The 288,358-nt window shown below is 38.6% G+C and overlaps 1 protein-coding gene across 9 annotated transcripts; it reads right to left on the reverse strand.

The window, feature by feature from the left end:
• Positions 1–39,693: 39,693 nt before the first annotated feature.
• LCLAT1 (lysocardiolipin acyltransferase 1) lies at positions 39,694–226,023 on the reverse strand. Of its 9 annotated transcripts, none has more exons than XM_081264753.1 (9): positions 225,883–226,023; positions 203,493–203,659; positions 182,693–182,749; positions 174,783–174,877; positions 145,711–145,879; positions 134,427–134,625; positions 108,062–108,208; positions 102,769–102,885; positions 39,694–42,147 (listed from the first exon to the last, which is right to left on the reverse strand). In XM_081264753.1, exons 5-9 carry the CDS (start codon positions 145,873–145,875, stop codon positions 41,645–41,647), a joined length of 1,131 nt encoding a protein of 376 aa, XP_081120879.1. In that variant the 5' UTR covers positions 145,876–145,879; positions 174,783–174,877; positions 182,693–182,749; positions 203,493–203,659; positions 225,883–226,023; the 3' UTR covers positions 39,694–41,644. The 9 variants fall into 9 exon arrangements, with proteins under 9 accessions (XP_081120879.1, XP_081120880.1, XP_081120882.1 ...); XM_081264754.1 differs by having other exon boundaries at positions 225,862–226,023; XM_081264756.1 differs by lacking the exon at positions 225,883–226,023 and adding an exon at positions 225,683–225,779.
• Positions 226,024–288,358: the final 62,335 nt, after the last annotated feature.

Consider the following 288,358-nt stretch of genomic DNA (forward strand, 5'->3'; position numbering starts at 1 on the left):
TTGAGATCCTCTCTCAGGATCCCAACTATCAACTTCGGGGGTTGGGAGCCTCCTAGCATATGGAGGTGGTGCTGTTGATTGGACACTTATGCCCTCTGGTGATAGAATGCTGTTAGTAGCAGTCTCCTGTAGAGGTGGTGCTATTGGTTGGACACTTACGCTCTCTGATAGAAAGGTGTTATTAGCAGTCTCCTGTTGTAACTTTTCCCCTGATGGCTTTTTCTGCTCTAAACTTCCTTCCTCTGTCTCACTAGCTCGAAAGACCTTCTCTTTTACTTGAATCTTTTCCTCTTTCTGACTAACTTGAGAGACCTTCTCTTTTACTTGAATCAATATGTCTTCTCCTTCCTCTACCTTTGTCTGAACTGAAGGCTTTGGACTAAGCAAACCAGATACGAACGTCCACAATGGCAATGTGCCAACTGGCAGAGTCCCTGGGTTGTTCTTTTCTATTCTTTTTAAATCTTCACCATGATGGTTCCATTGTGATATATCTAACAACTCCTCCTTAAAAAGCCATGGGCTTTTTGTATTATATCAACATATGCCCTGACTGCTCTTGATTTTACTGGGAAGCCTCCTTCCTCTAATAATTTACTTAACAGTCTTTCGGTTTGTTTTTTACTAATTTCTGATCCCGTATTTCTACTATAATACAACCCAACAAGATGACGCCAAACAAAACCGAGACAGAATGTAATAAAAATGGAACAATAATTCATTATATCAGCCTTTCTATCCTCCTGAAATGTGTATCCGTCCTTTCTCCCTATCTGTTCCTCAGACGCAAATAGTTTTTCCTCAGATGTGAGCGGTTTTTCTTCCGTCTCACTCATCTCCAGGGACAGGCAAGTTAAAACAAAACTGAAGCAAAACAAAAGAGGAAACTTAGAACGGCTACCCATCCTCTCGCCCTGCCCTCAGGGGCGAGCAGTTTACTTACCCTCAGTCGCTCCCCATGCGAGCCACCAAATGCCGCAGTCTGGCTGGGCACAATTCAGGAGCCACTTGTCAAAAGAAACGAACTTTATTTTTAGAACTACAAACGCCAAACAAAACAGCTCCTCAGGAAAAAACCCTCAGAGCCCAACTGCCACCACCGGCTTCCCCAAGCCTCTCACCCCCCCACAAACCTCACCACCTCCCACAATCCTCCTGCTCTTGAGGCTGATTGGCTGGGTCGCATGGGCGGAGCCAAAGAAGTCCCCTAATGAGCAGCTCCGTGGAGGAGCCAATCAGCTAGATGTTGCTGGGGCCACTGTGAGCCAATCATCAGCTGGCAGTCTGAAGGGCAGGGAAACAGCCCAATGAACATCACTGCAGAGGAGCCAATCAGCTAGATGTTGCTGGGGCCGCTGTGACCCAATCATCAGCCGGCAGCTGGAAGTTTGCTGGCAGCTGGAAGTTTGCTGGGGCCCCTTTGGCTGTGGCTCTCAACAACACTTCTCTTACCTGGCCAGGTAATGTCATCTTTTGCTGTGGGTGCTGAGCTCTGTTGAACAGCTATTAACATCTGTATTCATCTGCGCAAGCTGACACAGCAAAATACCATAAACTAGGTGGCTTAAACAACGGGAGTTGACTTCTTACTGTTCTGGAGGCTGGAAGTCCAAGATCAGGGCCTGGCCTCGTCAGTTTCAGCCAGGTCCTTTTCCTGGCTCACAGTTAGCGGCCTTCTTGCTGTGTCTTCACGTGGTCGAGAAACAGAAAGAAAGTTCTTTGGTGCCTCTTCTTAAAAGGATGAGGGCCCCACCCTTAGGGCCTCATGTAACCTGAATTACTCCCCTAGAGGCCCCGTCTCCAGATATAGCTAGCTGAGAGTTAGGGTTTGGGCATCTGAATTTTATGGGAACACAAACCTTCAGTCTATATCTTTTAGAGTCAGATAGTCCTTGTTTCAACCTCTTTCCCTGCCAGCCCTGTGATCTTGGGGAGATTCATGCCTCATTTATTAGTTTCCTGTTGGTGCTGAAATAAATTGCAACAAACAATGACTTACAACAACTTTATTATCTTGCAGTTCTGAGGTCCGTCACCCAAGCCAGTCTCACTAGGGCAAAATTGAGGAGTCGGTAGGGCTATGCTCCAGGCCACCAGGGAGAATCCATTTCCTTGCCTTCTCCAACTTCTGGAAGCTGCCCACATTCCTTGGCCTGTGGCCCCACATGACTTCTGTGGATGCATCTCCCTGACTCCCATCTCTGGCCACCCTCTTTTAAGGACCTTGTGATTCCACGGGGCCCACCTAGCTGATCCAGGGGAGTGTCCCCATCTCAAGATCCTAATGTGATCACCTCTGAGCTATTTCCTTTGTCATGAAAAGAAAGCAGTCCACAGGTGCTGGAGAAGGGGATGTGGACCCCTTCTTTTGGGGGTGACACTGTCCTGCCCATCATGTCTCAATGTCCTCATTTATGAAATGGGGTTGATTGCTTTAGCCACAGCACTGATGTTGCTAAATGCACAGCACCAAACCTGGCAGAGGTGAAATGAAGCCACAGAAAGGTGGTTCCTGCCCTTCCCACCTTCTGTGTTGAGTGCATCTGGGGTCACCAAGGCCCAGCTCTGGGCCTGGCTCTAAATGGGAACTCAAAGAATCCCTGCAGAAACAAAGCACCTACTGAGGACAGACAACTGACCTCCCAAATGCCAAGATGGGCTGTTTGCAAATCTTCAGGCTTCTAGGCCGCAGAGGGGGGATTCTGAGTAGAAACATGGCCCAGTATGTGCAGGGACATAGATTACAAGTTATTTTTGTTGGAAAAGCGGAACAAAAATCATTCCATCCACATTCCCAGCGTGGGAGCTGCTCTCCCAGGTCGCCTTTGGCAGAGACCCAAATCAACCATCAAGCCCCCCTGGAGAGAGAGGTGAGGCCCTCTGCCAGGGAGCCGGACAGCCTGAATCCAAGTCCTCAGAGAAGCTGTGCCTGCTTCACTGCCCCGGGCTCAGGAGGGTGATGTCACTGGGTGGCAGGGATAGAGCAGCAGCTGGTGAGTCCAGGAGCAGCGACTGGGAGGCCCATCCTCTGGCCTTCTCCCTGCAGGCTCACAAAGTTGCCAAAGACCAATAACACCTATACTATGAACCGAGCAGAGTGCCTGGTACACAGCTGGTGCCTAATAAAGTCAGTAAACATTTTTTTGGACACCCACTTTGAGCCTAGCTTTGGGGCAGGCACTGGGAGTGCAAAGAACAAGGCAAAGTCCCCATCTTCTTGGAGATCATGGTCCAGGGAGCGAGCCAGGCACACTCATACCACGTTTCTACCCAGAGCCATGCATGTCAGTGCAGAGGGGGACTGGGGACACAGAGCAAAGAGTAACAATCACTCTTAAGATACACAACAGAGCTCCACAGAGAGGCAGGTGTTTTGAGTTGGGCTTGAGAGTTGGGTAGGCCATCCTAGAGGAGCACAGGAAGAGCATGGGAGCAGGGGGGCAGCATGTGTAAAGGCCCTGGGACAGGAAGAATCTTGGTGTGTTAGGTGTGCTCACTGGGCGATGATGGCCGGAGCTCATGGGAAATGGAAGGGAGTCGTGAGAAAGGAGCTGGGAAGCTAGAGAGGAGGCAGTGTGAAGATTCTAGGTAGGAAAAGTGTGTGACCTGTCCTGCCTCTGTGGTCTCCCATGTTCAGGAGCCCATGTGGAATATCCCTTTCTCCCTGTAGCTTCGGCTCAAGGGGGAAAACAGGACCAGAGAGCTGGTGAGGGGCAACTTGAACTGTAAGAAGACAGAGGCTCTTTCGGCCCTCTTCCCTCTCTAGGGCTGCAGGAAGAACAGGCTCAGACCACCCCCAGAAGGTCTGGGGATCTGGGTGAACAAGGGGCTTTATTTACAAAGAGCAACCAGCAACAGTCCAAAGGCCCCTCAGCTTCTTCACATCCCCTGGGGGCTCCAGCCTTGGCCAGTGGCTTTACTGGGCTCTGATGAGGCACCTGACCTGACTGAGCTCACCAACTGCTTCAGGGCCTGCTGTCCTTCCTCCCCTCCACTGGCCATGGCTCTCCAATTCCTCTCCTGCTCCCTGGGGCGGGAGGCTGTGTCTTTCAGTTTCAGGCTTAGATCTGGGCAAGCTCAGAGCCTGGGTCAGCTCCAGGCTGAGTTGGCCACATCTGTTCTCTGAGAAAGTGAACCTTACAAGGCATGGGAGAGAAGGTCTCAGAACTGGCCCTGATGGTGGGATGAGGGTGGGCCTCAGGGAAAAGACCCATCAACAGGGAGACAGGCCCCCAAGAAGTCCTCTCTGGTACACCCCCCCACCCCCACTCCACCCCCGGCCTTGGGCCTGGAGAATTTACATTCTTAACATCTGTCTTGGGCCCCAGACCCTCCTGATTTAGGTCTCAGTGTGGGGTGGGTGCAGATGGGAAGTGGACTTGGACTTCAGAGTTAGCCTCACTCCAGAGACTGGGTGGAGCCAGAGAACGTGGTCTACCACCGACTCCCAGAGGCAGTGAGCACCTGCCTGGTCTGAAGGCACACGGGGCAGGATTGAAGCCTGGGGTACCTGCCAAGGTTGGGTGGGAAGGAGCAGGTCCCTGGAGACTGATAAAGCACAGAGAGAACATTCTGGAAGACCTCAGAATGTGACTCCAAGCTGAGGCCAGGGGTGGGACTTCCTGTGTAGGAGAAACGTGAAGCCAGGCTCAGATGGTAACATAGGAGCAGAGGCTCACTCTGGTCGGGACACCTTGGGAGCGGCCCATTTCCGAGCATGGGCTTGGGTGGTGCTGAGGCAGGGATGGTATCAGGGTGAAAGTTCCCACAGGAAGGGGTCAGGAAGACTTGTCACTGTGCATGGGCAGGGGAAGTTGCAGCAGGGAGAGGTCAGGCAGGGTGAACATGTCTGCTTGTTGAGAGACACCAGGCCAGAGCAGGAGCCATCACACTGGCTGGGGGACTTGGCTGAGCTGTTAGGGGTGGGGTTGACAGGGACGAAGGAGTCCATCCAGCCTGATAGAGAAGACAAGGGGGGCTGGTGTTGGTTCAGCAAGATCCACAGGAACCTGGTGTTTTAGTCAGCTCTGCCCCTGCTGTGTCAAAAAGACACAAGAACAATTTTAGAGGAGGAAAAGTTTATATCTTACTGTTTCAGAGGTCTCAGTCCACAGAGGGCCAATTCCATTGCTCTGGACCAAGGAGAGGTAGAGCATGGCAGAAGAGCATGGTGGAGGCAAGCAGGTCTGGACAAGACCACCAGGAAGCAGAGGGAGAGAGAGAGAGGGGGGGGGGACTGAGACCCAATTAATCACTATCTGAGGATTCATGCACTGATTAGGTTAAAACTCTCATAACCCAACATTTCACATCTATACCTTCTTGCACTGTCTCTCACATGAGCTTTTGGGGGACACCTCATATCTAGACCATAACTCCTGGCTTTGGGCTCCTTCTTTAGGCAAGAAGGCAGTTGGCTGCTTGTCCTCTGAGGTCCCCTCCAGCTGGACATTCTTGGTCCATCTGGGCTCATCCAGGCCCTGCATGTCTTCCAGCCTGAGCCAGGCGCTCACCAAACAGTCGGCACTTGAGAGGTTTCGGGCACCAGTGAGGGGTGTCTGAGGAACTGCCAAGGACTGCTGTTTCCTGAGAAGTAGGGGAGGCCCATGGAGCCTCCTTCTCCCCCAACCCCTCTACCGCAGGTGGCCAGAAGCACTGCCCATCTCCTAGATTCTGTGGTGTTCTGTGAATGAGTCTGAAAACAAACATGGGAGGGAGAGAAAAAATAAGCTGCTTGTCCCCAAATAAGCTCTCCAAAGCCCCACCGGCCACTTCATCCAGTGCCTTTCTCACACAACCTTCTGTTCTTTTGACAGGGAGACATGGTGGGCCTCTGCAGTCTCTCTTTTTCTCTCTCTTTTTATTAATATTTTATTTGTTTTAATTAGTTATACATGACAGTAGAATGCATTTATGCACTTTGATGTATCATACGTAGACGGGATATAATTTCTCATTTTTCTGAGTGTACATGTTGCAGAGTCATATTGGTCATGCAGTAACATATATACATACAGTAATAATGTCTGTTTCATTCTACTATCTTTCCTATCCTCACATCCCCTCTCCTCCCCTCCCATCACTTCCCTCTACCTAATCTAAGGTAACGCTATTCTTCTCTAGTGCACCCTGCCATATTGCACATTAACATCCGCATATTAGAAAAAACATTCGGCCTTTGTTTTTTTGCGATTGGCTTATTTTGCTTAGCATGTTATTCTCTGACTCCATCCATTTACTGGCAAATGCCATATCTCACTCTTCTTTAAAGCTAAGTAATATTCCATTAAGTATATATATCACATTTTCTTTTCCCATTCATCTATTGAAGGACACCTAGGTTGGTTCCATAGCTTAGCTATTGTGAATTGAGCTGCTATAAACATTGATGTGGCTGAATTACTATAGTAAGCTGATTAAGTCCTTTGGGAATAAACCAAAGAGTGGAATAGCTGAATCAAATGGTGGTTCCATTCCAAGTTTTCTGAGGAATCTCCATACTGCTTTCCATAGTGGTTGCACCAATTTGCAGTCCCACCAACAATGAATGTATGTACTTTTTTCCACATATCCTTGCCAACATTTATTGTCACCTGTATTCTTGTTTTTTAAAAAAGAGAGAGAGAGAGAAATTTTAATATTTATTTCTTTTTAGTTTTCGGCGGACAACATCTTTGTTTGTATGTGGTGCTGAGGATCGAACCCGGGCCGCACGCATGCCAGGCGAGCGCGCTACCGCTTGAGCCACATCCCCAGCCCAATCACCTGTATTCTTGATGATTGCCATTCTGACAGGAGTGAGATGAAATCTTAGAGTAGTTTTGATTTTCATTTCCCTAATTGTTAGAGATGTTGAACACTTTTTCATATATTTATTGATCAATTGTATTTCTTCTTCTGTGAAATGTCTTTTCAGTTCCTTAGCCCATTTAGTGATGGGGTTATTTGGGTTGTTAAGGTTTTTGAGTTCTTTATACATCCCCGAGATTAATGCTTTATTGGAGGTGCATGTGGTAAAGATTTTCTCCCAATCTATAGGCTCTCTCCTCATGTTATTGATTATTTCCTTTGCTGAGAAGCAGCTTTTTAATTTGTGCAGTCTCTCTTGGAGGCTTAACTTGCAGCATGCAGGGAGGACAGGCAGGACCAGGAGTGCACACTCTGATCTTGGGACAATGGGTGGACTTCCCTGGGCCTGGGATGGAAAAGCTGTAGAGCTGCTTTTGCTGGTAGAAGGACAGGCTCCAGAACAGAGATGTTTTGATGAAAATTCAGTGAGAAAATATGTGGAGACCCATTCAACTTCTCTGATCACCAGGACTTAGAGCAGAGAATAAGAATTAAGGAGCCAGGCCACCAGGCTGTTGCTCCAGAAGAAAATGTTAGCAAAGATCATGAGCAATAATAATTCAAGCAGCCAGCATGTTCTATGCTAATGGCTTTACATTTGGAACTGTGTGACCTGTGGATAGAATTTAAGGGCTCTATCAACTTGGAAGGGAAAATGTTTACATCCTTATCTTCACCTGCCTTCCACTGAAATTCAGTACTTCCTGCTCTTATAAATGCAGGCAACCAACCTCAGACACTCTGGCAGCACCTGTGATTTGTCACCAGTAGAAATTAAAGGTATTTTTCACAGAACAGCACACCCATAACAGGTCACTTACATCTGGTCTATCACTACTGCAGGATTGTTATGGTGGCTGCTAGACCTGTCACTAGATCTTGCTTCCTGGTTAACAAGCACCTGAGATTCGATACCACAAATTTGAAGTTTTACAAGATACTTTTCAAGATACTTTGATAGCTGTGTTTCAATGTAATGGTTTCCTTTATACTTCTCTACACTCTGCTTTATGCATTCTAAAATATTCCTTGAGGAGGGACTCACAAGTTTTATCTTAAAGAAGGACCTGCTTGCTTTACCTGTGTGATCCTGAACACTCCTCCCAACCAGCCAGTGTGGTGGGGCAGGGCTGGAAGGACCAAGGTAGGCCTGAAAACATTTGCAGGTACAAGTTCCTTTGTTCAAACAAAAAAGTGATTGGGCTGGGCGCCATCATGCACTCCTGTAATCCCAGTGGCCTGGGAGGCTGAGGCAGTAGGATTGTGAGTTCAAAGCCAGCATCAGCAAAAGTGAGGTGCTGGGTAACTCAGTGAGACCCTGTCTCTAAGAAAAATACAAAATAGGGCTGGGGATGTGGCTCAGTGATCGAGTGACCCTGAGTACAGTCTCCATTACCCCCTCCAAAAGTTATTGGTTTATCTCCACATGATATAAAGGTGAAGCTGCTCTAGTTGTGTTTGGGGGCAGGGGGTCTTTGGAGTTGCCTACGTCTCTACCCAGCCCTCCCAGTAAGATGCTGTCCCACCCAGCTTCCTCCTGGGAAGCTCCATGAACTTCCTAGGTTTCCACAGAGAACATTTGCAAATCATAAACCTAATACCACCTCCTCAAGGACCAACATGTTGGTGGAGTGACTTCCCATACTGCCTTGGCCCCTGGGAAGTCCAAGATGCAAGGCCTTAGTCCTGACTATGAGCAGATCTGAAGTGGACACGTGGGGGGTGTCCTTTATGACCCCATAGTGAGGATTCCACGTATTTGTCCAGGACAGAGAGGGCTTTCTCGCCCAGAGAGCTCTTCACCAGCAGCTCAGGAGCTAAAATCATGAGCCAGAGAGCTCTGGCTTCACATCTGACTCTACCGCTTACTGGCAGTGTGGCATGTAGCCTCTGTTTTCTTCTGTTAATTAGGAATAATAATCTTCTCCACCTTTAAAAAAAAAAGTTTTGTTTGAAGATTAAATTTTAAAAATTCATGGAAGGGTTCAGCATGACTCCAAAGCTGCCACGGCCTGAGCCCTTTCTCTGGGAAATAGGTTTGTGCCAGGGGCCGCCTCCTCCCTCCACACACGACCTCTGCATCATCCCCTGGGAGGTAACCCCACTGAAATCCTTTTTTTCTTCCCCTCCTTTTCAAGCTTGTCACTTGGCATTCTCCGAGTGTTTTGGTAACAGCAGCATGGCTCACCCAGATGGCACACACTGTGGCTATATCTAATCACCTAATAATTAGCTTGACATTTCTAAAGGGCCTCGGGAAGGCTGCTGTCTTTACTTGAGAAGGTGCCGTAGTTTCACACCTGTGCCAGGCAAGACACAAGCGGAAGGGAATAGTGACCCCAAGGTCTGGCTTGTCCTCCATGTCCTTAATGTATTTATACAGGGGCAGGTTTACTGTGATACTGACAGTAATAACCTGCAGTCCTCTCCTGTCTGCAAAATTTGTAAAAGTAATTTGCAATATTTTTAAAAAAGAGATCCTACAAAATTGTTGAAGCACAAATTTCCTGTGTTTAAACCCAAGTTGTCTCTTGGGTCTGCCCTTCCCAGAAGCTTGGCCCTCCTATTGTCTTTAAGGACCAACCAATGGTTCAGGGAATGCTAGTTATGGGGTGCTGAAGAATTTGGTGATTGGTTCTATCAGAACAGAGTCAGGGGCCCTTAGACATTAAAATTGGAGTTCTCTGCTCTGCCACCTACTGGCTGGAAGGCTTGGGTGCAGCCACATGATCTCAGAACCCTGAGTACTCAGTAAACAGCAAGTAAGAAGCCTGACCTGCCCACAGCCCAGGCTGTGATGACACAGCAACCTGGCCATGTGCTGAGAGGGCAGCATTGGTGGTGACCGCAAAAACACAAAACATTGAGTTAGGGATTAAAAGACCAAAGATAAACTCCCTGCCTCAGGTCCCTGGTGAGCCACGTGTGGAACAAGGTATGTAGCTTGTGTGTTAGATTTCAACTAAGAAATAAAATAGGGAATGATGACGTCCTCCCTGGCATGGTCATGGAGAGGTCAAAGCAGTCACCTGCCCAGATACCTGGTGGGTCTTAGCTCTCCAACTTCCGCAGCCTCAGGCCTTCAGGCTCAGCCCTTAGGACAGATGACAGCAGAATGGATGTGTTTTGATCAGGACATGGAGGAGTGGGGTGAGAGGGCAATGAGAATATCCCACAACCTAAGGACAGGCTCTGCCATTTTTTTCTGGCAGGGGACTCACCTCCCAGCTGGCCCAGAACCCAGAGCCATGGGGTGCTTCCCTTCTATTTCCCATGACAAATCAGTTAAGTTCTAAAATCCCCTCTCAATACCTGCTGCTTCATCCCCTCCTCTCTATTCCCACAGATCATCCTGTTTCTGGTCTGGGCTGTAGCAACCCTCCTCTACCCCAGGGCTTCCAAACCCACGGGCTACATACAGGTATCATCTGAGTCCTATCACCTTGGCCCTCAGGGTAGTAGCCAGCCCAGCTGTGGGGAGGCTGGAGCCTGTGAACCAGGATTTTTCAGCCTTTGGAAGCCCCCATCTGGTGTTCCTACTATGGAATTCAAATGTCATCATTTCTTATGTTACTTGTGTATGGAAAATTGGGGAAGCACCCATATAGCAAGTACTCCCTTTTGCCCACTCAGCCCAAACCTAGGCACTGGAGCCAGATCCATTTCCATGGAGTCCAACTATGACAGAGTAGCTCACTTTCAGAAAGGTGATCAGGATTCTGCATGACATAAAAGTTACTTACAGCCACATCTGGCCACGAGGTCAGGTGAGAAGAACCCTATGTCCTCACAGTGTGAGTCTGTAGGCTGAGACGTCTGGAGAAAGCAGCCTTGGAGGCTATGGGAGAGGGATCCCCTTGCTCCTCCTCCGGAGTGGTCGTTCTTACTCTCTGCAGCATGCAAACATCACACTGCACTTGTGGAGATTGCAGATTCCAGGGCCTCCTCTCCTGCCCCATCCCAGTGTGTTTGCAAGCAGACCCAGCAGACTGCACTTTAGGAAGCGTGCTGAGTGTGGATACAAGTGTTTCCCAGACCTCACTTGGAGAAGCTGCGCTCTGATGACCTCAGCTAACTGTAGATTCCCCCCCCCCCCAGTTGGCCCCAAAGATGAAATACTAGCACATGGGCAGGAATTAGCTGTTAAAAGCTGTTCTTTGGCCTAAACCCTCAACTCAAACATATCACTTGGAAAGATTCTCTAAGAATAAGGGATCATTAAAATATGGCAAGTAGTTAAAAGGAAGACCATCTGGGCAAACCAAAGCAGCCTTGAGGAACCAAAATAAGTTACTCATACTCAAGAACATTCTCCCACAAAAGCAAACCACATGAAAAACAGAAAATTGACTCCTAAAGAAAAGGGAAAGTCTTGCAATCGTGGAAAGAAATTATTTATAGTCTATGACCAAAGCAGCCCCTCGGGCAGACACACACAACAAACTGCTCTGTACAATGTGACAAGATGGAAAGTATATGGAAGACATCAGATATGCATGTAGCCAGATGCCACATGGCCAGGGGACAAACGCCCAAGCTCCTCTAGGAGGCTTGTAGAGTGGAGTGAGTGCTATCAATGGCACATTATCAGCAGAGTGGATGATCCAAGGCTAGTCCTCTTGGGGCCTGTCCCTTCATTCAGCTGGATGGCCCACTGGTTATTGCCACCTTTTTTGATCCCCAGATGAAGCATGGTCTGGCCCCCAAGAATATGATGAAAGTATCAAACAAGTGACATTCATCATTAGACATCCTGACCAACTTGAAAATAGAGATTGCCCCTTCCCCGTCACTCTGTGGGGATGTCTGAGTCTCTCAGTTGGCAGACACTTGCCATCCCCTAAAGGTTGTAGCTGCCACTCACTCGGTCACTTCCTTTTGCCCACTGCATGAACCATTTCACCACAGTTTAGAACTTTAGGAGCAGAGTGGAGAGTTCAGGAGCTAATAGACTGTGAGACTGTGACTAAATGGACCCCCAGGAGCGACTGAAGGGTTCTTTTCACTGGGACAAAAATTGTGGTCTTTCCTCTATGCTCAGGGAACACGGGAGGCCAGAGAAGATGGTCCTGGAGAAAACAGATCCATCGTTTACCAGCACCTCGTTAGGGCAGGTTCACCATGGAACGGGCACTCAGGGACACAGTTTTCCTAAAGAAAATGTGGGGCTTCATGACTCGCGTCGACTTGAGATCCCAGTGAACTGGATCAACAGCCACGATTCAGGAGGAGGCTGAGAACTTCCTGAGAACCAGCAGGAAGAAAGGGTTAGAAAAGAAACAGATCCTCAGCTTTAGCTAAGGCTCTGTTTTTAACTCAGATAAAATATCTAGCAAGGCAAGAAACACAGAAGTTTGAAAACGGCATCCGTTGTGAAGTGTGGTGACACACATCTTGGCCAAATGCAGGCATATCGATAAGTGTCTTGAGAACAGAAGACACGAATCAGACAGGACTCCAGGGCCCAGGTAGCGCCAGCTGTCAAGGCCCAGAGGGTCCACATGGCCCCTAGGCCAGCAGCTAGAAGCAAGCATGACCAGCAGAATAAAGTCTGCTGTTCACAGACCTGAGAGCAAGCCCAGAGAAAGACCCCAGCCAGGTTCCCTCAAGGGCCAACCCCCCCGAGTCACTGGACTTTAAATCCCCCCTGACCACAGGGTCCTCTAGAGACTGCATCAGGGACGAGCTCAGATGCAGGTACTCACGAGGTCCCAGGAGGCAGTTTAGGAAGACAAAAAGGCATGAAGCCAAACCAGTCATTGCACTTAGCAGAGAAGGGACTCCTGGGGTTACAAGTCACTCTAGGCTTTGACTTGGCTATGTAGTCAGCTCTCCTTGACTCTGAAATCACTAACTGATAACCAAAAGACCTGCAGTGATTTGGTGGGGTCTATAATGTGCCTAGCACTGTGCTGCTCCTATGTAGGGACGGGAGTCATGAAACAGTCAATGCATAGAAGAGTGTATACTAAAAAGACACTTAATGTGTCATTATACGCTGAGAAGAAAGTGGCCGTGTAAAAGTGCTATGGCCAGAAAGTGCTGAGCAAGGGTGCAGGGCTTCCTGGAGGAGGAGGGATTTGCCCCAGACTGTAGAACCCTGAAGGACTGGAACAGCTGGATGGAGTGAAGATTCCGTCACAATTCCTGACGCCTCAGAACTGAGTGTGACAATCTACCACACTCAAGATTGCAGGGGAAAGGCAGAGATGGTAACCCTTGCCGGGGTCATTACTAAATTCCAAAGTCACCGAGTTAGCTGGTGGGATCAGATAAGCAAAGGCCGTGAGCTTTGGCAGCACTGCTGGGGGCTCCCCGCAGACCACACGGCATCACTGTCACATTACTGTCCTGCTGCGGCTGCAACAAGTTACTGCTACTCTAGTGGCTCTAAACAAGGCAAGTGTATCTGAGTCCTTGCTTGGAAGTCTCCCTGGGTCAGCAGGGCTGCTTAGCTCCTGGACAGTTCCCTTTCTTGCCTCTTCCACCTGCTGGGTGGCCACCTGGGCTCCTCCTCTCGTGGTCCCTTCCATCTCCAAAGTCAACCATGGCAGGCTGATTCTTTCTCTCGTCATGTCACTGGGACCTTGTCTTCTGTCTCCACCTTCCACTTGAAAGGACCTGGGTTAGTTCATTTTTCAATACTATAATGAAATATGCAAGGCGGGCTGACTTCATCCAGGAGAGAGCTCTATTTAGCTCACGGTTCTGGAGATCTCAGGGCACCTGACTCTGGTGAGGCCCTCATGGTGGGTGACTGCAGTGTGTGTGTGTGAGAGAGAGATAGAGATCATGTCACCCAAGAGGGGCCAGAGAACAACTCTGAGGTTGGGCTCAGGATTTCCTAACAACTGGCTCTGATGAGAACTCACTCTAAGAAACCAGCATTCCCTTTAGGCCCCTCTTAAAGGTGTCCCTTAGCAACCTTAATGCTGTCCACAACCTCAACTGGATATAATACATTTACATATTTTGGGTATTAGGATGTGGCTATATTTGAAGGGGGACATTATTCTGCCTAACACAGTTAGCAAGGTCTGAGGATAGAATCTATTTTATTTAGCAATCTGTTGATTTGATTTATAATTCAAGTATTCATGGTTTTGGTGTGCAGCCTCCGTCTGTACTCTTGCCCCAGGCTCTCTAAATGCCATGGATTTGGGTGGAGGTACCTAACCGGTACCAGAAAACAGAGCCTCAATGACCTGCCATTAGGCTCTGCCTCTTGAAGTTTCCGTACCTAGAGGGTCTTCTGGAGTGAGTTCTTACAAGTGCTTGTCCCAAGGGGACTGTTGGTCGAACAACTCTTGTTGGGGCAGAAATGCACTGAGCAATCATCTTTGTCCAGCACTCCCCCTCTGGACAGTCTCCAACGTGCCCCCAGCCCATGGGCCTCCAGAAGAATACATCACCTTCTTCATCTGCTCTCACTGTAAACCCAGTCCTCTGACTCCCAACGCTTTGCTGTCTCAATGATGTCATTCCTCCCAAAGAAGGTCAATTTTCATTTTCAGTTGTTATTGTTGTTCTTCTTCTTCTCCTTCTCCTTCTTCTTCTTCTTCTTTATTTCTTTTACTTTTACATAAAAAGGGTGGAGGCAAGGGAAGAAACATCCTACTCATCCCAGCCCAGTAGTACAGACACATCAAAGGATGCCAAGCCCCCCCAGGAAACCAGAGCACAGCTTACATCATCCTGCAGCACATCACTAAGCAACTGTGGGATCAACATCTGTTTCCATGGAGATGTCACATCATTGCCATTCTCCAGGCAGAGCCGAGAAATGCTTCGGGAAGAATGAGTAAGCTTTGCTGTGCCAGAGAAAAACAAAACCTGGTGGCCATGAGTAAAGGAATGGTCATCAGAGTCAAGGGTGGATGAGAGAGACACTGGAATGAGGAAAAGAGGGGAATGGGTACTGCACGTGGTCTAGCGGGGGACCTAAACTGAGTCACCAAGGACCCCACAATTCTGAGTTCCAAAACCCACTCACAAACTCAGGGAGAGGACTCCCCCAGTGCCCAGCACTCTGCCTGCCTTTCCACTAGCTCTGCCGGAAGAGGCCAGGGGAGGAAGGGGAAGCAGGCCTCCTGGCTAGGGGTGAAGGCTGCCTACCTACAGCCTGGTGAGGGGACAGAGACTCCCTTGTTTCTGGAGTGTCTGAAACAGGAAAGCCAGGACTTGTTCCCAGGCTGAGCTGGTTGTCCACTGAGCCACAGACTCCAAACCAGGCCTGGAGCTGCTGCAGCAGCCACGTGGGAAGAGTAGCCCCAGAAACACTTATCTGATGTAGGTTCTCACCCACGTGGGAAAGAAGATGGTGCATGGCAAACTCAGTTGACACTGGAGGTTATCGGGACCTTGAGACCAGTGCCTGCCTCTGTTTAGAGATTTTCAAGGTAAAGTCCTGGTGATGTGGCCTTTGCCACCAGGGTTCAAGCAGTAGTTCTGGATGGAGTGTTTCTGGGGGGAAGATGGGGTCCACCCTGTGAACCTAGCCCTCAGAGTCCACGTGAGCACCATGGAAGGTCCCCGGGTCTATGTAGAGGGTCACTGAGGTCAGTGTGGGCATGCACCACAGAGGCAGCTGGGACAAACTTTGGAACTCCCAATTCAGAGGTGAATTTGTGGGTGTGCCCTGCTGTTAGGGCTGAGGGCGGCACAGCTGTCCTTTGGAGGGTTGGGACTCAGCTACAAAGTGGACAGTGGGGAGCTCTCCACAAGCCCCGGGAAACCTCCTGTGCCATCTGTGCAGACTACCATGTCATCAGTAGTACCAGCACTGGCCAGAACCATCCAAAACCAGAATGAAGCCAGGGCCACCCCTTCCTTCATCACCCCCCCCCCCCGGGGAGGAGCCGATGAATGCCCATTACTTCTTTGTCTTTGTAGGGACCTTGACCAGTGGGGCTAGGGAACAAGTCTTAGAGCTGGGGGATTGGAATCTAGGGAGGATGTGGAAAAGGAAGTTCAAAGACAGAGAGCAAAACAGAGGGTTCTGGAACAGATCCCTCCAGCATTTCCAACCAGCCTGGCCGTGGACAGGCCACCTGCACAGCAGAGGGAGCCCAGTGCTGAATTCAGCTGCAGCAGGAAGGTTTCAAATAACAGAATTAAATTTTAAATACTGAGATGAGAATGCTCCAGTAAGAAAAGGGAGCAGGAGTTAGATATGTTGACACACTCCTGTAGTCCCTGCAATTTGAGAGTGTGGGGAGGCAGGAGGATGGCAAGTTTGAGGCCAGCTTGAGCAACTTAGTCTCAAAATTTAAAAAAAAAAAAGTGCACTGTGGCACATGCCTGTAATTCCAGTGACTCAGGAGACTGAGACAGGTGGATGGCAAGTTATCAGCAATTTCGTGAGATGCTCTCTCAAAATAAAAATTAAAAAGGGCTGAGGATGTGGCTTAGTGGTAAAGTGTCGCTGGGTTCAATCCCCAATACAAAAAGCAAGAATTTAAAAAAAAATTAAAAGGACTGGGGATGTAGCTCAGTGGTAGAGTACCCCTGGGTTCAATCCCCAGTACCAACAGAGAGAGAGAGAGAGAGAGAGAGAGAGAGAGAGAGAGAGAGAGAGAAGAAGAAGAAGAAGAAGGAGGAGGAGGAGGAGGAGGAGGAGAGAGGGGGAGGGGGGAGGAGGAGGAGGAGGAGGAAGGAGGAGGAGAAGGAAGGAGGAGGAGGAGGAGGAGAAGAGAGGGGGAGGGGGAGGGGAGGAGGAGGAGGAGGAAGGAGGAGGAGGAGGAGGAAGGAGGAGGAGGAGGAGGAGAAGAGAGGGGGAGGGGGAGGGGGGGAGGAGGAGGAGGAAGGAGGAGGAGGAGGAGGAAGGAGGAGGAGGAGGAGGAGAAGAGAGGGGGAGGGGGAGGAGGAGGAGAAGAGAGGGGGAGGGGGAGGAAGGAGGAGGAGGAGGAGAAGAGAGGGGGAGGGGGAGGAGGAGGAGGAGAAGAGAGGGGGAGGGGGAGGGGAGGAGGAGAAGAGAGGGGGAGGGGGAGGGGAGGAGGAGGAGGAGGAAGGAGGAGGAGGAGGAGGAGGAGAGAGGGGGAGGGGGAGGGGGGAGGAGGAGGAGGAAGGAGGAGGAGGAGGAGGAAGGAGGAGGAGGAGGAGAAGAGAGGGGGAGGGGGAGGAGGAGGAGGAGAAGAGAGGGGGAGGGGGAGGGGAGGAGGAGGAGGAGGAAGGAGGAGGAGGAAGGAGGAGGAGGAGAGAGGGGGAGGGGGGGGGGGAGGAGGAGGAGGAGGAGGAGAGAGGGGGAGGGGGAGGAGGAGGGGGAGGGGGAGGAGGAGGAGGAGAGAGGGGGAGGAGGAGGGAGCCAAAGGGTATAGAAAATGATGGCATCTTGCCCAGGTGTCATTGAGAGGAATCCAAGAAGGTTTTTTTACATTTTAAAGGGAAGGGGGAGAAGAAGAAAAGGAGACGGTGAGGGAGTCAGGGAGAGGGAGAAAGAAAAAGAGACCACTGCATGTGGTCTCAATGTGGACCATCTGGTCTTTGCAGAGAAAGTTTTGCCAGACCTATTTGTAGCCTGATAGGGGCTCGGGTACAACTAGGGAAAACATAACCGAATAAGTTTCACATTTTAAACTCTCCTCTGCCGCTTGCTTCTTGCACTTGGGATAGTGGTTTTAAGACTCCTTCATGCTGAGGAGGGGTAGCCCATAGATTTTCACTGCTGTAAATGAATATGACAATGTATCCATTTTCCTGGCAATGAACCCTTAGGTTGTTTCCATGTTTTCCCTATAATACTGCTGGGAACATTCTTGTCCATGTCCCGTGGTGCCCATGAATAAAGTTTCTCCAGGATAAATACTTTCAAGTGGAATTTCTGGGTCAGAGAATATGTACGGCTCCAACTTGATAAAATATTATAAAAAATTGGTATCAATTTATGCTTCCACGGCTTTTTTTTTAAGCCATCTTTCGTTCACCCCTCCACTTGGCTTTATAAGAATTTCACATTTTTGCTAATCTGATGATGCAAATGAGTAACACGTTAGGGTCTTAATCTGTAGCCATCTGAGCACAAAGAGGTCATGCTTGCAATTTGGGTTCTTTCTATTCATATCTTTTGTTCACTTGGGGGGTTATTTTTTCTTAATTATTTGTGAAAACCCTTGGTATATTCTGCACATTAACTTCTCAGTTTTATGAATTGTAAATAAAACATGTGGCTTGTGTTTTGCTTTAATTTTGGTGTGTTTTGAGCAAAAAATAACCTGTTCAATTTCAATGTAGTCAAAATTTTTAGTCTTTCTCTAAAATCTATGAAATCTGTGCCTTCTTGGTTTTTCTTTTTTGTTTTGTTTTTGGGTCCCTCCCTCCCTCCCCCCTTCCTTCCTTCCTTCCTCCCTCCCTCCCTCCCTCCCTCCCTCCCTCCCTCCCTCCCTCCTTCCTTCCTTCCTTCCTTCCTTCCTTCCTTCCTTCCTTCCTTTTCCCTTGTAGTTCTGGGGACCGAAGCTAGGGCCTCACCCATGCTAGACAAGCGCTCTACCCCTAAAATCTACACCCAGCCCTTTCTGGGTCTTATTTTAAAAATTTTGCTGTCTCAACTCAATAGAAATAGATAACACAGTTTTAAGTTCTGTTTTTCACATTAGAATTTTAATCCATTTGGAAGTTATTTTTTTAGTGTGGCAGGAAATAAACTTTATGTTTTTTTCTCCATTCAGATAACCAAATATTTCTGTCCTTTGACACTGAGGTTGTAATGGCATTTCTTAAATAGATCAAGTTTTCACTTGACCATTGATCTAACCTGGTGCCAATCTCAACTTCTGCAATGACAGTACCTTCGTAAGTCTTGACATCTAGTCAGAATACCTCACCCAACCCTCTTCCAAGCTTTGTGGCAATTTTCAGTCTGTTGTTCATCCAATTAGATTCCACCATTGGTTTTCAGGTTCATGGAAAGCAGTGGGAATTTTATTAGGATTTCATTGGAAATATAGACGAATGAGCAGATAATTAGTATTGTTAGGTTGTCGGCTTCTTCCACCCATAAGCATGGTCCATCTTTCTGTTTCTCGTGTCCTCTTTAGTGCCTTTCAATCTTTTTTTTTAATTCTTTCTTTTTTTTTTCTTTTACTGGGACTTGAGCCCAGGGATGTTCTACCATCTAAACTACATCCCAGTTCTTCATATTTTTTTTAAATTTTGAGACGGGGTCCCATTCACTTGCCCAGGCTGGCCTTGAACTTGCCATTCTCCTCTTTCAGCCTCCCAAGAGGTTGTTGCACCACTGAACCCAGCTCAATAATTTTGTCATTATATATGGATATACACGCATGCATGAACACATACACATCTTACACAACTTTATTTGCATTTTTAAATCATTATTAGAGCTTTATAGTTATCATTGGGTTCATCCTGACAAACCCACACACGTATGGAAATCAATTCCAGCCCATGATCCCCGCCTCTCCCTTCCCTTTCCCCTTCCCCCTCCCATTCTCCTTCTCTCACAACTTTTGTTAGATTTATTTCCAAGTTAAAAAGTATTTCTATTTTCTATGCCATTCATAAGAGAAAAACGGACAGTTGTCCAGCATGGTCTATAACCCTCTTCCAGAGTGTGAGGTGGTTACCTTGGGATGTGTGGTCCTGAGGGGACAGGAACAGAGAAGCAAGTGGGGCCTCCTGTTGGGCCCCTCCCCTGCCAACCAGATGGGTGCAGAGGACTCCACGGAGCGGGGGTGGGAGGAGAAGAGCCAGAGTCTCTCTATCACCAACAACTTGAATGGCTTTGAAGGAGCACATGAACAAAAAAATAAATTTTGGTTATGTTGCACCACTGACTGGATTTTTACCCAAGTAATGCACTTCTTAGGTAAGGTTTGGGCTCTTTTTTAAAAATTGTCTTTTCTATTCAATGTTGCTGGTGAATTTTAAAAATATATAAATATTGGGTGTGTGTTCATATTTTTAATTAAGACAACACCCTAATGTGTCTAATAATTTCTGGTCTCAGATTTTATTGCAGAGTTGTATCATCTATAAAAGTGAGAACTTTGTTTCTTCCTTTCCACTCCTTACTCTCTGATTTACTTTCTCATCTCACTGCCTTAGCCAGGACTGGCTGTTCTCGTCTCACCTCCAGTCACAACAGAAATCCTTCTTCTGTGTCATCATTAATTATGAAGCTGGCTAGGGTTAGGCATGGATACCATGTTGAGTTAAGGAAGTTTCCCTCTCCCTGGCAGTCCATAATTTTTATTATAAATGGATCTGGAATCATAGCAAATGTTTTTTTTTTTTGCATCTACTGAAATAACAACAGAGGTTTTTCATCTGTTTGTGTAGTGAATTATATTAACTCTCTAATATTAACTCATGTTTACAATCCTGGGCTAAACTTGTTCATGAAATATTCCTTTTTACACATTAATGAACTTCTTTATCAATATTCAATATTCTCTCTCCTTTTTTTTTCTTTTTTGGTATTGGAGATTGAACCCGGAGGCACTTAACCACTTACCACATCTCCAGCCTTTATTTTTTAAAATTTTGAGACAGGATCTTGCTAAATTGCTTAGGGATTCACTAAGTTGCTGAGGCTGACCTCAAACTTGTGATCCTCCTACCTCAGACTCCCAAGTCACTGGGATGGATTATATGTGTGCGCCACCTTGTCTGGCTCTCTTCTTGTTTTGATGGCAAGTTTTGACAGCTTCATTAGATGAGTCAAGAAACTCACTTTATCTGCTTCTCATCTCAAGAACAGTTTGTATTCTACAAGAATAAATTTAGTCAGGTTTCAAATGGAGGAGGTGAGGGCATGAATACTCTATTAAGCTATCTGATGAGAAATTTTTCTTACTTTTATTAGGCTATTATTTAATTTATTTAAAAGTATATTCAAATTTTATATTTCTCCTTGAAAAACAGTCTATTTGTACATTCTGACATATTATCTACCTTATCTAAAATTCAATTCACTTAAAATTGTCCAATCTTTTAAAAATCTTATTACCTCTATAGAGTCCTTATTTTTTATATGCCTTTTTGAAGTCCTTATTCATTTTTTTGTTTCTTATCAAAATATAACAGAATTTTGTTCTTTCAAACAATCCAATGACTTTCATTTGAACTGTCAAGTTTGGTCCATTTACATTTAGTTAGATGATTGATGCATTCAAATTATTCTCTAGCCAAGACATGTTGTTTTCTGGATATACTTTTGTTTCATTTTATTTCATTTTTTCAAAGCTTTATTGAGACATAATTGACATGCACACAAATTTAAAGCTTACAGTTTAAAAAGTTTGACAACATAGTGAACATACCCATCACTATCCACTATTCCTTATTCTCTTTTGTGATTTCTTCTTCCTGCCTTCCCCACCCACATCCTTGAGCAAACACTCATTTGATTTCTATCTCATTGGAATTTTCTAGAATTATATAATGTAATCATAAAATATATATCCTATGTTGTTTAGGTTCTTTCATTTAGAATAATTATCCTGAGATTCTTATATCCTCATTACTTTTTTATTGCTGAGTAGTATTTCATTGTATGAATATAATTTGTTTATCCATTCACCTGTTCAATGGACATTATTTTTTATTGGTGCATTGCAATCATACAAAATAATGGAGTTCATTGTGCCCTGATCATATGTGTGAATAATATAATTTGATTAATCTCATTCCCAAGTATCTTCTTTTTGCCTTCCCACTTCCCTACCCTTGATCTGCTTGCTATACTCTACAGATCTCCCTTTTATTATTTGTCTAATGGACATTTATTAACAGATATAAGTATTATGCACATTTGTGTACAAGTATTTGCTACAGACACGTTTTCATTTTTCTTGGCAAATATCTTAGAGTGCAATGGATGTATGTTAAACACATGTAGATATATGTTTTCACACAATAGATGTATGTTTAACATGTACAGATGTATGTTTAGTATTTTAAGAATATATCTAGCGGGGCTGGGGATGTGGCTCAAGCGGTGGCGCGCTCGCCTGGCGTGGGTGCAGCCCAGGTTCGATCCTCAGCGCCACATACAGACAGAGATGTTGTGTCCGCCGAGAACTGAAAGAATAAATATTTAAAAAATTCTCTCTCTCTCTCTCTAAAAAAAAAAAAAAAAAAAAAAAAAAAAAGAATATATCTAGCTGTTTTTCAACATGGTTGTGTTATTTTATATTCCCACAAGCAATGTATAAGAGTTCCACTTTCTTATGTAATTTTACCTAAACCTGGTATGGCCAGGCATTATTTTGACCTTTCCAACAGATATGCAATGGTTTTCCACTGTAGTGGTTTTAATTTGCACTTACCCAGTGACTAGTGGTATTGAACACCTTTTCATGTGTTTATTGCCATCCATCTATCTACTTTGGTAAAGTGTCATTCAAGTCTTATCCCAATTTTTAATTAAGGTTTTGTTTTCTTTATTGAGCTTTGAGAGTTCTTATATATTCTATATACAAGTTCTTTATCATATCTTTGCTTTGAAAATATTCTAATATGTGGCTCATCTTTTGTTTAACAGCCTTTTGAAAAGCGGAGGTTTTAATTTTGATGAAGTTCAATTTATCAATTTTTCTCTTTTATTAGCTGCATTTTCAGTGTCATAGTTTTGAATGGCTTTGCCTAATCCAAACTCCCGTGTTTTCTTTGAGAGACTACAGATTTAGGCATTATTTTTAGGGCTATGATTCATTTTGTGATAATTTGCAGATATGGTGTGAGGTGTGGATTGAAGTTTGTTGTATACATATACCTATTTCATTGTTCTAGTGCCATTGCAAAATAGAAACCTTATTCTCTATTTAATTTTCAATAATTTCTATTGTTAAATCTTGAAGCAGTCACTCACAAGTTCTTAACCATAACCTTCCAACAGATGCCCCACCGTACCCACCCCCCGTCTTTGTTTTTTTTTTTTTTTTTTTTGTACCAGGAATTGAACCCAGAGGTGCAGAACCACTGAGCCATATCCCCATGGCTTTTCAAATATTTTATATTGATACAGGGTCTCGCTAAGTTGCTGAGGCTGGTTTGGAACTCACAATCCTACTGCCTCAGCCTCTTGAGCTGCAGGGACCAACAATTTCTTTCTTTCTTTCTTTCTTTCTTTCTTTCTTTCTTTCTTTCTTTCTTTCTTTCTTTCTTTCTTTCTTTCCTTCCTTCCTTCCTTCCTTCCTTCCTTCCTTCTTCCTTCTTCCTTCCTTCCTTCCTTCCTTCCTTCCTTCCTTCCTTCCTTTCTTTCTTTCTTTCTTTCGAAAACCTGGGAAAAGGCAGATGGCCACGGGCTTGAAATTTGGGTTATCCCCTACCACTGAAGAGCAGGCACAAAATCCCACTCACCAGACCCTTGTCTATTACAAGAAAAACCTTAAGACATCAGAAGGACAGGAAACTAAAGGTTCAGGCACAAGCCACTGCCCCTGGATGAAGGTAGAAGCAAAAACCATTTGATGGCAGAGGAGGTGGGGAAACCCTGCTCCCTGACTCCTACTGGGAGCTGACAAGAACCCGTTCAGTCCAGGAGCCACACTGATACCATACAGAGGTCTAAAGCACTGGGGCTGGAGGAAAGGTGAGTCAGGAAGCTCTCCCTGCCCAAGATGCCCCGTAGGTGTGATGTGAGCTACAGATGCTACAAAAGGGATAAGCAAAGCTAAGAAGGTCAAGTGCGTAGAGCCCAAGACCAGATCAGAGAAACCATGAACCCCACCTGCTCCTAACATAAGCCTCCTTCTGAGTAATGAGCAATAAACTATCTATCTGGGCAAGAGAGACCTGAGGTGCAGGCCATTGGCGGCCTGTGATTGGTTGCAGCTCAGCTGTTGTGATTGAGACTCAGATATTTGTTACTGGAACAAATGCACACTTAAATTAGTTTGCAGCTTGTTTGCAACTAAGTTAGGTTGCAGTTGGCTAGGTCAGAGCTCAAAGTACAGAAGCACCTTCAAGTTAAATTCAGCTTAACAGGGCTTAGAGAAATTGATGAGTAACTGGTAGAGCCAGGACTGTAGCCAGTCTTGTAAACCCAAGTCAAAAACCTTAACATGCCCACTGGCTCCTGTGTGCAGCCTCCTTAGCCAAAGACTGGGAGGTATAAGTTCTTCCTGGAGTCTGCAGAAAGGGAGATGGGCAGGAAAGGAGTTTCTGGATTTGTGGAGCCAATGAGTTCAATCGTTCATCATTACTGCCAAGGGCCCAGACTGACAGGATCCCTCCTCTTTATAGAGATCCCAGCCTGCCCACCAGATGATCCAGCACAGAGTAGACCTCGCCCCACAGTTCCCTGGCTCTGCTCAGCTCTGATCTTACCCTTCACTCAGCCTTGATAGCATCTTCTACCGGCCTGGAGCCCTAGCCGGCCCTAACCTCTGCCATTTCCCCTGCTCCAGCGTTCGATCCCAGCTGTCTATAATGCAGGTCCTGTCTCCTCAACACCTGACATGACACCCAAAAGATGGAACACAATGATGTCCCCAAGCCCAAGGGTGTGTCCACCCAACAAAGAGTGGACCCAGGGGGTGCAAAATCCAGGCCATACAGATGGATGCAAAATATGCGGACTACGTGTTATTCAGTGGAAGGGAGTTTTGTCACTGTAAAAACAGAATCAGAGAGAGACATAAAGTGAAAATAAATTTTCCTATGATTTCTGATTCCTTTCCCCAGCCGGTCCTCAAGAAGCAAGGCTTTGATTAGGGTCCTGTATGTGCTTATTCTTCGAAAGTTATCCATACGTGAAATAGCTTATCTATGTATATAAACAGACACGCACACACTTGTAAGTCATATTACATTCTAACACCAAGCAGAGCCATTCATACTCTTACTCATGTGGCTATTTTAAATGGACTCAACGCTAAAGATACGATGAGCTAAACCAAGTCCAGCCCCTGTATCCACAGCATCCTGAACAGATGCAGATGGTCATCAAATAGCCACGTAAGATGTCACTAAAAGCTGAGATCCTGTGGGGAGATACATGTACCTGTGGAGCCTCGCACGATGACAGCCATATCTGTCACTGTTTAAGTGACAGCTGCCAGCAAGCTACCCTAGACCGGGCCATGGGTACCTTCCCTGCCAGTTTCTAATCTGCTTCCGATTAAGAGCCGGAGCTGTGACTCACTGTCCTCCCCCATCTGTTGAAGAGGCTCACATGACTCAGTTCCACCCACTACACCCGCCCCCCCCCCCCCCCGGATTGCTTCAGAGGAACAAGAGACAGAATTATTCCATGTGACTCAGGCAGGGACAGGCAGCCTGGTGGGGTCTGGCCTGCACCCACCACTCCTGTGTGTGTGAGAAGGGGGAGGTATTGCTCCGGCCTCTCACGTCACATCTTTTCAGGTGAAGGATGTGCTGACAGAGGTATCCTAGTCAGTTCAGACTGCTGTAACAAAGGACCAGACTGGGTGGCTTAAAAGACACAGTCATTGCTCACAGTTCTCGGGGCTGGGAAGTTCTAGAGCAGGACAGATTCTGTGTCTGCAAGGAGCGTCTTAAAAAAAAAAAAAACCAAAACCAAAAACAATTGTAGCTGTAAATGGGCATAATGCTTTTATTTTATTTAGTTTTATGTGGTGCTAAGGATCAAACTCGGCGCCTCACACATGCTAGGCAAGTGCTCTGCCACTGAGCCATGGCCCCAGCCCTGCTAGGACCTTCTTTGTGCATCTCCTGTATGAGGGTGCTAATCCTTTTCAAAAGGGCTCCTCTTTCGTGAACTGATCACCCCCTCAGAGCTCCACCTTCTGCCTTCTACATACCCTTCTTATGCAAGGATTCTTTCAGGAACCCCTCACTGGCCTCCCTGACTCCAGCCCTTAGACTTCTTAGCTCTTGAGATACTTTGCTAACCACAACCTGGTAGCAATTCTCCTCAAGCTCAAAGACCACAGAGGGCAGGGAGATGACAGAAGGGGAGCACCCGGGGGGGGGGGGGGCAGCTGATGAAAGGCCACAATTGGGAGTGGTGAGGAATCTGGAAGACTGAAGAATAATTGTCTTGTCTAAGGGCAGCCACCAGCCAGCCACAGCCAAGTACAGCTCTATGGGAATGAAGACCTCAAACTGCCAGCCTGCCAGATGGCTACGAGATCCAAGAACCCAAGATCTAAGACCGCTGTCCTCCCTGCTTGTGGCCACAGCCACACCAAGCTCCAGGACAGGGGTTCTCTGCCATTCCCAGGGCCTACCATACCTGTCACACTCCATGCTCTTTCTTGCTGATGCCATTCCCTGTACTGTGCTGAATTCTCACTAGTGTATTCTGGCCAGATGCAACCACCTCCTCCTGCCCCCTACTCCAAGGAGCTGTCCCTTTGCCCTGAGTCTGATTTCCCTGTCCCTCCCCACTTTCGTGCCTCCTCTGCACGCTGTACCCCTGTCCTAGTACAAGATGCAGTGCAACCTGCTCATTCTGAGCCACGTTACTGCCCATATCCTCACATAGCTGAAGACAGAGAGTATGGACGCTGTTTTCTGGTCACATAGCCTGCACGTAGCAGGTGCCCAGAGACGTTGCAGGAGTGTGCTAATTAGAATTAAGGCTCTCTCCACCATGTGGGGATGTATGGGTGACTCGGTTCTTTCCAGGTCTTCTCAAGAGACTCTCAGCGTCCTGGCTTCCCGGCCAGGAAACAAAAGCAAAACCCTCTTGCTCTGCTATGGATGTTGTGGAAACTGGTCATGAAACCCGTCCAGCTCCAAAAGAAGACACTGGAGAAAATCCGAACTGCATCTCTAAGGCATTGTACTCAGGGCAACACGCCCATTTAGGTTGCACAAAGATCACAACCATCCTCCACTTTCAAGCTGAAAACATCACCACTATCAGGACAGTTGGACATGTTTTATTGGAAATAGGGTTTTTCTGTCTGTTTCTGGGCTCTGCCCCAGTAGGTTGATTCAATCATAAATGTGATGTTTGGGGGAAAAAAAGAATTGGAGAGTGGACTGATATACAGTACAGAGTGGGTTTGAGAACTTGGGGTGTCCATATCTTGGGCAACCTCTCTCTCTCTAGTTCCCCTGTTTGCACACCCAACTTCCCAGGGCCTCTGGCCCCCAGCCCCAACCCCATTTTCTGTGAGTGGAGGTAAGCACCGGGAGGAAGTTCTGAGTCACTGCCTGAGCTCAGGCCTAATGCACTTCACAGGCTGTCATTAGCAACCTGGCCCACTTCTTGCTCTGCAGTCCCCCAGGTTTATGGCGAAAGACATCTGTCTGGAAGCATGCCCTGCCAAAGTGTTTGCAGCTACTCCCTGCCCCTACGTATGCACCCAAAGTCCTGGTCCTTTTCGGCTGTTTATGACTATTTGCTGTGGAAACGGTTGCATTCGTGGCCCAACAGGGAGCAGGTGCACAAGGCCAGGGAGAGCGTGAGGGTTCATGAGAGTCGATGTGTCTGCTTCTCACTCTGACCCTGAGGAGTGGGGACGGCAACGCAGCCAGCCCAGCCAAGGGACAATGCGAAGAGCAATAAAACACGGGCTGCTTTTCCTGGAGGTGTGAGCTAGATGTGAAATGGACTCCAGATGTGGGCCTGAAAAGTCCCCTCAAGTTTAAAGCTGAGCTTTTCAGTCTCCCTGTTGGGAACCAGGGAATCTCTGAAGATGAGGTGGCTTTGTCTTTTTTCTTTGCATGAGGCTGGTCTCTCCGTCCCTACTGCCAGGTGTAGAAGTTGGGTTCTGGATGGTGCATATCATGTGGGCTTTGGCCATTTAGACATGAGCTTCTAGAAAAACACAGAACCATCCCACCTAGTCAGTGCCCCTGCAGGGCCCCCTTTCACCCTATGTGGAGAACATTTAGATGAGGAGGAGCAAGACAAAAGACTTGGTGGGCCCCGGGCAGCGCTATAAATGTCAGCAATCAATTCACCATTCATTATTGGTAGGAGCATGAATAGGCCAAGGAGGCTTCCGGAGGAGACAGACCCACCTGCTAGGAAATGCTCTCATTCCAAGTTTTTGTTCCAATCTGTCCTTCAACAAGCTATTGTTAAGCTCCAGTTACATGCAGAGCTCTGTAGGGTACAGGTAGTAAGCTCTGCGGGAGACCAAGGTGCCTGTCAGGAGTCCCCTGAGAAGGTCCTTGTAATCCTCTAGGGAGAGAAAATGCATAGAGTCATGGAGTGCTGTGGTCCTGAGAAAGCTGCTCAGGAAGGGAGCGAGCACTGGGCAGCACGGGTCAGGGCGCCCTGAGAGTGGCAGACAGAGTGTGGAGACCCTGGCAGGCAGTGTGTGGGTGAGCAGAGTGCGGGGGGAGGGGAGGTGGCAGAAGGTGGAGGGGCAGGGTTTGACTCCACTAGAAAGGCCCTCTTTGGCCACATGAGTCTCCCTGTGGGATTTGGGGCCAAGAGGCAGTTTCTTGGCTGACGTGGAATCACAACCCTGTCATGGGCTAATCAAGGACTCACATCCTGTAGGACAGCTTTGGAAGTCCCACTCTGCCAGGCTCTTGGGAGACTGGTAGGTCCCACTCCTTCTGCCCCAAGAGGAAGGCAGTTTTTCATCTGGTCTCTATAGCTAAAGCCTCTGTGACCTCATTAACAGTCATACTGTTTCTGTAGAGGGGTTGGGTATCTGGATTGTTCTAATACCCCTTCTGTTCAAGGTCAAGATCCTTAATGTGCAGTAAGAATTTGCCCAAGTTCCCCATGGTTAGGAATGTCTTCAACTGTCTTCCTGCTCCTCCTCCTTCCCATGGTGAGCTCCTCATCTTCTGAGTACCCCTTCTCCAGAAATTAAGGGGCTGACTTGTTGGGGGTGGTGAAGAAACTCTTAATCCTGGCATTAGAGGATTTAATGATTGCTTTGAAGACTCTGCCACGAGTTTCCTAAGTCCTTGGAGTTTCATGTAAATTCAGCTCTCCTTCCAGTTCTCCCCTCGCCTCCTGTCAGAGGTTTTGGGGGTGGTTCAGCAGTTCAGGCATTGCTTTGAACCAAGGCCATGCACCTAATGAGGAGCAGCTATGAGGTTCCAACAGCATCCATATTCCCTTTGCTTAATAAGTGTCCCAGCACTGCTAATCAAGCTCTACCGGAAGAGAAGTCTCCTGTGTCCTGAACACAGCTGCTGGTTAGAGGAGGGCTGGACTCTACCGGCCTTGTTTCAAGCTAAGAATGCTATAGATCTTTGTTGCCCGATTGTGTGACCAACTGTATTCTTTTGTACAATGACTCAGTAGTAATGTTTAACCTCATGGTACATTCACATCTGAGGGACATTAGGCTTTTCAGCAACACCCTCAGAAAAGCAGGGTGACATGGGGTGTGGTCCCGTGTACCACTGTGTGGGTCTAAGATTCTGGGACTATCTGAAGCCACTAAGGTCGCTGTATGAGCCTAAGGTGTCATGGTCATCCTCAGCCATCCCTCTCCACCTTCTTGCTGTTTGCCTCTTCTTTGTCTCTTTTCAGCATCTGGGGCTGAAAGTCAGTTGAACCAGGACCATAAATTAAAAGAACTGTAACCCCAGCCTGGTCCTTTGACTGGAGTGACACCAAAGGATGATTGTCAAACAACTTGGGGATCCGGAATAAAAGGAGTCTGCAGAGCTTGGACTTCATTGACCAAGTGACAGTTTTACTGTGGATCATCCCTTTTGACTTTCCCTCCCTTTTCTTTTCAGGGTCTTAGATCAGTAAGTCCACATCCACCCTGTCCAGCAATGCCTTTTGTGATGCTTTTTCACTTCGACTCTTCCCCCAGCTCCCAGATAAGTGTTTTTCACTAGGGCCCTAACTTTTCTAGTTTAGAAGGTACTGACTAAACCCGGTCTTGAAAATCAGGATTGGGTCCTGTTCCCCTGGTGTTGAAGACTGAACACCCTAGAAACACTGAGGCAAGAGAGAAAGTTTTCTTTAAAGGCTAGAGCACACACACACACACACACACACACACACACACAGAGTGGGGCAGGGAGACTCCTCCAGAGAGGAGAGTGTCCAGAGCTGGTGTCCCAGGGAGTGAGGATATCCTGCCCCTTTTATAGATTTTCGGTTTCCTTTCTTCTCATGTCCTCTCTTATCTGCTTTACATCTATTATTTTATCTCCTTGAACATGACCCTGAGCTGAGTATTATCATCTCCACTTTCCAGCTAAGAAAACTGAGGCTCAGGAGGGTTAAGCAGCCTTGAGCTCTGCCAAGCCCAAGCAAAGGGCCTTCGATGACATTGGGGTGGGATCTAGATGGGCCTGTGCTCTCTCCATGACACAAGGCTGCCAGCAGAGAAGTTCCAGCCACAGACTGTAATGACCTTGTGCCTCTGTTGAAGACGGGGACTCAGCCTTGAGTTTGACTGACCACATAGAGCAAAACTGTTTGTCCTGGAAGTTGAATGTGGGTAGTGGTCCAGGGAGTAGGAGAAGGCAGGGAAGCAGAGCCCTCCATGAGCTCGTCACACAGGATCCCCAGGGTCAGGACCCAGAGGCAGGGGGTTCTCTTCAGAGGAAGGAGAGCCGGGAAGAAGACAACTGTTTTCCTGGTTTGTTAAGCTATGGCTGCCGAAAGCCAGCTATAGAAGAGGACTCCTGCCCTGTGTGGCTCTTCTTGCCCCTAAATCCTGCAAGGCCGCCTGGAATCCCAGAGACAGCAGTCCCAGCATGACACACTCAGGTACCTGCCTCAGAGGGTGCAGTGGAGACCAGCTGTGGGTGCAAGGGCGGGGTCCAGGGCCCAAGGGCTCTGCTGCCAGCTTAGCCTTTGCCTGGGTCTGCACGGAGGAGCCCTGAGACAGAGCAGAGATGGGTCTGGAGGAGTGAACAGGAACAAGGCCTGTAAGGGAGAGAGGCTGGAGGGTGGAAGTATGAGGTGCGAGTGTTTCCTGTCATATGGCAACTAGAGGTCGATGCCTTATCCCAGCAGACCCCCTGAACCAACATGCTCATCTCCCCACTCCCGCTCTGAACCCCTCAGGGCATACAACACCGGAGCCACCACTTCATTTAAAATACTTGTGACAACTCTCCGGTATGCAGACAACATGAAATAGACATTTTCTGCTGTAACCTGCTGGCCCTGACTATTCCACACCACTGCCACCACCAGTTGCTTTGCCTCAAGACTGGGCCACCCCCAGTTACCTCCACCCACACCCCAGCTGCAGCGGGCTCTCCACAAATTCTCCAGAATGAGTGACCAGCAGGCCTGAGTTGCTGATCAGATTGTGTTTATCCACGGGGCCTCCTCCAATCCTTTCCTACTGAGCAGAGGGACCTCACTTTGGAGCTGCCCAGTTCTACATGATTCGGCAACTAGTCTCCATCCATGACAGAATGACATAAGACTCAAACCCAGGCATGGCTGGAAAGGCTCATGGATTTTCATTAGTTTTCTGTGACGTTTGTCACAGGGCCCAGGCTCCGCTCATGCCCACAGCAGGCATGTATCACACATAGGACAGTTGGGGACGCACATAGGCCAGCATGCCTGTCTTCTGATCTGGTGCGTTCTGGGAACGTCTGGCCCCAGTGGTGAGCCAAGAGGGGGTGCTCTTGGCTTCTGACACTGGCCAGCCCTGATTCTGGCCCTGGGCCTGGAGGGAAGGAATAGTGGGTAGAAGTTGCCCTTTGTCCAGCCCAACAACACCCCCATTTGGACATTTGCAGGCCCCACTCATGGTTCATATCCTTTGACCTTCTTTTCATCCAGCCAAGAAAGATGACGCACTGGCCCAACCTCTCCCCTTCCTTGCTATTTTTCCTCCTCGGCCTCAATAGGAAGATTGTGGGGATGTTTCCTGAAAAGTGAATGAACGGGCAGCACGGGCTTGGATGAATGACATTCTCCTACAGTGGAAAAACTGATGACATCTCAGGCCACTGCCTGTTGAGTAAAGGCAGGAAGGGAGTGAATGAGCAAACCACGTGGACATCCAAGAAGAGGGCTCCCAGCAGAAGGACCGTCCGGCAGGGAGTCTCAAGACAGGTGTGCATACTTCACACAGCCTCCCAAATGTTACCGCCATACAAAATAACCAGGGTACAGTTATCAAACATAGATACAAAAATAAGAACAAAAAATATAAAAAGAAAACAACAACAAAACAACCAAAAAGAACTTAAAAAACCACAGACACAATAATATTAGCTAACTTAAAGAGCATATTCAGATTTTGCCAGGACCCAGGCCTGGATCCAAGTTTGTATTTATTTATTTATTTTTGTCTCAGCCTCCACAATTCTCATAAGTGCCTCAGTCTTTGTCTTTCTTGAACTGAACACTTAAGGAGCACTGGCCAGTTGATTTGTAAAATGTCTCTCCATTTGGGATCCGGTGAACTTTTCTTGTGATTGGATGAAGGTTAAGGATTTTTGGCAAGGATGCTATACCCTTCTTGGGGGGTACATGATGACAATGTGTCCCAGTCTGGTGATGTTGACCTTGGGTACTTGGTTAAGGTGGTGTTTGCCAGACTTCTCTACTTTTCCCCGTTGTAATAAAGAGCTCTTATGAGGAGATACTGTGAAACTATATCCATATTCTGTTTCTCATCATGTATTTTTAGTCATTAAATTTAATGTCCATCTATGGGTTTTGCCTGCATCAGTTATTACTATGGTGTCTGATAAATGGTGATTTGCTATTTCCATCATTTCTTCTACATTTATTTATTTTTAATATTCTTTTTTAGATGTTGAGGGACCTTTATTTTACTCATTTATTTATATGCAGTGCTTAGAATTGAACCCAGTGCCTCACACATGCTAGGCAAGTGCTCTACCACTGAGCTACAACCCTAGCCCCTACTACATTAATTAATTAATTTTTTTTTTTTTTTGATACTGGAGATTGAACTCAGGGGCACTCGACCATTGAGCCACATCCCCAGCCCTGTTTTGTATTTTATTTAGAGACAGGGTCTCCCTAAGTTGCTTAGGGCCTTGCTTTTGCAGAGGCTAGCTTTGAACTCGCTATTCTCCTGCCTCAGCCTCCTGAGCTGCTGGGATTACAGGCATGTGCTACTGTGCCGGGCCCCTTCTACATTTATTAATAGGAATGCTGTTATAAGGAAGAGTGGTCCCTTCTCCCCCATTTATTTGTGTATTCAATTATTTATATTAGTAGGGACTTGTGGATATTTATTTCATTCTGTGGGCTATAATCACTTGCTATTTACTTTTATTTGGTTGCCCAAACTGTTCTGGCTTTGACATTTGGCTGTGCCTTTAGCTTGTGATTGGATGAAGGTTAAGGATTTTTGGCAAGAACGATGTGCCCTTCTCCTATGTCCTTTCAATGTACCCCTGAGAAACTCTTTCAGACAGTGAAGCCCAGGTCCACACTTTTATTCTGATGTGATTGCTCTAGGGCAGGGACCTGTCCTTCTAACATTGCACATCTCTGTTGTGCAGCTTGGTTGAGAGTGGCTCTGTGACATCAATTTATAGATGAGTTCACTAAGGCTCATTGAGGGAGGGGACTTGCTCAGAGTTACAACTGTTGGGTTTGGAAGCTCGGAAGATAGCCTTGTCTCCTGGCTGCCATGTCTAGCTCCCCCGAGTCCTCTCTTCCATAGCCCAGGCTGCCACAGCACACAGCAGAGAAAACGCACAATCCAGACAGTGGCTTCTATATCTGGTACTCTTGTTGGTCCCCAAGGCCATTTCAGGAGGCACATCAAGTCAACACTGTGTGGCTTATGTGCCCTGCCATCTGGTCAGGTGGGGCCTAGTAAAATGTGTGTGTGCTCGTGTGGGCACACACATGTGTAGTATACCCACATACATATATATTTCAAGCATTTTTCACAGTAAGTAGTGATAGATATAACCCACATAAAGTTCTTTTTGGTCCTGAATAAGTTTTAAGAGTACAGAAAGGTCTCAGGACCAAAATATTGTTCTAGAATATAGTAGACTTTTCTAAAATATTCTGACCAAATGAGATTAACAATTAAAAAAAAAATAAAGGCTGACCTTTACCACCTTCACATCCTCTGCACACTAGTGGAAAGTCGGGAAGTTTCCATCATCCCTATCCTACTGCACAGGCTGCCCCTGATCCTCCCTGGGCCAGTTTCTGCCTGGGTTGCTTCATGCACGCGCCTCTCAGTGCCAGGAAAGCAGGCTCCTAATCTCTGATGACTCTCAGAAAAATAAACACAGGAGGACTTTCCCGGAATCCACATGGGCAAAGAGCAGTGCACTTCACACATTGTGAGGATAATGGGTATTTCAAAAATAAACCTATTTTATAAGTTTCTGAAAAATAATAGGGTATTTAAAATGACTGGTAATGAAAGGAGGCTCTGAAGGACCTGTGATGTAATTGCAACTGTCAGGTTGTCCCTGGAGCTCAGGGGTATCAGGTCAACTTCTAAGCCCTTCCTTGGCATCCCACGCTTCTCTGGCAGAAAGGGGCAACATATGAGCTATGTAAGGAGCCAGTGGCAGAAATCCAGAGCTCGAATGTTTTTTAGTTCAAACAGTGAGAAGGGGAAAAGAGCTTCTTGGGCCCCCGCTGTGTCTGGTGCAGAGATGAAGATCCAGTCCCTACCTTCAGGTGATGGGTCACCTGGAGGCAGAGAGAGAGGGGCCTTCAGGGCAGGCTGTGGGTCCCATGATGCTGGGCTGCACAGGGAGGGCATGTCTGGAAAGGAGGTGCCCACAGCTCCGCAGAGACTTCTGCAGGCCACAGACTGGGAAAACCATTCCTCAGTGACGGCCTGCCCGTGCGAGGATCACCTGGGAGCTTGACTCCATTCTGGGGTGGGGTGGGGAAGGCTGGCTTCATGGATCCAGGGCTTAGGACCACAGTTTGAAGTTAGAATTTCCTGGATCTCCTATAACCACCAGGAGGGACTGACTACCTTGGTTGTGAGGCCCAATGTGAAAGAAAAATATGAGAGTCCTTGTTCAAAAACTACCAAGAAGCTGAAGATGGTGCAGATGCACATTGAAGCAAGTGTGGGGCCCTTCTCCAGGCAGGCCCTGTGAGGCTGACTGGGCTGCACTCCCCTGGAACTGGCCCTTGGTTTCTAGCCAGCAACTTCCTGAGAAGGCAGGGGCTCTCATCCCCAGTGATACCCTACCTAGAATCAGGGGTTGGCTCCTCTAGGCAAGTGACCTTCCAGTCATGTGCAGCCAGAAGAATGAAGTAACCTCCACAGGAGGCGGCTCTTTGCATACCCACTCCTTCTCAGAACTATGGAGTTTCCTTAAAGCCCTGCACCCTCTGTCATCTGGCTTCAGGCCCAACTTCACATTTGTCCCTTGCACCCACACCTTGACAGCCCATCTGCTTCCCTGGCCTTCTCCCTGTACCCACCGGGTCCAACCAGGGAACCCGAGTCTTCTCCATTCCCCGAAGGCTGCTGGTCCCTAAAGGGCATTTCCCAGTTGGTGTTCTGACCTTACAGAATGGGGCATTACAGAGAAGATGGATTCTCTCTCCTCCAGCCCATGGCATGGAAGCATCCACTGCCAGGAATATAAATGATCACAGGGAGCAGGCTCGGTTCTTTTGTCACTTTACAACAGTCTCTGGATATTGTACTCCCAGCTACTGTCTTCAACACCATCCTAGTCCTGGGCAGTGGACAGGTGGTCACAGGGCTGATGCCCTCTACCCACCTGCAGGACAGGGGGACTCCAGCCACATCTGCACCCAAACATGGCACTGCAGCCAAGGTGAGGCTTTGGCATAGGGTGTCTTCTTTGATTTACCCTCTTTATTTCTGTCTGGTTGGCTGGATGTGGTGCTTCATTGCTTCATGAACAGTTTTGTTTATTTTGAAGAGAGGAGTGTATGTGTGTAAAGAGCAAAGAGTAAAGCTTGCCTATCTTTGTTTCTTCCCTGGCCAAGCCAGGAGCTCACATCTAGTAAGGAGTTAATAAATATTTACAATGAGTTAAATCAACTCATGAATCACTCAGGGCTTCCAGAACATCTAAGGCCAAATGCTCATTTTATACATGGGTGACCAGAGGTCTTGAGGGTGGGAGCCTAAGTCTGAGGTCTGAGGTAGTAGATCAGGCAGGTTGGCTGCCCATCAGAATCCCTGGGGAGCTGGGGAAGCTCTGGTTCCCCAGGCTCAAGCCTGACCATTTAATCAGGGTATCCATGCCCCTCTCACCCCCAAGCAGGTATTAAAACTCTGCAGGTGGCCGTAGTGTGTCAGATTTGCCAGCCCTGACCTCAGGAAGAGCTGGAGGTAGAAGATGAGCCTGGGGCCAGGAACCATCTCCCTGATGCCCCAACCCTGTCCTTCCCCTGTTGCAGGAACCAATGGGGAACTGGGCTGCCTGTGAGGTCACAACAAGGGGCTTCCAGGGAGAGTCTGGGAGATCCCACTGGTAGAAGAGAAGGGGTACTTGGATGCCTGCTCAACTGCTGGTCTGCTTGACCCTGCTGAGGTGCTGGTCCTGTGGCTGGAAGGCTTAGGCAGTCTGAGGGACAGCAATCCACCCTGGGTAGGTCCCTGGGCTCCCAAAGGGTCCCGTGGACAGACAGCAAAGTGGATGATCTTTCCTGACACACTGGCCACTCAGAAAGACTGCCTGGGTCAGGCTGACTGGCTACCCATATGACCCATGAAGCCCTATACCAGTTGCTTCAGCAGTAGACTCACAATGACTTACTGTAAAGACTAAAGTCTTCGAGCCTCTGCCTCATTTCTTTAAGTGGAAATGGATTTCCAGTATCAGGCACTAAGGCGGCTCGTTGCTACTATTGGTTATTATTTCTGAGCATTTCCAATGGGGAGAGCAAAAACTAGAAGGATATATATATATATATTTTTAATTAAAGAGAAATACTTAGGATTATTGGGTTTTTACTTAATTTCTTTAATTTTATATTTATACATCTTTTCTTTTACACTGAAAATCTTAGTTCCTAGCAACATTATCATAATTACCCATACTCTTTATCTTATAGTAAATGCAATAGTTTCAGAAAATAAACTATAAACTGACAGCCAACAATATGATGACAAAAATTATTTAACTTTTTTTGGTAGTTCTTTTGCCTTTAGGCTATTCACTATTAGGGATATATAGTTACCTGAAATAATTCCTTTCTGCATGATTAAGCTACAATATTGATATAGATTAATTTTCATTTTCCTTTTGATTTTTAGGAATTACATTTTCCCTTTTAATTTTATAATTCTGTAAAATATAAAGTTGGTTCCAAAGTCATGTGTAATATGAAGTCAGATATATTCAGAGAAGTCTAATTTCTATCCTAGTCCTGTCAAACCTGTCCACCTCGCCACCATATGTAATTGTTCTGGTCTGAACATTTGCTCATGTTTCCCTGGAATTTGTACCCCAGGGTGATGGTGTCAGGAGGTGGGGGCTTTGGGGAGGTTGTTAGGTCTTGTGGGTGCAGTCCTCAGGCAGGAGCCTGGAAGGCTTTCTGTAAATCATGCCCACCTACTCTAAGTCCACTGGCAAGTTTAGGAAGTTTAATAGTTGTGGACATTTGTGGTCATTTGGCATTGATTCATGCTATTTGCAATGATGCCTGACTGTTCTCTTAAAATTCATCCCGCTCCCATCTTGTGGTCCAGGGAAATGAGCTCCAACTCTGGCACTAGAGGGTGGCAAGTAACCCAGGGATGGGTTCCACATGGCATTTCTAGGCAAATGAGTTTATATAATTTGTCAATGAAATGGGTCATGCTGGATATTAGTTGGGGTCTAAAGAGAGACCATGTTCTATTCTTTCCCTTGGCTCAAACAGAACATAGGAGCCCTGGATGCCCCATGGTTCAGTCCTTGGGACCAGCATTCTTGGGGCTAGGTCTGCACTCTTTTGGCCCTGAATGCCCCTTTCCCAAACACCACCATGGGCTTCCCCCCATGAAACTCACAATGGAGAGCTCACCGGAGAACTCACGACAGAATGGGCATCACAGCTTTCAGTAGGCAGGACACATTTATACACTTGTTAAGTTTTAGCGTAAGATAATTGTACTGCTGAACAGTGAGGAGAGGAAGGGGAGCATGGAGTCCCACGGACCTTGAAGACTCATGTGTTGGAATGACTAAATTGTCCGGAGGAGAACCAGTATACTCTTTTTTAGCTTAGGCCACTTTTTCTTAATACCTGCCAAATGAAGAATCCAAAGAATCCTGAGCTACCAGTTCTTCCTGAACGCTACCCTTGGAAAGGCTGTAACAGCACAGGGAGACAAAGTGGCACCAGAACCTGTCGTTTCTGTTATGCCTGAGGAAATGGAGGCAGAACACACATGTAAACTCTATTTCACGTACACCACTTTATTCTGGATGTGGATCACAGATAACACGACTCACAAAACACACCAGTAGACATTAAAAACTAAGGCCATTCTGTGAGTTATTTTTAAAACTTGGTGTTTTTCACATAAGGATATTTTTAAAAAATGAATTACTAAAACCAAGATTCTCTTCTGAAATAAAAATTTTAGGGAGGGACAAGACAACTTTAGGGCCAGACCTCAACCAAAGCTCATCATGTGGCAGAACCACTTTCATCTTCTACAGCATGAAAACTACTGTAGGGCCACCACGCCTCAGCACTGAGTGCTCTTCCCCACATGTGACTGAGTGGTGTTACACTCAGTGACTGGTACTTACAGACCCTTTCCTCCCACTGGAAGAGGCTTTACCTAAGAAATGCATTGCAGAATTCTTGGAATAAAAAAAAAAAAAAAAAGAAAGAAACCCAAACTAAGGCACTGAAAGCACATTATTTATATTAAAAAATGTAAACAATTTAACACCAACAGGCTCCTCCATTAGTCCTTACTGTAAGAGTGCACAGGGGTGTCATTATTGGGGCCAGAGCGTGAAGTCCAGGGGAAACAGAACATGCCTGTCTCAAGATGTGGTCTTGGCCACCAATATCCCGTTCTTGATATGGTGCTATTGCAGTAATTCATTTCAAAATGACATTACATGAAAGCTGTTATTTTTTTCTAACATGCATTTTGATGGCATAAGGAAGGATTATTGAAGTCTAAAATGATGGGCTCTTTTAACATTTATTTTTTAAGTTTTTCACTATATTCTCTAAATTTTGAAGCAAGTACTTTGGCTTGTTTCATAAAAGATATGTGGTGTAAGAACTCGTTACCCAGTCGATACCCCTTATATTTTAAGCACAGTGGTTCATATTGTAAATAGATCACACTTGCTATCCTTAGAACCTTTTAGAATGGTAAATTTGGCAATTGGACAAATACACTGCGAACATTTCAAAGTCACCTTCAAAGGACTGAGAGAACAGTGAGTAGAACTCATTGGAGGGGCAAGACTTGCAGCTGATTCGAGCCCACGGTGATGGTGGGAAGCGTGGCAGAAAAAACTCCGGGGGACTGTCACAATGACTGGAGCTGCGCTAATGCACGTGGTGTTTCAGTATCAACTTTAAATAGTTCTAAGCTCCAAATCATTAACTATAGTTCTTTAATTTTTTTTTTAAATTAAAAAAGACTCAGGCTTTAAACACAGTTAAAAATGTGTAGATCAACATGAATTACTACAATGAAAAAAGACCTTCCTGTCATAAAATAGAAGACTCATTTTTTGGAGTTATTTCTAAATCTTAAAGCAAGTACAGTGTGGATTTTACAGATTTTAGTGCTTTGTAATTATGAATTTTGAGCAGGTAAAATCAATTTTGTGTTTTATCTTAAACACATTTACATGGTAGTTGTAACCTGACCAATAAATGTGCAGGAAAGGCAGGTGAGGGGGCTATGTTTCACCTGGGGTAGATAACACAGCTTATCATTTTTAACCCAGGACAAATGCAATCCTGATTATTAAACTATTTCTGTATTTAAATATGACCCAAAGAAGTCTTGGAGAAACTTAGAGACTTCTCTCATTAAGGAAAGGGAAAAAAGTTGGTTTTTTTAAAAAAAAAAAAAAAAAAAAAAAAACCCTTAAACCCCACAAAGGTAAATGGCTGGGCTGGAATATGTCATAATAACTAATTAGTAAGCTCCCTAAAGGATCAACAGCTGACCCCTCCATGGGACTGAAGCTAGGGTGCTCTATCACTGTGTCACACTCCCAGCCCTTTTACATTTTGAGACATGGCCTTGTGAAGTTGCCCAGGCTAGCCTTGAACTTGTCATCCTCCTGCCTCAGCCTCTGGAGCAGATGAGATTTCAGGCCAGCTTAGCTCAATAGCAGCTTTGAAGAAACAGTTGAGTGTGGGTTGGTGGTTTCGGTGAGCACTAGTTAATACTGTCTCAATAAATACGATATGTCCACAGTGTTCTGCCCCAACCAGTGCTTTCTCACAGAATCTGTTCAGTAAGTTCAGCTCATGATGTGCTTACCTTTCATGGCAATGGATGACTGAACTGCTGGGTAGAAGTCACTGTCAAGCAAAAATGAGATGTCACTAAAGAGAAGGCATTCATGCCCCAAGAGTACATAAAGCAATAAGTAGCTCTGGAAGCTGGCTCACTGAGCAGTAGAGCTCACAGACTGGCCAGAAGCTAAAGACTTTTAATAGGCTCATATTTTTGCAGCTCGACCATTATCCCTATTACCAGGCAAAAAAAAAAAAAAAAAAAAAAAAAAGGAGGACAGAGCTCCAATGGGCTGGAACCTATGATGACATGCTCCTTTTGCCTCAGAAGGAGACAGTGCTTTTGGTTTGCTAGATTTTCCTCTGACTCCAAGTGTCAGAAATATTTAGACGAACAGTTGATCAAAAGTTGGTTTAAATATTACTATTGAAAGAGTAAATCTGGGACTAAAAAGAGAGACATTTCCCTGCTATCATTGAAAAGGATTCATTTGTGTTATCCTTGTATAAAATTTATCAAAGCTACCAGGCTTGAATAATTTAGGATAAACCATTACTGCCATGTCTGTATTTTTGTGGTTGTTTTAATGGCAGAAGCTAGATACCCATGCACATGTAGAAAACAATAACCTTCCTTTTTTGGTAGGTTTTAAAAAATATTTCACAAGAAAGTTTCTGTCTACAATAACAGGATGTTCCTCTCAGCATGCCTCTAAGACAGCATGTGGCTGCATGCCTACCCCTTTTAACAGAAAAAGCTACACCTGCCAAGTTGTAAGGAAACCAGCACTAAGCATGCAAGATTGAGGATGAGTGAAGAACTGGAGCTAATTCCTAGCTTTTAAAATTCAAACTAAGGTTTCCAAGTGGAGAGTCTGTGGTTGCTCCCTGAGTCATGTGCAGGTGTGATTTTTCCAGGTGAAGAAAGGGCACAGGTGGTCTTTTGATCTCTTGGTTAGCCCAAGATACTATGTGGAATGAGAAGATTCCTATGTTGATCATCTTGGGGATAAGGGAGGTATGTTTTCTGATCTTAAGGGAGGATGGGATGGGTTTGATTGGCATACAAAGGATGCAGACGGGGCCCAGGGAGCGAGCCCGGGCACCACGTGCGTGGCTGCATGGAGGAAGAGTGCTCACCTCCGGGGGTGAGCTGGGCAGTCAAGTACCAGTGCCTGTCGGGCCACACTACTCATGAGTTCCACACCTGCTTCTGGTCTGGTGAGTCTGTTGGGTTAGAAGATTGGGCCTTTCAGAGAACTTGTATATACCTTGTCTATCAATAGCCTGATGATTGTTTAATAAAAATATGGCCCAAGTTATGTCACAGCAATCGATCCCTGCTACATTCGCAGCATCAAGATTACATTCAGAGATTTAAAAAAAATTGTAGCAATATTTTCCCCACAAAATTAAGTGCAAAATATCTTTTAACAAATAATGATGATAGTAAGAAATATCTGACAATCATGCAAAATGCATCTCAGTTTACAAAGGCTTAGACATTTCCAAAATATCCCTTTAGGTTTTTACGTTGTGAGCCTGACCATCTTATTCATTTTTCTTTAAATTTAAATGTGCCTGCTTGTGAAAAAGACGGTAACATGCAAGTTCAATGATTTCTAGTCCGCCAAATATTCTCTCTTGCAGCACAAAGATTACAATGGTGACTATAAAATACCACCGAACAGGGCTGTACAAATATATGAGCAGGCACATTGCAGGGCTGAAAAGGGTCCAGTACAGTATAGAGAGCAACTTGACCACAAGGACCCTGAGCTCAGACTTGCAAGGTGGAATTACATGCTGTTCAGTAAAATTGAAATTCTTCTCCCCCTGGTAGAAGGAACGCAGCCTCTCTTCCTTCTCCTCCCACCGCTTGTGGCACCAGAGCTGCAGGTCCTCCCTGGACATGGGGAGGGTGTCTACTGGATGTCGATGGACATGGAAGTGGATTTCCTTGGGGAAGTTGCCATGGAGGAGGTGCTTCTCTGTTTGAGGAATGTTGTGGGGATATGCCACAGTAATGTCATGGACAGCATCGAGGTTCTTACCTAGGTTTGGAAAAGATAAAAATATCTTTGTTTTAGCAGTGATCAATTGGTGTATAATGCTGACTCACAATGAAGAAACAAAACACTGGAAAACCAGGACAGAGTGAACCATGGTGAACAAACAGGGGCTATAAATATAATACTTGATTCAATATTTAATAGTTATTTTTAGCCTTTTTCTCCCCTGTTTGCTAATTATCACAAAGACTTTTAAAAATTATCTTAATTCCCAGAAATGGTAATCTGCCATTCTAGAATTAAATGGAAAAGCACATCAGGTAGGATTTGAGATGGGAATTGAAGAGTACAGATTAGCCCCTTTACCCATAGGATTCACTATTTCAGTACCCCTTAATATCCTCTCCACATAAATGCAAACTTTCTCACCTTTACCATGAAAGCTACTGCAAAAAAAAGTTCAGAATCAGACTTGAATAAGTGGTCAGAAATGTATAAAAACTTCTATGTGATTTTTTAAGTTTTAAAAATACATCAACTTGAACTCCAAGTAAGACCCTGACCAGAGATTCCATCTTCCTTAGCAATTTACCTTGCAGATGCTGGAAATGAGAAAATGTGAATAGCAGCCTCATCTCCCTCAAGATGTCCTCAAAATACAAAGGGGGAGGGCTGCATTAAGCCTTGAGCAACCCCACTGCGAAGAAGGGGGACCTGGAAGGCAGAGCAAGGCCAGAGAGCAGGGTAGGAAACAAGGCACTGAAAGTGGGCTGGAGGCAGGTGGCGCAGGCCCTTGGGTTATCATACTTCAGAATTTGAACACTCCAGGTGGTGGAGAAGCATCTTGAAAGTTGGAGGGTCTTGGGAGGTTCTAAACAGAGAAGAATTGTTTTGGGGGCAATGACAACACTGTATGGAGAGACCAGGGGCAAGAGAGTAAAGATAGTAATTTGACAGCTGGTAATAATTCAGAAGGCCAGAATGAAGAGGAGGCAGTGGCCAAAGAAGAGACACATCCAAAAACATTACAAGGAACAACTGATATGATACAGCTGGAACTCGATGTGGCTGGATAAGGAGGGAAAGCAGGGAGGACTGAACACACTTGTTTTTGTTTCAGGGTACTGAGCAGACGGTGGGGCTTGAGACTAGAAGTGTCGGCGCAGGGTTGGATCTAAAGGGGCCACAAGGACATTTAATAATACGCTGTACTCGAGGCTCAGAGAAGATTAAGTGTTTTGCCCAAGGATACAGGGCATGTTGGTGCAAAGTCTCTGAAAATTGCTGTCCTCCTTATTCTGTTGTTAGCTGGAGACCTTTGATGAGACTTGGATTCCTTACCAGACCAGAGAGTACAAACAATACCAATTTGTGGGGACAGAAATCAGAATAGCAGTTGCCTATAGGAAGTGCCTGGAAGGAGCATAAGGAAGTTTTAGGGGTGACAAGGACTCTGGGGATTACACGGTGCTCACATTTGTCAGGATCACCAAACTGGACATTTAAGTTGTGTAATTTCACTCTATTTAAATTTACCCTCAATGCAATAATAACAAAGAAATGAAGCAACCCCCTCACTTCATTCCATATTAAACCCACTGGGTTGGATTCGCTTTTTAAAAACAGTTCTTCAAGTCTTCTATAAATGTTTGTCAGTCCCCATTACATTGTGAATATTTTAGGACCAGGTTTCAATCTGGTTTCCTAATAGCCTTATAAAATAATCATCACTTAATAAGAGCTGGGTTATAAAAAATGAAAATGTCTCCATCAACAAGGCTTAGATTCAGAACTGGAGGGGCAGTCCCTTAGGAAAGCTGCACGCTGTTGACACGGGGTCTAAGGGGTACAGATGGAGGCTCATAGAAGCTTTAGCAGTACTGTATCTAAAGAAAGACCAGGCCAGATGCAGAGGAGTGGGCCAGAGGCTGGAAGCCACAAGGTAAAGCTTTGTAACAGGGCTGTCAAAAGGAAATGTATTCACCATTTGAGAAAAGGCTGGTTTGCCCACAGGCCCACTATGCTACTCTGGGAACTTACCTGCTATGGTGGATTGTCTGACAAACATCTAGAAAAAGCAGACCTGCTCTTCTACTGATGCTCTGAGCATGATATATCCCCTGGAATGGTAACTGTTTATTCATCTACATTGAAAAATCAAGCAATCTTTGGTCTATTTAGCCTTAATCACTATTATACTTTCTATGATAACAACAACAACAACAAAACTGAAAAAAAAAAAAGAAGTCACTTGTCATACCAATTGGCCACATTCAGAGTTATATTCACATTTTATTTACCTTCAAAACTTTCCTGCAACTAGTATTTCAGCTTCCACCATCTGCCAGACCCTTCTCCTCCATCAGGGACACTGGTCAAGATCAACACTGTTGCTCAGCCTTAACTGGTCTGCTTTTCCCATGTAGTCCCTTCTATCTTCCACTCAGTCACTCTACACCACTCTCACATTTAATCTTAGAATTGGAATAGGTTTCAATCTACTTTTAAAATAGTTTATATGTCCCAGTCTATCTCCTACAGACAGTTCTTAATGTTTATGGATAAAATATAGTCATGTACAACTAAAAACTGGTATCAAAATGGTAAGACAAATTTCTTGCTAGTTTTAGTAGAAACTAAACTGCTCCATATTCTCTTCTTTCCTCTTGACAACCTACATGGTGTGTGTGGGGTGTTGTCCCTTGCATGTCTATGGGGTTATAATGTTCACAAGTAGCAAGTTTTAGATCATGAGAATACCACCAACAGGGACTATCCTTAGTGAGGAATGCTCAGTGAACAGTACGGAGGTCTGGGGCCTCTTGACTGAGTCACCTAATCTCTGTGTCTTTTATCTAGAAAACACCTCACTGGGTGGTTGTGAGGGTTAGATGAAATAATGTATATAAGCATGCATGGCAGGATCTGGTGCACAGTTAACACTTGGTGAAGGCCAGCCATTGCTATCACTGGACCATCAGGCTAACAGGCTGGGCTGTATCCACTGTGACCTGCCTGGTGTCTAAGGGAAAAGCTACATTCAAGTCCCCTCTCTCTGTATCACTGTCCACATCACTGTTTCCCTGGGCCCCAAAGATACCAATTATGAATCTCCTGATTTAACCTTTCCACTCAGGCTAAATGTTCAAAGTACTATTTTGTAAAACTGAAGGTAGGGGAAAAAAAGAAAAGAAATTCCTCTGCTTCAAACATACTGCTTTTCCCCCTGAAATATATGATCTTAACTTCTTGCAATATCCAGCTCAAATGCCAAAAGTTCTAAGAGCTTTCTTTAAGTGATAAGGCCTAGGGTGGCCTTGCCCTCTGTGAGAAAGCACATGAGCTAACAAGCTTACTCCACACTCACTGGTCACTGTGCTAGTGGGAGAAGCCCAACTACCTTACAACAAGTGCCATGTCTTCTGTGTCTCCAGCACTAAAAAGGCTCCACAAATGTGTATCTGATCTACTAACTTTTTATCTGAAAATATGACAGATCATTATGCTTTCTACACTGGATTACTAAGACAATTTGAGGGCCAGTGTAGAGTGAACTCTTGCACAGTAGTCGGCATGCAGGAAGCTGTTGGTGTTAGCAACTATAGAAGCAGTCAGTTAATGAGACTGTCTTGCTCCACAGGTTTTTTTTCCCCCCTCAATTTGAGTTCTATGAATTCTTGGTTCTGAAGGAATTACAAGAACTTGATACAGGGCATTCACCTTATAAAAGGGCAATATTCCAAAAGTTTCTTTTAAAATTTAGAAATTTGGAATTACATTGTAACTCAACATAATTAAAATACTCATATGATAAGCAAAGTGCACGACATTATAACGTCAGCCACACAAAAGCCAACAAAGTGAAGGGGGAAGCTGGGTGGGGAGAAAGCAGCTGTACTTTAACACTCATTTTCCTGTGCTGTAGCTTAAGCCTCCCTTAAGCATCATAGAAACTTAGAAATGTGTTAACTTCCAAGAAAAAGAGAAGGAAATGGAGAAAGGCTTTTACTCATGGAAGGAATTAGTTTATAATCATTAAACTTCAGACAGCACAAAGCCACAGCTACTCAGCACTGAGGGTTAGGGCCCAATCCTCTGCAGGCAGGAGAATGTACTCCATATCATCCTCTGTAATCATACTTTCTGGCCCTTGACCCCTAGCCCAGCAGAGCCAGTACCACCACACAAGCGAGTTTCCTCCTGAAAGGAACAGGTAAAGGTCGGCATATCTAAGTAACAGTAATAAAACTGAAAGTCAAAAGTTGAGATGTGTCTATTTAGTTTATAATAGGGCTAATATATTATATATTAAGAAAATAAATTCCTACACTTACAAAGGATTTATACTGCTTTTATATCTTTTGGAAGGAAAAAACATTAGACTTAAAATATGCAAATTAAGATGGCTGCCATCAATAACAGCCATTTAAAAAGATCCCACTGCTTGTGGGACAATATGCATGATGTGTCTAGATGTTCTTGATATCTACCAGCACGGGGCTTAGGAAATGGACCTGTTCTATTTTGGATGCTGTATCTACTGGCAAGTTTCATATATCACTATTATTTTTTAAGCCAGCATTCAATTAGAATAGCCACACTCACTTGGAACCATGGTTGTTTCTTTTCATCCCTGGAAAAACAAAGCTCTTGCTTTATATTGCAAATCTTAATTTCAATCCCAGAATGAGACTGAGGGAAGTTTGAATACCTTACTCATGTTTAAGTAACCAATGGAAGTTTGAAGCTATGACTGACTTTTACTAATATCCAGAAGGGAGTGTCTCTATCATCAAGTTGAGCCCAGTGGCAGTGAGCAAATCCCCACACATGTCCATATTTAAAGTAAAAGAGACTTTTGAAGACTCTAAATGCATTCTAGAATGAAGAAATCCTGATTTGCCTGCTAAAGCATCAGTTCCAAGTATTCAGCTCAATGACAGAATAATACAAATGGGAGTATTTTTTTTTTAACACAGTGATCTTTAAAAGAACTGGTAACAACTGAAAATTTTCTTTTCTTTCCTCATTTCATAACCAAATACACGTAGCATATACAAAAACATAATTTAGATTTCACTTTAACATCTGCTTTTAAAACGTTTAAAATGTAAGTCTATTTCCTATTAACCAGTTCTAGGTCCATAAATTTAACTACATATATTATAATTTTTAGATAAAGCAGCTTGTCACCCAACATGCATTTGTGTTAAAATAAAATGCCGAGGGCTGCTGATTTTGTACACTGCTTTTCAGATTAAAAAAAAAAAAATTACTCCAGGAAGACAGAAGTTGGATCTAGTAACTAAGCAATTATGTGCTGTGCCACTCTGTCACTGACATGCAATTGTATGTGGCTAATAACAAAGCACAACTAATCGGTACTAGTCACTACAGTTGGCAGAACAGTCTGGAATGGAATGATTCCAACAGATTTAGACTAAAAATACCAACAAATGAGACACCTTTCAGCCTCAAAATGAAAGGGTGTGCGGGAACCACTTAAAATCAATTGGTATTAAGGCTCAAACAGTACCCTTTTCTTCGAGAATATACTATCGTTTCCTACTTGAAATAGGATCGATTTTTCCTTCAGCATAAGTTGAATACTTATGGGACAAGGGGTGGAGTTGGCAGATCCCTGTCCTACTCTTGTCAGCTCTGTGACCTTTCATGTTCACTGTAAGCCTATCTAAATGCAGACCCCAGACCTACCCTCACTTTGTGGGTTTGTAAAGAACAACTGGTAAGTTCTGTAAAGTGCTTAGAGAAGAGCAGGCACCCAGAACATGTGTGCACAGATTCTTCTTGTTGCTGTACTGTCACACTCCTCTGGGTGGATATCCACTTTTTGCACCTAGAGTGAATCATTAGGGTTAGTTGTACCCTTACCTTCTTTCTCTACATTCCCTTATCCTTTGGGAGAAATACCAACTCTATTGCATGCATAACATGTTTTTTTTTTTTCTTTCTTTCTTTCTGACAATTGGTCAAAGTATAGAAGTAAAGCTGTTTAGAGGACTGACCCTGGCACTAGGGATTAACCTTAATTTATCTTCTGGTATATATTCCAAAGCCTACTACCTAATTCCTTAGACATTTTAAGATAAGCATAGACTTTAAAACCTCCTGTAGCATTTAGAATAGAAGCTGGTGATCCCTGTGCTCTAGGGTCACTGATAGAATAAGAGCATTTGATATGCTTCACAATTTGACAACACAGGTACCTTCAGAGATCATCAAACACAGGATGTGGGCAAAAGCATGCACTTACTGAGACCAGAGTTTGAAAATAAACAATGTCAAATTTAAATCACAGTCCTTGGAATTCTTCTAAACATAGCACAACTCTAAGTGTCCAATTATTAACAGTATTCATCTACCATGCCCTTTTTTCACTGATAATTTTGAAAATTTAAAACTATATGAAATCTAGGCTCAGTCAGAGTTAACTTCAAGACTCTTCAGTCTGATATTTGAATAGAATATTTTTGATACACAAAATGCACTAAAAATACAAGTAAAAATAATTCTGCTACTACACTAAGCTTTGCAGCAAGTATTTTATAAAACAATGAGCTCTCAGGGACCAGACAACATCTTGATACTTCAAGGACACCTTATAAATAATAGCAGCACAGCACTTTAGCTCCTTAGGGAGATGTCTGTTGAGGGCTTGCTATGGTTTACTCTGTCATCCAGTCCACTCCTTTTCCAAGAAGCAAAAGCAAAACCTTTTGGGAACAGGCCTTACTTCATCATGGCAATGCCATTCCCTTTACTGATTCAGGAAGAGGTTCAATTCAGCACAATGAAATGTAAAGGGATGGGGGTGGGCTTCCTGGGGCTTCTGGAGAAATTACCTTACAAGAAAGAGCCACAAGAACAACATTCACAGAATGAAGCTGAAACCACTGAGGTCAGAATGGAGAGGTAGAGGTGCCCTGGTGCTTGCTGAGATGGTTGAGTACCAAAATCTAACCCAGCACCCTACTGCTGAACTTGTAGTTGTATAGGCAGCACTTGATTTCCTTACTACCTTCAGTCTGGTTGGACACAGGTTTTCCGCTATAAGTGTCCTGACTGATACAGTGGTCTATCAGCAGTAGGAATTAAACATCAACTCCAATTTAAAAGAAAAATGGCATTCTATTGTGAAGTAAGATTTCTATTTCCTTTAAGTGGTCTTTACCTCTTACTGTTACCTGACAGCATGAAAATCTTTGAATTATACATAATGTAGGCTTCAGTATTTTTTCCAAAAATCAATGTAAGAATTGAGGGAGTATTAATACATTTGAGATAACAGATTTATATGGACCCATATGTTTACCCAAAATATTTTAGAGGATGTCATATCTCTATTTATTAAAAAAAGCTGATTACCTGATCGCAAGCATATTTAATTACATTTTGTAAAAGTTGAGATTTCATAATCCAAATTCTCACATCAAAATTCTATAAAAACAAAAATAATGATAAAAATATCCCCTTTAAAAACTTTTAGCTAACCCTTGGATAAGAGATTAAACTGAAAGGAAAATTAACCAAAAAGGAATAAAAAAGAGAAGCCAAGGGATACAGTAAAGGTCATACTCAAAGGAAAAATTTATGACTTTACATGCTTTATATTAAAGAGGAAAAACTTCACCCTGAAAAAAATGTGCCAAAGGAAATAGTAAGAGAAGATTACTAAAGATACAGAAGCAGTAATTAATAAAACTAAAAAATAGTGATGGAATAAACAAATGGAAAGTTAATTATTTAATAATAGCGAAACACTTTCATCCTATGAAATCTGATTAAAGAGCATAAATAGGAAAATGGCAGACAGAAAAATAAATCGACCATAAATATAGAGGAGTTGAAAGGATAATGAGAATGTGGACCGACATATGGCAGATTTGCAGATTTGTATGTTGCATATACACAAACCACAGCAGATGATGCATGTGCAAACATGCTACATATAACACCACAGATTTTCTTCTAAGTATTTGTGTTCGTATAAAAATTATGTCAAGTATTAAATTTAGTCTATTTTCAGTAGAAATGTAAATTGTTTTCAGTGGATATGCAAACTACACTGTTTCTGTTGTGCAACAGGGACAAAGCACACAAATGCTAATTACAGAGGCAGGTCAACCTAGCAGCTATGCTCATTGCAATATCATTCTTCAATTCCAGGGATTTTCATACATAAATTACAAAGCAAAAATGGGTGCAATAAACAAACACCATAATGTGTTATGAAGGGAAAGGGCCAAGCAGACAACTTCCAAAATGTTCTAATTCCCAGGACCTAATAAGAATGAATGCCACTTCATCTTGTCCATCTGTGCATTATATTATTGATGATATGGACCTTTATAGCCTGTTCTTTCAAAAATTCATATGCTTGCTTTGTTTTCATCATTGTTACCATTCTTTACAAGAAAGGATGTGCTAAAATGATATTGAGAGAAAACAAAGTTCAATGTGAAAATGAGAACAGTAATAAAGTATACTCTACCTCACTGTTGGGCTCAACAAATTTGTTTAGATGCCAAAACCCCTGGACATGAATCAATAACAGATTAAAAGATTAGAAGGATCAGTACATACATAATCTACCAATCTTCTGGTCTTTCAAATGAAACCAGAGAGAGAATGTTATTATAGTCTTTATGCTCTGATGTTAGGATTGAAGATTGACTAATGATGCACTTGAACATTTCTCTACTGAGTACCCACTATGTATGATAATGCAGGCATTATTCATTCAACGCATATCTATAGATAATACATGCTATAGAGAATGTTCGTGCCAGACACGGCTATAAACATATGGGGTACACTGGTGAACAAAAGACCCTGCCTTTGTGGAGCTTATCAGGGCACATAGTCATGTTTAAATACCATAACAACATCAGAAATATCAGCCTCTTAAGGCAGAAGAAATAGAGTCACAGAGAAATTAAGTCACTTCCTCAAGATGTCAGCTAGCAGTCAGTTCTGACTCTTGAAGCCTTCTATGAGGTTACTCTACTTTCTCACAGCTATATATGAAGACCAGACTGACTTGGTCTTATACCCAAGGACAGTGATCTTCTGCAAGTTAATCTCCCTGGGCCTCTGGTTCCCCATCTGCTAAATGGAAATAATGCTTCCCTTGGAGGGATAGAAAAAAACAAAAGAAGGTACCTTTAGCCAGTTGATAAAGGCAGTCTACTACATTCAGTAATCAATTCTGTACAGTGAAGACTTTTTTATTTTAAGTTTCTTTTTATCTTCACTACATCATTTTTATCTTTTAAGTACATCATGAACATATTCTGATTAACAGAGTTTTGCTACAGTTTTATAGGAGTGCAAGCAAATTTCTTTCTGTGTGTTATCCACTCCTGGGCAATGCTTAGTTGACTGGTCTACAAAATCAGAAGGTAGGTCCTATCATCCACTTTGTGGTGGCCATCTGCACCATGTCTAAATTACAATCTTTTAAATCTAGAAAATACATGGTAGTAATAGTATAGTTTAAATGTATAAAAATATGCCCCAAACCAAAGTCCAACGTTACTACCCTACCATCTTTATAGTGGATGTGAATTTTCATATTAACAGAGAGAGTTCTCTGTAATTTCATTCTTTCCTCTTTGGAGAGGAAGAGTAAATTTGGTTAAGGATGGAGTATTTACTGAGGTGGGGCAAACTGGTTGTTGCCTTTAGCAGCAAGACAGCGAATGTCCTGGTCCCAGGTGAGTTTTGTCCTTTCCATGGCCTTGGTTTCTGCACTGGGAACCACACTAGATGTCAAGGCAGCTGCCAAACTCTGTTAGGCTTGCACGACTCCTCAAATGACCCAGGAATTAAGTTACCTTGTTTTCTATCTCTCAGAAATCAGAATTCCCATTTGGTATGCTTGGTTTCAAGCATGAGGATTGAGGATCTTCCTAAACAAGATGCTTTTAACCACAAAGACCCTCTGGTCAATGGAAGGAATGCACAAGACACATGTCTGGACAGGACTGTGCCTATTTTGGTTTTCCTCTACAACTATCTGTTCACACTATCCTCCCTCAAATGACTAAATTAAATATTCTACCAGCAGTGGAGTTCATGTACTTTGTACTCCTTAAGAGAAACAGTCAGAATTCATTCTTCCTTTCCTTGTACTTTACAATATAGGACTCTATAAAACAAAAGGAAGTGGTGGTGGTAAAGAATACGGATCAATACAGGGACTATTTCAACCTTCAAACAGTGAATTCTCAAAGGTAGGCCTCTTGTATATCCAGTTCTTCATTGTGCAAAGGCTACCACTGCTGTGATAAGAGATAATCTGATGGAACTCGTATTTCTTTTCTACAAGGAAGATAAAGAATCGGGTTATGTATAGCTCAACTGTAGGACAAAAGTCTCTGGTTCTTCCAAGATGGTAAAAGAACAGTAGGCTATATTCTTCACACAGCTTATAGGGTGTCTTTTGAAGTTAAAGGAAAAAAAAGACAGAGAGAACAAAAATGAAAAAGAAAATGGGTTTTATGAAGTTCAAAAAGATAAATTTCAAAGAACACAGCAGTCCTACTAATTACACCACCATGCACCATTTGATACTTGTAGATAAAATGTTAGCTTCTCCTGACTTTTTCTTCTTTTCCTCCTTCCCTCCCTTTCTTATTTGAAAGACAGATGCTAACATTATACCAAAATAAAATCCAACCCAAATACTCTTAAGTCTTTTTAAACTATCACAATATGAGACAGGTGTGTAGTTACTATTCACAGACTTACAATTCCTGGTTTGAATAGCTGTAGCTTACCCTACGCTCTTCAAGGCAGAAAACCTCTCCCACCCCACCTAGCCCTGCCCCATTCTGAGGGGTCTAATGACTCCTCAAAGGAGGGAACACTTTACGTAACAACATACTTTCTGGGTCTTTTATTCCTGTGTTAGACAAGAAAGGACTCTTCTAAATATTTTCCAAACTTTAACAACTAGAAATTCCTAGCTGACCAACTGCTCAAAACAAATTCTTATGGAGAGGTGTGGGAGTTTGAAGCATAAGGACGAATTTATTTTCTAGTACACTATTGAGTTACATCAGAAAGCAGAGGTGAGGGCTGGTAATCTGGCCAATTTACTAGATAATTCTGCTATATTTGAGCAGAAGGGATAGAATCAGGGTTGGGGGATTACTCTGTTTCCAAATCATAACAATGACTTAAACATTTTAACTCACATTTATTTTGTAAAGTTCTGGTAGCTAGAAAGTCTACTATCAATGTGCCAGTGGATCCAGTGTCTGGTGTACAGATGGCCACGTTCTCATTGTATCTTCACATGACAGAAACTCAAGAGCAATCTTCTCTCCCTCCCCACCTGCATATCTTTGCTTATCTTTGCATATCTTTGCTTATAAGGGCACCTGCATATCTTTGCTTATAAGGGCACCAATGTCATTCATGAGGGTTCCACTTTCATTAGCTCCAAAGGCTCCTCGTCCTAATACCACCACATGGGTGATTTAGGCTTTAATATATGACATTTTAGGGGCAACCAACATTCAGTCCGTAGCAGCATAAAACAGTCACTGGCATACTAACTGAGCTTCCTGTTTAAATTCCATCAGAAATACATGGACAGTTAACATCTGGATGAGTTGCTACCTATCCTGAAATTTAAGCTGGATAAAAACAATACACTTGGGAGGAAAATAAGTATTTTTATTGTGTTGAATTGTGTCCTCACAAAATTTAAGACCACTAGAACTTCTGAAGGTGAACTTATTTGGAAACAAGATCTTTGCAGATGACATAAAGATGAGAATGGAGATGAGATCATACTGGATACGGTATGCTCTAACCCCAATTAGGATGACCTTGAAGAGAAAGAAAAGGCAATACAGAGAGAAGGTGGTCATGTGAAGGTAGAGGGAAAGGGAGTACGCAGAAACCAGTTGAAGAATCCTAGGAGCACCAGCAGCTGCAAAAGACAGGGAAAAATTTTCCCCGATAAACTTGGTGGGGGCGGGGGTATGGCTCTATTACTCCTTGATGCCACACTTTTGGACTCCAGAAGTGTAAGAAAATAAATTCCCTATTTAAGTAAGCACAGCATTTTTTAATGGCAGCCTATAAAACTAATGTAGCATACATCAGAAAATGATGAATGTTAAGGATTACCTTTTTGATAGTCTTGATTTTGGGAAGGAAATCTCTCTGAAAGTTTTACTATTAAATGGTACTTTCAGAAAAAAGAGCAGGATCACCTAATGATGAGTCATAGCTATATATGTACAAAATGGAGACTTATTTATTTTCTAAGTCTGAACAGGTGAATGGCAGGTTCCTATGAAAAATGTGAAGCTGTCACACTGTAGAGATTAGTTCCTTAGTTGAGGAAGAGAGGCAGTGGTTCTTAACTCCAGGCAATTCAGGAATCACATGGGAAACTGGTTGAAAATAAGAACTTCTGGGCTTCATTCCCAAAGATTCTTATTTAGTTTGTATGGCCAGAATCAAGGAATTTTAACAAGTACACCAGGAGATTATGATCTGATCTAGGGAGTGAGATTATGAACTGATATAGGGAGTTGGAAGGTCTCTCCAGGAAAAATACGGAGTTATTGGGATGGTTCAATGCAGAGTATGCCTTGGGGAGGTATGTTTAAAAGCTGGGCTTTAGAATCAGGTGGGTTCTTCACCTAATTTTACTCTTTGCTAATGCATGGCATTGAAAACATACATAACGGGGGCTGGGGTTGTAGCTCAGCAGTAGAGTGCTCGCCTAGCATGTGCAAGGTGCTGGGTTTGAGCCTTAGCACTACATTAAAAAAAAAAAAAGTAAAATAAGAGTTTAAAAAAAAAAGAAAACATACATAACCTCTGGATGAATTGAGATCATCTTTAGTAAATGATTAATGGATGTTACCTACTCAAATTATTTTAAAATTTATTTAAGGAGAAAACAATTTGATGCCCTAATTCACATGACAGTCAATTACTCAAGTATACAGTAACTAGCTGCCATAGGCTGTGTTCATATAGTGGGAGATCTATTCAGGGTATCAAGGAGGGTTTATTTCTACTTTGGGGTATGGGAGAGAGATGTGCTAGATATGATTTTGATAACTGTGGAACAGCAAGCGAGCACAAAATTACTGGGACTGGTAAGAAAACAATTAAGCAAGAAAAAGGCAAAGATAAGCTTTGCTGATGTAGCAATTATGCCTAAAGATCCTAGTGTCTTAAGTTTAGCACTGAAAATAATTTCTTACTGCACTTGGCATACCCAGCTTATTGATGACAGAAGTATATATCCAGGCAAGTTTGAGGAGTGTGGCCTCCCTGACCTCTAATTCAGCCCAGTGTCTCAATCTTAGTTCCTTTAAATACTAGAAATGGAACAAAAAAAGAAAAAAGCATGAGTTAAGAACCTTTTTTATTGGTACCACAACACTTAGTAAAGTTTCATATTTGTAGAAACCTTGATTGATGGGGCAACAACAAGGGGACAGGAGAAGACATGAAAGTGAGAAAAGACTACAGATACCTGATAGAGGTTTACTGACTAAAGCTGGGGGTAGGGGTGTGGGGGCTGAATGCTAGACAGAGAGAGCTGTGGCTTGAGCGTGAGCCACGTAAGTACATTTACATTACCACCTTTTAGGCACCAGTATCCACTCAGCTGAAGTTACACTGGATTTTTTATTTTCTAGTATTTACAAGTAATATGTAAAGATATAAGGTTAATGTGTGATCAAAAACCAATGGTTCTTAACTCTTCTGCTATTCTTAGAAGCACTTGGGCAAAGATGTTCAACCAAGGATTATGTAGGAGGATATATTTAACAAATTAACCCAAGTTCCTGGGTGGAATATTCCTAGTGCCTTTAAAGCTACATATCTAAAATACGGTAAACAGTCTGCAATATGATAGCCTCTATTAGCAGGCACCATATGGAAGGCTCCGATCATTAAAATAAGGTAAGATAAAAAGGGCAGAGATTGAAAAGGAAAAATGTTTCTATTCACAAATAATATGATAAGACTGTAGAAAAACTTTGAGGCTCTACCAAAAAAGCTATCAGAACTAAGTGGATTAACAGATTTAACAAGATTACAAAATACAAGTTCAGGATAAAAAAATCACTTTATTTCTTTAATTAGCAAAGAACGAACGATGAAATTTTAAAGAACACCATTTATAATGACAACTTTATGAAAAACTTGGTGAGAAATTTCACAAAATATGTGCAAGCCTGAAAACTATGAAACACTGCTGAGAGAAATCAAAAAACCTAAATAAATGAGAGATACCATGCTCACAGATTGGAAGATTCAGTATTATCAACATGACATTTCTCTTCCAAACATAGATCAGTTTCTAATACGCTCCTAATACGCTTCTTTGTAGAAATTAAACTGATTCCTAAATTCTACCTAGGTATGCAAAGGAACTAGAATAAGAGCACTTTTAGAAGAGAACAAACCTGGAGACCTGAGATAAAGGTTCAATAATCACGACAACATGGTACTGGAGGAATGCCAGATGTACAGATCAACAGAATAAAAGAAAGTCCAAAAACACAACCACACTTACACAACCAAGTCATTTTCAAACAACTTGCCTGGGTAATTTAAATGAGAAAAAAGGCTTTTCAACAAATGGTGTAAACTGTTTCACAAACAAAATTTTGATGCTTACCTCATACCATATGCAAAAATAAATTGGAAATGTATTTTAAATCTGACTTTAAAGGTTTAAAGGCATAACAAAGAAAAAAAAATCTTTGTGACCTAGGCTAGGCAATGATCTTACCTGGGACACTGAAAGCACAATCAATCAAGAAAAATCGAGAAATTGTACTTCATCAAAATTAAAAACTTCAATTCTTCGTAATACAGTATTAAGGAAATGAAAGGGCAAGTCACGGGCTGGGGTTGTGGCTCAGTGACAGAGTGCTCACCTAGCATGTATGGGGCCCTGGGTTCGATCTTTAGCACTACAGATAAAGCTAAATAAATAAAGGTTTTGTGTCCATCTACAACTAAAAAACATTAAAAAAAAAAGATAGGGAAAAGAGGACTTGTAAACAGTATATATTTTAAATGACTTGTATGTAAGATATATAAAGAACTCTAGTCACTCAATCATAAGACAAACCATTTTCTAAAACAGAAAAAGACTGGAATTAACAAACAACCAAAGAATTATATGAAAGGCAAATAAGCCCAGGAATAGATATTTAAATTAACATTTTTAGTTATTACTAGGGAAATATAAATAAAAAACACATTCCTATTAGCTAGAATGGCTAGAACCCATGGTAGGGAGGATGGTGAACAACTGGATCTCTCCTTCTTAATTGCAATGTCAGAGTACAGCCACTTCGAAAAACCAAGGTTTGGCAATGACCCAGCAAGTGCTCACCTAGGTATGTACCCAAGAAAATATATGCCCACATAGATTCTTGTATGCAAGTATTTGGACCAATTTTGTATGCAGCATTCTAAAACCAGAAATAACCTAAATGTCTATTAGTCCACGAGTAGATAAACAAATATGGTATATTCCATATCACGGAATTCCATTCAGTAATGAAAAGGAATAAACTACTGATACATAAAGCAAAATGAATGGTACTTATAAAAATTTAACAAGTGAAAGAAGACCTACTTACTATATAATTCAATTTATATAAAAACCTAGAAAGGCAAGTCAGAAAGCAGATCAGAGGTGACCAGGGTTCATAGGAGCTAAACTGCAGAGGGGCATATGAGAGAACTTTTGGAACTAAACATTTATCAAAACAGATCTAATTATACTCTTAAAAATGACTACATTTTATATCAAGTAAATTCTACCTCTAGAAACTCTTGTTTTTATAAGAGCTTTTCAAATATATGTCCTAAAAAACATTTAAAATGACTCAATATCACAAATTTGTAATATGTGCAATAGTCTAAATAGAATTTTATGAAACACTGCTTGGATTCTCATCAAACCAACATGTTAGAAAACAAAATTTTTAAAGTTTGAAAGAAAATCAAAATTTATTCACATGTACTATTTTAAACGATTTTTTGGTATTCCATTTTATAGGAAATAGAACATTTTCCAATTCATTGTAGTAGGCATTAACTTACCCATAAGCATTGCATTACAATTTTATAATATTTTTTTCTCTTTCCTGGCTAATGCATAATACAATTTCCTAATTAAGGGACAACCTGACATTTAAAAATTTAAGAGCAACCTGACATTTAAAAATTTTAACCATCCTAATTTCTTTCAGGATCACAAATAATAATCTATCATAAACACTGCTTTCTAGAGAGGAAAAATGTTCAATCAACATACTTTCTGAAAGTTGCCAGTAATTCAGTTAAAATTGACAAAGAATATGGGGCTAAGGTTGTGGTTCAGTGGTAGAGTGCTTGTTTAGCACATGTGAGGCACTGGGTTCAATCCTCAGCACCACATATAAACAAACAAACAAACAAGCAAACAAATAAAATAAAGGTATTGTGTCCACCTACAACTAAAATTTTTTTTTAAATTTCAAAGAATAAAAACAACAAGAAAAGTGAGAGACATGTGCCTTGAAATTGATATTTTAGAAGACAATATCTCTGATTTATTATTAGATTACCACATTAGAAGCAGGGCTCTGTGCTTATCAAACAAGTCACACACACACACACACACACACACACACACACACCCTGGTACACTTCAAAACCTTCTATAAATTCAGAGCAAATATTACAAGAACAATGTGCCATTTAATCCGATCAGTAGTTCAGAACTGGATGACACTTTTTTTTTTTTTTTTTTGCTTTTAATTAATACGGTGATGCAGAAACTCATAGCACGTTTGGGAACTGGTTAAACATATGCACTGCAATCTTCCTTGTCAAATATTCCCTCCATCACCACTGCGAACACAACAATCCTTTCACAGGCCACAGCAACTCAACAGCAACACTGCTTAACACTGCTCATCAGCTGTGTACATGGGTGTGTGTGACAGCTTATGCGGAAGATATCTATGTGCAGCTTCTACTAATTTCTGCACAGTGGTGCCAAAGAGGCTGGGCTGGGTGGTGACCACTCCTCTCTCTCTTGTATCTCCCCATTTCCAAACCAGGGAAGGGTCAGCTTAGCCCTTTTTTTTTTTTTTTAAATTTGCATTTTTTTTTTTTTAAAGAGAGAGTGAGAGAGGGGAGAGAGAGAGAGAGAGAGAGAGAGAATTTTTAATATTTATTTTTTAGTTCTCGGCGGACACAACATCTTTGTTGGTATGTGGTGCTAAGGATCGAACCCGGGCTGCACGCATGGCAGGCGAGCGCGCTACCGCTTGAGCCACATCCCCAGCCCAGCTTAGCCCTTTATACAAGCTTATTGATCCACTGATTTGTACTCTGATGTGTGCCGATTTTAAAAATTCTAAACTGTTCAACTAGTCATAAGACATAACCAAAAAGTAATCTCATTTAATCCCCCTTTTTTTCTTTGTAGCACATAATTTACTTTTCCCAAATAAATTCTTTACTATAGATCTATAAGGCAAATAAGTCAAACTGAACTTGGATGTCCGTGCCTTTCATTTCCCACATTCACCTAATCCTTCTGACTGCTGAAGATGTTCTGGTTTGCTGTTCTCCTTCCCCAGAAACTCATTTGAGCTTAACTGAACAGGCACACATTTTGGTTAAAGTATTTAATTTCTTTTTCTTCAATCTAGAAATGGAAGCTAGTGGGTGTCTTCAGTAAGGTCCTGACCAAAAGTCCTTAGCCAAAAGCAGGTCTTTAGTATCACACAGAGATCCTACCTATTCACTTACTTCCTTCTGTGCCCATCAGCCTAGATTTCAGTATTTCATGCCTTTGTTTTTCCTCTCAAACCTGCTATACTTCCTCATTACACCCCAACTTCACATTATTTTTCTGAGAAAGTAAATCATACGAAATTTCCACAAGCTCTTACCACCCTATCTCACCTTTGCTACTATGTCAGTTCATAGATTCTGCCTTTTCTTTATATGGATGATCAGCCCACACTCCTACTTACGCCAAACCCTCCACTCACGTGCTCTCTCTGCTCCCCTCATTGATTCAGTGATACTACTCCCCCAATTCCCCTTTGATCAATCCTTTCTGACTTGCCCAGCAACACGTTATAATGTCTTCTGTCATTCCCTCTTGATTCACATCTGCTTCCATCAATCACCCTCTTTGGTGCTCCTGATACAGCTATACTTCTTGAGCTGCCTGTACTCACCATTTTCAATCCTCTCCCATTATGCTCTTGGACCTGTGCCAATTAAGTTTAAGCCCTCACCACCCCATGCAAGCTGTTCTCATTGGTGACCTTCGTTTGGTTACAAGAAGGTAATCCAAGGACTCTCTCCCCTCTTGACTTCCTGGCCATGTGACTCTCTTCTGGCCACTCTAAAGTGTCTTTGTAGATTGCTTGGTTTCCTGATCTCTAAATATTGGAGAGCCTGTGGGCTTGGATCTTATTCTTCTCCATCCAGTCTCATTCCCTGGTTGATGTCTTCCAGTCTTACAGCATTATCTTCTTTTATTTCTACTAAGAAAGTAAGCACAAAAAAGGTAGACGTTTTTGTCTATTTTATTCACTAGTATATTCCCAGTGCTTCTTCAATGAGCTCAGTAAATAAATGTATTGAATAAACTGAATAAGCAGTAAAGGGGAAACTGAGCTTGGGAGAGAGCCTAAGAACAGAGCCTCTTCTAACAGCCAGCAGTAGAAAAGTACACAACGAGAGGCTGTGGTTGAAGAACAATTATGATTAATGATCCTCCAGACCATAGCAGAGAAGGCGGCCAGGAAAGTGTGCTTCTGCTGCCTGTGAGCATCAGACACTCTTTGTTAAGCCTCAGACACTCTGCAGTTCTGCCACTCCCTGTCTGAGCAATCACTGCTATATTACTGCTAAAGTGCTGGTGTTCTTACAAGCTGTCAGGCCACCTGAGATGAGAAAGTTTTAGATGATATATTGCAAAGTCAAGGTCACATGTGTATGGTGTAAACAGCAGGTCATGGGATAACTTAGAACATCAAGATTATCTACAGGACACCACAGGCAGAGAGCTAGGGACCTAGTGAATGTGAAGAAACTTGGGCTGACTTGGTCTGTGCTTCCAGACGCGACTCCAGGACACCTTCATTCTCTAGGTCTGTACCCCACAAGCACGATCTCTACGGTCTTCAAACAGAATAGCACTCACAAGGCAGAGGAAAGCTCTGGAGAGAGGGAAAAGCCAGTAGCTCTTGGGACCACTAAGGGGTTCAACTAAAAATGGGCCTCAGAAAGTGCTGGAGCTGGAGCTGGAGTGCATCTTTCCCTCCCATGGTGCTCTACCTCACCCTGGGCTGAGGGGTGTGCTCTCTACCTTCTTCCACAGATACACACACTGTCTCCCTCTCACACCCGCTCCTCCATGGTATTTCGTAAAACCATAGCTAACTTATAATTAGGACAAATCATTTGTTTCCTTCACAATAGGCTTTCTTTCTTGAAATCACATAAAAGGATGGTATTTTCAGGATTTATGGCTATAGTAAATTAGAGTATATGCTTTGGCTTTATGTGATTAATTCATATAGCTTTCACCCTATTCACACACAGACAGTAATACAAACTTTCTCATAGACTTATAATGGTAAGAAGGAAGAACTAAAAGGATGAAGAACAAAAAGAAAACTGCACAAAATGGTCAGAAGAAAAAAGCCTGAAGTGTAAGAGCAGGTGAAGAGACCAGACTTTAAAAAGTAAGGCAAGCATGCTGGGGCAAAGATGATTGAGATAAAAGTAAAAAAGATACTAACCAATTAAACTCAATATTTATTATCTATTAATGCTCAGCATTGAAAAATAAAAGTGGAAGGATAGAAAGGATGGGGAAGCAACAATGCTTAAGTCTTAAGTAGTTAAAACAAAACTAAAAATTCTGCACCAAGTTATATCCATGTCCACGGGACCCTTAATTCAGAATGTTTATGATTTGCCTGTTCCAAATAACAATGAACTTGTAGTAATAGAAAAAGCACATTATATGTGTTGAACCAACTAGCTGGAATGAAAATTGATTCCCAAACCCAAGAAACACAAGAACCTACTAACTCTAGGCTCAAGCATTTTAATATACATCAGAATCAGTGTGTTGTTTTCAATGCCAGCCTGTTTCAGTACTTGTGATACTTTTCAATTAGCAGAGTGATACAGATCTAGGCTTGTATGACTACACAAACTACAAGGTCTTAAATAGCAGAGAGACCCGTGAATATAAAAATGATCCTAATATTCCCAATCCTGTGGTGTTAAAATAATTTCTAACAAAATTTGATACATAAGTGGATAAATCATATTAAATTAAATCAGCCTGTACTTGGAAACTTATCTTAATCAGAAAGAGATTTAATGAAAAGCCTTAGCTTAAATGAATACTCTAATTATTACAGGCTAATATTTGTCCACAAGAAGAGAAGAGAATTTGTTTCAGGATTAGTCAGAGATCAGGAGAAGCCAGAGGCACCAATTCAATAATGGAATGCCTAATTAACTGATAATGAAATCTTAATTATAATATATTGCTTTGCCCTCCATATGATTGATTTAGCACACTGCTTTTCACACAGTTCATTAAGGAAACCTAAATAAAAGCAATTATTAAAAACAAAGGGAAGAAAACAGAATTGGTAAATTAAATCTTTTTAAAAAAATGTGGAGAAAGTCTAATGTAATAAATAAAAAGTCTAATGATCAGAAAAAGTCTTGCTGCAGAAGGTATGGCTATTCAAACTGTATATTTTCTGTACTCCCGGCTGCCCTTACAGGCTTAAAATTATTCCAAGAAGGCATGCATTTATCTGATCAAAAGTACTGATGAGAACTTAATATTAAGTGCTGCCTAAATCATGGTTATGATGACAACTGCGGGTCCTAGGCTAAATACAGATACTGTGGGAGATTCAGATGTGGAAGCAATCCTTTCCTGTTGCAAGTTTATAATATAGTTGAAATACAAGACATAAACATGTGAAAAATTAAGTAAGAGCAAAGGAAATGAATAAAAGTTAACACAAAAATTTAAGAGAAGTGAGTAAAAGAATATGAGTACTTCGAGTTCAGAGGAGGACAAGATTTTTGTGAGCAGGGATGCCTCAACATTCCTGCAAGCATTAAGACGATTCTGGCATAATTATGGCATAACTAGTTCCTTGAGATTTAGAAGAAACTTGGCCTTCAATATGGGAAATACATGCTAAAGTATCAAATGGTTATGGAAAAACAAACAACAGGTGTCTCTTAAAGAAAAGAAGCTGGGTGCAGTGGCCCAGGCCTGTAATCCCAGAGGCTCCAGAGGCTGAAACAGGAGGATCCCAAGTTCAAAGCCAGCCTCAGCAACAGTGAGGCACTAAGCAACTCAGTGAGACTCTCTCTCTCAATAACATACAAAATAGGGCTGGGGATGTGGCTCAGTGTTGAGTGCTCCTGAGTTGAATCCCTGGCGCACGGCCCCCCAAAGAAAGAATAAAGACAGAAAAGAGTTCAAAGCCAGCCCCACAGACATACAGAATTTAATAACACATCAATGAAGAATAACAGATTGTTTAGTACACAGTGCTGGGAGAAAAATAAAATCAAATATTCACCAATCAATGGAAAAAACTTCAGATTAATAAAAAATATAAAGATATCTATATAATTAAAAGAAAGTAGAAACCAAGTATCAGGGAAGGCTTTCTTTAAAAAAAGAACTTAAAAACTTCAAAAGCATAAGTTCTAAGGCAAAAAAGTTATTAAAATGATTAAGAATTTCTGTTCAATGAATATGTAATAAAAACATATTTATAAAGTCTAAAACTGAATAAGGGATTAATTAGTATCTCTAACATAAGAACCACTTAATGCAAATCAACAGTCACATAGTGTTGTGGCTTGGATAGGAGTTGTCTCCTAAAACCTCTTGTGTTAATTCAGGGATATTCAGAGGTGAAATCATTAGATTATGAGAGCTATAACCTAATCAGGTGGTAACTTAGGTAGGTGGGGAGTGGCTGAAGGAGGAGGGCCACTGGGGGCATTTCATTTTACCCAGGGCACGCGTGCGCGTGCGCGTGCTCGCGCGCTCGCTCGCTCGCTCGCGCTCTCTCTCTCTCTCTCTCTCTCTCTCTCTCTCTCAGAGGAGACTCAGAAAATAACAAGAACATGAAAATCCTTTGTAATCAGACAAAAGAAAATTAAAACAACAAATTAAGTACTTTATACCTATTCAACTGGCAAGCAGTAGAAATTGGCAAGAAGTACGAGTAAGTGAGAGGGTACTGGTATCAGACTGTAAGTGTGACTTTAGAGGGAAATTGTCATTCTGTAGTACAATATTGAGCTGGTTGAATAAAGATAACCCCGTCTTATCACCCAGTAATACACTCCTGGGCAGTGTCCTAAAAAAATTTCTCATATGGGCAAATAAAAAGGCACTGATAAGGATATGTACTATAATGCTTTTGTGATGGTGGTACCTGAGGCTTCCTGGATGTCTCTTTAGGAACGCAAATAATGGGACATGAAAGGGACACATCACAGCAGTTAGAAGCCAGGGATTAGTTGTATGCATGATAACACAAATATTATCTTTTTTTTTTTTTTGGGTACTAGAAATTGACTTTAGGGACACTCAACCACTGAGCCACATCCCAAGCCCTATTTTTATATTTTACTTAGAGACAGGGTCTCAATGAGTTGCCCAGCACCTTGCCATTGCTGAGGCTGGCTTTGAACTCAACGATTCTCCTGCCTCAGCCTCCTGAGCAGCTGGGATTATAGGTGTGCACCTCCACGTCTGGCTAATGTATCTTAAAAGCAAAATGCTAACTGAAAAAGCAAGAAACATAATGTGATGTAACAATCTTACTTGTATAAATTTTAAAAATATAAATATAAGGCAAAACAAAACTTCTATAGGAACACAAAGAGGCAAAAAGATACATACTAAATATATCAGAATGATTACCTATGGAAGGAAGAAGAAATAAAGTAGAGGGAAAAAAAAATAAGGAAAAAACAATTAAAAAAAAAAGAGGGAGAGAAACCTTGTCCTAGGGCAATGATAATGTCCTGCAAACTGAGGAGCATGATTAACTCAATCCTCTGAATCTGAGGTCTTTGTTAAGTAATTAAAAGTATCTGTCAATAATTAATGGACACCAGATACACATCATGTCCTTCTAAATAATAGCCTCCCTCCACCCCACCCTAATCTTTAAATTAGATTCCCTATCTCCTAATAGCATATTTTGGAGGCAAGGAGAATAGTTAAAAGTTTTTGAAGTAGGATTTAAATGTCGACTACCCACTGACAAAGAACACTGTAATTTAAATACATATCATGGGATAAAGTGGGAGGAGAGGATGGTTTGTCTTGGCCAGTAAAACTGAGCTGGAGTACTACAAATTCTGAGCAGGAGGTTATTTAGAACTCTTTGGTTTTTATGTGCTTTGCTTTAGTTTTGGGTTGTAGGTCAAATGACAGCCATCAACTATTTTTAACACAGGAGTGCCTGTGCTGTGACCTCAGCTCCCCTTGTTTCTCACATATGAACCTATTATTTTATCCCAAAGTCACCTAGACTCTAAGGTTTGATGATATGATACCTAGTGGCATCTTTCTGTAAATTCCAGTTATTTTATGTGGACTTCCTTATGGCATTTACCATTTTTCTAGTTTATTATCAAACTATTTCTTGGATTAGATTATATACTCCTAAAGAGCAGGCTGCACAGTTTCTCATCTGTGTGTTCTTTGAACTTATTACTTATACAAATACCTGTTAGAGGAATGATTCTTCTGTATTATAAAGACTAAGAAAAAAGAAGAAACACAGTAAAGCCAAAGAGTATGTTGGGCACCTTCTTGTATTCTTTTATACAATATTCACAGTCATGCTATGAAGCCAGTCTTAAGACTCGAGACTCAGCTTGAACAATTTGTCCACAAGCTATAGTTAGTCAGTGAAAAGGTGTCAGTTTCGACCTAAGCCCATCTGATTATAAATGACTGGGGTTGGGGTCAAGAATTTAATAAAGGGACAAAGTTCAGAATTTCTAATTTTTAATTTAAACTGGTGGTGAGACAGATTAAATGATCTTTTTGATGAAATTTTGTGTTAGCTGAATAAAAAGACTAAATTTAGAAACTAGGCTTCCTGTCCCCTGCCTTTCTTGGCTCTTTTCACAACAAAAAAGAACTGAAATGAAGGCCCTAAAGTTGTGTTTTGGTGTTTTCAATAAATACAACTTTTAAAAGTTAAAACCCTAGAAATATGCAATTGGTCTTCACATTATCTTTTAAGAAAATTCTCTCAAAATGTTAGGTTTGGCAGCAAAAAAGTTTTAGATAACTTAAGTATCTAGGTTTTTAAAAAACATTTAATTTTTTTATTCTAATTTGCTATAATGCATTATAATTCTTATTGATTTTATTATACTGCAAATCTAAGTGGAATTCTTTCCATTTCTGAAATATATTACAAATTCAATTAATCAACATTTACCCACAGCAGAAGAAACATGCTATTCTAAATGAGAATGAATTCAATGAAAAAGGACTGGGCATTACCATGTGCTTCCGAATTAGAAAAGTTTTCTATGATTCTTTTAGGTATGATTATTATTTAATTCTACTTGAAAGAGTTATGTGATATGAATTTTTAATGATTTCTTCACTGATCTGTAGTAAGTGAGAAATGATATTATCTGTCAAATTCCTAGGGATATTAGGTTATCTTTCATTCCAGTGAAAAGACATTGCTTGGATTAAATTTGCCACTTAATATAAATAAACTTACTTTTAGTTAAATATCTGAGTCAGCCTGAGTGAGAACACTAATGGCTTATTATAAGTGAGCAGGATGACCATATAAACTTGTGATCCACTTATCTCTTTCTATAGTGCATGGTGTTCTGTTTACCCACCATTCTCATGAAAATCTATCAGTTATTCTTGGGGCAACATCTCCTTTTTCTATGCAGAAAGAGAAACACTCTATAGTTCATTTACAGTGGGCTCAGCTAGAGTACCAGCATGACTTCAAGTCTTTTTGACTTGACTCTCTTCACATCTCTACAGTTGCAGTCTTTAACTTTCTTAACCATGGGTGTGTGTGTGTGTGTGTGTGTGTGTGGTGGGAGGATACATCCCACACTGAGGCTGTTAGAAAAAACAACTTTATAACAAAAGTACATTCAACAAGACTCACATTGAAACGCTAGATTGCATTTAAAACAAAGGCTACACTTCAATTTTGGTGTACCTAGAAAAAACAGCTCAATCATTCTAAGCTATTTGTTTCATGTACTACAGTGCCATAGGTGATTTAGATGCTCATTGGGGTGAAGATGATCCTGACTTATACTTCAAGGTCAAAGCCAGTTTCATACAAAGTGTCTTCTGTTTCAGGAGTCCCTACAAAGAGGTCATTTTTGATCCTCTTAGTGTTTAGAATGGTTGAAAAGAAGTCAGAGAACCAGCTCCAGACCCCTAAGAATACAACTAAATGAAAACTAACATTTGAAACTGCCAATAGTTCTTAGAGGCCTTTGGAATTTATCATTGAATCACATGGAATTAGAAAGCTTTTAATCTCATTTGTTAAATTGCTTTTAAAAACTCACCAGTTCATTCATTTTACTGGATTATAAGGTACCTCAAGAGTGACATCTGAGAATTATAATACCTTTGTATGCCATACAGCACTTAGTTCAATGCTGGCTTACTATAGACATTCACTAAGTATCTGCTGAATGAGTGAGTAGATACCTGTCCTAAATGGCTTGATGAAGATATCCTGACCTTAGAAGTATCAATAAGAAAAATATGTCTTAAAACAGTGACTCTAATCCTGGTATTCATGACTTATGTTCCAGTCACCTGGGACAATCAGTAGTAATGGTATTAAATTAGCCAGACAATTACATATTTCCTTTCTTTTTGTATTGGGAATAAAAGTCCAGTTGTACTTAATTCTCAGTCACATACCTGAGGAAAGAGCTACAGCATCCACATAATCAGGAAACAGAGTGGGATGATATGTGTTAAATTCTTTTCTTTTGCAGGCCATTTATAGCCAACAAGCAGCTAACAGGCCCGAGGCAGTAATCTGGCCCATCTGTCATCATGAGCATGGAATAATTTTAGGGTTTCTGGAATTATATTCATTTTAGTAATTTCAAATAATTTAGAAATTCTTGACCAAATTAATCCCCATCCCCCCATGCCAAAGGAAAAGCAACATCAATGGTGGCTGTGGTAGAAATTGAGGGTACCTGACTGAGGGCTACTTGTGATTACACTGGGTCACTATTAATGGGAATAGATTCCTGTGGATATCCTTGGGCAGAGAAAAACCAAATTTGCCTAGAATGAGATTTTGGCATTCATAAAAATGAGATTAACTATTATATTTTCTACATTTAATCTTTGTGAACCACTTCCAGAACACCTCTAACTTGAAAGTACTGTTAGAATGGTGGCACTATTAAAGAGAAATGGAGAAGCCTGTGAGGAAGTGTGGAGTTTGGTATTACACAAATTCTGTTTGAAATGATAGACAATACCTAAAATATCACTCATCCAACTCACTTATTAAAAACAGAGGTCAGACCTCAGGAGACAGTCTAGTCAGAAGCATGCCTCTGAGAATTCCGAGCAAGCATGTCATAGTATGGTAGTATGCCCTAAGGAAGAGACAAAGGGAGAGGAGAAGAGCCAGAAGCAGAGGATGGAACTTTGGGGCATAATTTTTACATAGGAGACTAGAAAAATAAAGGAAGCCAGTCAAGGAGGCATAAAATGAGAAAACAGTTAAAAAGAACATCAGCATATGGAAAGATACTGGCAAATGCGTGAAAAGTAAAGCCCAAGTATTCAGGCATGCTAGAACGGTTTTATCTGGGTTTTCTGGAGTCAACCATTTGATCCCCTTGGGAGCACAAACTGGGACAACCCTTGTTTCTAAAAGAAGAGCAATCGCTTCTTGGTTGCCTCTTTTGATTAAACTTTCTTTGGGGAATATCAGTCAGAACTCAAGATTTTGGGGAGTAAAAATGCAAACCTGGTATTTAAGTTACTGATCAACACACAAAGGCAATTTAGAGGACCTCACATGACATAAGAGATTTTGCTTCTTCATTCCTCTAGCCAACATACACTTCACTAACTGATGACTGCACCTTCTTTTTTTTTTTTTTTAATTATTTTATTGTTGGTTGTTCAAAACATTACATAGTTCTTATTATACCATATTTCACAGATTGATTCAAGTGGGTTATGAACTCCCATTTTTACCCCGTATACAGATTGCTGTGTCACATCAGTTAGGCAATTTGTAAATCAATGCACCTTCTTCTTTACAGGTGCTGCTGCTTCACAGCTGCAGGGAAAAGGGATATATATTTCACTCTTACACATGGGAATTATGTCACTGATGAGGCAAACAGTGTTGAGAACTTTTAAATTAATTTTGCTAGGCTAAAGTTGCCTAACATGTCTAAATAGATAGTTGAACTTTGAAATATTAGATATTTGAACTTTTAAAATATTAAACCAATTCCTAAGAATATCAATATGGGGTGAAAAATCTGGAGAGTAAAAATACAGGCGAATTGGTCTGCTTTAGAATAAATCTGCATATAGTGTCTTGCAGTGATACATTTTACAAAGGGAATTAGAGCTGTGAAATTAACATTTTAATGAGCAGACAGACTACTGCATCAAGACTACTCACTGATTGCAGCTTCCAGGTGGCCTAATGAGATGAAAATGAAGTTTATACCTTCAGCTAGTCTAAGCTAGGGCTGTTTGGAGATTATGGTTGAATTTGAATTAGAAAATACTGCTGTGTGCAAACATGGTTAAGCTAGAAAGGAGTCTTTGCAAACCTTGGCACTGTAAATGCTTCATTTAAAACATGCAAGACAATACACATTCATACTGTTGCTCTGACTTTCCCCTGAAGCACTATACTAAAACCCATGGGAAGTCACTGCATTTTGGGAAACATTAAAAGGGCTTTATCAGAATGATTCCTCTTAATTGTTACAGGATCATGGAATTTAAGAATTAAAAGGGAGCTTTTAGGTCATTTGGTGCAACCTCCCACTAGATGCCTAGAGGTGTCTTTTTCATTGCTGGTAGCTCTGATTTGTAGAAATGCTCTCATTACCTAGAAAATTGGAGGCTGAAATCTGTCCCCCTGGGACGCCTAGTCTTCAAAATTTTTTCCTCTGAAAGCAAATAGTGTGATACTAATTTCTGTGCATAACAGTAAATCAAACGTGCAATGCAGTGTCAGCTAAATATAGCCCATAGGCCAATTCCACCTTGTTTGTAGAGCTTGTGAACTAAGAATGGTTTTCATATTTCTTAAGTGACTGAAAAAATAAAAATAATAATTTTGTGATACTGAAATTCAAGTTCCTCTTTCCACAAGCAAAAATTTTATCGAGACACTGACCTACTCATTCATTTGCAAGACAACATAGTTAAATAATGCTCATATGGCTTGCATAGCCTGCAGTCTTTACTAAACTGGCTGGCCCTCTATTGAAAAAGCTTGCCAGCCCAATTCAAAGAAAACTGTCAAATCTTCTCTTTTTTCCTAAGTTACAGTTCTAAAGAGCACAGAAAAGATTTCCAGACTACCGAATGTACTCCCATCTGCCCTTGTCCCTTCCAAGTTGCTCAAGCACGGAGAGGGATTTGAGTGGTCACACAGTGGAAGTCCAGAAATAACAAACATCACTTCTACTCTATGGCCTGAAGCAGTGGGTGAGTAACTAGGTGCTTCCATGTCCCTAGGAAGGAGCAAAGAATCATCCTTTGTGGCCCCCAAATAATTACAACTTAATTCTTGCTAAGGTCAACATTTGGTGTTTGTTCACAGTGAAGCTGAGTAGTAGCATTACCTTTCTTTCTTGTCCTACTAATCATTTTCCCTGGAGTAGTAAATACCTCATTTTTCTCTTTGCGAAATTTTCTAGAGAACTGCCACTTGTTCATCCTCAGATTCTCTGCTAGAAGTATGAATTTCCTTTCCATTTATTCAAACACATCAGCTAATCTATCAGTTTCACCTTGGATATCTCCTTGAAAGCCTACTCAGCCCAAGACTGTGAGCTGAACTATGATGCACCAGGCTGGCTGCATGGCTGTTATCCTGGGTCTTCCTCACCATAGCCATTCTGGAGATCACCTTCCTGTGCTGTTTTCCTTGTTTCCTCAATCATTTATCTTTGTTTGTTTGTTTGTTTGTTTATTTCTTGTTAGAATACATCCTTTAGTAGTTACCTGAGAAAGGTGCAAGGGAGGTAAATTTGATTTGTTCTTGAAAAGGTGAAAAATGCCTATTCTGTCCAAAAACTTGTTTGAGAATTTGAGCATGTTTACAATTCTTAGTTAAAGCCCACTTTTCTTCAAAAAAAAAAAAAAAAAAAAATGAAGGGCTTGTTCTACTCTATCTACAGCACTGTCTTGGACAACATGATGCTATTCTAATTTTTTATCTTTTGAGTGTTAATTATTTCTCCCTTGTAGGAGTTTTAAGGGTCTTTGTTTTGTTGCTGGTATTCTGAAGTTTAACAGTAGTTTTGAAGTTAGAACTTTCTCTTTAATTAATTTAATTCTATCTGGAAACTCAACTTTTTTGTTGTTTTCTTTTAAATTTTCTGATCATTTCTTTTACAATTTCTTTGGTAAGTTATTCCCTGTGTAAAAGGCTTCAACATGCAGGAAACAACTTTCTGAGATTTTTCCACTGGGCCAAGTACTGTTTCGTATATAAGGTTCTCATTATTTTGCATAATATATCAATACTAAGTTTCATATGTGTATTTATTTCATTGAAGCAGCACAATAAGCATGCTAGGTGAAGTTTTACTATTAGTACTTACCAATGAACTGTTAAATAACTGCTCAAAGTCACATAGCACATGCCATGGAATTAGGATTCTAGCTCAATTCTTTCAATTCTAAAGTTCATGCTGTAAATTATTAGGTTTTACTGGTACAAAGAAAGCTCTACAATCCCATTCCTAATCTTATCTTTCTCTAAACTTTTATATACTTAATTTAAAAACAAGAGATGAGAATCCAGGGTTGATTTCATACTGAAATAGCATGAGTGCAAAAGCACCACTAAAGGATCAATATGCTGTCAAAGAACTGCCCAAGTAGTTGAGCACGATGCTTAAGCTTTCCACCACCAGCATCACTCCTTTATTTCACAGAACAAAAATAAAAGCTGATTCTGAATGTACATCATATATAGAAAGGGAGATAATAAAATAAAATAAAGACAGAGAGAAACAATCGACTAATCAGTTTGTGAAAAGCTCTTAAAAGAAATGACACACAGTTTTGGACAAGGACAGCATCTACAGATGCCATTCCTAAGGCTGGTGCGTCCAGGTAGAAATCTCAGATGGCCAATGAACAGCAGGATCTCAGTCAATGACTGAAAGGGTAGGTGGTGGATGGCCCCTCTGAAAAGCACCTCACCTCTTAGCCAGTTTACCAAGACAGTCTTCATGAAAGAATTTTTCAAGATTCTCTTTAGCTAAGTTGAAATACTTTGGAACTGGCAGTCTAATGCAGAAGAAAATGAACTGTTAACTTCTGAGGAACATGCATTTTCCAAATTGCTGGTAAGATCTAGGTAAGGCGCACAATACTAAAACGTGCCTGTGGTTTTAAAAGCTCAGCAATCTACTCTGCTGCATAGTTAGATACAAACATAAGCTTTCTCAAACACTTATCTGAGGTAGACATGGTGGCGCATGCCTGGAATCCTAGCGGTTCAGGAGGCTAAGGTAGGAGGATTGAGAGTTCAAAGCTAGCCTCAGCAATTTAGCAAGTCCCTAAGCAACTTAATGAGGCTCTGTCCCAAAATAAAATAAAAAAAGTGCTGGGGATGTGGCTCAGGGGTTAACGACCTCTGGGTTCAATCCCTGGTACAAAAACAAACAAACAAAAAATCCAAAAAACACAATCCACACTTATCTGCCCATAATTTGCCACTGTTGAAAGCCCCACAGATATTCCGTTTTGTTTATTTGATTAAATCTAACTGCTATAGCCCACCACCTAAAGTCCCTTTGAGAAAAAAACTTGGGGAAAATCAACCATCCAAGTCTTCTACTAGCAAATGGAGTTTCTCAACTGCCCTTCCCCACCTTACTTATATTCAACTGGAGGTTGGTCTCAAATCTGACTTATTTTAGACTTTGCTCTATTCCTTTTTTTCTCAATTTTAAAACTTACATGGTGTAACAACCATTTTACATTTATATAATAGGCCTGTCCGTTATACTATTTATAATGAACTTATATACATATTTATATCAGTTTGTTGTTATGTCTCTGGCACTATATTTAAAAAAAAAAACACAAAACCTTGCCAAATAACTTTAATGTTTTGATGTACATGTATTATTTCTTACATCTGTTAACCTTGAGATCTGAGGCTTGCATTGCTGACTGTGATAAAGGAGTCTGTGCTAAAATAGTCATATTCATGTGAACACTAAATATATTTGTTTTGGGGAAGTTAACTGGCCCACATGGGATTAAACCCACAATCTTGGTGTTATTGGTCCTTAACCAAAACAAATAATACACTGAAGGAAAGTTAGCGTTCTGCTTTGGTTGTTTTACCACTTCAATAATTATGTTCACTGACAGAGCAACTTAGTGTTGAAAAATTGCCCAGAAATATTACAACAGCTCTTGGCATGTAGCAAAAATAGTTGAAAAATGATAATATACCATATTCAAACTTAGTATCCCAAAATTCAGGCTCTCTATTGGAAAATTATGCAGACCTATTATTTGAAACCCATGGTATAAATATCACCATGATATAAATAAACTCTTCTAACATATTATTTTTAAATGTACCCATTAAGTTCAGCAAAAGCTCAAAGTGGCCAGACATTGAAGGATACTGGTTAAGGATAAAATAGGAAAGAATGAGTGAGAATAGCATTGCAAGCCAGGGCAAATGTTCCAGCTGGGAATGTACATAATGTGTTCAGAAGGCACTGAGAATCCAAGCTAAGGAGAATGGAGATAAGGTGGAAACATCTTTGTAGCTCAAGTTTAGAGCTTGGCAGATAACTACACTCAAGACAGTGATCTGAACAAATGACTAAAGCCTAAGAGAAGGAAACTTATGGGTCTACTTAAAAAATCAAGAAAAGGAAAAGCCTAAGAGGAAGACAAGAAATGGAAAACCAGACGAGGAAAATGGTCAGGAGGGCTGCTGTACACTGTAATAATATCATGGAGCAGTCTCTAGAAAGAAAGAGATAAGGGAACAGAGTTCCAGGATTAAAAAAAATGGGTGTGTACCAGACAACACAGTGAAAACAGACTAAGTTTCAGGGGACAAAGGATACATACTCAATAACTTATTCACAAAAAGGCTCTGATTAAAATTAATCTTTAAAGAACATATCAGAAAACCAGCCCAATTGGAGGGGACAGCCTTTAGAATCAGGAATTTATGGGGGAAAAATATTTTACATTTTTTTTATGCTTGATTTGAAATATTTACTTAAGGATTATATAACAATTTTCTAATTTGGCCTAAATTCTGTAGACACTTTCAGAAACATTCAATAAAATCTGCTTCATTGCTTTGCCTAGAGAAGTATTAATTATTCAGTGTTTCATTTCAATTAACATGGAATTCCTGAGAGAAAAACAGCAAGAAAATAAAGATCACAATTTTATACCCTGTGCTGAGAAATAAAACACTTTTCCATGTAATGGTTAATTCAAGAGTAGAGTAGTAACTGTCCATTTTGGTGTAAATGCCCTGGAACTTTGGTTCTGGAAATGTGTGTTTATTCACATGTGCAAGTTATATTAAAGAAATCTTAATTAAATAAGGCTAAATGAAACAGCAATATACCTTGATACAAATAAAGAAAACAAGTCAATAAAGGCATCATCACAAAAAAGCTCTAATTAGGGGTCACATTCAACTTATCAATTATCTAAAAGGAACAGATATGTGATAAAAGTCAGGAGTAAAATGCTTAGGGCAGATTCCAGGTGGTGAGTGGGAGAGTGTTCACTGTAAACTTTAAATTTTGCTGTATGTTTGAAATTTTTCATAGCAAAATGTTGAAAAAAAAAACATGGATGAATATATAGGACTCTTTGAATACAGAGAAAACATATTCTAGCATAAAAAATTTACAAAACTTATTTTTCTCTTTGTTATTAGAATAACATGCAAATACCCCAGCTGCTCAAAAAACAAAAACAAAAATAAATAAATAAACAAATAAAATAAATTAAAAAGCCAAATAGCAACATAGTTATAATGAAAATAAAACAGGCCTAAGTTTTAAGGCTCTAAGTTTTGAGGCTCTATAAACAAAATTGTGAAACTATAAAAACTTTAAATTTATATTTCTTATGTATTGTTTGTTTTGAAAATGTATGGGTAGGGTAAAATTAATTGAGAAGTAATGAAATGACAAAAATTCTAGAACTAGAATTTTAAAGGTTCTGATGAAACCTGTTAGGACATGATCGTCTTCACAACAAATGTTTTCTGCACTGTGAAAAAACTCACAGTGACACACAGGGAGCCAAGTGTGGCAGGGATTTCCTAGTGGCACTGCTTATGCCTCAGGCAAGAGAAAGTGGAGAAAGCCAGCACAATTTAACTACAGAGATCTGAATATGTGTATCACTGCCTAATCCACTGATTAAAAGCCCAACGCGAATACTATATTAGGTAAGAAGAATGAATTACATTTTCTTGAAATTTGCTTCTTGTAAAATTTTCTAATTCCCCAACTGAACAGATGCTTGGATCAATGCCACATAAAATTTAAGAATAAGCCATTTTGTCAGTACCTTAGTCCATTTGGGCTGCTGTTACAAATTACCATTTGGAACCAACCTAGATGCCTGGCAGTAGATGAATGAATAAAGAAAATGTGGTATATATACACAATGGAATATTACTCAGCAATAAAATAGAATACCATCATGACATTTGCAGGTAAATAGATGGAGTTAGAGAATATAATGCTAAGTGAAGTTAGCCAATCACAAAAAAACAAATGCCAAATGTTTTCTCTGATATAAGGTGGGCATATAAGGTCTGGCTGGGCACAAAATCACGAGCCACTCACAGCCTTGTAGATTCAAACAGCAATTCTTTATTCCCGAACTCACACCGGCACTCTACACACGTTCTGGGCAAAATCCACGTTCTAGGCAAAATTCACGTACTCCAACAGGCTCTGAATCCCAAATACTTTCTGAATCCCGCAAGAACTCAACACAGGCAGGGGCTTGAGGCAGCAGGATACGCCCTATTCCCAGCAGGGTACACCTTAAACCTGGAACCGCCCTAAACCCAAGGAGCAGGATACTCCCTAATCCCAGCAGGATACACCCTAAACCTGGATCCGCCCTGGTCCTTGAGCAAGGTCACCTTACTCAAGCATACATGCAATGTCACTGCAAATGACCTGGGTCCAAAGGCAAGCCCATTTCCACAATGGAGAGTCCTTCCTCTAAGCAACATGGAGTAGGCTGACAAAGAAATTGCCATGTGTCATTCCTACTTGGCAATGGCTCTCAGCAATAAGGAGGCTGATTCATAGTAGAGTTGGGAGGGGGAGTATGGGAAGATTAGGAGAACTCCAGATAGGTCAAAGGGGAAGGGAAGGGGGCAAGGGTGTAAAAAAGATGGTGGAACGAGATGGACATCATCACCCTAAGTACATGTATGAAGACACAAATGGTGTGAACAGACTTTGGATACAACCAGATATATGAAAAATTGTGCTGTATATATATGTAATATGAATTGTAATGCATCCTGCTCTCATATATAACAAATTAGAATAAAAAAATAAAATTAAAAAAATAATAACAAAGCAACCAAAAAAAAAAAAGTTTTTATGTTTGATTAAGTTCATTTTGTCTTAACTTATTTAGAAAACTGGAAGTAGCACTGGGGATCTACTGTTTGTTAACCCACATGACCTAAAAGAATTTAAGTAGTCAGAAAGGTAGATAAAGAGATGATGGACAGGCAGGTAGACTGATATTCAATTAAATATAATTCTAATGAAAAGATACAAAATATATTTCACCTCTATGAATTGTTTTATCTTGTCCAACTTTCTTATATAAAACCAACTCCATTTGCATATAAATGGTAAAATATGCTTTTGTTTTCAAATAACAAATAGGTCTACCAGGCAAAACTTATGAGAAATGTAGAATGTCATACTAAAATATTTGATTCTGCTATATAGAATGATAGAAAGGCCAAATCAAGCAACAATGAAACAAAACTCAGCATAAATAGTAAGCCTTTTTTTCCTAATGATATTCAGATTATCTCATTATTTAGTCCCATCTCACAAAAACTGGATTTTCAACTATTGAGAACACTTTTAGAAAATACCAGCCTTAAGAGATACATTTATGAGAATCCTTACAGAGAAAATTAATCAATAGTCAATGCTTTATTATAAATATTGAATATTGGTTTTGAAGAGCTCTATAGAACCCATGATTCCTAGGTCAGAGTACACTAATATCACAAAAAAAACTGGATTGGATTTTAAACTTTGAAAGTCCTAACTAAGATAATTGTACAGCACTTAACAGTGGCATAGGGAATTGAAGAGCTCTTTACCTGGGTTAACTGGGATAGAAGAACTATTTGCAACCACACTTTTTCAAGAAGGCATTTTATGTTGTTTCAAGGTCAGTTTGTTAAAGCAAAGTGCTAGCAACAGATCCTATTGAAGCTTTTCATAAATAGGTGACTTTTATTATTTTTTGCAAGCAATGTACTAACTGAATATATTTAAACTGATGCTACTCTGATGTACATAATAGATTAAATAATATTCCAGCAATTAAATCACACTGTTACTTTACTAAAGCAAGCTCCTTCTTCATAAATGAAATAATGATACATTTCAGTCCAATTCTAAAAACAACAAAGTTCATTTCAAGTTGAGAAAGTTATATTAACAGCGCTTTACAATACATGAATCTAACTATCAGGAAAGAGAAATAATGCTTCCTTATCAAATTGATTTTTAATATTTCTTTCTACATCCAAGTTTGAGTTCATTTCTTCGATGCTCCATTACTGTCATACTAAAGGAAGTGTTGGAATACAGTAAAGAGACTAGAGGGAACAAAAGTACATAATATCTATTTATTCATATTTGTGGACTGCTTAATAGGTACTAAGACCTGTGTTAGGAGCTGGGATCACAAAGATAAACAACAACTCTCATGTCATTAGCAGTCTTTTAGGAAACACAAGTATATAAATAAATATAGCACTGTGTGATAAGGACAACGATGTAAAAACTATAGAGGATACAGGGACATTCAAAGGAAGAAATGAAAAACTATGGTGGAGGGGGATCGATGCAAGGAACTTTCTAAGAAGAGCAGCAGCCAGGTCCAGTTTCCATGTGCACAGGTATTCAAGGCAAAGAAAGTCGAAATAGTGTGGTGTGTTATTAATTGCTCATGTCTGTCTGTCCTAGTAGCCTGTGGGCTCTATGTTACTAGGTGAGATAGGTTCATCAACTTTTGTATTTTCAAGGCCTTACACAGCAGGTGCTTGAAAAAACTTTGGATAGGATTGATTATGTCCTTTATTAGTTTCTGTAACATTCCAAATATAACATATGAATATAAAACAGTTTTTAACACTTACAAAGATAACCTACAGTTTAAAAATTAAGGAAATATACAATTTTATTTAATGTCATAAAAATAGCTCCAAAAGCCCTCTTTAATTTGTTTGCCTTAAAGGGTACAACATAGATTCTACTTTGTAAGGTCAAAACTAAACTCAAAGCTCAGCAGTTAAAAGCTGTATTAGAACAGATAATTAGTAAAAATTATGATGTATTTAGTTATGACTATGACATGGCCCAGTACTGAGCTAAGCTCTTCACACAGATGTCATTTGTTCCTGACAAAAATCCTGTGAGGCAGGTGTCTTCATTTTATAGATATGATAGGAACAGTTTAGCAAGGTGATCATCACACTCTAGTTTGAAAAGTAACAATATTTTTTTCTTCAAAAGCTGTAACATTTACACTTCCAAGTTCAGTTATATGAACTGTTTTCACAATGCCCTAAACTGTGAAGGTAGCATTCATTTATCAACTGAAGGTCAAATGTAAAGCAAATGATCTCAGTTATCATATTTTACTTCTATGTTGAAGAACTGAAAAGGAAGGACGTTTTTTTAGAACATTAAAAACATCTAGCAATTTTGATGTTACAAACATAGTGTGTTTCATTGGTGATATTTATACAAGAAGGCATATCAGCCTTGGTTGGGCACTCCCTTCCTGTTTTTTAGTACTTACTGTTTTTCTTGTTTTAATATGACATTTGACACCTTTGGATCTTGTTTTATCGGTGTAAAATGAAACTGATCTGACTCTTCTGCATGCATGCTCAAGTATCCAAGTTTTCTATGTATATTTAATATATTTCCATGTCACTACCTGCTAGTAGATATTTAGTTCCTGAAACAACTTCTGAGTTTCAAGCAGTGAAACATAAGATGATCTATTTTAATGTCAAGTTTCCATTCCCAAGTAAATATGTAATGTGCTTATTCATTCCCTCCTCCATATAAAGCCTTGCCTCATTACTCCCAGAATATATGTCAGGCTTACTTTCAAATAAAAGTAAGTAATAAATAGGCTTACTGCCTGTTGGTAGGGAATATCAAATCTTTTATTCTTTCTAATTCATTTGTTACCTCCTAGAAATCAAACGATTTCCTTGCCACCTATAAGTTGTTCTAACTAAGAAACAACAAAGCAACTACCCTGTTTCAAGTCTAGAAAGAAAACTATTAAAACCTCTAGTTAAAAGTATTTTAAGGTCAATGATTAAAGTTCAAAGTAAATGGCCAGCAAAAAAATATTTTAAGTGATATTTCAAGCCACATCTTCTTCACGCACAAATGTTCTGGAATTGCTAGTTTATTTGGATAAAGTCTTATGCAAAGGGTTCCAGAACTCTATAAACATGGCAGGTTCCAAAAATCTCTAGATCAAGTCTAAGAGTAGAATGATTATGTAATGCCCAGAAAGACTACAACTAAGGCACGTGTCCCTGAATTTGCTTTGTGCATGAAGAGTCTTAGTCATCACCTTTCTTTCAAAACAAAAGCATCCCATAAAGGACAACATAAGTGAAATACAGAAGGCAAAAACAATTTGAATTACCTCTTAGATACTGGGTTTTGTTACAAGGGATGCTTTTCAACCATGAGATGAATGGCAAAAAAGAATCCTGCCTGTTATTAAATGTTTGTCAATGACTTTAAATGGGACACAAAAGCTTTAAGAGCAATAGCAGTCTGAAAGGGAATCACAAAATTCCTGGGTAAAGGTTCATCCCTCATAGTGGGGTATGATAATATGCTTTGAATAATGAAGATAAAATAGACACAATCACAAATAAAAGCTATCTGTTTATACACACATTTCTTTGTTTTAAAAGGAGACACCCAGTGTACTACAGAAATTCAAACCACTCCAATAATACTAGGGTTTAAAGAACACACACCTCATCAAGTTGCAGTTTAGAATGAGATGAGCAGAAGACAACATCTTAATCAGCTGTCTGTCTAATTTAAATCCCCAGTAGATAAGTGTTTCTTTAGACAATAGCCACAATGCATTGTCCCTTTTTTCATCAACATGGCACCCTTCAGTCATTCTGCTGGCTTAAAGGAACACACTCTGGTTGTAACCCCATCCTCAATTCCTACAGCTGAAAGTAAATAAAATCAAGTTCAGCATCCACATCTGTTTCAGGGCACTTACAATGCATCCCAGAGAAACTGCTTTGATTGTGTTACACATATCAAACCCCTAGAGATGATATTTTGTTCTCAATAAAATAAATGTGCAACAGTATTTCAACTGAAAAGACATCATATTTTTAAAAGTATTACTGAAGCCCACTGCCATGAAAGAGCTATGGCAGAGGAAGTCCAAAAAGAATCTAACTGGCTTAATATCTGATGAACTGCTGAAGAGTTAACCAAATAACCAATTTGCAGCATTTATAAAATGTATTGTTTACCAAAATTCTATCAAGTTTGTAGCAGTTCTTATTGGAAATATTAAAAAAAAAAACTTCTGAAAACTTCTGCAGTTTTACTTCACTGGATTTCAATGGGTCCTTATTAACTTGCTATTGCTGGACAAAAGTGAGACAGAGAGAAAAGAGATGGCTAAGTAAGCAGAGAACCTCAGGTCTCAAGAATCCTGAAGTCCTGTCTCCCAACAGCTCTAAGAGTATCTGCAATCTGAATTCTTATCTACTCTCCTCACTCCTATTAGATGTATGGAACAAGCCTCAGAAGAGAATGTTTGAAGGCCCTGACACAGGAGTATAAACTGGTATTTAAGAAAAAAAAAAAAAGGGGGGGTGTGTGTAAGGTGCTTTCCTTGGAAGAGAAGGCCTGAGTCCTAGAGAGGGAGAAGATTCTAACTGAAAGGTGAATGACTGCTTACCACGAGGAACTTGGACTTGATCCTCAGGGACTGGCAAACTTCCACCAGAAGGCCAGAGCCCATGAGACAGAAATACTTGTAAATTATTGGTGAACACCTGAAGAGAAGACTGAGGTTCAGTTAGGCTACGGTAAGACATGATGTTTTGGTAGTAGTAAGATAATTTTGCCTGTCTCTTTAGACTAGAAGGCTAGAGTATTTGGAACAGCCAAAACAACATAAAGACTGGACAATTATCTTTTAATTACTGATCATGGATAAAAACCAAATTGTTATACTTCTAATGAACTCCAACTATTTTTATCTAAAGGAAGAGCTATTCTTTTTAAAAAAAAAAAAAAAAGGTTTACTATAGAACTGGAAAAGAGAGTCCTAAAGTTCATTTGGAAGAATAAAAAACCAGAATAGCCAAAACAATTCTAAACCAAAAAAAAAAAAAAAAAAAAACAATGCTGGAGGTCACAATGCCTGACTTCAAATTATACTACAGAGAGGTAGTAACAGAAATTGCAATGTACTGGCATAAAGACAAACACATAGACTAATGGTGTAGAATAGTAGATAGAGACAAACCCATGCATCTACGGTCACGGGAAAAAAATACATTGGAAAAGACATAGCTTAATTAACAAATCGTGCTGGGAAAACTGGGTACTCATATGTACAAGAATGAAACTATATCCTTATCTCTCATTCTACATTAAAAATCAACTCAAAATGGAATCAAAGACATAAGAATTAGACCAGAAACTATGCAACTCCTACTAGAAAATGTAGGGTCAACACTCCGCCACATAGGCACATGCAATGACTTTCTCAATCGGACTCTGAAAGCTCAGGAAATAAGTTCATAAATGGGATGACATCAAAACAAAAAACTTCTGCATAGCAAAGGAAACAATTAATGTAAAGAGAGAGCCTACAGAATAAAAGAAAATCTTTGCTAGCTAGTCCTCTGGCAGAAGACTAATATCCAGTACATACAGGAAACTAAAAAAACATAACATCAAAAAACATCTCAATGGTACAATGGCAAATGAATGAAACAGACACTTCTCTATAGAAGTACAAATGGTCAATAAATACATGAAAAAATATTCAACATCTTTGGTAGTTAGGGAAATGTAAACCAAAACTACACTGAGATTTCATCTCATTCCAGTTAGAATGGCAGCAATTGAGAATACAAAGAATAAAGAACACTGGAGAGAGTGTGGAGAAAAAGGAAGACTTTTCCACTATTGTTGGAACTGAAGATTTGTACAGCTACTATGAAAATCAGTATGGAGGTTCTTCCAAAGATTAGAAATGGAACCACCATGTGACCTAGATATACCACTCATCAGTATTTATCTGAAAGAAATAAAGTTAGCATACTGTAATAATACATACATACCCATCAGAATAATTCACAACAGTCAATCTTTAGAACTAGCCTAGGTGTACGTCAATGGATGAATGCATAAAGAAAATATGGTATGTATACACAATTGAGTTTTATTCAGGCATAAAGAAGAATGAAATCATGTCATTTTCAGGAAAATAAATGGAACTTGAGACCGGTAATTTTAAATGAAATAAGGCAAATTCAGAAAGTCAAGGGTTGTATGTAGTTTTCTCTATGTGGAAACTAACGAAGAAAAAGGAAAAGCAAGGTGGTGGGGGTGGATCTCATAAAAATTGAAGGGAGGTCAGGAGAGAAAAGGGAACAGGGAGAAGGAGGGGAAGGAAAGGTAAGTACTGGGGAATGATCTGGCCAAATTACATTGTTATACTCTATGCATGTAAGAGTCTGTAACAATGAATCATACCATTATGTATAATTATAACCCACGAATAAGAATATGGGGAAAAAAAAGGTTTACTGTGAACAACTGAGCTCTTCATATGTAGATATTGTTAGGGAAGTAAGGAAATGGAAAAGATGCAAGTTTTTCTTTATTCTTTTGTACCAACTTAATTTTTTATACTATTTAGTTTCCATTGTCTATCATTACTTTGTCATCTTATTCTCTTTGAAAAATCAAGTTAAAGAACAACTATTTTTATAAATATAAAAATCTTATAATATTACAAAAGAACTTCTTAGACTTCAGAACCTCAAAGATTAACTTAATACATCAAAGCCTGTATTCAGATCTTGGGATTTTAAATTCAGTGCAGCTAATTTGTATTTAGTTTCCCTAGAGTGCTTTTCTATTTCTGAGAAATTTTACAAGAACAACAAAGTTACTAAAAATAGTCTCTCTGAAATTACAATAACCACATGAGAAAGATGTTACATTCTGTAGCCTTAGCATCATAAAAAAAGCCTTAGCATTTTTAAATAACCATGAATTGCCTAGAAGTTTCATAAACAAAGAACCAAAGATTCCTGAAATCTCAGAAAATTGCCAAATCTTACAATTGGAAGACATCTCTTAGAAGTTTTCTGGTTCTACTCTCTTCACCAATTCTCCTTAAACAATAACCACATGAGAAAGATGTTACATTCTGTAGCCTTAGCATCATAAAAAAAGCCTTAGCATTTTTAAATAACCATGAATTGCCTAGAAGTTTCATAAACAAAGAACCAAAGATTCCTGAAATCTCAGAAAATTGCCAAATCTTACAATTGGAAGACATCTCTTAGAAGTTTTCTGGTTCTACTCTCTTCACCAATTCTCCTTAAATTGATAACAGAGCAGAGAACATTATTAGAGAAATGGACTGCCTATAGGGATCAAGTGTTAGAGAAAAATTAAGAAGGGACAAGGTCTGGGGTTTGTAACAAGGTGGTCATGTGAGAGACTGCTGAGGCTCAGTGGAATCTAAGAGATGGAATGCTGACTACAGAGGGATTAGGATGTGGTAACAGACAGCTGACAGCTCTTCCAAGACATCTGTGTCTGAAGGGACGAAAGGTAGAATAGAAGATGGAGTAGGAAGGGATGGTACATAGGGCTAAAAAAGTTCATGTGGGGCTAGGGTTGTGGCTTAGTGGTACAGTGCTTGCCTAGCATGCACAAGGCACTGGGTTTGATCCTCAGCACCACATAATTGTAAAATAAAGACATTGTGTCCATCTAAAACTAAAAAAATAAATAAAATAAATAGTCTTAGGACTCTCAAAACAAACTCTAAAAAAAAGTTCATGTACTTGCATGTTTTTTAAAAAATCTTTTAAAAGACTGAAGACATTTAAACAACATTAAATACTGAAGATAAAGTGTCATCAGTTAAGGTAGAGCTTAAAATACATTAAAGGTATAAAGGGTACTGGAGTGTTGAAGGTGGGCAGGAGATGCCTGAAAATGCTACTTGGAGAAAAGCTGCCTAAGGAAAGAAAAGAATGGTCGGACAGCACCAGGGTGCTATTGAGATGAGCAGTTGTACTGGGTTAAATGGTGACACCTCAAAATTTGTGTCCACTGTAACCTCAGAATGTGATGTTATGTGGAAATAGAGATTTTTGCAGATGTGATTTTGCTGTTCCTCCTGCATCCTCAGGAATGATGAGTTTATGCAGGATTGGGATGGGCCCTAAATCCAGTATAAGTTATAATCTTTAAAGAAGTCCAGGCACAGTGGCACACACCTATAATTCCAGTGACTTGGGAGGCTGAGGCAGGAGGACTGCAAATCTCAGCAATTAAGCAAGACCTCAGCAACTTAGCAACACCCTATCTCAAACTAAAAATAAAAATAAAAAGACTGAGGATGTAATTTCATGTAAAGTGTCCCTTGGTTCAATCCTTAGTATTTTAAAATTAATAAATGTTTTATATTATCTCTGTCTTATGGGGGGAAAAGGAGAGACACAGAGACAGTCACAAGGCAGAAGACCAGATGCAGATGGACAAGAAGACTGCCATAGATTGTTGACAACCACTAGAAGCTAGTAGAGACAAAAAAGGACTCCTCCTAGAACTTTCAGGGGGAACAAGGATCTACTGATCCCTTAATTCAAGTGTTCAGCTTCCAGACTATTTGTAAATTTATGTTACTCTGAGCAATCCAGTCTGTGGTAATTTGTTACAGCAATCCTAGAAAACTAACACAGCAACCAAGAATTTACTTTGGCTGTAATCTGCATGATTTGGGGGATTTTCTCTAGCAGGAACTCAAAGCAGGAGCCAGTGCAAGTATATAAAACATAGGCAGCTGGCAAGACCCAGGACTGCACCTCTGCCAAATGTGTGCCACTCAAGGGCAACAGGGCTAAGGTGTTGAGGATACAGGCAAGAGTTTGGTTGAAAGGATGCACCAGAGAGTATAAACGCAAAGATGGCAAAAAAGTGAAGGCAGAAAAAAGTTAATGGGTAGAGAAAAAGTATAGAGGCATTAAAGGAAGAAATATCTGAAAGCAAGGAAAGAATTGTCAGAAGGGGAGTAACTTAATGACAGCTAACAGAGATTATGGTTAGAGAGTAATATGTTTCAATTTAATGTTTAACAGGGGGAACAATTCCAGAAGGCAAAATCCAAAGTAGGAAGCAGCATGAATAATAAGATCCAAAAACTGGGCTGAATAGGTTATCATGGAAAAGAAATTACCTAAGACGATGGTGAGCTGAGCTAGTTTCTAAGTCTATCCTCTTCAGTGACATGAAGACTGAGGCAGAGAATGTAGTAAAGCATTGACTGATGTCTGAGAGGATATCAGAATTGCTGCATTTGAATAGCAAACAGGTTAAAAAAAATAAAACAAAGTCAGGATTTTTTTTTTTCCAAACCCCCAGGGTAGATAAATTAGAGGTGAGTTAAGATCATTACAAGGTAGTGAGTTGTGAGTTATGAAAAAATGAACAGCTTTCACTTGAAAACAACAGGGAAGAAAGAAGCACAGGGCCAGGAGATAGCTATATTTTACCAAAGATGATAAAGCAGACAGGATGGTCAACACAAAGGTAGCTGCTTGAAAAGTGAGCCCATCACTCTGATGACCATGATTATTTTTTATTTATCCTATGTTTACCTCATAGCAATTATAACTTGGCTAACAAAAAGTCATTCTAATATCTAAAATTTACCTTTATTTGTGTCCCTTAAGACTATAGAGTTTTCTGAAATATGGTAATGGATCCTTATTACTACAGTTACCTTTTTCCTTTGGCAAACTTGTCCAATCTCCCAAATTGCAGGTAGCAAATAATATTGTTGGGAAGCTCACTGATGCTTCATGATGTGCTTGAGAACATAAGACTTTTATGTTACAGTCTAGAGTACAGTCTGTTCTTATGGATTCTAATCATTATAGCAGTCTGATGACCCTAAAGAAGATAAAAGTTGGACTAACTGCCATCATGGCAAGTTTTTTCTTCCTAAGTTGCACTAGCAACTACAACCAAATTTTTCTATTCAGAAAATACACTATCCAATTATGCATAGACAATGAGCTAGAAAAGATTATAGCAAGAAAGCCAGGGAACCTTCCAGGATACTGTCAGGTATGATCACATGCCATTAAGCTGTGCATTATACAATGCAGTAATATTCTTTAACCTTCTTTAAGAGTCTGACATCTGTATCTACCATATCTACATATCATATTTTGAAATGGATTCACTAAATCTACAAGAAACTCCCCTTAATATTAAAGCCATTCTAAATGTGAATGGGCTGAGTTGGTGCCTATAATCCCAGCAACTAAGGAGGCTGAGGCAAGAGGATTTTGAATTCAAAGCCAGCCTCAGCAACTCAGTGAGACTGACTCTAAAGGAAACACAAGCAGGGTAGCCAATAGGCTTCAGAGTGTAGAGAACAGATGTTCATATATGCAACTGCAACACAAACTAGAGTGTTTTTGCAGAAGAACAAGAACTGCTACAGGAATTTAGGGAAGAGATTTTTTTCTAGCTGACAAAATCAGAGCAAGCTTCCTAGAAGAGATGGCCATCTTTTCTCATCTTCTTGCATATTTCAAACATTTCTATTCAATAATTTCAGCACAAAATAAAACAAACAACAAATCAAAACAAAGCTAAAATTCTGAGTGGTTATCCAAATAAAACATGATATATAGACTAATACTTAGGAACCTGAAAAATCCACTGGGTAACTATTTAACAGTGTTAGCAGAGACAATCACAGAAATGATGGCAACTGGGCCTTTCACATTTCTACTTTTCTCCATGTTTTATTCACTTCATTTGATAATACACTGGCCTACTCTAGATTATTTCAGCAGAAAGACCTGGAAATTGAGAGTTTTATCTGCTCTAACCACCATTCCCCAATATTCTAACAACATTTTGCCAGAAAGTGCACTGGGGGTGAGGTGGGAAAATCTGGATACAGTATTAGCATTAGTGAAATGAAGAAAAACACCTGAGTATGTGATTTGGGGCTTGGGATAGAAAAATGGCACTCAGAATAACTGGTACTGTGGTAATACAGAAGGCTGTATTCAGATGGCATGTCAACGAAACAAAGAAACCTATCATATATTGAAGTTCACAGAAATGAAATTTGAATTGTAACTGCTAGCTGTATCTTTATATCCAAAAGGAGCACTAAAAGCCCCTGAGAAACTTCTGGTTTAGCTCCTCAAATAAATGTAGATATTTTGATAAACAAACTTCTGTAATAAGATCTAAATTCCAAGTTTTATTTTGACAATGAACTACAACATCCTTCTAATTAATAACCAATAAATATCTAGTTACATCTCTTGATAATTAAGCTTATTTCAAATTTGTATGGGCCACAACTTTCAATAAAAAACATCAAAGAGCTAATTGAGTATGAAGTAAAATAAACTGATTCACAGGGAAAGAAAATAGTGTGCAGAATACAAAGATCTAAATTACTAAAAATTCTGAAGTCACAAAAGAGAATGACCTTTATGCTTCAAGTTGTGGAAATGTTACAAGCTACTTGCTGATGGGCACAGGCTGCATAAAATGAAGAACTGTCAGGCATTCTCCATCATACTTTGCAAATCTGGCATCCCTATTTTCTGTAATTGCTCCCTCTTTGATATTTCCTCTCCTAGCCAAACCTTGTAAGGCCAACTGCACAAGATGCTGAAGTTAGTACACAAAGTTCCTTCAACACAGTACAATGAGTCACCGAGCAAGAAATAAACTAAGAGAAATTTTAAAGAAAGCTTAACAGGAAGAAAATTTTAAAAAGGAATCTTCAGGTTTATGGTACATTATGACATTAGTATCCTAACTATTAGAAAAGACCAAGGGAAAAGCTGTAAAATAAGCAAAGTTGGTCACAAAAGAGACCATGCTTGGAATGAGCTCCTAATGGTTAAGAAAAATAAGTTAAATACTCAATATCTTGAGCCACCAACTTAAAATAATCACCTACAAATATATTTTACTCTATTGTGAAAAGGAAGTTATGTATCTGTATAAGATAATATTCTCCAAGTTAATACCTATGAGTTATTAGCCTGGTAACGAATTCTGACCAACTTTACTTTCCTATAATTTGGTTTCTTATATAACTTAGTTGTAAGGAGTTTGGATCATTTATTATCATTTTTTTCATTCAGTATTTATTGAACAACTTAATACCACTGTTCTAGGAAGGGCTGAAACTTGGTGTGGATGAGTAGGTGAGGAGAGAGAGGAAATGGGGCAGGAGAAGCAACAGATAGACCCATATTTATTCTTGCCCCAAAGTGACTTAAAATCTAGTAAAGAAGAGGTTATATTTGTAAATAATGTGACTTAAGAATGGTTCAACTGTTGTAGAAAACTAGAAGGGGACTGACAAAACTCCTAGCTAAAGCAATCAAGAGCTGATCTTATGAGTGGGACATAGAAGAGGGAAATCTGATGGCTGAAAGAGGAGGAGTACTGCTGTGGGTAAGCCAGTGTGAGCAAAGTGACATCACCCCTATAAGAAAGGTAGAATTCAGACTGGTTCTGGAGCCTGAGATTAGAGTTTGGCAGTGTTTTTGCTTGATTTGGGTCAGCTTCCTTTTCTCATTTTATACAACTATTCCAAACTCTTCTGAATCACCTCTATCACCTACCTACCTCTCCACCATTATCGGATTAACCTCCGATATGAAAGAGAAATCAGAGCTTTCCAGCAAAGCATCCTTTTCTTTCTTGCCATATAAACCAAAAATACCTATGAACTAAAAAATCTATTCAGGCTTAACCTAGCCTTCTGCCTTAGAAAAATGAGGAATCCTCTTAATTTTATTTCCATTCTTATATATTCCTAATTTCTTGAAAATAGACCCACCACTAAACCTTTCACCTTCAGCTTTTCCTCTATTAAATCATCTTATTCTTTAAAAATACTACATTCCTCTGTTCATCCTTGATATGGTTTCTCCTCCTGTTGACTATCAGCACACATCTTTATCAGTAAACTCCTTGTAGAAACCATCTAAACTATCTCCACCTACATCAATCTTCATTCCACTTCAAATCTGGATTCTGTCATTCCCATTCCTATGAAATTATTCTCTAAGGTCACCAAAAATATGGTAGTTGCTATACCCAATGGACTCTCCCCAGATATTATGTTCATAGATGTTATTGGTTCCTAAAATCCAGAAGAACTGTTGATATGATAGAAAATGTATATCCACATAGATTTAATGTAGATGCATTAAAATCTGTGAGTATTCAATCTTGCAAAGAGGTCAACTACTGCTGAAAAAGGTTGATTCATATCAAATAAATGCTTGTAGATATAAAATTATGAACACTACAGCCATATAGAGAGAAGGAAAGCTTTTTTTTAAAGTCTCAAAATCATTTGTAAAGATATAAATAAGACATTTCTTCGATGATTCTTTCCTAGGAAACATCTTTGTAATTTGGATGAATCATATTCTATTCCTACCATATGCCATCATACAGTCTGTAAATACCTCACTTGTGGTTCAAAGAGATGTAAAAAACATGAAGTGTAATTACTTTTACTGAGTCTCCCTTTAAACAGAACATAATTAATGCAGAAATCTCAAAATAAGATACTATTTTGGGATAACTATAATGATGACAAAGCCAAGAGATCTTATTTTATCTGAGGATAAGTAGTAAACTCCTTAGGAAAATAATAAACTCTTTTAAAATACTGAGAAGGGAACAATTTACTCACCAGTCTTTGAGAATGCATAAAGCCCTAAGTACCACCTTCACAACTCCCACTATTTCTGATCCCTTTTTGTTTTCCAGTTTGTTAGAGTTGAGACTTTCTGAACAACTAACTTAGCTCTCATTGCTTAATAAAATGAATGCCGGGCTCCAACCAAGCCAGTCTCCATAGTGAGGTAACTAACCCTAACTGTATTCTTTCGATTTCTTTACCAATTCAAATCCTACCATTCCTCAGGACCTAATTCAAAACCCAGTTCCCTGGACTCCCCAATCTGCTAGCTACCATGGCCTTTCTCTGCTTGGTACTTGTGTTTCTGTGGCACTGTATCACAGACTTTCCAAATGTGTGCACAGGGATGTGTTCATCACAAATTTTAATTCTGCTGCTGTTACCAGCATGCATTGATCACAATATATTAACTATTAAGACATAGATCTTACCTAAGATTTAGATTGTAATTATTTATAATAGACATTTTCTTTAGAATATTTAAATGGATATATTTTAAAAATATTTTTTTGCAGCAGTGGGGATTGAATCCAAGGTCTCCTGAATGCTACACAAGTACTCTACCTCTACATCCCCAGTCCTAAATATATATACTTTAATTCAATTTTAAAGATAATATGCAGGATAAGCTTTTTACATATCCCTTTACCTAAACTATTTACCAACTCAGTCTAAACAGAAGTCCCAGTATTTCCTAATTACTTCAGTTCTTACCAATATCCATTTCTGAAATATTATAATATGAACCTTTATTAAGGATGATTTAATGACACTGGAGTGGATATAGTCTACCTGAATTACTAAAGAAATTAAATTGAAACAGCACAGTAAAGATGTCTTTTACTGATCAGAAAGGTTGTTAATAATTTCTATAAGCAAAATTAACTGTTAAACTATTTGGAAATCTCCTTTGGATTTAACATTATGAACCTATTGTGTTTGTTAAAACATTGTTCTGGATGAAAACAAGTACAGCTTATGAGCTTATGACCCAGAAAAGAATGTTCAATTCCTTCTCAAGCACTATGAAATAAAGATTCTAAGTTATTTCCATATACTCACACCAAGAATAGTATGAAGTTCTTCTGAGTGGAAGTATACGTAGTCAAGTTGGTAAGATCTTCTTTAACAATGTCATCTAAGAACAGTTCACAAAAATAGGAAAGCTCTATTGTCCAGCTTTGAGAATGCTGGTTAACAGTTCTGCTCCCCAAGAGAAAAGATAACTGCCTAGAAAAGAGCTCAGTGTCATTGTAAATCACCAAGAAATGAATGCAATGAGGAAAATACAGGAAGGCCCCTGTGCCTTGACTTCTAAGAAGGTCAGTTCTAAGGTTTATGTTTGACTAAAGCAGCTTTCCTTAGCTTCAATAATAACATGCCTTCCCTTCAAGCCCTATGTACACATACTTATTCCCTGGTGTTGGCACTTTGGTCCACATTTCACTTATTTTATCTTCTGCCAAAAGGCTATTTAAAATTCTATGAGGGAAAAAGGAAAGATATAAGTCATAAATAAACTACAAATGTAAGATTTTTAAACTTTGGTACGAGTCTCAAATGTTCTGCCAGTTTATACAAGGAACCCCAAACTACTTTCTGACTACTTTTAGTGCAAAATTAATCCAAAGAATAGGGAGTTTTTGAAGTGAAGTTCACTTTGAAGAAACTGGATACTATAGACAAAAACAAAGAATTCTCCACACAAATTTCTCTCATTTAATACCAAAAATAGTTGTAAATAATTAGTAGTATGGCATCCTCATACTACCAAAGGCTAGTTTTTCAAAAGTCCACAAACATTCATGTTCTGTAGGTTATTTTAAAATGTTAAATATGGTGAGTAATAAATAGTAAGAAATCACATATAGATATTTCTCAATATACTCAGAGATGTTACAGAAAAGTAATTTAGCCATCACAGTCAGGCATGTAACATGAACAACAAAGACAACGGTTATGGTCAAAGACAAGGGAACAATACAAATATGTAGCTTGCTGTCAAGAGATTTAAGAAAGTCATTGTCTTCAGATAAAATGTTATAATGAAGAGGAACCAATACACTGTAGATTACTGTTTGTTAAGTTTTTTATAAAAATCAAATGAGACTATAACTGGGAAAAATACTTTCTAAAACAAGGATTGAGAAGCAATTATGTATTAGTGGTTTTATTATTTTTAAATTCCCTCTCAATAACTATTCCCTATTTAAAGAGATGAGTGAACCATAATAAATTTTTTGACTAAGTTATTAATTATTGCAAAATAAAACACAATACATTCTGTATTTTGTGCATATGCACTTACTGACAGATTCTCAGAGTCAGTAGTTACCAAACTAGAGAATCCATGGAATTGACTGCACATGGTCAGATGGAATCCTGTGTGTGGCTTTCCTCTCCCACACTTCATTAGGTGAAGGCAGATGAATCGGATACTTATATTCTTTCAACACTTCACATTATATGTAACATGGAAGAGCCAGTTTTTGATAATTGCACCAAGAGCAGTGTACTCAGCCCAGATTCTATGACAAAGCCAGTTTGAGTGCTTTCTCAGTCAGATAGTAGGTATTGGAAGCTATGTGACCTACACACACACACACACACACACACACACACACACACACACACACCTTTTTACATCTTATAGTAATATATAAGTAAAATAATCTTGTATAACATATAAAAATAATCTAATCAGAATTGAAGAGAGAAAATAATGTTATAAGCAGATAATTTTCAACATTAATAAGTAAGCAATTTCTGTATTTACTTTCATGTTTTTGTGGGACTGTTTTGGGGCTTTTTGTTTTTTGGTACTGGAGATTGAACCCAGGGGCACTCAACCGCTGAGCCAATCAACAGCCCTTTTCCTATTTTATTTAGAGGGAAGGTCTCCTTGAGTTGGTTAGGGCCTCTCTCATTCAACAGCAAAGGCTGGCTTTGAACTTGAGATCCTACTGCCTCAGGCTCTTGAACCACTGGGATTACAGGCATGTACCACTGCACCCACCTTTGTGGGACTGTTTTTTTGATCAGAATTTATTTTTTTAAAAGTGAATGCTATGAACTTGGTTTATATATACACATGCACACATACACACACAGCAGCAAGATTTAGTATTGTTTTAATATTACTTTGCAGTACTCAAAATAACTAGAAAAAAATGAAGAAAGAATATTTTGAATAAGGAAGAAGAAAAATCTAAAAAATGAAAAGAGAAAAGATGCAATCTTTATAAATAGTAAAACATGTCCAGAATAAAGGAGAAAAAAGGTAAATCTTTTTTGGACAAACCCAAAAAAGAAATATGACATGTTCATAATGAAATTATACACTATACAAAACCAAAAGGCAGGCATATGGTCCTGTTAAGATGAATTTCTGGATTCAAGAGTCCACAGGATTTACAGTCAGGCCAAAATCTCACCTTTACTGAGAATTCGACTTTCATATTAACAGGAAGCTAAATTATATTGTTACATACATTTTGTGTACTCAGCTGAAAACCTCTTATGTATTTTGTTTCAAACAATTTTCCAAAGACAAATACTTAGTATGCATCTGCCACACAGTTAGTTGCCACCACTGTGACAGCCTAGCCACTGGAATCCTCTGCTACTGTTTCTTATTTCTCAATTTTGCTTTCAGAGAGAAACTGAGTGAACATTTGAGTGTATGTAACAATATTCTTTATGGTCAGAGAACAGTCTGCAGAAGTCATCACTCAAAGGCAATTCTAGAAATTTTACTTACAGAAGCTTCTTCCATAATTCTGAACATTAAAATAAATATATTTTGTAAATGTCACAGTTATCGGCATTTTTCAGGGTGCTACTTTAAGAAAATAATGTAAACATTAAAACAGAACATCAACATTTAGGTATAGGACAAACTTTAATGAGTAAAATTCAGTAAGTGTGTAATTTTCCCTCATCTATAAAAATAATCATCTAATAACAGAACGTAATATTTGGGGAAATTTTTTATTAATAGTGCCATAAGACATTCAGTCATTGTAATCCAGGCATATCTTTTTTACAATGGTGGGCATTTATTACGGCTGGCTGGCATTAGAAAAATAGTACAAGACTCCCAGGACAGAATTTTTCTCATGCTGAAGTAAAGTGGTACAGAGTATCATCTCAAAATCTGAAACTCACTGGGTAGAAATACTAAACCATGGTCATTAAGAACCACATTTATATATTTGTTTCTATATGATCAAATGCCAAGACCTTATTAAATTATAAATGTTTATGTATTTTTCTTCTAATAGTATACAAAATCTAAAAAGGAAAAAGAATTCACCCTTTTTTATCTCTCAGTAGTTAAAAAAAAAGGAGTATCTTAAGATAGCAGTGACTGTCTGCATCTGCCTCAGGTGGTCCTCTGGTACTGCCATAAATCTCACTTCTGTTGCAATCAAGAAGCTGCACAGAAATTAACATCTGCCAAATATCTGATTTCTGGAATGAAGTGGGTAGGGACACTGCTAATTACACGTATGTTTGAGATACACTGAAATGATCATCCATGAAAATTTGCACAAAAATTGTAAGTTTAATAAGTGCCTATGGCAATCTTGTCACCACATTAGGGACTCAGATATAAAAATTAAATAAGATATGATATCTTGAAGAAGCTAACTAAAGAGAGGGAAATAACAATGGTTACAAGAACATGAAAAAAGTGATTAAGACAAATGCAAAAGTATGATGAGAACAGGAAGGAACTCCAATAACAGAGATCAGGACACTGAAGCAGTAAAGGCTTGGACTGTTTGAAAGACTAATAGGAACTAGACACATTATACTAGTGACAGTTTAGAAGGAACAGCATGAAAAAAGAAAGTCCCACAAAGCAAACCCAGCCTAGCAAAAAAGGGGGATATGGTATCACAACAAAAAACAAGACCAAAAGGTTTAGACCAGAATCTGGTTTAAGCAAAGTATTTATTATGTGCAAGGCACCAGTTTGGTATGAATGTGCCAGGATATACTAGACCCTGTGCTGAAGAGTGAAGATTGGAAAAAATAAAACAAACAAAAAACAGTCAATAGACTTGATTCTTATGGTCAGGAAACACAGTTAATGGACAACATAGATGACTACACAAGTGATAACACAGTAGAATATATATATATATATATATATATATATATATATATATATATACACACACATACACACACACACACACACACACACACACACACACACAGAGCAGATATAATAGGAAAGCATTTATACAGGGAACATAAAGCAAGGGACCCAAATCAAGCCACAGATGGTTGGGAAGGCTTCCCAAAGGAACTGTTATATCAGGTGAAATCCACAGACTGAGTAGGAGGAGTAAGGCTACAGTGAAGAAAGTTCAGAGCAGGGTCACCCTGGGAAAGGAAAGCAGTTCAATAAGGATAGAATAGATCATGCAGTTGGGAGATATGGCCAGAGAGGTAAGCAAGCACCAGGTCAGAGAGAGCTGGTAAACCACTTTAAAGAAAGTAGATTTTTAACCTTGGAGCACTGTGAAACCCAGGATTGGGTAAAGCAAGTCCAGACCTAGCAAATCAGCTGAGCAGCAATGATTATGATTGATAGGAGATAGGACAGATGCCTGGATTAAGATGCCAGTAAAATAGAAAAGATTAATTTCAGAAATATCTAAGAAGTAAAACCAAAAGGTCTTGTTTGGGATTTCACTGCATGGGAGAGGGGCAGAGAGAGGTGAGCCAAAAATGAATTCCAGGTTTCTGGCTTAAGCAACCATAGTGGTTGAGACAATGGCTCTACAGCCGAACTCACAGCTCTGTCACTTAGCTGGGAAAACCTGGACTAGTTATTCAACTTCTTTGCCCCTCAGTTTCCTCATGCACAAAGTGGAGATGATAGTAATACCTCCTCCCAGAATTAATGACTGAATTCATATGAACCATATAAGTACTGAGGGTTAGCAATTATTATCATCAGCACCAATGGCATATGACATACAGGTAGAAATATTGCCTCAAAGAAAATGACAAGCTCAATTTTAGACGTATTGAAGTGAAGTGTCTGTAGAACCTCCAAGTAGCAAAGGGTACATAATGGCTTTGACCTAAGAAGGGACTTTTGGATATAGGTTTTAGAGTTAGGGGACATGAGCACAGGGCCTAAACAGAATGTGTAGAATGAGAACAAAGAAACCTGGACAACCTTATGACAAACAGAGACATTCAATGAAGAAATGGATAAAAAGAACCTGCAAAGGAATCTGAGACCAGAGAAGTAGGAGAAAGTATGAAGATCCAAAGGGAAGAGCATTTATCAAGAAGAATCAACAATGCCAAATGCTGCCAAGAGGGTAAAGAAAATAGAAGAGAAGAAGTGTTCATTAGATTTAGAAATAAAATATTTGCCCTTAAAGATATAGGTGAGATGGCCTTTGCTGTCCTTTTGGAAGGTGAAGTAAAATGTAGGATCACAGTCTACTTGCTGAGTCCTATTAGAGAGGAAAAGGAAAACGGGGAATGAACTTTTAGAAGATCCTTATATTTAGAGGGAAAAGAAGAAAGCAAAGCACCGCAGGTTTTAATCTGGACAGACATAAACTGAGGCAAATGTAAAAAGCATAAGTAAGGCACAGTCAGAAATGGTCAGTTAATTCAAATAGATTGGTTCACAATGCATGAAAGAGCATTCTGAGTGGTAAAATTTAAAAAGCAGATTGAAACAATGTTTAAAGTTGTGATGACTGAACATGGAAGGACACAAATATTTAAATATCTTAAGTACTTCCCTATTCTTAAAGTTTCAGCTCATATGCCACCTTTTAAGTGTCACCTCTTCAGGTAAAGATAGGCTCTCTTTTTTCATGTCCTCAAAATACTTTCTACTTTCATTTCTTAGGACACAGCATTATAATTGTTTTCTAAACCCTAAAATTCTCAAGGAAATATGAATTCAAGAACAATTTCTAAACAAATGTATACATGATTACATTGGAATGGTATTTTATGAAGGCTGGCTGTTATCAGTGTCTAAAATGGATTAGTAAAGAAGAAACCAGAGACCAATTAGACAGGAAGGCTTGGGGCCAGGAAGGGAATATAGGAAAGTGGGATGTCTACAAGAGATGGCTCTAAGGCAATCATGATAGAATTTGAAGGTTGAAAAAAATAATAAAATAAAAATAATATTTTTTTGTTTTTTTACTTTTTTTGGTTGGTGGTACTGAGGATTAAACCCAGGGGCATTCACCACTGAGCTACAGCCCCAATCCTTTTGGCATTTTTTATTTTGCAACAGAGTGTTCCCTAAATTGTTGAGTTAGCCTCAAACTTGCCATCCTCTTGCATCAGCCTCCTGAGTTGGCCACTATGTGCCACCATGCCCAACTCAAAGTAATAAATATTTTTTAACTCGTAACTTTACTTGGAAATTCATCCTAAGAAAACATTCAGATTTTTGCATACTTTGGTATTATTTATAAGAGTAGACAACTGGAATTTTAATTCTAATTTTGAACAGAGCCTAGTTAAACAGTAATGTGATAGAGTACCACATATATGCCCTTTTTAAAAAAAGTTTTTATAATAAAAATAATACTGTCTCTTTTTCACAGAAAGTGAGTCAGTGTTCAGAAAATCAAATCACAAAAGCTAGTTTTGAGACTTAATGACTAAAAGAAAAAAAAGGGGGAAACCATAACTTGAAAGACAATGTTGTCATTTTTGTTGTTGTTTATACTCTAGTAGAAATATAAAGCAAGTCAAGAACAAGAAAAGTCAGGGTACTTAGACATTCCACAATTGCTATTATAGAAACAACCTATTTGCATAATGTTGCATAATTGGTATTATATTTGAAGATAAGTGTGTTTTCCAAGTGTTCTCTAAGGATGAGGGAAATGGATAAGTAATTGGTAAATGTAGGAATCAGAAAAACTAAAGGTTACAATAAAGGAAATCCTTTATGTATTTTTCCACTTAAACAAAACTTACATACAGCCAAGGAGATCACAGAGAAATTTTGGAAAAGGAGGAAAAAACCTACAAAGAAGATGTTTTTATAATATTTGGAACAGAAAAACTATAAACTTATTAATTACAGTTCAAAGAACATGGGCCTTAGCATCAAACAGACCTGACTTTAATTTATGGTACCCTTATTCAGTAGCTATAAGGCCCAGGGCAAGCTGCTAAAGGGAGCTGGTTTGATCAGGTGTAGCATAGGGCAAGCTACTGCCTAGCTTGGTTGGGAGAATTAAGTGATATGGATGAGAGTGGCTGGTGAGCAGAGAGTAGTTATGAGCTTAGGATGCTACACTCAGGGTGATTCAGCAGGTCTGAGCCTGGATAGTTTTGCAAGCCTCCATGGTTGATTCTACTGCACGGGCAAGATAAAAAACATGGGTACGATTCAATCCTTAGTACATGGTAGGTACTTGATAAAGGTTAGATGGTATTTTTTTTTTAAAGGTGGTCATGCTTCTTTTCATTAAATACAATGAAAAGATCTGTCCTAAATGAGCAGCTCAGATTTTTGGCTACTAGAGGTGGGGGAGGATAAAATGAAAAGAGAAAACAAAAGAATTGCCACTCATAAGCTAAAGTATGGCACCTGAAGACATGACATGGAGAGACCCCAAAGATTTCTAACATGTGGTTATATATAATTCTGCTGAGCAAATCTGAATAATTTCTGCTTCATGTATGTATCTCCAAGTCACTTGGGTGACCTATGTACTTACCCACTAGTCAGTATTTTGTTGTACTTTATTTATCACCATCAATAGACAGAAGTTTTGTTCCTTGTACAATGACCTCAAAAGAAAGTCAACTGCTAATCTACAAAGATATTTGCAAATTTCAGGAACTGGAAAAGGTCTCAGAAAATATCCTAGCAAATGTCAAAGGTCTATTGTACAATAACATTTTTTTTTAAATATAAGGGAAAGTTCTTGTATTTCATAAATGGTTTCCAGCAATAAAAAGCCACATGAAAAGGTCAGAGTACATGGTATACAAGGCACCCCATATTTCAGTAGTTTGTCAGTCTGCCTTTCTTCCTTGCCCTCTACCACAGGATGGCTATTAGGAAGGGTAACTGACTTGCAGTCCTGAGACAGGCTCACATATTGAAACAAATGAAATGTGAGCCACACAGTGATGGCCTCTGCTGGCCTCCTAGACAAAGTCACTATAGACAACAAACAGACTGGATTGTCAGCAGATAGCTGTGAACTAAGCAAAAAGTCCAAGAAGTTAAAATGATATGACAATGCTGATGAACATTGGCTATCTACGACTGGTCTACTGCTTTTGCTTCCAGTTTTCTCAGTGCAAATGAGAACAATTGTAGAACAAAATGACTTCATCTGGAAACACACAAACTAAAGTTGTGACTGTATGGGGTATTAAATTTTTTTATATTAATGACTCCAAACAACCTTCTTAAATATTGTCTCTTGCTTTACAACTGGTCTTTAGTTCTACTGGGTTGATTTTCTTCCTAGGTGACTACTCAGGTCCATACAGGTCCTGACTCTGTGCCCTTTCTTGTACTCTTTCTTAGCCATCCTTGTTTTTTCAGCCTGTCCAAATCACATGTACTCTCTAATGTCCAAGGGAAATTCAGCATCTTTCAGAAGCCTTACCTGAACATTTCAGTAGTACACAATCTCTCTTTATTAAATACTCTTATAATTATTTGGCATAATATCTATGTACTATACACAAAATATAGCATTTAACTATACCATGTGATACACATGAGAGCATCTAAAAATAATATAATTCTTATCTACCCATGAATGCTGTAATATCTTAAAGACAAAGTTATCACAAATAAGACATACTATGAAACAAATGTCAAGTGTTTTATCCCACACTCATAGCTACTCTAGCCTAATTTCAAGTTGTTTCGAATGCACACACTTGTGCCGCCCAATGGTGAAAGTAATTATTGCATGATTACAACTCAGTAATTGGCTTACAAAATGTACAACAAAATCAAATAATGAACGGGCCAAATGATTACTTATTTGAAATAAAACACTTAAGATATTATTGTTAAACATGATAAAGCACCAGAGATGATGACAAATGGAAATAATTTTTGGTGTTATGACAACTACATTATAAATTTGTTACACAAGCAGAAAAAAAAAATCTTCTTCAGATGAACCCTTTCCTCTAAGTCAGCATCTTACTTTTGAGTTTGGTTTATTCCAGCAGTGAGAAAAAAATTACACAATCACATACTGAAAGACTCTGTGATTAGGTACACATGAAATAAATCACCCATAACAGATGCCTATCAGTATATACAAAATGCTCTGCAAAGAGCATGCTAGAATATTATATTGTCTTACTTTTCAGATAAAATTTTTAAATTATTACATACAAATAATATTGACTGAGTCCCTTATGTATAGGACCTTCCACAGAAGGTTATGATCTAGCAGGATTATAAAGCAAGTACACAAATGGTGGCAATCAAGGTACTAAAGGTAAACTTGCTGCAATTATTATTATCAAAACAACATATTTGTGTGATTTTACCTAACTGGTGCTATATTTAAGATAAGTATGCTTTCCAAGTATTCTCTATCTTGGTAACTTTTCTTGTTTTACATTATTAGACCTATATTCTAGTAACTTTGATGAGATACTTCACCTCAGTTTCTGCTTTGGTTTTGTATTACAAGTGACAACTATAATGTAGGGTTGTTATGAGAATTAATTGAATTTAGACGTAAAAAACACCTACCATAATGCTTGGTATTTATTAAATGCTAAAATAATGTTAGCTACAATTACTATTTTAACAATAATCAATATTTCTTTTTGCATTTCTAGCTGAAATAAATGGAGTCATCTAAATTGCCATCTTGTTGTCTAGCTGAAGCAAAAGGGATCATCTGTATCTGTCTCTCTCTCTCTTTTTACTAATATATGCTGGGTGGGTAAGGGTGAGGATTAGAACTAGTTCTGACAGGAAAAATTACTAATTGTGGTTATTAGTTAGTGCTTTGAGTAATGACTAAGCAATACACATTTCCTAAGTGTGTAGCAAAGTTATGAATCAGTTTGCTTTTAAAACATTTCCAAGGTTTCAGAACAGAGGGCTTTATGAATATATTCTTATCCACTATAAAATAATTTCTCATTATTATTAATGTATCCTGCCTACATTTAGGAAGATCTTTCTTGGCAAAAAGATGTGCTCCAAAGTCAAACACTGTTAACAGAGCCATCTAGTAGATGAATGTGTTACATGATGTCAGAATTTTTTTTTTTTAAAAAAAGCATTAAATATAGAAACCATATTGGTGACCAAAAAGAATGAGTCCAAATTAGACGCTATAGTAAATGATACCACATAGGAAAAGAGGGAAAAGAGAGAGAGAAAGGAAGGAAAGAAGTATCACCAGCGTAGGGTCTTGGTACCATTTTGCCTATTCCACAGGGATGATGAATTATATCCTTCATGACCTTCAATGGGTTGATGGGCTCCCTATTCACAGATAATGTGATCCCAAACTCACATGTCCATGCCACATGTGTGTAAACACAATTTAAAAACAAGCCAAACTAACAGGGACAACACTCTTGATGTACCATTTCCATGTGATTTTGGACTGGCAGTGTGTGTAAATTTCTTTAAAATCATGAGTGCTTAGTTGTTGAAAAGCTTCAACTGAACAGGTTATAGTTCGTATCTTAAAGCACATTAGACACTAAAGGAACAAAGGGAAAGAAGTAAGAACTTTGTAATTTTACTTATATAATTGTTAAAGACTTTCCATATTAGGCACAGGCAGTTCTATGACAGTGTAGCAATTACCAGGTGAAGTTAACTATGTGTCACAGATGTCAACATTATACAATGTAAAGACCTATATATAAAGCATATAAAGTTTAGCAATTTTGCCACTTTATTAAAAAAAAAAGAGATGAGTGCTTACCTTCTCTTAGACGCTCTACCACAAAAGTAAAGCCGGTAGTTCTGGGATGTAAGACATATTCATATTTCTGAAGTCCATTTTTTTCAGCAAAATCATTACTTCGAGCTTTGCTGTTTTCTAAACAAAACAATGGACCATTAGAAATCATCAAATAAAGGGTAACAAATAGTGAGGTAAGGAAAGAAGTGCAGAATTTCCTTGATAAAAATGGCAAGTATTATTCTGTAATTACTGAACACAGAATACTAAGAAGATACAAACATTTTAGATAGGCCATTACAAAGATTCTTGACTAATTTAATGGATTTTTAAAACTTTTTATAACATGGTATCAATTGATTTTTTACATGAAAGTTTCCTGAAATCTATATTCAAATCTTTTAAATGCTTTAGAAGATTTCATAAAAGCCAATATGCAATGAAAACTGAAATAAAACACTAATAAATTAAAACTTTAATAAAATAATCCTTATGTAATTATAACAAGTACTAAAATTTTTTTTAAAATGCTAATAAGACTTAAAAACTAACAAAATATAAGGATCTAGCTATCTAAAAGAAACAACTAGCAATCATATATATCAGATTAACATTTTTTTAACCCAATAATTTAGGCCTTCAATGCAAAGTAAAATATCTGCCTTGCTCAGGCAAAGGACAGGCTAATATTACTAACCAAAACCACTCCATAACAGAATGGGCACATGATTAGCACATCATGTACAAACATCTGAAGATGGTTTGGCTGAATATAGTTACAGAGTAGAGTGTATGTTCCAATTGTTGGTGAAACCTTCTTTTTCCATTCCATGAGGTAACTTGCAAGTTCCAAGAAGAACCAAACCCATTATTCAGCAAATACATTTGGTAAAAGTAAAGTGTTCAGAAATTTGGCCTCGACTTTTGGGAGCGATCACAAAATACCCTCTGATGACAGTAGATGGTAGAATCTGCAGTCCTCAGCTACACTCTACAAATTTCACATCTACATAAATACAACTTTTCCTAGGAATAAATTTACTAAGCCGTCCAAACCTCCAGAAACCACAGATGCATTCTATAATACTAAAATATTCAAAGAATACTCTTATAGGAGGTATTACATCATGGTACAATAAAAAAAAATGGAATCCAATACCCACATATTTCAAGCAAATAAAAAGGAAAGGTCCTAAATATGTAAAGTAAAAAGCTGTTTACATTAGTTTTTGAATTCTGTGGGCATGGGGCTACAAACAGTATTTCTGTTGCAAGTAGATGGCAGACCTTATATGGAATCAGGAATCCCAGAGACAACATAAATATGAACAGTAACTACTTGTTAGTTTGCTCTTCCAATTTGTCAAAGACTGGGGATTCTGAAGACAAAAACTGAATTCTCAATTAATGTGCATACAAGTACAAATAGTTCTAAAATGTACAGTCACAACACGGGAAAGTAGAAACAGAGAGAGAGAGAGATTAGATGCAAATTTTCCTCTTGACCCTACTTTACCTACCCACCCCCAGACTCTGTTCTTATTAGTAATTACACTAACATCCTACTTTCTGACCACAACCTCCTATCAACTCACTCCCTGAAACTCCTTCACTACAGCACTCCTTCCACCCACAGGACTGCAGGCCACTCTCTCCTTCTCAAATCAGCCAGGCATGTCCCCACCTCAGGTCTATGCAGCTTTTCTTCCCCTTTCCCACAGGGCTTCTCACCTACCATACAGATGCATGGTTTTCAAATTTAGTCCCTAGACAAGAAAGAGTAGAGATGCCTGCCCTAAATACCTTATATCCAATGGCATCCTGCCTTCTTCTGTTGTTCTCTCCTTATCTGGCCTTATTTTTCTGAACAGCACCTATGACAACCAGACCTACTTTTTGTAACTTACTTATCTCTTCCCTCATATTAACTTCATGAAAGAAGGAACTCTGTTTTGTACATAAAGACCCAGAAACATATATATCTATTAAATGAAGATGTTTTATATACAAGGGTGTTAAATTGTATATAAAATTGTAACTGTGTTAAAGTCTGGAAGCTTTCCTTTCCAAATAAGGGAACTGGAACTCTAAAGTACAATATTCCAATTGTGATATTTAATTTTATGTGTCAACGTGACTAAGCCACTGTACCCAGGTACTTGGTCAAACATTATTCCAGATGTTTTTAAAGATATATTAATATCTAAATCTGTAGACTGAGTAAAGCAGACTATCTTCTACCATGTGGGAAGGCCTCATCTAAATTAACTGAAAGCCTTAACAGGAAAAGATAGTGTGCCCTTCCCTTCTCCACAAGGAAGAAGGACTTCTGCCTCCAGGCAGCCTTTGGATTCAATCTGAAACTCTTCCCTGGGGCTCCAACCTGAGGATGGGCCAAGCCTTCATCAATGCAAAAGCCACTTCCTTAAAATAAGCCTTAATCTCTTTCTCCCTATTGGTATACTGTTTCTATTTCTCTGGAGAATACCAATATGTCAATATAATATAAAACTACTCAACCTTTTCAAAGAATATATAATGATGTGAATATTACAATATAACATGAAGGGAAAAAGAACGAAGTATGATCTTAGTTTTCCAATTTTTCTAATACATAGTATTAGAAAAAAGTTAAACAATAATACATGGAGATAGAATGCATGCAAGGTCATATTTAAATGCACTAATTTGGAAATGTACAAGCAAATTTAATTCAAAATTTAAAGAAAATTATAAAATGTTCTCTTTATAATTAAAAATTCAAATTGAAAGTTAACTGGTAACCAAAAACACTATTTTTCAATTTTCCAAATTGAAAATATTTTCTTAGCCCTTTTCAAATCATTTTTTTCTAACTCATATAATTCTGCAACACAACAAAACAAAACACCAGACCCCACTTTTTATTTCATTAGGGCAAACAGTTTGGCTTTTGTAATTTGGCCTTAAGATGTAAATGCCATTTTAACTTATAAAAATATATGCAGTGGAGGAGCTGGGGTTGTGGCTCAGTGGAAAAGCTCTTGCCTTGCATGCATGAGGCACAGCAATCAATCCTCAGCACCACATAAAAATAAACAAAATAAAGATATTGTATCCATCTACAACTAAAATAAAAAAACTTTTTAAAAATATGAAATAGGAAACACACTGGACTCCAAACGCCTGCGACTAGATGTAAAGTTCATCACCTATAAAAGAAACCTGAGAAAAAATATAAAATGAAAAACATTTTGAATATATTTTATAGATTCTAAAGGTCTAATGTATGGAATATGTTAACACTAATATATGGAACATGTTAACACTAATGTACCAGAGGAACAGCAACATATGAACTTTTTCCCATTAGTGTTTATTTATCATTATTATATTATTTTTATTGTTGTTATAAAGTTCCAAAACTGACGTTCTTTAGTGTACATTTTGTCATTCACAAAAATAAATCAGGATGTAATTCAGTCAACTGTTTTCTATACTCCATCAAACGAAACTGACATTTCAATATCCAAGGTTAGGCTTCATACATTCTAAGTCTTATAAAATTTAAATTGGCTATCTTCCCAGTTTAATTTCTAAAGGTAGTTTGTCACTGGAAATCAATTAACTTAAAACCTACAATGGATCTATTTTCAAGCTTAAGCAACAGGTAGCCAATATTAGCCTTCATATTATCCCCTTTGATCCTGACTTTAAAATTTTAACCATAAAATCAAACAGATGTTACACAATAAGCATGTATTTTAGAGACTGTCCCAGTAATAAGTATTTCCATGGTTCAGCTCCATCTGTAATAGATAAGTCAAAGATCTCTTTGTTGCTATCTTTGGTAACTGTTTCCCCAAAATACCTTAGTTTCCCTTATCAACCTCAGTTGTGGCTCAGTCAATCCTCACTTACTTAAATATTTCTATAAATTTTATTTTTTATTATGAACTCTTTTTGGGTAATTTGTTCCATAAATTATTATGTCCATGTTTTGAATTACTATTTACTTGTTCTCTTTTTTAAGCTCTAAGGGTTGCCCTTCTTTGTTTAGTATGTTCTTCCTTTCCATACTATTTGTTATTTTTTTAGACTTCCATCTACTCTGCTTTTGTCTGTTTTCCCTCATGCGGCACACATTCATCTACTGGATCCTTTAAATGTGCTGCTGTATCTTTCCTGAAAGATACCTTTAAGGTATTAAAGTTAAATTCTGCTCTTTCAAGTCCAAGGATTCTCTAGAACTGCTTCCTATGGAAGCTATGCCCTCTTCGCATCATTCCTCCTAGTATTCAACCAGGATAGTTCCACTTTTATCCATCTTACATTCTGGACTGCAAAAGAAGGTTTCATCTGTAAAAATGACCTGGGGTTTAAATAAGTGTTGTAGAAAACACTAAGTTAGTAACTATGATAGACTATAAAGTTTTGTTTTGTTTTGTTGTACTGGGGATTGAACCCAGGGGTGCTTTACCACTGAGCTATATCTCCAGCCTATTTATTTATTTAATTTTGAGACAGGGTCTTGCTAAATTGCTTAGGGCCTTGATAATTTGCTTAGGGTCTCACTAAGTTGCTGAAGTTGGATCTGAACTTGCGATTCTCTTGCTTCAGCCTTCTGAGCCACTGGGATTATAGGTGTGCACCATTGTGTGTGGCCAGAGTATACAATATTTTGTTTTTAATATTTTTGATATCTGGGAAGATAGAAAGTTCTAAACATGTCCTCCTGTTTTCCCTCTATAACTCAATAATGGCTGTTTTTTGTTTATTTGTTTGCTTTGTTTTTAAGGAAGAGATAATGTCTTTCCTGCCTACAAGAGGAATAAGGTTTAAATATCAAAAGAAAGGTAATTAAGTTAACTTAAATCAACAATAATTGAAATTAGTTACTATCAGATTCTTTTCTGATAAGGAAGGCACTGAAAGCAAAAAGAGTTTAAAGGATAAATAAATACCATGAAAGCAGACAAGAGAATATATAGAACAGAAGGCGGGACAAACTTCACCAAAAATATGATTAAAAATTTGCTTACATAAAGATAAAGCGTTGAAATATTAAAATATATTCTGGGGCTAAAATGTAAAGTTCTAGGATAGCAGTTGTGAATAACAACAATCACTTGGGCTTGCCTATAATAAATTCCATGGGCTGGAATCCTGGATCCTATAAATTAAATAGTGTCTAGGGCCTGACATCCTATTGATTAAATGAGTGACCTTGGGGCTGATCTAGTAATCTTGTTGGTATTCAGTTACTTCATCCAAGGAATAAGAAGTTTTAACTAGATGCTTTAAAATTCTGTGATACAAACCCAGGCTGTCTTACCTGTGAGATCAGTCCCTTCTGGGAATATGAGGAGCTGAAGTGGTTCATGGATATCACAAAAATAATCAATCATGTCTTCAAAATGGTTCTTGTCATCCTTCCACTTCCTATGAATAAAGATATAGGCAGCAGCCTGCATGGCCCAACCTGGAATAAATTTAATGAACATTTGCGCAGTTTCATTACCAATATCTACATATTATTACATATAACTTTTCAAGTTTTTAATTTTAGTATAAATTATTTACTATCATAATAACCAACCCTGATATGCCATAAATTCAGCACTAATTTTGGGTTACATAATAAAAGATAAACCAGAATATATTTTTAAGAGGGTTTAAAGGTTATCTTGGAATTTGCAAAATTCTCAAAAATCTCTTTTCAAGTCCAAACTAGCTATTAAAATATCAAGGCAATAAATTTCCCTGATATTTATCACTAACTCATCCAAGATTTTAAGAATCCTAACAAAACAGACATTACAACCAAGCTATCTACAAAAGATAAAAGAATGTGTTATAAGGTTTAGAAAGCAGTAAACAAAGAACTGTTGTCAGGTCATTTATTGTATTCTCTTGAATATTTACTTTCTTGTATTACTCAATCTCTAAATGCAATTGCTATTTTCAATGGTAGTCACTTTATTTAAAAGAAAAGGGGAATTGTGCAATGACTAGTAACATGTTGGCTGGAGCATATACTGTGGTCACGCTGCCTTTCTCCAGGACAAATGCGCCTTGCTGATGAAAATGCAGCCCTAGATTAGCCTTATTTCAGATGACCACCTAGCTCTCCCATGCCATGGAGACTGGAACTATTATGGGAGATGCCAGGCTCAAGGTGACCTATCTATAGTCTGGGTAATAGCTCACATGGAAAACTTGGGCCACACACAATAACTACCTAGGTCAACCCAATGTTCTTTCTGTCAGAAATTTCACCTAGGACCACAGGGAATTCAGTTCATTTCAACAATCATATTTCTTATTCTCAAGATTTACAATTATTTCTTTTTCATATTAGCCAATTTTTATGAGTTCACATGATTATAATAAAAGTAATGTTTACTGTGTGCCTGGTGCTATTCTATGTATTAGTTAATTTTCAAAATTAGTTTGTAAATTAGGTAAATTATTATCCCTATTTTGGGTGAGGAAACTGAGGCACACTGAGACCCAAACAACTAGTTAGTGGTAAAACCAGGTTTCAAACACAGGCTGTCTGGCCCCACAGCTAAAGTTTTAAATAATTATAGACTATATACTAAACAGTCTCTGTGCAATATATACCTAGATTCCTCTAAGGATATTAATTACACATAATTTAAATTATTCTTAGAAAATAATTTGTTACTCAGAGATTAGACTTTTTCATTTTTTTTTTAGTACAAAACTCATTCTCTTTAAAACCCTTTATTCATCTCAAATGTCTACTAATTTGGTTCTGTTTTCATATTTATGAAGGCTGTCCTATGCTGAGTTGACAGGTGGAATGCAGTTCTCCCTTTCATGTAAGAAAAAGTCCCCCTTAGGGAAAGAGAATGGTAGCAGTATCCATGAGGTTTTGCTGTAACACTTTTCTCATATTCTGTAGGGTCCTGGAATTCCAGAATAGACATAAAATGGTTAAATTCAACCTCTTGAATCTCTCCTCTTAAGAGTGAGATTCTTGGGGCTGGGGATGTGGCTCAAGAGGTAGCGCGCTCGCCTGGCATGCGTGCGGCCGGGGTTCAATCCTCAGCACCACATACCAACAAAGATGTTGTGTCCGCCGAGAACTAAAAAAAATAAATAAATATTAAAAAATTCTCTCTCACTCTCTCTCTCACTCTCCTCTGTCACTCTCTCTTTAAAAAAAAAAAAAAAAGAGTGAGATTCTTCCCCATGGAGCCTGTGCTTTCTTATGTTCATTTACATATCACTGATGTTTTTGAATCTTTTTTTTACTTCCTTTAGCTTAAATTTTTTCTCTCCTTTTTTCCATAAAAGTCACAGGAACAACTTGTAAGTTTTTTCCCTCTCCTTTTACTGACACGAGTGCATATTTTATCCATGTTTAAAGCAACAGATACTCATATTTTTTTGACCTGTTGAGATCCTCAAAATTTATGATGTTTATTTTATACTTTTATGAGCTAATTAATGACAATGCAAGTTATAAAATTTGGAATTCGGCTATATAACTTGTCTTTTTCATACTTTTTCCACTGTAGGACATACTGCCTTTATGCTGAATTTTTCTCCAGGCAAGGGCTGAGCACCTGGCAAATTTACAAAGAGAATCTGTGGATACTGGCATAGCTCTATGGCCACCATCTTTCTGAAATCCCATTTATAGTATCAGCACTGCATTCCCACAGCAGGTGTGAGTAACCCCTGAGCATTTTCCATTGTCCAAACCTAGTCCATAATTTTAGAACCAAAATTTATTTGACTTATTCCCTTTTACCAGACTTTAAAGTTGGCTACAAAGATCTATTTACTTCAATGTGTATTACATTATTCATTCTTTCTCAATATAAAGTAAGTCTATTCACTCCCCCCCCAAAAAAAAAACAGCTAAGGGAATCACAAGAACATCACTACTCTCCTAGTGCTCTAAATACTGAATCTCAAAGACAGGTGCTAATTTATCACCACTGTTTACATATTCATAATGTATGGTATGGGCTATTATCTATTGTGGGATTATGAATATGACACAGGAGGCAAAAAGTCCTGTGGAAGAGATAGTTATTCCCTTCAACAGTATTTTCAATTCTGAATAGATAGGAGTGTGATCAAGGAAATACTACCTGTATTAAATGAGAATTAAAAGTACTAGGAACAGATGCAAATTTTATGTGAAAATATTACATCACAAAGATCATGAGAAAACACTTCATTTACTGAGTGTGTACTTATATGTAACCAAAAGCAGTTATACAAACAAACCCAGAAATTAATTAATGAGTAAAGTTCTCAAATCTGCAATTTCTATCAGGTTATCATATGCTATTTAGACAAAGTTAGAGAAGCTGTATTGTCCCTTAACTCACATTACAAATTAGGTAATGCTCTCTTTATACTTCTTCTAAAATGAATATTGAGTGAAAGTGAACAATTAACTTTATGACCTTGTCCTATAATAATCCTGTTGTAGTATGCCTCTATTATTAGGTCTCAAATGTGCCTGTGCTGAAAATATAAGATAGAAATCAAAATGTGATACAGCAATTAAATACTATTCAAAGCAAACTTAATTCTAAACATAATTTCAAACTTTAAAAACTACAAAATGGAGAAAAATGGATAAAAACACTGCAAATTTCACTCCACTCCACAAAGAAAGATTATCAACACCAAGAGAACCTATGATCAGAGACATCTCTGCAGCAACTATCATGTGTTAGGCAGAAATAACTAAGCCTCCTCAAGATGTCCATACCCTAATTCCTTGAACTGTGAATATTAGATTACATGGCAAAAGGGAATTGAGGTTGTCAATCAACTGAATTTAGGATAGGGAGATTATCCTAGATTATTCTAGTGACTCAAAGTAATCACAAGGGTCCTTAAAAGTGGAAGAGAGCCAATGTATGGTGGTACATACCAGTAAACATAGATACTCAGGAGCTGAGGCAACAGGATCACAAGTTTGAGGCCAGCCTGGGCAACTTAGTGAGATCCTCTCTCAAAAATGAAAAAATTTAAAAAGGGCCAGGTATGTACTGAGTGGTAGAGTGCTTGACTAGTATAGGTAAGACCCTGGGTTCAATTCCCAGTACCACCATAAATAAATAAATAAATAAATAAATAAATAAATAAATAAATTTTTTAAAGTGGAAGAGAGAGACCAAAGAAGACTCAATATTTGAGTGACAGAATGTGTGACAAGGACTCAACCAACTCTTGTTGTCTTTGAAAATGGTGGAAGGGTCTAAAAACCCAAGGACCCCAAGGGCTATGGAAGCTAGAAGAGGCAAGAAAACAGACCCTACACAGGGCCTATAGAAAGGAACCAGGCTTGGTGGTCATTCCTCAAAAAAAGAAAAAACCAACAAATAAATGAGCTCACACTTCATCTCAAAGCCCTAGAAAAGGAAGAGCAAAACAACAGCAAATGTAGCAGAAGGCAAGAAATAATTAAAATCAGAGCGGAAATCAATGAAATTGAAACAAAAGAAACTATTGAAAAAATTAACAAAACTAAAAGTTGGTTCTTCGAAAAAATAAATAAGATCGACAGACCTTTAGCCATGCTAACAAAGAGAAGAAGAGAGAGAACTCAAACTACGAACATAAAGGGATGAAAAAGGCAATATCACAACAGATGCTACAGAAATACAGAAGACAATTAGAAATTACTTTGAAAACCTATATTCCAATAAAATAGAAGATAGTGAAGACATCGATAAATTTCTTAAGTCATATGATTTGCCCAGACTGAGTCAGGAGGATACACACAATTTGAACAGACCAATATCAATGGATGAAATAGAAGAAGCAATCAAAAGACTACCAACCAAGAAAAGCCCAGGACCGGATGGGTATACAGTGGAGTTTTACAAAACCTTTAAAGAAGAATTAATACCAATACTTTTCAAGTTATTTCAGGAAATAGAAAAAGAGGGAGCTCTTCCAAATTCATTCTATGAGGCCAACATCACCCTGATTCCGAAACCAGACAAAGACACCTCAAAGAAAGAAAACTACAGACCAATATCTCTAATGAACCTAGATGCAAAAATCCTCAATAAAATTCTGGCGAATCGAATACAAAAACACATCAAAAAAATTGTGCACCATGATCAAGTAGGATTCATCCCTGGGATGCAAGGATGGTTCAATAAACGGAAATCAATAAATGTTATTCACCACATCAATAGACTTAAAGATAAGAACCATATGACCATCTCGATAGACGCAGAGAAAGCATTCGACAAAGTACAGCATCCCTTTATGTTCAAAACATTAGAAAAACTAGGGATAACAGGAACTTACCTTGACATTGTAAAAGCTATCGATGCTAAGCCTCAGGCTAGCATCATTCTGAATGGACAAAAGTTGAAGGCATTCCCTCTAAAATCTGGAACAAGACAGGGATGCCCTCTCTCACCACTTCTATTTAATTTAGTCCTTCAAATACTAGCCAGAGCAATCAGACAGACAAAAGAAATTAAAGGCATAAAAATAGGAAAAGAAGAACTTAAATTATCACTATTTGCAGACGACATGATTCTACACCTAGAAGACCCAAAAGGGTCTACAAAGAAACTACTAGAACTAATAAATGAATTCAGCAAAGTGGCAGGATATAAAATCAACACGCATAAATCAAAGGCATTTCTGTATATCAGCGACAAAACTTCTGAAACGGAAATGAGGAAAAACACTCCATTCACAATATCCTCAAAAAAAAAAAAATAAATAAAATACTTGGGAATCAACCTAACAAAAGAGGTGAAAGATTTATACAATGAAAACTACAGAACCCTAAAGAGAGAAGTAGAAGAAGATCTTATTTTTTTTTTTACTGATAAATACTGTGTAATGCTTTAATTTACTGTGGTAGATACAAAAATCAAGAATTCATAACAGATTATTTATTAAAAAAGTAACAACATGAATTTTCTAGCTGTTTAAATTAACAAATGTAACAGTAGTGGTTTTATTTTATAAATGAGGTATTATTACAATGGAAACCAAAAACAGCATAAATAAATAAGGGGGAGTTTTCCCAGCGCCAGCGCCCATCAATGGTCCTGCTCGGGGATGCACACACAGCTCACGGCCGGAGGGGGGTAGCAGCCGCCGCCTCCAGGTGCAGGCTCTGCCCGGCCACCGCCGCCACCGCCGCCGCTGCCACCAGAGCCCCAGGCGCGCTGAGGTCCCCGCGATGGGGCTGCTGAGGCTGTCGTTGCTGGCGTGAGAAGGGGCAACAAAGTCGCCCGGCTCTGGGATCCCCTGCTGCCTGCATGGATGTCTTCAGCTTTGTGAAGATTGCAAAGCTCTCGAGGCACTCTGCTGTTTTATGAGACAGGCATTAGTGTCCCCACTTACAGTTAAGGAAACTGAGGCACAGAACAGTTCAGTGGCATGAGGTCACACAGCTGTTTTCACTTTTAGAGTTGCTGGTTGAAAAGAAGGACTTGGGAGATAAGCGAAGATGGCGGCCAAGGGAGTGCAGCACACCAGTACGCTGCGCCACTGTGCGGGAGAAACACGAGGTGAAATGGCTGAAGGCTACCTTGGTGGGAATCCCCAGTGAAATTGAGGTGCTCCAGAATCTAGAGGTCAGAATTCCAGCCCGCGGGATTCGGCTGCAGGGGCTTGGTCGCGGGCGATTTCTCCGCACGGAGGGAAGCAGTACTTGGTCGGCGGACCGCCCCGTGGATGGAGTCTGGGACGCACCCGAGTTAATTAGCCACGAGGTACCAGAGCGGGATTACAGCGAAGCGGATTCTGCAGGCTCCTGCCAGTGGCACACTGGCCGCGCTGAGTGCTGAATTCCAGCTTTGAAATAGAGGAGAGAATCGGTCCAGTTCGATTCCCGACACCGGTCGGAACACGGAGGAGGACTGCAGCCGCCATCATGGAGAGCTGATGCAATCATCCCTGTTTTCTACTGATCTCAGCTCATTCAACTACAGAACAGGTGATTCCAGGCTGGTATTTGCGCAGACAGATCGCTCAGGCTCGGGACTGGAAACTCTGAGGAGAATACTCTTCAGGCCTCACCCCTGGCAAGGCGGGCGCCGGGCTTTGAGCGGCCAGATTCTAGTTCCCCGGGTTGCTTTGGCCCAGGGCGGGAGATCCTTCTTGGCCCGGGGCTAGGGAACCCGCGGCGACTGTGTCTTTGACCCTGCCCCTGTCTGAGCGTACACTGAGCTGGGAGAGGTTGGAGCTGCCAGGCTCGGGCTCCCGGGGCTGCCGGGGCCTGAGGCTGGGGTACCTCTGTGGAGCCTGCTCCGAGCAGAGTGTGGCAGGGATCGGAGAGGCTGGGTTCTGGCTCTCGTGGCCGCTTGAGCCCAGGGCCGCGGAGCCTGCGGGGACCGTGAGCTGAGGCCAGCCACAAGTGAAACTTGCGACGAGGGGCAGCGGGACTCTGTCTCCTGGAACAGTTTTGACCCGGAGCTGGGGAGCCCGCGGGAAGTGCGTCTTAGACTCTGCTCCCAGGGGAGCGTGCACCGAGCAGGGAGAGTTAGGTGCAGCCAGGCTTGGGCACCGAGCAGGGAGAGTCTGGTGCGGCCAGGCTTGGGCTCCCGGGGCGGCTTTGGCCTGGGATTGGGGAACCCGCGGCGGTAGCCCTGAGGAGCCTGCTCCTAGCAGAAAGTGGCGGGGATCGGAGAGACCGGCTCCTGGCTCCCGAAGCGGCTCTGGCTCAGGGGTGTGGATCCTACAGGGACTGCTTCTTGGTCCGGGTCCTGCTGGGTGCTGCGGGGGCCTGGAGGGCAGAGTGGAGCTGCCTCCTGTGCCCAGAGCAGGCTAAGGGTCCCGCCGGTGTGGTATCGCGACACCCCAACTGCAGCTGGGGCCGAGGAGAGTAGCCGCCCACGCCTGGAACAGGACCAGCGACCCGACAGCAGGGTAGCCAAGTCAACCCACTTGGAGTGGAGGCCGTGAAGAGCTGCCGTCTGACCCTGCAAGGTAGGCAGTCCTGCGTCCCACTGGCAGGACAGGCTCAGCAGCCGGCCAGTGTGGTGGACAAGTTGCATTGAGGCAGTCACGTCACACTGGTTGGAGTGGGGGTTGAACAGAGCCGCCGCCAGCGTCCGGAAGGAGCCCAGAGACCCGTTGGAGAGGCAGTTAGGTACCCCCACTGGGAGTGGGGGTTGAGCAGAACTGCCGCCCAGGCCCGCAGGGTGGGCAGATCTGAGACCCACCGGCGGAACAGGCTTGGAGGCCGACCAGCGTGGTAGACACGTCACATCAATTGGAGTAGGGGTGGAGAAGAGCTGCTGCCCACGTCCGGATCAGGACCAACGGTCCGAGGACGTGGTAGGAACGTCACCGCAATTGGAGTGGGGGCAGAGTAGAGCAGCCACCCGTGCCCGCAGGGCGGGCAGACCTACGACCAACCAGCGTAGTGGATAGATCACCCTGATTAGAGGAGGATCACAGCCACTACCCGCCCTACAAGAGAGATATCCCAAATATACAAGAGCAACATAAATAAACAGGGGGAAAAATTTCAAAAACACAACAGTTTCACGAAGCAGAAAGAAACGCAAGCAACATGAAAAGACAAGGAAAGAAAGGACCACAAGCAATGCAGGTCAACTCAACTCTAGAAGAGGTAATAGCTGCAACAGATGGAATGTCAGATAAAGAGTTCAGGATATACATGCTTCAGATGATCTGGAGTCTCAAGGAAGACATGAGACAGCAAAATCAGACAATGAAAGATCACATTGACAAGGAACTACAGAAACAAATCCAGGAAGTAAAAGATCAATTTCACAGGGAGTTAGAAGTAATAAAAAAACAAACAAATAGAAATCCTAGAAATGCAGGAAGCAATAAACCAACTTAAAACCTCAATTGACAATACTACCAGCAGAATAGATCACTTAGAAGATAGAACATCAGACAATGAAGACAAAGTATTTCAACTTGAGAAGAACATAGACAGTTCAGCAAGACTGCTAAGAAACCATGAGCAGAACATCCAAGAGATATGGGATAACATTAAAAGACCAAACTTAAGAGTCACTGGGATACAGGAGGGCACAGAGCTCCAAACCAGAGGAATGAACAATCTATTCAATGAAATAATACGAGAAAACTTCCCAGACTTGAAGAATGAAACAGAATCCCATATCCTAGAAGCCTACAGGACGCCAAAAGTGCAAAATCATAAGAGATCCACACCTAGACACATTATAATGAAGATGCCCAACATACAGAATAAGGAGAGAATTTTAAAAGCTACAAGAGAAAGAAAGCAGATTACATTTAGGGGCAAACCAATCAGGATAACAGCTGATCTCTCAACACAGAATCTGAAAGCTAGAAGATCCTGGAATAACATTTTTCAAACACTGAAAGAAAATGGGCTCCAACCAAGAATCGTGTATCCGGCGAAATTAAGCTTCAGGATGGAAGATGAAATTAAAACCTTTCACGATAAACAAAAGTTAAAAGAATTCGCAGCTAGAAAACCATCTCTTCAAAAAATCCTTGGCAGAACATTACAGGAAGAGGAAACTGAAAATAACATTGAAAACCATCAGTGGGAGGTAGGACAGTAAAGGGGGGAAAGTAACCAAAGAGGAAAACTAATCAGGTTTAGTAACATAAATAAACAAATATGACTGGAGGAACAAACCAAATCTCAATAATAACCCTAAATGTTAATGGCTTAAACTCACCAATTAAGAGACACAGGCTAGTCGAATGGATCACAAAACAAGATCCAACAATATGTTACCTACAGGAGACGCATTTGATAGGAAAAGATATACATAGACTGAAGGTGAAAGGCTGGGAAAAATCATTCCACTCATATGGACTGCGGAAACAAGCAGGAGTGTCCATACTCATATCAAACAAAATAGATTTCAAGCCAAAGTTAATCAAAAAGGATAAAGAGGGACACTGCATACTGCTCAAGGGAACCATACACCAACAAGACATAACAATCATAAATATATATGCCCCAAACAATGGTGCAGCTACGTTCATCAAGCAAACTCTTCTCAAGTACAAGAGTCTAATAGACCACCATACAATAATCATGGGAGACTTCAACACACCTCTCTCACCACTGGACAGATCTTCCAAACAAAAGTTAAATAAGGAAACAATAGAACTCAACAACACAATTAACAACCTAGACTTAATTGACATATATAGAATATACCACCCAACATCAAGTAGTTACACATTTTTCTCAGCAGCACATGGATCCTTCACAAAAATAGATCATATATTATGTCACAGGACAACTCTTAGACAATATAAAGGAGTAGAAATAATACCATGCATCCTATCTGATCATAATGGAATGAAACTGAAAATCAACGATAAAAGAAGGAAGGAAAAATCATGCATCACGTGGAGAATGAACAATAGGTTACTGAATGATCAATGGGTCATAGAAGACATCAAGGAGGAAATTAAAAAATTCTTAGAGATAAATGAAAACACTGACACAACATATCGGAATCTATGGGACACATTGAAAACAGTTTTAAGAGGAAAATTCATTGCTTGGAGCGCATTCCTTAAAAAAAGAAAAAACCAACAAATAAACAATCTCATATATCATCTCAAAATCCTAGAAAAAGAAGAGCAAAATAACAGCAAAAGAAGTAGAAGGCAAGAAATAATTAAAATCAGAGCTGAAATTAATGAAATTGAAACAAAAGAAACAATTGAAAAAATTGACAAAACCAAAAGTTGGTTCTTTGAAAAAATAAATAAAATTGACAGACCCTTAGCCATGCTAACGAAGAGAAGAAGAGAGAGAACCCAAATTACTAGCATACGGGATGAAAAAGGCAATATCACAACAGACACTTCAGAAATACAGAAGATAATCAGAAATTACTTTGAATCCTTATACTCCAATAAAATAGAAGATAGTGAAGGCATCGATAAATTTCTTAAGTCATATGATCTGCCCAGATTGAGTCAGGAAGATATAGACAACCTAAACAGACCAATAACAATAGAGGAAATAGAAGAAACCATCAAAAGACTACCAACTAAGAAAAGCCCAGGACCGGATGGGTATACAGCAGAATTTTACAAAACCTTTAAAGAGGAACTAACATCAACACTTTTCAAGTTATTTCAGGAAATAGAAAAAGAGGGTGAACTTCCAAATACATTCTACGAGGCCAACATCACCCTGATTCCTAAACCAGACAAAGACACCTCAAAGAAAGAAAACTACAGACCAATATCTCTAATGAACCTAGATGCAAAAATCCTCAATAAAATTCTGGCGAATCGGATTCAAAAACATATCAAAAAAATTATACACCATGATCAAGTAGGATTCATCCCTGGGATGCAAGGCTGGTTCAACATACGGAAATCAATAAATGTTATTCACCACATCAATAGACTTAAAAATAAGAACCATATGATCATCTCAATAGATGCAGAAAAGGCATTCGACAAAGTACAGCATCCCTTTATGTTCAAAACTCTAGAAAAATTAGGGATAACAGGATCATACCTCAACATTGTTAAAGCAATCTATGATAAGCCACAGGCCAGCATCATTCTGAATGGAGAAAAATTGAAGGCATTCCCTCTAAGATCTGGTACAAGACAGGGTTGCCCTCTCTCACCACTTCTGTTCAACATAGTCCTCGAAACACTGGCCAGAGCAATTAGACAGACGAAAGAAATTAAAGGCATAAAAATAGGAAAAGAAGAACTTAAATTATCACTATTTGCAGACGATATGATTCTATACCTAACAGACCCAAAAGGGTCTACAAAGAAACTATTAGAGTTAATAAATGAATTCAGCAAAGTGGCGGGATATAAAATCAACACGCATAAATCAAATGCATTCCTGTACATCAGCGACAAATCCTCTGAAACGGAAATGAGGACAACTACTCCATTCACAATATCCCCCCAAAAAATAAAATACCTGGGAATCAACCTAACAAAAGAGGTGAAAGATTTATACAATGAAAACTACAGAACCCTAAAAAGAGACATAGAAGAAGACCTCAGAAGATGGAAAAATATACCCTGTTCATGGATAGGCAGAACTAACATCATCAAAATGGCGATATTACCAAAAGTTCTCTATAACTTCAATGCTATCCCAATCAAAATCCCAACAGCATTTCTTGTAGAAATAGATAAAACAATCAGGAAATTCATATGGAATAATAAAAGACCCAGAATAGCAAAAACAATGCTAAGCAGGAAGTGTGAATCAGGCGGTATAGCGATAACAGACTTCAAACTATACTACAGAGCAATAGTAACAAAAACAGCATGGTACTGGTACCAAAACAGGCGAGTGGACCAATGGTACAGAATAGAAGACACAGTAACCAATCCGCAAAACTACAACTATCTTATATTTGATAAAGGGGCTAAAAGCATGCAATGGAGGAAGGATAGCATCTTCAACAAATGGTGCTGGGAAAACTGGAAATCCATTTGCATCAAAATGAAACTGAATCCCTTTCTCTCGCCATGCACAAAAGTTAACTCAAAATGGATCAAGGAGCTCGATATTAAATCAGAGACACGGCGTCTGATAGAAGAAAAAGTCGGCTATGATCTACATACTGTGGGGTCAGGCCCCAAATTCCTCAATAGGACACCCATAGCGCAAGAGTTAACAACCAGAATCAACAAATGGGACTTACTCAAACTAAAAAGTTTTCTCTCAACAAAAGAAACAATAAGAGAGATAAACAGGGAGCCTACATCCTGGGAACAAATCTTTACCCCACACACTTCAGATAGAGCCCTAATATCCAGAGTATACAAAGAACTCAGAAAATTAGATAATAAGATAACAAATAACCCAATCAACAAATGGGCCAAGGACCTGAACAGACACTTCTCAGAGGAGGACATACAATCAATCAACAAGTACATGAAAAAATGCTCACCATCTCTAGCAGTCAGAGAAATGCAAATCAAAACCACCCTAAGATACCATCTCACTCCAGTAAGATTGGCAGCCATTAAGAAGTCCAACAACAACAAGTGCTGGCGAGGATGCGGGGAAATGGGTACACTTGTTCATTGTTGGTGGGACTGCAAAATGGTGCAGCCAATTTGGAAAGCAGTATGGAGATTTCTTGGAAAGCTGGGAATGGAACCACCATTTGACCCAGCTATTCCCCTTCTCGGTCTATTCCCTAAAGACCTAACAAGAGCATGCTACAGGGACACTGCTATATCGATGTTCATAGCAGCACAATTCACGATAGCAAGATTGTGGAACCAACCTAGAAGCCCTTCAATAGATGAATGGATTAAAAAATGTGGCATTTATACACAATGGAGTATTACTCTGCAATAAGAAATGACAAAATCATAGAATTTGGAGGGAAGTGGATGGCATTAGAGCAGATTATGCTAAGTGAAGCTAGCGAATCCTTAAAAAACAAATGTCAAATGTCTTCTTTGATATAAGGGGAGTAACCAAGGACAGAGTAGAGACGAAGAGCTGGAGAAGAAGAATAACATTAAACAGGGATGATAGGCGGGAGGGAAAGTGAGAGTTAAGGGAAATTGCATGGAATTGGAAGGTGAGCCTCAGGGTTATACACAATTACATATAAGAGGAAAGGAGGAGTAGGAGAAAAATTATATAAGTGGAAGAAACGATTTATAGTAGAGGGGATGGAGAGAGAGAAGGGGAGGGGAGGGGAGGGGAGGGGTGAGGGGACAGTGGAGAATGGGATAGACAGCAGAATACATCAGTCACTAGAAAGGCAATTTGTAAATCAATGGAAGTGTAACTGATGTGACACAGCAATCTGTATACGGGGTAAAAATTGGAGTTCATAACCCACTTGAATCAATCTGTGAAATATGGTATATTAAGAACTATGTAATGTTTTGAACAACCAACAATAAAATAATAAAAAAAATAAAAATAAAAATAAATAAATAAGGGTAATGTGCAATTTAGTGATAAATGGTTATGACTTTCAACTCAGTAACAATAAATGACAAAAATTCTCCAGTTATTTATGAACTTCATCATTTAAAATTTGGCTTGCTTATGTATTTCTTACTTAAAATGACAAATCTATCAATATACAAGCACGTCATTAAACATGCAGACCAGGCCAACACAATTTTTCCATGAGTCATCTCTACCAAATAAAAACTTTGTTTACATTTTACTTGAAATACTTATATCTGATTTCTTATACGTAATTCTTTTGTGCTTATTAGTTAGTAGTAACCTACATTAAACATCTTACTTTCTAGGAGAAGTAGAAGAAGATCTTAGAAGATGGAAAAATATACCCTGTTCATGGATAGGCAGAACTAACATTATCAAAATGGCGATATTACCAAAAGTTCTCTATAGGTTTAATGCAATGCCAATCAAAATCCCAATGGCATTTCTTGTAGAAATAGATAAGGCAATCATGAAATTCATATGGAAAAATAAAAGACCCAGAATAGCAAAAGCAATTCTAAGCAGGAAGTGTGAATCAGGCGGTATAGCGATACCAGATTTCAAACTATATTACAGAGCAATAGTGACAAAAACAGCATGGTACTGGTACCAAAACAGGCGGGTGGACCAATGGTATAGAATAGAGGACACAGAGACTAATCCACAAAGTTACAACTATCTTATATTTGATAAAGGGGCTAAAAGCATACAATGGAGGAAGGATAGCATCTTCAACAAATGGTGTTGGGAAAACTGGAAATCCATATGCAACAAAATGAAACTGAATCCCTTTCTCTCACCATGCACAAAAGTTAACTCAAAATGGATCAAGGAGCTTGATATCAAATCAGAGACTCTGCGTCTGATAGAAGAAAAAGTTGGCTCAGATCTACATATTGTGGGGTCGGGCTCCAAATTCCTCAATAGGACACCCATAGCACAAGAGTTAATAACAAGAATCAACAAATGGGACTTACTTAAACTAAAAAGTTTTTTCTCAGCAAGAGAAACAATAAGAGAGGTAAATAGGAAGCCTACATCCTGGGAACAAATTTTTACTCCTCACACTTCAGATAGAGCCCTAATATCCAGAGTATACAAAGAACTCAAAAAATTAGACAATAAGATAACAAATAACCCAATCAACAAATGGGCCAAGGACCTGAACAGACACTTCTCAGAGGAGGACATACAATCAATCAACAAGTACATGAAAAAATGCTCACCATCTCTAGCAGTCAGAGAAATGCAAATCAAAACCACCCTAAGATACCATCTCACTCTAGTAAGATTGGCAGCCACTATGAAGTCAAACAACAAGTGCTGGCGAGGATGTGGAGAAAAGGGTACACTTGTACATTGCTGGTGGGACTGCAAATTGGTGCGGCCCATTTGGAAAGCAGTTTGGAGATTCCTGGGAAAGCTGGGAATGGAACCACCATTTGACCCTGCTATTGCCCTTTTTGGACTATTCCCTGAAGACCTTAAAAGAGCATGCTACAGGGATACTGCCACATCGATGTTCATAGCAGCACAACTCACAATACCTAGACTGTGGAACCAACCCAGATGCCCTTCAATAGATGAATGGATAAAAAAAAAAAAATGTGGCATTTATACACCATGGAATATTACGCAGCACTAAAAAATGACAAAATCATGGAATTTGCAGGGAAATGGATGGCACTAGAGCAGATTATGCTTAGTGAAGCTAGCCAATCCCTAAAAAACAAATACCAAATGTCTTCTTTGATATAATGAGAGCAACTATGAACAGAGTAGGGCGGAAGAGCAGGAAGAAAAGATTAACTTTAAACAGAGACATGAGATGGGAGGGAAAGGGAGAGAAAAGGGAAATTGCATGGAAATGAAGGGAGACCCTCATTGCTATACAAAATTACATGTAAGAGGTTGTGAGGGGAATGGGAAAATAAACAGGAGAGAAATTAATTACAGTAGATGGGGCAGAGAGAGAAGATGTGAGGGAAGGGGAGGGGGGATAGTAGGGGATAAGAAAGGTAGCAGAATACAACAATTACTAATAGGGCATTATGTAAAATTGTGGATGTGCAACCGACGTGATTCTGCAATCTGCATTTGGGGTAAAATTGGGGGTTCATAACCCACTTCAATCTAATGTATGAAATATGATATGTCAAGAGCTTTGTAATGTTGTGAACAACCAATAAAAAAAAAGAAAAAAAGAAGAAAAAAAAAAAGAAAGGAACCAGGCTTGCCCATGCCTGGTTCCATTTAGCCCAACAGAACCCAAAATAGAATTCTGACTCCAGAACTTATAAGACTCATTTTATTTGTGCATTTCCATTAAATACAAAGCAGGTATAAAAACTCTAAAGTTCATACCAAATTCTTTTACTGCTTTCTCCTAAAATTATCCTGTTTCAAAAGCATACCTTTTAGAAAATTTCAGAATGTAACTACTAATTCAAGGAAAAGTATTCCTTAATTTTCAGCAGAACTGAGGACAATGAAAGTCCTATAGGCCTCCTAGCTCATTCTTGGGATGCCTTGCAGTCTGGAGGAATGTGTATCTCACTGGGATGTTAACAATGACACATATCAACAGGATAGTCAATTTAGGTAGCCAATTGTATTAACTTCAGCAATGATTGAATGGATAACCTTAAAGCCTAGAGTTATTTCTCCCATCAAGGAAAATGTCAATTTCCATGTAGCTCAGGGCTTATACTGTGTTCAAAAGCTAACATATTCAAAGCAAAAGCTTCAATTCAGTTACTAAGATCTCAACATCATCTCCCTAAATTATTTAATTCTCAGTGTGATCCTAGAAAGAATCCTGGTATACCATCTGGCACATAAGTTACTAAATTAACTGAATTTAACCTTTCTTTTCATGCTATCTTCTTGCTACAACCCTACTCTCAAAGATCAAAACCCATCTCAGCCAAGCAACCCTGGCAAATGAAACTAAAAAAAAATTAACAATTACAAAAACTTATTTTTCAATTACCAGTACAAATTCTAAGATGAAATGATCTGTTTATGTGTCCAAATATAAGCAAAGATGTGTGTACATCTTCTAGGCAACAGAACTAGAATGTATCTAATAAGCTCTGTCTATTATACTTCACTTGATAGTTTTCATAAAAATCTTGATTCATGATAAGCATTTAATAAAATTCATTCCATGAGTCAACCAGTCAATGAGTATTTTTCTTCACAATTTGGTGAAACAAGGGAAAGCAGTGACACAGAATGTTTGTGGCTATAAATAACAGAACAGCAACCTAAAAGTCTAGATTTAAATAATCTGGGTTTAAATTTCTCACATACAACAAAGTCTGGCCCCAGTGTTGATTCAGTACTCAGTACCTCATTTTTTACCTGCCACCCTTCTGAGGCCCTCCCTTCCAGATCCAGAGGTTATAGAAGCTCCAAGAATCACAGCTCTCATAATAATATAAATGCAGAACAAGCAGCACAATCCCATCAAACTCCTCTCTCTTATTGAGGAGGAAGATCTTTCCCAGAGCCTCCCAAAAGCCTCCCTCTGTCCCTTTGATGAGACTGGCTCAAACAATCATCCCTGCTAACAAGAGGCTAGGATAGCCAGTATTAGGACCTTCATCCTCTGTGATAGTATGTGCACACCAGAAAGGTTTGTTGTTGAAATGAGTCAAACATCATCTTTGGTCTTTAGTTGTTTAAAAATAAATGGAACAACACAGAGAAGAAGACTGGCCGTGAAACTCTGACTTAGATACAACACAAGTCATAATTCATCAGTTCCCTAAAGAAGGGAAGGCCAACAGAAAGTTTGCTGTGAAAGTAACAACTTTAGTTTTTACTATAGTATAGAATAAATAGCCAGGAATCTTCAACTGGAAGAGTCACAGATGGAGCTTCTAGTATACTGGCAGTAAGTGCTTCCAGGAGGGCCGAGTTACTTTGGGTGAGGAGGCACATGTATCTTCTCCAAGTGATGAAACTTACAACAGTGAAGTGTTCCTGGTACCGAGTCTTATGGCAAGTCTTTTCCAATTTACAAACATATTCATCTTATTCTTCTGAGTTATGAGGCAGGGGAATAGCAGGAAATTTTGTTAAACTAAAAGGAGAGTCCACCAAACTAGATGAAGTCAAAGACCCTCATGCCTTTGTTGCAACTTTAGTGAAAGTCCATTTCAAATAGAAAGAAGCTAGGTGGGAAAGGGAGTATTTTTCTTTTAAAGGGGATAAAATTTGGCATTATAAACATCTTAAACAGAAAAACATCCATCCTTTGTGTTTATAATAGTAAAATCAAGATGACTTTAGTAAGTTTAGTTATTCTTAAAACTATATACATGAGCAATGACATCTTAACATAAATTTATACAGTTGTGTCTCATATAGTAATGTTTGGGTCATATATAATGACCCACATATATAATGGTGGGTTTTATAAATCATATTGCCTAGTGACTTTGTAGCCATCTTAGTTTGCATAATTTTGTGCCACGTTTACACACCAACAAAATCAGCTAATGACACATTTATCAGAACATATTCTCATCATTAAGCAATACATGAGTGTACTTTACTAACATTTGTAATTGAATTCATGAAATTCAGATAAAACTGAAAATATGAACACTTAAATCATTGCTCTCCTATCCACGTACAACCCCTGCCCTGCAGCACTGTCAGGTTTAATAGCACTATGCATTGTATTCATGTTTCTACAATGTGTTGGTCAGATATCCAACAGATTTTAACTGAGTTGTTCTTATTCATCATCTTTACAAAGAAAAATGCATATAAAATTACCAAAGGCACTTAAAATAAATTCTAGTCATTTTTTAAAGTAATTTTGACCAAAAAAAAAAAAAAAACCATTTAACATTCTGGCAGATAGTTTATATTTTGGGATGGTGAATTTAATGAACTGCCTCCTACCCAGTTTTGATTACTCTGTGAAAGCAGACCACCACAGTAACTCCTGTTCCACTCATAGTCTTTGCACATCCTAAAAAGTGAGGGTGGATAAAAAGCACTCATTCATCAGAATGGCCAAGCTAATTCTGCAGACTTTTCTCTGATTTCATTCAGAACCATCTAGATACATTACAATCTATGATGTTCCTAGATTTCAACATTATATTCAGCTTTAGAATCCCAGAATTTACTTTAATTTGAAATCATGAGGTCAGATCAGTAAAATGTTTAGTTTAGTACATGACTTATTCAGTTTTTAAATCATTATCTCTGTATATTTACTCTTATTTTTATGCTTTCTAAAAGCCTTCAACTGTTCTGCCACTCAAGTGTGATTAATTAATGAATCAGAGAAACCAAGAAGCCAAGAGTTGAATGGGCACAAAAAGCACACTCATTTCTTGGTATAAAATCACCAAGAAAATGGATTTTAATGACACTTTTAAGTTTAATACTTGATTTCACGAGTTATTATTAAGTGGCCATAAAGTTAGCTGGAAACAACAATCTATTTGCACTCCATTAGCAACAGGACAATTTTTTAAAAATATATTTTTAGTTTTGATGAACCTTTATTATATTTTATTTATACATGGTGCTGAGAATAGAACCCAGTGCCTCACACATGCTAGGCAAGCACTCTACCACTGAGCTACAACCCTAGGCCCTCCATAGGACATTTTTTTCTTTTTTCTTTTTTTTTTTTTTTTAAATCGCACACATAGACACTTCATTAATTTCTTCTACAAGAGACAATTAACATCAAACTTTTAACAGAAATGTCAGGTCATTGGAGAAGCCAAACAGATTCCAGGAAGAAAGATGAAAAATTTAAACTTAGAATAAAAGGCACTAGGATACCACCTAAAACCCACCACCAAGGTGGAAGTAGGCTAAGGAAGGTTAAGCTACAGCAAAATATCTAATGTTAATGTTAGCAATTACACAGCAGGAAGCAAGTCTGTGTTCTAGAAGACTATGATACAATGATTGTTTGGGCCCAAGAGGATATCTGGCCAGGAAAAGGTCAAAATGGCTGAAGTTGAAAGCCACAGAAAGGAATAGGTACAGAGAGAATACAAGCTATATGGTCAAGCAGATGACAATGAATCAGGCTTCTTCCTCCCAAGAAACATTTGCTGCACTGTGCTACCCTCTCCCCCCCCCCCCCCTCAGAATCCCAACCAACAGTTTTTTCAGGCTGAGTTGCCTGCTCCTCCCTTAACAGGGTGCTTGCTCAGGAGAATTGGTTTGGGGGTTGCCCAGGGCTCTTGTTCTTAATTTAGCATAGATCTTGGAGAACTTGTCACACATGGGCTGCTTTGTTGCTAGTAGTTCTGACAAAGAAAAATCCCCAAAACATTCACATGCAAAATCTGAGCTTCCCCAACCATCTAAACAGCCTTATTCTACACCCTCAGAAGCTGAACTCTAGTTAAAGCTGCAAGGTTCACAAAATCATTAAGGAAGCCAGGTCTACCTCTTTGTCTACAGGACATTTTTTTCTTAAAATATAATTTTATAAATCTTAACAAAGTCTAAATAGTAATTTATCAAAAATTCCTTATAATTTGACCTAGAACCTAAATACAATGATTTCTTTCCTTATTATGTAAATCTGTTACTTTGATTCCTAAGGAAAAGAACTTTTAAATTTCTTTACTTATTATTTTTCAAATTTCTTCACTTATTTACCTATTCTCCAGCCTGGCACTACAGATGTAATATTATTTCCATTTGTAAATTAACTAACTAGACCAAATAATTATATTCTAGGCATTTGGCAAACAAACATGTACTTGAAAAACAATTAAGAATAGCAATCTTAAGTACTCCCTAAAATCAAATTGTCAGTAGGCAAGGTCTCTTAGAGTATGAAGCAGGATAAAATCTCACCAAATTGTCAATGGCCTAAGTCTCACACAGCCTTAATCAGGATACAGCCAACCACTAAAATGCACCCAGTTTTCCTTTTCTTCAACTTTATTTCACTCCTTAACTCTCATTTGCATCATGCAAATTTTGTTTGCTGCCTACACTTACGTCTTTCTTCATTTAATCTGTGTTTGCTTGGTTTAGAGGTTCTAAAATCCTTTTTTCTCTAATCCAACATCTGTTCTCATTAATAGTTTCCATTTTCATGAAATCCTATCAAGTCTACAAATAGTTAAGAACCCACAATGTGTAAGATACTCTAAGGACTTTATAACTCATGTGGGAAAACTAAGTAGGCAAATGGGAAAGTTAAGAATGAAATGCTTAAACAGGAAATGAAGAATTTTTCTCTTATCTTGAAGGGGGGAAAAGTTTGCAAGAATAAAAATGACTACCCTAAACAAAGAAAATGGACAACAGGTAGAAAAAGAGTATTTGCAACATGCCAGAGACAAAAAGATATTATTTTTACTCAGAACTTGTATAATTCAACAGAATAAATACCAAGATTCCCAAAGAAAAATGTCCAACCTCACTTATAATAAAATAAATCAGTATAAATCCACATTGAAATACTTTTTCTATCCAAGTATAACTTGGATATAAAGTGTAACTTGGATAAAGACCATGGATTTCACAGCACTATGTTGGTGACAGCGTAATAAAAGTCTTATAATGAGGACAAGTTAAAACTTTAAGCAGCCATTTAAAGACAAGTCAATTAGAGATGTATTGACATAGAATAATCTCCAAGATATATTACTAAATATTAAAATAAATAAAAGGTAAATACCAATGTATATATTTTGTTTCGTTCATTTTTGTTTTAAAAAAAACAAAGTTGGCTGTAGCAAAAGAATCTGCTTATATATGTGTGGAATATCTCTGAAAACAACTGGTAAACAACTGCTTTGGAGAAGGAAACGGAGTGACTACAAGGTAGGGATTACCAAAAAATTCACTTTATACTATGTACTATGTACCTGTTATGTGTAATACACACAGATTAAAAATTTAAAAGTTAAGCATACTATTTAAAATTAAATCTTTCCTGTGTCTTTGATTCTGGAACCAGACACACCTGGTTTCAAAATTATTTCCATCCTATAGTATCTATGTGCAATAGGCAAGTTATTCAATTTTCTCCAATTGCATTTTCTTTAACAATGATACTACGTTGTAGCATGCAGTTGTGATTTTTCAATAACATAAGGTACCGAAGTTCCTGGCATAGTATTTGGCAGAGTCCCATGTAACAAATTATTAGACTCTTCTTCACTTTTCTTCCATTGAATTGCCTCATTTTCTAAACTCTGAGATAGACCAAGACAAAGGAGTATAAACTATTCATTCATAAAGAGAAGAAGTCTTAAAACTTTTAGTGGATAGTTCACTTTAGCATGACCCCATGGGAATCTATAGGTTTTTTGTTTGTTTGTTTTATGTGATTTTATAATATATGATCCTAAATAAATTAAATGTAGACTAGACAAGCCTATTAAAATGGCATATATGAAACTGAAAGATAACATTTAATGGTTCCCAGACTCTGCCTAAACATGTTTGGTAAAGCTAATTTTAGAATAGGAGATAAATTTTCTATATTTAAATTTGAATCAAATTGATACCTATCTGAGAATGTGGATTTTAAATATACTGTTAAATGTTGATAGAACTTTGAACCTTTGACATTTTATGATAATGAGATCATGTTATTTACATCCAAAATTCAATGCTCTTTCATATGCAGATTTTAAAATTTCATTTTACCAAATGACCTCTAGTCTAATTTGCTTTCTTAGAACCCAAACAGCCCAGACCCTGTATAATATAAATACAAAGTTTTCAAGAGAAGGTAGTGAGGATTTGTGGGAGCAAAAGCTGGGAGTGAGGTCTTATTTAAATGCCATGGAATCTCATTGCTCCTAACAAATCTTAGTAAATTTTCCAAAGAAATGTGTCTACATTTGCTATTTATATTTCAGACAATTTCTAGAGAATGACTGATATATCAGAATTTCACTAGAGAGCAGTCTCTGGAGCTTCTCCTACTATAATGCTGGAAGCATGCAATTCTTTTTATTTCATATATATCTTATAGACATAGCCTGACAATAATTTTAGGCACTATTTTAAAATAATTTTGTACATCTGACAGTGACCCATCACAAGAGGTCAGGGATGGAATTTTCTTGTTGTGGTGTGTTGAATCTCAAAGAGTTTTGGACTTTGGTTGGGCATGGTGGTACATATCTACAATTCTAGTGGCTAGGGAGGCTGAGGCAGGAAGACCACAAGTTCAAAGTCAGGCTCAGCAATTTAGTGCGATCCTGTCTCAAAATAAAAAATAAAAAGGACTGGGATGTGGCTCAGTGGTTAAGTGCCCCTGGGTTCAAACCCTAGTACCAAAAAAGTTTTAGACTTTGAAGAATTTCAAGTTTCAGATTAGGAATGCTCAACCTGACATTTGTTAGATCTTTAACCATCTTCCATTTCAATTACTTCTCCCTGATAAATTTATTCTCTCTTTTTCTTGCTTTCCAGCAATAAAGTATTAAATTTTATTTTATTCTACCTCTTCTTGGGTACCTCATAAAATTTTATTCTTCATTTCTAATATGATTTTCTTTTTGTTCTATTTTTTCAATTCAACTAACTCCCATTATATATCTTGTTTCTCATCCCATTACTATTCTTTGTGTTTCTCAAAGTGTTTTTATCCCTTAATCTCAAATGTATGCTTAATAATATTTAATTCGCGGAGAGTACTGTGCTGCAGTATTATTTTTTTTCCAGTTCTGTTCTCTATTTAGAAGTTTCATATATGGATACGAAAGTCTTTTGTTTATTGCTTCTTTTGTGGGTTTACTTCTGCAGTGGAGAAGTGAAGGGGAAGTTACTCCTTGGTTCTCTTACATCTTGCAGGATCCTTAATTTATTTCACTCCTTGTTTTCCTCCACTGCCCTTCTTTTAAGGGGAACTGCCTCTTCTTCAACAAATCTGATTCTCCCTCAGAAGCAATGTGTCTTGGAGGCTGCCACTTTAGGTCCCACTGTCTTTAAAATTATTTTCCTTTATTTTGTGCTGTGAACTTCTTTGTCGGACTTGTGTTTAGTATTTTGGTATTTAGTATTAGGCTCTCTCTTTCTAGGGATGACTAGCTTATGTTTCTGAGTAGTTCATGCCTCTCTACTCTTAAGCCTTCTCTCTTCACCCTTAGTACCCATAGTGGGAGGATGGAAGGAAATCTTGTGGGATTTGTTTCTCTACTTACAACAGTTGGGAACTTACTTTTCTTATTTTAAACTTATTTTTCTCTGACTCCCAGATATGTGAAATAGATGAGTATTATATGGTTTATTTCTCCTGCTTGGTGACTTGATGACTGGTTTTGAAAGTGAAGAAAATCAAGTAACTTCCATGAATTGCCAAAAAACCTTTTATACGAAGACTTTTTACGTAGTCTCTTTTTGTTGGACACACAACTGTGACTTTTTCATTTTCTTCTTCATTTTTAGTCAATACTCTCAGATTCTGATAGTTGTGTTTTTCTGTCTGATTTGCTGACTTTATACATACTGGCATCATGTTATTCTTAATATCCTGCTACTATATTTCATGTAGAATTAAGAGTGGTACATAAGACATCATCGTTCTAGTTGCTGGCAATATGTGCCTCCTCTTTTCTTCTTGATCTGTCTTTTCAGAAATATGCCAGTTTTTAAAATACTGAGATTCTTGATATACATTTTCCATCAAAAGGTGATGACTACACTCCCTCTCTAGACTCTTTGAGGGCTATCAATGTGACACTCTGTGAATTCTGAGGCTAGGTCATAAAAAGTCTTACAGTTTTCTACTGGTTCTCTAGGATTGCTATTATACAAAGAGAAGCCAATTGCCAAGTAAGAAACCTGCTTACCCTGAGATAATTATCTTGGAAAAATGGCAAAGAGAAACACTAAATTACAAGCATGAAGGCAATTAAAACACAAATATACTTATTACATCAATCACAAACCCTCTTACTGGTTTATCCTGAGGTCAATGCCTCCCCTTTGACGTTGGCAATTATACGTCATTTCAAAATACTTACTGATAGATGGTTTAAAGGGTGAATAGTTCAAGTAAGAAATGTTACACAAGGAAAACACAGAAATATACATATAATAGATGAGGCTGTATAGTGAACACTTCATATACCCATGTGTCAATAACTGCTTTAAGTAATATGTTTATAGTCTGTTTCCTACCCCAATTTCACATTAAGAAAGGGGGCAATACAATGCTAAAATATTCCTATTTCTGCAATGCACAAGAAACATATTATATTCCTACCCATTTAAAGTAAACATCACTAGGAGCCTGAATGTTATAATATACAAACACAATAAGAAGACCAAAAAGAAAGAAACAAAATAAAAAACTATGAATTAGGGACTAGGACAATTCAGAAAACACCAGCACCTACAATAATGCTTGGAACCAATGGGTCTTCAATTAATATTTATTAGATGAATGTACATGAATCAGTTGATTTCAAATATCTTATCAGCATAGACCAGTTTCTGGCCTAAGTCATAAGCATGACACACAGTAAAAAGATACCCAACTATTATTTATATCCTTCCAAATGTTGGTCCTCAAAAACTACATTCACTCCCTTGAAAATAGTTTATTTCCTCTTTCAGAGTAAGATATTTCAAACCCAACCAATAAATGGGCAAAGGAACTGAACAGGTACTTCACAGAAAAAGAAATACAAATGGTCAAATATATATGAAAATTGTTTAACACCTCTAGCAATTAGAGAAATACAAATTAAAAATACACTGAGATTTCATCTCATTCCAGTCAAAACGGCAATTATCAAGAATATAAGTAACAATAAATGTTTGCGAGGATGTGGAGAAAAGGTATGCTCATACATTGCAGGTGGGACTGCAAATTGGTGAGATCACTCTGGAAAGCAATATGGAGTTTCCTCAAAAAACTAGGAATGGAACCATTTGACCCAGTTATCTCACTCCTCACTATATATCCAAAGGATTTAAAATCAGTGTACTGTAGTGACAGCCACATCAACATTTACAGCAGATCAATTCACAACAGCTAAGTTTTGGAGCCAACCTAGGTACCCTTCAACAGATGAATGGATAAAGAAAATGTGGTATATATTATACACAATGGAGTATTGCTCAGCATAAATACGAATGACTATGACAACTGCAATAAATGGATGGATCTAGAGACGATCATGCTAAGCAGAATAAAGCAGTCCCAAAAAGCCAAAGTTCGAATGTTTTCTCTAATAAGTGGATGCTAACCCACAATAAGGGGGTTGGAGAGGAGAAAAACAGAAGTTCTATAGATTAGCCAATGGAGAAAGAAGGGTAGGGAGTGGAGAGAGAAAAAGGAAAGCAGAATGAATCAGACATCATTTTCCTATGTACATGTATGAAAACATCAGTGAATCCTACTATCATGTACATCCACAAGAATGGGGTCCTAACTAGAATAAGATACATTCCATGCTTATTTAATTATATCAAAATGTACTCCACTATCATGTACAATAAATATCCATTTAATAATAAATAAATGGATAAGTAAAATATTGCAAATAAACCCAAATAATTGAATTAAAAAAGAAAAAGATACTTCAAAAAGTGAATAGAGTCACCTGGCATAACAACTCTATTAGGGAAAAAGGAAACTGGGGTTATTTTTGTCCTGGTGAGCAAAAAAAATACAAATGGCTTTAATAGTGAGTTTATCTTACTAAGTTATAGATTTACAGTGGGTATACACATGTACAATGAGCGTACCACTTAAAATAATGTGTGAATAACCTACCAAATCCAGGAACACTTTTGAGACTGGCTTTGAGACAAATTTTCTCCAATCGGAGGTAGCTGTATCTAATCAAACAATTCCACAGGAACATCCAGTCCATTCTCGTCCGGTGGTTCATGATAATAACACTTCTTTCTCCAGGTACAAATGCATCACCTGTTATAACCACTTTTACACCAAACATGGTCTCCAACAATGCCTAAAAAAAAGAAATACTGATATGTATACCAATTTAAAATTGTAATTTTTCCATAGATAAGTTTTATCATGTCCAATAAGTATATCTTATGATTTCTTATTAAAGTGTTTTTCATGATTTTTTATTCTATAATAAATAGGTGGGGACGGAACTGGGGGTAGGGTTTAAATCTAGAAGAATGAAAATATAAAGTCCTATTTCTAAGTGCTACGCATTTAAATTTCTAGCAGTTTCCTAGTTTTTTTTTTTTTAAAAAAAGGTAACTGTCCTTGAAATCTTCAAGATATAGATTAAGCTAAAAAAAAAAAAAAAAGAATCCAAAAAATGACAGATTCCACTGTGTAATTTCTTAAGGATACATAAGATTATTACATATTTCTTCCTAGGAAGGACAGTCAACAAATCTTAACACTGGATATAGAGCTGAAGAAACAGAAAATTAAACTTTCCATTTTTTACTTTTCTGCACAATGACCTTTTCTTAATCAGAAATACATCTGTTTAATTTTCACAATACATAAAGAATAAAGTAATTATGTCTAAAAAATGCTACAGCCCTAGTACCTGCAATAGTTCCTGGCATACAGTAGACACTCAAATATTTGCTAAAATTGTTCAATTCACTTTTTAAATGGCCATGAATAAAATACATATGAAATATTTAAAAGAAAAACATATTACAGATGAGTTATTTCAAGTAAATAACAGATAATAAGAAAAATTATTATTGATTTTAATCTTTTTTTCGCTTTTTTGAGATGGGGTCTCACTATGTTGTCTAGGTTCATCTCTAAATCCTGGGCTCAAGTGATCCTGCCACCCTAGCCTCCCCAGTAGCTAGGAGTACTGATGTGTGCCACCATGTCCAGCTCAATCTCAATTATTTATATGTTACAAATGTAAATAATGTTAGAAATCTGAGAAAGTTTTTCCAACACAGATAAAAGGTAACATCAAAAGTTCACATAGGCAGATATCACAATGACCTTTTCAAAGTACACCAAGTAAGCAAACTAAGGTATAGTTAAGCAATGGAAAACAATTTAATAACAAAAATAAATGAAGATGGATGCATTGGTGATCACCTGTAATCCTAGCTACTTGTGAGGCAAAGGCAGAGAAATCATAAGTTCAGGCCAGCCTGGGTAACTTAGCAAGACTCTGTCTCATTAAAATTAAACAAAATAAAACCAGGCTAGGAATGCAGTTCAGTGGTAGAGACCTTGCCTAGAAAAAAAAAAAAAAAAAAAAAAAGAAAGAAAGACAATAAACATGGAAGACACAAATATGTTGAAGGAAGCAAAACCAAAAAAATCATATAATAAATATCTATTTATAAGACTTCCTTAAAAGTAGGATATTTTAGAGGAAAATACATAGACAATAAAAATTACAAAGAACAATAAGGAAACAACTATTTCAAAAGTCATTTTAGTGGCTACTTCTACCCAAAAAGAAGGGCATTTTAACTAGGAGCCCAGGTAATCTGCTGGTGGGCAGGCAACGTACTCTAATACTTGACCTGGTTTATATTTACAATTAAAATTATTTAACATTAACATGTGCAATTGTGTTTTATTAACTTTCCAGTATGTTTGTAATATTCCACAATAAAAAATACTTTGTGATACAACAAAATAAGACTTCAAAAGAGAAGGAACAGGATCAAGGCAGGGGGAAGGTAAAAATAATATTAGCTAAAAAAATACTAAAAAAAATAAGAAGTTAGAAATGTTTTACATCCCTATGGTTCTAAGAGTCAGAATGTCAACATCATGACAGAGGAAAACAAGATCATTCGGTTTAAATCTAACTCTGGATATCCTACAGGAGCCTGGTTAAGTTACTTTCCCAGGGCTGAGATTCACTCTAGGGCACAGATATTTAAATTGGCACCTATCATTTCCTAGAAGGGCAGCCTCCAACAGGTCAACACACACACAATCTTCTTGAAGTTGTGAATGCCTGCTATTTTCATCAAACTCCAAGTATTTATAATGACTCAAATAATTATCACCTTTACTCCAGAAAGTCTCCAGGAAGTTAAGTCACTATATGAAAGACTTCATGATGAAGAAGAACATGGCAGGGTCCGCCAGACTTGGGCCCACAGCAAGAAATTTTTTTTTTCTACTTGTGAGTGCAAAGGGCCATCAACTTCTAAAACACATCACTGAACTGCAGGTCTTGGCCCACACTGTTTTGTGTGAAGTCATTATGCAAGGTTAATTTGGCCTAATTCTACTCTACTTCCCAAATATGATATACTTTTCAGTCTTTCCAAAGAATTGAAATGCAAAAGGTCCTTTACTTAATTGGTAGAAAGAGGAAGTATAAATTCTGTGTTGCACTATTGAAAAGAACTAAATATCTTAAGCCTATACACCCCAAATTCAACTCTAACCCCTTATGCACAATTTCTAACATAAGCCTCTCATGGATCCCAAACAATTTTCCTTTCATTATGAAAAATGTCAAAATAAAAAACCCAAGACTATTTATGAAAGAGTGTCTCATACAGCATTCTCTTACTCGACACACAGCACTCTATCAGAATATGACTGAAAGTTATATATAGCCTTTTATGAAGCTTGGCTCTCAAGCTCACATTAATCATTTTTATTACTAGACAAGACATATCTAGTCAGTATTATTTACAGCTCCTGCAAAAGCAGAAAACAAATATACTACACAGAATTAAAGTTGTAATGTTTGTAAAGAACTCCAGAATTCAAACAATCCAGATTAAAAGACTGGAAAAGAAGACAATAACCTCAAACTTTCTCATGGTTGTTTTATTTCTAATGAGGAAGAAGAAAACAATTTCAGCAGTAAGAAACTAGTATCAATCTTTCAAATTTTTATAATGTTTTATTTCTTAGGAATAACAAGTCTCATAACTTTTGCCTAATTGATTGCAAGACTTCTCCTAGCATTACATATATAGAAGCAATTTCTGAGGACCTTTTATGTAGCACTACTTACTACCTCCAAATGTATGTAAACACAAAGATGCAAGTACCTCTCATAATCAAAAGAATACGTTTTGCCATTATGATCCTTGCTATCATTTATCATTCCAATGGATCTTTAGTCTGAGATAAGAACAATTCCACAGGGCTACACTTCTTCTCTCCAAGTTTGCTTTGGCTTTTCAGACTCAGCTAAGGCCCAGCTAGCTGAATCCCTAGCTATTTAAGGTCTTGGAATCCCAAATGTGAAGTAGCCACTTTCTTAACAGTGTAGACATAAATCATATTCAACAACCTGTTTTTATTGAACATTTGTTCTTTCTAGCAGTGGAATTCTATCAGCAGGCTGTGAAGAGACCTGTGCCCTGCAGAAAGTTAGGAAATGACCTCTAAATTCCTTATTCATGATTTATGATAAAGAAACTGAATGAACCCCAAGTGATTTTCATAGTCCTCATACTTAGCTAACAATCAAACTGTTGTTAAGACACAGAATTCTCAGAAGTAAAAAATTCTCTGGGCACAAGCAGAATTTGACCCTGATAGTATTGAGTATGTTAAGCAGAACTGTTCAAAAATGAAATAAGCAAAGACATGTATTCTCCACTATAGAAATGTTCAAAGAAAGACTGAATATTCACTATGTAGACTGACCTAGAGGGGACTCTAATAGACAAAGGTAGGTTATACTAGGTGACCTCTAAATCATCTAACTCTAAGATTCTAGAGGGTTTTATTGTTATACCTCATTTAATACAGAAAATGTGCTCCTTAAAAACAGAAAGGAAAAATCTTACCAACAAAATTATTTTAACATATAATGGAAGCTTATAAAAGAGAAGATCATTTTGGAATTTTTTTCTGTGAAGCAATAAGTACATTTATTTTATTTTTAACGGAAAATTATTTTTTAAATGTTTGGAATTGTTTTAAGAAAACATACCTGTGTGGGAGAAAAAACTGCATTTTATGTTAAATTCATTCTGAGTTAAAAAATGTGTTTAAAAGGAAAACTCCTTTAGTACCTTGTAAAAGTATGAAATAAAAGGTGATAAAAGACACAGTTGTCAGTTTTTCTCCATTTTTTCAAGAGATGTTCACTAATTTTAAACTGTTACATCAATTAGTCTGTACCACAGCTCTAGGGGATTTGACTTCCATAAATTTCTTAACTAAAAGATTCTCTCTGCCTGATATGCTATGACTAGTCAAGTAAAAAGTTGGGTAATGTAAGTTTTTCAAATACATACCAATGTTTCCCCCTAGTACTAGGGATTGAACCCACGGTCACTTTACCACTGAGCCATATCCCCAGCCCTTTTTATTTTGAGACAGGGTCTTAATTGTGTCAGGCCTCACTAAATTGCTGAGGCTGGCCTCAAACTGTGATTCTCCTGACTCAGGGTCCATACTCACTGGGAATAGAGGCATGTGCCACCGTGCCCAGCAAAATATGTACCAATTTAATAGTATAGTGATAGTGAATGCTATCTATGTGTTAAGTTCTCAACTCAGCTGATAAGACAAAAGTCAGGAATAGCTCAATATATCATCAAAAATCTCTTTAGAAAGGTGCCTCATAAGAACTCAGCATACTATATAGTTCAGTCCAGCTCAGCTATTATCTTCCCAGTTGAATCAGTCTACTATTTCTCCAGCTGACCATCAGATGAAGTGATGATTTGCAGGCTGCTGTAAACATGTCTACCTTTAGCTAGGCATGGTGGATCATTCCTATAATTCCAGAAACTTGGGGGACTAAGGGAGGAAGATCTCAAAGTTAAAAAATAAAGGCAACCACGGATATAGCTCAATAGCAGTGACCTTGAGTTCAATCCCCAATACATCATCATTATCATCTTCTTCTTCTTCATAATAACAAATCTATCTTTAAACATAAGAATAATACTCAACCAACAACTACTCATATGTCCCATGTCATCTCCCTTGAAATAGGGAATATTCCCTCTCTTCTTATTTGCTTTTCCTTTAACCATCTTAGTGCATTTAACTATAGTTATATGCACATATGATGCAATTCTGCTCTGACAATAATGCTATAAGAAGTAATAGGAGAAGCAGCTATCATAAAATTTGTCCAGTAATTTTTTTCTATTAAAAAAACAGCATTTAAATGTTTTAATTGTGTACAGCACTGTCCAGGGAAAAAAGGTATCTCCCAGATTGTAGTAAAGCTTTTAGGTGCTCTCACTAATGCAGCTAATCAAAGGAGTTATGTACAACTTGCTATGTAAAAGGTATGTTATTCACTCGTCTAGAAGGATGATAGCTGGCTCTTGGGTTCTTCCCTTCCCTACTTCCTACAGAGTGGGGCAAAGAAGTGGCAGTGACCTAAGCTCGACTATGTAGAAGAGAAATCATATCAGGCTGAAGGCCAGAATAGGTGAAATACCAAGAAAGAAAGAATCTGAATCCTTGGACAATGTCAGGGAGCAGACTCTTCTGACCTGGAGTTACCCATGAATATAATCCAACTTTTTTTTTTTATAATCTATTATATTAAATATTCTTTGAAGCAGAGGTTTAGGTTAATCTCTAAAACATAACAGAGTAGCAAATATTTACTGTATACTTACCAGATGCCAGGCATTATATTTAAAAGGCTACATATTTACCATCTCAGTCATCACAAAAAACTCTGAGCTAGTTGTGTTAATATCCCTTTTTAAAGAAATGAAACAGAAACTCAGAAAAAAAAAACTCCTTTAGCACCTTGTAAAAGTATGAAATAAAAGGTGATAAAAGTCAAGTTCAAATGATTAGAAGATGCTAGCAAATATGTGTTCCCTAAAAAAGTCAGACTGACAGGACACTCCAAAGCATTATAATTGTAATCAATTAGAATGTGGTAACTACAAAAATTTCTCAAAACTCTCAAAATTTTTACAAAAAGATTGGGACAAAAAAAATGCAATTCATAATCAAATGATTATATACTGTGTAAAACTGATGACATTAGAAAAATGAAGTATAGTAGCAATACAGGACTACCTCTAAATGCTTTAGAATTGTCTATACAGCACTAATGGGGAATAGAACTCAGAGATAATCTATTCCAATTTCTTATTTTATAGATTTTGAAACAAAAACTGACAAGTTAAATAAATGAAGAATCAAATTATCCAATAAGACACGTCTCTAGTTTTATAATAACTATAAGGATAATTATTAATGTGCTTATTTTACTTAATATAAATATAATATGGAAAAACATTATCTAGAAGGGCCTCAGTTCCATGGCAATTGGTGTGGGTTTGTTCGTAGTAAGAAGAGTCATGATGCTCTCTATTCATACATTGCCAAAGTGGCCTTAATATCATCCAATCCATAAAATCAAAATAGAAAATATCAACAGGACAAACCACTGGTGTCATGCATTTGCTTTGAAATGCATCTTCAGGTCAAGGAGTTGAAGTAAGCTAAAGTAATAGAATAAAATGAGTATCTTATAATCATATGGTATGTTTGAGAGCTGGAATGAAAAGAATGGACTTCATGTCTTTAAAGTAGATTTTTAAATGCAACTTAAAATTCATGTCCTGGAAAGTCAACTTTTGTTTCTAATAAAGATAAAAGTCTTAAGAGAAAAAAAAGAAGAAGAAGAAGAAGAAGTCTTTCAGTTAAATGAAAGCCAGAAAATAAATTAGTTGACCTATTTAAATCTACTTAAGAAACAGTGGATGAATATTCAGAAATCCCACCAATTACTTTTGCAATCCACAAAAGTTAAAACACAAAAGATCATTCTATTAAGAAAAGGGTGGGTGGGGGGGGTGGAAATTCTGCAAGAATAAGGAGGATGGCTTCTGCTTCCAGCCCAGACAGAGTAAAGGCACTACACTTATCATCCAGGTGATTAGAGGAAAATATGGTCAAAATGAATAATTAGGTGAGGAATCTCAAGAAAGTAATAAGACCAATAAAGGACCCAATATAAATTCCAAAACTTAAAAGCATAGTATTTTAAATAAAAATCTAGTAGATGAACAAAACAACCAACTTGAGATGACAGAAGAATCACTGAACTTGAAACCAGATCAATAGATTAAATATAAAAAATAGATATGAGGCACTGGAGTCATAGCCCAGTCATAGTAGAGCACTTGCCTAGCATGTATAAGGCACTAGGTTTGATTCTCAGCACCACATATAAATAAATAAGGATTCACAGAAAACTATATAGATGTGAAGAAAAGAAAAGGGAAAACATGAGTCTTGGTGACATGTGTGACAATATAAGCAATCTAACAAACGTGTAATTATCACCCAAGAAGGGGAGGACAGAGAAGACATGGAGTAGAAAAATATGTGAAGAAATAATGATCCAAAATTTAGATTTAGAGTAAGACAACCAACCAACAACATAGAGAAATATAAGACCAATGAAACATATACAACAATTTAAGTAAAATTACAGGTGGACACATCATGATTAAATTGCTGAAAACCAAAAAGAAAAAGATTTGTTAAAAGTGGCCAGAGAAAAATGACATTATATAAAGGAAGCAAAAATATACAGAAAATACCTGATTTATCAGAGGGCCATGTCCTCATAAACCCATCATATGTTGAAAATGCACTTAATTCACCAAAACTACTGACTCTCACAGCTTGGAGGCACAATTCACTACAGAGTATCAGTTTGTTTACTCTTGATATCACATGCTATGTGATATATAACTGCAAACCATGGTTCATTGCTGCTGCCTAGAATCACCAAGAGTATCATACTTTATATCACTACCTCAACAAAAGATCAAAATTCAAAATTTGCTATAGGTTTCTACTGAATGTGTACTGCTTTCAAAATTGAAAACTCTGCTAGGGCAAGTAGCCACACCTTTTGGGGCCTTGCCTGTACAATTGCTAGCCTCTTGTGAAAGGGCACATACATGCACCCTGTGGAACCTGAGGACCTGTTTAATCATTCAGGTCATTCTGCCCTTTTTGGCCTGGCACTACTAGAGGAAGCTCACATAGCAGCTAAATGATCCTTGGAGCAGCTCATGAACACATGCACAGCACTGGAGACATGATATGTTCCTGTTAATTTATACAGGAAGGTGGTAGACCCCCTTCTGGAACGTGAGGAGGGGACTGGGAGTACCCTTTGCTGGTTCTGGGTAAGCCACCCACATTCCCAGGATGAATTTTTTCCACAGCCCACCCACACAAGGGAGGGTGGATTTATGTCCTTATATAGTTTGCCTCCTTACAAGGTAACATTGGTTCCATTTCACCTTTTCTTCTCCCAACCTTGCTCATTTATAGCTATCTACCTATGCTAACAAAAGAAAAAATTACAAATGTAATTAGGAAATATCTTAGGGGCTGCAGATGTGGCTCAGTGGTAGAATGATTGCCTCAAATGTATAATGTCCTGGGTTTGGTCCTTAGCATGAAAGCAAGCAAGCAAGAAAGCAAGGATGCAAGGAAGACCAAACAATAAAGAAAATACCGCATGGAAATCTGTGAGATGCAGCTGATACACTGCTTAGACAGAAAATGTATATCTTTAAAGCTGACACTAGAAAAGAAAAACAATTATATTAAGCTTCCATTTTAATAAGCTAAAAATAAATTAAAAAGCAAGTTAAACTAAAGAAAGGAAATCAATGAAATAACACAAAAAAAACAACAGAAAAATAAAGCCAAAGTTGGTTCTTTGAGAAATTAACTTCTGACAAATTTCTGTAAGTATGTCTAAGTAAACAGAAGGAATTATCAAAACCTGAAATAAATAAGGGGATATAACTATAGAACCTACAGATATTAAAAGGAACTAACTAAAATGAACAATTTCCTACTTTTCTCACCAAAATTTTTGAAACAAGAAAGAGAACATCTGATTAGGCCAACATCTGCTAAGGATAGTAAATTCATTATCAAAATTCTTTCTACAAAGAAAATCAGTTAGCCAGTAATTCAATGAGACATAAGGGTGAAAAGAAAATAATTTACACACTTTCAAAAACAGGAAGAGTAAACACTGCACAGCTCATATCATGAAATCAGCATAAATTTTCATACCAACTTGAAACTTTATGCTTATCCATTCATCTAACAAATACTATTAATATGTACCATGTTCCAGGTAATTAAGCAACCTGTCTTTGGCTTCTTTAGCAAGAGAAATTTTTCTGTGACTATTTCTTGCAAATTTCTCTCTTCCATTATAAGTGAACCACTCAATTACTTACACTAATTTACTAGTTTATCAGTTTCTCAGATATTTTTTTGCTCAAATCAGGTATTCCCTAGCTTGAAAGAACTTAAAACTTTCTTCTTCTGGAAACCCTCATGAGGCACCATGAACTTCTTTAAAACTACAGACTGCTAAGGCTCCATGTGATTCTTACAGGTCCTTGAAGGTTTTCTATCACATAAAGCCCTAAAATTAGGATTTAATCTCAGCTCTACTTAAATAATTTGCTTATACACGTGACCTTGGGCAAATAACTTAATTCCTCAAAGTTCCTAATTCCTTTTCTGTAAAATGGGGGTAACGGTAGCACCTGAAACAAGGCCATCCTCTTTAAGCACCTGGCATGTCAACAGCTGTTATCATAATCACCCCTGGATTTTTACTTGGATTTTTTTTTTCCTTTTAACAAAACCCTCTAATACTTTTCTTTATATTTGAGTTAAATATACAACCATACTATGGTTATTTATTATCTACCAGCATATTAGCATTCCTATCTTTGTGCCTGCAGGACAAATTTAAGTATAGAAAACAGGAAAAGAGGGAAGAGGAAGGAGGGACAGGACTGCTTACAGTTTAGCAGAATCACAATTCATAAAACATATGTAGATAAAAATTTATATATATATATATATATATATATATATATATATATATATATTTTAAATATATGAATAAAAAGATAAATAACTTGTAACAAGGGATGAGTGTACTTTATAACATTATTCACCATAGGATTAATCTTTAAAACATGAAGAGTACACTGTAAATGATTTATTAGCATTCAATTTACAGGAAACTTTTTTACTTACTCCATCAAGGTAGGAAATCATACCAACCGCTGTTTCTGGAAATATTTCCCAATCAACCTCCACCTGAGGGGTCTATATCATTAGTATAACTTTCCTTTCTACAAACATCACATGGGCAGACAGTCTGCCTGCATCCTGGGGGGAAATAGGCAACTAAATTAAAAGAAAAAAAAGTAAAAAAGATCATTCCCCTTCTTGTTTTCTTTTCCAGGTGTTATACCCATCACCTTTCTACCAAGACAGATCAATTAACTCAGCAACATTAAGTTCCAGCTGTTGCTCAGGAAAAACAAGAAACAGAACACTCTGAATATTAAAGGGAAAGGCAGCAACCCATACCTCCCTCAATTTGGAGAAAAGGTTCTGCTAATTTCCAGTAACAGAAAGGACTGAAGCTATTTCCCAGTCCCAGAGAAGCAAAAGTGTGAACTGAAATCCCACAGAAAGTCATCAGCTCTGGATCAGAGGGACATGTGCTCACAGCAGTGTGTGTGACCGTACTCAGAATACCTGTGTGTTCTGAGACTCTACTGCCCATTTGTATGCACAGTGACCATACAAATGCTGTTAACCCAGTATGATAGATAAGAAATCACCTTACTCCTAAATTTTGTGTATTCCTAATTCTGCTATTACTGGGAAGAAGTGAATCAATCAGATCAATATCACAAGTTTGAGAGAAAAAGTGTGGTATATGAATCTTAATTTATAGAGTACAAAGTAGCATGCAAAATAAGCATAGAAATTCTCCATCCATACTTTTAAGATTTGTGCATTCTACTATATGTAAAATACACTTCAAAGATGGAAAATAAAATATAAAATTAATAAAGAATATGGAAAAAAGCTCTTAATTTTTAATATGGTTCTTAATTAGGTGTTTTATTTTAAGGACATGAATTAATTTTATTCACTCCAGTTTTTATATTTTCCCTTTTTTAAAGTTTAGCATGTCTCATATAATATGAAGGACTTATGCTTCTTCTACAATTCAATGCTGACTCTAATAAAAATTAAATCAATGGGTTGGCTCCTCTGGTCTAAGTGGATAGCCTCTTTCTGTGGAGTAACTTACCACAGGTAGCGTGAGCCAAGTGGCCACAAGGCGGTTGTTGATCCAGCGATACCAGGATGGGTTTACAAACATCAAGGGTAAAAAGGGACCCAGCATGAAAATGCTTCCAAAAAAACTTCCCCAAAACAGAAGGAGTATAAAGTAAATCCCTTTCCATGACACCATGATTCTGAAAAACATTTAAAAAAAGACATTTTGTTACTATACATTTAACTACTCAAATTCTATATCAGCATGATGCACATAATAATTTTTAATTACAGGGCTATTGAGAGGTTCTGATAAAGGATATAAGAGCCTGAATTTCATAGAGGTGACCCTCCAATACATTCTACATGTCTAACAACCACTAGTACATTAGGAATTGATACTCTTAATAGTATATGCCTGATTTCCAGAACAAAATTGTCTAGTTAAGGAGCCTTTTTTATCGATTAGTACTGGGTGTAAAGTGGTATGTTATCTTCTCTGGGATATTATCTAACACAAAATCTTAAAATATTCCAGAGCTTTTGGTTACCCAGAAGTAGAAATACTGAACAAAGAAGTGCAGAATAGCTTCCTAAGGTCAGGAAACCTAAAAGCAATAATTTTTAAATTTTTTTTTAAATCTAGGAATTATCCTTCTTACATTAGATTATAAAATAACACCTTTGGACACTAGGTATTAAACTGGATCTTTATGAGCTGCAGGAGTAAGGAGAAGTCAAGATTCTTCAATAAACTATTTACCAAAGGATTACTTTAAGGGATCCTCATAACTAGAACATAATGTGGATATCATAAAACAAATGGTTAGAAACACTATTTAAAATGAAAAATCAAACACTTTTGATTTTATAATCTAAACTACCTTAGAGTGAAAATATTTTTTGCTAAAGGATAACAAAAGTGTCAGAAATATTAGAGTTATGGAAACAACAATGGCCTCAAAATTCATGTGTTTAAAAAGGTATCAAGATCCCAGAAATTTTTAAAAAGAATCACAGCAGGAAACAAATAAAATTTCAAATGTCATGGTGCTTTTTAAAAATGTCAAATAACAAAACAGGTCAAATACCCGTTACCAACACAGAATCAAGTTTATCTGGGTTCCAAGCGTATTTTTAAATCTCTACCAATACCTGACAGTGTGTATACAAAATCCTTCAAAGTACAAACAGAACAAATATCTATTAAGAATTGCTTTTATAACCTTCAGATCTGAACTTTTCAGAAGTGAGGTGAGGGAGTAATGGTGAAGAAAAAGATTGCTGGGAAATGGGGCTCACCCAGGGCTTGAAGAGGTCTATGTTCTAGTACATCCTACACTTCATGTTTTCTGAGTCTCAGGTCCTTTTCCTGGCACTAAAAGAAACCATAAACAGCTCCTCCCCAATCTTCAATTTAACTTAATCCCTTTGTATGGGAAAGAAAAAACAAAAACTTTTAAATTCAGTATTTTCAACACCTGTCTTCCCCTAACAACAACCATAATCATATTCCTGTAAGACTTCTACTATTTGAAAAATCCCTATCTTTTTCTATCTGCTGGTTTTTTCCTGCCAATCAGCCAACAGCAAGCTTTCTGTCTAACACTGGCTCCTCCCATCCCTGCAGCAACACTTCACACTGTGTCTATACAAGACTGCTTCTGTATCAAAGAAAGGCTCTGGTCTGCGTCTTCCTCACTTATCAATTTGATTTGATGTGATTAAAAAAAAAACCAAAGGAGTTTAGCTATCTACTGAAATCTTTTCATTGTATAATGATAAAGCTGCAGCCCAAGAGAATATGGCTTTCCTAAATCCACACAGTTAATAACAACCAATCTTTTCTGCCTACTGCTTCTTCCATTACATCATGCTACCTCCTAAGAAGCCAAAATTCCGAGATCCATGTTAATCTTTCAGCATGTATTTTTTTTTTTGGGGGGGGGGGGAGTGTTTCCTGGGACTTGAACTCAGGGACACTCAACCACTGAGCCACATCCCCAGTCCTATTTTGTATTTTATTTAGAGACAAGGTCTCACCGAGTTGCTTAGCACCTTGCTTTTGCTAAGGCTGGCTTTGAACTCTATGGATCCTCCTGCCTCAGCTTCCTGAGCCACTGGGATTACATGTGTGCACCACTGCAACCACCATAAGCATGTGTTTAAATGTAGGTTTAAAAGATGTAAAGGGATGTGTCATATGAATATACTGGGATTATTCAAACCAAATCTAATCTAAAATTATTTCTCTATCCTTCTCCTATTTCTTTCCCAAGATTTCAATCATTTGTTCATTTTCAAAGATCAGTAAACATACAGAGATCCATACTGTGCGCCAGGCACTGTGCTAGTAATCTGGGGATGGAACAATGAATACGAGAAATATTGCCACAGCGTTCACAAATCTAATGTGTGAGCTCCCACCCTGGCTTATGAGCTACTCCCTGGCTCTGCATTTAATCTAGCTCTTTTCTGTATCTTCTTCCAAGTCTCAAGGGTTTGATGGGTTAACTGGGTTAAGAATTAGCTGCAAATATTTGGAATAGCTGAAATTTTAAAAAACAAAAACAACTGAAAATGCCAACTGCTGTCAGGGATGTGAAGCAACCAGAATTCACATACATTGCTGGTGGGAATATGAAATGGTATAGTAATCCTGGAAAATAGTTTGGCAGTTTTTTTTAAATGTTAAACCTATACTTACCACAAAAGCCAGAAAATCCACTACTGAATAACCAGGAAAAATTAAAAATTATTTGCAGAAAGTTCTACATAATTATTTATAGAAGCATTAGTCATAATTGCCAGAAACTGGAAATAACCCAACCATCAGCCAGAGGTAAGTGAATAAACAAACTAGGAAATCCATATAATGAAATATTACTCAGCAGTAAAGATAAAATTCCCATACAGGCAGCATTTTAAGTTAATCTCAGATGCAATGTACTGAGTAAAAGCAGCCAGATTCAAAAAATAATTCTTTTACTGGACAATCTGGACAAAGAAACCCACAGGGGAGGGGAATAGATCAGTGGTTGGTAAAGGTTAGGGTTGGAAAGATAGTTTGACTATTAAGGGACAGCACAAGGGGAGTCTGGGGAATTAAGGAAGCTGCTGGGTTTCCTGATTGCAGCAGTGGTTATAAAAGACTAGACACTGGTGGAAAACTCAACAAAGTACTTTTTGTTTTGGTGCTGGGGTTGAACTGGGGGCCTTGTGCATGCTAAATACATTGTCTGCCACTAAGTTACACTCCCAATCCGTCTATACATTTTAAAGTGAATTATAACTAATGCTGCTATAAATAATTATGTAGAACTTTATGCTCTTATGATTGAGGAATTCTATACTTCTGGATTACTTTAATTACAATACTCTAAAATATATCTAGCTTTCAAAATACTCTGGCACTAGTTTATATATTTGATATTCACAGATTTAACAGTCACAACATATATAAGGACACCAAGACACAAAGATGTTAAGTAACTTGCTCAGAGTCACACAGCTAGTAAATGGCAAGACTGGGATCTGACTCCAAGTAATTTGATGTGAGAAGTCCCCACTCAGTCAGCTACACTATTTCTTTCTCAAGAATATATTGCTTTTGTAATTAAACTCATATTTTAAAAAATAACATGATAAAGATGTTAAAATCTAAACCCAAATTTTATTACCTATGCAAAAATTATTCTGAATTTTAGAAACTCACAGGAATTTGGTATGGAAGCATAATGTCTCCCTAGAATATAACATACAACATACAAAAACTTTAGGGAGGAGCAGTAGAAATGGAGTTATCAGTTTCTGATGATGAAAAGTATGGCTAAATAACTAGTAATAAAATATGTGATCTTTTAAACTCTTTTAAAATAAAAGATAAAGGCCATACCACTGAAAAATAATTGCACAATGCCATTTAACATCATTTTTTACTCATTCTTTGTATAAAACTGATATACTCTTTTTTGAAAAACCCCTGGGAAAAAATAAACATAGATTTAGAATGACATATGCATTTTACTGCCAAAAACAGATACAAAGGAAACATGTTGAAAAACTATGTCTACTTCAAGTTAAAGCCAACAACCTTTCTCCAAATAACCACTTTTCCTTTAGAGAATTAACGCAATGTTCACTTACCTCACGAATTCATAACACCTTTTGGGGAGGGGTAATGGGGACTAAACCTAGGAGTACTGTACCAGTCCCTTTTTATTATTTTATTTTTTATTTTGAAACAGGGTCTCGCTGCATTGATGAGGCTGGCCTCAAATTTGTAATCCTCCTGCTTCAGCCTATTCCACTAACTCACAATGTGAATCTGATTGCCCATGGTATCAAACCATGTGTAGTTCAAACAGTTGCCACACCAGATAAAAGGCAAAAACAGCATATGAATCAAGACATGGCCCACTTAGGCTTCTTACTCAGTTGCATATGTTATAACTGGAGTATGACAGTATGGGAGGATACTCCCTGGCGGAGCCTAATGGAATCCACTAGGATACGTAGACTTCTCTGCTCAGGTAGGAGCCATATTTTACTTCATAGACTCCTTACTTTATTCATGTAACAAGTTAAGTGTTAACAACTAGTTTTACTCTCAGTGTGCTAGGGAAACTAAGTGCACAAATGAACGAAAGCAATTTAATATATGTTGTAATAGAGGCAGAACAAGTTATGCAACTGGGGTTAAGGGAAAGGGAAGGGATTCAAGAAGGCCTACACCCTTGGAGGATGAGAGAGAGGAGGGGGAACAGAAAAAATATTCCACAGTAAAAAGACAAAAACAAACAAAAAAGGTAGGATCACAGAAATGAAACAGTAAGCTTACATAGAGAACTGCTCATTAGATATTACTGAGGTCTACAGGTCTATGGAACACATTCATGAGCTACAAGAAACCACTAGGGCATGGGCCTTTGGGATAAAGTTGTACATAACCTGTTTGTTCAGTATTGCCAAGAATAACACATTTAGTATGTTAGTAGAGGTAAGGAAAAAACTAAGGCATATGCCTCATGTTTTAAGATAAGCTGTCAAAAGTGACATCATACACATAAGCATGGACTGGTATACAGATTGGTTTTAAAAGTCTTCTCTGGACTTTGAAACAGACACGGAATGGATCTGTTGACAAAAATGCTGGACTGAGAGATTTTGGTATCAAAGAGGTCTGTGAGCCAGGACATACATAGACCTCAACAGAAGCTCTAACATTCAAATGCAAGATGATCAGGACCACACTACTAAACCTGGACACCTCATCTGTAAAGTAAAGAGGGATACCGGGAAAAAATTCTAAGGCCTCTACTAATGTTACCAACAGAAACAGAAACAGAAATTCTGAGTATCGGTTACCTTTTGGGCACCTAATATTTCCCTTGCATTTTATAGAGGGATCTTGGCATTTACACATTTGATACTTACACATTCAACTATTTATGAATAACCAAAAGGTCCACGAAATGGAAGAAATCTGTAATTTTGCTGAAATTCAAAGCTGAATTATAAATATTGCAAGACCCATGTCAAAAAAAAATCATTTTAGTAGTAATGACTCTGGCCAACTGTCCAGCATCCTAATCTTAAGGGGCCTTTATTGTATTCTATCTACTTGGCCACCATTCCTTAGGGAAAGTAAAGTGCTATAGTAGGCTTATAAATTTGAGGTTTCAAAAGGACCCTGCTACATTTCTTAAAGTCAAGTATGTTCTAAAATTCTCCTTTAATCCAAACAAAAGCCTCAAACCTAAGTATTGATTATATCAGTGGTGGTTATGGGTGAAGAAATGGAGTATCTGGTCCTCTTAACTCCAAGTCCTCAATGCTATTTATAATGATCAGTCAAATAAAGAACATTCCCAGAAAATGTGGGGGAGAGAGGTCAGAACTAGGAACAGTAACGGATTTAAAGGTCCAACAGAAAATAATGAGTAAAAAGTATACGATGAATTTAAATTATTGTACCCACAAAACCAAACACATTATGCTAGTTACATTTCTTGTAGGAAAATTAAAATTAACTTTGCTCAATTATATGTGTATATAACTTAAATACAAGTATAGTTAAATAGATTATTGTATATTTAATATAGTTATTATTATTAAATATTAATATAAATATAAACTCAGGTTAGATTCAACAAATTTTCTCCTAAAACACCCTAAATCATCCTTGGTATGATATGCTCACCAGTAATCAGTGATACATAAAATTAAAATGAGGTACAATTTTCCTGCTATTTGATTACAAAAAATAAAAATACTTATAACATTTAACATTACCAAGGCTATAGTACAAAGGTCTTTTTCTAGTCTGTTATTAAAATTGTACCTTAGTTCCAGCTTTTAGATAAGTGATGGGGTAGAATTTGTCAAAACACAAATGACAAATTTAATTAACAATTATGTTTCAAGATCTCTACCATGCAGAAACACTCACAGAAGTGCATAAAAGACATGGGGTTATTCTCTGAAGTATAATTTGTAATACTGAACAGTGAGAGATAACAAAGCCTACCAATAAGGAAAATAGATTGTTCTTTTTTATGGTACTTTTATATTATGGAATACCCAATCATTCACGAGACTAAGGTAACTCCTATTGTCTGGTATGGAAGAATGTCTCTGATACGTTATTCAATAAATAAATAAAACCAATTACAAACTAATATGGATACATGATCTTGTTTTCGCCTTATTAACCCAAGGTCTTTAAAAAATGTATACATTTGTATATTTGTATATGTGAGTACCTGTGTTTCTAGGTAAATGTTTTTAAAAGTTTGATTTTAATAGGGGATATATAAACCCAAGATTACTCTATAAAGAGGATGCCTAGAAATAAAATCCTTTCTTCAATCTCCTTCTATCTTTTTATCTCCTTCAAGGGCTCCCCTTTGGATTTGTCCAACTGGAAATCGAGACTAGCGCTGCCAATGGTCAGATTCCTGGGACAAATAGCAGATCCAGAGGGCAAACAGGAACAGAGTTAACCCAATACAGAGTTAACCAAAATAAGGTTACAAAACACTACCTATAACATCATTACTATTTTTATATACATGCACATTGAAGAGCAGTGTAGCTGGGTTGTAATGTTACATTACAGTTTATTTTTAGATATTTTTGCTTAAATGTATTTCTTGACAAGAAATACATATAAGTGAATGTAAATAAGATAAACAGGCACACTGACACACTCCCAGCAACTCAGGAGGATGAGGCAGGATGATTGCAAATCCAAGGTCAGCCTCAGCAATTTAGTGACACTATTTCAAAAATAAAATAAAAAAGAGAATGTAAATCAGTGGTAATGCACCCCTGGGTTTGGTACTGCCAAAAAAAAAAAAAAAAAAAAAGACAATAGGAATGTTTTAAAAGCTGGAAAGCAGGAAGCCAAGTGTTGACCACTTGGTAGACATGAAAAGGCATATGTAAGACCACAGAAGAAAAAGCTGAAAACACAAGCTGGCAGCTTCAGGTACATCTGAACACAAATGGGGATGTATGTGGGTTTAACAAAATGAGAGGGATTAGGTGAAAACTGAGAAGCACATGGATTCCTAGATCCCTTTCTTTCCCTGACCCCAGAATAAATCTGGAAGTTTATTCCCTACAGAAGGTAGAAGGGGTGTCTTGCACACTTGAAGGCATTACTACAGACTCTCAGAGGGAGTAAGGGACCATAACCATACTGAATCCTGAATGCAGACTGACTTCAGATGCCTGGTAACGAGAATATTTTAATCCTAGTTAGCACCAATAGAACTTTCTGCAATAAAAGAAATGTTCAATAGCTCTGTTGTCCATGATACTAACCACTATTTACATGTAGCTGATAAGTAATTCAAAATGTGCTTAGTACAAATGAGGAACTGAAGTTCTAAATTAATTTTACTTAAACTGAAATAGCCACACATGGATAGTGGCTACCTGTATTGAACACTCAGCTCTAGGCAGAAAATGAACCCACTTACCTGGGGATCTGACCAGACTATGAGGAAAGATGAAAATATAAAAACACTGGGAGATTCTCTAATAAACAGTCTACTTAAATCACTCCACAGAGAGGCCAAAATCCATAAGTCTCCCCTATATCCAAGTTTCTGGTTGGCTTGTTAAGGCACCCATATTTTATCAGGAACAGATAAAAAGGAATCTGAAGAAACACTTAAATAAGATAAACAGAAAATGGGAGACTTAAAGGAAACAAACTACTCAATGACCAAAAAAAAAAAAAAAAAAAAAAAAAAACTTCAAAGAAGACTATCTTTAACATTTTTAGGAAGAAATACTCCATCCAGGAAACCAGAATAGCCTTCTTATGAGAAAAGTAAATATTCAGAAACAAAAGAGCAACTGGAAGTTTAAAATAGGCAAAAATGTTTACCAAAATATTAAAACTTTGTAACTGCTAGAAAATAAAGCTGAGAAACTCCCCTATAAAATGTCAAGCAGAAAGTAGAAAGAATTTATGAGGCCAAGATAGGAGCTCCCCTTCACCAATAATACCAGGTCTAAAAAGAGAGTAGTGAGAAACTGGAGAGAAGGAAATCCCCCAGAACTGGAGACAATGGTATTCCACATTAACAAGCCTACTGAAAGTGGGACAATGGATGAGAGTAGACACACTCAAGGCACAGTACTGTGCTGACAACAGGGGCAACTTTTTGTCTTCCACGAAACTGCTAGAGGTAAAAATAGCTGACAGGCAATGAACCAAAAATTAAACTGCCTTTAACTGTTAGACTTCCAGAGGAGCTGATGATACTCATTTTATCTGTCATAAGTACTCTGCCTTGACCTACCCCTGAGGGATAGATGGAGGGCATGGTAAATTCAGAAGCAAAAAGCCTACTCTTCCTGGACAGCCAATACCTGCAGAGTCCTGACTGTAGTGAGTCCTGACTGTAGTGAGGCCTGTTTTCCAGGACTCACTCACGCATGAACTTGCGCACTACCTTCCCCAAGCAGAGGATCCAGTCCACTTTGAATAGTGAAGGCAGATGATCACCCTGAGACTCTGCACCTCTGGGGCCCTTCCACTAATGGTGGCAGTGTCAAGCTGTCAGAGTATGCTTATGTCTACATCTTCGCGCGCCCCCCCCCCCACCTTTCTTTTTCCCTAGTTTTTTATTTTGAGTTGAGACAGGGGATTCACTAAGATGCTAAGGATCTTGCTAAATTGCTGAGGTTGGCCTTAAATTTATGATCCTCCTGCCTCAGCTTCTGGAATCACTGGGATTACAGGTATACACCACCACACCTGGCTTAGGTGATAAAATCTTAAAAGAAAAACAATGTAATGATTAGCATAAAAGGTTAATTGTCATAGGGGCATAAATCAAGCCTGTAAGGTACTGGCAGTGTTCTATTTCTTTTTTTTTTTTTTTTAATTGGTTGTTCAAAACATTACATAGTTCTTGATATATCATATTTCACACTTTTATTCAAGTGGGTTATGAACTCCCATTTTTACCCCGTATACAGATTGCAGAGTCACATCAGTTACACTTCCACTGATTTACATATTGACAAACTCATGTCTGTTGTATTCTGCTGCCTTTCCTATCCTCTACTATCCTCCCTCCCCTCCCCTCCCCTCTCCTCTTCTCTCTCTACCCCCTCTACTGTAATTCATTTCTCCCCCTTGTATTATTTTTCCCTTTCCCCTCACTTCCTCTTGTATGTAATTTTGTATAACCCTAAGGGTCTCCTTCCATTTCCAAGCAGTTTCCCTTCTCTCTCCCTGTCCCTCCCACCTCTCATCCCTGTTTAATGTTAGTCATCTTCTCATGCTCTTCTTCCCTACTCTGTTCTTAGTTACTCTCCTTATATCAAAGAAGACATTTGGCATTTGTTTTTTAGGGAGTGTTCTATTTCTTAAGGATGGTCGTTACTTGTGTGTTCAACAGCAATGATTCTTAGACTACCAATAGCCAATTGTTTACACATACAATATAACATATTCTCTTCTAATTATATGTTACTTTAATAACAACAAAAAATGTTTTTAGTTTTCACTACCCTTGGCAAAAACAAGGATCAGAGCTCTCACTTTTTTCATTCAAGCTCTTCTATACATTACTCTACTTTTAAGAATAAACATGTATTTTGTGTCTAAAAACATTTTAATTATAAAAATTTTAAGAACATCAATTAAACTATGATAAGATTATTTATTTGTTACAATCCCTAGTCAAGTACTCTATTGCCAAAAGCAATCCTTAGGAGCCTATTAAGAAAAATACATTGGACAAGATGACTCTAAAATAAATAACATGTTGATCTTGATTCTAATGCAAAATCAAATACATAAAATAAAAATCGTGAATACTAATGTCGATTACTACATATATGCATGTATAATAATAGTCATTATTGAAAAATGATCACTTAGCAATAAAAATTAAAATGTTTTAACAGTTAAAACAATCATGGCCTGATTATGGAGATTTTCCTACAATCTGTGTTCATTATTTAAATAGTTGAAGACAGATGCTCTTTATGTGCTACTTTTCTTGTAAGCTTCACACACAGACAAATCACATTTAGTTTTTTCACAAACATAAGTGAGATATTTATGAACTGATTAATTTCTTTCCAATGCACATATGTATGCTAATTTGCACAACGGCCATTCTGATGAACACATCTATATTTTCTTTATAACTGCTATTTAAGAGCTTATAGAAGCCTGTCTGTACATCCCACAAGGATCTGTATAATTTTTTTCAGAACTTGGTAACAGAAACACATCTGTCTTGCCGGATGAAATGGTATGTTCCTTTGTCCCTCCAGTGAGAACAATATTTGTTTTCCTCTCAAGTCTCTAAGGACAAAAGGCTCATAGCTAAATTTAACTTTTGATTCTAGAAACAAAGAGTAAGGTTATTATCTCTTTTTCCTCTTACAATCTTTTGTTATCACATATGCCTTTTATTATAAGCCTCTTTAAATTCCTTTAGGAACCAAACTATTAATTTAAAATAAATTATATAGAATGTCACCATTTTTATCTTATTTATCTTTAATTATTAATTTTAAAAAATCAAGCCTCTATTAAAGTATGATATTGGAAAAACACTAGAAATTTTTATTTAAAAATGTATGTTAAGCTCAGCATGGTGGCCCGTAATTCCAGTGACTCTGGAGGTTGGAAGCAGGAGAAGCTCAAGTTCAAGGGCATTTTCAGCCACTTATTAAAACCCCTGTCTTAAAATTTTAAGATAGATAGATAGATAGATAGATAAATGGACTAGCAATGTAGCTCAGTGGTAGAGCACACCTGGGTTCAATTACCAGTACCTTCCAAAAAATTTTATGTCAAAAATATTCTAAAGACAAAAAAAGTTACTCCTTTTATGAGCAAAACATTAGAAGAAACAAGTAAAAACAAATAGTAAAAAAGAACTTAAAACACTTTTCTGTATCAATTAAGCATTGGGCTAGGTCTGTGGCTTAAACGGTAGCGCGCTCGCCTGGCATGTGCGGGGACACTGGGTTTGATCCTCAGCACCACATAAAAAAATAAAATAAAGATATTGTGTCCACCGAAAAAAAAACCAAAAAAATAAATATTAAATTGTTAATATTAAAAATAAATATTAAATTCTCTCTCTCTCTCCTTTTAAAAAAAAGCATTCATAAGGTGGGCAGAGGAAGATGAAAGGCTAATATAATTTATTATGGCATCTTTTCCTGTTTGGAAAAAATTCAGAGACAATTTAACAGGAAAGGGATAAATGTTATCATTACTTTCTTCCTAAAGCAGCCCAAGAAAATACTATTTTCCCAAGTACAAAAATAAGGTAAGATAAGAGAATACCATGCATTTTAGAGAGGTCTGAGAAGAAATCAAATCACAATTTACAAAGTCTGCTAAAACATAACAGGACAATTAAAGAGCAGAATGGGGCTAAACTTCAGTTACATGTACCCAAAATGAAGCCTTTAACTCCCTGAAGCCTTTAACTCCCTGGGAGGAAGGCCACTGAGAGGTCTGATCTAGATAATGGTGGCTCAAGTTATGTCAAAATTACATTGTGTATCTCTTATTATCTATTTATTGATATTTGGTGAGAGAAGAAATCATATACAACTACGTGAGATTTATCTACATTCTTGGTATACACAAATATTATATCTATATAAATATTTATTGTTCTCTAAACTCTGATGTAATTCTTTTACTTAAAATGTATTCAAAAGTCAGTACATAGAAAGGAGAAAGTATGTACTGTATAATTCTATTTATCTAAAGTTCCAAAACAGGGCTGGGGTGTGGCTCAAGCGGTAGCGCGCTCGCCTGGCATGCATGCGGCCCGGGTTCAATCCTCAGCACCACATACAAACAAAGATGTTGTTGTGTCTGCCGAAAAAACTAAAAAATAAATATTAAAATTCTCTCTCTCTCTCTCTCAATCAATCAATCAATCAATAAAGTTCCAAAACAGATAAATGTCTTCATAATGTTACAAGCACAAATAATGTTATCCTGGGGAGTTATGGAGCAGGTATGGAAACTAGGCACAAGGAGCCTTCTAAGATTTTGGTAATGCTCTGTTTCTTGATCTGCTGTTGGTTACACTGAGAGTATTCACTTTATGAAAATTCTTTGAATTGTCATATATATATACATATATACATACACACACATAAATGTTTAGGGTTTGTTTGTTTTTTTTTATGGTCCTGGGAATTGAACCCATGGGAATTCAACCACTGAACTATATCCCCGATCTTTTCCTTTTATTTTGAGACAGGGTCTCACTAAATTTTCCAAGCTGGCTTTGAACTTATAATCTTCCTGCATTGGCTTCCAGAATGGCTAGGATTATAGTTATGTGTCACCTCACCTGGTAGTTAAATATTTTATAAATAATCCAGTTAGGTATATGTAACTTACAAAAAGAAAATATAAAAGGTCAATAAACCTAAAAAGAAAAACATTTTAAGTCAATGTAAATTAAAACAACAAATCACCTCCCCAATCTCAGAAGACTGGCAAAAGTAGCTTGTTCTGCCTTTGATGTTCTGGGAATTGCTGGTGTCCTTGCTTTCACAGCTGGAGGGAGTATAAAGTGATTTAGCCACTTCAGAGGGCAAACTAATATAAGAAGCTTTTATAATTTTGAATATACCTACCATCACAAATTCTTTCTTAGTATCCAGCCCAGAGAAATACTCAACTACACATGGAAAAATGTTTCATTGTAGCACTGTCCAACAGAAAAATTAGAACCATCAATGCTATAGGGGAATAATTAAGTAAACTGTGGTGAATCCAACACTAAGGGACACTACGTAGCAGCTGGGCAGGATGGGATCAACATGTATTTTCTAAAATGGAAGCTCTACAAGTATTGCTCACAGAAAAAGAATATGATACCACTTTTGGAAGGAAGGAACCATGCTCCCCCAAACTCTTGAAACTATGTGGTTAATAAAAATAAACAAACATAGATGAGCATGGTAGTACACACTATAGTCCCAGCTACTTGGGGGGCTGAGGCAGGAGGATCCCTTGAACATTGGAGTTCTAAGCTGGCTTAGGCAACAAAATGAGACTCTGTCTCTAAAAACAAATATAAATGTCCAGAAATCTATCTACAACGATCACTGCCTGCAGTAAGTATGGTCACCTCTATGGGACAGGGCAGGATATAATTGGGGATGGTGGTTCAAGGGAATAGAACCCCCCCCCCAACAATTAAAATGTTTTTCTATTTTTTTTTTTTTACTTTTACAGTAAAAAGAAAAGAAGTTACAAGGAAAAGTATACACACAGCCAAAATAAGTCACTTTCCAGTAATCCCTATGTTTCCATGATCCTATAGTCAAAGCAAAAATAATTAAGATAGAAATAACCTGTACCTCTTAGCCAAATGATTGTTCACCATACTCCAAGCTCGAATTTTTACAAAGTAAAAACCACTAAAGACATTAATGGAAACAGGAATGATAGAGTCTCTCTTCATTTTATCATTAAAACTATACTGACACTCCAATAATCCTGGGTCTAACAAAAGTCACTCAAAACCATCACCCAATTTACCTAATAGCATTTATCTCCATTCACTTGAAGTTGAAGCTGTTTTGTTTTTCCCTTCATGAGACATGAAGTGACTGATGCCGACATAAAGGCTGTCAAAGCAATCAAGGAATATACTGAAACTAAATCCATCCATACAAAATGTTGTCCCATGAATATATAAATAAAGGTCTTTTATGGATAAATAAAACTAGCAGACAACAGTTGTTTAAGAAGTTGCACAAGATAGAATGGACATTTCTTATTACATCCCTGTTTCCTGATCATTAAAAACTCATACTTGCACCATCAAATAATAACCATCTTTAGGCAAGAAACCAGGCAACACAATACAGGGTGTCTGTGCCCTCCTATGGCACATCTAGGCAAGGAAGAGAAGAACAAACTTAAAGGTGGCAGTAAGGGAGAAAGGAAGAAAGAAAGGAAAGCACACACTATAAGCCAAATTCATGAAAAATTTAGGAAATGTGATAGTTTGCAAAATCTTAGAAGTTTAGAGCTAGAATAAAATCACTACATTTTAAACATTTTTTGGTCTCAACATGTAATTCTCTCAGTCCATCAGTGAAGAAACTGAGGAAAGAAAAGGTTGAGGGACCTAGTTTGTGTTCACACTGGCACAGCCAATTGCTACAGTATCTCCTGTGACCTCTAAGGATCCCAGAAGGCTAAGTCACTGAGAAGGAGTTAAGACACAAACAAGGCCTGTGCCTAGAGGAAGGAAAGTTCAGCTAAGACAGAAAGCATGAAGAAGCAGACCTCATGACAGTATTTTTTAAGGTACCCATTGTAAGGTGACTAGTTAGTCAGGAAGTTATTCCAAAGTCCAAGGGTCTTTAGGTTTTATCAATCTCCAAATTATTTCAAACAATATGAATTATAAATAGCAAGATTTTTTAATGAAATGTTACCAATATTTTTCTGCATAAATAGCAAGAACACTACATTTCAATAATTTCCTGTTACTAAACAACATTTCCCTATAAGACATTACAGTTAAAACCAAATACACTTAAACTAAGAACAGTACCATATGAAACCATTTCAGGAAGGCAGATTAGGGATAACAGTTAATACTTCCTAGATGTTATTTAAGTGACTACCTTCCTTTTCCAAGGATTACAGTCCTCAAAATGTTACTAAAATCCTAGATAGAATATACCCAAACGAAATAAAAACATGTTCACATAAAAGTATGTAAATGAATGCTCATAGCAGCACTATTAATAATAGTCAAAATGTGGAAAAACCCAAATATGTTTCATTTATTAAACAGATAAACAAAAGTTGTATAGCTATCCATAGATATTACAGAATAAGAAAAGGAATGAAGTACTGATACATGCTACAACATAGATGGATTTTGAAAAAACAATGATAAGTGAAAAGAAGTCAGTCAAGAATGTCCACATATTATAGGATTTCATTTATATGAAATGTCCAGAACAGGACAGGCTACAGATCAGTGGTTCCCTAAGGCTGGGGGAAGGGGGATGCGGGGAATGAGAAACCACTACCAATGAGCACAAAGTTTTGTTGAGAGGGTTTTTAAAATGTTCTAAAATTAGACAGTAGTGATAGCTGAACAATTCTGTGAATAGTCTAAAACCCAGTGACCTATATACTTTACAACTGTACAAACTGTATAAATTATATATTAAAACAAAAAATTCATTAGCCGGGAGGTTACCAACACATGAATAACTGATTTTACCCAGAAGTCATGAATGCTGAAGGAAAGAGAATTACAGCAATAACTACCACCTCAGAAACTGAGAATAAGAAAATATGCAAGGGAAGCCAGAGAACAAAGGAGAGCCAGAAACTAAATAGAAAGAAATCACTGAAGAAATAAAAGACTAGTTAGACATTCATTGAGATGTTACCAATAGCTGTCCCTGTATAGTGACTATGGTTGACTTTTTCCCCCCTACCTTCCCTTTATTTTTCAAAATGTATGAAAAGAGTACTTTTTTTTATATAACAACAAAATCCCAACAATATTTAATAGAAAATGTTAGAAGCCAGTATTTCTTATATTAAGAGGGTAGATAGAGCCCATCACTAAGAGTAGGTTTAATCACTAATGAGAAGTATAAAATTTGAATTATATAATATTAAGGGCACTGATCCTTTTCATAAATAAGTATTGATATTCAAATATCAATCTTTTTTTCCAAAATAAGATTACTGGCATTTGACTGGAATATATAAAACATCACTGTTTCCAGGGAGCATCTAACAAATGATGAGACTAGTCTAGCAGCAGAATGCTTTCCTTTATGAAATTAAAATATTTCATATTATAAATCTTCAAAACAACACAAACTTCCCACATTATTTCTAAGATCCATAGGTATGTTATTACAGTTAATGAAAGATTTTTCTGTTACAGATTAATATAAACTGAATGAACATACCAACATTTTATCAAGTAAAACAAAGACAATTATTGTTCACGGTACTTATTCTTTTAATAGATATAAGCAAAATGAAGAAAATACTTAAATCAGTTTCTTAAAATCTACTGTGTTTTTATTTTTAAAGAGAGAGAGAGAATTTTTTAATATTTATTTTTTAGTTCTCGGCAGACATAACATCTTTGTTTGTATGTGGTGCTGAGGATCGAACCCGGGCCGCACGCATGCCAGGCGAGGGCGCTACCGCTTGAGCCACATCCCCAGCCCTAGACAGGGCAGAGGGATTGGAGGGGAAGGGACTGGGCATGGGGTTATTAATGATGATGAAATATGATGATCATTATTAAAATCTATTCTTAACATGGCACAAGGTAGATAACCCCTAGATGTATTTGAGGGTTTGGTCCCCTAGAATTAATTGTAATGCTAAGTTATGTACATCTACTTTCCTGAAAAAAGAAGGCCTTTTATCAGAGGGGTCTGTAACTCAAGAGTTAATATACTGTTTCTACCAGGAATGACAGCACACACCTCTAATCCCAGCTACTGGGAAGGCTGAGACAGGAGGGAGCGTAAATTTAAGACCATTGGGTCAACTTAGTGAGACCCTGTCTCAGAATTAAATAAAGAGGGGTGTGCTGGAGATGTAGCTCAGTGCAGGACAGGGGTGGGAGATACAGAAACTACTGCTTTAGAAAAACAATTCAACAGCAGCCTAAAATAGTCTTCTGGAGTCATTTTTAAAACTCTCAAGAAACTACTGTGTAATTTTTATTCATGAAACCGATTTATCAACTTAATAATTAATAAGTATCAACTTAATGAGGTAGAACCAAAGACAAATAATATACAGTCACCATTCTAGATAATAACTATAAGTTATAAAGTTAAAAACCCAAAACATAATGAAGAAAAGGTAGAAATGAGTGATCTGTTACTTAAAAAATTACAGGATACATTATTACATTGTGTTTTATCTGAGATTTCATAATTATTATTTAATACCTCATAAAGGAAATCAAACAGTTTTTAATTCAAAACACTTTTTTCTGGCTTATTCTGAAAGATTGTGATTGGGTTTCACTTCTTGTACAAAAGTGTATTTTGTTCAAATAACAGGGTTAATATCTGAAACATCTGCTTTGCTATTAAAACATTACTTCTGTGATCCATTTTTTCCACAGACTAGCAAAAATCAAAATAAATAACAGATGGAGACTGACCCTAGAACTCTCTTCATGTATTTTAAAATATTTCATGTAGCATGTTCTTACCATTAACAAATAAAAACATAAATGGAGAAATTAACATGAATGCCAATAAAAATAATTCGTTTGGTAACAAAAGCTCATGATGCCTTAATAAAAAGGCAGCTGATATTCATAAGATTTTTTTAAAAATTCTTTATAAGATCTACAAACCTAAGTATGTTATTTGATGAAGCAAAGAAGGCAGTTTTCAGAATAGTAGGATGTAACCATTAAAATATTATGAGAGACATCTCTGAAAATTCAATTTAAAAAGCACACTGCCTATAAAATCATCTATCATAGAAATTCATAGTTCAAAGAGGCATTAGAGATAGTGGTTTGAAAATCTTTTGGGCCATGGAATCCTTTCTTCAATAATTCCACCACGAAGACTCATAAAACAAATAAAAACATCAGATTTAATTCAGAACTGCCCCTTTACACTAGACCTTACTCCTCATATCTGCCTGACCTCTCCTCATTAGGGGGTGTTAACATCATTTAAAATAGCAGCCTAGGCAAAGCCTTGGCATCCTAGATGAGTTAATAGAGATCCTGGATTCCCTGTTAATAGTTTCTTTTTTTTTTTTTTAAGAGAGAGTGAGAGAGAGAAAGAATTTTAATATTTATCTTTTAGTTATCGGCGGACACAACATCTTTGCATGTGGTGCTGAGAATCGAACCCGGGCCGCACGCATGCCAGGCGAGCGCGCTACCGCTTGAGCCACATCCCCAGCCCCTGCTAATAGTTTCTTTTCCTTTCCTTTCTATTAAGACAATCTCTTGATAGTTTGTTTACTTATAGAATCTTCATATAAAAGTTGGTCACAAAGGCTTTTTCTGCATCTATTGAGATAATCATGTGATTCTTGTCTTTAAGTCTATTGATGTGATAAATTACATTTATTAATTTCCAGTATGTTGAATCAGCCTTGCATTCCTGGTATGGATCCCACATTATCGTTGTGCACTATCTTTTTAATGTTTTTGTATGCAATTTGCTAGTATCTAGGTTAAGAATTTTTGCATCTATGTTCATCAGGAATATTGGTCTGAAATTTTCTTTCCTTGATATGTCTTTGTTTGGTTTTGGTATAAGGGTGATACTAGTTTCATAGAAAGAGTTTGAAAGGGTTCCCTCCTTTTCTATTTCATGGAATAATTTGAGGAGGATTGGTGATAATTCTCTGAAGGTCTGATAGAACTCTGATGAGAATATGCCTGGTCCTGGGCTTTTCTTTCTTGTAGGCTTTTGATGGCATCTTCAATTTCAAATTACTTGAAACTGATCTGTTTAAATTTTCTAATTCAGTTTGGGTAGATCATATGTCTTTCAAAATTTGTGAATGTCTACATGGACATCATTATCCAAAGTACATGTATGAAGACTTGAACTGGGTGTCAACATACTTTATATATAAACTGAGATATGAAAAATATGGTATATATGTATAATAAGAATTATAATGCAAAAAAACAAAGTACATGAATTGGCATGAACATATTCTATATACGAAGATATGAAAAATTGTATACTATAGGTGTAGTAAGAATTGTAATGCATTCCACTGTCGTGTATTTAAAAAAGTAAAATCAATTAAACTAAAAAAAGAAGACTTTGTATTTGATTAGATTTTCTATTTTATTCAAAATTGTTTTTAATTATTGTCTGTATTTCAGCAGTATTCATTGTGATATTTCCTTTTTTTAATTTGAATTTTAGTACTTCAAAGTTTTCTCCCTCTCTTCATTAGTTTGGCTAAGGGTTTTATCAATTTTATTAACTTTTTGTGTTCTCAATTTCTTGGATTCTTTTGTTTCAATTTCAACTTTGATTTTAAATTATTTCCTGTCTTCTACTGCTTTTGGTGTTGATTTATTCTTCTATTTCCAGGATTTTGAGATGTAATGTTGGGTTATTTATTTATTTATTGACTTACTATTCTTTTAAGTAATGAACTCAATGGAATGAACTTTCCTCTTAACACTGTCTTAACATCCATTTATGCTCAAAACACACACAAAAAAACTAGGGTCAGTAGGAACATACCTCACATTGTAAAAACTGTATATGCTAAATCCCAGGCCAACATGATTCTAAATGGAGAAAAACTGAAAGATTCCCTCTAAAACCTGGAACAAGACAGGGATGCCATTTTTCACCATTTGTACTCAACATGGTCCTGGAAACTCTAGCAAGAACAATTAGAATTAAAATATTAAAGGGATTCAAATAGGAAAAGAAGAACTCAAACTATCTCTATTTGTCAATGACATGATTCAATATTTAGAAGACCCAAGAACTCATCAATGAATTCAGCAAAATAGCAGGATATAAAATTAATCACCATAAATCAATTCCATTCCTATATATCAGTGATGAATCAACTGAAAGAGAAATTAGGAAAACTATTCCATTCACAATACCCTCAGAAGAAAAAAAAATATTGGGGAATCAATCTAACAAAAGAGGTGAAACACCTCTACAATGAAAACTACAGACCACTAAAGAAAATTTTTGATGAAGACCTTAGAAGATGGAAAGACCTCCCATGCTCTTTGGACAGGCAGAATTAATATTGTCAAAATACCATACAACCAAAAAGCATTATACAGATACATTAATACAATTCCCATTAAAGTCCAAAATGACATTCTTCATAGAACTAGAAAAAAGCAATCATAAATTCTTTTGGAAAAATAAGAAACTCAGAATAGACAAAACAATTCTTAGCAAGAAGAGTGAAGCAGGAGGCATCACAATACCAGACCTTAAAACATACTACAGAGCCACAGTAACAAAAATGGCATAGTATTGGCATCAAAACAGACACGTAGACCAATGGTATAGAATAGAAGACAGGAAGACAAACTCACATAAATACAGTTATCTCATACTAAAAAAGGGCCAAAAACATTCACTGGAGAAAGGACAGCCTATTCAACAAATGGTGCTGGGAAAACTGGAAATTTGCATGTAACAAAATGAAATTAAACTCAAAGTAGTAAAGCATGCCTGGATTTAATTCACAGTTTTAGAGAAAAAAATTGGAAAGTTTTGTTTTTGATTTGGCTTTTATTTGAGTGATTCCTCGGGGCTGAGCAGGGAGAGACGAGAACTGGACAGAGGACAGTATGTGTGATATCTCCTGTCCCTGAGGTGGGTAGGTCTTTGTTAGGTCCAAGGAATTGAAATAAGATCCAGATTAGAGTTTTTATTATAATATACCAACTGCAGAGTGTTACAATAAGAACACATTCTCTCTAATAGCCCTGTAGAGGGAGGATACTAGGTTTTTTAGTTAACCCTAGTCCACTGTATTTGCATATCACACATTACATACAATGTATAAATCACTCTCCTTTGACTCTTGCAGCAACCTAAAGGTAAAAATATCACAGAAAGATGGGAACTTTGCAGATGAAAAAATGAGTTTGCACACAAGGTCACAAAGCCAGAAAGTAAGAGTCCCAGAGTTAACATGTGAAGGTATAGGACATCCTCCAGGGTTACCACACAAGTCTCTGCAGGTCCATTAACCACCACTACCCTAAAAAAGACCCTAAGAAACTGCATGAACTGAGAGTCTGTGTGCCAGGGCAGTCAGGCTGAGGGCACAGGTGCTGGTACCACCTTGAAGACTTCCCTTGGCCCTCATATTCATCAGAGTGGCCCCAACATCTAATCTACAGCTAGAGACAAGGTATAACTGCCTCTTTTAAAAGAAAATTGTTTTCATATAAATTTTAGAAAAACCATGACACAAAAGTTTTGTGCCTACTGACTGCTCAGAGTAGTTCTCTAGGATTCAAGCTCTGCCAATAACCACGGGTGTATGATGCCAAGAACAGAATCCCAAGCCATTCCACATGCCTCCTCTACCCTTTCACCTTAACTTTCTTTACCAAAGAAATGAAAAGGTTTGGTCTAAATCAGTGGCTCTCAAAGGGACAGCATTACCCACTGGAAACATATTATGGCTTTTTCTTCTTCATCTTTTTTCCTTTTAGCATAATCATACCCTGCATTGTACTTTTAATTATTTTCCTTTTATTTCTCCATATTTCAGTTAGAAAGTCTACACTAAGTTAGAAAATATTGACTCATTTTAATTATGGGGCAAAAAATTTCATTAATTAGGAATTTCACTTCAGGATTCTTCAGGAGAACATTGGAAATATTTATTATAAAAGGGGGACTTTGGGTTACACAGAATTAAGAACAGAATAGATGATTTCAAAGCTTCCTTCCAGTTCTTTTAACTAATTCTATGAATATTCTGAACACTAATAATGAGACAAAGAATACTGCTAAAGACGGTCTACATGAGAATTTGTGGGCAAGAAGAAAAAATTCAAAATCTGATTCTGCACTTGATTCAATAACTGAATTTGTAGAAAAGCAATTATATTCTACTGTCTCAGATGCTATATATCAGAACATTGTGTGGTTTATTTTTAAGAAAAGGATCAAAATATCAAAAAGAAAACCAATCTTACAGTAAGGGCTTTTAAGTTCAAAAGGAAGCCCTGGAGTTGGCAAAGAGTCACCCCAATCATCAAATGACATTTTTGAAATGGTCATAATATGAAACAAACACTAAGATAAAATGAACTAGATTTACTGTAGGCCTGACTCTAAAAGAGACCAACTAAGATTCACCTGTCAAAATAATCCAGCGAAGATTTACCTACCGACATAATATTATATATGAAACTGTTTTTTTAAGTACCTGTTTCCTCTAAATGCTAAGCACTTCCAACATTATCCTACTGATATTTCCCATATTTTATCTTATTTGACAAATACTTTAAGATATTCATCTGATTTGACAGTCCCCATTAATCCAGTCCATGAAGGAAGAAATGGAAAACAGACCAGTGGTTGCTGAGGGACAGGGAGAAGATGCATCTATAAAAGAATAGCACAAGGGAATTTTCTGGAGTGAAGAAACTGTTCCATTTGGTGACTATGGGTTACAAAAATCCATACATATCCGCACATTCACAGGTATACACCAAAAGACAAGTCAGCTGCATTCCTGAATAGCATGATTTAAACATGCCTGAAACAGAATATTTCTCCCAGACTTTATTTTCATTCAATGACAAAGAGTATACTTTCAATTCATAAAATGAAATGACATTGGGAGAACATCATATCCTTTGCTACTTCAGTTTTTAATACAGATTCCAATGAAACATTGTAAATTATCTTTTAAAATATATTAATAGACTATGTTGGTATATTAATATTAAAAAAATAAGTTACTATAACAAAGTTGGAAAAGTATATGAAAGTTTCTACGTTCCAGATTTGTTTATAAGAGCCAATACATGAAAGTTTACATTAAGCAATTTATTAAGTCTCCACTCAGTAAGTAAACAGAAAATTCACTAAGTATTGATCTCCATAATACGCTAGATATTACTGTGTTCTTTTTAAACTGTCTTATTTCATTAAGCAATTTACCATGCCCAGAAAGAAGGTATCTTTCCAATTTTACAAAGAAAAAACACAGAGTTCAGCAAGTTAAACAAGTAGCCCACTGGTGCTGGAATAAAGTAGTGAAACCAAGAAAGGCAGACCTTAAAATAAGAAGAGAGTTATTGTGTGCCCAGTAAATAAAAATATATAAATAATAAATAATAAATTCACAACATGTTAAAATTTTAAATGAAATTAACAAAATCAATGCAAAAATACTGATTTTTCACTTCTACAAACAGACCAGTATCAAGTATTAGGTAGGTGATATAAAATGCTTCTAACCAGGAAGTCTAAGATAATGCTAGCAAACCAGTTTCATGAACTAGATTTAACCAGCAATGAAGAAAGTAATCTCTTCAGTATTTCATACTACCAAGAACTGAAAACATCTAGGATTTTAAGCCAATAACATAACTTATTAGTGATGTTCACCTAATAAGCAGTAATTCAAGAGTAAAGTATCTGTGATATTATGGTATATATTTTTTAGGTTTCACCCATGGTTCCTAGCTCATAACTAACTCCCTCCTGAATTCAGGCCATAGAAACTAGTATCTCTCTTCCTCAAATCAAGTCTCAGAAGTCTAATTGTGGCCCAACCTACTGCCTTGAAATTGGCCATAAAGAAATTCTCTGACCTACCATTCTCACAATAGGTCATAGGAGCCTCCTCTGTTCAAAGGAAGAAAGAACACTGCAGCAAGAAGACATGAATCTGAATTAAGACGACTTGCTGGGTTTCATGTCTATGAAACGAAGTCTGCACAAAAATTCCAAAAGACAGGGTTCAAAAAGCTTCTGGACACCTGAATAACTGGAGGTTCCTGAAGGATGGTACATCCTAAGAGAGCATGAAAACTCCATACCGCTTCCACATACCTCACCCTATACACCTCTGCATCTGTATCCTTTATGATACCCTTTATAATAAAACAAGTTAACTGAATCCAAGGAGAGAGTTGTGGGAATCCCAATTTGTAGCTGCTTGGTCATAAGCACAGGTAAAACAACTTAGAGCTTGCACCTGGCATTTGAAGTGGGGATGTTGGGTTTACATTAAGTCTTAAAGACTGAACCCTCAACCTGTGGGATCTGATGCTGTGGGGTTTACATTAAGTCTTAAAGACTGAGTCCTCAACCTGTAGGATCTGATGCTATCTCCAGATACAGAGTGTTACAAATGTAGATTAGAAGACATCCAGTTGGTGCCTGCTACCAGACTGCTTGCTTGCTTGCTTGCTAGTGGAGAGAAATTCCCATACCTTTTGGGGTCACAGAAGTCTTCTGTTGAGAGTTGTAGTGTGAAAACAGAGGGGGAAAAAAAAACAGATTTTCTGATACCGGTATCTCTCTGTAACTTTAAATTTCTTAAGGAATCCAAATTCCTACTCGTAGAACTCAAGGTGTTTCAGGGTCTTGAGTAGGTGGAATTTCCAACCTACTCAGCTTCCTAACACTTTAAACAACTGAAGTCTTCCTGTGTCCAAGTTCAACTGATATCTCCTCATGTCTAAGCATTTGCTCATATACCCACTCCACTCCACCTAAGGAAAGTCAAGGCACCCTACAAGACCAGCTTGATTCTCAGCCTCTACTGTAACCCTTCCCATAGTACTAGTTCAAATCAGTTTCCTTCTTTCCCTGGAATTCCTGTAAGACTTATTTTCCATGCATTGTATTGAGTTGATATCTAACCCACTGTTTTTTCCTGTGTCTTATTTTTTTTAGGACAAGGACCTGTGTCATCTACTGTTTCAACCACAGCATCTCACACCTAATGGATAGCCAGAAAATAAATAAAAATGTGTGTGTGTGTGTATACACATTTATATATATTTTTACACATGCCCATAGATGAAAATAATTAACAAGGTAACATTGTTTTTAAATTTTGGTGTACATTTTATGCTTACAACATTATATATATATATATATATATATATATATATATATATATATATATACACACACACATATATATATATACACATACATACATATACACACACACATATATATATATATACACACACACACATATATATACATATATAAACATATGTATTTAAGTTTTATGTCCACAAATTACTTTAAGATGATACTTAAATATTTATGAATATGGTATATATATAATATAAATATCAAATACATGCTCAATCCAGGCACAGCATTAGTCCCAACTTCCCCACCCCCATTTTTTAAAAATTAAAGCCTAAATGATAGTTTATAGGCACAGAAAATCCAATGGCACATTCCTCTATTTCCTTTTGCTACCTCTCATTTAAATTACAAAAAGTTTATTTGTTAATATTTGGCCATATACATTTCTCCCTGAAAGTCTAGGCATACCTTCTACAACATTCAAAATTTTCAGAATACCACCACAATGCAATTAACAAGCTGAAATTGAGGCATACATGGCCTAACCAATAAGCACTCACCATAAACAAAAAGTATTCACACTGAGAAAATGAAGAATAAATCTATAAATATAAATATAAGCTAGTACTAAGGCCATCTCCTAAGCTAAAAAAACAAAAGTCCAATAGATTATCCATGCACACACTACTACTGTGTATAATCATTAAGATTTAAAAAATAGATAAAATCATGAGATCACCTAGTTTAAAGAAGCAGTACAACACAATGGTTAGCAGCATAGGCTCTAGAGCCAAACTAAATAGACTTGAACTAACTCCATTACTAACTATATTACGTTAAAAGCAAGTAACTTAACCTCACTATGGCTCCATCAGTAATAACAGCATTTACCTTAAAGGTTATTATTAGTATTAAGAAAACTAACACATATAAAGCACTTAAAAGAATGTTTCACATATGGTAAATATTCAATAACTATACTACTGCACACAGCACAAATAAAGTTATTGTTTTCAATTAATTAATCAAATATATACTTCATCCATGGTCAAATAGGAGGCATTATGTTTACAGATATACTTAGCTTTATTATATATACAGTTTTCTATTTTATTAGATTAGTTAAGGAACTAATCTAAGAATAAGAATCACTCCTTCTCTCTCTCATTTAGGACTCTCTACAACAGCACTATCTTGGGGAAATATAACATGGTTTCAAATCTAATAGCCACATTTAAAAAGAATAAAGAATATATTTAACCCAATATAAGTAAAATATTATAATTTCAAAATGTAAAATTATAAAAATAATAATTAACAGGAATACACTGTTTTCATATTAAGTTTTCAAAATTTGGTGTATATTTTACACTTACAACATATCTCAATTTGTACTAGCCACATCATAAATGCTTACTGTTTAAACTACATGTTTAAACCTATAAAATCTTCATACTGTGTTAAAATACTTTTGTTCACAAGAAGTATCAAGAATAATTTCATTATAATTTATGATTTTAAAATCTTAGATTTCTCCAACAGAATGCACTTTTAGGGCCTAGTTTCTTGAAGCTCTTTATTTCATAAAGAACCCCAGAGAGGTAACCTAAACTTATCATCAGTAGGGGTTCTGGGAGACTCTCTGTTTTGAATCCAAGGCCCTCCTATGATGAAATTTATTCCTCTTCAATATCAAGACAGCCCCTACATTAGCTGAGCCTGTGGTCAGACTGTTCAGGACTGAATCCCAGTTCAACCACTTAATAAGTGAAGCTTCCAAACTGTTTCCTTTTCAGTTGGAAAAATAGGAGTGATAATAGCATTACCTACAAATCAAGGGGGTGTTGTGAAGTCTGATGAGTTGATATATATAAAGCATTTGGAACAGCAATTGGTGCCTAATACACGTATTTTATAAATATTGGTGATTATTAGTTATTAAAAGCAGATTGACACAGCTATATTAAGATGCATCTGTTTGGATTTAGACACAAATACTTCATCTTATATGTAAGATTACATCCAGCTTTTTGCAATATGTTTTAAAAATAATGTGGATTGCTTGTATACAAGCAGCCCGAGCTCTGACTGGCTCTCTTCAGGCCAGGCTGAAGCCAAGGGGCACTCTCTGACCTCTGCCTTAAACAGACTTCTGATCAGAATTACCCTTCCCTTCCTCAACTAGCAGAAAGAGCAGGTTCTTGACCATTGCATCTTGCCTATGTGGTTAGAAGTTGGGAAGCAGCACTACTTCTACTTGAAATGGAAATTCGTCCCTTTCTTCCTCATTAGTGCAAGGAAGATAAAGAAGATAAAACTAAATTTGCTTTTGTTTTACTCAGACCATGGGAGTTGTATTCTCTGCAAAAGGGAGAAAATGACTACCAGAACCACCTCTAAAATAAAAATCTAATCCGGAGTGGTGGTGCACTCCTGTAATCTCAGTAGCTGGGGAGGCTGAGACAGGGGGATCTCGAGTTCAAAGCCAGCCTCAGTAAAAAGCATGGCACTAAGCAACTCAGTGAGACCCTGTCTCTAATTAGAAAATACAAAAAAAAAAAAAAAAAAAAAAATGGCCTGGGATGTAGCTCAGTGGTCTAGTGCCCCTGAGTTCAATCACTGGTACGATAGATGGATAGATAGATAGATAGATAGATAGATAGATAGATAGATAGATAGATAATAAACAAACAAAAAAAACAAGAATAAAAATAATAAAAAATCTGTTTTTAACCAGATTAAGACACTTGCCAAAGTCACAGAGTAAGGTAGTAGCAGAGATAGAACTAGATCTATAGTCAAGTGTTCTTGACTCCACAGTAGGGTGAGATCATTTGATAACATATCATAAGTACAAGACTGGTCCAGTGACAAATTTGATTACAGATGGAGAAAAACCAATTTGATTTTTACTCAATACAATATAAATTTAGTGTCAATAATCTTAAACAGAGTAACAGGCTCTAAAGAATTGCTTAGGGTCAAGGAGAAATTGCCTTTAATGAGCTTCATTTGTTAATTCCTTAAGGAAAAACAGTAATGGTACTAGAAGAAGACAGAAGACAGAATTCAAGATTGCTGAGAACCTAATATAATCCTTGCACTGACTGCTACATAACTCTGGACCCTAAAACCCTTTCTAGCTCTAAAATTCTTGGTATCTAGATAATGGAATCTAAACCCACAAAGCCAAAGTGTGCGGGATCTAGGTACAAAAGACTTAAGGGATGCTAAAAATCACTACTACCAAAGGAAAAAAAAGATAATATCTAGGAGTCAGAATCTGAAAAGGCAGGATCCATAGAGATATCTTAAAACAGCCAAGTTGTTTTGTATATAATCATTAAAAAAGAAAACAGCAAGCATAATTCCAAGGTCACTGCTATCAGGCAACTACATGTTAGTGAGGGATGTGGCTGCAGAGTCAGCAAAATCTCAGTCCCAAATTAGTCATTACTGAGCATGAAGCCAACATTATCTTTTCCCCCAAGTTACAAATGATTAAGAATCCAGTGTTAGTTTAGCAGCAAGCTATAGACTACACATACTTGACCAGATTTTAACAGTGGAGAATATAAAAATTTACCAAGTACTCTGAAACACATTTACTAATATTCATAATGACTAATGTGTTTCACAATCTCCAGGCCTAAATGGGACATAATTCATGTGATTTTTCTGTAGTACTACTTATATAGCCACAATTCTAATGAGAGCAATAGGAAAAAAGCATTTTCCATGAAGGTGATGCTAAAGACCTCTAAAGCCTTGATGGTTTTCTTTTAAACAGGTTTACTGATATATGATTCAAAGACCATAAAACCTATTCATTTAAAGTGTCTAATTCAATGGTATGACTTTTGTTGCATTCAGAGTAGTACAAACATCCCAAAGTTGATTTAGAGCACTCGCATCCTTCACCTTAGTGTGGGAATGCTTGGAGTCACTCTATCTCAGAAGTTCTTTCTCTAGGCAGCCACAAGGTTTTTTACTCACCTGGTTTAGGTCTTGGCCCAAAAGTCACTTTCTCAGAAAGGTCTTCCCTGGCCAGGTGTGGTGGTATACTCCTGTAATCCCAGTTACTCAGGAGGCTAAGGCAGAAGAATTATGAGTTTGAGAACAGCATGGACAACTTGGGGAGAGACTGTCTTAAAATATAAAATTAAAAAAAAAAATGGTTAGGGATGTAGCTCAGTGGCAGAATACCCCTATGCTCCAATCCAAAGTATCACATACACAAAAAAATAAAATAAAATGTTAAAAGCATTCCCTGAATGTGATGTAAAAATGATAACACCAACATGTATCACACACTTCAAGCACCATCCACATGGCCTGTTGCCCTTCCACCCACTGCCCCACCTTATTTCTCCAGATAGTGATCACATTCAACATTTCAAATGCTTTATTTATTTTCTATAAACTCCCAAAAGTCAAAGCTTTTTGTCTGTTTTATTCAATACTATACCACCCCGCTACCCGCCCCCCCCAGGCCGATCACATCACTCTTGTAAAAGCTTAGTATCTGTGGAAAGGAGGAAGGAGGAAGGAGAGAAAAAGGTGGCTTCACTATTACAAAGGACACTATCTTCAATTTACCTTTTAAATTATGAAGTTTCTGTAACTTTTCATCTTTATATAAGAAAGCCAAACCAGAAAAATTAAAACAAATGAAGTTAACCAAGTTTGAACCACTGCAGACATCTATGCTTTAAAGATTTGTTTCCAATTTTTCATTCCTTCCATCTCCACAGTGTTTTAGTTTTGTTCCATCACTCAAAGGCCCACTGTCTATGTGAGAAAGGCAAGCTACATGCATACTGTCTTTTATTTCTGCCATTTTAGTTTTTAAAAAAGTGAATAGCAAATACTATGTCATATCATATAATTGTGAAAAAATGATAATCTAAAAAAGGAGAATAGTAAAAAAAACTACCTGCTAAAAGAAACTATGTTAACTAAAGTAAGCGTAACTAAGATAATGGCTAACACACTACTTTACTTTTTGCATATGTTGATATTCATAGGGTGGTGAAGATGGCATAGGTTCACAGGACAACTCTCCACCCTCTGACCTTCAACATATGATTAAAATAAAATAAGTCAAAACTTAACAACAATATTCCATAAAAGTGAGACGGCAAGTCTGGCTACATTTTGGGAAATACTAAGAGAAGATAAAGTTGGTTAGGTCAATGGTTTCCAAATACTAAGCTGAAGATCATTTCCCAACTTGTATCAAAATTTTTACTAGTCCACAATGAAATGAGAAAAATAAATACAAGTTTTTAACTTGTTAATAATGCTAAATTATTATATTATGCATTTATAATCCAATTCTATTATTTACATGTAACATCATAAAAAATATTTTTAAATGTGTCAGTTAAGGCTGTTAGCCATTTTTTCTAAGATAATGTCCTTTCCTGAATACTAATGAATTCAGTATTTATCCCATAGGCAATAGGAATTTATTTTTACTCTCAAATTTATTATGTATTTTTAATGCCTTAATATTTTTTAACAAGGCTGTATTGCTTTAGAAATCAGAAAAGACATTCCTAAATAATCATAAGGATTTAAATATAACAAAAGTTGCTTAAGTCCAGGCACAATGACACGTGCCTGTAATCCCAGTGGCTCGGGAGGCTGAGGTAGGAGGAAAGCAATTTCAAAGCCAGCCTCAAGAACATAGTGAGACCCTGTCTCTAAATAAAATATTAAAAGGCCTGGGAATGTGACTAAGTGGTTAAATGCCCCCTGGGTTCAATCCCCTGCACCAAAACCAAACAAACAAAATACCTTGAAGAGTGGACAAGAAGGCTTACTAGCCCGTGCATATAAACTATACTCAATATATATATATGCTTAAAAAACTAAAGAAATTAAATGAATCTAAAATCAAGCCCTTATATAAACATGTAACATATATAACAAAACCAAAAAGGGGAGTTTAAGGAGGCAGTTAACAAGCTTAAAAACAATCTGCTCTAGCAGTAATTCAAAAGTTCCTTTTCTAAAATACTATAACCTAAAAATGGCACAATACTCTATTTTTCTAATTACTTGCTATTGGTTGGAGGGGAAAAAAATCTAACTGTGATTAAAAAAGCAATGAAGAAAAGCTTTTTACTAGAAAAATTCAATGTCATCTTCCAAAAGATGAGATTAAAAATAAGAATTTTATTTGCAATATAGAAGTGTTAAATTTGAACACTAAAAAAAACTGAAAAGGAAGTATTCATTGGTCAATGGAAATATGAGTTTATTAAAGTAAAAAAGCTAATTCCTTGCTCTAGTTAAACCATAGCTCTATAAGAAAATCAATTCTTCCATCTTTCTCCCTATGAACCAATAATGGCAAACACTTTTGAAAAAGATGGCATTGCACAGCACACCTCCTTACCAGTGGAGAGAAAGAAAGCTGTCAGAAAAATTAAAACAGCTCAAACTTCATTTCTGTAGTGTACTGCTTCAATAAGTTCCAAACAATTGTGTAAATGTTAGCCATACATCTTTCCAGTCAGTTTAGAATTATTCAGTTATGGGAGACCAAACCAAATGAAGCCAACCATGCATGGAAAACATCTGCTGATAATTTCTACAGTTGATGGTTTCCAATAGTAGTATATATCTCTTATCATAATGCTTTCCATGGAACAACTTCAAGTATTCATTGGTGAAAGATCAGATTGAAGCTAAGTGGAATTATTATCAAAAACCACTACTACCACATAGCAATCTGCTAATATCTGGATAATTTAATTACTCAGGTTCTAAACTTTTTGCTTAAATTAGAGTTACTGTTTTTTAAAAATTACACACACACACAGACCACTACCACAGTAAAATATTTGAAAAGTTATTTCTACAAATAAAGAATTTCAGGGCACTGAAAATTAACCACACATTTGGAAAAATGAAATCATATTTGATAAATAGTTCAATTCAGTTATTTGAAAATGAAATTACTTTTTTAAAAGAATGTCTGGCCAATATGATACTAAATACTATATTCTCCTAAAAATGTGCACATAGTTATGCACTTTTATCATACCAGTTCTATTCGTATTAAAATTTAACGGCTAAGATTTACAGAATGGACAACCAAACTTTAGCTTTCTCCTAAGCTTAAAAATCAGAACTGAATTAGGGATTTTATTCTAGACAACAGTTCTTTTAATGCTTTTCTAGTGCTATTTTCTTAAAATTACAATAGAATAAAGCTGGTTAATGGCACAATCAATATGTATGGAGATGGGGGTTTTATTTTGGTTTTTCTTATGCAGTCTTTATTTGTTCTTTTTAGATATACATGACAATACAGTGTATTTTGACATTATACATATATGGAATACAATACCCTAATTAGGATCCCCTTCTTGTGGTTGTACATGATATGGAGGTTCATTGGTCATGTATTCATATATGAACATAGGAAAGTTATGTCTGATTCATTCTACTGCCTTTCCTATTCCCATCCCCCATTCCTTCCCTTCACCCCCATTTGTCTAATACAATGAACTTCTATTCTCCCCACTCCCCCCACCCCCACTCCTTATTGTGTGTTAGCATCCACATATCACAGAGTACATTTGGTCTTTGGTTCTTTGGGATTGGCTTATTTCACTTAGCATGATAGTCTCCAATTCCATTCATTTACTGGCAAATGCCATAATTTCCTTCTTCTTTATGGTTGAGTAATATTCTATTATGTATATATAACACATCTTTTTTTTTTTTTAAATCCATTCTAGGTTGGTTCCATAGCTTAGCTATTGTGAATTGAGCTGCCATAAACATTAATGTGGCTGTGTCACTGTAGGGTACTGTTTTAAGTCCTTTAGGTATATGCTGAGGAGTGGGATAACTGGGTCAAACGGTGGTTCTATTCCAAGTTTTCTGAGGAAACTCCATACTGCTTTCCAGAGTGGTTGCAGCAATTTGCAGTCCCAACAGCAATGTAAGAGTGTGTCCTTTTCCCCACATTCTCGCCAACACTTATTGTTACCTGTATCCTTGATAATTACTGTTCTGACTGGAGTGAGATGAAATATCAGTGTAGTTTTGGGGCTGGGGATGTGGCTCAAGCGGTAGCGCGCTCGCCTGGCATGCGTGCGGCCCGGGTTCGATCCTCAGCACCACATACCAACAAAGATGTTGTGTCCGCCAAGAACTAAAAAATAAATATTAAAAATTCTCTCTCTCTCTCTCTCTCTCTCTCCCCCCCCCCACTCTCTCTCTTTAAAAAAAAAAAAAAGAAATATCAGTGTAGTTTTAACTTGCATTTCTCTGCTAGAGATGTTGAATATTTTTTCATATATTTGTGGACCATTCATATTTCTTCTTCTATGAAGTTCCTATTTGGTTCCTTTGCCCATTTATTGATTAGGTGGCAAGAATTAAAATCAAGAATCAATAAAAAGGACGGTATCAAACTTCTTCATAGCAATGGAAATAATCAAGAATGTGAAAAGAGAACCTACAGAATGAGGAGATAATCTTTACCACCTGCATCTCAAATACAGCATTAATCTCTAGGATATACACAGATATGCAATCTTTTTTAAAAAACTAATGCTGCACTATGATTTAAATGACTGTCCTCCAAAGGTGCATAAGTAAAAGCTTAGTTCCCAAGGTGACAGCACGAGAAGGTACTCTAGACCTTTAAGAGGTAAGGGTGGCCTTGTGAGAGATCCTTAGGTCACTGAGGCCGGGCCCTTGAAAGAAGATCATGGGATCCCAGGTTCTTGGTCTCAAATAGTTCTTGGCTCAAGATGTTAAGTATTTTGTTCCACCATGGGCTCCCACCAGGATATTCTAGCATCACCAGGGATCCAAACAAATGGGACCACCCAATCTTAGAACCATGAATCAAAACAAGCTTCCCTTTCCTTTATAAGTAGCCTATCTTTGGTTTTTCATTATAGTGATACAAAACTGCCTGAAAAGAAGCTATCACTATCACTGTTTGATAGAATTTATTGAGCATTTACTATGCCAGACACTTTACTAAAGCACTTTAGCTTGCATTACCTCATCAAATCCTCACAGCAGCCCTTTGGAGGTAGGTATGCTATATCCCAATTTTAAAGACAAACTGAGATCCAGTAAGGTTAAATAACCCGAGTCACAAAATGTGGCAGGTTACATTTTCCAAAGATGATAATAAAACATCTCCTGTTTCACATTCTTTTTCTTAAAAAATGTTTTTGTTTTGAAACAGTTTTAGATTTCCAAAACAATTGTGATAATACAGAATTCTCATAAAACACATAACCAGCTTCACTTTTATTAACATTTCAACATTAGTATGTTTGTCGCAACTACTATTATGAACAATATTAATACATTTTTATTAACTAAACTCTGTGTTTTACTTACATTTCCTTCATTTCCCTCTAAGGCCCTTCTGTGGCAGGGCCCATCAGAATACCACATTATATTTACATCATCATGTCTCCCTTTAGGGTTCTCTTAGCTATGACAATACAGTGTATTCCTTGTTTTTGATAACCTGAGAAACTGAAAAGCTGAGACTTAACCTTACATGTGTCTCACTCTAGAGAGGGTACTTCTTAATCACAGTCCTAAATAACTTCCTGCAGCCCAAACCGCTTGTCCTTGAATTTTGAAAAGGTCTATGTGTTGCTCAGTTCAGTGAGCTGAACTTGCAGACGTAAACATCTAGAAAGAAGATCCTACAAGCAATACTTTTCCAGTAACTGTCTTATTACACAGTGTATTTAAAAGGATATGTGAATGAGCTGCCATGGTATTTAACACCATGTGACTCCAAAATATGTGACTTCTAAATAAAAGTAAAATCATTCCCAGGGATGGGATCAAGCAAGCTATGGATTAATTTATTTTTAAATAGCAATACATCCTTTCCACAGCTATGGAAACACATTAAACTAGAACGCTTTTTCAGAGTAAATTCAAATAATTCCTGTTTGCTTTCATTTAATGGCAAGAATGCTTATAAAATATTATTAGATTTATTATACACATTTTAGGATTAAGTTTTAGCCAGTGTGAATTATAATATGCTTGGAAAAAAAGTCTAACCTACACTGATTAAAATTCTATTTATAAAGGAAAAATCTAAACCACAGAAACAGTGCTTAGTTTAGAACAAGAACATGTACATAACTGCCAAATGCAATCCATATTTAGATGTCGTACTGAAACACTGTAATTACAAAAAAACCAAAATGAATTTCTAAGTGTTTCAAGATGAAACAGTCTGTGCATAATTTTCAAGGCTTATAATTACTTTCCTGGAAAGGTAAATACTCCAGGTTTTAATTCATTATATTACTAACTCTAAAAGTTAATACAGGTTGAGCATTCAGTTTTACTCTAAAATAGAAGCCAGCTATAAATTCAAAAGCTCTTAAGTTAACAGACTCTAACCAAAGAAAAATTATCAGGAGTCAAAGGTCAATGCAACTTCCTACAGCCATTTATGGATAATGGAAACCACTAGGCTTACTGAATGGGTTTTAGATTCCTCACATAAGTCAATATAGCAAAGTTATCTATCTAAAATGACTGCCCAGAGAAACGCATCACAACTACAGTCTCTACTTCCTCAATTCCCATTTCCTCTTCACTACAGTCCAATTTTTGTTTCTGCCATTCCACTTAAAACACTGTCATAAAAAATCCATTTTCATGTTGCCACGTCCAGTGGCCACTGCTCTGTCCTCATCTTACTCTACCACTTGGGAGTATTGTACACACGTGGCCACTCTTTGAAAGGATAGCCTCTCTTGAAATATTATGACACTCTCTCTCCAGGTTTCTCCCCTCTTCTTCTGGTTCACGTGGTTGGCTCTTCCTCCTCCAAAGGACCTCAAAATGCTGAGGCTTCCTACTACTCAGACTTTGGTGGTCTTCTATCACTTTCCTTCTCCTTCCTTCCTCTATGGTATCTTCTCAAGGATCCTTCCAATGACAGCCAACACAATATTGTCCTCTGACCTCCAGACTTGACAGATTCATCATACTTCAGTAATGAGTGAATAATAGTTCTATCAAACCTAACACAACCACAATAAATGTCCTTGATTATTCCCCCCTCCAGGTTTCATTGTCACCATTTTTTCTCCATCTCAGGATATGATAGCAACATTCACCTAGATGCTCTACCAAGAAACCTAGAGTCAACTTTCATTCTTCCCCTTCCCTCATTCCCAAAACTCAAGAAAATCTGCAAGCGGCTTGTCAACTATATTGCCAATTTAGATCCTAAATCCAATGTTACCCAATGTCACCAACTTTGTCAAAACAATCATCTTTTGCCTGTACTACTTCTGATTTCCTCTCTTTCATTCTTGGCCAAACCACACTCTCAGTTCTTTCCCCACATTATGGAGAAAGAATCTTAAAATGTCAATCTGATTCTATCATTTCATAGTTCAGAAGTCTTCAAAGGCTTTTCCCTGTACCCAGGGAAAAACTCATATTCCCACCAAAATCTCCAGATCTTGCATGAGTTGTTGCCCACCTCTTGTCCAAGTGCACAGTCTACCTTGCACCTGTTCTCCAGCAGGTCACGTGCTCCCTCAAGGATGTATGCAAATTGTCAAGGATGCCTGAAAAGGTCGTCTCAGAAATTTGTTCCTTTTCAGGCATCAGCTTAATGCCAACTGCCTAAAGAAGACTTTACTAAGGCTGACCACTACTTACAGGAAATTCCCCTCATTAGTTACTCCTGGCCTCAATCCTGACTTCTTTGTTTACAGTTTTATTATACCTTGCAGCTATTTTATTCATTTGTCTGGCTTTTGTTTTCTACCTATTACCCCCTCTAGAATTATAGATCTGCAGTTCTATGATTGTAAGGGTATCAATCAATCCAAACTCAGAAAGTGCAAAAGTAAAAAAGACTTTACCTGGAGTTTTGGAATTGCAATCCAGGAGACAGGTTCAGGCAGCTCCAAATTGGTATTCTGAGGAAGGCAGGAAAAGTGGGAGTTTACAGAGGATATTGAATGTTAAGAAGGAACAGGGGCTATATGACCAATAAAAGATGATAAATTAATAGACAGAATGGAAAAGTCCACAAATAATAATCTCTTGATATGAATTTTGAGCCTTGGGTTTTGAAGTTATTCTACAAGCAACTAAAATTCACATTCTAGGCAGCAGTTGGAGATTTCCCTAAGTCCTGCCTCCTAATGGTCTAACAAATCCACTGTGAAAAGCTCTTTCAATACTACTTTCATTGAAATTTTCCTTTTTTTTCACAACAGCTTTACTGATATCTTTGCTATCACATCCTTAGCATAAGACTCAGAACACTTGGAAAAAGCTCTATTTCTACCTGTTGAAAGGCTTACTGTAAAAAGGGGAGGAATGTCAGATTAAAAAAAAAAGAATTTGAAAGCATACATAAACAAATGTGGTTGTTTAAAATGTCTTTCATTTATCAGACCCTTTACTACTTCTGAATTTACATGGTGTCTTTTCTATGTGAGAGTAAACAATACAACAAATATAAAAGTATAACAAAAATAATGTCATCTAACATTCAAAGAGTATTTTCTATAGCTTCCAATGTGCTTTTAAATTTTTACCTCAACTCATTTTATTTCTATTTTACAGATACCATCGCTAAGGTTCAGAGGTGGAGGAGTTGCTTAAAACCACAGATTTTTAGTGGTATTGCTGAGGTTCACACTTAGTTCTGGTTTCCAAACCAGTCAGTCTTTTCTTGTTTCTTTTATTTTTGTGTGTTTGGTGCACACTTTTAGTGTTTTTGAAACTGAATTACACAGTGAAATATACAAATCCTAGATATGTAGCTTGATGAATTTTTACAAAGTAAATATACCCAGATCAAGTTAGAGCACTACCTACAACATGGGAGCCTCCTTCAAGAGTGCCCTTTCCAATCATGACTACCCCCCATGGAAATCACAATTCTGACTTCTATGACCACCATTGGTCTTAACCTGTTTCGAATCTGATCTAAATGAATTTTATTATACTCTATAACAATAATGCCATTATTAACATTCTTGATTTTTCAAAGGAAGAAACGCAGGACCAGAAAGGGAAAAATGACTTAAAGAAATCCAGCAACTGAACAATCCACCTAGATCCCAAGAACTCCTGATTTCTTCTTTATTATATAAAACAAGTCTCAGAAAGTCTGAGTCTTAACATAAAGGTTTTAAAAATTCTTGCATAATATAAAATCAAATATTAAGTCTTAAGTTACAAATACTATGCCAAATAATAATGATATCATTGAGCCTTTGGGTACAATTTGGTTTTTGGCTATCAAAGTTACTTAATTAAAAACTTTTAAAATAAATTAAATTTCCCCTAGCTTGTACTATTCAGTGAGACTCTGATGCTTAGAAATATTTTTATAATATGATTTTATGGATACATGACTAATTTATAGTCAAATAAAACTGATTCCCAGATTAAAAACTAGAATGCCAGAGTTGGTATTCTATCAAAATACAGAAACAACATAAGCAGGTAATATTCCAAAACTTTGTAATTTAAGCCAACTGTTTGGAATTCAGGATGCATTTTCTCATAGAAACTATATGACACGTAGTAATCAGGCTACAAAGGCTAGCTTTCCTCAAATGTACCTGAAAATAGTGCTAATAACATAGTTTTTAACCACTATGAATAAAAACCTAGCTTGGAATTGTGTTTACAAAACTATCTCCTAACACCATAATCTTGCGTTAATTCTCACAAACTAGAGAAGGCACCTTCATATCTCCCTGTCTTTTCTCTTTTCTTTCAAAAGCTTCTTTATGTTTTTTTTGTTTTGTTTTGTTTTATACCTTTCTCAACACTTCACTTTATGTTCCCAGATCCTGACCAAAGATTTCTGACCACAACTTATTCCTTAATTCCTGTCCATTAAATAACCCTTTGACATCTGGGAGAGAAGATACAGAAACAAGAAAAACAAAGAGGGGGAGAATAATCGTAAAATCACAATAAATGTTTAAAAGTTGCTCTGTTTTCACCAAAAGGTACACAGGGTCAAATTGGGGGGGGGGGTGCCCAATGAAGAGGATCATAAATGATTCTGAAAGCCCAAAAAAAAGTCACAAATGCCTTCAAAGAATTCTTGGGCAGAGGAACGACCCATTGTTCCTCTAGACCTCATAGAATACATATTTTAAAGGAAGTAATGTAAGAAAGTAAGATTGTCCTTTTGTTAAGTAATTTTTTTGAGAGAGAGAGAGAATTTTTTAATATTTATTTTTTAGTTTTTTGGCAGTCACAACATCTTTGTTTGTATGTGGTGCTGAGGATCGAACCCGGGCCGCATGCATGCCAGGCAAGTGCGCTACCACTTGAGCCATATCCCCAGCCCTTGTTAAGTAATTCTTAAAAAAGCACAGGCTGAGAATTAAAATGAACTGCAATATTTAGATATAAATTATTAAACCATCACTTCACATTTACAAGAAACCCCAAAATTAAGTGTAGCAATATTAAAACAATATATACAAAAGTTATTTGCACTAACTTGACAGATAACTAAACCACCAAAGAGCTATCAACTTGTAAACAATACAAATGCTTTACCTACTGTGTTACTCAGGTTTCAGTGGCTCTGACAAAATACCCGACATAAACATAAACTACTTTAACAGAGCTATGACAACAAAAATGGCATGGTACTGGCACCAAAATAGACTTGTAGACCAATGGTACAGAATAGAGGACAGAGACAGACCACATAAATACGGTTATCTCATACTAGACAAGGATGCCAAAAACATTCACTGGAGAAAAGATAGCCTATTCAACAAAAGTGTTGGCAAAACTGGAAATCCACATGTAGTAAAATGAAATTAAACCTCTATCTCTCACCCTGCTCAAAAATCAACTCAGTGGATGGAAAACTTAGGCACTAGAACAGAGATCCTGCACCTAATAGAAGAAAAAATAGGCCCAAATCTTCACCATGTCGGCCTAGGATCTGACTTCCTTAAAAGACTCCTAAAGTGCAAGAAGTAAAATCAAGAAGCAATAAATGGGATGGATTAAAATTAAAAAGCTTCTTCTCAACAAAAGAAATAATAATGTGAGGAAAGAGCCTACAGATTGGAAGGAAATCTTTACCACATGCACCTCCAATAAAGCATTAATCTCTAAGATATATAAAGAACTCAAAAAACTTAACAAAAAGAAAACAAACAAATAATCCCATCAATAAATGGGCTAAGAAATTGAACAGACACTTCACAGAAGAAGAAATACAACTGATCAACAAATATACGAAAAAGTGTTCAACATCTCTAGCAATTAGCGAAATGCATATCAAAACTACTAAGATTTCATCTCATTCCTGTTAGAATGGCAATAATCAAGAATACAGGCAACAATAAATGTTGGTGAGGATGTGGTGAAAAAGGTACACTCATATATTGTTGGTGGGACTGCAAATTGGTACAACCACTCTGGAAAGCAGTATGGAGATTCCTCAGAAAATTGGGACTGGAACCACCATTTGACCCAGCTATCCCACTCTTTGGTTTATACCCAAAGGACTTAAAATCAGCATACAATAGTGAAGCAGCCGCATCAATGTTTATAGCAACTCAATTCACAATAGCTAGACTATGGAACCAACCTAGGTGTCCTTCAATAAAAGAATGGATAAAGAAAATGTGGTATATATATGTTCAATGGAATATTACCCAGCTTTAAAGAAGAGTGAAATTATGGCATTTGCCAGTAAATGGTTGGAGTTGAAGAATATCATGATAAGCAAAATAAGCCAATCCTACAAAACCAAAGGCCAAATGCTTTCTCTAATATGCAGATGCTAATTCACAATAAGGTGAGGGCACTAGGGAAGAATAGTGTTACCTTAGATAAGGTAGAGGGAAATGATGGGAGGGGAGGGAAGAGGAGAGTATGTGGGGATAGGAATGATGAAACATACATTATTACTGTATATACATATGTGACTACATGACCAATATGATTGTATAACATGTACACTCAGAAAAATGAGAAATTATATCCCATCTATGTATGATATATCAAAGTGCATAAATGCATTCTACTGTCATGTATTAACTAATTAAAACAAATAAAAAATTTTTTTAAAAAAGATTTATTTTGGCTTCAGTCCATGGTCAGCTAACTCCATTGCTTTTAGACCTGTGATGAGGCAGAACATCATGAGAGGGAAGATATGGAAAAGAGACCAGGGGCAAGTTATATCTTCCAAGGACATGCTCCCACTCCCAGTGACCTACTTCCTCCAAATAGTTCCCACCTCCTAAATAACTCACCATCTCCCAACAGTGCTACCAAGTGGAGACCAAACCTTCAACTTGAGCCTTTGGTGGGTACTCCAGATCCAATCTATAATACCCACCCTTGATTATTTTACATAAGTTGATTCTGGTTCTACCATTTACTGTGTAAATGTAGGCAAAAGCATTTAACCTCTCTGGGTCTCAATTCTGCACTAATAAAACAGGACTAAAAAAAAAAAACAATACCTACTTAAGGATTACTACAAGAGTTAACATAACAAGGCAGCTTCAGGAACAGAGTAAGTGTTCAATAAAGATTAGTGACTATTTTCTCCACACTGATGCATAGTTTACTTGATGACACATCCATGATTTACACTACCTCTTAAACCTTCACAACTCCTAGGACAGTGCTGAATACCAGGTAAATGCTCAATATTTATTGGCTGAGGACTAATGATCTATATGGGATCTAGAATCTTGAAGCAGAAAGAGATTTTAGTAGTCATCTGGAACAGTTTCACTTAATTCAACAACAAGACTCATCGGGGATTATCAAATCTTTGCTTAAACATGTCCATGGCCAAAAAATTGCCATCTCAACAAAGAATGATTCTAAATTACTAAAATATTCTTTTTGAAGACAATTACTGCCTCTTAAAAAGTGCTTCTGAAAGGCTAAATTCACTAGATGGTATCATGTGTCAGGAGCAATCACCAGAAATAAATATTAAAAGGAAAGAATAATTCAACATTTTTTCTGACTTAGAAATACTGTGCCTAGTTGTATAAAATGTATGTTAACTTAAAATTATTCAATTTAACATATATTAAAATGTTTGGGAAGAATTAAAATGAAGATTCCAACAAGTTAGGTCATAAAATACCAATACTCTACTTAAGTGACCTGGTGTACAGGTAAGTAATACAAATTATTATAAAATTTGGGTTCTTTCCAAACCCACCACATAGCTTCCCAATAATGTTATGCAATTTTAACATTTTTGTAAAAGAAAAACATACAAAGCAAGATTCCTTGAAGCCAGATTCCAAGCCAACACCAGCTAGCAAAAACAAAACAAAAAACAGACACTGTTACAAAGAAAAAATTATCAGTTTCTATAAGACTAGCAAGGAAAATCCAAACCTGGAGCTATGTGTAATCAATTACTTAAATTATTTAAAAATGTCCATTCATAAAAAAGGTAATGGTACAACTATAAAAGTTCATCAGGTTTCAAGACAGATCAGAAAAACTGTACTCAAATAACCTCTAACTTCCACTCATTGCAATTCACAGTAACAGAGAAAAATATGACAGAAAACCAGGCACCATTTATAAGTTTACTCATCTACTTTATCAGATTCCATTCTACAAGAGATATTTAACTCCCAGCATTGCAGGTAACACATTCTAACCTGTAAGGTAGAAGATTGAATTGACTTCCCGGCCTCTCCCCACTCTTCCTTCCCCCAAAATAGTTTGGTCTCCGTGTGCAATCCATTTCAACATTCCTTCACTCCCCATAAATTTGTGGGTTATCTTACTTTTTCTCTGACTTAGTTATACCATTTGTCTAATTCCCTGATTGAGTAAAATAAATCTTTAACTGCCTAAGTTGTTATATTTAACACACTAGAGAACTTTCTATTTGTAAGACAGTTTGGTAACTGGACACAAACACAAAACGATTCTCCGAAGAGTGAATGTGAATTGAACTGGAAAGGTCCATCCATCTTCCAATGTAAATTAATAAACAGGCCTTTGGCTTTTGGGGAGCAAAAAAAAACCCAAACCAATCCCTTGGTTGGTGTGAATTAAGTCCTGAGGAATGAATGAAGTGAAAAAATCATTTCAAAATCTGCAAAGTTGGTTTTCAAATTGCAGATAATGGTGAATACAATGAATTCTAGGGACCACAATTCACTGCCCACATCTTCACTGTACATTTAAGATTCTCTTTAACAGTTAAACCAACTGAGGAAAACAATCCGATAGCACAATCACTTCAGAAGACAAAAACATAAGTTTGGTAAAGTTCTTAAATTTTCCTATTCTTTCAGTGTTCACCTATCCATCCACAAAAATAGGTACATTTTTACTCCACCCAACACAAAAATCTTTGTCTAGTTTCATAAAGTAATAAGGGCATAACTATGAATAAATAGAAGTGATTAAGAAATGTGTTGATAACAGAGTCAAAGAGGATGTTCTGGATGCTGATGACCCAAAACAGAAGAACTACATGATATCTAAACCCATCAAGATCTCTTCTATCTGAATTCTTTATCCCAAAGACTAAACTAAAAGAAAAATCATAATTGACTTAAATTCCTTTCACTTACAAGTGGTACACAACCTGCCCTCCTTGTTCAGAACAATCTCGTGAAACATATATAAATATATATGCAAATGCATATAGATATAAGGACATCTCTCCTACTAAAGATATATATAGCATATCTGTCTACAACATTTTAGACATATATAACTATCTACATATATACATAATGAATAATCAAAAATATCCAGTTCAATAAAATTATTTTCCAAGATGGAAACCTGATTTCCACTGACAAGTGAGGTCATGAATATACTGTACACAAATATCAACTATGTTCTAAGGCAATAAATCATTTAATTTTTTTAAATGCCAGAGAGGATGGAGAAAGGCATAGTTATGATTTTTTAAATACAAAAATAATTCTAAACAACACAATAATACATAGCTAATCTTTTCTTTATCTCTATGATTTTAAATAAAAGTCTTATTTCTTGTACGTGCTAAATATGGCACAAAGATTTCATTACAAATTTAGGCATAAGGAAGACTAGACTAGGAAGATGTAAAATGAGGGAAATTTTTCTCATAGAACTCAAGGCTTTTTTTCTAAAAATATTTAGGAGGGGTTGGGGATGTAGCCCAAGTGACAGAGTACTGAATAGCATATGTGAGGCCCTATGTTTGATCCTCAGCATCATGAATAAACAAATAAATAAATATTTAGGAAAACTGAAAATCCCTAAAATGAATATTAAAGGTAATCTCATCTTCCTCCCAAAAAGAAAAAAAAAAAGAAATAGAAAAATGGAAGAAAGAAAAGTTCTAAGACATAGCCTATCAGAGATACTTTGCATAAAACCTATTTAAATGTCATTAAAATATCACCAAAAAAATCAAGTAATGGGACAGTTTACCGAGTGCAAGAACAATGTGCATTCTGACTCTAGGGGACACTTCCTAAAGTTTCTATTTTTCTAAGCAATTGCTAATGCTATTAGCTAGTAACCATGATCCTTTCATTCAATGTAAGCCAGAAAAACTTGTCAATGCTTATAAACACTAACCTCGAATCAACACAGAAATAAACAGATGAAAAAACTTAAAAGTCTTAATATGACTATGATTTGCTACTATTTTATTAAGGGGTTTTTGCATTTAATCTCATCAGGGCTGCTGACATACAGTTTTCTTTCTCTGATATGTCCTTATCTGATTTTTATATGAGAGTGATATGGGCTTCTTAGAATAATTAAAAGTGTTCCATTGCCTTTTATTTCATGGGATAATTTGAGGAGCCCAGGCACTGGTTCCTCTTTAAATATCAGGTAGAATTCTGGTGAGAATTCCTCTGGTCCTGGGCTTTTCTTTGTTGGAAGTTTTGTTTGTTTGTTTGTTTGTTTTTATTACTGTTTCTATCTCATTGCTAATTAGTGGTCTCTTTAGGTTCTCTACATCCTCTTGATTCAATTTGGGCAGATCAAATGTTGTCTAGAAATGTACCCATTTCTTCTAGGTTTTCCAATATATTGCAGTATAAATTTTTAATAGTTCCTTCCTATTGATCCTTTGGATGTCTACAAAGTCTGATTTTTCATCTCTGATTTTATTAATTTGGGTCTTATTTCTTAATTTCCTGGTTAATTTGTCTAAGGGCTTATATCAATCTTGCTTATCTTTTCAAAGACTCAATTCTTCATTTCACTGATCCTCTGCATTTTCAAATTCTCAAATTCTCTGATTTCAGCTCTGATTTTAATTATTTCATTCATTCTACTGGTTTTGGAATTGGATTATTCTTGTTTTTTAAGGATCTTGAGATGCATCATTGGGCTGTTTGTTTTTTTCTTATGTAGTCACTTACAACTATAAACTTTCCTATTTGAACAGCCTTCAAAGTGTCTCAGAAGTTTCTGATACATTGTATCACTATTCTTCTTTGATTCTAGGAATTTTTCAGTTTCTCCCCTGATTTCTTCTACCACCCATTCACCATTCAAATCATTCAAAAGTGTACTGTTCAATCTCCATGTGGCAAGAGAGGTATGTTGAAATCACCCAGTATTATTGTACTGAGGTTCTATCTGAGGCTTTGAGTAGTGTCTTCTTTATGTTATTAGAATATAAACATTTAGTATCATATCTTCTTGTTGTGTTTTTCCCTTTACCCATTTGAAATGACCTTCTTTATCTCTTCTGATCAATTTTGGCTTGAAGTCTGTTTTATCAAGTATGAGAGTAGCTACTATTGCTGATGTCAGGCTCCATTTGCATGGTACATCAATTTCATCCTTTCACTTTCAGCCAGTATCTGTCTTTGCCTGTAAAGTGAGCCTCCTGCAAACAACATATGGTTGGGTTCTTGTTTTTAATCCATTCAGCCAATCAATGGCTTTTAATTGGAGATTTGAGACCAGTTACATTCAACATTATTACAGAGAGATGTTTATTAATCCCTGCCGTTTTGATTTATTTCTAATGTTTAACAAGGGACTGTTTCTCTTCAGTTTAGCTTCCTTTCAAATAGGATTTGTCCATTTGTGAGCTCTGGGGTTTGTTTTTTATTTCTTCTGTGTTAAGTATTTAAGCATTAGTATTGGCTTAGTAGGCCTGAATTCATTTCATTTCTGCTTTATCTTGGAAGGTTTTATTTCTTATACAATTTTGAAGGCTAGCTTTGCTGTATATGGCAAACTTGGTTGATAGTTATTTTCTTTCAGAGCTTGGAACACAACATTCTAAGTTCACCTGGATTTTAGAGTTTGTACTAAGAAATTACAAGTCATTCTGATTGGTTTGCTTCTAAATGTGAGCTGATGTTTTTCTCTGGAGGCTTTTATAAGCCTATCCTTGTTCTGTATATTAAGCATTTTAATTATAATATGTTTGTAGAGAACTTCTCTTGATCCTATTTGGGGTTATGAATGCATCCTGAACCTCAATGCTCATATCATTTTCAAGATCTGAAAACTTTTCTGTTATTATTTCCCTAAAGATTTTAGACATGGGCTGGGGATGTGGCTCAAGTGGTAGCGCGCTCGCCTGGCATGCGTGCGGCCCGGGTTCGATCCTCAGCACCACATACAAACAAAGATGTTGTATCCGCCAAATACTAAAAAATAAATATCAAAAATTCTCTCTCTCTCTCTCCCTCCCTCTCTCTCACTTTAAAAAAAAAAAAAAAAGATTTTAGACATGCCATTAGCCTGTGTCTCATAACGCTCTTCAAATCCAATAATTTTTAAATTTGTTATTTTAATGTTATCTCAGAGTTCATCATGGTTATTTTCTTTTCTTTCATACTGCCTGAATGTTCAAGGCTAGCCCTCTTGTTTTCCAGCTCTGAGATCTGCCTTTAGCATGGTCTGCTCTATTAGAGAGACTTGCAACTGAACATTTTATTTGATGTACTGTGTCTTTCATTTCCAAAATATCTGTTTGGTTCATTTTCAATATCTCTATCTCCTTATTGATCTTCTCATTCTCATCTTATACTGACCTCATTAATTCATTCAGTTGTTTTTCCATGTTCTCTTGGAATTCCTTGATCATTTTTATAATCATTCTTTTGAATTCTTTATCTGATATTTCATTCACTGCAATATCTTTGGAATAGGTTGATGGCTAATTACAAACTTTGGAAGGCCTAGTGTTACCTTATTTTTTCATATTTCTTGTATTCCTGGGTTGGGTTTTTATGCATCTGCTGGGATGGATTTCTCTTCCACTCTTCTGTGTGGACCTTTTTAGGGCACAACCTTCTCTTACCAAAGTGTCATTAAAGTAATCTAGATTGAAACCCCTTGTAGGTGTGTTATTCACAGGCTTTCTGTTAATTCTCTCTGTTTTTGCTGAAGGGATGGATGTCTACGAGTGGTGCTTGTTCATTAGTTTGGGGTTTTTTTTTCTCTTCTGTTTTTAATATTAAAGTATTGCTAAGGGTTGAGTGTGGTTAATTTATATGTGGACCAAAATGAACTGTCACTTTGCTGGGTTTAGTTCAGTGCAGTGTCTCCACCCTGTGAACATGCAGCGTCCCTGTAGATTCCCAGCACCTCACAGAAATGGAGGAAATAGCACAACTGAAGCAAAAAACATACAACATTAAAATAAATACCCAGTGCCTCCTATGATATCTACAACACTAATTATCACACAAATAGGAATTGTGGGGTCAGCAATTGCCAACAGCAAAACAATAAATAGCTATGACCTAGATCTGGCATTAAACAAACAGCAGGTGTTAATTATGTCACCCACAATACTAATAATTGCCAACAACATGAACAGTGAGGCAGGAGTTATATGAACCAAATAGTTCTACAAGATGGTAATAATACAGTTCATTAAGAGAAAATAAAATGTGACAGAACAGTAAAAGACAATTTAGAATGTTCAAAATGTGAAGAGGGAACAGAAGAAGAGACAGAAGTGAAGGCTATAAAACAAGTGGACCAAAAGTAGAAAAAAAAAGGGAGAAAAAGAGAAAACAATAAATTATGGCTGTTAACAGAAGAAAGGAGGGAAAGAGAAACAAACAAACCAAAGCAAAACAAATAAAAAATAACCCCAACCTCAAAAGACAAGGAAAACTATTATCAAAAAATGCTAAAAGTGAGAGTAAAACAAAACAAGTATGTATATATACATATACACAAACCAGTCAGCACAGCAAGAATACACACATACACACACACACACACACACACACACACACAGGAAAAAACCTGATTCTTAATGAAAAATGAAAGAATAATCACCACTGAGGTAATCAAAACTGTCAACAAGGATAATGGTCACTGTCAATACCCAACTGTCTTTCTTTCCATTTTTTTCCCCAGGCTATGTACCACTAAGGCTGTCAGCAGGTGGGAAGAAGTTTGTTATTTGTTAATCACTTCCCCCATTTTTGTTGCTCAGTCAGCTATAGTAGCCTAAAACTAAATCTGGTTAAAATAGCTCTCAGATTTCCTTCTCATCAGTGTAAGGTAGGACAGGATGGTAAGTACTATCAATTGAAGTTTTATACAGACAGACCAGATCCATGCATTCCCAGGGAGGGGCCACTGCAGAGTTCCATAAGGGAAGTTCCAGTGGTTGGGGTTCAGGTCTAATCAGGCCTTAGGGAACTTGTTGGGTGGTATCAACACACCCCTAAGGCCAGGTATAGATGCTGATTTCTACTGGGAGTCTAGATCTCAGGAGACTTATAAGAATCCCACTGACTGAGCAGGGGAACAAATCTTCCAGGTCTCACACACTCTGCTTCCCAAGCTTAGTCCTAAGTGTTTTAATACTCAGCTACTAGCTCCTGATACTCTCCAGCTGGTCACATGACTCAAAGGGAACGCAAGTTAAACTCCTCTCCATATTTCTGACTTGAATCCCCTTGATTACAGTCTTCTCCCTTCCTGTTTCATTCAGATTCTGCTAGGTATACCATAGGGTACATGGTAGGTACTTGCTGGAATAGCATGACAATGTTTGCTTCAATCTCCCAGGTCCCACAGCAGCAAGCTGTAGCATGGCCTCCCCAACATGGCTCCCACCTCAGCTCTCTGCTTGCCAGCTGAGAAATAGAGCACTTTTCCAACACCACTTCATTGTGCAGTCTCTGGATCAGCTAACTTCAAGCTGCTTTCTGACCTACAGGTTATCCCATGCCAAATTTGTCCATTGTTTCTCTCTGTATTTTCCCTCTCCTCTGTGATAAAAGTGCTGCAGCCGCTGTCACACCGGCTGGACTCCAATGTACTCTTTTCTGTTCTTTGTTCAACGCATCTGATTATGAGACTCTAAGAGATTCTGGCTGTCTGGTGCTGAATTTCAATGAATTCCCTTTCTCACCCACGTCACTGAGAAGCAGAACTCCCGAAGACTGAATCCTGAGGCACAGAGAAACTGCAAAAATAGTCTTCCTCTAATCTACCATCTTGAATGAATCCCGAGTTTGGTTCTTTGTAGAAATTCACAAAGTCCTAAAAATTCTAACAAATTAATTCTCAAATAGAAAACGTAGAATTGGGAGAGCAGATTCAACATGATTTATACTTTTAAAAAGACAATAAAATTAATAAATTTGCCAGCAAACTGCAAAAAATACAACTTTTCTAAATAACTACAGGGGTATATACATGATTGCTTCATTATAAATACAAGAAGTTAAATAACAATAAAAAATTCAAAATTTTTCAATTGTACCATTTTGCTATATTTTAAATCTAGAACGTCCCCCAAAAGCTCATGTGCTTGGTCCTAAAGTTGACACTGTTGAAAGGTGAGGGAAAGTTGAAGAAGTAGGGCCTAGTGGGAGATTTTAGGTCACTGGGAATGTGTCACCAAAGTGGACTGCGAGGATCCTGACTTGTTCCTTTGTCCCAAGTGTAAGATGAAGCACTTCCCATGATGTGCTGTCCTGCCACAGACCCAAAGTATTGAGGTCAATCAGTCATAGACTAAAACTTCCAAATCTGCAAACTAAAATAAACCTTTCCACTTTTTAAGTTGATCATCTAAGACATTTTATTGTAGTAACAGATAGTTAACATACCATTCATTATCATCTAATACTGTTGAAAAAATATAAAATTTATAAAGCATGGAGAAAGCTTTAACAATATGCTATATATTTAAAATCCTTTGCATTGACTTTTTAAAAAATTCTATCACACACCTTCATTACCAAAAGAAATAAAGTAAATCTCAGCTGGGGATGTAGCTCAGTGGTATAGCACTTGCCTAGCATGCATGAGGCCCTGAGTTTATTCCCCTGCATGGCAAAAAAAAAAAAAAAAAAAAAAAAAAAAAAATTTAAAGAAAAAATAAAAATTAATCTCAAAGAATATAAGTGATTCTAAATTATTAACTTTTCAGGCTTTAAAAAATAGTCAAAATATTTCTTCACCAACTTTACAAATACTATTGATATTAACTTCTCATTTTTATTTTAAAATTATTTTAACATCATGTTTAAACTATTATTCAGCATGAGAGCTAGTAAGTGATGATCAATAGATCAAACCGAAGAGTAGCCAAAAAGAGTAGCTAAGAGTCAAGTGTTATTAATGATAACCAACATAAGGGTAAATAAAGGGGAGTCAGCTAATCTTCCCCTCCCCTTAGGGTGTACCCTATGGCTATAATAACAAATTTCTTGGTGGCTTGTCTTGACAGTCTTAGAAGCTAGAAGTCTAAAATCAGTATTACTGGACCTAAATCAAAGTGTCAGGAGAGGCTATACTACTTCTAAATGCTCCAGGGACAAATCTCTCTCTTGCCTCTTCCAGTTGCCAAAATTCCTTAATGTGTGACAATGTCAATTCAACATCTGCTTCATGGTTATACTCGTTTCCTCCTCTGTCTGTGTACAATCTCTTCTTATATCAGTCATTTAAGGAGTTATATGACTGATTTCAGGGGACCACTCACACAATCCAGAAGAAACTCTCCACTTCAGATTCTTTTTTATTATGTAAGGTAACATTTCACAGGTTCTAAAGAATAGAACTTGGAGCTCTTTTGTAGGGCTATTTTCCAGCAACACTGGGTGTCTCCTTAAAAGCCAAATAGGCCAAATATTTTGGTCAAGAACTAGACAATTTCAGTCTCCAGATTTTATGATAATCATGTTAATAAGCATTCTTCCCTGGGCACTCTAAACAAATCCCTGTGAAATAAATCTCATGCTATGTAAATCAATTTTCTCTCAAGAATTTACAAGAGTTTTGTCTGTTTTAGTAAACAAAAGGAGTGAAATTGGGCTCAAATTTTGGAAGTTTCTCCTGAACTATCCACAGGTATACAGACGATAATCATATTCAAAAGAGTTTTTTCTCTCTTTAATAGTAGTAAGGAGTGGGGTTTTTTGTTGGCAAGATTTCTTACATCAACATACTTTATAGAATTAAGTAATACTAAACTATGTTTCTAAAGAAATTAGAAACAAATTATTTCCCTCAGGCAGAAAATTTTATTTTTATCCTCTAAATTTTTCCAGATAATTTCTTTTTTTTCCCCCCAAGGTCTATAAGCCCTTGAATCTTCTCCAGAATCAAGCAGTTTTCACTCTATGAAATCAAAATAAATTTCAGATGAATTAGAGTTACATGTAATATATGAAAACACTAAGTTAGAATAAAATATAGGAGCTGGGGATGTGGCTCAAGCAGTAGCATGCTTGCCTGGCATGCGTGCAGCCTGGGTTCGATCCTCAGCACCACATACAAAGATGTTGTGTCCGCCAAAAACTAAACAATAAATATTAAAAAAAATTCTCTCTCTCTCTCTCTCTCTCTCAAAAAAATAAAATAAAATATAATTATAGGAAAATTTGGCAAAGTATTACAACAGTCACATGTGTAAAATTACACACACACAAAAAAAAACAAATAAAGGCAATATATTTTCAACTACTACTTTTCTGTATCCGACCATGATAGTATCTAGAAAAAGTGAGACTATAGAGAAACGAGAACTCAAGCATATTGTTAGTAAGAGCATGAACCAACAGAACTCTTTCAGAAGGGAAAATGGTAAAGCTGGTAAATTTTAAAATGCATATATATTTTTATTCATAATTCAATAAGTCATTTTAATATTTTATTCTACAGAAGCACTCATAAAATTAAGAAAAATATGTGTATAAATTAAATGTGTAAAAACAAAGTCTGGGGATATAGCACAGTGGTAGAGCACTTGCCTAGCACATGTAAAAAGCCCAGGGTTCCATCTGCAACATGGCAAGTAAAACTACTCTTCAGATTTCATCTCACTCGTCAGAATGGCAGCTATTATGAATATGAACAACAATAAGTGTTGGCAAGGATGTGGGGGAAAAGGCACACTCATACATTGCTGGTGGAACTGCAAATTGGTGCAGCCAATCTAGAAAGCAGTATGGGGATTCCTTGGAAAACCAGGAATGGAACCAACATTTGATCCAGCTATCCCTCTCCTCCGGCTATACTCAAAGGACTTAAAAACAGCATTTACTACAGGGACACAGCCACATCAATGTTTATAGCAACACAATTCACAATAGCTAAACTGTGGAACCAACCTAAATGTCCTTCAGTGGATGAAAGGATTTAAAAAAGTGGCATATATATACAATGGAATATTACTCAGCAAAAAAAGAGAATAAAATCATGGCATTTACAGGAAAATGGATGGAGTTGGAGAATATAATGCTAAGTGAAGTTAGCCAATCCCAAAAAATCAAATGCCTAATGTTTTCTTTGATGTAAGGAGGATGATTCATAGTGGGGTAAGGAGGGAGAGCATGGGGGTAATAGACAAACTCTAGATAGAACAGAGAGGTGGGAGGGGAAGGGAGGGAGCATGGTGTTAGAAATGATGGTGGAATGTGATGGACATCATTATCCAAAGTACATGTATGAAGACATGAATTGGTGTGAATATGCTTTATATGCAGAGATATGAAAAATTGTGCTCTATATGTGTAATAAATTGTAATGCATTCTGCTGTCATATATAAATTTTAAAAAATTAATAAAAAAATAAAAAATGATTTTTTTTTTTTACAGAGAGAGAGAGAATTTTTTAATATTTATTTTTTAGTTTTCGGTGGACACAACATCTTTGTTTGTATGTGGTGCTGAGGATCGAACCCGGGCCACATGCATGCCAGGCGAGCGCGCTACCGCTTGAGCCATATCCCCAGCCCCAAAATAAAAAAAATTTAAAAGCTCATTGAAACACTATTTGTATATAAAATCAGAAATAGTACAAATGTCCAACAATAGAGAAATTGCTAAACTATGCTATAACATAAAGAAATATTTTATGTTCAATTGAAAAGTGAAGTATATAAGCTATCATTTAGAAAGCTACCCATGATACATGAAGTGAAAAAAAAAACAAATTACAATTAGTAAGTAAATGATTCTGGTTTTGCTTACAGAAGAAAATATCAAAAACTCTCTCTGTTTATGTATTAACAGAAACCAAGTTTTCAAAAGCCATCTTATTATAATGGGAAATCCTAACATAATAGTAAGTGAAAGAAGTAGATTATAAAATTGTCTATGTAATTTAAAATTATATATAAATAAAGGATATCAATTATCTCTGAGTACTGTGATTGTTGATCTGTTTTTAGATATTTCTTTTCTAAAACATACAAATGTTGTTATATAACAATCAAATCAATTTAAAAAAAAAAAAGGTTTTTGTTGTTTTAAAAAAAACATAGGCCCAAAAGACCAACAAATTGTTTTACTTTTGAGAGTCAGAAGAGACTCTAACCCTACAAAATGCCAAGAAAATGGATACAGAACAATGATATGAGTTCATGTACAAGGAAGACTTTAAAAAAAAAAAACTAAAAATATTTTTGAATTTTATAATTTAAAATTTTTGCATTGATGGTGGAAAGAGACCCTCATCGTTATACAAAATACATTTATATATATAAAATACACGTAAGATGTGAGTTTTAAAAAGAAAAAAAAAAGAATAGTGTTACCTTAGATTAGGTAGAAAGAAGTGATGGGAGGAGAGGGGAGGGGAGGGGATGGGGAGATAGGAAGGACAGTAGAATGAAACAGACATTATTATTACTGTGTGTATATATGTGACTGAATGACCAATATGATTCTGCAACCTGTATACTCAGAAAAATGAGAAATTATATCCCATCTGATTCAAATGTATGATATGTCAAGGTCATTGTACTGTCATGTGTAACTAATTAAAACAAATTTAAGAAATTTTTAATTAAAAATAAAAATAAATAAAATAAAATCTCCCATGAATGCAGCAGAAAAAAAAAACTAAAATTATTTTTGAACTTTTACAATTTAAAATTTTCTTTGGTCAGCTTATGCAACACATAAAAACATAAATCAATCATATTTGCAGCTTACTTTTAAGTAAAATGTGAATTAACCAACGTGACCACCTATGTTGGCCTAAAAATAGCTGTTCGTTCATTTCAAACGAAGAGTTAGCATAAATTCAATAAGTGAAAACCATATGTAACAGCTTTTTAAAACCTGTCTGGAGGGAGGGAGTAGACTAGACCCTAGCTCCAGGAAAGAGTCCTTCCAGATATTTAGTGCCATGGAAACTACCCTTTTAGTACATGGCGAATAATCCTCTCCATTCCTTTTCATTCATGCTCTTCCTAACCAGAAGGATTCTCCCCCTGACTACAATTCTCAAACTCCTAGAGATAAAATAGAAGAAATAAAGAGATAGGTAGAAATAAGACACAAAAGAAGGACAGAGAAATATAACTTTAAGTTCTGCATACTTCTCCAGGCCTGTCATACCCCAAGCCAGTCTCTTTCCCCGGTATGTCACTGCCAAATTTCTGGGAAATCTGTAATTCTTAAGTGTTACCCTAAATGCACCATTTATAAAAATTACCTCTGCACTGTTAATTAGCCCACCAATAAATAGATCAAGAGAGATATGACATTTTTAAGAAAGCTATAATTTAAAGAACTTTCCAATATTATCTACTGATCAGATACTGGAGATCATGTCAACCTGAGGTTTCTGAAAACAATAACATTTTCATAAACTTCTCCATGACCATCCTTCATCAAGTTTCCTCAAAAGAGCCTGAAAATTCCAAGTGAGATGGCACACAATCCCCCTTGAATGTGTATTCCTTGCTTTCCTAAATAAATCTCTGCCTCTACTAGTGCATGCTAAAATTCTATCCCATCACATATGCCAAGGGACACATTTGTCCTAAGTGGAGATTCCCCTTCTCCAGGAACTCCTTGAATCCTCTTCCATTAACATCTCTTCTTAGGTGACACTACCATTTCTTTGAAGGCCAACCTCAAATCTACCTGAAATCTACTACATGAAGATGTTCCTCTTTTGAACTCTATAGACATTTAAATAACTGAATTACTCACTTTATTTGCATATTCTATTTGTATAGTGACATTCTTTTCCTGACAATTTACAAGGAATTGGAACACACATGTTCATCTCCACCATAATTTCCTGGAAATACAAATGAAGAAAATTATCCAAAAGACTAGAGCAGTATTACTAGTTTAGGCCTACAGGACTTTGGTGGGCCTTGAATGTGATCTAAGGAGTTTGAGTTTTATCCTACAATGAGAGAGAAAAACTGAAAGTTTCTAAGCACAAAAAGGGTGAAATAAAAGTTTAATTTAGAAAAAGTAGGCTATAATTGCCAGATTAGAGAAGGGTAGTAACATCTACAGCAAAAAAGGTAGCTGGCTCAGCATAACGGGTTAAGAAAAGGGCTTTAACATCAGAATACACAGAGTTCTGCAACACTTCCTAGTTCTGTAATCCTGGGCCAATTTTCCCTAACTATACATTAAGATTGGTAAACCAGACCTTACTTCACTGTGGTATTATGTGAAATAAGGAATGCAGCACTATCCACAATGCCTGGAAGAGGGTAAACACATTGCACTCTGACACCAATTCTCAACACCAACTAGGTGTCCTACAATTCAATTCTGATACTCACCTAGAAATAGCATCAAATCCCACAAGTTAAAGAGCAAGGTCCCTATCAAAACTGCCCTTAATTCAGATGTTTCTACACTCTCTACACTTATGTCTGCCTTGGCTGCAAATTCAGGTTTCCCAAAAATCTTTCTTCAGGTTCGAAACCAGTAAAAGCACTATACTTAGACACAGTTTTATTATAAAGGATACAACTCAGCAACAACCATTGGGGCAAAGGTGTAGGGGAGAGAGGAGGAGGGACAAAAACTTCCATGTTCCAGGTATCAACTGCCTAGCACATTAAGAAGTTCACCACTGTTGCAGGCTGTTTATGTTGGGTTTCATAACTTAAACATGATTGGTATGATCACTGGCCACATGACAGGACTCAAGATCCAGTCCCTCCACCCTCCTCAGAGATTAGGAGGTAGGGTTGAAAGCTCTGTCTAATTTGATCTTTCTGATATGGACACTCTGTCCACGCAAACTATCTTTAAAAGCCCACCCAAAATCACCTCATTAGCATAAATGCATGTGTGGTTAAAATAGACTAATTATGTACTCGGAAAATTCCAAGGGTTTCTGAAACTCACTATTGGGGACCAGGGTCAAAGATCAGATATATTCTTTATGATAATCATATACACAATAAATGGAAGCTATTATTTTAGAAACCAACTAGCAGATTACTGAAATAATATGAGTACGAAGATAAGGGGGTAAAACATGCAGAAGCAACAGAAAACTAGGCTGGGGGGCAGGTGTCAAAATTATCTATGAAGGTTCAGCCTGGACAACTAAATAGAAACAATCATACCCTGCCAGGACACTGAATATGAGATTAACAATGAATTTAGTGTTAGCCACATTGAGGCTGAAGGTTGACAGTCAGCAATTTCAGATGGATATTGGGCAGATGGAATGATGAGCTTGGAGATGTGAGAGGACAGGATCAGAATCAGTCTCCATATAGATTAGATCCCTATCTCCTCCTCCAAAAAAATTCTAAAGAGGAGGATACCACCTAATGGTATCACTTAAGTTGGTACATGCCCTGTAACAATCCAATAAAAGCAAGTAAATACATGCAGCAGAATATGTAAGGGTTGAACTGAGAACATTTCCCATTTAATATTTTGAATTTTAAACAAATTGATATCCATCCCCTCCCCTCCCCTCCCCTTCTCTCTCTCTCTCTCTCTCTCTCTCTCTCTCTCTCTCTCTCTCGTACCAGAGATTGAACCCAGGAGTACCTAACCACTGAGCCACATCCCCAGCAGTCTTAGTTTTTATTTTAAGACAAGTTCTAAGGTGCTTAGGGACTAAGTTGCTGAGGCTAACCTTGAACTTGTGATCCTCCTGCCTATGCCTCCCAAATTGCTGGTGTGTACCACCATGCCCAATGGTATCTAATTCTTAAAGACTCAAAAGGAATCACATGATCAAGGGCCAAACAGAAATGCTGGGTTTTGTTGAAAATAAAATAGCGTATTTCTATCCTATCAATAGGAACTTACCATACATCTAACAGATAAATATTTACTTTTCAATGAAAAGGTTATGGATATGGAGCAAGCATAGAATACAACATAAACAGGATCAGCTATGGTCAATTCAAAAAGCTTTGCGTCCAGATACATGAAGCAAAATAAAAACCTCAAGTATGGAAACCATGTCAGACTTACCCCAAGCTTTTACAGTCCTGCTTTTAGAAAATGTTTGGAAGGTAGAATCTGCCTTGCTAATAGTTCATAGGTTCAGAAGCATCATAGCTTATTTTTCTCTGAAATGTACAAATAATTTCATCCTTTTGTTGCCAGCTTCTGGGAGTCCCAACTTGGTTTTTCAGAAGCTATAAACAAAATAAATGGGAGAAAGCATAGTCAGTACACTAAGCCAGCCAGATGGTTCATGGTATGTGGGTTATAAATGGATCCATAGAACTGAAACACTCAAGTACTATAGACTGAACCAATGAACCAGTAACCCAGGAAGATGGGGTACAATGCTGGTCCCTAGCGTTCAGGATGGGAATGCCAGAAAAGTGAAGTGAGAGTTCAATATGTATCCCATCTTTATAAGCTCCAGGGAGGAAACCAAAATACTTTGGGCTAACTCACTGGAGTGCTTCTCCCTGCCAGCAACACCCCTAGAAAGAACAGTAAGGCAAAATCTGAACCTAGACTCCAACCACTGAAGGAATGGATAAGGGAAGTTTCCTTCCCTACACTCCTCTTAACTCATAAAGGAGATAAAAGAAAAATTCTGAGATGCCCTAAATTTAATTATGAGGGTTGGAAGATGGAGACAGGAAGAGAAAAAGGCTATGTAATATTTTCATTTCATATGTTAGAATCTTAACTTAATCACATTGCATACAAACTCAATGACTGTTATCCCCAACCTATCTAGAAGTCCTTCTCCTATGGACTACCCTCCTATCCTAAAGCTTCACCATCTTGCATAATCACACTCCTCTTTATCTATAGCCAAGGTAGTTTCAATGTAAACAATTTATGCTGTCCTTCTCCAATTTTTCCTTATTAAAAAAATTCTTTGTTCTGGTTGGACATATTTCCAACTGCTATCTAGCCCTGCTACTGGCAATTACTGGAACTTATCCCAGGACCTGGTCCTTTTTCTGGCTAATGGATGAACAAATCCTTTTACATCAGAGATGCCTCAGTCTAGCTGAACACAGGGTTCTTTAAGTTTCAAAGATGACAAGAGGGACCCAAAGACTTTTCTAAAGAAAGACACAGGCATAAAAGGCACTCTCCCCACTTCCTACATCCTAATTGTAACACCAAATTATAAGGATCATTTTATTCTGCATAAAACTTAAGAATTTTAGTGGACAGACTGTTGGTTTTACCTACAGTAGTACTAATTTATTTGTATCAATATGCATGTTTCTCAGTTTTAAATAAAGGTATGTATCTTTGGTGAACTCCTTAGGATTTACAGAGTAGATTTTACATTAGGCTTATTTTCAAAATTCTAGCATTGTAGTAGTTAATCCCTTAGCTTGAACCACCCCCATTCAAATAGATTCACAGCAGGCCAAGCTCTTCCCTTGGATCACTGCTAACTTCCTCATGCTCTAAGAATTTCCTCTTCTAACACAACCAATTCAACACTTTTTTTTTTCAATAGTGTTGGAGATTGAACCAAGGGCCTTGCACATGCTAGTCAAACACTCTACCACTGAGCTATATCCTCAGCTCCCAATTCACCAGTTCTACTCCACTCCTACACACCATTACCCTCTCCTTCCCCCCCCCCAAACACTCCAAGTAAAATATCTTTAATTAGTGAGGGTCAGAGGGAAAGGACAATTCAAGGCATCTTTGAGTTACCTTTCCAATTCCTCCCTCTTTTTTAGGCACCCCAAGTCCCTGCTCACCCAAAACTGCCCTTGAATCTCTCAAGAAGTTATTCCTAGGTTGAACAAAATTCAGCCCTTTCTGGTTCCTACTCCCTGAGGAGCATGCCAAATCTATCCAAGTACTCAGCAGTTCTAAAGCCTTCCATCTTTTAAGACCCTCTCTTCATATTTTTAAAGCCAAAAGATTGTAGCAATTCTCTTAAGCCACATTTCCAGCTTCATGCTTCTTCCCAGTGCAAAGCCAGGAGAGCAGGGTCTTCTCATCCATATTTACTGAACTGAATTACTAGACTGCTGTTCCAACTGTTTACCATTTCAAACCCAACACTGTCTTTTCTCGGAGTAGCAAGGTTACTACATAATAAAAATGCCCTCCCCTCCTAAGGCAACTATTGTCAATTACTTCATTCTTTTCGATTACTGTCAATAAACCTTATGAACTAAAAACCAAGTGAAAACTTCACACACACACAATCTCTCTCTCTCTCTCTCTCTCTCTCTCTCTCTCTCTCTATTAAGATTAAGAAGCTAAGTTTCAAGAAGGTAAAAGTAGTTGCCCACATCCTTTGCATAACAATTTTTTAAAAGTTCTTAGGATGTATGAGGTTCTGTGAGAAGTATTACTTGCAAAATCTATTTTAATCCTTGCAAAAGTATGGAAAGAAAATAGAACTGTAATCCCTTTTTATAGTGAGTAACTACACTTAAGTTAAAAAAAATAAAATTTCTGGCTCCCACTACAAGACTAGTAAGTGACACAGCTGCGATTCAAGCCCAGTCAGACCATATTCAGAGTTCAAGCTGTTAAAGGATAACTAAAACAAACAAACAAAATAATGTGTTTCTCATACAAACATAAAAATAAATGGCTTCGATTAATTTATTAAGTAACTGGGGAACAAATAAGATTTTCCAACTGGTTCAAAAAAGAATCAGAAGAGCAAACGCATACATAGCCAATGGAGAATACTGAAAATTAGCTTAAAACATACAAAACTGGCTTCTTCCAAATTAGAGCGAAAGAAACCAACTGTACTTCCAACCAATGAGATTCCTTTGCACATCTAAGGACAAGAATAATTTACGTTGCCATCCATATTTTACAACTTAAAAAACTATGAAATAAATCCAAAGCAATGAAAGCTACAGATCCCAGAGAATCTGAGAACCAGGAAAACAGTTCTAAGTAGCACTTAGGTTTCTGCTGGAGGTACTTAGGAATCCTTTTGTTTCATTTCAGACTTTCTCAAGTTTTCCTTATACAGATCTTAAACACTCTGCATAATGTCTTTTCTCTTCTTTCAGATAAAGATCCACAGCTTCAAGATCTCTGACAAGAGGCTGAGGTACTCATAGATCAGCGGTAGAGCACAAAAGTTTTGAGGTCCTGAGTTTGATTCCCAGTACTGCAAAACAAAACAAAACAAAAAGATCTCTGACAAGCACTAGAAAAAAAATAGTTACTTCTCTCCATAAAACTCATCTTTCACAAACACATACTAAGCCAGAAATTTAACTTATTGTGAATTTATATCTACATGCAGAAATAAATTAGGTCACAGGATGGTCAAGCCTCTTAAGAGATCAAAAACTAAAGAGGGTTTGATTTTAATGAACAATGATTGGAGAAACAGAACTGCTGTCTGAAGAATGAAACACAGTTAAATTGTTATTTTAAAATAACCAACCCAAAACAACTTAGTGTGTTTCTAATCAATTAAGCGTCCTAACTTTTACACTATGGTTTCTTCAATAAAAAGGCAATTTCCACTTTCAACAAGATCAAGCAGATGGACCTTTTCCTACTGCTCTAGGTAACTACAATGGAAAAGAGTGGCGGCGATCATACATAAAACAAACATGAGAAGACTGAAGGAGAGAGAAGGCAGACCAGCCAGGGACTTGGGACCCATGGAACAACACTTCGGTGGGTTCCCTGGCTTTCTTTTTATGTCATATACCACAAAGAGCTGAAGAAACCAGGAATGCAGAAAGGTAAATGGGGGAAGACAAAAGACCACTTTGGTTCTCTTAAGTCAAAGGACTAAGAAAAGAGCAACACAGCAAGACAGAAAACTTTCAGGTAATAAACTGAATTCCAGTCCAAGAAAAAAGTTAAAGAAAAAATCTGTGGCCACCCACGCCAGGCTATAAGGTGCCCTAACTTCGCTTCCAATTTTCTCCAATCCCTGCCCCTGCCATAAAGTGACTGTGGAAACCACCTGCAGGGTCTGTATTTCTATCCATCCCACTGGAGTGGTTCAGAGGAGGCCAAAGCTTTCACCCCTGCCCAGGGGTAACAAGGTCATCCCCTCCCAGTGGTGTCAGCAAAGGCCACATACAGGACAGTAATGAGACAGGGTTGAATCAGTGGAGGTCTAAAGAGGAGCTGAAAATCCCACCCCTACCACCAAGAAGTCCTGCTTTTTGTTAATGGACCAACTCCTCAAAAGCACAACATAACACAAATTACCCAAAATTAAATAGATAATTTGAATAGCCATTAACTATTAAGGAAACTGAACTTATAATTTAAAAGTTTCAAAAAAAAAAAATCTGGCCCAGATCACTTCATCAGAGAATTTTATCAAATGTTTAAAGGAGAATTAAAGCCAACTCTACGTAATCTCTCTTAGGAAACAAAAGCTGAATTGGAAGCACTTCTCTATCCATTTTATGAAGTTTGTATTATCCTGATACAAAAACCAGAAAAAGACTATGCAAAAGAAAAATATCTACAGACCATTACCTGAAGATAGACACAAAAATACTCAACAAAGTATTAAAAGAATTCAACAGTATATTAAAAACTGAATTTAATCAGGGATACAAAGCTGGTTCATTCAAACATCAATCTAATCCACCCAAGGGAAAAAAAATCACATAATCATACCAATTGACACAGAAAAATGATTTTTAAAAAGTCATTACTTACTCATGAGAACAACTCTCAGAAAATACTGAAAAAATGAGGAACTTTCTCAAGTAGATAATGAGCATTTACAATCTACAGCAAACATTATTACATTCAGTGATAAAAGACCAAATGCAGGGCTGGGGATGTGGCTCAAGCAGTAGCGCACTCGCCTGGCATGCGTGCGGCCCGGGTTCAATCCTCAGCACCACATACCAACAAAGATGTTGTGTCCGCCGAGAACTAAAAAATAAATATTAAAAATTCTCTCTCTCTCTCTCCTCTCTCACTCTCTTTAAAAAAAAAAAAAAAAGACCAAATGCATAATGCACCCCCACACACACTACCAGGAATAAGGTAAACAAGTTCATTCTTTCTTACCACTCTAATTCAACATAGTATTAGAAGTTCTAGCCAGTGCAAGAAGGCAAGAAAAGGAAGTAAGTCATACATAAATGAAGGGTCCCTGTCTGCAGATGACATGATGGTTCACACAGACATACTAAAGAAATTTACCCTGAAAATCTCCTAGAACTAAGTTAGTTCAGCAAGGTTACAGGTACAAGATAAACACTAAAAAATCAACTTTATTTCACATGAAAAAAAAAACCTAGAGTGGGAGAAAAAATTTTGCAAATCCTATCTATGGTAATGGACTTATATCTAGAACACTGTAAATGGAGAACTCCTATAACTCAATAATAAAAAGGCAAATAATCCAATTAAAAATGGGTAAGGAATTTGAATAACATATCTACAAAGAAAAGGTAAAAATGTAAACGAGCATATGAAAACATGCTTGACATAATTTACCATCAGGCAAATCAAAACCACAAAGAGGTATCACCATACATCCACCAGGATGATATAACTTCTCCAGAATGGCTCTGATCAAAAAGATAGATAATAACAAGTGTTTGGGGAGAACCTTTAGGCAATGCTGCTAGGATAGTAAAATCATACAGCCACTCTGGAGAACACTCTGGTAGTTCCTCAAAAGGTTAAACATAGTTACCCAATGACCCAACTACCCACTCCTAGATATATACACAAGAATGAAAACTTACAATTATATAAAACTTATACATGAATGTTCATGGAAACATTATTCTTTTTTATAATTTTTTTTGTAGAGACAGAGAAAGAGAATCTTTTTTGTAGATGGACACAACACAATGCCTTTTTTTTTTAATGTGGTGCTGAGAATCGAACCCAGGTCCCGCCTGTGCTAGGTGAGCGCTCTACAGCTGAGCCAGAATCCCAGCCCTATGGAAGCATTATTCTTAACAGCCAATAAGTGGAAACAACTCAAATGTCCATCAACTCATAGTGCCAAACCATCTTCCTGCCTCAGCCTCCCAATAAATAAAATGTGCCCTATCTATATAATAAATTATTTGGTCACAAAAAAGAATTAAGTATTGTTACACATGATACCACATAGAAGAACCCTGAAAACACCATGCTAAGTAAAAGACACAGTGGAGAAGACACCACATATTATATGATTCCACTTAGAAGAAATGTCAGAATAGGTACACACAGAGAGGTGGAGCAGACTGGGGTTGCCTAGGGCAAAGGAGAGTCTGGAGGAAGGAGGGCTAAGAATTAGGTGTCACTTCTAATGAATGTGAGGGTTTGCGGGATAATAAAAATGTTTTAAAATTGATTTTGATAATTATACAACTCAATGAATATACTAAAATCATTGACAGATCTCCAAATGGCTGCCTTATAGAAATTGACAAACTGATTCTAAAATTTCTGTGGATTTGCAGGAACTCAGAATACACAAGACAATGTTGAAAATAAAGAACAAAGTAGGACAGGTACTTTCTGTTTTCAAAACTTCCTACCAAACAATGGCAATCAAGACGGTTGGTATTGGGCTGGGGTTGTGGCTCAGTGGTACAGCAGTCGCCTAGCATGTTTGAGGCCCTCAGTTAGATCCTCAGCACCACATATAAACATATAAAATAAAGGTATTGTGTCCACCTACAACTAAAAAAAAAAAAAAAAAAAAAATTTAAAACAAAAAAGATGATAGTTGGTACTGTCACAAGGATAGATGCATCAATGGAATAGAAGTGAGATTTCAGAAATACATCCATGAGTCTTTATGCAAATACCACATAGTTCAACAGTTGCACACCTGGATATTTATCTCAGAGAAGTAGTACACTGTCACACAAAGACCTGTACCCAAATGTTCACAGCATATTTATTCCTAACAGCCAAACACTAGAAATAATTCAGATGTCCTTCAATGGGTATTTCCATATGAAGGAATATTAAGGATACTGAGGAATATTAAGGATGAGAAAAAAGAACAAACTATTGATTCATGTAATAACTTTAATTCCAGGAAATTATGTTAAGTGAAAAACAACAATTCCCAAGAATTGTATACTGTATAACTCCATTTATATAACATTCTTCTAATGACAAAAATGTAGATTAGACTATTTTAATCTATAATTATAGATTCATGTTTATCAGGTCAGGGAAAGGAAGGTTGTAACTAAAAAAGGGGCACAATAAAAAATCCTGTGACAAAATTCTTCTGTATCTTAGCTGTATCAATGTCAATGTCCTGGTTGTAATTACCACTGAGAAAAACTGGGCAAAGGGGTCATGGCATCTCTTTGTACTATTTCTTACAACTGCATGGGACTCTACAATGATCTCAAAATAAGCCTTAGAAAAGGAGAAAGAGAGAGAGAGAGAGAAAGTCCCTAAACTCTACAGTTTGACAAATCCAGGTAAACAGAGCATTACTATTTCTTTTTCTTCTTCTTTTATTTTATTTTATTTCATTTTTTATTTGAGATGGGGTCTTGCTATGTTGCCAAGGTTGGTCTCCAACTCATGGTGCCAAAGTATCTTCCTGCCTCAGCCTCCCAAGTGCTGGGACTATAGGCTAAGGCCACTGCACCAAGATCTGATTATTACTATTTTCTAAAAGGAGATGGGTAGGAGGAAGAGAAAAGGGGAAAAGAGAGAGGAGGAGGGGAGAAGGAAAGGGTATAGGAGGACAGGGAAAAACAGAAGGGGTGAGATTTTCAAACATTGTGATTTTAGGAAATTATCAAGTTTCTTTGTCTGTAAAGCACAGATTAATATCCAATTCAGTGACAGGCTGAATAACTCAAAATATATCCACACCCCAATCCCTGAAAGACATAATTGTTACTTATGTATGGGGGGGGGAGAAACTTATTTATATAAGTAGTAACTATTTTTGCAATGGGGAATTATTTTGAAATTATCAGGGTGGGCCCTAAATACAATTCACATAAAGTACATCCTTTTAAGAGGAAGGCAAAGGGAGACTTGACTGCAGACAGAGGGGAGAAAGGGAATGTCACCATAGAGGCAGAGGCTGCATCGATGCAGCCATAAACCAAGGAATGCCAGTTGTCACCAGAGCCTAGAGGAGGTCAGGAGTGACTCTCCTCTAGAGCCTCTGGAGGAGGCAAGGCCCTCCTATACTTCAATCTCAGTTGACTGATACTGATTTCAAAATTTCTTATCTCCAGAACTCTGACTAAATAAATTTCTGTTGTTTTAAGCCACTAGCTTTGTGGTGATTTATTATTGCAGCCATAGGAAACTAATATAAATATCTACCCATCTCCTAGAAATGCTGGGAAAAGTAAATAATTATGTATGGAAAAGGCCCCTGAGGAGTCTACAGTACAACTGGGAAAATCAGACACAATTTTGGAGTCATTAATTCAAAATAAGAATACAACAGCTCAAATTTTTTAACAGCTAAAAAATTCTAGATTATATATATATATATATATATATATATATATATATCTTTGGGAATACTTATACCTAATGTAAACTCAGTTCTCTGAAGATCAGCCACTCAACAGACAAGAACTATTTATCACAGTAGCAAAAAATAAGAGTCAATCTTGATTAACTCTGACTTCTAATATATTTCTTCTCTGAAGGAAAGAGAAGCTCAATTGAACTGGTTTCATGCCTACCATAAATTTAACAAAATGAGGTCATTCTGGCACTGCCTGGACTACTCTAGATTATTTCAATTCTCCTTTTCTTCACACTCATTCTTACAAAACAAAGCAAACATAATTCTTCCTTTACTTTAATCAATCAGTTTTAATGAACAACCACATTTAAAATACAACTTAAGCCCACCACCTCTGACCAGAGGCTAGACAGGAACCGCTGCGCCCCACCTCCTTGGGAGCCAGGAACCACAGCGCCTGCACAAAGAAGAACACCACGCCTGGGAGGACAGGAACACCACACTGTGGGTCCCTATCCACCAACCTGTGGCTACACCCAAACCACCTCCATCTTGGGACACTGCAGCCATAGCCACAGCCCTTGTCACGTGTAATCTCCACCATGGGACAATGGACAGGGCCAGAGGCAGCTGCCCACTGGAGCACCACACACCACAGTATGCCATCACTGAATAGGCCACCCAACGCATCATACAGCCCATCCTTCCAGCCACATCTCTAAAAGCAGTTACCTCCATCTTGGGACACCTCCACTGCTATCTTGGGTTACCTCCACTGCCACCTCCACCACCTTTAGTTGGGGCAGATTCCATCTTGGGACACTGACTGAGACCTGGAAGTCCAACAGCAAGCTACCTACAGTCTTGATGCCACTGCCACCACCAACTAGGGCTGTGGCTGCTTCCATCTAGGGGCAACAACCAGGACCTGGAAGACCATCACCAAGGTCCCTGTGGGCCCATATGCACCAGAGTATCCCTACTAGATGTGCTGACAGTCACAATCCCGTTGTGGAGGGGACAGGGAGCCTTGCATGAGGTTGCCTCTTTTTTTTTCTTTTATCTTCTCCTGCTAAACAACCAACTTCTTTTGATTCCCCTTTCACTTATCCTATAATCTAATACCTCTATATTCTTACATCCTACCTCATCAACATCACATCCTACCCCACCCCTTCTCTTCCCAACCACCACTAGAAACTGTAAACCCTTATGCAAACCTACTGGCTATATGGTAGAAGATAATCGTACTCGTCTTGTAATGGCAAAACTGTCAGTATCTAAATAGAAGCTAATTGATTTATGGCTGCATATTAGTTGCACTGGGTGCTATAAACATTGATGTCCCCCTTAAAGGTGAGGCATTCGTAACCTGCAGGGTCACTACAAGATTATAGGGTAAAAACTACAATACTGCAAGACAGGAAGACACATAGACAACATGAAAATACAACAGAGGAAAATGCCCCAAACAAACCAAGATACTTTAATAATAGAATCCATTGACAGCTCAGTAGATGAAACAACAGAGAAGGTGTTCAGAATGTACATAATTAAACTGATCTGGGAATCAAAGAATGAGCTAAGAGAGCAAATACAGGCAAAAACTGACCACTCCAACAAAGACATAAGACAGCAAATACAGGCAGCAAAGATTAATTCAAGAAAGGGATAGAGATTTTGAAAAATAATCCAAATAGAAATCCTTGAAATGAAGGAAACAATAAACCAAATTTAAAAAAAAAATAGAAAGCATCACCAACAGACTAAATCACTTGGAAGACAGAACCTCAGACAACAAAGACAAAATAAACAATCTTAAAAATAAAGTTGACCACACTGAAAATGGTAAGAAACCATGAATAGAACATCCAAGAATTATGAGATAACATCAAAAGACCAAATCTAAGATTTATTGGGATAGAGGAAGGAACAGAGTTTCAAACCAAAGGAATGCACAATCTCTTCAATGAAATAATATCAGAAAAATTCCCAAACATAAAGAATGAATTGGAAAATCAAATACAAGAAGCTTACAAATGTACAAAACTACAACAGATCTACACCAAGGCACATTATAATGAAAATGACTAGCATACAGAATAAGGATAAAATTTTAAAGGTCACAAGAGAGAAGAATCAGATTATGTATAGGGGAGACCAATTCAGATCTCAGCAGATTTTTCAGCCCAGTCCCTTAAGGAAAGGAGATCCTGGAACAACATATACCAAGCACTAAAAGAAAATGGATGCCAATCAACAATCTTATATCCAGCAAAATTAAACTTCAGAGTTAATGACGAAATAAAAAACCTTCCATGATAAAACAAAAGTTAAAGAATTTACAGCAAGAAAGCCTGCACTACAGAACACTCTTAGCAAATATTCCATAAGGAGGAAATGAAAAAGAATAATGAAAATCTGCAAAGGGAGGGAACTACACTAAAGGAAAAGCCAATCAAGTCAAGTTAAAAACCAAAAATAAACCAGAATGACTGGGAATGCAAAACATATTTCAATAATGGCCTAAACTCATCAATTAAAAAACATAGACTGCCAGATTGGATTTTTTAAAAAACAAACCCAACAATACGCATCCTTCAAGAGACTAATCTCACAGGAAAAACATCCACAGACTGAAGGTGAAAGGATGGGGAAAAAACTTATCACTCACATGGATCGAATAAACCAGCAGGGGTTTCCATCCTCATATCAGATAAAGTAGACTTCAAACCAAAGTTAGTGAAAAGGGATAAAGGACATTTCATACTACTCAAGGGAATCATACCTCAACAAGATATAAATATCTACACCCCAAACAATGAAGCATTGTATATCAAACCAACCCTTCTCAGCTACAAGAATCAAATAGACCACAACACAATAATACTGGGTGACTTCAGCATACCTCTCTCACCACTGAATAGATCTTCCAAACAAAAACTAAACAAAGAAACTACAGAATTCAATAAAACAATTATTTAGACTTAACAGATGTACATAGAATATTCCACCCATCAACAAATACATTTTTTTCTCAGCAGCACATGGATCCTTCTCCAAAAAAGACCACGTTATGTCACAAAGCAAGTCTTAGCAAATACAAAAAACAGAGATTACCCTGCATTCTATCTGACCATAATGAAATGAAATTAGATATGAATGATAAAACAAAAAATAAAAGCTACTCCAACACCTGGAAACTAAATAATATGCTACTCATCAGGGAGGAGATAAAAAAAATTCTTAGAGGTAAGTGAAAACTCTGATACTATGTATCAAAATCTCTGGGATACTATGAAGACAGTGCTAAGAGGAAAGTTTATTGCATTAAACTCATTCATTAAAAGAAGAAAAAGTCAACAAATAAATGACCTAACATTTCATTGAAAAGCCCAAGGAAAGTAAGAACAAACCAACACCTAGTAGAAGACAGGAAATAATTAAAATCAGGGCTGAAATCAATAAAATTGAATCAAAAGAATTCAAAACATTGACAAAACAAAAAGCTAGTTCTTTGAAAAAATAAATAAAATTGACAAACCCTCAGCCACCCTAATAAAAAGAGGGAGAAAGAAAAACTCAAATTACTAAAATTCATGATGAAAAAGGAAATATCACAACAGACACTACTGAAATACAAAAGACAATTAGAAACTATTTTGAAAATTTATACTCCAGTAAAATAACATTGAAGACACCAATAAATTTCTAGAGGCAACTGATCTACCCAAATTGAACCAAGAGGACATATGCAATTGAAACAGATCAATTTCAACAAGGAAATAGAAGACACCATCAAAAGCCTACCAACTAAGAAAAGCTCAGGACCAGACGAATTCTCAGCCCAGATATACAAGACCTGCAAAGAATAATTAATACCAATACTCCTCAAATTATTCCATGAAATAGAAAAGGAGGAAACCTTTCCAAGCTTATTCTATGAGCATAGTATCATCCTGATACTAAAACCAGACAGATACAAATCAAGGAAAGAAAATTTCAGACCAATATCCCTGATGAACATTGATGGAAAAATTCTCAATAAAATTCTAGCAAGTTGCATACAAAAACATATTTAAAAAATAGTGAAACATGATCAAGTGGTGTTCATCCCAGGGATGCAAGGATGGTTCAACATACAGAAATCAATAAATGTAATTCATCACATCAAAAGACCTAAAGATAAGAATCATATGATTATATCAATTGATGCACAGAAAGCATTTGATAAAATGCACCCTTTTATGTTCAAAACACCAGAAAAATAAGGGATAGTAGGAACATACCTCAACATTATAAAAGATATCTATGCTAAACCCAAGGCCAACAACATTCTAAATGGAGAAAAACTGTTTCCAGTTTTTCTGGAAAACATTCCCTCTAAACACTGGAACAAGCCAGGGATGCCTTCTTTCACCACTTCTATTCAGCATAGTCCTTGAAAGTCCAGCCAAAGCAATTAGATGAAAGAAATTAAAGAGATATGAACAGGAAAAGAATCTAAACTACCACTATTTGCTGAAGACATGATTCTATACTTAGAGAATCCAAAAAAATTCCACGAGAAAACTTCTAGAATTAAAAAATGAATTCAACAATGTAGCAGGATATAAGATCAATATCCATAAATCAAATGCATTTCTATACATCAAGTGATGAATCCTCTAAAAGAGAAATTAGGAAAACTATCCCATTCACAATAGTCTCGAAAAAAATAAAATATTTCAGAATCAATTTAACAAAACAGGTAAAAGACCCCTACAATGAAAACTACAGAATACTAAAGAAAAAAAACTGAAGAAGACCTTAGAAGATGGAAAGATCTCCCCTCTTCTGAGATAGGCAGAATTAACATTGTCAAAATGGCCACACCACCCAAAGTGCTTATCAGATTCAATGCAATTCCAATTAAAATCCCAACATCATTCCTTATTGATATATAAAAAAAATCATGAAATTTATTTGAAAAAAATAAGAGACCCAAAATAGCCAAGCAATCCTTAGCAAGAAGAGTGAGGCAGGTGGCATCACTATACCAGACCTTAAACTATACTACAAAGCTATAGTAACAAAAATGGCATGGTATTGGCACCAAAATAGACACATAGACCAATGATACAGAATAGAGACAAACCCACATAAAGTTATCTCATATGAGACAAAGGTGCCAAAAACACACATTGGAGAAAAGATAGCCTCTTCAACAAATGGTGCTGGGAAAACTGGAAATCCATACGATACAAAATGAAGCTAAACTCCTCTCACCATGCACAAAACTCAACTCAAAGTGGATCAAGGACCTACAAATTAGACCAGAGACCCTGCGCCTAAAAGAAGAAAAAGTAAGCCCAAATCTTCACCATGTTGGCTTAGGGTCTGACTTCCTTAACAAAATTCATACTATAACACAAGAAATAAAATCAAGAATCAATAAATGGATTGATTCAAACTAAAAAAAGCTTCTTCTCAGTAAAAGGAACAATCAATGAGGTGAAGAGAGAGCCTACATTTGGGGAGCAAACTTTTGCCACACAACACACATCAGATACAGCACTAATCTCATGGATATATAAAGAACTCAAAAAACTTAACACCAAAAAAACAAACAACCCAATCAATAAAGGGGCTAAGGAGCTGAACAGGCACTTCTCAGAAGAAGATATATAATCGATTAACAAATACATGAAAAAATGTTCAACATCCCTAGCAATTAAAGAAGTATGAATCAAAACTACTCTAAGATTTCATCTCACTCCAGTCAGAATAGCAGTTATCAAGAATACAAACAACAACAAGTGTTGGCAAGGATGTGGGGGGAAAAGCACACTCATACACTGCTGGTGGAACTCCAAATTGGTGCAGCCAATCTGGAAAGCAGTATGGAGATTCCTTAGAAAACTTGGAATGGAACCACCATTTGACCCAGCTATCCCATTCCTTGGTCTATACCCAAAGGACTCAAAAACAGCATACTATAGTGATGCAGCCACATCAATGTTCATAGCAGCATAATTCACATTAGCTAAACTGTGTAATCAACCTAGATGCCTATCAATAAATAAATGAATGGATAAAGAAACTGGTAAATATACACACAATGGAATATTACTCAGCAATAAAAGACAATAAAATTGTGGCATTTGCATGTAAATGGATGGAGTTGGAGAATATAATGCTGAGTAAGCCAATACCAAAAACCCAGAGGCTGAATGTTTCCTCTGATAAGTGGATGCTAATCCTTAATGGGGTGTAGGGGGCATGGTATGAGTGAAGGAAGTTTGGATAGGGCAAAGGGGAAGGAGGGACATGGGGGTAGGTAAGGTGGTGAAAGGAGACGGACATCATTACCCTAGGTACATGTATGATTGCATGAATGATGTGACCCTACTTTGGGTACAACCAGAGAGGTCAAAACTTGTGCTCTGTTTGTGTATAATGAATCGAAGAGCATTCTGTTGTCATACATAACAAATACATTAACATTTATTAGAACAAATAAATAAAATTATATATATTAAAAATAAATAAAAATTAAAAATAAAATACAACTTAAGTTTAAATTTAACTTAAATCTGTAGTTACATTACATTAACTATTATTGTAGTTACAAGTATATTATCCCAGTAATCCATGCTCTCTAGTCTGAGCAATATATCATAAAATATCATTATGTTTCTTCTTATAAACCTGGTAATATATTTTTACTGAATTCCACAGTGACATAATGGAGAATGCAAGAGTATTAAAAAGAAATGTAAAAACACATATGACAACACATGAAAGGGGAAACAGCAAAAAAGGATGTCTCATTTAAAATTACCACATGGGACTGCGGTTCTAGCTCAGTGGTAGAGCACCTGCCTAGCACATGTGAGGCACTGGGTTTGATCCTCAGCACCTCATAATAAATAAATAAATAAATAATGAATAAAGGTATCATGTCCATCTACAACTTAAAAAAAAATTAGTTTTCTTCTTAAAACAACAACAACAAAAATCCTGCCACGTCATTGACAGAATCAGCAAATCAACCACAAAGTTAATGTCCAGCAAGAATATTCAAAAATTCAAAAGACACACTCTTATTCAAAGTATCCTTAAGTACAGTATATTTTAAATTTATATTGCTTTAAAACAAGCATGAAAGCTTATCAGTTAAGAGCACAGCCTCTGAAACTAGAACATTTAGGTTTGAATTTATGTCATTTAATCTCTTTGGGTCTCAGATTCTTCAAAAAGAAAAATGAGGATAATACTAGTATTTATCTCAAAATGGAAGTTATAAGGATAAAAGGTGTTAAAGCACTTACAATGGAATCTGATAAATAATAAGCATTTGGTAAATATTAGCTATTATCCCTTTGCCCCAAATACTGGGGACTGAACCCAGGCCACTCTACCATTAAGCTACATCCTTGGCCCTTTTTCTGTTTTACTTTGAGACAAGTTCTCTGTAACGACTCATCTGAACTGTCATCTTGATTGGATTAAGATATTCCTGAAATTAGGAGGCTGCAGGGTATGTCAATGAGGGTATTTCTAAGAATGACTGGCATGTGAAACAGCAAACTGAGGGAGAGATCCACCCTAAGTATGGGCAGCACAGTCCAATAGGTTGAGGGCCTAAATGGAACAAAAAGTTAGAAGAACAAGAAAGTAGACCCAAACTCAATTCTTGAGCTGATGCTTTGACTTCTGCTAGGATTGCCTGAAGATATCAGTTCTAGTTCCTTCATTCTTCCAAAGTGGTCTCTAACCAGCAACTCTCCAAAAAGTTTCCAGGCCTCTAGGGATACATCATTGATTCCTCTTATTCTGAGGCTCCAACTTCTTGGAATAGCTACCTATTCCTTCAACTCTCCAGCCTGCAGGTGGCCTGCAGATTAGGAGTTCAGTGATATAAGCCAATCTAATGTATCACCATATAAATATTAAAAAAGTGATATTTTAGATTGGCTTACATGACTGAGAAAACTAAAGAATATGAATATATTCTGTTAGTTCTGCTCCTCTAGAGAACCCTGACTAATATATTCTTGTTAAGTTGCCCAGGCTGGCCTTGAATTTACAATCCTCCTACCTCAACCTCCCAAGTAGCCAGGATTACTGGAATTCACCACCATGCCCATCATGTTAGCTACTATCTATTATAAAAGAGGTTATCACTACTACCTAGATCTTACCCAACTCTGTTCCCATCACCAAGCTTATGGTAGGTATCCAAAAATGTTCAAGTAAAGAAACATTTTGGTACTCAAGCTACTAGTTTTCATCATTTTCTCCCTAACCCTACAAAGGTAAATTTTTATTTAAAAGCCACAGAATATAAGAACGAAATCATTACAAGAAAGTAATTATACTATTTACAGAACAGCAGAAAGAGCCATATCCAAAGATGCCTTTCCCAAGACAAGTTTCCTCCAGCAGAGTTAGAAACAACCCTTTCACTCCACCCAGCCCTAAGGACAACTGCTACCACTCCTTTCTCTTCCATCATTCTCTCATTCCCATCTTTCATCCAGCATTTCTGTTCTTTGTAACAGCACTACCAGATACCAGCTCACCAAAATGCTATTCATGAGTTCTCCCAAGGGAATTTACTATTTCTTTGTACAAATATAACATGTATGTGAATTCTTGAGATGGAAAACTAAGGGAAATGTAAGCATTCCCTTCATCTGCATCCCTAGAACAGTGATCTACTCCTCTGAGGAAGTAAACAAGCTTTCAGAAACCTCAACTGTGAAAGACTGTGGATAGAATGGTAAATCATCTACTGTTAGCTTTCACCCACAGCCACCCTCAGATGTCCTTTTCATTTGCCTCCCTGTTACCACCATAAGACCCCAGAGGCCTATTGCCTCTCTAGGGAGAGGTCTGAGTGAAGGCCTTTTGGGTTATTATCTTACCCTCAACAGTGCAGGATCTCACCAAAGGCTCTTCTTAGCTCCATTATGGCATTCAAAACCTTGCAGCCAAAGGAAGTACAGCCTGTCCTTGTTATCTAAGGACAATCAGCAGAGCAGGGGAAAAGGCCACCCAGCAATTCCTCTTAAAAAAGGACCATCAGAATGACAAAAAAGAGTTAATGAGAATTTCTCAAAAAAAAAAAAAAAAAAAAGGAAACAAAAAAAATCAATTATTTTCATAATGTACCATGTATTATATTGATAAAATTTAGGTTATACTTGCAATTACGTACTAGTTCCTATGACAAGGAATAAATAAATTGATGGAGGGCTTGGAGCATAACTTTGTAACCAATCTATATAACAGCATGATATGACAGCTTTGATTTCACATTTGCTTTTTGAAAGACAATTATATAAAAGTCATTTCAGAACAAAAAAATTTTATATTTCATAATTTTCTCTCCTAGATCTTCTCAAACTACTTTTAAAAGAATTTAAAGCATATCTCTCAACATTATCCCTGCTGGTTTTCCTCATCAAGTAAACTAGTCTAGCATCTAGCACTGCCATATTCTTACTTATGTCTCTTTATTATGATTATTATGATTATTACTATTAAAGTACAATGTATTTATGGTAAGGTACACAAATAGTAGAATGTACAACTTAAATTTTTACACAGTCATATGCCTATCCCAAGACACAGAATATTTTCCAACGTGTCCTAGAAGATTTCCTCCTGCCCCTTCTCAGTCATTCTCCACCACCCTGAAGTAACCATTATTCTGACTTACATCATCAGGAAGTAGTTGTTGTTTCTGAACTTCATTTAACGGAATCATGCACTATGCAAAGTTATGTCTGCCTTAAGACTATGAGATCTCACCATGTTGATGTGTGTTTTTGTAGTTTATTCTCTTTTGGTTGCTTTTTAATGATTCCTTTTATATCACAATTTATTAATCCATTCTGCTGATGAGCATTCAGATTGTATCCAACTTGGGGTTATTCTGAATAAAGACATATGAACATTCTTTCATGCACTTTTTCTAAACACATGCATTCATTTCTCCTGGATATACCTAGAAATAGAATGACTGGATTATGGGTAAAAGTGGACACAGCTACAGTTTTTCAAAGTGACTGTACCATTTTACACTCCAACCAACACTATCTATGTGATCCAGTCAATCTACATCCATGCCAACATTAGCACTGACCATCTTTTAATTTTAGCTAATCTGGAAGGCATATGAATATCTCATTATTGTTTAATTTATATTTCCCTGTTGACTAATAATGTTGAGTATCTTTTTATATGCATGCTGGCCATATAGAAAGTACCCTTCAAGTTTCATTTTCTAATTAAATTATTTTTCTTACTGATTTTACCAATAAATAAACATACATATTCTGAGTATAAGGCCTTGGTCAGATATATGAATTGCAAATTTCTTCTTCCAGTCTGTATTTTGTTTTTCATTCTTTTAACAGTGACTTTTAGATGGAGGGAAGTTATCAGTTTTAATGAAATGTCAAGACAAATTTATCATTCATTTTTACAGTCACTGCTTTCTGAGTCCTTTCAAAAATGTCTATCTACTCTACTCACTTATTCCTTGATTTATGCTTATGGTTTGAGAAGTTCTCCACCATACTCGCAATTCATGAAATACTGCATCTTTGAAAGGCTTGTGTTTTCATCTTGCTGTCAATTTGCAGTGCATTCATATTATGTTGTTAGGTGCTGGATAACTATCATTATAAATGTTGGGTGATCCACTTTATAAACTAGAGAATTCATCAGTGATTACTTCCATATTAAAATCACTTCTGTACAAATATTAAGAACCTAATGTAAATTTTAAAATTCTAAAGCCCATTATCACAGCTTTTTTCCCCAAACATACCTTAAATAATTCTTCCTTTCCCTTTGAACCCAATCATGAAGAAGCCCTGCTGTATCCTTTTCCTTAAATTAATGAAAAACAAATTTCCAATTTCCAACCATATAGTTACAAAACAAACTTACTTTACTCTTGCCTCTGCTGACCCAGCAGGTGTTCCGCCTCCTCCACCCTGGACCTCTTCACACCTAATCCATTTTATATTCTGCTTTCAAAACACGTGGAATTTGAACTCTGCTCTGCCACAGCTGATGACCTGGTTCACTCCCTCATCAACTCATCTGGAGTATGAAACTGGCCTTAACTGGTCTCTTTCTTACATTCTGTCTTTCACCCTGTCATAAATCACCTCTCAAGAATATAATTTTGATCATGTTACTCATCTAATAAAATCCTTCTTCAGTCCTTACTGCCCACAGGATAAAGTCTCTTAAAGTTTCTCTTAGCTGAGAATTCCAACCTAGCTTCTCTCCCAGCAATACCTACAACACTGTCATATGAGCCTCATAGGACCTCTCATTCATGCTGGCTTCATATTGCTTCCTTCAACTACCAGAGCCCTTTCTTCTGTATCCTCCAGTCAGTTCCCTTCCTCTCTTGGCCAGGTCCATCCCAGCAGAAGCAACCATTCCCTTTTATGTGTACCCACCACAGCTATATTTGAGTTCTCAGCACAATGTATTAGTTAATCATTTATTTGTTCATCTCATTCACTAGTCTTCAAATTTCTGGACTTCGGTTTCTCCTTGAACTCTTCAAAATAAGATCAGGAATTAATCTTTAAATCCCAAAGTCTTGGCAAGATTACTATAGAAAGGTTCAAAGAAAGAATGAATGGCCCTAAGTCACTTTAATTTGTGATTTTTATTCCTATAAAGATTAGAAAAAATAGCAGTGAACCTTCCTAAAATAATTTTTTAAAGTACCCAGCAAGTTTTTCTTTCAAAGAATTTTCTTTTTCCAGTACTAGGAATTGAACCTAGGGCCTCATGCATGCTAGGCAAATGCTCTACCATTTAGTTACAACCCCAGTCCTTTTTATTTTATGTTCAGACTTTGTTGTCAAGTTACCCAGACAGGCCTAGAACCTGTGATCCTCCTGCCTCACCCTCCAGAGTAGCCAGGACAATGAGTGCAAGCCATCATGTCTAGCTCTTTCAAAGAATTTCATCAAAATTCAAATATTAATTATTGACATGTGTTTCCTAGTAGAAATAGTCACAACTCTTTGTTTTAAACTACCTTTTAAACTAATAACATCAAAAGTAGGATGAATATACCACTTAAGCAAAGTAAGTAACTGTAGTCATCACAGATCACTACTAGATGCCAACAGTATGAATCAGTTATTATTTAACAACTAAAAGATCACAATGATTCCCTTGAAATCAATTACAGTACAAATCTGTTCACATATTTCCCCTTAACACATAAATCTGTATATAAACAGACAAGAGGCATACAGTTTACAAACATAAGCTTAAACATAATGACAATAGTAGTTATACACGTTGGTACAAAATTACTGAATTTCAATGTGTCTCACTTTTCTTGTCTGTAAAACAAAGATGATAACTTCATAATGCTGCTAGCTGAGAGCATGTAATAAGGCCCTCGACACAGTGCATGGCCAGTAAGTGCATAATAATAAATATCAACCCTAATCACTGTACTTTTTAACTTTTTAAAAAATCCTTTTACATACACTCTCTTTTTCCTCCTTCACAACAGCACAATGAAATTATCTAGGCAAAAAATGCTATTGCCATTTCAGAGATAGGGCATCCAACATAGTAGTTACAAGATTGCCCTAAAATACTTCGAGGCATAGTTTGAACATAATCACACATAATTTCAACCCCAAAACAAACTGACCAAATCTCCAAAATCCATTTGGAAGAGTCTTTGGGGATTTCCCCATTATTTCCTTCTGGTGGTCAGCAGCAACCGTTTTCTGACCTGTAGGGATAGATGATTCCCACAATTTGCTCAAGTTGAAAGGTAGAAGCAGCCTCACTTTCACAGTGCCTGACTCACACAAAGTGCTAGGTGCTTCCTCAATTACAGAACAATGAACTCCACAAAAATCAAGCCTGTCACCAAACACGAAAAATCACTTAATTATGCTTTATCTGTCTATCTGTCACATCAAAGTACAACATAAAAATTGGGGGAAAAAAAGCAATTTTCTTTCACTAACTCGAAAATATACAATTTTTCATAAAGGACTTTGATCAAAACAGTTTTTAAAACCCAACTAGTTATACTTCATGACACATTTCTTTGCCCAAATAAGTGAGGAATATTAATAATGTTTCATCTTAGCAATATTTTAAACAACACTTAAGTACTTTGAGTTTAAACTGAAATTCACTCCCCAATCTTATCCATATAAAGCAATTCAGTGCCTGTATGAATACAGTAATGAACTTCAAAGGCAGATGCAACGCTGCAAGGAAACGCACCCCAAACCCAGGGACCCACCAGAAAGCGGATGGCTCTACAACTACAAGTAAGAGCCTTATCTTTCTATCTCTTCAAACAGGCAGTTAAATGCAAAGAAGCCTCCTAAAGTTCAGGTTTTGGCATCAGCCTCTAGCAAAACCTACCTTTACCTTCGCGGCACTGCCACGCTGGCAGCTACCACTCACACCTCTTTATGCAAAACAGCTGCAGCCCCTGCCCTCGACAGCTCCCGCTCAAGTCTGGCACGTGGCTGCCATTTGCGACATTTTGGCTCAGGATATTTTAACAGGGGCATGCTCGGGGTGTGGTCAGGACAATGCAGCTCCCAGAACCCCCGAGGTCTGGGCGGGAAGGTCCCAAGCTCCGTCCAGAGCACCAACGGGGCACCTAACCCTGCCAGCCCCACGACCACCTCGCCCTCGCCGCCCTGACTCGCGCGGCCCCTCTGCTGCTAAGGCCTCCGCCACCTTCTGCGAATCGCTCGCCCGCGTCTCCTCAAACCTGAGAGGGTGAAACCTCCCCGCAAGCTGGAACCCCAATTCCCGGCGGAGTGACCATCACCTGGGCCGCAGCCCGGGGGAGGCCCGCAGCTCGCGGGGAGGAGCGGTAGTTGCGCCTCCTCCTCCCGCAACTCGGAGATCCCCGGGTCGCCGCCATTTTACCCGCATCCTATCCCCCACCTGGCAATTCTGGCCGCCCACCTGTGACGGGCAGGGAATGCCGTGCCACGCCGCAGGGGCCACGTGGACAGGCCGGAGATTCCTAAGGGGTCAAACCTCGGGGCAGAACCCGCCGCTAATTCATCCCGAGGAGGTACCCGGCCGTCGCCCTAGTAATGCGTCCTGCCAGGATCCATCCTGATTGGCTGCGGGAGCCCTGACGCAACGGCGTCCCCGGCTGCGTGGGAAGCCCGGGTCTCCGGCGCCCCGCCCCTGCCCCGCGGCCGGGGGAGCACCCTGGGCGCGTGTCCCTGAGGGTTCCTTTAAAGGGGCCTCATATATTTCCTGCTCTGACCTGCGCGGAGGGGGTGCAGAAAATCATGGGTGCAGAGGCGAGAAACCAAATTGGAAATTCAGCGGAGGTCTCTGCCCAAGGGAACCTAATGGCTCCTCCAAACCCGGGAGTTGCAGAATGGAAAACACATCTGGCAGATTAAATTACAAGCTGTATTTTTTTTTTCCCTGAAGTCAAAAGGTAAATCAGTAGGTGAACCAAGTTTCAGAATCCATGTTCTTGATGGTGCATGACTCTTGATGACACGCACGTTTGCCCATCCCTAGCTGCACTTTCCCTCCTCAGAGGACCCTCGGCTTACAGCACACCACTCTTAAAAGGTCTTTATCCCTTTCTACTGTGTTACGTGTGTCCCCACACCTACTGCACTCAGCTCCTGAATGGTAGGGACTGGGTAAACCTCGTTTGTGCCTCCACTGCACAGGCTTCCTGAATTAAAATCTTAAAAATAAACATGGCCACATACGTTACACACAGCCATTCTCCATTCATGTATGTTTATACGTTTTATTAGTTTATTCAACAAGGCACAGAGAACAGTGAATATTTTAAAAAGTACAAGGTTCCCTTCCCTCTCAGAATTCACTAGTGTAATAGTAATGAACATCTAGTTTGGGGGTACATAGCTTCAGTGTAGCCAATATTCCCCCAAACACCCTGTGAATCTAGGGTTCCTGTGTTTCCTAAATCAGCTTCATATCTTTTCTAATTTTGTTCAAAACATTTAAATATTTAATATATGTTAAAATTCTGTTAGAAAATTAAAAAAAAGAAGAAGAGGAAACACCACTACAAAAGCCAACGCTACCCATTATCCTTAGGACATTAGGCCTCATTTTTATCTTTGAAATAAGATTGCTGGAATAAAAGATCTTTAAGGTTTTGTTTTGGTTTTCTTTTTTGATTTTCTTCTTCCTTTTTTTTTTTTTTTAATTTAATTTGGCATAGTCGTGCTGCAGAACTTTAGAGGGCTGCACTTGGATTCTTCAATTTGTTTTTGTTTGTTCTTGTTTTATGGCCCTTCCTAGCACTGGCCAGATCTTCCACTTAGCCTTTCCTCTACTGCAGATATCTCTGGGCTGGTGAGATGTGCCAAGTGAGATGTGGCAAACAACATGGCTGAAGAGGCAGTGCTACTGAGCTCTTTCTTGATCTGAGACCTACTCAAAACTAGCCACTTGGCGTATCAACAGCTGAGTATTGCCAAGCTCAAAATATGCTGACTCTTAAACCTGAAGACATCTCCCAAGTATTATGCTTCGTTCTTAGTGGTTAGAGGTATAAGGTGCAGTAACTTGATATTTTTGTAGAAAATGTCCTGACATGCCCTAGACTACTGTCCACTTTACCACCCAAATAAGGTCTTGTACTTTATTTTTTTTTAAGAGAGAGAGAGAGAGAGGAGAGAATTTTTTTTTAATATTTATTTTTTAGTTTTCAGTGGACACAACATCTTTGTTTGTATGTGGTGCTGAGGATCGAACCCGGGCCGCACACATGCCAGGCGAGCGTGCTACCGCTTGAGCCTCATCCCCAGCCCAAGGTCTTGTACTTTAGATAATAGCATTGTACCAAGATGATTTTGTTTTGATGTGTGTTCTATACTTATACAAGATGTTAACAGAGATAAAATGTACACAAAAAAATCTCTGGAATCCTTCTGTGTCTCTCCTAAGTCTAAATTTGTTTCAGTTTTTTAAAAATAATAATTGTTAGCTAAAACATGTCATCCATGTAGCAAACTCTTAAATTTTGTGAGGTGTACCTACTGTCTGCAATATGTCTCATCAGGGCACCCAGAGTACTTGCATTTTTTGTTCATCAAATCTGACTAGCATGAGATTTCAATATGGTAGAACAATGTGATGGCAGATGGTCCAGGTCTCTTCAGAATATATTATGACAGAAAACAGGAAAAAGAACATAGCCCTGCAGCAAGGCTATAAAAGTAGAATGTTGTGTGTCCCAGGTGAATATTAGTTTCCCCTGGATGTGATATTGTTTTTGTTTACTGTCTTAATTGGGAGCTGGTGAGAAGGGAAGGTGGTTATAGGGACTTCCACTTGACCTTTTCTAATAAAATAGCTCTTACTCTACAAGTTAAGGACTAATATAAGGGTTCTGTCAACAGCTAAGTATTCCATTCCAATTATACATTTAGGAACTGGAGAAATGACCAGTAGGTTGATAACAAGACCCGTAGATCCATTGAGACAGACCTGGGTGAAGACTCCATTTATTGTCTGAATCCAATATCACCGTACTCTACTTGGGAATAGGGGAAGGAACAGTTTAAGAAATGGGGAGGAAGTAGGATGCTTCTTAGGACCCCTAAGTAACCCCATCACCTTATATATCCAACATCCCTCAAAAGATCAGGATATTGCTCTTTCTTATGATTTTCCAAAGAAATAACCATAAATTGCTTAGGAGAAGGACTGAAGAAATTTGTGTGTACTTGCTATGATATTCTGGGATCTTTCTCATGAATACCAGTTTTTCCTTCAATCTGTGTACTGTCCATCTGAGAACAGGCTCAGGTTTTAAAATTGGATAATGGATTATGATTTTCCATTCAAGTGATGTCTGACCTCAGCCTGCTACTCATTCCTTGACCTCTTTAGATTGTATATTAAGCAATACCCTTTCTATCTGCCCATATATCTTGTCCCTAGAAATACCACATTCTATCAGTCATTCCCATAAGGTCAAGTCAGGCCCCCTGGCTGCCACTTTGACATTGCTATCCATTATGGTAATTAGGTTGTCTGTTGGTCTCACAGTTATCTCTAATATTCTGGGATCCTGTCATCCCTGCATCTACCAAGGGTTCCTGTTCTATAAGAGCACCTTCTACCCTCAGTTCTGGCCTACAGAGGACAAACCCCAACAAGCTTCTCAAGGGTGCTGGTTCCTTGGCAGAGACTTTATTTGCATCTGATAAACAGTGATGTCTATCAGAGCCCTTCTGAGTAGTATAGCCAGCAAGAACATCTTCTAGTCTTATTTGGTTAGCATGCTTAGTTAATATATTAGCATGCTTACTTCTCTAATTTTTTTTTAATCCCTACATCCACATTCTACCAGGAGAGTTTTGACATCTCTACATATGTGGCCATTTGTTCTGCCCAGCTTCTCAGAACCATCTCAGAAGCATGTTAGAATTGGCTCTCAGAGCTCTCGTCATGTATTAAGTACTATGCCATGGAAGTGTGCCTCTGACTGGTTAAATTTCCCTAAACCACTTTATATTCAGCTCCTCCTTAATCCAACACCCTCAGGATGCACACCCAGGCATCGCCCCTCAGCTGTAAGCAAGGTCCTATAGTGTCTCTGGCTGACAATCCTTTTTCTCCCTTAATAGTCACAGAAATCTCCCAGTTAGGTAGAGATGAGATTTGGCTCACAATAGGCCCCTATGTACTTTTCATGTAAGGATGCTCTCTGTCTTCCAACAGAGAGGCCCTCTTGGATCTGAGGGTTCAAGGTTCTCAAGTCTACCCTGATAGCCCAACCTGTCTCAAGATTCTCCTCCTTCCCTGTCAAGGTCTTAACTTTGACATCAATAGTCAGCCTGCTCTGAAATTCTGCCTCTCTTCTAGCTAAGACCTTTCTTTTCCTAGTTGTTAGCTGACTGCAGGTGATGAGACTCTCTTTAAATGCTGCTCAAGAGCCCTTTGGACCCTCCTGTGTTGCTTACTTAGCAATAGCCACTTATCTCCACAGACCTTACAGCAGGCAATTTCTCCAAACCTCTTAGTCACCAAAGACTATACCAGCGAGGGCACCCCATTTTGTTTCTAGAAGGAGATCCAGAGGAGAACCCACTCAGCCAGGGTGGGTTCTTGAGAATTTCAGGATGTGTCAGAGGCAAGGCACAAGCAAAGATTTATTTAAGGACAGCAAGGTTTATACACCCAAAAGTAGTGTATGGGTGTCCCTCATTTCTCAGAGAGAAGAAGACAGTGACATGCTCAGGGTTGAAATTTCTGATCATATATATGATTTTTCCAGGGGGGAAAAATGTGCAGGCTCTCAGGCAAACTTTTTTGTAAATCAAGTCCCATGACAATCATTCTATATCTGGGGTTTAGAATGTTTCTCTTTGGTCAAATAGTCTAGTCATAAACCACATGTGGGTATAAGTCTTGGAATCTGGTGACATTTAAATTAATTGTGTTTTTGTTCCAGTTGATCTGGTACAAGCATATGCTGAAGGTGTTGTTCATCTAGTAAAAGGAGGCATGGCTGGTCATGCTTATTGATCCAAATCTCCATCTACTTATCTCCACTTAGTCTCTCCACAAGAACCCACCTGTCTCACTTTCACTTGCAGCATTCCCTGGTTTGACAAAGGTTATGTGCCACAGCCTAGCAGTGACTAGCAATACTCCAGTAACTAGCAATGGGGTGGGTTCTGCCATCCTGCCACCCAGTGATCCATCTTCAGAATCCCACCATCCTTACAGTCGGTTTCACAGGACCAACTTCCTGAGGGATGGGAGATGGGAGGTTTCCAAAAATGGAGGCTGAAGCTAGCATCCTTGTGTGATGATTTTTTTTTTAACAGTGCTCTCAAGAGAAAGGGAAGGGCAGTGAAAGAAGCAGAATGTGGGGGTGAGTGAGAAAAGTTAAGTGTGGCTGTGATCTCAGCTGGAGACTTCAACCCAATCCCATGAGGAGCTCTGGAGCACTGGAGCACTAGAACACGAATTACCCCACAGGGTGGCTCAACCTTGAGGCAGGGGGTTGATTTTCTTCTATTACATTTCAGTATCCATCAGATATCAACTATAGGCTACCTGGGGGGTAGGGGGTGTGCACAACAATTGAGTGAGGCAACCCACACTTGGTTGAGCAGAATCCTCCAGAAAAAGAGGGATATCTGTGAGCCATTTAGCAGCCAAAGCTCATTCGGCAGCCAAAGGATGGTGCTGGGATAGTGGATGCTAAGCTCTTTGAAAGAATCCACATGTGATTGCATGTGCCCAGAACCTCTGAAAAGACTTCAACAGAGACCATTGCATGGCAGCTTCTGGGTGGATGTATTAGATACCAGTAAACTTGCACATGGCTATATTCCATTTCATACTCCTGGAATTTTGGCCAGGTGTATGCATTACCTTCTTCATTTTGAGGAAGAAAAATTAAAAGCCCCTTTTATGTACCTATAAGCGTAAGAGATGATATTAATCTACTGTACTGCCTAAAGGATAATTTCCTTCCAGTTTCTGAATCCTTCCTGACTCCTACAACAGAATATCACAACCAATGAACTGCTCAACCTAATGGGCCATTGATTTAATAACAGGACACTCTCTGCAAGGCTCAAGGAGACTCTGCAACAAGCAGGAAAACCCAAATCCTGGTTCTTGTACTTTTGTTGTTATTCGGGTACACTATATGCCCATGTAATTGCTTCCTCTGCTTCAAAATGTGATAGTAATAAGGTAAGATATTTGCTCAATAATGAACCTTGGAGAAGAGCCAGGAAAGCTGCTGCTAACAAAATTGAAACCACTCTGTCTGGTTGTAATGAGTGGAAGAATAGCAGCCCCATGGTGACAGAGGCCACAGATGCTTAACCTGAGGCCTAGAACCACCCATTTCTCCTAGCCCCCAGTTCCCCGGTTAGTCTCTGTGACTAAGATGTAGCATAAACTATATCAGTGGTTAATTAATTCTCAATGAGATTTGGGATTCAAATTGGGCTTTGAAATCACAGGTTTTTGATTTCCTGAGAAGTAAGCCTTGCCTCTGGTAGTTCAGGAGTCTCAGGGACAGGATGAATGTCTTGGAAGAAGTGACAAATTTATGCTAACACAATCAGTGGTGGAATCTAATTTTGATTGTAATCTCTTTGCTCTACCACCCGCTTCCACTCCCTGCTTTATGCTGACTCACCCAGATCCCATGGGGAGGCACTGGCAGGAATCTGCAGGGTGACAGGGGACAGAGGTCAAGGTGATCATTTGAATGGCTCTCTCCCTGCCAGACTGTAGGGTGACAGAGGCTTTATACTCCACCTGATGTCACAGCCCCTTATCTACTGCTCTGCTTTTACTAAATTCTGGAACCCATTTCTCCTTGTCCCTCAGGCAAGGCCTGAGCGTGCTTCAGCATCCTCCATTAATTTCCTTTAAATCTGACTGTATCTGTCTGTATCTTCCTGCTCCCTGTCCCCCAACCCTGTCTTCTTTTTGTGTTTCTGGGGATCAAACTGATTGTACCTTCAAAGTTCCCTTTCAATTATTTTTGATTATTCTTTCCGTGACAAAGGTACTGTTTGTTTCTTGATTGATATATCGATGAACCAAAATTTCACTTAGGCTTAAAAGATAAAAAATGCTAGAAAGTAAATTTAGAACCCTGGTGACAAGCCACTCAGCCAGACAGACACACATAAACATCTCTCCTACTGCTGCTCCGTGCAAACCTCTGTATCAATAAGGTGTAAGGGTCCGGCGAAAAGTCGGAGGAAGCAGGTGGTAGAGCAAAGAGACTGACTCATGCAATTGCAGAAGGGGATTTATTGAGGATCCAATTCAGCGCGCTGAGGCTCCAGGCTCACTCAAGAAGAGAGAGCAGCCCAGAGCCCCAGCAGAGGTTAAGCAGTGCTTAAGTACACTTTTTGGGGAGGGGGGGGCTTTGCATACATCAGAACAAATCAGCATGAGGCGCGGGAAAATTGAACAACAACTCTCATACATGATTAGCACATTCATTGGTGGGAACAGGTGGCGGGGGTGATTGGTCACTCCTAAGCAGGGTACACATTCAGATTGATTGGTTCGGGCCCTGTATGCCTAAGCTGCACAGGGCCCTAAGCTAAATGGCCAGTAGGGCGTTGTCTTAACTGCCTCAGGAATTTCAGGTTCTGGGTGTGGCAGAGGAACTTAACAATACCTGGTCCTTCACTTTTTAACTCAAGCCTTGCAGCTTAGAAACTTTACAATGCCCGGTCTTTTACATTTTAACTCAGGCTTTGCAGCTTAGAAACTTTACCCTTTCAAAGGAATGCCTCAAAAGACAAATAACGTCAAACTCTACTAACATTGGCTTAAACTACAAGGACAGTTATAGTTACTTAACTCAAAGTATACAAATAGGCAGTCTTGTTATGCTCGAATTCGGGACCCCCAAAAGACCACCAGAGACCAAGATCCATGAAAGCAGCAAAGAGGTGTTTATTGCGAGCTAGCTCCGTCCTCTGCATACACACAGCAACTGATGACGCTGAGAGCAGTTTTATACACTCTTTCAGGAAGGCAGGGACTTCACATACATCATAGCATCTCTTAGCAAATCACCAGGAACAAGTTGGGTAAGGGGGATTGTTTGAACTGATTGGTTTAAACCACAAGGGGAGTACTGCTGAACTACATGGTTTCCCAACATGTTATCAACCACCATAAACTACTGGGAGGGTCACCTGGAATCCCAGGTATTTTCCCTGTCTCATGCTGATTGGTGGCTGCTAGGGGGTTGCTATGGGTCCCCACCTAGCCTGACTGAGTCAGGGACACCTGGCACAACAGATCTCTCCTGTTATTTTGTAGATAAACAATTCAGCAGGGTGGATATATGCCTGGTGTGCTCTGTGGGTCTTTCCAAGGACAAAGGTCACACCCCCCCCCTTCCTTGGACAGGCTTTGCTCTGAGGTAGAGGCTGGTTTTTCAGTCTCAGAATTGGTTCTGTAACTCAAGAATGACATATAGGACTCAGGCTCTTTCTATCCTTCTGTTCTGCCTTTATCTGAAGGAGTGTGGGCAAACAAGCATCTGCCTTTCTAGACTCTAGTGGGAGATAGCAAAAAAAGGGGGGAGGAATAACAATTGAGTAGTCATCCAACAGTGTCTGTCCCATCCAGTGCCAAGGGTGTCAACCCAATTTTTGCTCTCTGTGAATTCCTTATGCTGTCTTCCACTGGAAATGTCTGTTCCCTTTGCCCTGTTGTTTCTCTAAATAGTAATGACTTTTAAAGCCCTATTCCAGTCTCTTCAACATGTATTTGCAACCCTCATTGAATCATCTCTGATGACCTTGTGATCTGTCTGGGATGGCCATCTAGAAACCTGGCCATCTAGAAATCCTTTCTTATGTTCTGGATTCTTGATGCTCTGGCCTCTGGGGTTTGGCTGACTGAGGAAGGGTAGGGTTAATTAAGTCCTAGAGATAGCAAGCAACTCTCCCAGGAGTGTGCAAATCAGTTGATCCAGACCCCACTCCCAATCTGGGTCTTAAACCATCAGGCCAAAAATTTCTTGCCCAAACCACCCAGGGCCAAGTAGCAGACAATTCAGAAGAGGCTCTACACCCTAGAATCTTCAGGAATTACCCAAACTAGGCAATCCTAAGCCTGTTTGCTCTGTCTTGCCCATTCTTTCCCAGGGGAAACCACAGTAAACATTTTTGCCCATTTTTTCCTTCTGCTACTTCGGCCTCTAGACCAACCTTGGTGTTTCCTCCTGTGGATCCCATACATCATGCTGGCCTCTTCCCTCTTGGCAACTGTGAATAACAAACTACTTCTCCCAAGGCAGCTGTTTTCTGATCTGTTGGCCTTAGCATGCCTGAATAAGAATTTAAAACAAGCCCCTTCTCCATAATCTGCTTTCCATGGCTGGTTTCTACTGTGTGACTTCTCTACCCAGGTCCTGGCCTACAGTTGGCTGTATCTTACCCTCCTTCCATAGAATCAAGTCATATCAGTCATTTTCCCACCAGACCATCTAGAAAACAAGTATTTCCCTGGTAACATGGGCCACCTCCAGAAGTGTAAGTTAAGTTATGCTAAAGATCACCTCCATGCAGGACTGAGAAGGAAATAAGGGGGATCGTAGGAAAAGAACTGCATCTGCTACAAACTAATTTAATTATAGCCCCAGAAATAATATCTTATCTTCATTTTACAGCTATAAAATTGAGGCTCCATGTATTAGTTTCCATTTGCTACTGTAACAAATTTATCATAAATTAGTGACTTCTAACTACATTGATTCATCATCATCTTACAGCTCCTGAGATCAGAAGCCCCAAATCAGTTTTATTGGGCTGACAGCATGATGGGGGCTGCTCTGGTCCCTTCTGGATGTTCTGAGAATTCATTTCCTTCCCTTTTTCAGTTCCTAGTGGTTCTCTCCATGATTTGTTTTGTTCCTCTATCCTTAACGTACATCTCTGCAATCTCTGCTTTTAATGTCACACCCCCTTCAAATGGCCCTCTGCTTCCCCCTTATAAGGACACTTGTGATTAAATCAAGCCTCACTGGACAATCCAGGATAATCTTCTCATCACAAAATTCTTAATTTAATGGTGATTGCAAAAGTCTTTTTGTGACTTAAGGCAACACTCATAAGTTATTAGAAATTAGGACCTGGATATTTTTGAGGGCCAATCAAAATGACTACAGGGCTGCATTCCTTTTAGAGGGTCCAGGGAAGATTCCGTTTTCTCATTTTCCAGCTTCTCTAAGTCACCTAAATTCCTTGTGGCTCCTGCCTACAGCTTCAAAGTCAGCAGTTACACTTCAGATTTCACACTGAAAACTCCAACCCTCACCTCCATCATTACAGCTCTTGTCCAACTCTGATCCTACTGCCTCCCCCTTTCCCTTCTATAGTGGTGCTCAAAATAACCCAGGAAAATCTCATCCAAAAGGTCGCTTTTGCTCTATAACATATTCACAAGCAGGGAAGATGAAGAACATGGACATGGGGTGGGAGGGGGCACAATATGTTTACCTGCCACTCCCAGACAGAAGGCAGTTCAGGGTTTGCTGGGGATAAGAGTAGCAGGAGTAAACAGAGAGACCTAAAAGGAGCAGAATAAAATTTGGGGTGTTGTGATTATTGTGATTGGATGAGGGCTTCACGGATTTCATATTTTGACATGTGTCAAAACTTAAATTGTATACTACAAATAGTGCAGTGTGTTGTATATCCACTATTCCTCCATAAAGTTGTTAAAAAAAAACTATAGGGGGTTGCAGGGAAGAATCCTGAAGCCCACAAACTTCGGTCAAGTCACAGAACTAGGTAGTGGTATAGCTAAGATGTGTACTCAGGCCTGTCTTCTGATATTGAAGTCTGTCCCTGGGATGGAGTGTCCTGCCCTTTAGCCTCTCTTCTGTAAAATCAAGCTAATACTTTCCTCTTAGTGCTGTGAGTACATGGTACATACTGAATAAATGGTAATTTCCTTCCTTTTCCATTCTGAGGACTGGTGATACACCAGCATTTCTGAGACTCCCAGAGCTTATTCTGTCTTACAAAAGCTGAGAATCACTGCTTTCTGAGAGAAAGGGAGAGGGAGACGGAGAAGGAGAGGGACAGGAAGAAAAAGTGTGTGGGGGGGTGTATCTGAGAAAAATACCAAGTGGAATCAACAAAGTAATCAAAAGACTTTGCTTTCAGGGATTCTCTGATCTAAATGTTCCTTGCTCTAAAGTACAGAGCAACATACAGCATCAGAGATAAATGTGTTATTTTCAGAAATCTAGCTTGGTTCATTTTGTTGCCTAGTGATGAGAGGTGATTCCTAAGAAGAAATAAGAGGAGGTAAGCATGTGGGAGCTGCCCCAGAGTTACAAACTAGGAGATGGACAATGATTGCTGTACCCAAGGTCACAAAGCCCTGTGGACTGAAGTGCCATGTTTGGACCCATGGTGGTAAAACAAAACAGAATGGTACTCCTAACTGGTCAAGACACTCTAGTCTGTTTCCAGGGTTTACTCAAAAGAAGAAAATATCACCAGATACAGTGGCACATACCCATAATCCCAGCTAATGGCAAGGCTAAGGCAGGAAGATCACAAGCTCAAGGCCAGTCTGGGCAATGTAGCGAGACCCTGTCTCAAAATAAAATTTAAAAAGCTCTGGGGATGTATCTCAGTGGTAAAAACGACCCTAGGTTCAATCCCCAGTACCAGGAGAAAAGAAGGAAAAAGAGAAGAAGAAAAAGAAGTCATTTATGTGTTTTATCATTTGTCATTTGTTTATTCATGCATTTAGATGGCAGTATCTTCTATTCCTGGATCAGTTGAAAATGTCTGGGGAAAAGGTCCTTGTTTCCAGTATCCCCTTGGAATTCTCCACGGGATCTTATATACCATGACTGTCCTACGCTCATTGGGGCTGCCCTAGGTTTCTGAGTCAATTTGTTGAATTCACCTTGGATTCATTCCCTATTTCTTGACCTATGGGTCTGTCCAAGGCCATGCATGCCAGATGATCATAGGCAGCTTACATTGGTCACATCAATTAGGTTAGGGATATATGGGAATAAATAACTCTAGGGTATGATGAGAAAGAAAAGAAAAAATAGCAGATGTCTCAATCCTCTGTTTGCACCATGAAACTCTCCAGCTCATAGACCTGCAGGCAAGCTACCCATATAAAGTGAATTTATGATTTACAATCATGGTTTTATAAATGGTAAGTATAATAGAGCCAGATGTGATGGAGTTGCAATTCCACTTACCAACTCTATGATCAATGCAAATTTCTTTCACTTCCTCAAGCCTCAGTTTTCTCATCTGAAAAATGAACAAATAGTTTCTGCCTAGAGAGCTATTACGAGGTACTAGCTATTGGAAGTGTTTAGATACTTAGCAGATGGAAGCTGCCGTCTCTTCCTTTCACCCCTTTCCTTGTCCATCTCTATCTAATTGGGCTTATGAATTTGCTCCAGTTAAACTGCCTCAGGGGAAATGAAAATATGAATGTCAATCAACCTGCAAAGTGCTTGGACACTATGATCCATGAAGAAATATTAGTCTTCAAAAATACTATGAGAGTAGGCAGTTGTGGCCTGTAGCCATATTTTGGCACTGAATCATGTCCTGTTTTGTATTGTTCTCTAATTGTTTCAAGTCATTTCCCCTCTCTGAGATTTAATTTCCTAGCTAGTTACAACATGCACTTGGATAGGATCCTCTTTGAGCTCCATCTAGTTCTCTTCTTTTCTACCCATATCTTGCTATTTGCATAATAAAAACTCAGAATGTGGTAATGACAGTGGAGAGCTAAGCCAAGCACTTATACACAGAGCAAGTTCTTCTTTACAGCATGAGACCACAGCATGGATCAAGGCCTCTGGCTGCTGCCAGGTAGATATACTGGATCTTCCTATTACAAAGTCATCATCCATGACACTCAACTCAATTCTACCCCTAAGAAAGCAGGGAGTTCAAGATCACAGCAGTCCTACTAGATTCAGTCAATTCCCGGATATTTGCAGCTTCTGCTGCTTCCCAAAGGGGAGCTACAATAGTCATGCTTTGTGCTTACTCTCTAGAACTATGATTTTAAACTTTAGCTACACATTAGAATCGCCCAGGGAGCTTTCAAAACAGCAGAGTTCATGATTGTATTGGTTTGGGATGGGGTCTGGGCAATGGTATTTTTTAAAAGCTCCCCAGGCAATTTTAAATGCATTCAAAATTGAGAATCATTGATCTAGGCCAGATACTAATGTATAATTACAAAGGTACACACCTGATTTCTTGAATCCCCTGGATTTCAAATGTTAGAGGAATAAAAATGAAGGAAAGAACAAATATGATAGAAAGTATGATAGAAAAATTATTGGATCAGAAAACCATATTCCTAGTCCTAGCCCAATTACTATGTAAATACTAGCAATTGTTTTCTCTAAGCCTCAATGTACTCTCCTGTGAATGGGGGATAATATTACTTGCTTTATCCTACTCTCCAAATTGTTGTGAACATAGTGCATGGTAAAATACTTTACTTAGTAGGGCTGGGGATATAACTCAGTGATTAGCTGCTTGCTTAGCATGGGTAAGGCACTGGGTTCTAAAAAGAAAAAAAGAAAAGAATAAAATGCTTTGCATATTTGCATATTCTGTAATTTTAAGAAATTGTTAAAAATAAAACGTAACAGTCATCTGAGCCAACTGGTTTTGCTAGAAAACCTGGAAAAATATGCACTGATGCAGAAACTGGTGCATGGAGACTAGATGAAGGGACCTGGGGGGAGGCAAACTCCCCACTGCAGTTGTTTTGTTCCTGTTCTAGTTTTAGCCCAGCAAGACTACTCTTCTTGGAGATAGCTATAGAGTGAGCATTTATGTCTCCTCAAAATTCACATGTTGAAACATAGTCTCCAATGTGATAGTGTTTGGAGGTGGGGTTTGGGGGGATGTAATTAGATCATGAGGGTAGAGACCTCATAAATGATATTAATGCCTTTATAAAAGAGATCCCTACTCCCTTCCATCTTGGGAAGTCACAGCAGAAGCCACCATCTATGAGCCAAGAGCCCTTACCAGACGCTGTCTATGCCAGTACTTTGATTATGTGCTCCCCAGGCTCCAAGACTGTGAGCAAGAAGTTTATTGTTTAGAGGCTGCATGGTCTCTAGTATCCTGTTAGAGCAGCTCCAATGGATTAAAGCTGGGATCCTGAAGTCATGCAGACCAAGCAGCATCCCCTGCTCTGCCAGGAAGCCTTGAATAGCAGCTGCTACCAGGGCCCCTCCTTGGTTGCCATTGCTCCTATCTGCCTGCTTTTTAGCACAATGCTGGCCCAAAGTAGGTGCTCAGTGGGTTTATGCACTGGATTTCTGGTTCCAAAAGCTTTCTGTAGCTTTCAGATGCGCCTCTGTCTTTTTTTTGTTTGGCAACTCTCTGGGCTGCCCATATGATGACTTTGATATAATTTCTAACACAGGAAGTGTATCTCCTGGCTCCTCAGCCTGTATGTACCCTATGGCCACCTGTGAGATGCTCCCCACTCCATCCCCAGAAATACAACCCTCCCCCACTAGCCAGACCAGTCCTTGGCCCTTCATGAAGGGATATGTGGAATTCAGACAAAACATATGGTGTTTGCCCAGCATCTTGCTGTTTTTATTTATGTTTTTAAATAACTTGTTTTTCTTATTATTACAAAACAGCACATGTTTGAAAAAATTTGGAAAAGCCAGGCAAGCAAAAAATGAAGTACAAATCATTCAAAAATCCCTCACTCTTAAGAAAATCACCGTTTAATGTTCCTAGTAACACACACACACACACACACACACACACACACACGCACACGCACACACACACACACACACATCTTTAGAAAAACAGGTCAAACTCTACTTAGTGATTTGTAACCTGCTTTTTCACTTAACCATGTCTCACTGCCTTAAATGGTCATCTTGTACTATTATTTGCACTATTATTTATCTCCACTCCATGTGTCCACTTCGGCTGCCATTAATTCCTTACTGTTTTTACAAATTGAGCAATATAAATTACAACAGACTAAATCAATTAGCAATGTGAAGGACTTTTCCAGCTCACTGGTGCAGTGGGAATCTGTCCTTTGACCAGTGGTGACTGCTCAGAAACAAACCCTACATTTTATAAAATGTTTGTTTCATCAAGAGCTCCAGGGCTCAGGCTGTAACAGAAACAAAGAGTTTATGAAGCAGCCATACCCTTAAAACAGCTACAGTTTCTATGAAACTGGAAAATTCCACTGCCACAGCCAATGTCAACAGCACAGGCAAGAAAGGAATGTAGAAATTCAAAGGAAGGGAAGAATTTGATTAACAGAGACTAAGGGGTAACTGGCAAAATGCTACGAACATTACCTGCTTCCAGAATTGGGGTCCACAAATCAGAGTACAGGCATTTGCCTTCCTCGAAGAGAGTAAGGTCATAGGTATGTAATGAATGCTTGCAGAGAAAATAAAGTTAGTGTAGTTGTGGCAGTATCATATCTGGCTAACAGCATCCCAGGTAGCCCCCCAGCTCTGCCTTGGGGATTGTCTTGCAATGCTTCTTGGGCAAGTGCTCAAATATCAACATCCAGGGCCAACAGGGATTCCTGTTGATGCTAAGTCTCAGAATGGAGGATTGTGATGGCCACTGGAGAGGAGGAGTGGGGACTTGCAGGGAGGGTAACAAAATTCAGACTGAGAGAGGTGGGGCTTGCAGGTCATTCAAGGAGAAACTGCATGCAGATGTGGTCTCCATTCATCCTTCTCACTACCATGATGGCAGAGCCTCTAAGTTGGGCTCCCCTGTTCCTGATACGCCTACATGACTCATTCACCAGAAGGCCACCCCAGGTTATTTTAAATAACCTTTCTAATTATATGATATCTGCATTCAAACCCCAGAACAGAAAATAAAAACCATTAGAATGTTCTTTTCCACTATTTACAGAAAGCAAAGAATACCTACACGTTGCTTAATAGAACCAAAAGGTCCATAATGATAAGCATTAGTCATTTGATTTTTCCCACCAAAGGGAACTGCTAATCTGCCCCATACTTTTCTGAATATGTCTTTATTTTTCTCACCAAATTTTATCAAATTTACCAGTTATATTCTAATTTCTTCAGTTGCTTTTGAGAAGTCCAATACCATCCTGGGAGTTCTTTAAAATTCACTTTTCTGTATACTCAATGGGACCTTTTAAATCCGGCATTTATATTCTTCAGTTCTGGGAAATTTTTGAATTATTTGGTCAATAACCTTTTTCCTTTTAATTTACTTGCTTTTCTTTTACTGGTAGGGTTGCCAAATAAAATACAGGAAGTCCAGTAATGTTTGAATTTCAGATAATCATAAAATAATTTTTATTATGGCCAAGATCCTTGCAATATTTTTTTGGTGTGAATATGTTCTATGTAATATTTGGGGCACATTTAAATAATTTTTAATTTTTTTTTATCCAAAATTCTGAAATTCAAATTTAAGTGGGTGTTCTGTGTTCTGGTTTACTAAATATGGTCAACCTATTTACTAAAATTCTTGTTAATAGGTATTGAACCTACTAGGCTCTAATTTTTTTTCCTATCACATTTCATTGTTTTCTTATCCATTTTTTTCAATTTTCTGGAAGATTTTATTAACTTTATTTTCCAGATTTTTATTAATTTTTTTCTACCTGGTTTGAATTTCTAAGAGATGTTTCTTGTTCTGTGGGTGTTCTCATAAATTACATACTGTTCTTGTTTTAAAGATATAATGTCTTCCTATCTCTTTTCAGAGTTTTCCCTCTCTGTTCTTTGAACTCTTTTTCTTCTGAGACATTTTAATTCCATTTGTTTTGCTGGTCTTTTTTTTTATGTTGGGCTTTCCTTAAATGTCAGATAATTCTTGGTCATCTTTATAAAGACTGGAGTCTGGGGATGTAGCTTAGCAATAAAGCACTTGTCTAGCATGGACAAGAGCACTTGTCTTGCAGGATTCAATCCTTAGAACCTGCACACACAAAAATGAATGAATGAATGAATGTATGAATAAATAAATAAATAATTAAATAAGGAATGGGGCAGTAAAAAAACTATAAGAACATGTATTGATTGGATTATTGATTTTTTGGTGTAAAGTTTCTTGAGTTCTTTGTATATCCTAGAGATTAGTGCTCTATCTGATGTGTGTGTGGTAAAAATTTGCTCCCATTCTGAAAGCTCTCTCTTCACTTCACTGATTGTTCTTTTGCTGAGAAGAAGCTTTTGGCTTGAATCCATCCCATTTATTGATTCTTGATTTTATTTCTTATGCTATAAGTTGTCTTATTAAGGAAGTCAGTTCCTAATCTGACATGATGAAGATTTGGGCCTACTGTTTTTTCTATTAAGCACAGGCTCTCTGGTCTAATTCCTAGGTCCTTAACTCACTTTGAATTGAGTTTTGTGCACGGTGAGAGTTTTGTGCATAGTTTTATTTTGCTGCATATGGATTCCAGTTTTCCCCAGAACCATTTGTTGAAGAGGCTATCTTTTCTCCAATGTGTTTTTGGCACCTTTGTCTAGTATGAGATAACTGAATTTATGTGGGTTTATCTATGTGTCCTCTATTCTGTACCATTGGTCTACAAGTCTATTTTGGTGCCCATACCATGGTGTTTTGTTACTACTGCTCTCTAGTATTGTTTAAGATCTGGTACAGTGATGCCACCTGCTTCACTCTTCTTGCTTGCTAAGGATTGTTAATGGGCCAAGTAAACGAACAGACACTTCTCAGAATATGATATATAATTAATCAGCAAATATATGAAAAAATGCTCAACATCTCTAGCAATTAGAGAAATGCAGATCAAAACTACTCTAAGATTTTTATCTCACTCCAGTCATAATGGCAGCTATTAAGAATACAAACGACAATAAATGTTGGCGAGGATATGGGGGAAAAGGCACACTCATACATTGTTGGTGGGACTGCAAATTGGTGAAAACACTATGGAAAGCAGCACGGAGATTCCTTAGAAAACTTGGAATGGAGCCATCACTTAACCCAGCTATCCTACTCCTCCATTTATACCCAGAGTACTTAAAAACAGCATACTACAGTGATATAGCCACATCAATATTTATAGCAGCTCAATTCACAATAGCTAAACTATGGAACCAAACTGATGCCCTTCAATAGATGAATGGATAAAGAAACTGTGGTATATATACACAATGGAATATTACTCAGTATTAAAAGAGAATAAAATCATGACATTTGCAGGTAAATGGATGGAGTTTGAGAATATCATGCTCAGTGAAGTAAACCAATCCCAAAAAACCAAAGGCTGAATGTTTTCTCTGATATTTGGATGCTGATCCATAATGGGGATGGGGGTGAGGGAGCATGGGAGGAATGGAGGAACTTTAGAAGGGCAAAAGGGAGGGAAAGGAAGGGAGGAGGCATGGGAGTAGGAAAGACGGTGGAGTGAGATGGACATCATTACCCTAAGTAAATATATGAAGACACAAATGGTGTGACTCTATTTTGTGTATGACCAGAGACATGAAAAATTATGGTCTATATGTGTACTGTGAATTGAAATGCATTCTGCTGTCATGTATAACAAATTGGAATAAATAAATAAAATTAAAATTAAAAACTATAGGAACCTCTGAGGAATAGGGAGTGGAGGGACTATCTTTCACTAGATTGGGTGAGGGGCTTGCAATCTCACTGGGGAAACGGGATCCCAATAATCAATTTGTAGAGGTCTCTGGGTACTCTGTAGCATATCTAAAAGATTGAGCTATAACCTGGAGAGAATATCTAGCAACTGACATATATATCATCATCCATCACTGCAAGATGTGTTTTATGTGCCAGTCATACCGGTTATCTCGTCTCCACACAACATAAACTTCCAGGTCTTTATTTCTGGAATGCCTTCTCCTTTTTTCTTCACTGTACAAAATCCTACTCATTTTTTTTAAAGTCCAGATATGTAGTAGCATGCTTCTACCTTCCTCTTAGGTAAGCTTAATTCTTCCCACCCCTAACCAGAGTCATTAATTTGTTTCTGCTTCATGTTTTCATTATTTCTTGTTTGTATCTTTACCAAAATATGACCTCAAGTAAAATGACCTCCAGGAAGTCCTGAAAACAGAAACTTTTCATAATGAAAATTAGTTTTCCATAGAGTAGATTTAAATACAAATATTGATATGAATATTGTTTCTTAAAATTACTAAAATACAGGAAATACAGACTATACCTCAGCACAAGGAGTTTCAGGAAGAAGAAAAGGTATTTGAGAGCTATCAAAATTTACCAGTACTATAATTTTGTTTATGCAGGTGGAAGTTTCCAATCTGTGTGCAAACATCTCCAAGGGGACAGGAAGACAGAATGGGAACTTTGAGTTCTGATATGATACAATTATTCCATAGATCGTGTCTGGTACTTAGCTTTCAAGATCCAAGAAAGGGCTTCAGATTGAAAGAAATATATAGCACATGACAGTTTGGAACTATTGCTGATTTCATGTGTAAAAACCAAATGTATCAAGAATGGCCTCTGGAAATCCGATCAGACAGGAGGGTAAGAACAAGCTATGGAATGGCTCCATTATTTCTTGTCATCTCTGTTGATAAGCGAATAACCAAACAGTCCTCTCCCAATTCACTGGATTTTGAAGCATATGAAAATAAAATGCCAAAATCCTATCAGAGAGAATCTGAACATGAGACAGGGCACCCAGCAGAAACAAAAGAAATTCTACAAGTGATGAAGAGATGGAAGACTCAGATAGCTTGCATGGGAGTGTTCTCTTAAGACAGGCAGCTCTGGATCTAGATAAAGAAGGCAGAGTAGTTATTGTCTGGTCTCAGCCATCGAGATAAAAGCAAGTGGGTACACTGAGATATTGCAAGCAAAATATTACTGCTCATTGAGGTCTCTGTCAGAGAGCAGACAAAAGCTCAGGGAAGTGATAACCTTGTGACTGTCCCATATCAGGCCCTGAAATGAAAATGGCAGCTAAGGTTGGGTCGGAGAACCTGGAGGAAATCCGGTACCGGCAAACCATGGGTTGATCTAAGGGCAGGAAACAAGGGGCGCAATAAAACCAAGTGTTTCAAAGTAGAAAGAGACTGTTGGTGATGAACTGTGGAAAGGGGATTTGGGAGAGTAATCTTTTATTCTTTCTGAATGCTGACAGCCAATATATCATATCCAGGTTTCCTGATGCTATAGTGATAACAAAGGCAAAGCAATAATGAAGACAAAGCAAATTTAAAAAATTACTTTGTTACTATGGTTGGCAAAGACAGATGTGATGCAATGCAAACATACGGTGTAGACCAGTGTGACGAGAGAAGGAGGAGAAACGTGAGAATCCAAGAGGAATGGAGAAAAAACAAAGACTACCATGGATATTTTGGCAAGTAACACACAATTGAAACAAACAAAATTGAAAGTATTCAGAGGTCTTGGTTCTTTTCCAGAAAAGAACCCATTATTCTTTATCATTATGTCTGCGAGCATGTGTAGACATGAGGGGATCCCCAAAGCCAAAGATGGCCCAGAGAACCCAGAATAGCCTGGCTACATGCCACAGAGAACCTCAGCTTCTGAATCCCCCAAGCTTGGTGGTTCCTGTGTGAGGAGACACAGAAATTGCTTGGTGATCTCCAGCAGTGTTAGATTTGGGGTTGGCCCTTTTAGTTCCTGGAAATCGAACATGCGAGTTCATGTATGGACTTGAACTCTATACACGTCTGACACAGTATTTTCCATATTTGGACCACTCACCTCCTCTTCATCTAGGTCTTGGATGCAGGCTTGGCTGGACTCTGAACGATGCCTTTCCTAAATAGCCCCAAACTAGACTTCCAGACTGTACTCCCAAATGGTACCCCTTATTAGTCTCCTACCACAGAATTATCAACTCAAAAATCTCCATCACCAGTGAATATTTACTGGGTGACTACAAGGTATGGAACCTTCCCATTTACTCTCTGAGGTAGAGGAAAAAGCCCTGAAGTCTGGGAGAAGGATATATTTATAGTTACTTTCACCCTACAGAAAAATCAGGACACCTCCCTTTCATCATCAAATCATATGTTGAAGATTTGTAGCTCAACTAAGCTTTATATATAATCCATTACCTAATCTCTTTCAATACTACAAGGAATACACTATTGTGGTCCTCACTGACAGATGAAGAAACTGAGGCTTGGTTTGCCTGAGGCTGAGCCATCTATTGGCCAAGCTATACTTCTGCTTAAAATCTTTTTCTCACTGGACACAGTAGTGCATGCCTGCAATCTCAGCAGTTTGGGAGGCTGAAGTAAGAGGATCATGAGTTCAAAGCCAGCCTCAGCAACTTTGTGAGGCTCTAAGCAACTTAGCAAGACCTGGTCTCAAAATAAAAATAAATAAATAAAAAGGGCTAGGGATATGGCTTAGTGGTTAAGTGTCCTTGGGTTCAATCACCAGTATCAGAAAAAAAAATTATTTCTCCTTATCACCTGATTTTTTTTCCCCTAGCTAAAAATGTTATGAGTTTCCCTACAGGCATGGGCTAGGTACTTATGGATGTCAGTAAACACTTGTTCCAGTAATTGGAATGAGCTCCCTGGTGCTCACAGTGGTGTTATGAATTCTCTGGACCCATGGAGCCTGTCGAAGGATTTTACCTTCATCACTTCTTTGATGAGCCTTGTCCTCCAGTCAGCCGGCCAACCTGCTTGTTGTGTTGTATGCAGTAATAAATACTTTTCAAGTCTCAACCCCCGCGCCACAGTCACCTAGTGTGAGGAGGGCAAGTCCTCATTATCTGGCAACTCAGTGCTTTATCCACAGTGGGAGGGGACATATAACACTCAGAGGCACAGGCTGCCAGCTTGACTCGGTATCTTGGCACTCTTTATGATTGTCTCAGAAAAGCTGGATCCAGAATGTACATCTGCTTTGGCCAGTCAGAGAGGAAACAGCTTGTGGTTAGCTAATTAATTGTGTTTTCATCAGCAACAGATGATTCCATTTTATGGCGATGGCTTGAACACAAGGGTCTGGATTCACGTTTTTTACATTTCTAGGCGATGATAGTAGGTCCTTGTACGTCCAGCCCAGGTACCATCCTGTCTGATGAGGTCTTTTTAATGAAGAGGATCTCATCTCTCTAGCAGACTTCAGAGCTGCCTAAAGAGCTGTCTTAGAATAAGCACTATACCCAGAGGTCGTTCTAGATGAGTAGTAAATGGCTTCACCATGATGCACCAGGCACGTACTGCAGGATACAAGATGTAAACAAGCATGAACTGCTCTTTAGGAGCTAGTTGGTGTGTGTGTGTGAGAGAGAGAGAGAGAGAGAGAGAGAGAGAGAGAGAGAGAGAGAGAGGTGAGGAGGACAGGATGGTAGGTAAGATTTATAAACCCAAAGCAGTGGCAAAACAATTCAAAACAATGTGTGTTCAAGGGCTGAGTTGCTCTAGAGTTGTTCAGAGGTAGGGGAGATCAGTTTAGACCTATAAGTTCTTTTTTTTTTTTTTTAAGACCTATAAGTTCTTGAAGGATGGAAGAAATTTCAGAGAAATGAAGAGGGCCTGTGGGAGGAGCAATGAGCACAGAGGCATGGGGATGGCAGGGAGAGAGTTAAGCCTCTTAAGTCTAGTCTGGGCAGAAAGAAGACAGTATTGCAGCTGGGGATCATGTTGGGGAATCTGGTGTTCCCTGCTCCCAGCACTTCCCAGAGCCTTTGTGGTATTAGTGACCGGTGTTCCCACTGTACCTTGCAGATAGATCTCCCAAGCTACTTCTGACACTTGACTGCTTTTATCCATTTATACCTGCATTCTCGCTTTCTAAACAATAATCTCCTTAACATTGAGGCCACGGTGTGTTTGTCTTTGCCTGGCACAGACATGCTTAATGAATGAGTGTTGAACAAATGAATGAATGGAGACATCATCAGAGGCAAGGCTGAATGAGCAGGCTAGTTCTAGAATGAAATACGCCATGCATGCCAGGCATTCTAATAAATTCTGCCTTCGGACGACTAGGTGTGGCATCTGGATCTAACCTTGATTGATCTAATCATTTGTATATTCCACAAAGATTCACTGAAAGCCTACTATGTTCCAGACAGTTATAGGATCTTAGGAAACAACAATGATAAAACAGATGACATCCTGCCAAGGTAGAGCTGTTGTTCCTGGGGAGATACAGATAATCAGGACTGCTACATAAATTCATGGGGTCTAGTGTAGATTAGAAGTGTCTGGCCTCTTGTTCACCCAGCAGGGAAGAGTGTTGTGAAAGGTAAGAAGCAGAAGGTTGGGGCTGTAGCTCAGTGGTATATATATGAAGCCCTGGGCTTAATCTTCAGCAATTCCTGCGCCCCTGCCAAAAAATGTACTATACTACAAAGCTTTATTTCCTGCAGCTTCCCTCTCAAATTGTGGAGTCTTAACTCACTATTTATGTCCTTATAAAAAATATATTATTTTACCATTATCACCATGAATTTGATCTTTCATCTTAATAATGCACAATGCCAGCTTTAAATCAAAATAAGAGCATTTAATAAAATCACAGTTTCTATTTCTTATACTTATAACTTATACTTGTGTATAGACTTAATTTTCACCAAAACAGTGGAAGCTGCATTAAGGTAATTCAATTGCTTTTATTTATTTATTTTTATTTATTTTATTTATTTATAGAATTCTACCAACACTCTCTACCTTTGGCTAACGGATGAGTAGAGCAGAGGTAGGGAATAGGGGAGGGAGGAGAGGAGGGAGGAAGGGAGGGAGGAAGGGAGGGAGGAGGGGAGGGAAAGGGAAGGCACAGGGGAATGAAGCAGGCCAAATGTGCTATGTGCATGAGTGAATATACTACAATGAATCCCATTATTATGTATAATTATAATGTATCAATAAATAAAATGAAATAAAATAAAAGGTAACCCCACTGAGTGAGAGGAAAAAAGGGAAAGTCTGAAAGGAAAAAAACTATGGGTTGACTTCTCTTTCTTTTTTCTTTTTTCCTTCTGTCATAATTATCAGGGTGTGTGACTGTGTGTTTTGTGTGTGCGCGTATGTGTGCATGTGTATGTGTGTGAGAGAGAGAGAGAAAGAGAGAGAAAGAAAGAAAGAAAGAGGGGGGCCGGCTGAGGTGCTGACAGTCCCCAGAGGCTACACCAGAATTTGCTTCAAATGCAGGAAGAACACAACAGTGTTCCAAGATACATGAATGGCCAAGGAATCCTATCACATCCTTTCAGACTGGTGTTACTTCCCTGTACTATATTAGGATTTGGTTGGAATGTGCCCTTCTTGAAGCACTGTGCATTTAAAAAGAACCACAAAACCTTTGACCTGCTTTTCCATTTTGTCTTTTCCAGTATGCTTCTTCCTAAAAAGTGAATTTTGAAAAACTCAGAAGAGTCATGCAAATGTTCATTAGCAAAGCTTAGACCCAGGGTATGTGTTCACTCCCAAGGCTTGGTGAGATAGAAGTGAAAGATTTGTTATTAAAAATAATATGTAGGGGGGATAGTAGAAGATAGGAAAGGCAGCAGAATACAACAGACACTAGTATGGCAATATGTAAATCAATGGAAGTGTAACTGATGTGATACTGCAATCTGTATATGGGGTAAAAATGGGAGTTCATAACCCACTTGAATCAAAGTGTGAAATATGATATATCAAGAATTATGTAATGTTTTGAACAACCAACAATAAAAATAAAAAAATAATAATATGTGTGCTTGTGCTTTTGTGACAAGGTCACTGGGGTGCTGTGAGGGTACATGACAGTGTGTGTGTGTGTGTGGGGGGGGTGAGTGCGTGTCACCTCAGGGTAAGGTGCCAGTGGGGACATGTGGTAAGTGTTTGTGTGTACATGTGATGTGGGTGTGGTGTTTGTGGCCTACGTTCTGTGTGTCTGTGTGGTTCGTGTGTAGGATCTGTGCTGTGTTTGTGTTTGTAACATGAAATGAATATTATTTTATGTTTTCCATCTCCTTTTTCTTCCAGGCCATGTAGCCCATGTTTTATGTTCCCCTAAAACACCAGTCTGTTCTCGTGTTCGGCTAAGTAAAATAACATGCAGCCTTTTGACATTCACAAACAAAACCCATGGTTTTCATCTGAGTCAAGTGCTCCCCGGGGCTTTGGGCTCCCCCCCCTTCTTTTTCCTGTAAATCCATTTTATGCGTTGGAGTTAGAAGATGACATCTTGTTACATCATGTTAGACAGCACCATAATTTTTTCCAGCAAACCATTTCCAATCTGGCTGAGCAGACAGAAGTGAACAGAGACAGACAACCTGGCTTAAATAAAGGATCAGCTATGGCCCTTCGGGATAGACCCTGAGGAGCCCTGTTCCCAAATGTGAGGCTGACTTATTTTAACTCCTTAGATTGGAGATGGAGAAATCTCTGCAGGCTCACAGCTATTGCAGTGATATACTGCAGTCTTTCTCTGCCTGAGATGAGGATGCCTGCTGGGGGGAGGGGTGTCTCTGCAGGGGAGGAAGAGTTGGGCGAGATGGATGCTTTGCCTGAGGTCCCTTCTGTACTATGCACAGGTCAGGCCTGTCTTGTGCTCTTCAGCTGCAGCTGCTATTTATAGCTCTGTCTCTGTTTGCTATTCTGCCTGTGACCCCTGTGGTCAGCTCAAGGCCCTTGTTTAAAAAGAACTTGAGCTGTTCTCTGCTCAAATTGAGGCCCACTCCAGAGACTTTCCATTAGCAGTCTTTGTTCTGAAACTCAGTGACAAGGGCTCCCTGGGTGCCCTCCCCAGGCCCTGACTGGGTGTCTGGGTTCCTGCAGTCCTGCTACAGATCTATACTTGCAGCCTGTTGTATGCTGAGAATTTGTTCTGGGTGGGAGTTGTGTTGTGTCCCTCATACACTGTGTGTGATCTGCCTAGGTGACACTTCCAAATGAATGTTACCATGTCAGTGTTTGGCTCACTAGCTGTGCTGTTTAGATAATTAAGGCACAAAACCTTAGGATCTATAAAATCAGGGGATTTGTAAGAACACTGGGCTGAGAATCAGGTGATCCAGATTTGAGCCATAATTTCAAGCTGTGAGGGCCTGGACAAGTCAGAAAGTCTCTGAGCTCCCCCTTCCTACATGTGAAGAGAATTCCAGACTCATGGGGATGCTGTGAGGACTGAGATGGGATCATTGCCTGTGTGGAAGTCATCTGGAAACTTCTCCACTCTCATCTACTATTTCAACTTCTCATACTTCTCAGAAGAATGTGGCAAGAAATTGAGGATGGAAGGGAGTGGAGGTGTTCTGCAGATAACAGAGAAAAAAATTTCTATGAGTATTCAATTGGCTGCTAAAGACAGATAAAAATTGATTTTTAATTATAGATTAAAATTGATTTTTTAAAATTGAGGTTGAGAGTTAGCAAGTATTTGTAAGTTTAACGTAAGTCAATAAAGATTAATTAAGCATAGATTACATGCCAATCAATAGAGTCAGCACCAGACATATCAAGAAAAACAAAGAAATAAAACAGGGTGATTCTTATCACAGAAAAAAGGGAAAATAAAACAATACAGAAAAAGAGAGAATCCAGAACTCAATTTCATCATATAAACTTAAAATGTGATAAATAAAAGAATAAGAAAAGATTATTTACTAATTATTGTGAATGTCACTTGTCATACATTTGGAAAATGATTTATATAGATCAATATTTTATATCATATCATAAAGGAAGTGCCAATTGGATTAAGAATTATATATAGATAGACGAATTATCAGACAAAATTCCCCCCCCCCCAAAATAATCAACATTGAGACTTTACCTGATCAGTGGAGATAACTTCTTAATTCTGAAGCAATAGAAGAAATCAACAAGATTGACAGGCTCAAATAAATATTTTAAGCACCCTCAAATAATGAAAACAGCTCACTGTAATATAAAATGCTAGTAGAAATTTGGAGAGATATTTTATCAATCGTGACAAGGAGTATATACTGATACTTTATAAATTAGTCATTAAAAATACATAATGAAGGCGGGGGATGTAGCTCAGTGGTAGAGCACCTGTGTAACATGCATGAGGCTCTAGGTTGGATCTCCACCACCACAAAAATGTGTGTGTGTGTGTGTGTGTGTGTGTGTGTGTAAAACATCAAGATCTCAACAGAGGGTTGAAAAAGCAAAAAGGACAACTAATTATTAAGTAGAAACTGTAGATTGCCTACACACTCAAAGAAAAAAGTATATCTTTATATTCGAATAACTGTATATTTAAGCAAATTGAAGCACCAATTTACATATTTAAGTCAGGAAAAGTTAAAATGTGACATCCAATGATGGTCAGATTGTGGGCCACACTAGAAAGTTACAAATTATTGGTGGCAGTGTGGATTATTTTAACCCGTTTGGAAAATAAAAACTACAATGCATATCAAAATCTATGAAAATATTCATACCCTGTGCACTGAATCTCTCTCTCGCAGGATTTTATCATGGGAGATAAAAATAAAGAAATCAAAAACAAAAATGCTACAAGAAAGCTGGGTGTGGTGGCGCACACTTCTAATCTCAGTGGCTCTGGAGAGTGAGGCAAGAGGATCCTGAGTTCAAAGTCAGCTCAGCAACAGTGAGGCACTTAACAACTCAATGAGACCCTGTCTCTAAGTAAAATACAAAATAGGGTTGGGGGTGTGGCTCAGTGGTTTAGTGCCCCCTGAGTTCAATCCCTGGTACCAAAAAAAAAAAAAAAAAGCTACAAGATAAACTTCATGTTTTATATAATAGAATGAAAAATGAATTAAATGCTCAACAAAAGAGGCATATTAATGATTATGAAATTTTGATAATAATAGGCAAGTATTAAAATAATGGCAAGAGGGTTGGTAAATAAAAACGTTTATGATAAAATAATACAAACTTGTAAAAGTCAACACTGAACAAATATAATAATTATAATTAGGTAGAGTGAGTTATATATTTTATCAAAACCAGAAGTATTAAAGTATTATGTAAAAATGTGAAAATATTTATATTAGAGTATTGCAATTATGATGTTTGGTAAATAAAAAAGATTCCTACACCCAGTGCAGTGGCACGAACCTATAATCCCGGTAACTTGGGAGGCCAAGGCAGAAGGATCACATGATTTAGGTTAGCCTGGGTAGCTTAGCAAGACCCTGTCTCAAAATTTAAAAATAAAAATAAAAGGGTTGGGGATGTAACTCAGTGATAGAGTGTCTCTGGGTTCAAACCATAGTCCTAAAATAAATAAATGAATGAGTGAATAAATAAATAAATAAATAAGTAAACAATATTCCTTAATGGTGCTGTATGGATTTCTTTTCTTTTCTTTTTTTTTGGCAGTGCTGGGAAATGAACCCAGGGTTCACTGTGATGCTAGGCAAGTGCTCTACTACTTAACTATATCCCCAGCCCCTGAAAAATAATTTTTTAATATATATTTTTAGTTGACAAGTAAGTTATATGTATTTATGGTGTACAACATGATGTTCTGATATATGTACACAATGTGAAATGACTAGGTTAAGCTACTTATTATATACATTATTTCACATACTTTTCTTTTTAGTGATGAGAATATTTAATATCTACCCTCTTAGAAACTTCCAAGTATATAATATGCTATGTTTAATTGTACTCACCATAATACATAATAGATCCCTTGAACTCTTCCTTCTAAATGAAATTTTGTGTCTTTTGACTGATGTCTCCCCAATTCCCTTATCTTATCATCTCCCTTCCTCTGGTAATGACCATTTTATTCTGCTTCTATAGGTTTGGGATATTTTTTAACCTATAAATTAGATTATGTGATATTTGTTGTCCTGTGCCTGACTTATTTCACTCACTATAATGTCCTCCAGGTTTATCCATGTTTCAAATGTGATGAGATTTTCTTCTTTTTTCAAGATTGAATTCCATGGTATACATACACCACCTTTTCTTCATCATTCCTCCATTGACAGACACTAACATGGTTTCCATATCTTGGCCATTGTGAATAGTACTGCCATGGACACTGGAGTGCAGGTATCTCCCTGACATACTGAATGCATTGCCTTTGCAAAAATGTGCCCAATGGTGGTATTGCTGGATCTTGTGGTAATACTATTTTTGATTTTCTGATGAACTCCCACAATGTTTTCCATAATGGTCGCACCATTTACATTCCTACCAATAGAGTACAAAGGTTCCTTTTTCTCATATTCTTACCAACTCTTCTTATCTTTTCTCTTTTGTTTTTAATTTTTAATTTTACTATAGCCACCCTAACAGATGTGAGACAGTATCTCATTGTGGTTTTAATAGCCATTTCCCTAACCATGAGTAATATTGAGCATTTTTCATATACTTGATGGCCATTTGTATGTCTTCTTTTGAGAAATGCTTCTTCAAGTCCTTTGTCCACTTTTTAATCTGTTGTTTATTTTCTTACTATTGAATAGAGTTCCTATATGGATAGGGGGAAAACAGCAAAAAGAAGGCAAAAAAAAAATCCTCCCATATTGATCTGCATTTAAATTCCAGATGTATTCCTCTTTTAGTTCTTGATGTTTCTATTTTGACCTGCTGTTTTTGGACAGATTTTTCCAATTGCCCAGCCCCAGCTCCTCCACAGTTCAAAATCCAATTACCTGGCTGCCTATTGGCTTTCAGATGGAGCTTTTCATTGTCACTACCATGGTAGAAAACAAGGAAGGGAATATTTTCCTCCAATCACAGCAACACTAAGAATCCCAGACTCCCTCTTTTCATTCTCTTGAGCACGCATCTAGGCCCCATGGTGTCTACTACAGCCCAGCACATGCATCCAGACCCTGTCATGTGCTTGGCCGTTTCAGGATAGTGAAAGAGCTCAGAATAGCTATTTATGAGTACACAGTCTCAGCATTTGCAATTAGCTTGGAATAGGCTGAAAAAAAACCAGATGGAATTAAGTGCTTTCTCTCATTCTTCTTCCTTTTTGTTTTCTGGTTTCTTTCTTAGGGCTAACCCTTGAGTCACTGTTCTTTTCTCTAAGTTGATTTTATGTATACTTGCAAATAAATTCGGCAGCCTTTAGAGGTATAAATTGTTCCAGATCCACTGCTTACGAAGATGACCAAGACACAATCCTTCATCTCAAGGAGCTTGCTATCCAGACAAAACACAAATTAAACCAACCAAAAACAATTTTTTTCCCCCTATATATGTGTTAAGTTCCAAGTTCTATGCCTGGTAGCACTCTGAGTACATAAAGTGGGGTTCATTCCAATCTGGAAATTCAGAGATGCCATGAGTGGGGATTAGCTAGACAAAGAAAGGTGAGGAAGGGTAGGGTGGGTGGGGTGGGAAGCAGTGGGGTGGAGGATGCTAGAGACAGAGGAATGGTATTAACCAAAACCTGTCTGAAAGACATAAGCACAGTGGGCTTGTGGAGAACTACTTTTCAGCTCCCTGGCACTTTTGAAAAAGCAAGTTATTTTAGTATCTGAAACCAGGATCCATCCCTTTTGGTCCTGTTAATCATCTTGTGATGGTAGAGAAGAGCTTCTCTCAAACAGCATGCTTGAGCTTCTCTGCAGTTCTTGGCCCACCTTTTCACTGCTGTTCCCCTCCCTGGTGCTTCTGCCATTGCTCTTTCCTTCTCCATTCTCCCCAAGAGTGTTTGTCCTTACTACATTATGGTCTCCAACCCCACATGTGTGTGTCCATGGACTGAATTTGGGCAGGCAGAGGACAGAATTCTCTCCAAAGTTGTTCCTATTGTCTGTGCTGAGCAAGAACCTGCGGCAGTGAACGACTCATTTTTATTTAACTTATGATAGATTCTTACCAGTTGTGTCCAGCTGTGGAGGGCTGCAAAGTCAGCTCTTTCTCTTTTATCAGCTCATGGGAACAACCACAACGTTTACCTGCTATCTTAGGTTTACACTATTGTTTTAAAAGCACAAGGAATTTCCATTTGTGAAAATGTTCAAGTCTGAATATTGTTAACTTTTCCTGGATGGATTCTGAGATGTGTAGGAAGAAGTCAGGTAGAGGAAATCAGTGTGTTTTAAAAGATCTTGGCATTATCTGTTTTCCATGTCTGAGTAATTACGTATTTTAAGTGATGAATTCAAGAAATTCAATTAAAAAAATAAGAAGGATTTGATTTCTGACAAGAGGGCTAAGACCATTCAATGGAGGAAGAATAGTCTTTTCAACAAAAGGTACTGGGGCGACTGGATACAACAGAATGAATTTGAACTCCCACCTCACACCCCATAAAAGATTAACTCAAAATAAGTCAAAGACTTAGATGTAAAAACCAAAACTCTTAGAAGGAAACATAGGTATAAATCTTTAGGACCTTATATCAGGCAAGGGTTTCTTAGATATGGTACCAAAACACAAGCCCCCCCCCCCCCGCAAAAAAAAAAAGAGTGAGAAGAGATGTCATTAAAATTAAAGAATTTTTGTGTATCAAAGGGAACTTGATACACTTCTGGGTTATAGCATGTATTCTATTATATGAGATAATACTCATAGAAGAAAAGAAAAGATTTGCAGGTAATGTATCTGATAAGTCTCCTATTCTGTGCTGGGTGCAGTGGTACACGCCTATAATCCCAACTGCCTGGGAGGTTAAGGCAAGAAAATCATGAGTTCAAAGCCAGCCTCAGCAAAAGCAAGGTGCTAAGCAACTCAGCGAGATCCTGTCTCTAAATAAAATACAAAATAGGGCTTGGGCTATGGCTCAGTAATTGAGGGTCCCTGAGTTCAATCCTTGGTACCTCCCACCCCTGCAGAAAAAAAGTCTATATTCTGAATATACATTTAACTCTTACATTCAACAACAAAAAGATACACAACCCAATTTTCAAATGGGCGAAGGAAGTGAATAGGAATTTCTCCAAAGAAAATATACAAATGGCCAATAAGAACATGAAAATATGCTCAACATCATTAGTCATCAGGGAAAAAAAGCAACTCAGAAACAAAATTAATTGCATTTTCGTTTTTGCATCCATTAGGATAACTGTAATAAAAACAGAAAATAATAGAAAATCACAAGAATTGGTGAAGATGTGAAGAAATCAGAATCCTTGTGCATTGCTAGTGGGGCTATAAAATGGCACAGCTGCTATGGAAAACAGTTGGGCAGTTCCTCAAAAAGTTAAACATAGAATTACCAACAGCCCTGCATTGCCACTCATAAATACGTACACAAGAGAATCAAAAACATATGTCCACATAAAACATTCATGTGAATGTTTACAGCAGCATTATTCATAATAGTCAAAAGTAGAAGCAACTCAAATGTCCCGTGTACTGATGAAGGGATAAACAATGTGTTATCTCATACAGTAGAATATAAAAAGAAAGGTGTTATACAATAGAATACATGCTATCTCATAGAATAATACATGCTACTACATGGATGAACCTTGGAAACATTATGCTAAGTGTAGAAGCCAGACACACAAGGCCTCATACTGCATAATTCTATTTGTGTGAACTGTCCAGAAGAGGTGAATCCATAGCTTTACCAGGAAAAAAAAAAAAAGTAGGTTAGTGGTTCCTTAGGGCTGGGGCAGGAAGATGGAGACGAAGTGCTTAATAGATATAGGTTTCTTTTGAGGAAGAGGAAAATATTCTAAAATGAGATAGGAACAATGGCTGCACAACATTCTGAATATACTAAGAAAACACTGAATCATGCACTTGAAAGTGGTACATTTTATGTTATCTGAGTTTTATCTCAAAGGAAAATGAAAGAACAAGGAGGACCTGTATACTTCACTGCACTGGATTTCAGCTAGCATTTGGAACACTACTGTGGCCAGAACTGATAGATAACAATTTGAGAAGCACATTTTATGCTGGGTTCTCGGCTGGAATGGGTGGGAAAATGTACAAATAAGATGTAGAATTTTTTCTCAAGGTTCTCATGCCGTGCTGGAGGATGTACTTACACTTCATTAACTAGAACTCAACCTGAAGATAGTAAGTGTGATGGTGAAGAAAGATGGCCCTGTTGGAGCACTGGAGGAGTGGCTTATTCTGATGAAGGAATATGGGAAGCTCTTGCAGAAGAGCTGGGTTTTCAAGCATGAGTAGGAATTTGAACTGGGTTTTCAAGCATGAGTAGGAATTTGACACATAAAGAAAGTGGTAGAAGGCCTTCTAGGCAGCAGGACCCGCTTGAGCAAAGGCCTAGAGGTATGCAGAGCATTTTGAAGATTGTCACCTTACTAGATGGCATATTTGAACTCTGGGCTCCCTCTCCTTCTAACACTCTGCCAGTGATTTTTATTAAATGTAACAATTATTATCCACTTTGATTCTTGGTTCTTGTCTCACACAAGAACCTTTGACTGAGAAACAGAAATGTTCTTGAGCCTCTGTGGGCTTTGGCAGAGTCCCCATAGTTCCCTTGCTCTGTCCACATCCTGCCTGTGGTTGTCTGAGCACCTGGAACAGATTGGGCACACAGTTCTGCTCCTACACTCGGCTGCTCCACCCTAGGAGTCCCCCTTTGCTGCAATGACTAGATCCATCCACCTGCCAGACAGACGGCCCTAGTTCTCTCTCCAAGAGGCTCTCGCTCAATGCAGAAGGAAACCAGAGGGAGGAGAGGAAACCCATCCCATTCTCCAGGGAAGAGTCGTCCCATCTGGCCCCCTTGGCAGCCAGCTGCATTTGGCTTCTATTTGAATGGTGAACCTGTTGCTGTGAGGTGGGGTGGAGGGACAAGGGATCCCTGAGGAGTTTGGTGCTTAATGAATTGTTCAGTAAGGAGTGCTAGGCAGAAAGCTTTCCGGAAGGAAAAGCAGATTTTCAGTCTGGAGCCCTGAGGCTCCTAATGCCTCCCAGATGAAAAGCTAACAGAGTGGTTCCCCCCACCCCTCCCCAAGAGTGTGCATGCTGACATTTGCTCCCCGGTGCCCCAAGCATAAGCCTGTTTTATTGTGTTTACCATTTTGTGTCTTCAGAGCATAACTGATGTGTTGCAAACATGAGTGCCCTGGACAGCAGAGCCAACCCTCAGCAGCCTTTCCCTGAAGCAGAGATAATCTGCCCATGCCAGAGACCCAGTGGGATGAACTAGTCAGTGTTCCCAAGTCTCATATGCTTATGAGAGATCAGGAGCCAGAGACATCTGGTCTGGGGCAGCTCAGTTCAGGATAGAATATTGCCCTGCCAGAGTGGATCACAGCACATGACACCTGTGTGCCTGCCTGAGACCTGGCCTGTCCTGGGACCCTGAGTAGCAGGAAGGAAAATCAAAACAGCAAATAAACCTCCCCAATATCCAGACAAAAAGAGACATGGATTTAACATTGACTTCTTTAACCATGTTGATACTTTTTTCCCCCCTAAACCCACGAAAACTCAACTCCTATTCCATTCTCTTGAGTTCTCCGTGGGTTAAATGCTCTGACAGTATAGACAAGGTCCAGATGTGCAGTGTATGGGTCAGCCTGTGCTGGGAAGGCCAGGAGGAGGGTGGGAGAAGTGGGCCTGAATGTCATTACTTGGAAGGGTCAGGGGGTCAGTGACAGTGGCAAGAAACAGATTTTTCCAGCTGCTTTTGGGTTGAGATCTGTACTGCATAATCTGAATGCTTTTATCTGTTTCTGAAAATAGACAGGAATTTTTTCCACAGGCAGCTCCAATCTGGCCGTGGAGATGTGAGGGAGGATCGTAGGGAGACAGTTGTATGTAGTCCAGTGGGTTTGTTTTGTGACCCCCCCTCCCCCTCTAGTCCTTCCCCACACTGGCTCTATGGAGCCACATTATCTTAATAGCTCTTGAAGTAGGGAGTCAGAAATGCTGGAAATAGTTTCCATTAGGAATTGTGTATCGCTTCTGATATATCAAGCTATCGCTTCTTACTTTTGCTTAAACAGACAGAACAAAAGCCCTTTCTGATGTCAGAAGCACCTACCCAGATGGAATGGTTCCTCAAGTCTGTATAGAAGGACAAACATGGGAGACAAATGAGGCAGAAAGAAGAAAATGACCAGTTCTACAAACACCTTTTGTCCTGGATTTAGACTACAAAGAAACATCACAAGTTATCTACAGAGATCTTCTGGAAGGTTAACTCTGGATTAAATCAGACTCCCTCTCTCAGCAGCTGGTCCCTCTCATCGAAGATCAAAAGGACCTTGAACCTTCCAAGTGAACTGTCAAGCAAACAGCAGGAAGATCTCTAATATTATTTACATAGCATTTTCTTTTTCCAGTTGTGTACCAGTTTCTTCTTGTTATAAGCCTATCTTTTAAAGTTGAAATCAAGACACAGAAAAAAAAAAAAAGCAATGTTAAGAATCATGTAGAGAACTGGGAAAAAGACAAGGGCCTTTTAACCCACAGTTAAATGAATCTAGATACCACCTCTGCTTATTCCAGCAATCCTTTTCAATGGCCAATCACCCATCTTACCAAGAGCAAGAAGGTGTTTGTGCTGAACATGCAGTAAAGCTTAACAACTTTGGTTTATGGGAGAGTGATATGAGCCTTTGAGGCTGAGAAGTTCAGAAAGCTTATTTGCAAGGTTCCTGTAAAGTAAGACCTCACTATGAATGGAAGCGAGATAAATGCTAGATTGTTCTGAAATGCTTCCAACATTCTGTGTCTAAGACTCTTTTTGTTGTTCTTATAACCCAAGAATCCCATGGTTAACGTAGGTACCACTGAGGAGGAAAAAAGAGCAGAACTGTGAGCTCACCTACTGCAGCCACCATTCTTTCAGAGCTCTCTCCTTGAATGCTGCATCTAGGAACAGCAATTTGTGAGTCACTTTCTTAATGACATGGTTCTTTTAGCCCAGACCATGCAGGGCGTCAAGTGGAACATCTTGTTTACCAGCCCTTCAGGGCCCCCACACATCAAAGTCTATGGGGAGGTGACTTAAATCAGTTGTGTGTATAATGCTTCGATTATTGCTAATTGTCAGATACCTGGTCATCATGGAGAGGAAAAGAAAGGAAAGAAAGAGTTCACAAAGAGATGCGTGAGAGAGCAGTTGGAAAGAAGAAAAAAAAAAGACCTAAAAAGATCCTAATGGGAAAGAGGTAACAGCTTTTGAAAGTAATAGGGCATGCCAAAGGGAAAGGGAGAAAAGGAATTTTAGAGAATAGAACAGACTGTACACTGGTGTCATTCACTCATTATACCAGGTCCTTGTGAAGGACCTGGACAAACAATCTGACCCTTCCAGAGACCTTCCAACACAAAGCAACATGGGGCTTCAAAGCAAAGAGGAGCAGGAAGTTGGTTAGTTTCAGGTGCATAGAAAGAAGACTGGTGTTGGACTCACTCCACACTACAGGACCTCGTACACAGAGAAGCTTGCAGATCAGGTCATCTGGTGGTGATTCACGCAAAACTGATTTGGTGGCTCCTGGGGCCAGGAGGTTTCCCACATTATTCCTTACTTTACTGAGCACAGCTTGAGATGGGCAGAGTTGCAGCTCTTTTATAATAATAAATAATATTATAGAAAGGAAAAATGGAGTGCAGAGATGGAAAAGACTTTTAAAAGGGTGTGCAATATAAGAAAAGCAAACAAACAACACGCAGTGTTCTTCTTGGCCATCAGGGGCATAGGGTGTGGCAGAAAGCACTTGAGCTTTGGCCACTGAAAATTGTCAGCTTACACTTACATTTGCTTTTAGTGATCTTGAGCAATTCTTTTAATGTCTTTGATCCTCAGCTTTTTATCTGTACAATGGGAAAAGAGTCCCTACCATGTACGGTACTTGTATGGGCAGGTGGTGTGATGTGCACAGTATCTGGCATTTGGTAGCAGATTGGTGTTAGTTGTTATTATTCTACTGTCAGCTTCCACCAGCAGTGTGAGGACTAATTTCTTTAGAGAGCATTTTTCTATTTTTCTATGACCTCACTCATATAGTTGTACTGTGGAAAGGAGCTTTAAGATCATTTGGTCCAAACCATTTCCTTGTTTTGGTTCAGAAAGGTGGGTGGTAGATACGAGGTCAATTGGGTGCAGAGCTGGGATTGGGGCACCTGGCTTTCTAGGCAATACTGCATCCTCTGCATCTGCCTGCCTATTTGTACAAGTGATCCTGATGGTCCCTGAACATAGATCAGTGCATTTTCCTGCAAAACTGTTGACTCACAGTCCTTATCTGTGATAACTCTTCAGAAGAAAAGATAGAAGTATAAAGGAATGAACCAGAGGTCTTCCCCTTGGTTCTTCCCCCATCCCTCTACCACCCCAAGTTGTGGTGCAAAGCAGCTCAACGCTCATCTCCTGGGTGCTAGCAGAGGGCAGCAGAGGGGCCCTTGCTTGTAAGTGAGCTGGTATCTCCATCCAACTTTCACATGGGCCTTTTCTGTTTTTCTGAGAGGGGACAGGAGCCTGGATGTGTGTTTTAGGATGCTCTGGTGGAATCCATCCAAGGACCATGCAGGAAGTCATCTCCAGCCTCCTTGCCCGTAAGAAGGTTTAAAACTAGCCAGAACCTCAGGAACAGTTGAGCTATTAATGGAAAGTGAGTCAACTCTGAGGCCCTTAAAGACCTATGTAGTATACACAACATTTCCATAGACCTTGAAGCATATCTAGAAAGACTTGTGGAAAGACAAAAGAGGGAGTCAGTTGCATTCCAGGCTGGGGCTGTTTATGTTAGTTGGGGCCAGGCTGGGTAGTTATGCATCTTTATGGAGCTGAGATGTCTGCAGAGGTAGAAGCCAGGATTAAAATGAATGGGAAAGGAAGAATCACCACCCCAGACTGTATCCTGAGCAATCTGGCCTTGGGCTTAGTTCAACTGCAGGTCTCCCTTTTCTTTCAGTTGGTAAGAAGAGAATCAGAGTTTGGGACAGGAGGGAGACCTCTTTTCTGTCCTTGCAAATGCGGGCTCTCATTTCCATGCCTGGGAAAGACTTTCCTTTTAGAAAATGATCTGGAGGTCCTGATGGGCAGGATGCATTCCCAGAGACGGGGCTCCCAGGCACCCAGGCAGGGGGCCTTCATGCAGGGAGCAGTGAAGCCAAGAGCCCTACAGTGTACCTTCCACTCCAGGACCGGGCTGCTTGGCCTTCACCAGGGACTGCCTGTGTTTAGAAAGGGCAGGTCGAACCAGTGGGGGTGTTAGGGAGCCCTTTGTAGGCCAAGGGCTCACTTCATCTCCAGTTATGCTACATGGCAAAGGAAGAAAAGGGGGGTTTCTCTTTTTTTTTTCTATGACAAGTGACAGTTCTCCAGGTGACCAACCCCCTGCCCTGCTTCCCTCTTTATATTCACCTAAGAGTTCAAGCTCAGGGTCTGCAGTTTGGGAGGAAGGCTGTAGCCTACCCCTCCCCTTTATCTACACACACACACACACACACACACACACATACACACACACATACACACACACACACACACACATACACACACATACACACACACACATACACACACACACACATACACACACACACATACACACACACATAAACACACACACACACATACACACACACATACACACACACATACACACACACACATACACACACACACACACACACACACACACACACACACACAGAAGAAGCTTTCCTCTCTTGACTGACTCTATCAGCCCAGCCTCATTTCCTTCCAGGCAGAGCCCTTGGAGCCCCAGGCCAAGCTGGTGTTGCTCTAAAAATAACTGCGTCCAAAGTGATGAATGGGGAGGCATTTGCTCTCCTTTTCCTGCCTCAGCGTTGGGCCTGAATCATGTTGGGAAATGACATTCTGTTAACACAAGCACTTTTGTTTCCTCTGTGCTCTCTCACCATCCGGTGGGGGCCCTGGCCAGGACTGGCTTTCAATTTTTAAAGTCTCCCTGAGGGTCCATTCAAAACCCCCATCCAGTGACATTAAGGAAAGCCATAGACAAAGAGAAATGGAGAGAAGTATCCTGTGCCTCCCCTGGGGATGCTAGGACGTGCTGAGACACAGGTTGCATGGACCCCACCCCGCACCTGAGCTGACCAGACACCCAAGCTAAGAACCAGCCTTTGTACTCACCACCTGGCTCCAGGTAGCCACTTGATGAATGAATGGAAAATGAAAGGTTCCCAGACATGACTTATTAGTGCTCTGCTTCTATCCGCCGAGTGGCTCTGTACCCGCTGGAGTCAGACCTGTCGGGGGGAGCAGGACTCTTATCAGGCAAGGGAAGCATTTGGGGCAACATTTTAAAATTTTCCATATCAGAGACAGTTGAGCTTCTCTTCACCTGGCTCTGAATTCTGTTAGGCCAAGGACAAAGCCCTTCCATGTGGCCTTGAGCATCGACTTAGAGCCCCTTCTTCAGCCTGGCTCTGACCCTAGCTCACAGGCCACTTCAGACCTAGTGATTCTCTAAGCAAAGGAGTAGATGGCTCATTCCTCTCTCACAGGCCTCCTGTGACGCCTTCTAATCCCTGAGCCTCATTTCTGTTCTTCTGCTTGGATTTATACGGGATCTTGGTTTAATGGAACTGGTTTACAATGTCCTTTTTGACCTGCTATTGAACAGATCCTCTTAACCTTTAACTCATTTTTAAACAAAATGACAGAAGCTTTTGGATGAAGCAATAAACCTGTAAATAACCAACCTAAGAAATCCAAATTTTCCAGTACTGAAAGCATTTCATTATTTGATTGGGTCACCTACACTTGATGGTCACTTCCATTTGTGTTATCTGTAAATGTGTAGAGACACAGGGGATGGGTCTTGTGGCTGTCTATGTGCTACATTACCCAACTTCCTTGCATGTCCCCCTATTCCCAGTCCCTGATCACACACAGGTCTGCCTTAAAAGGAGATGGGGAGCATTTGGCCTAAGACCAAAAATCTACACTGCTGGGGAGACCAAGAGGGATCCTCCATATTTCAGTGAATAATAGCAGCAGATGATAGCTGTCAGAGGCTGATGTGCACTCCTGAACCCAGGGCCACAGGCATGTGACAGTTGGGGAGCACAATCTCATTCATGTAAGCAAGAGGCAAAATGGGAGACTCTCTCGGGGAGAAGGGCAAGCAGACATCATGGGAGACTCTCACAAAAGCAGGAATAAAGAGACTCATTGTCCCAGTGACTCTCACCCTCTGTGTATCAGAAATTGATGGAGGAGTGGGAGAAATATGGGCATGGGGAGGAGACACTGGCTTCCACTGGGGTTCCACCAACGGCTCTTGCTATGACTTCAAGTGTCTTCATTGGTCAAATGATAACACAGGGTTGGTCTCTAATTTCATGTTCTACCGAGCCACTTCCATATTCAAAGTTGGAGGAATTGGCCAATAGGAGGAAGAGGCTGAGTAGCCTCTGGGCTCACCAGGCCAGTGGTGAGAGGGCTGAGTGGTTCCTAAATAGAAGCCTCCCTCTGCTCTTTCAACGTCTCCACTCTCCCTCTGTATCTCCTTGTATCAGGTTAATAGTGCTCTTTCTTAGAAGGCCTAAACTCTACCTCAGGGCAGTGATTCTCCCTGAAGTTCTTCCCTCTCTCCTTCTCCTCCTCTCCCAACTGCCTTTGGATCTGGCCTTTTCCTTCTTGACATCTCTGATAACTGAGCAAGCAGGGACCTTTCTCTCTGGCTTCCCTGGGCTTTAGCAGAGACAGTTTGAACTTGACTTCAGCAGGTTCCCTGACCACCTGAGCAGTGTTCTCAGTCTCCCAGGTGCAGGCATTTTTCCTGAGGTGTTTTTTCATGATTTTAATGTGCCCCCCAAATGTTTAAATGTTGGAAACTTAATCTTCAAATGCACATGTTGATGGTATCTGGAGGTGGGGCTGTTAGGAGGTAATAAGGGCTACAGGAGGTAATGAGGGTGGGGCCCCCATGATAGCATTAGTGACTTTATAAAAGAGGAGAGGAAGAATGTACTCTCTTTCTCCCTCTCATGGTGAGATGATTCTGTCTGCCACATTATGTCTCAACAAGAAAGCCCTGACCAGTGCTAGGCCTCTCAGATCTCAGAATCATAAGAAATAAATCAATTTTCCCTACATATTGCCCAGTCTCAGATATTCTGTTATGGCAGCAGAAAAAAAAACTAAGAGAAGAGATGCATCCCTAGGTGTGCATATCTCTTTTCCCAAGCCAGATTCCTCCAGGATCTTGGTGCCCTTGCTTGCTCTCCAAACTTTTTGGGGGTCCCGTCCTTGAAGGGCCTGTCCTGGATCAACTCAAACTCATTTGATCTTTACCAATACTTCTCATTTGGACATATGTATGCCTTCTTTGTCTTGCCCCTTCTCTAAGACTTCCATTTTTAATCTTTACTCTAGCTCTTACACTGACCTCCAGGGCTAATGTGGAAAGGTATTGCCAAAGGGAAAGAGACCATGAGGACTGGACCTTCCCTCACCTCAGTTACCTCTATTAAGAAAAGGGTACAATGTAGCTCCAAGTACAGGCTACGGTGGCTAGTCTAGATCCTAAGGGACCATTTTGGATATTTCCAGAGTACAGCCAAAGCCCATCTCAGGATATTTATATCGTGAACAGAAATTTCCATGGCTGAGCAAGGCTGTGAATGTACGTGCTGCTCTTGCTTCTGCCAAGTTCTCTCTGTTTGTAAGAGTCCCCCCTTGCTAAATGTGTCACCCGCTTGCTGAGGGTTAACGGCTCAGGAAGTGTTTGCTCTTTATGTGCAAAAGCAACTAAAGTTGTTCCAGCAGGCAGCCAGCCTGTGAGCTCTTCCTTTTACTTCTGTCTCTAGAACCTGTCTGAATAGCCCTGATCTGATGGGTGCCAGAGAGTGACTATTCTAAAATTAAAGGGCAAGGATATCTTTTTAAAAAAAATTTTTGTTTTAAACTTGGACCCTGTAATTTGACCTTTCCCTCAGTAAGGAAGGCTTCTCGGCAAGCTGATTTCACTGCTGTAAAGATAAATGAAAAGCTAAGTGGGGCTGTGAGCACCTCCTGGGGCTACGGCTGGTGACTTGACAAGTCATTTATTCCAGGGCATAGCCTGGCTTCATGCCAAGCCCTTCAGTGTAAGCTCAGCCAAGGAGAAACCCGAGCGAGGTGGGTGACCCCCAGCATGGATCCTCTGCTTCCCAGCCAGGGCCTTCCAGCATCTGGTGGATGTGCACAATTAGTAATGCTTTTGAGGATGATGATTTGGTCTCATGGAAAAAGGCATCTTGGTCCAAGATAATGTCTGGTAAACTTTGACATTCCACCCTGAAGTGGTCCTACACTCCCGTAGAATCACTAAGCAGCTGCATGATTGTATTACAGCATCTTCCTTGAGAGCCAGCTTGTCACTGAATCCAGCCCCAAACTCCAGCTTTTCTCAAACAAAAGGAGCCCTGATGTAGAAAGAGCTGGAATCAGCCAGATGGAAGCAAAGTATGGGTCGCCACGGCTGGAAGCACCTTCTAAAAGTTTTGGCCCAATCCCCCTCATTTTGTACATGAAAAATCAGCTTCAAGAAGGGGAGAGAATTTCCCAATGTAATCAGTGGGAGAACTGAACAAGAGGATAGAACTTTTGAAACCCATGAAACTCAGGGCTGCACAGCCCTACCTGACCCCATTTTAAAAGAACCACTAAGAGTGTGGTACCAGGCCAGAGAGGCAGTGGTGGAATCTCGTGAGTGAAAAGAAATGAAACTGTATTGACAGAGTCCAACGGGAGAAACTTGGCTATCCTAGAGGGGAAATGAGGATGCGGGGGCCAAGCTTTTGGTAAGCCCTAAATACAAAGTTAAACAAGACAGAGCAAGTTGCCCAGGTCTGTGAGCCAGGTTAAGAATCTGTACCAGTAAAATCTTTTCAGAGGACCTAACAGAAAAGAGCAAACAATGGTAGTCATTCAACAGCTGCTCTGTGTAGGATGTTGTGCTGTCATGTTGATGCTATGGAGGATGAAGAGGATAGAGTGGGGCAGAATGGCCATTCCAAAACCCCTGTGATTCCTGTCAATGATAATATTTATAGGTACACACAAGAGTGCATGCATGTCAATGAATGGACTATTTCCTAAAACTCACTTCATCCTCTTTATTCTGAGATCTTGTCATCATGTTCTATCTTTTTGGGCTGTTGTTAATATAACCCTCGATTTTTAATAATATCCTCTCAATTAAATGTTGGCAACTCACTCAGGGTCCTCTTGAGTGTTTTGAAACTGCATTGGATGATGGAATCCAAAAATCTGGCACACATACATGGATTGAGAGAAACCTGGGCTCTTAGGACAGAGAGACATGAGTTCAAATCCATATTCAGTCAGGCCTTAGTTATGTGACCTTGGGACAGCTTTTTAGCACTCAGAATTCAAGTTTCCTACCTGGGATACAAAAAGTCTCCAGAAGAGTGAAGACTTCCTGTGGAAGTACTCACCAATGTTCCCGCCCCTCTTAGAAGTTCTCCACATGTGTTTCTGTGTGGAGAAACATGTACGCCTGCATTGCAATAGGGGCTGGATGAGACACGAGGCCATTAGTTGCTTTCATTTTCAAGGAGCTAAAGATGCTGCTGGCAAGAAAGTCTATTTCACCAGAAATCACGAGAGAAACATAGAAAGCCCAGCATATCTCTCCTCTTCCTCAGAGCAGTTCCTTTGGTTTGGTAATGGTGACAGGAATTTTCAGATATTGCTTTCCACAGCTCACATTATATTGTTTTTCCATGGCTGGTTTAAGTTTATACTAAGGCTCCCTCAAAGCTCATAAAATTCCCTTTAAAACCTCATAAAATTTCACCTGTGGATGTTTATTGCCCACAGGATGTGAGCTATGTCCGTTTGGTTTTGATAGATTTACCATTATTAAACTCAGGTTCCCATTTCCCATCAGCCTTCTGAGGAAGGCTGCCTCTGATTTGGCATAGTGGGCAATCCCCTTTGTCCCACGGTGAGGAAATATTTCAGCTCCCTGGAATTGAACTCAGCTGGTGGGCAGGACTTTGTAATGCCAGGTTCTTGAAGTTTAGGACTTTACTCCAGCTCTGGGCAATGGATGTATTCTATAAAGTTCACCCAAGCTCATTGCAGCCTCTTGAACTCCTCCCAGATGCCATTCTCAGGAATCCATCTGTGAATATTTGTTGACCTGCATAGTGAAAAGCATTGGAGACATTGCAGGAATATTAAAGATGTTCTCTTGAAACACAAGGGCAACTATCAAGTGCAAAAAAACAAATTAACCCGAATTAATCTCTCTGGGACATTCACCCACTGGCTTTAGTCTTATAGGATAATATTGTAAATATGTGCAGAAGGGCATCATCTCTTTTTTTTAATCTCCTCTTTTCTCAGGCTAAACACTACCATATCATTGAATCTGACTTTAAGGACCTGGTTTCTAGATTTCTTGCTCTCCTGGTTGGTCCTCTTTGGGGTTTCCATTTGGATGTGTGTCTAAGTCACACTGGAGTCAGAAAGAGTCTACAGGGATGGAGCTCAGTCTACCTGGCATAAGATTCTTGTTGCCAAGAAGAAAAATGGACCCAGCTGTATAGAGGCCCTTCAAGGGTATCCAGAGAGTTCAAAGTAAGTTTTGGCCAAGCAAAGACCAGCTCTAGAAAGTCAAAACAGGCAGAGATCTTTGATCAGAGAATCCAGGGCAATTTGGGGGTTCTAAGTTGCAGAGTGAGAATCAAGGGAAAGTATAAAGACACAGACTGTGATAAGGTGGAGAGAAGAAGGGGGAATGTGCAACTAAGAGTCTAAGCCTCATGCCTAGGGGACAATCTGGGTACTCACCAATGTCCCTGCCCCTCTTAGAAGTTCTCCGCATGTGTTTCTGTGTGGAGAAACATGTACGCCTGCATTGCAATAGGTGCTGGATGAGACACAAGGCCGTTAGTTGCCTTCGTTCTCAAGGAGCTAAAGATGTTGCTGGCGAGAAAGTCTATTTCACCAGAAATATGATTGATATGTTTGAGGCAAAGAAACTGGACAAACAGTCTAGGTCAAGGATTGTTATTTGATCCTAAACTTTAATATGAGGTGAGGCTGACACTGTTGACCGCTCCCTTGTCTGTATTATCTGGATTTCTTTGCTTGAAGGTACAGATACCTAACTCATACTCTCATAAGCGCAAAGGAAATGTATTGGGTCACGCATCTCTAAGGTACTGTACTGAGGATGGTTCCTGCTTCAGGAATTGTTTGGACTTAGGTGTTTCTCCGTTTCTCAACTCCAAGTTATTCTCCCCCCTCCCCAGGCAGATGTTTCCAAATGGTAGCTTCCAGCAGCCTTTTGTTCACTTCCACCCAGTTTTAAATTCAACTGAAAATGAACCGGTTTCTTAATATTTCTAAAAAAAAAAAAAAAATCCCAGAATTGGATCATGTGCACATTTCTGGAGCTCAGAGGTAGAGGTCTAGCCATGTAAGGCAGAGAATGATGAAAGGGTGCTTTCCCAGAAGGAAATGGGTGGATCCTGGTGAAGCACAGATGGTAGATGTCTGCATTCTGCCTCACTCCAGATTAGCACTAGAGCCAGGGCACCAGGCCTGAGATGGGACAGTGGGAAGACCTGGCAGTGGCAATGAGCTGAGAGTGTCTGCCAGATAGAAGACCTCCTCTTTGCTAAAACTCAGCCCAGTGTCTCAGATACAGTCTAACCAGTGAGGGGGGACAAAAAGGACCTTATCATCACACTCCAGACCTCACCCTTTAACAAAAACTCCTGCCTGGATTGTAGGTATCCTTCTGCAGCCTGGACATTCCTCTGAGCCCTCAGGCAAAACCCCCAGCTCCTCTGCACTTGAATGGCCTGCAAATCCTTCTGTCCCCAGCCTTTCTCAGCTGTGGCCCTGCATATTCTGGAGTTTGCATTAGTCCCTTTCCAAAAACCAGGGGACATTTTGTGGGGTGAAGAAAGTACATTTAAAGCAGCTTCGCTTCTCCTCATCTTTCTCTCCTCTGGAAATAATCACAATAAAGCCTCATCATAATTTTAAAATGCAGGGCTTAGCTCTGCTTGGTAAGCCTGGGTCTGACTTGAACATAAACGCCAGCAGAGTAGACCTGCTCAGCCCTGGATGCATGCAGCTTTATTTATTTATCTTCCCCTGATCTTAATCTCAGTACTCTCCCTGGAAGGCTCTGAGGAAAGGGGTACTTCTCAAAGCAGGGGCTTCTTGGGGAATCTTGTGTCCCCAACCCCAGGGACATCCTGCTTTCTTCTTTTTGGACAACAAGAGTCTTATCCTTCTTGTCCTCTCCTTCAACTCATCTACTGTAGGGCTGGAAACTTTCCTGACAAAGTAAAGACAGAGGTGACAAATCATATATGGGTCACATTCCTATGTCTCCTTCTCTTGGCTACCCCTAGGCTAGGGAGTCTGGAAAACGTCAAATGATTCAGAAAGTGAGCTGAATGGGTTCTTCATGCTTCGCGTTTGGTGCCAGGGAGCAGAGCAGTGACTGATGCAAGAGCTGGACAGAGCAGGAGTTGAGCTGAAAAAGAAAGAAAGAAGGCAAGCAAGAAAAAAGAACCCAACCATAGTTAAGGACTTACATACCAAAGCATTTGGGAGAAACACCAATGGGTGTGTGCATGCCTGCAGATCTCGGGTTGTTGCTGGAGGCAAGGCATGGCTGGACTATAAGGATGTGCTCAGCCAATTTTTGCAAGAGCTGCTCTTTCCTATGGCCTGTTCTTGTCCTGGGCCATTGAAAAGTTAGTGACAGCATTGGGCAACTGGGGTAGATAGGATGGACTCAACAAAATCTTAGGGGATGGACAAATGTTACTTATTACACACAGAGGGGTAAGCTATGGAGTAAAGGCCCTCATGGGACAGTAATGTGCACCATGCTGGTCCTTTAATCAGCATGTGTAGGTTCAGGAAGCCTGGCAGTCTACAGGCATGATCTCTGGAGACCTCATCACTTATATATGGAGAAGACACACTGAGTCGTGGCTGATGCCATTTTTCTTCAAGAATCCCTCAGGACCCTCCACCCCCATCTCACACTGCCCAAGTCCACTGAGCTCCAGGATTCTGCCCTATCCTGCTACCACCAAGTTCCAGACTTTGTGGGTCCATCTCTTGTTTCTCTGGGCCAGAGACTTAAATGGAGTGGTCTGGTTTTTCCCCATGCTCTTACTAGTCAGTGTGGAACATAAACTCTTGATCTTATTTCTACCAGATATCAAAAGCTTTCTCTTCTTTCAGTAAAACCATCCTCATATAAATAAACAAATGGTTTTCAAAATTTTTGAATTTGAAAGTTAAAAAAACACACATTGACTTTTCCCCCTTTCATTCCTGTTTGAACAACCCTAATTCCCCACCCTTGATGCGGTTGTCTTTTTTTTTTAATATTTATTTTTTAGTTCTTGGCGGACACAACATCTTTGTTGGTATGTGGTGCTGAGGATCGAACCCGGGCCACACGCATGCCAGGCGAGCGCGTTACCGCTTGAGCCACATCCCCAGCCCTGATGCAGTTGTCTTGAAGAGAATTAAGAGTGAGCAAGTATAAAAAAGAAAATCACAAAGATTGATAGTTTGTATGCAATTACATTTCAGTTTCATTGGTTCTTTGTAGCCACTTCCACAGATAATCTTTTTTTTAATGTAACAACTTTATTGAGATATTTTTTACATACCATACAATTCACTGATTTAAAGTGTGTGATTCAATGATTTTTATTATATTCACAGAGTTGTCACAATCTTTTAATATAAGTAGTGCTTTCTGGAAGGAAAACACTGGGGTAATGGGACATGTGCACATTAAAAAAGCACATGTGTGTGTTTGTGTTAAAGTCTACAAAATGTCCAATTTAAACATGTTAAATTGCTCAATGTAAAATCTAGCCCAAGAGAGTTTGTAAGACACCAGCTTCATGTCTCTGTTCTGGCTTAGGGGAAAGGGAGCTTGCTTGTTACGGAGCCCCAGCTTTGACATAGATATCATTATGCAATCTGTCCAAGAAGATTCTTCCTGGAAGGAAGAATATTGTTCCCATTTTTCAGATGAACTGAGGTCTCAGCTTCGGAACCACCCAGCCAGAGAGAGGCAGAGCTACAGATTTTAATGTGTCTATGTGCAACCAAGGTTATTCTGTCCAAAACTCTCTCCTATCTCAGACTGCCTTGGAGGCAAAAGACAGCATCAGGGCTGTTCTAGGAAGGTTTTTCTGCTTTCAGGTTCCTTCCTTCCTTCCTTCCTTCCTTCCTTCCTTCCTTCCTTCCTTCCTTCCTTCCTTCCTTCCTTCCTTCCTTCCTTCCCTCCTTCCTTCCTTCCCTGTTGCTGGGGATCAAGAACCCAGGGCCTTCCATGTTGTAGGCAAACACTGTGCCACTCAGCTATATCCCCAGCTCACAAGGTTTCTTTGCTTTCATGGGCTTAGATTCTGAGCTTCTTTACCATTCTGGGAGCCCCTCAGAGGTAAACTATGCTAGACTGATGTTTCCAGAATGTGTTTTGTCTGTGTCAACCACACGTTGACAGTCCAGAGGTTTGGAGATTTTGTCACAGGCCTTCTTCTGCCAAAGAAGCCGTGACATGGCCTAGTGTCATGAGCTCAGACCCTAAGGCTCTGACAACTAATGCCTTCAGAGTCATCCTGGTACTGTCTCAGTCCTGGAGACCCAGTAGGGTTGGAAGAGTGATAGATTTATGGCATTTGATCCTGGAACACCTTGTATTGCCTGGACCAGAGCAGTGTAGAATTGGGTCTGCTTGCACATGGAGAGTTAACCTGCCCTCAGCTTTCCCCTTTCCTTGGACTTCTCAAACTGTTTCATGTATTTTCTTTGACTTCCCACTTTCTTCCTTAAATTTTCTCTTGTTCCTTTCTGTTTCAGAAAGGATTTTAGATGGCATAGATTTGAAACAATTAACGGTAGCTAGTGTTGACAGGTAGTTGGGGAAACATTCTCATTTACCATTGGTGGACATTTAAAATGGTGTATCCTATTTGGAAAGTAATTGGCAATATCTGTGAAAATCTTAAATAGGCAAATACATGGACTCAAGCAGTTTTAGTTCATGAAATCAATACTATGGAGATACTTGCACAATTGTGTAAAGACATATATGCAAAGTTGTTAGAGCTTTATTTGTAGCTGCAAATATTTAGAAATAATCCAAACATTCATCAATAAGGGTCTGGTTTTGTAAATTGGCACATTCATATAAGAATATTTTGCAACCATTAAAATGGTAGCACTCCATATATTTTCATTGAAGTAGCCAACATAATTTATACATAAAGCCTTGAAAGCAGCATGCACATTATAATAGGTAACATTTGTTAGCAACTTACTATGTGTCAGACACTTGTACTTTCATTTGTTGTCTTATTTAATTTTCAAAGCAACTATATTTATATTATTATTGTCCCTATTTTCAGATTAGGTTTTTAAAAATTACAAATCTTTCTCCAATACTACTTGCCTAATAAATGCTGAGATGGGAATCCAGATCCATCTCATTCCTCAGCTTCCCAGTATGATCACATTTTGGTAGAAAATATGAATGATATACATATATGCATGGAGGTTGGTACAAGTTTTGAGCAAAAAAGATTTGCTTGGTGGGCTGCTCTTTATCCTCCTAGGCTCCTTGGATGTCTCTGTTCTTTCCTTCAGTTCTGGGTGGGGTTCATCATCTCTTCTGAGGTGCTTCCAGAGCTACTTAGGAAGATCCTAATGCTCATCACTAACCTCCACCCTAAACGTTAGTTGATATGTTTATTACTTCTTTTGCTATGTTCTTTCCTAAGTCCAGTTTATTCCACTATACAACCCTGGAGCTTATTGTTTGAAACCCTAAGGGGCTTTCTTACAAACAGAACCAAGGGCTAGGGGTTAGGTTCTAGGTCAAAATGTCAGGGCAGATGGTGACTGCTGCTATACTGGGGAAAGAACCTGCTGGGCAGACAAGGAGGCAGCATCCCAGTTGCTTTTAGGATGGCCTGAGTAGAGTCCTGAGCCCCAGAGGAAGCCTTCCACAGGGCCAGAGCAGATTCACTGGGAAACCTAAAGCTTCAGGTGCAATGAAGTGCCCACATTCATTTTGCATCTGTATGCAAAATAACACTTTGTGTTTGAGAGAACCCCCGCCAGATGGCATGAAGTTCAAACTTCACAAAACCTGGACCCCCACCAGCTCCCATCCAGAACTTCTCCTTACTTCTCTATCCCAGATGCAACCTCTCCCTTCTAAGGTGATGGTAACCTAAGTGTCTTTAAATGACAGGTTTCTTGATTCTGAATGGCCTTCTCATCAATCACCTTAATCATGATGGTCTGCACCTCTAAATCAATGTGCCCTGGAAATAGATTGGATGTCTTAGGTCTCTAAGAGTGTCCAGATATTTGGGCAAGCCCAGGGGAAGAAGTGTATTTATCCCTCAGATCTCAAAGGACCACTGAAAGGTCAACTGGTGTTGTAGCGGGCTAGAATTGTAGTCTCTCATGTGGGAACACTGGGTGCCTTGTGCATTCACAGGCCCAATCAGAAACACATTCATCTATGATTAATTAGAACAAGAAGAAACCACATCATCTTAATGGGGTCATTTTTAAAAGTTATTAATTGCTTGAAGATCAAATATTTCAAAAGATGTTCAATGGGTCCTTGAAAATAAAAATACTGAAAATCACTCCTTTCAACCTCCATTCTCCTGAGCATTAGCCTTTTCAAAGCAGAGCAGATCCCAGAGCCAGGAGACAGTGCCTGTGAGCCCATATGTTGAGACCGAGCCAAAAACTTATCTACTCAAGGCAACTTGGTCACTCCCAGCATGAGCATCTGGAAAGCTCTCTGAGAGGGAGACCGATGGTTTCTGTTTTAAGAAAGTGATCATTGCACGATCCCTGCACAATGCTTTTCTGCAGCCCTGGACTGATTGCTCAGCCTTGACCTTCCAGGTAGCAGGACAAGTGGTGTATATGGCATCTGGGTTAAGAATCATCTATAGGACTGGGGACATGGCTCATTGACAGAGCACTTGCCCAGTATGTGCGAAGCCCAAGTGCCACATCTTAGCCCATCTCTCAGCCCCTCATTATCTACTCTTATAAAATATTAACTGGCCAGAGGCAAGAGCAAGAGAAGCAAAGGAGCATAGAATTAAAAAGTGGAGAAAAGAAAGTGTGATAATGAAAGACAAAGAAGAAAAGTGAAGGGGAGGGGGAGGGAAGTAAAAGAAGGAAGAGGAGTAAGTTAGGTCAGAAAAGGGAGAAGAAAGAAAGAAGGATTTTTTAGCAACTCTGGAAAACCATGGTTTGTGACAGAGATGACCACAAAGCCAATCAAATGTTTTGGAAACTCCAGGAGAGGACGTGAATACTTTTCCTACGTGTGGGTGAAGAGTCTTTCTCCACCCCAAGTGTCCCTGTCCCTCCCACAGTCCCAGCATACCATTCCTGTAGACCAGACCCACTATCCAACATACGATGTTCATTTTCTCCACCCAATTTGGGTTGTTCTTGAGCTAACATGGGTGTTTCAGGATTGTGGTGAGATTTTGCAAACTTCAAACAACACATAGCAGAGCAATTCCTAAAATACCACCACCTGGGGTAAACACAGGCCAGCTGTTGCACAGCTGGCCCACATCAGCCCTCAGCACCAGAGGTAGAGCAGAGCTATAATTCAACAAGATAAAGAGGCACCTTCTACAAGGCAGGGGATGCAGAGCTGCAGCAGGCAAAACCCAGTAGAGGAGCAGCCCAGACACTTTGGCTTGGGTTTCCTTTGTCTTTCCAGTTTTATTATAAATATACTCATATAAAAAATAAGTACCACTCTACTTTTGCATAACACTTTATAATTTAAGCATTTCCCATGCATTGTCTTGTTCAATTCCTTTGCATTTAAAATTGTTTAGAAATTAGCTAAATGTTAAATGTCTTTATAATTTCCCCCACTCAACCCACATATTTTCCACAAACATTGTCTCTCACTTTCTTATAAATGCAGCACAGGCAAAAGAAAAAAAGAAAAAAAAGAAAAAATTTCTTGTGCTTTTTTTCCCTCTTGTCTCTTCTAAAGCAGCCTTCCCTCCTCTGGCCAGTTCTCATGACACTGTAATTATGGGTTTTTGCAATTTTGCTTTCCTGTCTAATCTGCAAGATTGTAATCCTTTGTTCCCTTTTCTGCTTACCTTTGATAAAAGGTTTGTTCTTTGTACCTGTGGCTTGCCTCTTCACCTCCTCCTTCACTGTCACCGAGCTCTTTTGGGAGAGGATAATGAGAAGCACATAGATAAGATGTTGCTTAATCGCCTCTTCCTTCTGGCCCTCACCCTGCAGCTGCCTTTCTGCTCCTCATATTGTATTGTCTAGGATCCTTTACTTAGCTGGGCACCTGGGAAAATTGTTTAACCTCCCTGAGCCTCTTCTCCCTCAACTATAACATCAGGAGAGTAGAGGTGACCTAACAGCCTTGTGGTTAAGACAGAGAGTGATACGTGGGTGCTCTAGAGATTGGTGCCTGGGGTGGCTGTTAAGGTTTAGATATGAAGCATCCCCCAAAAGCTCACGTGTGAGACAATGCAAGAACATTCAGCATTGAATATGATAGGTGTAACCTTATCAGTGGACTAATTCACTAGTAGGGATTAACAGGATGGTAACTGTAGAGAGGTAGGGTATGGCTGGAAGAGAGAGCTCACTGGGAGCATGACTTTGGGGAATACATTTTGTCCCTGATGCATGGAGCTCTCTCTCTCTCTCTTTTTTTTTAAAGAGAGAGAGTGAGAGAGAGAATTTTAATATTTTTATTTTTTAGTTCTTGGCGGACACAACATCTTTGTTTGTATGTGGTGCTGAGGATCGAACCCGGGCCGCATGCATGCCAGGCGAGCACGCTACCGCTTGAGCCACATCCCCAGCCCGCATGGAGCTCTCTTTGCTTCTTTGTTGCTGTGTCCTGAGCTGCTTTCCTCTGCCATGCCCTTTTATCATGATGTTCTGCCTTACTTTGGACCCAGGGCTAAGGAGTTAGTTGACCATGGACTGAACCTCTGAAATTGGGAGCCAAAAATAAACTTTTCCTCCTCTATGTTGTTCTCATCAGACCTTTTGGTCATAGCAATGGGAAAACTGACTAAAACAGAGGCATTGATGCTCATAGATGTCTGTTCCTGATCTCTTCATTGTACTTTCATCTCGTTTCTCACCAATGAGAAGCACAGAGCCACGAGGGGCATACACATGTGGAGTCACAGGCCTATGCTTCACTCTAGCTTTTGCCTCTCAAATTTGACAACTCATTTTTGTCTCCTTTAGTGCATGCATAAAATGGGGATGAAAGAATCTTCAGCACTCATCAATCAATGTTATTGTCAGTATCAGATGGGATGTGTGTTAAAGCCCCTTCTAAACTAGAGATACACCAACTTTAACCTTAAAGATGAGATGTTGCTCAGGATAGGACTAAGTTGTCCTACTCCATTTGAAAATTTCCTAAGGACATTTTAAAAAATAGTAGTAAAATACAAATACCATAAAAGTTGCCATCGTAACCACTTTTAAGTGTGTAGTTTGGTAGTGTTAATTCTATTCACATTGTTGTGCAACCAATCCCAGAGTGTTTTCATCTGGCAAAACTGGATTAAGAGTATTTTAACATGTTATTATCTTTACCAAAACAGCATCAAATCAGTAAGGGTGTGTTTCCCTTTGGAGATTTCCTATTTCAATCCCCTAAAGCTAAGGCAGTTCATTGAGTTTTTACTGGGGCAGCCAGTAAAGTCTTATGGAGGGTTGGGCCCATTGGTTTCCCCTGTGCCATCGGGGAAACTCTCTCTTCCTGGCTCTTTTGCAACAATAGAATTAGTTTTTGGCTTCCAGTATTACTTACTTTGCTTTTTCACTATAAAAGCAAACCATTAGAACCTCAAGATAGGGCAAATGGCTCATGACTCAGGAAGGACAGGAAGGCCACAGAAGGTCTGTGTCCACCTCAAAGTTTCTACAAGGTCCCCCGCCTGCCCTCACTGGCGTCCTTCTGCATTAGTTCATTTCCCATTGCTATAATGAAATACCGAAGTGGAGTGCTTTTAAAGAAAAGATGTTTACTTTGCTGAAAGTTTTGGAGGCTGAAAGTTCAAATAGCATGCAATCAGCTTTGGCAAGGACCCTGGGGCTGTGTCACCTCATGGCGGATGGCATCATGGTGAGAATGTGTGTGAGAAGGAGAGCTCACAGGGTGAGGCAAGAAGCCAGAGGGTGATTCAGGGATCAGTCTCACTCTTTTAAAACAACTCACTCTTATAAGAACTCAGAGACCCACAGAACTGCTTTAATGTCTTCTAAGTGCAGTGCCCCTAAGGGCCAATTAGCTCCTACCTTGTGCCACCTCTTAAAGAGCCCACTTCTCCTTTACACCATTATACTGGGAACCATACAAGAACCCTTGAGCGCCAAACCATATCCAGGCCACACCTCCTTCCCAATGTTTTTATATTCTTTAAAGTTAACCCTACTTCAACTGCACCAGTTGACCATTTACCATTTCTCCATATGTTTTAGTCAGCTTTTTTGCTACTGTGACTAAAGGATCTGACCAGCACAATTATAGAGGAGAAAAGGGTTATTGGAAGGCTCACTGCTTCAGAGATCAGAGTCCATAGAAGGCTGACTCCATTCTTCAGGGCTCAAGGTGAGGCTGAACATCATGGCGGGAGAGGATGGAAGAGGAAAGCAGCTCACATCATGAGATCAGAAAGCAGAGAGAGAATCTACTCACCAAATACAAATATATATGCCAACGCCACGCCCCAATTTCCGTCTCCTCCAGCCAGACCCTACCACTTCAGTTAACCCCACCAAGGATTAATTCACTAATTATGCTAAGGCTATAACCTAATCATTTCTCCTGCAAACCTTCTTGCATTGTCTTCTGTGAGCTTTTGGGGGACACCACATCTAAAACATAACACCATACCTGGCTACATTTGTAGATAAGTGCTTGATTCCCAATAATAAGGTTAGGGGACCCAAAAGCACGTTTCCTCCCATCAGGCTAAGGGCACCATTGTCTTGAGCAGTGATGTCAGTGGTGACCATTGCAGAGTTGTCTGTCGAGGGACTCTGGTGGAATACTGCACGCTGGATTTCTTTCCCATGTACCATTCCTCTTTCTCTTTGTCCTCCAAGAGTGTCTATGGATATTGTCTTTTTTTTTCTTGATTAAATTCCTTTGTCTTCACTCGTCTCCATGACTCTGTCTGTGAACACGTTCATTTGTTCTTTGATTTCTGCTATTTCTGCTTCATTTTCTTCACTTTTATCAAGAAAAAGAAAAATGAAAACCTTCTGCATTGATCCTTCCTGTGAAAGGGGAGAGCTATTTTGTTATTTAAAGCGCTCGGCTTGCTGCCTCCTTTTGAGCATTTTTAGCGTATATATTTTTTTTTAATACGTCTTACTTCTTTGTGGTGTCTTGAAAAAGGAGACTCCTCTCCCCTAATGATCCCTTTAATAGTTTTAATTCCTTCCTGTTTGAATGTGAATTTGCATATTCTCTATTTGATCTTGCCAAATTTCTAAGATTTTGAGAAATCTTCCATTTTGACTAGGAAAGGAAAATCTTGGTTATCACTCTACTCCTATGAACTATGAGAATTTGGGTCAATCACTTAGCTCTGTGTACCTCAATTTTCCCACTTCTACATACTGATAATGTGTTAGTCCTATTTTCATCACTGTTTCAAAATAACTGAGAAAAACAACTTAGGGGAGGAAAGATTTATTTTGGCTCACAGTTTCAGAGGTTTCAGTCCACTGTCAGCTGGTGCCATTGTTTCTGGGCCCGTGGTGAGGCAGTACATTGTAGTGGAAGAGCAAAGTTGCTCACCTTTTAGAGGAAGGGAAGCCGTGAGAAAGCAAAAAAGGGTCTGTGGACAAGATATCACCTTCCAGAAAATGCTCCCAATGACCTACTTCCTCCCACAGTCTCCACCATCTGCCAATATCCATCCCTTGATTTTGTCAGAGTCCTTATGATCCAGGCACTTCCTAGAAGCCCCACCTCATTGCTGTACTAGGGACAAGACTTTCAATACAGGAGACTTTTTTGGAGACATTTTGTATATAAACCATAACAAATACATATACTGTATCTAAAAGCAAAGTATCTTCACTGTTTTAACACCTGAACTCTATGATCAGAAAAGAAATGCCTTCCATAATTCATAATTATCCTCTTTTTTTTTTTTTTTGGTACTGGGGATTGAACTGAGCCATATCCGCAGCCCTATTTTGTATTCTATTTAGAGACAGAGTCTCACTGAGTTGCTTAGCAGCCTCGCTTTTACTGAGGCTGGCTTTGAACTTGCAAATCTCCTGTCTCAGCCTCCCCAGCTGCTGGGATTACAGGCGTGAGCCACTGCACCCAGCTATCCTGCCTTTTTTATTAGCTTATTTCTCCCTCGTTTTTCTTTTAGTAAATTTGTGGCAGATTATTGAGACCAAAAAAATCCATGTAGTATTTTACAGTTTTAAAGACCTTTTTATGTACATTATCTAGGTTGGTTTCATTGGTAGTATGTGTAACTAATGAACCTTGACTCTTGTCTCCTTAAAAAGTGCCACATAAGTAGGCTCGGGTATGACTCAGTAGTAGAGCACATGCTCAGCATGCTGGAAGCCCTAGATTTGATTCCCCAGCACTGCAAAAAATAAATAATACAAAACAAAAATTGTCACATAAAGTACAAACATATAACAATTTCTCTCTTACTCTATACCCTATAATGGTCTATCAAGAACTCATTGCCAAGTTTATATGTTTGGCTTTACCTTCTCATTTTTAATGGTTGTATAATATTCAATAGTATGAATGTACCATAATATAGCTAATCATTCTCCAGTCAATAACATAATTAAGTTGTTTTTAACATTTTGTTATCATAGGTAATCCTACAATGAATGTGTTTGTATATATATATATGTTCATAAAATTATTTCTGTAAGATATTTTTCTAGAGGTAGAATTGCTGGCCCCTAAGATTTGCTTTCTCTTACTTTGATAGTAATGATACTAAAGATTTGCATCCATACATTAATGTTTTAAAAATTTCTTCATGATAACTGAAGTCCTCTCTATGTTTAGAATATGGTACTGCTCTAAGTTATGTCCTTAATTTGATGTAGGAATTCTATTTCTGAAAATTCATCTCAGATAGATAGTTACATATGAATATAAACATTAAATGTATTATATTATTTACATCATAACAATTATAACATATATTATTAACACAGTAATATCAATAATAGTGATATTATCATGGAATATTACTATTATTGGAGTAATAATGATACTATTACTTGATAATATTATTATCATTATGACTATACCTATTATATATCATTGCATATAATGTTTTTTTTTTTTAATTTTTTTTTTAAAGAGAGTGAGAGAGGAGGGGGAGGGAGAGAGAGAGAGAGAGACAGAGAGAATTTTTAATATTTATTTATTTTTTTTTTAGTTCTCGGCGGACACAACATCTTTGTTGGTATGTGGTGCTGAGGATCAAACCCGGGCCGCACACATGCCAGGCGAGGGCGCTACCGCTTGAGCCACATCCCCAGCCCCGCATATAATGTTTTAAATATATTATTTCACTTAATTCTTTGTTTTTGTTTCAGTATTGAGGGTTGAACCCAAGCCCTTGAGCGCTCTCACTGAGAGCTATGTCCCCAGACCTTTTTAAAATTTTATTTTGAAACAGGGTCTCACTCTGTTGCCCAGGCTGGCTTTGAACTTGCAATCCTTCTGCTTCAGTTTCCCAAGTAGTTGGGATTATAGGAGCGCACCCACCATGCCCAGCTTATTTCACTTCATCCTATTGTAGACTTTGTGTAGGTACTATTATTAAACCCGTTCTTTGGAATAGGAAGCTGAGATTTCACAAGATTAAGTAATATTCCCAAAGATCTATGCTCACTATGTAGGGAATTTGAGAGCTAAACCTTGATAGTTGTTACCAGAAAGTGCGGTTTAATCACTATACTAACTCCCCACCGCCGAGTATACAACAAGGGAGTGTTGGACTTAGCCTAACTACCCAACAACAAGGAAATGGTTAAATAATTAAGATGTATTAATTAAGATGTATGCAACAAGTAATATATATGCAACAATTAAGATTGTGTTCCCAAATTCATTTATTGTTACCTATATGGCTAAATAACCCTCACCTGTTGGCTATTTGAAAAAAGATATTGCAAAACAGTATGATGAAGATTCCATATTTGCATCTTATAAAAGTGAGAGTAACCAGTTTCTTTTATATGCATTGAAAAGTCAGAAAAGTGTTTGGAAAATTGTCTTTGGGTTAGTGGATTGAGCATACTTTTTAATATTATCTTTTTGGCTTGTTTATTTCTTCTGATTTTTTTTCTTTTTTTTATTGGTTGTTCACAACATTACAAAGCTCTTGACATATCATATTTCATACATTAGATTGAAGTGGGTTATGAACTCCCAATTTTACCCCAAATGCAGATTGCAGAATCACGTCGGTTACACATCCACAATTTTACATAATGCCCTATTAGTAATTGTTGTATTCTGCTACCTTTCCTATCCCCTACTATCCCCCCTCCCCTTCCCTCACATCTTCTCTCTCTACCCCATCTACTGTAGTTCATTTCTCTCCTTGTTTATTTTCCCATTCCCCTCACAACCTCTTATATGTAATTTTGTATAGCAATGACGGTCTCCCTTCATTTCCGTGCAATTTCCCTTTTCTCTTTCTTTCCCTCCCATCTCATGTCTCTGTTTAAAGTTAATCTTTTCTTCCTGCTCTTCCTCCCTACTCTGTTCATAGTTGCTCTCATTATATCAAAGAAGACATTTGGTATTTGTTTTTTAGGGATTGGCTAGCTTCACTAAGCATAATCTGCTCTAGTGCCATCTATTTCCCTGCAAATTCCATGATTTTGTCATTTTTTAGTGCTGCGTAATATTCCATGGTGTATAAATGCCACATTTTTTTTATCCATTCATCTATTGAAGGGCATCTGGGTTGGTTCCACAGTCTAGCTATTGTGAGTTGTGCTGCTATGAACATCGATGTGGCAGTATCCCTGTAGCATGCTCTTTTAAGGTCTTCAGGGAATAGTCCGTGAAGGGCAATAGCAGGGTCAAATGGTGGTTCCATTCCCAGCTTTCCCAGGAATCTCCAAACTGCTTTCCAAATTGGCTGCACCAATTTGCAGTCTCACCAGCAATGTACAAGTGTACCCTTTTCTCCACATCCTCGCCAGCACTTGTTGTTTGACTTCATAGTGGCTGCCAATCTTACTGAAGTGAGATGGTATCTTAGAGTGGTTTTGATTTGCATTTCTCTGACTGCTAGAGATGGTGAGCATTTTTTCATGTACTTGTTGATTGATTGTATATCCTCCTCTGAGAAGTGTCTGTTCAGGTCCTTGGCCCATTTGTTGATTGGGTTATTTGTTATCTTATTGTCTAATTTTTTGAGTTCTTTGTATACTCTGGATATTAGGGCTCTATCTGAAGTGTGAGGAGTAAAAATTTGTTCCCAGGATGTAGGCTCCCTATTTACCTCTCTTATTGTTTCTCTTGCTGAGAAAAAACTTTTTAGTTTAAGTCAGTCCCATTTGTTGATTCTTGTTATTAACTCTTGTGCTATACAATGAAAACTACAGAACCCTAAAGAGAGAAGTAGAAGAAGATCTTAGAAGATGGAAAAATATACCCTGTTCATGGATAGGCAGAACTAACATTATCAAAATGGCGATATTACCAAAAGTTCTCTATAGGTTTAATGCAATGCCAATCAAAATCCCAACAGCATTTCTTGTAGAAATAGATAAAGCAATCATGAAATTCATATGGAAAAATAAAAGACCCAGAATAGCAAAAGCAATTCTAAGCCGGAAGTGTGAATCAGGCGGTATAGCGATACCAGATTTCAAACTATATTACAGAGCAATAGTGACAAAAACAGCATGGTACTGGTACTAAAACAGGCGGGTGGACCAATGGTATAGAATAGAGGACACAGAGACTAATCCACAAAGTTACAACTATCTTATATTTGATAAAGGGGCTAAAAGCATGCAATGGAGGAAGGATAGCATCTTCAACAAATGGTGTTGGGAAAACTGGAAATCCATATGCAACAAAATGAAATTGAATCCCTTTCTCTCGCCATGCACAAAAGTTAACTTAAAATGGATCAAGGAGCTTGATATCAAATCAGAGACTCTGCATCTGATAGAAGAAAAAGTTGGCTCAGATCTACATATTGTGGGGTCGGGCTCCAAATTCCTTAATAGGACACGCAAAGCACAAGAGTTAATAACATGATTTTTTTTCTATGAAGATCTCGTATTACTTTTTTGTAATAAAATTAAAACCAAGCATTTAAAAAATAATAAAAAAGAGGGGCTGGGTATGTGGCTCAAGCGGTAGCGCGCTTGCCGCGCATGCGTGCGGCCCGGGTTCGACCCTCAGCACCACATACCAACAAAGATGTTGTGTCCGCCGAGAACTAAAAAAAATAAATATTAAAAATTCTCTCTCTCTCTCTCTCTCTCTCTCTCTCTCTCTCCTCTCTCACTCTCTCTTTAAAAAAATAAAAATAATAAAAAACAATAAAAAAGAGATCCAATTTGGTACGATTTTTTTTAACAAATTGGTTTGATATTGCTGAAATCAAATTAAACCCATTTGATATTTTACCTTGTTTCAGGTTTTATCCATTAATCTGCATAATGTAATCAACCTTTTCCTTTTTGCTGCCTTTGGGAAAGTCGTTAACTCTTTGAAAATCTGTCTTTTGACGTTTCTTACTTTCCTTTCACTTTTGCTCATCTGTCCACCCATTCTTCTTCCCAGAACCTTACTTCTACTTGTGGAGACTTTGGGCTCTGACATACGTTTGGCCTACCAGCCTTGTCTCCCCACCCAACTGAATTCCTATGGGGCTCTTATTTGTTTTGTAGGGAGCTTACTCCAAAAATGACACAAGTTTAACTAGGGTGTTACAATTTAAAAGTGCTTTTCACATGCATAATCTTATTTGATTTTCCCAGCAGGTCTTTTGCAGAAAGTGGAGAAAAACCTTATTAACCTCATTTTACAGAGGAGAAAACTGAGCTTTACCAAGTTTGCCTTCACCAAGACCACACAGCTAGCAAGTGGACATGCTGGGAGCAAAGCCCAGGCTTCCTAATTCCAAGATCAGTAATTTTCCTTTGCACTCTTTCATATCACCCCTGAGCAGTTATCAAACAGCTGTTTCCCAAATCTAAAAACTTTTACCTTAAGTGGGAGAACCAGATCCTTTTGACAATCAAATGGGACCCAGGTGGTGAGTCGAATTGAGGTGGCACTGTGTTAAAAGGCCAGTTTTAATCCAGGCACCCAGCAGACTCAGCGCTATCCATGGTCCTGAGATCGCCTGCGCTAAGCCCACGCTGACCACTCAGGCCCTTGCCCATCTGACTTACTCTTCACCTGCATCACTTACTCTTTTGAATCTCACCAAATATTCTGCCTCGTGTTGCCTCGACCTTTCCTCTTGGTTATCATTTCAACACATCTCAGGAGAGTAGAGTCCATTAATCCTGAGTTCTGTTTGTGTTCCATAAACAGATTTCCCTGTATGGTTGCATCTCTTGAATCAAGGAGTAAATCCATTTCCTTGAGAAATAACTTCTTTATTAATTCTCAGTTTTACAAAATGAAAATCAACCTATGTTTAATTTGTTCTCTTTTGCTTTCTATATATTGATTCCTCTTGTCATATGTATCTGCTTTAAATCTTACTCTGCAGTAGTTTTGCTATCATCTTTTTGCCTTCAAGTCCTCCCTCCTTCTTCTCTTCTCTCTCCTCTCTTCTCTCTTCTCTCCCCCACTTCGCTGATCCTCAGGCTTTATTCATGCTTCATTTATATTGCCACTTTTCTGTTTCCAGGAACTAATATGCTTCCTAGCTGTTATTTCCCTTAATTCATTTAACTTAAGTGTTTCTCAAAAAACAGCCATGAGTATCTGAATCAGAATCCCCTGTGACATTTAGATTTCTAAGATCCATCTGTAACCAGTGCTTCTGCTTTGCTTGGGATTCTTCTCTATGTGATTTTCTTTCTTATGGATGTGGAGACCCCTGTGGCCAACAGAGCCCTGCTTAGCACATGAGAAAGTGGATCTGAGCTGTGCCTTTCCAAGACCCTCCCATTGTGATTCCTATCAGTGGCTACTGCTCTGCAGCCTTCTGATCCCACTGGACTATGGATGGTCTATGACCACGTGATGCTCTTTTATCTATCTTTCCTCCTCTTCCTGCTCCTCTTTGTGCTCCATTTTGATTCCACTTTTCCCAAGAGGATAGCCTGCTTGAGTGCTCTAGGGCTCCCTATAGCCCTACTATCTAGCTTGGATAGCTCTAGTAGTCCTAAAACAATTCCTCGCTCTTTCTCTCTTTTTCTCATTTTTGAGGAAACACATGTTTTTGCCTCAGAAGGAGCCATTTATAAAGCAAAATTAGTCTACTCCCAATAATAAAGTTTTGAGTTATCATGGAAAACTTAAAGTTCTATGTCAGTGATGGAGGTTGTATTAGAAACCTGGTCTGAAAATTTTTACGTAGTAATTCAACTTTACCGATACTTTCTAAGTGCAAGGCCTGAATCTGGCACCAGAAATATATCCTGGAGAAAAAAAAAAAGGCCTTTTTTGGTTTCATGAAGATTTCAGGGGTTGTAAGGAAGTGAGGCAATGCTCAAATAACAGCACCAGGAGCTGTATCATTGCTTCAGGTTTTAAGACATTTACTCATAAAATACGAGGACCAAGAGGAAGGAGGGAATCCTTGAATTCTTTTGAATATACAGTAAGGGGAGATGGCACAAATAAATTATTGGGCATGTGGAGTTTGAGATAAGCATAGAAAAATGTGTGGGATTTTCAGTAGAAGAGCACTTTATGTTTGGAGAACACCCGGCAGATTTCAAGCTTACGGGTTGAGAAATTT

The sequence above is a fragment of the Spermophilus citellus genome, assembly GCF_964194105.1.
Source record: "Spermophilus citellus genome assembly, chromosome: 13".
Classification (NCBI taxonomy): domain Eukaryota; kingdom Metazoa; phylum Chordata; class Mammalia; order Rodentia; family Sciuridae; genus Spermophilus; species Spermophilus citellus.

Coding starts and splice junctions, on each gene's coding strand:
- LCLAT1 (XM_081264759.1), bottom strand. CDS start 145,875: ATGGTGTCATGGAAAGGGATTTACTTTATACTCCTTCTGTTTTGGGGA. Junction 108,209..134,426: donor CAAAAGTGTTCCTGGATTTG/GTAGGTTATTCA, acceptor AATTTATTCCAG/GTTGGGCCATGCAGGCTGCT. Junction 42,148..102,768: donor GGTAGAGCGTCTAAGAGAAG/GTAAGCACTCAT, acceptor TTCCAAACCTAG/GTAAGAACCTCGATGCTGTC.